Source organism: Panthera tigris, chromosome A1 (assembly GCF_018350195.1).
Source record: "Panthera tigris isolate Pti1 chromosome A1, P.tigris_Pti1_mat1.1, whole genome shotgun sequence".
NCBI lineage: Eukaryota > Metazoa > Chordata > Mammalia > Carnivora > Felidae > Panthera > Panthera tigris.
Window position 1 is genome coordinate 195744771 of NC_056660.1, and position 244770 is coordinate 195989540.

At 49.7% G+C, this 244770-nt stretch overlaps 2 protein-coding genes, 2 long non-coding RNA genes and 1 other non-coding gene across 6 annotated transcripts; 4 read left to right on the forward strand and 1 right to left on the reverse strand.

Annotated features, from left to right (window-relative positions):
• Positions 1-710: 710 nt before the first annotated feature.
• Positions 711-63070, forward strand: PDE6A (phosphodiesterase 6A). Its single transcript, XM_007093376.3, has 22 exons — positions 711-1184; positions 9027-9179; positions 9781-9870; positions 10470-10610; positions 15695-15769; positions 22024-22088; positions 29045-29111; positions 31785-31832; positions 35308-35457; positions 35958-36101; positions 37738-37803; positions 38017-38163; positions 39479-39586; positions 41253-41362; positions 42851-42938; positions 43122-43222; positions 43642-43749; positions 57280-57343; positions 57629-57703; positions 59497-59580; positions 61101-61248; positions 62720-63070. Exons 1-22 carry the CDS (start codon positions 711-713, stop codon positions 62797-62799), a joined length of 2586 nt encoding a protein of 861 aa, XP_007093438.2. The 3' UTR covers positions 62800-63070.
• Positions 63071-72171: 9101 nt separating this feature from the next.
• PPARGC1B (PPARG coactivator 1 beta) lies at positions 72172-177340 on the reverse strand. 2 transcript variants are annotated; one of them, XM_042994452.1, is made up of 12 exons: positions 177232-177340; positions 98868-99041; positions 93046-93267; positions 89615-89731; positions 87249-88404; positions 85986-86022; positions 85330-85394; positions 83377-84181; positions 80158-80233; positions 77733-77854; positions 74804-74958; positions 72172-73828 (listed from the first exon to the last, which is right to left on the reverse strand). In XM_042994452.1, exons 1-12 carry the CDS (start codon positions 177307-177309, stop codon positions 73728-73730), a joined length of 3108 nt encoding a protein of 1035 aa, XP_042850386.1. In that variant the 5' UTR covers positions 177310-177340; the 3' UTR covers positions 72172-73727. The 2 variants fall into 2 exon arrangements, with proteins under 2 accessions (XP_042850386.1, XP_042850379.1); XM_042994445.1 differs by having other exon boundaries at positions 77733-77857.
• LOC122240926 lies at positions 120422-128563 on the forward strand. The gene is made up of 3 exons (XR_006220724.1): positions 120422-120486; positions 124141-124392; positions 128481-128563. It is a non-coding gene; the product is annotated as an uncharacterized LOC122240926 (long non-coding RNA).
• Positions 134942-144342, forward strand: LOC122240925. The gene is made up of 3 exons (XR_006220722.1): positions 134942-135587; positions 137894-138034; positions 144275-144342. It is a non-coding gene; the product is annotated as an uncharacterized LOC122240925 (long non-coding RNA).
• Positions 177341-180371: 3031 nt separating the features above from the next.
• Positions 180372-180479, forward strand: LOC122232054. The gene has a single exon (XR_006209382.1). It is a non-coding gene; the product is annotated as a U6 spliceosomal RNA (small nuclear RNA).
• The last annotated feature ends 64291 nt before the right edge of the window (positions 180480-244770 follow it).

Below are 244770 nucleotides of genomic sequence, written 5' to 3' on the forward strand. Positions count from 1 at the left end.
AGGGAAGCAGGCTGAATGGTGAGCATGTGCAGTGAGGCCATCCTGGGGAGGACCTGGGAAACAGGGCACAGAAGGGTGGGGTGAGGGGTCGGGGGATGGGAGCTGGGTGGGCAGTCCCTCTCAGCTCTAGCCATCCCTGCCAGGGAGGAAAGTGGGCACAGAGTTGCTGACTCTTCTGATTCTCCAAGAGAAGCTGAATAAATCTCCTAAACAGCAAATGCAGACTTCTGTGTCGAACGTTGCAGAAAAACACCCTACAGGGCAGAGAAAACACACCTACAGGAGCAGGTGTGCTGCCTGTGTGTAGGTGAAAACACACCTAGAGCAGGTGTCCCTGTGCTGTCTGTTGGCAGCCTCTGCTTCGGGGTTGTTTTTAGTTTTGCCCACCTCCTGCTCTGTTTAGAAATCCCTTCTCTGCTCTTAGGCCAAGGTGAAAAGGAAACTCTCACCTTCTCCCATCTGGGGCCTGGCAGCATCTGGAACACTGATCCTCATAATCCTTGTTCTCGGGAAATATTAATGATTTAATCTCCCGAGCTCCCTCCCTCCCTCACCTCTGCAGCCATACCAGCTGAAATCCACGGGCCAGACCCACAGAAGCCCAGGTTGGAACAAAACACTTCCTGACTCAGTTTTGCCACGGACCATCAAACCGCCCTGGGAAGGCCAGCTTCAGCCCTTCCACGCAAGCGGCCAGAGGGATTCCAGCCATGGGTGAGGTGACAGCAGAGGAGGTGGAGAAGTTCCTGGACTCGAATGTCAGCTTTGCCAAGCAGTACTACAACCTCCGCTACCGGGCCAAGGTCATCTCGGACATGCTGGGGGCCAAGGAGGCCGCGGTGGACTTCAGCAATTACCATTCGCTGAACAGCGTGGAGGAGAGTGAAATCATCTTTGACCTCCTGCGGGACTTCCAGGAGAATCTGCAGACCGAGAAATGCATCTTCAACGTCATGAAGAAGCTGTGCTTCCTTCTGCAGGCAGACCGCATGAGCCTGTTCATGTACAGGGTCCGAAACGGCATCGGGGAGCTGGCCACGCGGCTCTTCAATGTTCACAAGGATGCTGTCCTTGACGAATGCCTCGTGGTGCCCGACTCGGAGATCGTGTTCCCCCTGGATATGGGTGTGGTTGGTCACGTCGCACACTCTAAAAAGCTCGCCAACGTCCTCAACACAGAAGAGGTACCCTCTTCCCCACAAGAAGGAGGGCGGGGAGGCATTATTCCATGGAGTCCCGGTGGGTACAAGCGGGGCGGGGAGCTGCTGGCCATCCAGACTGGGCTGGTGATGGTTTGGCACTTCTCTTTATTTATCGGCTTATAACATTTTATTTTGGGGGGGAAAAAAATCCAAACCTAACAGGAGAGTCTAAATACAGTACAAACAACTATCTACCTTTCATCCAAATGCATCAGTTGGTCATGCCTTGCCTCATTTGCTTTATCTCCATTTTTTTCGGACCCCTATGGGAGTCGACAGCTTGTACTGTATTTCCAGACATGCTGTGTATTTCCAGAACAGGGACGTTTCTCACATATGCACACCACGGTAACGAGATCCAGGAAATGTAAGCTTGATGCAATACCATCGTCTAATCAACAGTCCGTATTCAATTTTTGCCAGTTGCCTCAATTACACCCAAATAGCGCCAGCTCTTTAGTCCCCTCAAATCTGAAACAGTTTTTCAGACTGTGTTGGTTTCCATGACGCGGATGTTTTTGAAACATACAGGCCAAATACTTTGCAGAGATGTCCCTCCACTTGGGCCGATCTGTGTCTTCCTGATTAGAATCAGGTCGTGTGTTCCCATCAGGAGTAACATAGAGGGGACGTCGTGGTTATCTTTGCGCATTCCATCAGGGGACATTTGGTGGCAGCCTGCCTCGTTACTGGAAATGTTAACGGTACTGCTTGGTTAAGCCCTTGGCTCTCGTTTCATCTTTTTTAAAAAATTTTAAGTTTATGCATTTATTTTGAGAGAGACAGAGACAGCACGAGTGGGGGAGGGGCAGAGAGAGAGAGAGAGGATGAGAGAGATCCCAAGCAGCCTCTGCGCTGTCAGGGCAGAGCCTGACCTGCGGCTCAAACTCATGAAACCGAGAGACCGTGACCTGAGCCGAAACCAAGAGTCAGATGCTTAACCCCCCTGAGCTGCCCAGGTGCCCCTTGGCTCTCATTTGTGAGTCCAGCCTTCTGTGAGATTCTACTGGCAGCTCTGATGTAGGCCTTTTTGATCACCGGGGACAGAGCACTTCATGCAGATCTCCCCATGGCCCTCTGCCCCAGGGCCAACTCCTACTTATCCTTTAGATCTCAGCCTAAAGGTCACTTCTTCATGGAGGCCCTCCCGTATCTCTCTGTTACAGGCTCCTTCCCCAAACCATTTTTCATAATAAGCCTGGGGGCCAGGGACCATGCCTGCCTTAATCTCCACTTTATCCCAGCAAATGTCTGGCACAAAGCAGATGCTCAGCAAATACTTGGCATAAAAGATTCACCATCAAGTAATTATGCTTAATTCCTTTAACACCTACCTTGCCCAAAACAATGTTTGCCCCGTGGGAGCAGGGCCCAAGTGGGTCTCACGTATTGCAGCACTGACCCGACCAGGAGCCTGTGTTCAATCATTTCTAAGATGCAGCCTGGACATTATGTGATTTTGCTCACCTGACTTCTGGTCTTAGTTCAGATTAAGGGTCATAAGGTTAAAAGGGGACAGAGGGGGTCTCACAGATGATGTCATCTGACTGTCTCATTTAACGGATGAGGAGCCTAGAGCCATGAGAGCTTGAGAAGGGGCTTGTCCAAAGTCACCAAGGAGTTAGGGCAGAGCCAGGCCCTCCCATCCACAAATGCAGGAATTCAAACGGGTCATCTTGTTTTTAATGTTTATGTATTTATTTTGAGAGAAAGAGATAGATCAAGTGGGGGGTGGGGGGTGCAGAGAGAGAAGGAAAGAGTAAGAATCTCAAGCAGGCTCCACACTGTCAGCGCAGAGCCCGATGGAGGGCTTGACTTCACGAACTGTGAGATCATGACCTGAGCCCAAATCAAAAGTCAGATGTTCAACCAACTCAGCCACCCAGGCTCCCCAGGTCATCTTTTTTGACGTCGGTTCATTGACAAGATAAGAAGCACAGACTTTGGCCTCTGGGGCGATAGTTTTCTTGGAAATACACTGGGCTGGATCTCCCATGGGGTTCGTCTTTCCCTTGTTTCCCCTTGGACGTCCAAGGGTGGGGGTCGTGTTTCTGCCTCCAGGGGACTTTCAGCTGGACTGGGGACTGTTCTCCCTTCAACTCTCTCTAGACTTTCATTGTAGCCAACATAGATTGCCACGGTCTTCAGACGTAACTGATTATCACAGATGGTGGAACCAAAACCCAGAAAGGATGGGGCACCTGGGTGGCTGAGTCATTTAAGCATCTGACTCTTGCTCTCAGCTCAGGTCTTGATCTCAGGGTCGTGAGTTGGGCTCTGGGTTGGGTGTGAAGGCTACTTAAAAACAAAAATCAAAACAAAACAAAACACAACAACAACAACAACAATAACAAAAACACCCCAGAATGGTTAGTAAGTTGCTCAGAGCCACTCCGATAGAAAGTGGCAGAGCGGGTATTTGAATTCAGGCACTCTGGCCTTGTGCCCACACTCTTCACTGCTCAGCTATTCTCTTCTTCTTCCTTATCTATAAAATGAGGGCACTGGACTAGATGCTATTCACCACTGGTCATTTCAAATCGTATAGCAGAGAATAAAGAGGTTAAACTTTGAGGTCAGATCTGGATGTGAGTCATGACTCTGTGACTTTTTAAGAATCGTGCTTCGGCGTATTTTTGAGCCTATCTGGGCTCACTTCCTAATTCATAAAATGGGACAGGAATACCGACTGCACAGTGTTGTCGTAGGATTAAAGGAGAGAATTATTTCTCATCTAGCAAGGTTCTTGGCACATTGTTATGGCTCCTACTGGCCGATCCTGCTCCTTATTGTTATTGTTATTATTTTGTTGTTGTTAAGGCTCTATTCTAAGGGAGGGATGCTGTACCAGGTCTGTGTGGGAGTTGGATAAGAAGGTCCTTCCGGAGCTTTCAGTTTAGATTCTGTTGGTGGGAAAAACAGAAGAGAGGCGCTAAGAGGTTCTGTAGATCCTGGTGTTAAGTGACTGAGGATTTAGGCAGATGCTCTGATGCTAATGTATCCTTGTTGAAGAGTTGGCTGAGCCTCTGTGCTAAGGGATGGCCTGCTATTCCGGCCCCCCCACCCCCACTTTAAGCCCAAAGTTCACTATGCGAGTAATGCCTGCATTCCCCTGGGGCAAGCCTGGGGCAGTCTCCCTGGCTGGTGACTCAGCACCCTCAAAAAACTTGGGAAATGGCTACAATCAGTGGAGTTTTGAAATGTGAAACCATGAATGGAGAAGTTTCCCAGGGTTGTAATAAAATTCCCACGTCCTAGCAAATTCCTGCTCATACCCTGGGATATCCTCAGGAAGACTTGCCGTTAGGATTGCCAGATAAAATATAGGATTCCCAGTAAAATTTGAATTTAAAAATATTTTTTTTATTTTTTAAGTTGATTTTTTTATTTTGAATGAGAGAGAGAGAGAGATCATGTGAGCGTGCATGAGTGGGGGATGGGCAGAGAGAGAGGGAGAGAAAGAATCCCAAGCAAACTCTTGGCTGTCAGCGCAGAGCCCGACTTGGGGCTCGAACTCACAAACCATGAGATCGTGACCTGAGCCAGAATCAAGAGTGGGATGCTTAGCCAACTGAGCCACCCAGGCGCCCCAAAATTTGAATTTTAGATAAACAAAGAATAATACCTTAGTGTAAGTATGTACCATGCAATATTTAGGACATACTTATACTTTAAAAAGTATTTACTTGAAATTCAAATTTAACTAGGCATCTTGTATTTATTTGCTAAATCTGGCAACCTTACTAGCCCTTCAATATTTGTGTGTGTTTTATTCTTTACCTTTTCTCCTTAAGAAAGCCCACAAGGCCTGCCTGTTCCTGTCTGGCTTATAAACCACTGGCCCCAGCACCTAGTCAGTGCCTGGGACAGAGTGGGTACTCATTACAGATTATTGCATGAATTAATAAATGATGACTCTTCCCAGTTGGCTATGATATTGTGATTTATAAAAAGAGATACTTACTTAGTCTGTCCTGGTTCCATACACAGAACTCTTAAGACTCTTATAATTCCTGAGTGATAGGAGCATCTGACACAGAGCTTCTAAATTCCTTGGAATTTCCTGACTGGTAGATGGTCTTTTGTTCTAACGAGATGACTCTTGGTGGGCTCCTGGATGGAGGCCAATCACCAGAAAGATCAAGCTATGATTAGCAACTTGGAACTTTCAGCTCCACCTCCCCATTCTCTGATGAGGGAAGAAGGTCTGGAAATGGAGCAAATCATCAGTCATGCAGATGTGACAAAGCCTCCATAAAAATCCCCCAAAATACAGGGCTCAGAGAGTTTCTGGGTTGGTGAACACACGCATGTGCTGGGAGGGTGGTGCACCTCAACTCTAGGGGACAGAAGAGCCTGCTGTCAGGAAGGGTGCTTCATCTGACAGTATGTCTGTATCTTTTATTATATCCGTTATTGTATCATAAACCTGTACATGTAAGTATTTCCCTGTGTTCTGTGAGCCATTCCAGCATATTCCCAAACCCGAGGAGGGTGTCTAGGGACCCTGCTTTATAGCCAGTCAGAAGTATAAGTGACAAACTGGGACTTGTAATTGGCATCTGAAGCAGGGACAGTCCTGTGAGACTAAAGCCCTGTGGGGTCTGACACTGACTCCAGGAAGATTGAATTGAATTGTTGGACAGTCAGCTGGTGTCAGAGAACTGGTCAGATACACCTACGTATCTGGTGTAAGAGTAGTGTAAGCATGGTACTAGTGTGAGAGGAAAGGAGAGTTTTTCCAAGACATGACAATTCCTATTTCTAAAGACTGCACCTGAGAGCACTGCCATTTCCAGAGACTCTCACAGCTGCCGTCCTTCCCTGCGTGTGAGACCTGGAACCCAGCCTGCCACACTGGAAGGAAGCCTCGAGGAGGACCTGGTCCAACACTCCGATTTTACCAAAGGGCAAACTGAGGCTCAGAGTATCTTCAACTACTGATAATGTACTGATTGGCCCCTGAAGCCTCAGAGAACAAGTCCCTCCCTTCCATTCACCCATCCTGTGGGGACATCCTTCTCATTATGGTTTGAATTGTGGGTTCGTGTTTTACATATGCTCCCACTATACTGTGAGGACCTAATGAGGACAATCTCATCTTTCTTATTGGTCTTGGCATATCCAACACCTCTCCCAGAGCCCGTTCTCTGTAAATATGAGTAAATGAATGAATGCGCGAATCAGTCGATCAGTGTTATCAATATATAGATCAATGAATGAATGGAGTGGCTGTGCCACTTACCAGCAAGGGAGTTTTCTGCAAAGCAGGGAAGGTTTGGGGGCACCTGGGTGGCTCAGCTGGTTAAGTGTCTTGCTCTTGATTTCAGCTCAGGTCATGGTCTCACAGTCATGAGATTGAGTCCTGTGGCATTGAGCTCTGCATGGAGCCTGCTTAAGATTCTCTCTCGCGCACATGCGCGTGCGTGTGCTCAAAAACCAAAACAAAAACAAGGAAGGTGACAGATCTATGTGACAGGGCTGATGTGAGAGTTAATGAGATAATAAATGTTAAGTTGTCTGGCTCCTGGCTGAGGACATCATTATTGCTCAATAAACAGTAGATCTCACCATGGAATTGGCACTGTGAATGTTTGAAAAGAGGAATTGGGGTTTCCAAGAATGAGGGGTGTGCTCCCTGCTTGCAATGCATTTCACCCACCTGGTTCCTCTGAAGCTTCAGCTCTCAGCTTCACCTCCCTCGTTCACAGGGAGAAGCCTCCCTCGTTCACTGCTATAACCCGAGAGTCTAGAACAGGGCCTGGCATAAAGCACTCCATGAATGCTAACTGAATGAGTGAATGACTTTGGGCTTTCCCTAAGCTGGGCATCTGATTCCCGGGCTTTAGAGTAAACAGTTTGAGGAACGTCTAGGTGGCTCAGTGGGTCAAGCGCCTGACTTCGGCTCAGGTCATGATCTCACCACTCGTGAGTTCAACCCTGCATCAGACTCTGTGCTGACAGCTCAGAGACTGGAGCCTGCTTTGGATTCTGTGTCTCCCTGTTTCTCTACCCCTCCCCCGCTCGTGCTCTGTCTCTCTATCTCTGTCTCTGTCTCTCTCTCTCTGTCAAAAATAAATAAACATTACACACATACACACACATACAGACACACACACACACACACACACACACACACACACACACAAAAGAACAGCTTGAGCTAAAAGTCTTCTAAGGCCCTCTCTGCTTCTGATAATCTGAGGTTCTGTGACACAGTTGTGTAGAACACTTCACATGCTGAATATATAAGGATGGCAATGATTGTGCGAACACCACCGGTTGGCAGCTGTATAATTCGGGAGAGAGTTCTGGGTCTCTCAATGGGAAAGAAAGTTCTGGTAGATTTAGTAAACATCTGCGTCAGATGCAGGTAAGACTCACGTATCATTTTCCCTGATAGAAGTGAATATTGCAAGGCTGAACTGACTTCCTGAAATGAATTTGAGCCTGCCCCACCAAGACCTGTGTTTAGGGATTTATCGGTGTCCTTAGAGAATGACATGGAAAACCCTTCATGGCTAATGCCTCTTTAGAGATTTTGCTTAATCCTCTGATGCTAATTCAAGTAGAGCCCTACAGCCTTCTCTTAATTCCTGTACCCTTTACCTGGTTTGAGACACCTTCATCGACAACAATGCCGTTGCCTGTTTGTCTAATCCCACTCCAACCGGGAGAAATCCACAGATGCACAGCATCACACTCTGAATTTCTCAGTCGTGGGAAAGTTTCTGCACACTCAATTCTAGAAAAGGGGTGGGAATCCGTTCTATGAAATATACTTCCTTCCTCAGAACAGCGTGAACTGCATATCTGGGCTGGCTTGTGTCCCAAGCAACGCCTATGGTTGGAAAAACTCACAGTGCTACCAAGAAACAGAAAGGTGGATTCTCTTGGATTTAAGACGACAGTTCAGGCTCTGTCTCCTCTTTCTGACCACATAGACCGCACTGACCTGTGCTGGCCTCCCAGGCTGCTTTAGGGGTGGGGGTCTGGGGGTGTGTATTCCTTTGCACTCCCATAGCTTTGAGCCAAACCCTGTGTCATGTATTACTGTTATTGATTTGTCTGCGAGCCGGCCTGAGCCTTGGTCTCACTTGTGTCCCCAGCGCTCAGCATAAGGCCTGACACACCATGGGGCTTCCATTAAGACCTATGGAATGTGGATATCCATTGGACTCACTGTGTGGTGCTAGAACCGAATTGCTCAAAAAGCTAGAAGTACCAAATTCTTTTTGTTCAATGACCAGGACCCAGATCTAACCTTACCGAGGCTTCTCCTAAAGACAGCAAAGCTAAGGGCAAGGTTCCTTCTTGAGTCTCAGTTTCCCTTTGTGTAGAATGGGCCACTAGCGGTCCTCACCTCACAGGATTAAAGCGAGTTGAGGCAGATAAAGCATGTGATACCCGTTAGCAATTGTGGTTGTTAGACTCACTAAAGTCTTTTCCTCACTCAAGTTTCTATTTTGGGCTTACTTGCCATCACCTCAAGAGAGCCTTCTCTAACCCTCCCTCCCCAGGTGAAGTCAGTCCCCTCATCCTCGGGCCCTTGCAAGGCTTTGCTCACACCTCCCCCACAGCCCTCGGTAAGTTGTATCTCAGACTTTCTCCTACTCGATTTTGGAGGCCTCCAGGGCAGAAATCACCCCTGATTGCTTTGCCCTTGCTGAAGGAACATAGATGGAAATGTCTTCATTTTCTTGTCAACAAAATCAGAGGCCCCCCCCTCCTCCCACTCCCTACCACGGGCATATGGGGCTCTGGCCTGTTTTATTGTCTTTGTTCTTCCTCTGCCCACCCTTGCCTGTGTCTGCCTTCCTTCAGGATGAGCATTTCTGTGACTTCGTGGACATCCTCACAGAATACCAGACCAAGAACATCTTGGCTTCCCCCATAATGAATGGGAAGGACGTGGTGGCCATACTCATGGCTGTGAATAAACTGAATGAGCCCCATTTCACCAAGAGAGATGAAGAGGTAAAAACGCTTTAGAAATTGCTGGGGTGGCCATGCGAGCACATTCTTACAGCTTGTGAAGTCCCCTGAACCTTGCTATTTGGCCCAGCCTTGGTTTTCTCATCTGTAAGACAAGGGGATTAGGCTGATGCCCTCTGAGGGAGACAGGACAGGGGTAATGGTTAGGATGTCGGGCCCTGGAGCCTGGGGTACAGGGGTAATTGTCCTGGCTCTGCTAATATTTAGCTGACTCAGTCAAGTTACTTAATTTCTTTACATCTCAGCTTTCTTATCTGTAAAATGGGCCTAATTTTATAGTATCCATCTCTCGGGGTACTTGTGATGAGCAGATAAGATAACTTATATACCTAAAATGACTTATCACAGGAACGGCAAACTCAATAAATAGTAGCAATTTTCCATTAATCCATCAACACTGACATTCTACATTCTATGAGCTTTACACTCTTACAATGCAATATTTCATGGGTCAGCATTCCATGATCCATCTACTCAAATGGCCTCTGATGCTTTTGAAGTATTCAAATATTTGCTGATGGTAGAGGGGGCCAGAGGAGGGCTTTCTTCTCATCTAGTTCCCCTCACGCTGTTTGATTTCCAGATTCTTCTCAAGTACCTCAATTTTGCAAATATAATCATGAAGGTGTACCACCTGAGTTACCTGCACAACTGTGAGACTCGGCGTGGCCAGGTAAGGGGCGTGGCCAGGTAAGGGGTGTGGCTTAAGGGAATGGCCTGGACGCGTCCTTTTACTGAAGCATTGATGTGGTCAGACTAGAAAGGCAGTGGCGATAAAATTGCCTGGGAACCATCATAGTCGCTGCCCAGCATCCCCAGTGTTGATGAGGTGGCCAATGTTTGTAAAGCTGTATATGCACAATTTTCAAGTCAGGCAACTTAGATTTGAATCCTTGTTAAACCATTTACTAGCTCTAAGACCCTGAGTAAATCACTTACCCTGTCTGAGCTTTAGTCCCCCCCTTTGAAAAATGGGGGCAATATTGATTGGTTCCACCCTCAAAAGATTGTTGTCAATAGGAAATGAGAAAATGCATGTGGAACATTTGTGTTCAATCCATGTTTGTTATTATCATTCTTACTAACGATCTCCGAAATAAAAGAAATGGAAAGAGTTGGACCCATTATAAGCTGGTCAGTTACTTCATCTCTCAGAACCTCAGTTTCTCCATCTGTAAAAGGAGGATAATTGTCCTGTCTCTGTCTCTGGGTTATTGTGAGCTGCTGCTTTGTGACTCAAAAAGTTTGACAATGTTTTCCTGTTTTGTTAAGATACTGCTGTGGTCTGGGAGCAAAGTCTTTGAAGAGCTTACGGATATCGAGCGGCAGTTCCACAAAGCCCTGTACACAGTCCGAGCCTTCCTCAACTGCGACAGATATTCTGTGGGGCTCTTAGACATGACCAAGCAGAAGGTGAGAAGGCTTCAGAACAGACATTTCCAAGAACAGGATCAATATACAGTGGGGCCCAGACTTGTGTCTCACATTCAGTTCACAGGGGAGAGGCAGGGAAGATGTGGATGGTTGTGAACAGGTTTTCACAGGTCTTTTGTGTTTTTTTTTAAATTTTTTTGATGTTTATTTATATGAGAGAGAGAGAGAGAGCAAGTGGGGGAGGGGCCGAGAGAGACCGAGACAGAATCTGAAGCAGGATACAGGCTCTGAGCTGTCAGCATAGAAACCAACGTGGGGCTCGAACCCATGAGCCACGAGATCGTGACCTGAGCTGAAGTCGGAAGCTTAACCGACTGAGTCACCCAGGTGCCCCTCACAGGTCTTTTATAGTGAAGAGTGGAGTACCAACCTTTAAAGTGGAAAAGTCAATCTAGGGCACAGGTGAGTGAAAACAACCTGGTCTTCCCTGGTCAGTTGGAAAAGAAAGCATGTGTGAGAAGGCTTGATGAGGAGGTAAAGGTGAGTGATAAAGAAGCTCTATGTAGGTAAAAGCCAGAAAGAAGAAAGTTGCCAACTTCAGGAGTTCTCAGAGAATTCACACAAAGGTGGGCATAAACCTTCCCCATGGTTTATCAAGTGTATGGCCCACCTGAGCAGTTGAAGTGAAGGAAGTTACTGGGATCTGGTCCCTGGGAATGCTCTGGGGGCAGATCTGCAGAGACTAAGGAGGCAGAGGCTAAGAAAGCAGAACACAATATGGCTCCTACAATATTTTTCAGCGAGGTTTTTCCCAAACCAACTCCCCCGTTTTTCTTTCTCTACCTGTCGCCGCTTCCTGCAGCTAATCACTTTCTGCCTTGGAATAGAGTTCCAGAGTTATCTAGATTTGTGATTTCTTATCCCAAAGAGCCAAGGCCCAGGTTTCCTGTCGGTTTCATTTTGTAGGGCCTTGTGCTGAGTGGTGCGCTGATCTCTGCAGACCCTTCAAATAGTTGGTTTGATGATGAAATACATTGCAGAATCTGCGGTTGGATAAGACCTTAAGTCTAGTCCAGGGGCTCCCAGGCTTGAATCAGAATCTTCTGAGGAACTGTTTAATAAACACTAGGCCACATTTCCTGATGGTCTTGCTTTTTTTTACTTAATGTTTTCTGAACATCTTTCCATGTCAGTACATGTGGAATCTTGTTAATAAGGCTTTATGTTGAAGTAGAACATACACACAGAGACAAGCACTAATTACAGGTAGTAGATCAATGAACATCCCTATGTAACCACCACCAAAATAAAGACATAGAACATTACTAAACCCTCAGAATCCCCTTGCTTATCCCTTTCCATTAATTTCCATACCCTCCTCCCTGAGGGTGACCACTACGGGACCTTTAATGCCACGTTAGTTTTGCCGACTCTTGAAGTTCCCATAAACAGAATCATACACTGGTAGGCATGTGGTATGATCTCATTTGGTCTTAAACATGAACTCTAATGACTGATGAGATTAGAGACTTTTCTTGTTTTTTGACCATGTGTATATCTTTAATAGAAGTGCCTATTCAAGTCTCTTTCCCATTTTTAAGAATTCTATTGTCTCTTTTAATCTTAGGATCTGTAGGTGTTCTTTACACATTCTAGATATGGGTTCTCTGTGGAATATACTCATTGCAAATATCTTTCCCCACTCTGTACTTTCATTTTCTTAATAGTATGTTTCAACTAATGAAAATTCTGAATTACAATGTAGTTTCATTTATCAATTTTTTTTAATGGTTATGATTTTTGTTCTTAAGAAACTTTTGCTGGCCCCAAGTTAATAAAGATATTCAGCTATGTTAACTCTCAAATTTTATTGTTTTAACTTTCACACACAGCTCTATAATCTACCTGGAAATTTTTTAATGTGCAGTGTGAGGTAGGGTCAATATTAACTTTTTCCATGTGGATATCCAATGGACCCAGCGCCATTTACTGAAAAGACCACTCGTTTTCCACTGTCCTATTGAAAATACCATCTTTCCCTAACATACCTCTATCATCTATCAAGTGTCCATATATATTGGATGCTTGAGTTTGAGATTTTGTTCAAGAAGGACTTCCCCAACCTTAATATTATAAAGATAATCTGAGATAATCTGATGTGCTTTGATTAATATATTTTAATCATTCATTCATTTTGAAATTATGAATGTGTCGGTATGAGGTAGGGATAACTTTTATCTCTCACTCCTTCCCCAGTTATAATCTATCCTTTCTCCACTGTTTTAAAATGCAGCCATTCTGATATGCTATTTTATCATATACCAGATTTCCATATACTCATGGATTTAGTATTCTGATTTTTGCTTTTAAAATAGTTTTGTATGTGGGGCGCCTGGGTGGCTCAGTCGGTAAACATCTGACCTCAGCTCAGGTCATGATCTCGTGGTTCGTGAGTTTGAGTCTCGTGTTGGGCTCTGTGCTGACAGCTCAGAGCCTGGAGCCTGCTTCGGATTCTGTGTCTCCCTCTGTCTTTGCTCCTTCCCCACTTGTGCTCTCTGTCTCTCAAAAATAAATAAATGTTAAAAAATTTTAAAAAATTTAAAATAGTTCTGTATGTGATTCTGATGCATGTCAGCTATCTACTGATTTTAGGGAACTTCTGATTCTAGTACAAACATCCATTTAACTTTCACATACTCCTGAACCAAATATTTTGCCAATTATTGCCAAGTCCAGCAACAAGCCCTTTGATACACCTTCAGGAAGTAGCAAATGAATGAATTCATACAAATGAATGGTTCTTTCTTAATAAGAATTTCTGAGTCATTGAATTCAAAAGGTGCCCAGTTCACACCTTAAAGGATCTGAACCCAGATATAGGCTGCTGTGTGTGGCTGTGTTCTGTTTCTTCTGAGCTCCCTCTCAAAAGGGAAAATGACACCTAAGCAAGAATATTCTTTTTTTTTTAAAGTTTATTTATTTATTTGAGGGAGAGAGACTGAGAGCAGGCGAGGGGCAGAGAGAGAGAGAGAGAGAGAGAGAGAGAGAGAGAGAGAGAGAAAGGGAATCCCCAGTAGGCTCCATGTGACAGATTGGAGCCTGATGTGGGGCTCAAAACTAATGTGAGATCATAACCTGACCTGAAATCAAGAGTTGGATGCTTAACCCCAGGCACGAATATTCTAACTTAGTCATCCCCAAAAGATGGAACAATCTAGCAATTAGAAATGGGCTGGTCTGCCTACAATCATTCAAATGACCTGCCTCACCCCCCCTTCTACCTCATCCCCCCCAGGTAACTAAGCTCTTATCTGAGCTATTGACATTATGAAGAAGTCAATAAAGCCACTGAATTGTACATTTTACCTGGGTGAATTATATGGCATGTGAATCATATGTCAATAAAGCTGTTGAAAAATAAAAGAAAGAAGAAAGAGAAGAGAGAGAGAGAGATAAAGAGGGAGAAAGGCAAGCATAAATATGCCCCACTTTCCGCCCACCCCCTCGTTGATAGCTGCTGCTTCTCTGGGACAATCTTCAAAGCCACTCAGTGTTTGACACAGACAGTGTCAGCTCAATGCACTTGACTTTCTTCTGGGCTCTTCTAACATTTGTGTTCTTTCTCCATTCCAATGGATTCATTTTGGTCTTGCCCTGTCTACCTTACTATAGTTACTTGAGTACTTGATTGACCCCTCCAAGAGACAGCAAGTTCCCCCAGGGCATGAACTCTGTCTTATTCATCTCTGTGTATCTGGCAGCAAACACGTTATGGGGCTCAGGTAGACTCCCTATTGTATTTTCACCCAGAATTGAATGTCTTCCTGGTGTGTAGTCTAGACAAAGAGCCCAACTGGGCAGAAGCTTGAGGACACGGAGTTTGAATTTCATGTGGACTCTCTTCTGCTTGTCCTCTGCATGATAAACCACCAAGTTCAAACAAGAAAGAGCCAAGAGCAGAAGGGCTTAGCATCCTACCCACGATGACCTAGTGCTAATGGATCACTGTCCCTAGATGGCAATAGATAAATGAACAGAGAGGGCAATGAAGCATGGAGGCCTCCTCTGCGAGGCCCTGGCTCAGCCCCAGCCCAAGCTGTGTGGCTCCCTGTGCCTCAGGAAAACCAGTAGACAAGTGGCAGAGAAGAACTCGCGCGGTGTCCCAGTTAGTTTCTTCTTCTGAGGCTGTGTGCCCATGCAGTGCCTTAGCTGGTCATTTCTCTCTTCCTTGACTGTATCTTTGCCGGTTGTCTTATGGGTCCTTTCTTGACGGATCCCTGATATGGGTCTCTTTGTGTATTTATGGCACCATTATTTTTTGGGAAAAAAAATTTTTTTTCCTGATTCCAAAAGCAACACATTTTATGACAGAAAAATTGCTAAATACAGTCTCACTACAATCACCCAGAGAAAACCAGTTGTTAGTGTTTTGTTGTGAATCCTTTGAGGGCATTTTCTATGTTTAGTTAAACATTGGGGTTATATGATCTCTATTTTTTGTCCCCTCACATATTTCACTCATCAGTGCAGCAAGGACACTTTTTTAATCAACATAAATATATATATATGTATATGTATATATATATGCGTGTATATATATGTATATGTATGTGTACACACACACACACACACACATACATTTGTAGCATTATTGTTAATAGATGTTCCATGATTCATTTAATAAGTCCCCTCTTATTAGACACTTAGGTTGTTTCCTAACTTTTCATTACTATAAATGAGGCTGCAGAGGACATTGTTTTAGCTAAACCTTCAGTCACATGCTTAGCATGTCTTTAAGGTCAATTTCATAGACCTGGAGACCCCAGTTTCCCTCTCATGTCCCACTCCCACAACATGGGGAGTATAAGGGTGTTCCAACTCAGCTCCTATTTTTTGCTTAATGATTAGACAACCCTAGTTCATCAATATCTTGAAGCACAGACATGACTGACATCCCCTAACGCTAATGAATTTTGCACCCCTTCCAAGCTTAGGTTTCAGTGAGCTCTTCCCACCTTCTGAACTTCAACGATAGATGACTCACAGAGGTGGGTCCTCTTTTCTCAATCTCCTTTCCTTGACCTATTTTCAAGACGTGTAATTATTGTCTTTCTCATCCCTAGGAATTTTTTGACGTGTGGCCAGTCCTGATGGGTGAGGCTCCACCCTATTCTGGTCCCAGGACTCCGGATGGAAGGGTAAGTCTCTCTCTGGACTGTTTAGTATGATCTAACGTTTAATGAAATGCAAATTTAAGGCACTGTAGAACCTGCTGACATTTCTTTATCACTTAGATATCTATCTTCTCTGGGTTGGGTCGTTTCCCCTTGAAGTTATGATAATTGTTCATAATTGCCACCACATCTTGTAACTTGCAAGGTATTTTTAATATCTTGCTGGAGTTCCATAGTAACCTGGTGGGATTGGCTAAGGAAGAATTAATATTCTCATTCCACAGATAAGGAAAGAGCTCCAGAAAGATCGAGCAACTTGCTTAAATATTCACCTAGCAAAAGTTTAGACTTGAAGACAATTTGAGCTGGAAATAACCTTAATATCTAATTGAGATTATACAAATTGGTAGCTGGCAGGTCATTTCCATCCAATAGATAAACCTGTTTGGCTGCGTACATTTAAAATTTTTCTTCTTACTTAAAAAGTTTTGGGAATTGATAGTTTAACATCTAAAAAAAATCAAGATATTTCCCATAAATACATAGATTCTCAGCTTCTTTTAAAAAAGTGGAAGATTAGCCGAAACTGGACCCACAGTCCCACACGGGCAAATTTTATTTTTTGAGATTTTATTTTTAAGTAATCTCTATACCCAACATGGGGCTTGAACTCACAACCCTGAGATCAAGAATTGCATGGTCTGCCACTGAGCCAGCCAGGTCCCCCTCACAGGGTAAATCTGATGGGAGCTGAGGGGCAGCTGTCTCCTTGGAACATGGCCAGAGCTCTCTAGTTTGCCAAAGTCCTCGCCATTCCCCTGGTGTACCCCTGCTCCCCAGTCCGCACTCATTTATGTTTCTATCAGGCCTCTCCAGGCACTTGAGTTTGTGAGCTCTGCTTGCATATCATTGCTTTCTTTTTTTTTTTTTTTTTTTTTTTGACTTTTTAAAAAAAATTTAACTTAAATCCAAGTTCGTTAACATATAGTGTAATGATGGTTTCAGGAGTAGAATTAAATAATTCCTCACTTACATATAGCACCCTGTGCTCATCCCAACAAGTGTCCTCCTTAATTCTCATCACCCATTTGGCCCATCCCTCCACCCAACACCCCCCAGCAACCCTGCTTGTTCTCGGTACTTAAGAGTCTCTTATGGTTTGTCTTCCTCTCTCTTTTTATCTTAGTTTTGCTTCCCTTCCCCTATGTTCATTTGTTTTGTTTCTTAAATTCCACATGTGAGTAAAGTCATATGGTATTTGTCTTTCTCTGACTTATGTTGCTTAGCATAATACACTCTAGTTCCATCCACGTTGTTGCAAATGGCAAGATTTCATTCTTGTTGATCACCGAGTAATATTCCATTGTATGTAAATACACACACACACACACACACACACACACACATATATATATATGTATATATATATATACCACATCTTCTTTATCCATTCACCTGTTGATGGACATTTGGGCTCTTTCCATAATTTGGCATAAACAGAGAGAAGCTGATATGATGTATGTGGGGAGGACGAGATGAGGCAGGGCAACCAGATTTGTCACTCACACAGCCTGCAGAACCTATAGAAGGACAGGATGACCTTAGCTGAGGCCACATGGGATAAGTAAGCAGCAGAGTCAGGCCCTGAATTGAGTTTTAGTCTCATGCTCGTCCCACAGGATCTTTTAGCCTGTCTGAAATGGTGTATCAGTTTCTGTTAGGAGGCCTGATCCCACCCAGCCAACACTAATCCTACCCCAAATTAAAATGTGCGTGTACGCATGCACCCACGTGTGTGTGTGTGTGTGTGTGTGTGTGTGTGCACGTGTGTGAATGATAGACTTTATTTAGTTTTCATTCAAACTCCAGGAATTTGAAATTAACACCCTTGCCTATGAGCTTCCCGAACACACCAGAAAAGAGTGCCCCCTGGACATCTACATCATCTGCCCTGCTTCATCCAAAATAACCTTTCAACCTGCTGTTGTTCTGTGTCAAACTGCTCTTCCACCCGCACAATGGCATGATTTCATTTGGGAAGACTGAGTCTTCAAGCATTACATCATGTGCTGCTGTCAGAAAATAACTCGGGGACCGTTTTCTTTTTAAGCTCAGCTCTTCGTGTTGGCACGGTTGACATGTCACCCCTGAGCTTTATCTCCAAGTCACCTGAGCTGGATTTGTATCTTCTGGAAATTTAGAAGTGGAGGAACTGGAATAGTGATCACCCTAGCTTTCAGACACCACCAACTTCAGTCAATTCTTCAGTCAATTGATCAACTTCTTGATCAATTCAAGAAGTTTTGGTTTCACTAAAGTGACCAGCACACTTATGGCTAAGACTTTCCTTTCCCAAAACCCTCCTACATCTCAGGTAGCAGGGGCTCAGTCCTTGTAAGAGTACAAGGTATTAGGTTGTGATGGAAAAGGTCAGAAGGCAAAGAACTATGGTTTTGGTTGGTTGGTAACCTGTAGGGTGAACTCGGTCAAAAAATCCTTTGGGTCCTCGATTTGCCCATCTATGAGGTACTGTCACTAAACTCATCTCCATAGTCAGTTCCAGGTCTAGGACACAGCTAGTGAGGGGACACACATAGGCCTGAACTGGGGCACAGAAACAACATGACAAGACTGGCCCAAAGTAAATCTTCTAGAAAGATTGGGCTTGGAAAGAACAAGCCTGAGTTCAGACCCCTGTTCCACCAGATAGTTGCGTGGCCTTGGGCAACCTCTCTAAGCCTCACCTTCCTCATCTGTAATGCTGGATAATCCAAATGGCCGGCAGGACCATGGTGGCTAAAGCAAATCAAACACTGACATACACTAGGCATCCAATCATCATGGCTACCTGGGTTGAATCTTATTATCTGCAGGGTACTTTACCTGGAGTATGTTATTTACTCTTCTCAACAAGTTTATAAAGGAAGTATCATTATCCCCATTTCATGGTTGAAGAGATTGAAGTCAGGAAGGGTCACTTCATTTGCCTGAATTCAAACTCAGGGTGCTTTTCTTCCTGGTAACTCATTACAGCCATGCTTTTTAGCATTCCCTCTCACCTCGTAACGCCCTCACACTTTCTCTGCCACATTCATCTGAGAAATACAACTGTTGTCTGGACTTTGACCAATTAGCCTCCCCAAGTCACGGGTCTAAAGATCGCCAACAGCAGCTACACCTCACTTCATCTCCTTTTAAAAGTAAAATGTTGTACATGTGTGTGTTTTCGTTATTAAAAACATATACAGGCTAGTTAGACTTCACGGAAAAAACAAAAAAAAATAGCACTCATTTAAAAACTGGTATATTTCCACGGAGGATAATTTTGCTATGGCTGTATTTGTGGCTCTCTCAAAGACCCTTGTGTTAAAGCCTTCGCTGCTCAGGTGGTAGGTAACAAAAGAGCTCATTGACGGCTCAGTTTTGACTTTCCAACGGCTGGTGAATTCTTAACATGAATATGTTGCTTGAAGGCAACTCAGCTGAGCTCCAGTGCGTGAAAACAGCTCTATTTACCTAAAGCACACTGATCTTTTTGTTGCTTTCTGTGAAAGCAAATTGATTCTTCCGTGGGCTTTAGAAAAAAAGTCCATTTCTACCCTTTCTGAAGGAGCCTTGTGGAGATCCATGGATAGGACAGCCTGGGCGGCCCAGGGAGCCCACAGCTTGCCTCTGTGAGCAGGAAGCAGCCCACACCCGAGAACAGATGGCTTAAAACAAAGACCTGAGGAAGGTTGAGAAGGTCATAGAAGTTGACTTCCTTTTCCTCACAGGGGGACATTTAGCTACACCAAAGTCTCAGTAGATAAGGCGGCCATCTTTGCTTTCAGGAACTGCCTCCAGGGTACAACTTCACTTTAAAAAATATCCTTAGCACAATTTGTTTGCACTTATTGAAAAAGTAATACATGAGGGGCGCCTGGGCGGCTCAGTCGGTTCAGTCTCTGACTTGATTTCAGCTCAGGTCATGATCTCATGGTTCACGAGTTCAAGCCCCGCATCAGCTCTCCATTGACATCATGAAGCCTGCTTGGGATTCTGTCTTTCTCCCTCTGTCTCTGCCCCCTCCCTGCTCTTACTCGATCTCTCAAAATACATAAGTAAACTTAAAAAAAAAAAAAAAAGTAACACATGAGCCGATGAAAAGCTCACACATTACAAAAGGATATGCCACAGAAATCTAGCCTCCCCTGAGCTGGCCAGTGTGAGCAGTCTGTCCTTCCAGGAATGTCTACGGACACCCAGATACTCCTCGAATTCTACCACCAGCACCATCCTCAACAAATGGGATGATTCTGTTTTGTGCCTTCGTTTCTCAGCTTGGGATCTTCCCCTATCAGCACAGATACAGCTACACTGTTCTGGAGACAGGCGACATATCTGCTGGATGCAGGCACTCAATTTGGTTAGCCAGTCTCCTGATGATGACATTATGTTGTGTCCAGACTTTGGAAAGCAGTATGGCTGAGGCCCCCGGATGGGGCAAACGATGTTTTGACCCCCATTTAGAAGTGTAACTGTAGGATTCATTCCCACACGTGGAATTGCTGGTTCAAAGAAGACGTGCATTGTAATCTACGAGGGATATGGCTACCCACCCAACAACAATCTTAGAAGCACAGTTGGGAAGAACTTTGGCGATCATCTAGTGTCAGTTTTAAAATGGTCTGAATGTCTTTAGACCCTCTCCACTTCCACAGTGGTTGCCGTGGCCAGGGAGTAATGGGGGAGAGGTACAGGAAAGGCCATGAGAGAGAACAAAGACAGATGCAGGATCTCCGGGTGCCCAGCTCTGCTTCCATCAGGGCAAATGGAAGAAGCACACACCGTCAGTTTTCCAGCTGGGGAAACTGAGCCCCCAAGAGCGCACACAGTAGACCCAAGACCAGAACGTGACTCTTTTTGGGAGCCGCTGATCGGCATGAGCAGAGCCTCTCCCTCTGGAGCCTGAAGAAGGTCAAGATCACCTGTCAACCAAATGGACATTCAGACACCCTTGACTGGATCAGGAGTTTCTCTTTGTGGAGGTTCTGAGTCAGGAGACCAAGATAGGGCTTAGGTGTCTCCATTGAAATCTCTAGAGCAGGACTTCTCAAAGCACTGTAGGCAAGGAACACTTGTTGTTACTATTGTTGTTGTTTTAATTTCCAACCCATTTTGGACCGATACTTTTCAAAATGTGATAACAATGTATGACTAGAAAAAAAATTTTTTTAAGACATATAAAATGTAAGTCCCCTCCCCCTTTTCATTCGTGTCAACAGCCCTAACTTCACTCAGTCAAACTGCCATAAAAGTTTCTAAACACTCTCAATTTCTGTTTTTATCTCAGCATGGAAGGGTACCAAATAGTTTGCAGACTGTCCCAGTCCAGGGCCTATACTTTGAATAGCCCTGCCCTGGGTAAGGGTGATGCAGAGAGTAAAACACTGTTTTAGGTTAACATAAGGTTAAGTTTAAGTGGCATCACAGAAAGGGTCCTGAGCATAGGAGTCAAGGCTTAGCTTCTGGTCCTGGCTCACTGTCTACTATAAGTAAGTCCCTTCCTCTCTCTGGGTCTCAGTTTTCCCATTTGTAAAATGGTTTCTAACCTGCCCATCACAGCTGGTGTTGAGAGGATCTAATAAGGTGATGGAATTTTCCCTGGAGAGCTAAGGGAAAGGAGCCATGTGCCAATATCCCATTACATGTTAGGAAGTCATGTGACTGAACACACCTACTTTAGAGAATGGGAGTTCTCATGGTGCAAGGAGGTGTGAGGGATGGAAGAGGTGGAAAGTGAGTTGGGGGGCACGAAGCAAGATTGGGAAGACAGGTCTGGAAGAGCTGACACAGCAAAGAGAGCAGCTGAGTGATGGGTGTGAAGGAGAAAAGGGGGCCGTGACTGTGGAGCTGAGCCCTGCAGGGATGGCTGAGTTGAGACAGGAGTCTCCTTCCCACCTCCCTCTCTCCCTGGACTCCAGAAAGCAGTCTTTCACTCTTTGTCCTTGTACTTAACCCCCAGCTCCCTTTGGAACCGCTTCCTATCCCTCTTTCCCAGATCCCAGCCCCTGCCTGGCCACCCTGAACTGGTTCCAAGGTTAAGCATGCTGAATCATGAGTCAGCTGAGGACAGTGAGCTCAGGGGCAGCTGGGCTACGCCCTTAGAGGGCCAGGCTGGTGTTTCTAGAAAACCACAGGGCATATGGTTGAAAACAAGCCTTGTCTCATGGACACACTCAAGCTGAAGTTTTGTCTCTGGCTGTCAAGTTATATATTTCTTTATCTCTTTTGCCTAGGAAATCAACTTTTACAAGGTCATTGACTACATCCTGCATGGCAAAGAAGACATCAAAGTAATCCCGTAAGTTTCTTCAAAACATATAGAATTGTAGGCACATTATCAATATCTATAGATACTCATTCCAAGACCAACACTAAAGCAAACCCAAGAAGGCCACGCACCTGGTTAGAGACAGGTAGAACAGTAAGGAGATGGTGTGGAAGAGTGGAAAGACCACACAGGTTGGGAAAAGAGGCTGGATTTTGAATCAGCTTCTGGTAGTTCCAGTCCCAGGCGTCAGTTCTCCATCTACAGAATGCGACCGTGGGATCTGATCAGAGATTTCCAGTGGTTTTCTGTGGAGGCGCATCTGGGGCCCATACAGGAGGGTGAGGCAAAGGCAAGAAGCTGGTAAGGAAAGCAACTCAGTCCCCAAGGAAAGTTTATTCTCTATTGTCCTCTCTTGCCTGGCCTTGGAGGATAATGGATAATGAGAAGGAAAGAGCTCCCAGAGAGCAAGGCCTCCACCTCCCTGTAAGTGGTAAGGACTCAAAGGCCGTTTTAAGATTCTAACAGTCAAGAACCTTAAAAAGGTAAAAGCTTGTACTTTTTTGGTCAGTAGTTCACTACCAAAACTTAGCTGCCTTGTTATCCATTTGAATCCTCTCTGTGTGCTAAGAGGCACGACCCACAGTTCTGTCTTGAAACCGGCTCACTTTCTCACTGAATGGCAGACATCTTCGGTCAAAATCAGACCCCGTGGGATTTACCGTAGGTCACCTTAACCCTTAAACAAGTGGGTGCAAAAGGTCACAATGGAGTCCATCCTGGTCGCTAGGTTGAATTATAATAATCCTGTCACTCAGATAACCCAGTTCTTGGGTTTACCTTTGACTGGTTGGGGATGAGAGACTGCTTCAAGGTCTTGAGTTTCTGGGTTTTCTCTGCTCATTCCTGTTTGCGTAAAAACTGATTGTTTCCTAAGCTTATCCCTTTCTTTTGCTGTTGTTGTCTCAACCTTATCAAATGCGTACTCTTTTTTTTTAAGTTTATTTATTTATTTTGAGAGAGGCAGAGATAGCATAAATGGCAGAGAGAGAAGGAGTCAGAGAACCCCAAGCAGGTTCCGCACTGTGAGAGAACTGTCAGCGTGGAGTCCCACACATGGCTTGAATTCATGAGACCATGAGATCATGACCCGAGCCGAAACCAAGAGTTGGATGCTTAACTGACTGAGCCACCCAGGTGCCCCTCAAATGCATACTCTTCAACCACTCTCTATTCTGACTCCTTTTCTAGAGGTATAAGTTTATTAAACTCATTATCTGTGTTATAAGTTACCACAGGTCATAGTCTTCCCCCCGTGTTGTACCAGTGTTCATCAAGCATCATATCCTTCTAGCTTTTGAAAACATTCACTTTGCTACCTTCCACCCAGTACCTAAGCTAAGTCACATATTTTAGGTTCTTTGTTATGGCAGCACCCTGTTTCTGATAACAATTTTTGTATCAAGATAGGCCAGGCTATGTTATGGTAACAAAACCTTAAGACCTTAGTTGTATAAACAGTAAAAATTTGTTTATCATCCCACTACATGTAAATTGAGGTTGGTGGGTGTGAGGTTGGTTGGTGGAGTATCATGCATGGATTGTAGTCGGGCAGGGACCACAGCTGATAGAGCAGCCACCATTTTGAACCTTGGAAGGTTGACTAACTTGCCAGAAGGAAGCTAGAACAGGACAAAACAGATACTAACTCTTAAATATCCCTTTGGAAGTGGCCCCCTTCACTTCTTTTCACATTTCATTGGCCAAAGCTAGCGTATGGCTGCACCTAACTTCAAGCAGACAGAGAATGCAACCCTCTTGTGTGCCCAGGAGTGAGAGCCAGAATACTTGCAAATATCCTGACTACCAAAGTATTTGCCATCTAAACTAAGAGAGGGGAAAACTGAATAGTAAGTGAATGGCTAATCAAACCAAAAGAAGACAAAGTAAGGTTTAGAAAGAACATAGAACAGGTGGAAAAAAAGTAAAAAGTTCACATTAAGATAATATTTAAATCAAAATATACCAATAATTACTTTAAATATAAGTCAGTTAAATGTCCCAGTTGAATGACAAAGATTGCCAACCTGGATAAGAGAGAAATCTATCATATTTCATTGGTTCTAAGATGTATAGTTTTCTACTTTTTGACATTTCTGAAACAGAATCAATGACACTGTATAATTGCTATCAGCCGGATGGCAGTCATGATGTAGTTGTTATTGACTGTCTATGCATGAACTTGGCCATGACCATTCATATTGCTGGGACTTCAGCTGAGTTATGTGCACTGTTGGTTGTACCCATATTGAATTTAATTGCCATATAAAGTAACTAAAAGAGAGTATATACTATAATACAGCACTGAAACAAAAAGTTGTTTTGAATGGCACAAAAAGATAAGAAAAGGTGTGGAATATAAAAATCTGTTTCTAAATTCGAAAAGAGGGGCGCCTGGGTGGCTCATTCGGTTAAGCATCCAACTTTGTCTCAGGTCATGATCTCACAGTTCATGAGTTCGAGCCCCACATCGGGCTGTCTACTGTCAGCCCAGAGCCCACTTCAGATCCTCTGTCCCCCTCGCTCTCTGCCCCTCCCCCTACTCAACTAGAAGCTAGAAGGCCAAAGGCCCTGTGTAGTCCAGCGGTGGCACAGGAGGAGCAGGCTTGAGAGGGGGCTGGAGGGGCAGACAGAAGCTGTCTATCACAACAATGAAATGTGAAAAGAAGTGAAGGGGGCCACTTCCAAAGGGATGTTTAAGAGTTAGTATCTTGTCTTTTCTCTCTCTCTCAAAAATAAACACTAAAAATAAATAAATTAATGAATTCTAAAAGAGGTCTGTTGATATTAATAAAGTAATAATTACAAGTTCAAACTGCATTATGTTTCAGATTAAGTGGCAGCATTTTATCTTTCTCAGTTTCCATGTAAGAAATGGTCTGTCAAGGAACGTTTGGCTTTCTAGATATGAAGAAATACTATATATCCTGTTTATAAGAGATCTACCTAAAAGATAAGAATACTGAGAGGTTGACAGTAAAAGAATGAAGAAAATATATACCATGCAAATGCTAATAGAAAAAGTTGATATAACTCTATTAATATCAGGTAAAATTAGACATTATGACAAAGAGCATAAGTAGAGATATAGGTAGTCACTTCTTAATGATAAAGGGGTTAATTCATCTAGTTATTACAGGAAGATATTATAATTCTTAATCTGTATACACTTAATAACACAGCCTCAAAAAAAAAAAGCAAAGCTGACAGAAATGTAAGAATGTATAGACAAATCCATGTTTGCTAATTGATAGTAGGATCAGACTAAAACAGATATAGAATATTCAAATAACATAATTAAACTTAATCTAATGGATCTGTCTATCTATCTATCTATCTATCTATCTATCTAGAGAGAGAGAGAGAGAGAGAACAAACATGGCACCCCATCCCCCAAATTATAGGATACTTATTCTTTTCAAGCATACATGTGACATTTACAATAACTGGTGATATAATGGGCCACAAAGTAAACTTCATGTATTTCAAAAGATTGAAATAATATATGGAATGTCCCCTGGTCACAATAAAGATATTCTAGAATCCAATAACAAAAAGCTAATTAGAATAATCTTCATATGCAACTAGGGAAGCTAGAAATACCCTTCTGAAAAGAAGGAATCACTTGCAAATAACTCATGGGTAAAAGAATAAATCAGTGGAAATTAGTATAACTTCTGAACTGAAAAACAACAAAGACGCTATACACCAAAACCTATGTGATGCAATGAAATCATGCTTAAAGGAAAATTTACAGCTTTAAGTATACATGTTAGAAAAGAACAAAAGCTGAAAAAGTAATGAATTATTTAGCCACCTGTATAGGTCAGCGTCCCAACAAATAGTAGGTGTCACGTTCAAATTAGGATAATTCCAAGGAGGGCTTATTTACAAAGGGGCAATTACAGGGGTGCGGGTGCAATGAAGAAAACCACAAGAGGATGTACTAGTAGTGATGTTTTTACAAGCACTCCTGGCCCCATAAAGAGTTTTCTAGAACTTGGACAAAGAAGGGGTCCTGTAGAACAGACCACCTTGAGAGAAGCATTGCCCTTTAGTCAAGGAACAGAGCAAGCCCAAAGCAACCTTGCCAGTGGGGGCCCAGGGAAATAAATAATCTGACCTCACTGTTCTATCTTCCTCTAGTCTTTGGTCAGGTCTCCCCACTGGGCCAAACTCAACTAGAAGCTAGAAGGCCAAAGGCCCTATGTAGTCCAGAGGTGGCACAGGAGGAGCAGGTTTGAGAGGGGGCTGGAGGGGCAGACAGAAGCCGTCTATCACAACATCTCAAGAAATTAACAACAAACCCAAAGAATAAAGATAAGCCCAGAAATTAATAAAATATAAAAAGATAAATAATGAACAAATGCCAAAAGTTGGTTCCTTGAACAGATTCATGTGACTGACAAATTTCTGGCAAGACTGAACAAGAAAAATAGAGAGAACATCAAATGAGTTGTGTCAGAAATTAAACTGAGAATAACCACAGTAACACAAACATTAAAAAGACAAGAGGATAATTTGCCAAAAATACTTTAAATTTAGATGAGACAGGCAAATCCCTGGAAAAGGAAAACCTACTAAATGCAAATCAAGAAGAAATAGAAAGCCGTAATAGTCTTAGAGCAGTAAAATAAATCAAAACCTTCCCACAAAGACACTCCAGGCTCAGATGCCTTCAGGGGTGAGTTCTACAAAATATTTAAGGAAGAAATAATGCAACCCTCATGCAAATCATCCAGAAGAATAGAAAAAGAAGTGGCTGATATAAGCTTGACAACAAAACCCAGCAAGGGCTACGTAAAAAAGGAATATTCAGATTAAGCTCACTTGTGGACATAGATGCAAATATCCTAAACGAATTTTAGCAACCAAGGAATGAATAAGCCACAGGGATAAAAGGTACAGCATGGGGAATATAGTTAATGGTATTGCAATAGTGCTGTAGACAGATGATACACTTGTGGTAAGTGGGGTATAACGTATAAAGTTGTCAAACCACTCTGCTGTATGCCTGAAACTAATGGAATCTTGTGTGTCGGCTACACTTCGATAAAAAAATAATTACTTTTTAAAATTTTAAGCAAATAATAACTACAAGGGATTCTATATCATGACCCAATTGGGTTTAATTCAGGAAGGCAGGGTTGGTTTTTAACATTTGAAACATCCATCAATACAGGTGGCTACCTTAAGAGAAACATGATATAATTATCTCCATAGAGAACTTTCTTGGCTTTCTAAAGAGAATTAAAACAAATTTTTTTTTAAGTTTTATTTATTTATTTTGAGAGAAAGGGAGAGAGAGCATGTGTGTGTGTGAGCAGGGGAGGGGCAGAGACAGAGGAAGAGAGAGAATCCCAAGCAGGCTCCACACTGTCAGCGCAGATCCCAACGCGGGGCTCTATCTCATGAACCATGATATCATGACCTGAGCTGAAACCAAGAGTTGGGCACTCAACCAACTGAGCCCCCCAGCCGCCCCCCACCCTCACCCTGCAAAGAGAATTTTTTTTTAATGTTTGAAAATACTAAGTATCAACAGAGACATGGAAGAAAGGAAAAGTCTAATAAACTGCTGTATCCTCTAGAGTATACTCTGTTGTACTAGAAACAACCACTTCTGAAAAGTTTGGCTTTATCTAGCAAACTTGAAGACATGCATATCTTATAACTCAGTATTTCTATCTCCTAGGTACACAACATACAGAACCGAGAGCAGATATACATCAGACTGTTCATACATCATTGTTCACATTAACCCTAAGCGGAGGGAAAGTGCCATCCGTCATTGAATGGATACTTGGTGCTATCGTTTTACAAGAAAAAAACTGTAGTCAGTAAAACAAATGGATTACAGCGACATGAAAAAGAGACCAAATGAAATCATAGACCCCGTAGGATTCCAGCCACATGAAACTGAAAAACAGGCAGAATTAAACTAGAGGTTACTAGAAAGCATACTTAGGTAGTAAAACTCTACAGAAAAGCAAGAGTGTAACTAATCATGTCAGAACAATGGTTACCTTTGGAGTCAGGGAGAGGGCTGCCATTGGCAGGGACAGGTCAGGGACTTCCAAGGTGCTGACAAGGTTGTTCTTGACCTGGGTGTGGTTTTATGGATGTTCACTTCAGAATGATTCATGAAGATTTTAATGTGTTTCTCCATGTTTGTATTTTTTTCTCACAACAAACAAGCATAATCTTACAATAAATAAAAGATAATAATACTGGGGCCCCTGGGTGGCTCGGTCGGTTGAGCATCCGACTTCCCCTCAGGTCGTGATCTCACGGTTCTTGAGTTTGACCCCACGTTGGGCTCTGTGCTGACAGCTTGGAGCCTGGAACCTGCTTCAGATCCTGTGTCTCCCTCTCTCTCTGCCCCACCCCTGCTTACACTCTGTCTCTCAAAAATGAATAAATGTTAAAAAAAGTTTTTAAAAAGATAATAATATCAAAAATAGTAATATTATCGTGAGGGATAAATCAGTATGTAAAGCACCCAGCTTAGTGCTTGGTACATGGTAGGAGTTCACCATAGATGTGTTTCCTCTCTCTCTCTCTCTCTCTCTCTCTCTCTCTCTCTCTCGATGGTATTAAGCTACCTCTCTCTGTATAAGTATTAATGGAAACTATGGGCTTCTTTTTGCTCAGCAGTCAATAACAATATGCTGAATGAATCTTGTCCTTTTTCTTGGATCGTCAAACTCAGCATGCACTTATAAAATGTTGTATTCATCAGGCTTTTTTCCATGTCTAAATTTGAATAGTAAGATGCTTAGATAAGATTTGGGGGTCATTGAGGCGTAGTGAATGTAAGCAGGGACTGGGACCCCCCAAGAGAGTAGAGGGGGGACAAGACCCAGATTCAAGGGTTTAGTCCAACTGTCCCTATATCAAAAGTTACCAGTTGTCTTTGGCCTTTACAGGAACCCACCTCCTGATCATTGGGCTTTAGTAAGCGGTCTCCCCACTTATGTTGCCCAGAATGGCCTGGTAAGTAATGCACCTTTGAAGGGGGAGGGTCTTGAATCATTGGAAGTGTAAAAGGATTTCAGATCGAGAGAGTAGGAAACACGGCGGGAAGTGAGTCTCTAAAAGCCTGAGTCTCATTCCTCAGTTCGCTTGACCCTTGGTGCACATCACCCCATATTTGAGCCCGGTCACCCCTCTTTAGCCTTCCCCAGGCACACACTACACAACGCTGCTCCTGTAGCAAGAAGTTTACTTGTTGAACATTTTCAATGTACCAGGCACTGCAATTGGCTCTGGGGATGGAAAGACAGATGCACCAGATACAGTTTCTGTTCTGAAGCTCGTAATCAACTGGGGAGATATTTTAAACAGATTCTTCTACTCCAGTGTGATAAGGGCACAATAGAGATATACCAGGAGCACAGGGTAGGGGGCGTCTAAACCAGCCTTTTCTTCCTAGAGTGTCGGTCTGAGTTGAGTTTTAAAATAAATAGGTCTTAGGCAGATAAGAGCAGGAAAGGGGATTCAGGTGGAGGCAGCGACGTGAGCAAACACGGGCCTGGAGGTTTGAACAGCAAGGTGTATGCAGTTGAGTGTGGCTGGAGTATTAGGTTTGAGATAGGAAGGCTTCAACAGATGAGCCTCGTGAGGGAAAGAAGCGCCAGACAGCAGTGGCCTTGGATGCCAGGTCACGGGATGGGACTTCAACCTATAGGCACTGAGTTTTTAAGCAAGAGATTGACACGGTCAATTTCCATTTTAAAAAGATAACTCTGAGAGCTCCATGGAAGAGAGATCTGAAGATATTAAGAGGCAGAGCAAAAAGCACATCCTTACAAGCAAGAGAAGACGGGCATCTCAAGAAAGGCACAGGCAGCAAGGAGTGCTCTCGTTAGCAGCAACAGCCAGTGAGGGCCTACGAGCCGCGCAGTAAATAAATTTGCTCATTCAATACGCACGCAGGTCTGACAGAGACAAGATGAAGAGAGGGAGACCAGGGCGCAGATCTAATATCAGGAGGGTAAAGTTGGCAGGACTTCGTGATCATGGGCAGAGAGGGAGGGAGAGAGAAGGGTCAGGGCTAATCTCAGGCTTCTGGACTGGATAAGCAGTGCTGACCAGAGGGTTGGATGCGAGGTGATAAGGTCAGTTTCAGACAAGATGACATGGAGATGTTTTTAGGCAGCAAATGTCCAGTGGGCAGCTGAAGAGATGACTCTGAAGCTGTGGAGAGGGAGGAGAGTTGGAGACAGGGGACTTGAAAGACATCAGGACCAGATGGTTCTGGAAACCATGTGTGTGGATGAAGTCACCAGGGAGAGTGAGAGGGACCTGGGGCGGGATGCTGTTGGGTGCCAGCATTTAAAGACTAAAGAGGAGTGTGTGAAGGCTAGAAGGAGGGTTCGGAGGTATCTGGAGACCCAGGCGGGAGTAGGTGTCATGGAAACCGAGGAAGTAAAGCGATTCAACAAAGAGAGAGACGGCCAAGCAGCAAAAGCGATCTAGTGAGATAAGAACTGAAAACCCTATCGAGTTTGGCAGTTAGGTCACTGGCGGCCCTGATGAGAGCGGGTTTGGTGGTGAGGCAGAGGTGGAAGCTGGCGTGGGGTCTGCGGAGGGGTGGATGGATGATAAGCAGGTAGAGAATCACAAAAGAAAAGAAGAGAAAAAAACCTGGGTGGGTTGCTACTGGGACCGTGTTTGGGTGAAGAGAGATTTCACGTTCAAGGATGGGAGAGACTCAAGAAAGCTCATGGCTGAGGGAAGGAGCCCTCAGAGAGGTCAGGGGTCAGAGGAGAACAACAGCAACTGATGGAAATGGTCCAAAGAGAGGCCAGAGGGATGCGGCAATAGGTAAGCAGCTCTTGAACAGGAGCAGAGACAGGCAGCTCACCCTCTGAGACCACATGATGGTCATGGCCAATGGGACAGGCAGGGTCACTTCAAATCCTTTGGGTGCCTTTTTGAGAACTTGGAAAACGCATGCCTTCTCAGTGGGTGCAAAGAGAAAGACTAGGGGCGTCTCTCTGCAAGTCAAGAACAAGCTGGAGTTTAACTCCCAGGCAGCCCTTCAGTGGTGGGCTTTTGTGCAGTGTGCACACCATGCAACTGTACACAGTGGCCCCAAGGGCAGGGCTCTGGAGGGGTGAGGTACATCCCATCCATATGGTAGGGTTAACTAGTTCAATTTTCAGGAGACGAATGTGGCAATATAAAACCAGAGCTACAACACTTTTATTTCTCATTCTACTTTGGGGTTTATGACCCCAGAAAAAAACTCTTTCCTTAACAAAACAAACAATACCAAACCCAAATGTAACGGACTGAAAGATGCTTAGAGTAGCATTACTTATATTAATAGTAACAAAAACGGGATACCACCCAAACATTCAGCAAAAGGGGGACAAGCAAATGAGATACTCTGCAGCTGTTAACAATGACAAATTGTAGCCTTAATTTCTTTCAAAGCTTAGAAATGACTGAGGAAGCAAATGGCAAGAACTAATGTTGGTCCAGGTAGCTTTTCTGTCCAATAACCTCAGTTAATCATTCAAAGCCATCTTGAACATGTGTACCTAATGAAAAGAATGTGAACGCCTTGGGCAAGGACATAGCATTTCTGAAAGCAGGGCTTCACTAGGTATTGCTATCACGACTAATCACAGCTCTATTATTCCTCCTCGTGGCTTTCAGATTTGCAACATCATGAATGCGCCTGCGGAGGACTTTTTCGAATTCCAGGCAAGTCATTTTTTGTTTGATCTCTTAGTCATATGATGTTTTTCCCCCCAAGAGGAGTAGAATACATTAAAATCCGTCTATTTATTGGGAGGCAGTCTCGATAAAGTGAAAATGTGGATGGAAAAAAGTCATGTGCCCATGGAAGTGGGGAGAGAGCTAGTTTGGTAAATTCCAAGGTCCCGTTTGGTTTTAATGTTCACACCCTTTGCTTTCTGGCCTCAGGACCTTTGTTTATGGTGTTCCCCTACCCCCCAACTATCGTGTCCTGCCCAAATCCTCTCTGCCCTTCAATACAACCTCAAATGCTATGAAACTCCCATGGAGTTTTATTCTGTTTCTTCTGGCTAATATCATTTCTGTCTCCTTGGGCTTTTCACGGAACGTTGTCTAACACTCCATTTGATTTTGCCCGTCTTTTCTACGAATGTTTATGAAGGGCACCCTCTGTGCCAGGAATTGACACAGTGCTACACTGGCTGCCATAGTGGACCAGGCAGACATGGTCGTTATCTCAAGAGGGCTCATGATTATATGGGGAAAAAGGCCATGGAGTGCTGGTCACAGGACAGAGGGACAGAGGAAGGGATCTCTCTGGAGACCTGACTTAATCTGGAATTAATCAAGGAATAATAATTGAGAAATTATATTTGGGCAGCAAAGAAAGGGGAGAAGACTGCAGGAGGGAGAGGGCTTATTGGAAGGACCTACAGTAGACCAATGGATTTGAGTCAGAGGCAGATCAGAAAGTGCCAAGAGGGGGCGCCTGGGTGGCTCAGTTGGTTGAGTGTCCAACTTCGGCTCAGGTCACGATCTCGCGGTCCGTGAGTTCAAGCCCCACGTCAGGCTCTGGGCTGATGGCTCAGAGCCTGGAGCCTGCTTCCGATTCTGTGTCTCCCTCTCTCTCTGCCCCTCCCCCGTTCATGCTCTGTCTCTCTCTGTCTCAAAAATAAATAAATGTTAAAAAAAAATTAAAAAAAAAAAAAAAAAAAAAAAAGAAAGTGCCAAGAGGAGATTCTAGAGAAGTAGACTAAGGCCAGATGACACATGGCCTGGAAAACCATGCCGGGAGTTCTCTCCTACTATATTTCCCTTCCTTATCTTTTATTACCCTTCCTTGATTTCAGATTAACTCTCCTCAGCAAAATATCAGCTTCCTTTGGCCAATGGTTGGGCCTTATCTTTCTTGATATTTCCAGCTCCTGTAAATATTTGTTGAGGTTAGCACACTCGATATAAGAAAAACAAATCATTAGCAATCAGGAACTAACTAAGAAGAAAATAAAAATGTCTCTTAGAAAAATTCATGAATTATTTTTTTACTCCTTGAAGAGCATGTTGAAAGAGCTTCGTGAGACTATCCTTCCAAAGCTAAAGTTGCACATCTTGGTTTAGGGTTTTGACTGTGACCGTGGGACAAGCCCAAACTGTTGTCACGTGTTGCTAACCTGATGATATCCGTACAGAACTTGGTCTCTACTCAATTAATTGCACGTACCCACATGAAAAAATCAAATCTGATCTCAACTTTAGATTCTAGTCTTCTTCCTCCAACTCATTCTCTACAAAGTAGTTTGAGTAGTTTTGGAAACATGGGTTGCATCAAGTACCTTCTCTGCTTAAAAAATTTTAATGTTTTCTCATTTCACTTTCAATAATAAGCTGTCTCCTTATCATGGCCTTCAGAAGGAAGAACTTCCCCAAAGGTTAAGTAGAGAGCCGGGGGGGGCGGGGGGAGGCAGACCTAGAACTCATGTTTCCAGACCAATAGCCCCTTGCTCTTTGGGCCGTAATCTGCACCCCTCGGGAGTCATTTTTTCACCAGGTGCTGACTTCCAGCATTACTGAAATCATCACCACTGTCATTGTTGTCGTGGTCATTGTCCTCGTCATCATCTCACCACCTTAAGAATCTTGGAACTTTCTGGGGCCCCTGGGTGGCTCAGTCAGTTAAGCGTCCGACTTCGGCTCAGGCCATGATTTTGCGGATCATGAGTTTGAGCCCTGCGTGGGGCTCTGTGCTGACAGCTCAGAGCCTGGAACCTGCTTCGGGTTCTGTGTGTCTCTCTCTCTTTGCCCCTCACCTCCTTGTGCTCTGTCTCTGTCTCTGTCTCTCTCTCTCAAAAATAAATAAACATTAAAATAAAAAAAGAGTCTTGGAACTTTCAAACTAGAAGACTCTCCAAGTACAGGAAGCCTTCCTTGATTTCCTTCCCTTCTCTGGTTCCCCCAGTATCATAACAAACTCCCCACGTGTAGTGCAGTTGCCCCTTGACCTTCTAGATTACAAGCAACCTGAGGACAACCTTTGTGCCTTATTCGCCTTGTTTTATTTTCAGCTTCTAGGTCAGTTTCTTGCACGTTATAAAATGTCTGATATTTTATGAATTGGCAGAAAAAGAGTCTAGAAATTACCTCGTCCAGTCGTCCTCTTGCTATAAATGATGAAAATGAGGCTCTGACAGATGGAAAATGACTCACAAAGGGCACCTTGAGATTAAGCAAGAAATTTCACCTCCGTTTTCTCGTATGTTCCGCGAGGCACATATTCTTGCTACCGTCCCCATCTACAGATGAGAAAACTGAGACCCACCGAGATAAAATGACATGCCAAGAGTTAACAGAAAGTCACGTCAAGAGTCAAGAATCAAGAGCTAAACAAACAAACAAAACCTTTAATTGTGGCGTTGTTAAGCACATTCCGGCACTTGGTGGCTTGAGAGAGAGAGAGAGAGAGAGAGAGAGAGAGAGAGAGAGAGACTATATCTGCGAATAATCAGAAGCAGGTGAAACACTCTAGACGACTTTAATCTGTTGCCAAAATAGACAGGTGAAAAACAAAGCACCGAGAGGAGCCAAAGGTTTTGTTTACACGGCTACAATCTGATTCGATAAGCTTGTTGCCCACCTACCCGCAGAGTCCCTAGCTGTTTTGCAGTTTTCATTTTGTACGTATTACCTGGAAAGCACGGGCACTTTTTAAATATACCTAAATAGCCTGTGCGGCAGAAAGTCTGAAAGTTGTGATGCCCAGAGTCACGTGAACTACATTGCCTGTTTAAACACATCTGAACCCCTTTGATTATCTTTAGTTTCCTCTCTTTTGCACATGTTGTTGATAATGAGCAGACCGAATTATTGTTCCCTTGTCCTTTTCTGACTGCTATTTCTTTTTCTTTAAGTTTATTTATTTATTTTGAGAGAGACAGAGACGGCGCTAGCGAGGGAGGGGCAGAGAGAGAGGGAGACGGAGAATCCCAAGCGGGCTCCACACCGTCAGCACAGAGCCCGACGCGGGGCTCGAACTCGCGAAACCGTGAGACCGTGACCTGAGCTGAAACCAAGAGCCCGACGCTTAACCGACTGAACCACCGGGCGCCCCTCTGACCGCCATTTCTAGGCCCAGTTCTGTCCAGACTTCTGAATGAAAGGTCTTCCCGAGCAACAAATGTGTAACCCACTCTGGCTTCTCTTGCAGAAAGAGCCTCTGGATGAGTCCGGATGGATGATCAAGAATGTCCTTTCTATGCCAATTGTGAACAAGAAGGAAGAGATTGTTGGGGTGGCCACGTTTTACAATCGCAAAGATGGGAAACCCTTTGATGAGATGGACGAGACCCTCATGGAGGTATTGTTTGCGAGGAGGCCTTTGCCGTGGGGTTTCTGAGGTGGCTTGTTGCAAGCGTGCTGGGGGACCCTCACCCCTTGTAGCCGCTCCCCCGACTCTGCCTCAACGTCCGCTTTCTTCGCCCTCACTTCCGCATTGCCCGTGTCGTCAGAGAAATCCACACTCCCCTTAAAACCACTTTGAATTAACAAACTTCACCTTTCAGCGTTTTTAGGATCACAGTCAAAATGAGAATACCTCCTGCCCCCACACAGGCCCAACACGTTCCCCTTGTGCGAAGGTATTAGGTGCTTGATGTGTGTTGGTGCTTTATTAGAAAGCACGTTCTCGTCCATCGTTTTCTCTTATCCTCACAACATCTCTTTGAGGAGGGCAGCGCCCAGCTTATCGAACCCACCTCACAGCCGAGGAAATGGAATCTTCAAGCCTTGGCCTCAACTGCAGAGGCAGGATCAGGCCTGGGTGTTCTGCCTCTGACTCTTCTTTTTCCTTCCTTGCAGTCTTTGGCTCAGTTCCTGGGCTGGTCCGTCTTAAATCCTGACACCTATGAGTCAATGAACAAACTTGAAAACAGGAAGGACATTTTCCAGGACATGGTAAAATACCACGTGAAGTGTGACAACGAAGAGATCCAGACAATCCTGGTGGGTAAAGCTCTTCTATTGTTTCTGCTCTAGCAGCCACCGCATCCTGGAGATGTGGCCAGAGCAATACTAAAGCTCCATGAAGGCAGAGACAGGTAGGCTTGCCTTCCACAGGGATGCCCCTGGCCCCTCACGTCGGATGGATGGATGGATCCATGCATATCAGAAAGTCACACAAAATGGCTGCCCTGCGTGGCTTGGGGACAGCTGTTCCTCACGCATCACCTCAGTCGTAGGGCCAGATCTTGGCTTCACAGCTCTAGAAATTCCATTTTTCACTGTGCTGAGGGCTGATTTGGTAGGAGAGATAGAGTCGCCCAACCACAGCCTCTACTCTGAGAGGAATCTCTATCTGACAGCCCAGTGGACGATGGTCAGTTTCTCAGAGACTCCCTCTAGGGGGTTGACTCATGTAGAAACCCAATCAGATCCCAGAGGAGTTGGGTAAGCAAAGAAGTATGACAGGAGTTGGAGGTTAGCAGGCACTCCTCACATAGTTTAACCACGTTGCAGTTTATGAGGCAATTTTACACTTATAATATTATTTGACGCTCACAATGGCCCACTAAGGTGGGCAGGGTAAGGGTTTCTATCCCCACTGTAGATATGAAGAAACTGAGGCCCCCAAGGGGGAAGTAACTTGTCCCCTAATCACCCGGGGGACATTAAATAGGTCTCACTCATTAAATAGGTCTCACTCAACCTTTGTCCGAATAATGAGCAAATTCTCTACCACTCTTATGAATGGACTGCCTTGTCAGATAGTGAGCACCCTGTCAAGAGAGGCATCCAAGTAGAGGCTGGATGTGAATTTACCAGGGATGCTATAGAGGAGAGTCCTGCCTGGGGTAGGAAATTGGATGAGGCGCTTTCAAAGATACGTGGGAATTAGTGCTTCATCATTACTGGGATTTTGTTCTCAAAAAGACCACGATCTTAGAAGTAAACTGAGTTAGCCAAATGGCAGTGGATAGGATGCCCAGCTAAGCTCCCAAGACCTTGCTTATAGACCTCACCAGTTGAAACAAGACAGGCCAATGTTTTCAGAAGTGATTTCTTAAGCTGGGAACCTATCACAACATCTTTGATAATTTCATCTCAATAACTGATACATTCAAAGGAGAAAACATCTAGTGTGGATGAATTGACTCACAATTCGCTTGTCTCAGTTCATGACTTCAGCCAAGTGATGGGTATGCGGGCACTACGCAAGCATAGCTTCAGTGAACCAGTTAATCAGAAACAAGCAACTGGGTCCAGGTCCCCACCCCCGCCACCCCCACCCCCACCCCCACCCGGCCTCCTCTGGCACGTGCATGGCGCAACAGGCCCAGGGAAGGAAGAAATTTGCCTTGAGTCACGCAGCCAGAAGAAAAGCCAGAACCATGAACAAGACCTTCTGACTCCAAGTCGGTAATAATAACGACAAGAATATCAGCAACCACATCATTTAATTCTAGTGCTTACGATGTGCCTAGTAGCACTGCACCAAATGACTTACATGCATGATTTAGTTTAGTTGCATGCTTTGTGTATGAATTGGAGGAAAGGGAATGGAAATGGAAAGCGGAGGGATATGGAGACCCCAGATATAGCAACTGATTTTTTTTTCTCTCTCTATTTTGGGCCCTGGCAGAAAACCAGAGAGGTGTACGGGAAGGAGCCATGGGAATGTGAGGAAGAGGAACTCGCTGAGATCCTGGTGAGCAGGGCAGGGCAGCGCTGGCCCTCGCGTGTGACTCTTGCAGGGTGCGCCCTGAGCATGCGCGTGGTGGGGTGCTGTCTCTGCAAAGCAGGACCCTTGTCACTCTGCTCTGATCCTCCCGGCAGACGCAGGATGGGGACAGGGCTGGGTGGGGGAGAGACCCAGGAACGCTTCATGTGCTCCAACCACTTGCCTCTGTTCCTTACCCAGCAAGGAGAGCTGCCAGATGCGGAGAAATATGAAATTAATAAATTCCACTTCAGCGACTTGCCCCTGACAGAGCTGGAGCTAGTGAAATGTGGGATACAGATGTACTATGAGCTCAAAGTGGTAGATAAATTTCACATTCCTCAGGAGGTAAGGTCGAAATAAACCTCTCTGATTTCCTTTTTTCTTTTCTTGCTTGCTTTTTTTTTTTTTCTTTAACTCAATCTGTAAAGCCTCAAAAACAGTGCGCCCTCAGCTTGTAGGATTTAAAGCATTAGTCATGTTGCACAGATGAGTCATGTATCAGAAAAGAGACCTACAGTTCCTCTGAACTGTGGTGTTTTGGGGGCATTGCTTCTTGAGGTGGGTTGTAAGGCACTGAGTTCTGAGGCTGTGAATCAATGGCTACTTATAATCAAACAAAGGTGGGAAAGGCGGGTCAAACCAGTTCAAACAGAACTCTTCCCCTGCAGGATTCCTTTCAGTGTGCTGGGAATCTAGGTGGTTGGGGGAGGGACAGTGAAGGTGGGGCTGGGGTGTGTTCCCTGCAGAATTTCCCGGATTTGTTTGATTAAAACAGTGGTTCTCAAAGTGCTGCCCCAAACCGCATCGGCACCACCTGAGAATGTATCAGCGCCAATTCTCTCTCTCTCTCTCTTTTTTTTTAATGTTTATTTATTAATGAGAGAGAGAGAGAGCACAAGCAGGGGAGGAGCAGAGAGGGAGAGAGGGAGGGAGACACAGAATCCGAAGCAGGCTCCAGGCTGAGCTGTCAGCACAGAGCCCAACACGGGGCTTGAACTCACGAACCGTGAGATGGTGACCTGAGCAGAAGTTGGAAGCTTAACCGTACTGAGCCATCCAGGGGCCCCAGTAGCACAAATTCTTACACACATACGCACACACACACTATCTCCCAGTTCTAATGAACCAGAAATTGTGTGTTTTAACAAGCCTTCTGGGTGATTCTGATGGGCACTCAAGTTGGAGACCTACTGATTTAGAGACTCCTTTTGTTTTCCTCTCGGGTAAAGCTCCTGACAGCATCTCCCAAGACAGTAGCTCTCCCGGGGCACAGTTTGGGAAACATTGATGAAGGTTAACTAGTGGAGTAAGTGGAGTGACTTACATCTACCTGGTTTCATAACGACATCCATTTTCCTAGGATTTAGCAGCTTGCAAAGTGCTCTCATGGCAGGACTGCAGCTATTGCTGGCCCACTCCTGTCCAGTGTGGGAGCTGGAGGACCTCCCTCAGGAGGCGGGGCCCCAGAACTCACTGCTGGAGGACCTCCCTCAGGAGGCGGGGCCTCAGACCTCACTGCTTGGGACCTCCCTCAGGAGGCGGGGCCCCAGACCTCACTTCTTGGGCCCTCCTTCAGGAGGCGGGACCCCAGGCCTCACTGCTGGGGAGACTCCCTCAGGAGGCGGGGCTCCAGACCTCACTCTTGCACGTGTGTTCGCAGGCGCTGGTGCGATTCATGTACTCGCTGAGTAAGGGCTACCGCAGGATCACCTACCACAACTGGCGGCACGGCTTCAACGTGGGGCAGACCATGTTCTCCTTGCTGGTGGTACGGCGGCGGTGGGATGGCAGCAGGATGGTGGCAGCTGGGGCTCCCGTCACACCAGACGACCTCTGCACCTCCACCCGGCGGCCGCAGCATTGCTCTCGATTTGTTGCTTTTTAAAACTGATGCAAAAAGAGTACATGCTTAGCATCTATGAATTCTGAGCACAGAGAATCGTGTAAAATAAAAAGCGAAGGAAAGCTGCAGGCTAACCCCAACCCCAGTCCAGTTATTTAGAGAGAACCATGGCACAATTCCTTCTGCGTTTTCCTCTAGAAGCGTCGAGATGTATTTTTACACAGACACACACACTCACACGCACACACGGTTTATTTTATTTACAGCCAATTGAATAATAATATCCTTTAAAATGCTTTTTTCATTTGAAAATATATAAGCATATCAATCCCATTCTTTGTATGTTTAATGTGCTATTGCGGTAAAATATACATGACAGGAGACTTACCATTTAAACAACTTTTACATGTACAGATCAGTCAGTGGTATTAACCACGTTCCCAGTGTTGTGCAAACATCACCACAATCCACCTCTAGAATTTTTCATCTTCCCAAACAGAAACTCTGTCCCCATGAAACCACCACTCCCTGTTCCTCACTCCCTGCCCCTGGTGACCTCTTTTCTCCTTTCTGTCTCTATGAATTTGACTACCCTAAGTACCTCAGGTAAGTAATCTCGTACAGTATTAGGCTTTTTGTGTCTGACTTCTTTCACCCAGCATAATGTTTTCGAGGCTTCTCCACGATAGAATTTTATGGCCGCATAGGATCCTATATTGTTCAGATATACCATAATTTCTGTGCCCAGCCCCCTGTTGTTAGACACAGGGGTGGTCTTTGATCATTCACAGTTACAGACACTGCCCCAGCGTCCTTGGATGGACGTGCCTATGTGTACCTGTGTCAGCCGTTTTGGCTCAGACGGTTCAGAGATATTTCATGTAAAAGTGTGTCCCATTCAGATTATGATGCAAATCTCTGCCCTTGTCCAGCCCCACTCATCCGCATTTCTTCTCTCACGGCTGGAACGGTCAGGCCAGAGTAAGCACTGGGCCCTGGAGGCAGGGATTCTGGCCAGGCCACCACAGAAGGTGACAGTGATACCACAGAGACTTGATTTATTTCTTAAAGTCACAGAGTCAGCATCACGTCTCGTGAGCTCTTCCCCACCCTTTGGTCTAACACCCAGCATAAACAAGAAGTATGTGAGGGAGGATTCTCCTGGGCTGTGCTTAAACTATAGACCGGTTTGGATGGTTTACTTTGCCAGTCCGGGCATGTTCAAAAACTGTCTGGATCCTAAAACCTGACAGTTGTGATTTCTCAACAACCATCTAGTCCAATGCCCTCCTCCTACAGTGTGCAGATTGGGATACTGAGGACCAGGGGGAGATGGGACCATGTAAGGTCATTCAGGAGTAAGGTGACCAGCCATCTTCATTTGCCTGGGACTGTCCCAGTTAGAGCATGGAAAGTCCCACATCCCAGAAAAACCCCCAGTCCCAGCCAAACATCTGGTGGTGCTGTTGTGCCAGGGGGAGAGTCAAGGTTACGCCTGTGTTTCTAAGCACCAGGCCCTGGCCCTCACACCTGCTCTGCTCCCCACCCCTGCAAGAAAGGAGTAAGTGGCACCCTCTGATTACTCTTCCAGACGGGAAAGCTGAAGCGGTACTTCACGGACCTAGAGGCTTTGGCCATGGTCACCGCTGCCTTCTGCCATGACATTGACCACAGAGGCACCAACAACCTCTACCAGATGAAGTGAGTTGGCCCTTACTGCCTGCCCCCTCTACCTCCCACTCCTGGGATTCATTACCCAGATCTGAAAGGCTCTCAGACAGACTGACTCACTGGCTAAGGGGGAGTCCCACAGTTCACAGCTTCCTTCTTCCTCCTGCCCTTCTTCCTCCTGCGTAAACTCCTGTGATAGACAGAATAATGACCCCTAAATATGTCCATGCCCCAATGCCTGGATCCTGGGACTATGTTGCCTTGTATTCAAAAGGGACTTCACAGGAGTGATTAAAGATCTTAAAATATAGGGGTTATCCTGGATTATCCCAGTGGGCCCCATGTAGTTAGAAAAGTCCTTATAAGAGGGATACAGAAGGTCAGAGAGAGAGAGGATGCTTCTCCTCAGAGAGGAGAAGGATGGGCCACAGCCAAGCAATATAGGTGGCCTCTACAAGCTAGGAGGCAAGGGGAACAGATTGTCCCCTACAGACTCCAGAAGGAAAATAGCTCTGTGGATGCATCTTACTCTGAACTCCAGAGCTGTAAGATAATAGATCCTTATTGTTTGAAGCCAATAAATTTATAGTAATTTGTTATAGTGGTAATATATTAAACTCCCTCCCTCTCCTCCTTCCCCAGCTGCTGAACTCATTTAAGCCCAAATGTTACGAATATGAACTGATGCTGGTTCATTCATTCACTTTGTATTTTGTAATGCTCCTAGTGTGAGTGTGGTAGGCCCTAGGAGGTAGGCAAAGGAGGTACCATGGCAGCAAAACAGACCTAGCCCCTGTCCTCATCGAGCTTACACTCCAGACAGCCTCTGAAACGTGGTCCTTGAACCACGGCCTTGGCGGACCTTCACGACCACCGTGTAGGCTGGGTAGAGCAGGGACTAGTGTTATGCTCATATTATGGATGAGAAAACAGAGGATCGGCCCGGGGCCCACAGCCTATAAATCATAAATAGACGCTAGAACAGTCCATTCTGAGGCTAGAGATTGTGTGTACATTTTACCTTGCGGGAAGCTAAGTACTGAGCTCAGTGCTTGCACTTAGTAAGCACTCAACAAATATTTAATGAATAAAACATGCATAAACACATTGCTTGTGGGAATTCAATGGCTTCCCCTAAGACTCCGAGTATCACGTCTAGGACTTGGTGACCTTTAAAGTATGGCCCAGTGCCAATGTCATGGTTGATTACAGGGAATCCATAAATCCCTGAAACTGCATGGGGTATTCTGTATGTTTGTGCTTTGGGGGCACACACTATTCAACAGACCGTAACTGAAAGAGGCTCGGAATCAGTTGTGGAGAAAACTAAAGCCTGAGACTTAGGAGACCTGATGCGGTCTCGCTGTGTGACCAGCTCTTTCTCATTTCTGGCCTTCAGCCTCTCTGCCTGCAGAATTAGGAGGGGATGGGACTGGATGATGTGCTCAACCTCCTTCTTGGCCCTTCCGTGCTGATTCTGTGTGTGTGTGTCTCTCTCTCTCTTTCTCTCCCATTCAGATCTCAGAATCCACTGGCCAAGCTCCATGGGTCCTCCATCTTGGAAAGACACCACTTGGAGTTTGGCAAAACGTTGCTGAGAGATGAGGTAGGATGGGTGGGGGCCCTCTGCGTTGGCTGCCGTGAGCCCCCATTTCACAAGAAGCCTCCGTGTGGCCAAGCAGCACTCTTCCCATTGGCCTGGGCTGCCTCTCCAAACAGCTGGGGTCATCATCAGTAGTTGCGTGGCTGGCCCGCCAGCATCACATCTCTTCTATGATTTTCTCTTTAGAGCCTGAATATCTTTCAAAACCTCAATCGCAGGCAGCACGAGCATGCAATCCACATGATGGACATTGCAATCATCGCCACAGACCTTGCCCTGTATTTCAAGTTGGTATTTCTTTCCTTTTTAAGAACAAGAATAACAATAACAATGAACGTGATAATAACAAACACCGTAGTTCTAACTCATTTAACATGTACTGTGTGCCGGGCGCAACACTTGTGCTATGGAACATTAACTCTGAGTACATCCCCGGGAGTTCGGTATTATGACCCCCATTGTATCCACGGGACACTGAAATCTAGGGAAAGAGATTTGCTGAGTGAGATCAGGCAACAAATTGGTGACAGGGTCTGGGTTAGAACCTAGGTGTTGATTCTCAGGCCTTGGTTCGTTAAACCTTTTGTTGTTGTTGTTGTTAATTACGTTGCTTTAATAAGCCTCTGTCTGAAACAGCCAGTGTTAGAAGCCGGGGTGTTGCCTTATTCTGAGATGAGCTCCTTCAACAAACTGGTCTATTTTGCAGGAAGAGGACAATGTTCCAAAAGATCGTGGATCAGTCTAAGACATATGAAACTGAACAGGAGTGGACACAGTACATGATGCTGGAGCAGACCCGGAAGGAAATTGTTATGTGAGTTAAGATGGGGCTTAAACCCTGGTTTTCTTTTCTTTCTTTCTTTTTTTTAAATGTTCATTTTTGAGAGAGAGAGAGAGCAAAAGTGCACACATGTGCACATGGGATGGGGGGAGGAGCAGAGAGAGAGCGAGACAGAGGATCTGAAACAGCGCAGACCCCTAGGTGCGGCTGGAACTAACTAACCAACCATGAGGTCATGACCCGAGCTGAAGTTGGACCCTTAACCAACTGAGCCAACCAGGCACCCCAAACCCTGATTTTCTGAAGTCCAGGGTCCTAAAGTGGGATGCTGCACTGACAGGGCAAGGCCTGGGGTCAAGAGAGCCCTGGCACACTTCCATTTAGGAGGCCTCCAACCCAGGAAAAAACTGAAGCTTTGCCAAGACAGAATTGCAGATATTATGGTGCGTGTTTAATTTTTGCACTAAACTACAAACCAATGTATTTTATTAACAATATTTTGTATTTTATAACAAAATATTATCGTTTTATTTCTCTGTATAGAAAAAGCATCACATCTGAAGTATTTCTATCATAAGAGTCAGAATTTTGGTAGTAAGGTGATATTAACTTTAAAGGTTTTGATAAAACACCAAGCATTATACCAATGATGATTTGAGTGATATCTATGTGTCAATAAAAATATGTAGGCTTAGGGGCACCTGGGTGGCTCAGTCAGTTGAGTGTCGACTTCAGCTCCGATCGCGATCTCACGGTTTGTGAGTTCGAGCCCCGCGTCGGGCTTTGTGCTGACAAATCAAAGCCTGAAGCCTGCTTTGGGTTCTGTGTCTCCTCCTCTCTCTGCCCCTCCCATGCTCATGCTCTGTCTCTCTCTGTCTCTCAGTAATAAATAAACGTTAAAATCTTTTTTAATATGCTGACAATTTTTTTTTTGCATTCCTTTATATATGGCAATGTCCTGCAATATAACTCTGCTATTCACACATCAGGTACATGATTTATGTCAGATTTATAGCGCCTGGTTGGCATGAAGTCTGGTAATGGGACTCACATTTAAGTTTTCTAATGAATGCCTTCTTTCAATTCCCTCCGTGTGCCTCTGTGAGTCACCTCAAATGATGTTGGGGTGAGAAGTGTAAATTTGAGGCCTCTTGTGATGATGTGGCCCAAGCCAAATGATCCCCTGGCTCCCGTGTGATGAGTCCTAGGTATCGATGGTCAGGGAACACAAGGCTTGACCAGTTCGCAAGGAAGTATCAGGCTTTATCCCCAGATGCCCCTGTGGAAATGAGGCTTGATTAAATCACAAATGTTGCAAGACCCTAAAACAGAGAAGAGGGGGCTGCTGGGACAGGCTCAGGGAGGAGGGGCAAATCGCAAGTTGTCCTTCCCTCAGCCTTGCAGCTGTCCAACCAGGCAGATCCGTTGATCTTGGGGATCTGTGTGACCTGTTCCCAGTGACCGAGGGGGCACCCTCAGGCTATGGTTGCTCCCAGGAGCTGCCCGACTGGACATTTCAAAGTGGCGCCGCAGAAAAATTGAACAAATGGAAAGAACACCCTGTTCTTGGTTAGGGGCACTTAATATTAAATGTGGTCTATTCTCCCTAATTAATTATTCACTTAGGGCGATTCCAAGGAAAATACATCTACTTTATTTGGGGGATCATTAGGAAGCAATTTCAAAATTCTTATTGAAAAATAAGTATGCAAGAATGACCAGAAAATTCTGAAACAGAAGAGTAATGATAGGAACCAGAAGGACTAAAGGCAGTTAAGTCCTAGGCATTAGTAAGACAGGTCCACGGGGCAGATTCTGAAGACCATGCCTGTGTTAGAAGTGGATCTTTTACCAGTGAAGAAAGGGACAAGTTCATAAATGACGTTGGGACCATAAGGCAGTCTGATGGGTTTTTTCCTCCCTTTCTTGGTGAAATGGACACCCAGACTGAGTGTCCTACCGAGTTCACTCAATTCTGACACTGTCTGTATGGAGGTAGCGTTAGAGCCCACAGGTTAAGGGCCAGTCCCACAAAGACTGCCCCCTTCTGACACCAACTGCAGGTCAAGGTTGCTACCTCTGCTCTGACCACCTGGCTATAAATCGGAGGTTCCCATGACCCCCTCCTTGGGTTCTATTAATTTGCTAGAGCAGCTCACAGGACTCGGAGAAACATTTGCTAATATCTATCAGTTGATGATAAAGGATATTATAAAGGATACAGAAAAACAGCCAAAGAGATACACGGAGTGAGGTCCAGAAAGGTCACTAACCCAGGAGCTTCTGTCTCTATGGAACTGAGGTGCTCCACCAACCTGGAGGCTCAGAAAATTGCATTGTCCAAGTTTTATAGAGTCAGTCTACTGTTCCCTTACCCCCACCCTTTCACAGAGGTTGATGGGTGGGGCTGAAAGTTCCAGGCCTCCATTTGCTTGGATTTGCTAGTGTCCAGTCCCACCTGAGCCTATCTAGGGACCCCACACTAAATCATGGTCATTAACCTAAACCCACAGTGGGCTCTCTATAAAGGACACTCCTGTCACTTGGGAAATTCCAAGAGTTTGGGAAGCTTTGTTCCAGGAACCAGAAACAAAGACCAATGCAATTTTGTATTATACCACAGGTGATCACAAGCCTGGATCGCTATCTCACTCCCATAGCAAAATAAGTTCCAGATGAATCAAGGATTGTAAAATAATGAGAAAACAAACCCAAAAAATGAGTGGGGGGGTGGGGGGGAAGCATGGTAGAATTAAAAGGAACAATTTCAGAGTGAGCTTTCCAAAGTGTGACGTGAAAGTCAGAAGTCATAAATAGATTGATAAATTCAACTACATAAAAATGAGGGGTTTCTGCACAACACTCGCAAGAATGCACAGCCGATGTCAGAATGCAAGCGGTGAGCTGGGGAAATACATCCGACGAAACTGCTGACAGAAGAAGAGTTCATTTCCTTAGGAAACACAGTGTTCATACGATTCAAGAAAAAGACTAATCCATTAGAAAAGTGGGCACAAGGCTCGCTTTCCCGAGACATTTCCCAGCAAAGGAATTACAGAGGGAAAGAAACATGAAAAGGTGATGACCTTACTCCTAATCAGAGACATGCAAAATAAAACCACAGCGACCTATAATTTTTCACCCTTCCTACTGGCAAAGAATGAAAACGTCTGCTAGCACACCGTGCTGGACCGAGTGAGAGGCACCGGGCAGTCCGATTCCCTGGTGGGAGCGTAAACAGAGGCAGCCTCTGTGGAGGGCACTTCCTGTCAATGTGTAAATGCTCAGCCTCTGGCCCAGCAAGTCCACGTGCAGGGTTGCACCCTCCAGACAGTCTCCCACACGTGTGCCAGCCGTGTGTGCCTTTGTACACAGCTCCTCACTGCAGCACTATTTTTAATCATGGAGAAGACTGGAAACAAATAACCACTGATGGGGGAACGGGTTAACCACGTGACAGTACTTTTATACAAATGGGATGTCATACAGACGTTACCAAGAATGATAGGGAGGGTTTCCAAGACCCAATATTTAATTTTGTTTTAAAGGGGGTGGTGGGGTGCCTGGGTGGCTCAGTCGGTTAAGTGTCTGACTTCAGCTCAGGTCATGATCTCACGGTTTGTGAGTTCGAGCCCCAAGTCGGGCTCTCTGCTGTCAACGCAGAGCCTGCTTCAGATCCTCTGTCCCCCTCTCGCTGCCTGTCCCCCTTTCTCTCAAAAATAAATAAACATTAAAAATTATAATAATAATATTTTCAGAAGGGGGTGGTGCCTGGGTGGCTCAGTCGGTTAACTCTTGATTTCAGCTCAGGGCATGATCCCAGGGTCATGGGATGGAGTTCCTTGTTGGGCTCCACGCTGGGTGTGGATCCTGCTTAAGATTCATTCTCTCTCTCTCTCTCTCTCTCTCTCTCTCTCTCTCTCTCTCTCTCTCCCTGTCTCCCCCTCAGCCCATCTCCCCAACTCATCCTCTCCCTCTCTCCCTTCAAAACAGAAAAATGGCCAGAGACAGGACTTCACTGATTGCAAAAGCCAAGGTAGTTTTAATTGGAAGTCTTCAAACTGAGGTACACGAACCACTCCTACCCTCACTCCCAGCCCAAAGCCTTCCAAGAATTACAGGGGCTCTGATGGCCTCAAGGGAGTCAGCACTCTCTTTCTTAATATTATCTTCCTAAGAAAGCCCCGGAGGTGAAACACTGTCAGTTCTCTTACTCTTCTCCCTCTTTACAAAATAAAGTCATGCGTATTCGGGTTGGAAAAGCAAATCAGATTCTTTCTAACAAAAACAAGTCTGATCTGCTTGCTTTAGTGGACAGTAACTGACGGGCATTTCCAATTATGTTATGTGGCAAACATTTCCTTTAAGTTCAGTGAGTCAAATCTGCAGCTTCTAAGTTTTGAGGAGAACAGTTAAGACCTGTTATAGGATGGGGGGCACTTGGGTGGCTCAGTCAGTTAAGCATCCGACTTCAGCTCAGGATATGATCTCACGGTTTGTGGGTTCAAGCCTTGCATTGGGCTCCGTGCTGATCGCTCAGAGCCTGGAGCCTGCTTCAGATTCTGTGTGTGTCTCTCTCTCTGTCCTTCCCCATTTGTACTCTGTCTCTCTCTCAAAAAATAAACATTAAAGGGGCACCTGAGTGGCTCAGTCGGTTAAGCGTCCAACTCCGGCTCAGGTCATAATCTCGCGGTTTGTCAGTTTGAGCCCCGCATCCGGCTCTGTGCTGGCAGCTCAGAGCCTAGAGCCTGGAGCCTGCTCTGGGTTCTCTCTCTATGCCCTCCCTTGCTCATGCTCTGTCTCTCTGTCTGTCTCTCTCAAAAATAAATAAACATTAAAAATTAAAAAAAAACATTTAAAAAGTTTTAAAAAACTTGTTATAGGATAAAAGCACTTTATAAAAAATATAACACTGGAAGATATATTTATTTGTTTATTTTTTTTAAGTTTATTGATTTTTGAAGGGGAGAGAGACAGAGCATGAGCGGGGGAAGAGCAGAGAGAGAGGGAGACACAGAATCTGAAGCAGGCTCTAGGCTTGGAGCCGTCAGCACAGAGCCCGACGCAGGGCTTGAACTCACGAACCGCGAGATCATGACCTGAGCCAAAGTCAGATGTTTAACTGACTCAGCCACCCAGGTGCCCCTGGAAGATACATTTAAATTAATAATGTTTTAATTGACCTCACCCATTCTGAGTATCTTGGCTTAACCAGAATGCCTCAGAGAAAGTGCCAGCGGTGTGATTAATAGTCATAACGAGGAGCCTTTGTGAAATCTTAATGGCATGCTTCCCAGAAATTGACGAAGTGAATGATTCTAAGGTTTGCTTCAAACAAAATTGAAGGAGAACCGAATTGAATTGTCAGCTGATAGATCATTCAGAATAATGATCACAGTATACTTTTTTTCACAGTTGATCTGAAAGAATTGGGTGACATCACTGTAACAAAACTTCCAGTCCCACAGCTTCTAATTACTTGCGTCTATAAAAATTAAAAAAATTGGCATAAAACACATGCTAAGTCCTATCTTAGTCTGGCAATAAGAAACATTCATTAACTGATGTTCCAAAAATAGCCCCATCCCGTCTCATTAAGAGATGAATTCCCAAAAAAATTTACTTCGAGCATTTAATAATTATTTCTAAGGCCAGGTAATATATTTTGTTGTATTGATTAGTTGTGTAATACAATAGATTTTAAAAAGGTTTTAATACTTGAAGGCCTATGGTCAAAGAAAATATCTCCAGTGATATCATTCCAATTAATGGGCACATTTGGTTGCAGATTAAGTATGAAATGGTGGTTCGTGAAAGACTTCGTGTATTTACATGCTTGAGAGTCTTTCATTGGTATGCATATATACACATATACATGCAGACACATATATACTTGCATATACACACGTGTACATATACACACATGCATAAAACATTAGGATAAAATCTGTGAGTGCAGTCAAGGGGAAATACAAGCTTATGGTGAAAAGGAAAGATGTAAAACCCCAGACTCTTAAAGAAAAGCTTGTTTGTGTATTTAAAAAAAATTTTTTTTAATGTTTTATTATTTGTTTTTGAGGGGGGGGGGGCAGAGAGAGAGAGACGCACAGGATCTGAAGCAGCTCCAGGCTCTGAGCGGTCAGCACAGAGCCTGACACAGGGCTCTAACTCATGAACTGAGAGATCACGATCTGAGCTAAAGTCAGACGCTTAACTGACTGAGCCACCCAGGTGTGCCATTGTTTGTGTATTTTTAAGTGGATCATGGGCTGATGGTTGATACGAAACTACGAGGCCCTTTAGATTCCTCTGTATTTAAAGAATGATGTAACAATTTCATTCTAAAATGCCAATATTTACAATGTGCTGCAAATTAGACCCTTTGCAAATATTTAAGCTCATGATGAAATAGTCATCAACTTAAAAACGCGTAAGAAAGTAAGCAGTTTTCAAAATCCTTCAGGTAGGCACCGAGTAGAATGTTTGAAGACTTGTAAAGCAGGGTTTCTCAACCTTACGGTTAGTTATGAACACTATTGACGTCTGAAGACAACTCTGTGTCGCAAAGAGCTGTGCATTGTAGGATGTTTAACAGCATCCCTGATCTCTCTCTACTAGATGCCCATGGCAACCTCCTCTTTAGCTGCGATACACAAAAATATCTCCGAACATTGCCAAATAACCCCTAGGTACAAAAATAGTCCCTGACCAAAAGCCACAGCTCTGAAGCAGACTTGGGGTCCATACATGACATATAATTAGAGCTTCATACCTGGGTAGAGTGTGGCCGTTACACGAAGGGCTTCGGCACCAGGATTCAAGTCTCAGCTCTCTCACTCATTGCTTAGTGTGACTTTGAACAGGTAACTTCGCCTCTCTGTGGCTCAGTTTCCTCATCTGCTCAAAGAGCGTGAAGGACCCTACCTCATAACCCTCGCTTATGGATTATCATGGGGGCTGAGCTGGGGCATGGAGTGCTGTGCTGTTCTGCTCACAGCATGCAGTGGTGTTGGGAGCTTACTGTGGTTTGATAAGATGTATGTACTTGTCTTTGTACCCAGTTCCCCGACACAGAGCTCTAAAATCCTTGGAATTCTCCGAGTGGTAAGAGTGATAGGAGCGTCTTTTGTTCTAATGAGGTGACTCTGGGTGGGATCTGGAGAGCATCAAGATGGGGGCTGATCACCAGAAAGACCAAGCCATGAATAGAAGCTTGGAACTTTCACCCCACCCCCAGTCTCTGGGGAGAACAGAGGGACTGGAGATTGAGTTAGTCACCGATGGCCAATGCTTACACGATAAAAACCTCCGCAGAAACCTCTGGACAAAAGAATGCAAAGAACTACAGGGTTGCTGAACACATGGAGGTGCTGGGAGGGTGACAAGTCTGAAGAGGGTGTGGAAACTTTGCATGCGCCCCACTCCCACCCCATACCTTCTCCCAGGCCTCTTTTCCATTGGCTATACCGGAAGTGTATCCTTCATCATGAACTGGTAAATATAAGAGTTTCCCTGAATTTTGTGAGCTGTCCCAGCAAATTTTTGAATCTGAAGGCGGTGTTTGTGGGAGCCCCCGACTTTGTACCCTCGTTGGACAGAAGCGTGCGAGGTAACTTGGGGACGTGATACTTGTGACTGACTTCTGAAGTGAGGGCAGTCTTGTGGGGACTGAGCCCTTAACCGCCTGGAGTCTGACAGTTCACGTCAGGATTGAACTGTGGGACACAAAGTTGGTGTCAGAATTGTTTGTGGTGAGGAAAAAACTCAATGCTCCCCCCACCCCCAAGTGCCTTGATTACCTTGGAGGGCTCCTATGCTCCCGCCCCCTCTAGTCTGAGGTCCACACCTAACCCCTTGACACATCCTAAACCAACTGACTTCCTCCAGCTGCACAGCTAGTTCTGAGGCCACCCTACTTGGGTAGGTTTACTTTGGGCCGAGGTGTTAAAGTGACTCCAGACTGAGGGCACGACCGCCCGTTCTTCATGAAAGTCTTTCCCTCTCCCCCGAATTTCCGGTTTCACTCCTCGCAGCCTGACCAAACCGTGAGTTGGGAGGGCTTCGGGGTCCTCTCTAGTGCTGGGGTGTGAGAGCTGCCCGCCTGTTTTCATTCCCCTCGTGAGCTAAAGGGCCTCGTACGTGTTTAAATATGTGGGGGGAACGAATCAAAAGAAGAAGACTATTTCCTGACAGATAAAAAGTGTAAGGAGTTCAAATTTCAGAAACCATAAATAACACTTGCTTTTTCCACAGAGGGCCACATAATGACTTCGGTGGGTCCTAGGCACTGTTGCCTCCGTGGCTTTTTCCACCATTAAAATAAGTTTTTAAGGGGCGCCTGGGTGGCTCCGTCGGTTAAGTGTCCAACTTTAACTCAGGTCGTGATCTCATGGTCCAGGAGTTTGAGCCCCAGGTTGGGCTCTGTGCTGACAGCGCAGAGCCTGGAGCCTGCTTCAGATTCTGTCTCCCTTTCTCTGCCCCCCCCCCCAAATAAACGTTTAAAAAAATTTTTTAATAAATTTTTAAAAAATGATATTTTAGGACTGTGTTGGTATAAAGACACATAATGCAGGTTGAATTCACTCTTACATATTCAGCATTATTGTATTTTTTTTTTCTTCTGGCTTTAAGAGAAATGAAAACTCTGGGCACCTGGGTGGCTCAGTCGGTTGGGGGGTCCTACTTCGGCTCAGGTCATGATCCCCTGGTTCATGAGTTCGGGCCCCGTGTCAGGCTCTGTCCTGACAGCTCAGAGCCTGAATGAAGCCTGTTTCAGATTCTGCGTCTCCCTCTCTCTGCCCCTCCCCCGCTCCTGTCTGTCTGTCGGTCTCTCTCTCTCTCTCTCAAAAAATAAGTAAACATTAAAAAAAATTTTTTTTAAGTAAAAGGAATTAAAATTCAAACATTTTCATGGGCCCCTAAAGTATCCTGGGCCCTAGGCACTCTGCCTTTACTTACCTATGGCTTCATTTGCATCACTATGCCAGAGCTGAGTAGTTGAAATAGAGCCCACGTGGTCTGCAAAACGGAAATCATTTACTAGCCGGCTCTCCGGCTAGTGTTTTACAGATGAGAGAGTGAGGACCTGGGAGACTGCATGACTTACCTCGTGTCCCACGAGCGTTACTGGAGGGTCGAGGGCTGAAGCCTGCCACCTCCCCCTCTCCTGCACACCCACAGCTTTCCCAGGCTTCCTTAGGGACTCCCCCGCAGGCCACGCCCTCCAGGCCAGGTGCAATTCCAGGAGTGTCTGAACACCTGGGCTGGGTGGGCTGGGATGCTTTCCAGGGCAGGGGCAGCCAGGGTCAGGGACAAGTGCCACTGGGCCGCACAGCGGAGCCGAAGGGACATTTTTGCCTGGAGGATGGACCCGGTGAGCAGGAGCTCGGCTTCTTTCCATCACCCCGCCCCACACACCTGCGCAACCCCAAACAAAACGGTTAATGTGATCAAGCTGATGCTAATGAAGATGAGGCCAATGTGTGCACTTGACAGAATCATCTTATGTGATGGCCACAGTCCCCCCAGGGTGAATATATGCCCTTGAACCGTGTGAAATCGCTGCCTTTTGATCGTGTTTGACCCACAAAGTCAGAATTTCATGGTCCCATCTAATACGATTTATCTCCCTTTACACGGGAACAGACAGACGCTCAAAGACATTAAGTCGAGAAGAGCTGAGATCGAGTTGCTCTGATTCCACAGCCCCACGTGGCTTTTTATAGACCGCTCTCCCGCCAACTCGACGCCCCCCTCCTCCTGAGGCCTCTCGCTTACCCAGAGGCTGAGGCCCACGTGTCTCCATACACAAAGCCTTCGTGACTTACTTGTGCTCTCTTCTCTGCGTGGTAGCCTCGCTGTCTTTTGCTCTCCCCCATCCTGACACCTCCCTCTTCCGGACTTTGCATGTCTCATCTATCCCCACACCCTGTCCAGTTTACTTCTTAAATGCCTTATCTGGACACTTCCTTTTATTGCCACCTCTGTTTCTGGCCCTGGTCCTGTAGGCTTTCCTGGCTGGGCTCCCTGCCATGTCCCCGTCCCCTCCACACTAATGCCACAGCGATCCCTGTAAAATGCAAATCTGATTGCTTCACCCTTCTGTTCAAACTCTTTAGCGGCTTTTCCTGTTGCTGCAGGCATGAAGAGGGTCCCTCGCCAAGGCCCAGGATCTGCGGTCCCACCCTTGCTGTCTCTTGGGCCTCATCTTACCCTCTTTCCTGCTGCTTCTTTCCTCCCACCTTCTAGCTCTTTGAATGTGCCCGGCTTCCTTCCACCAGGGCCTTTGCACTGGCTGCTCTCTCCACCTGGAATGTGTTTCCGCACCTGCTTCTTTGCCAGATTCGCGGCTACGCTGCCTACAGACATCGGCTCTCCGGTCACTTCCTTGAGGAAGCCCTCCCTGCCTTTTCAGACCTATTCTCCTAGAATAGAATTCCTTTCTTTCAGAGCACCTGTTTGTTTACACGTTTACATTCGTTTGTGTGGCGAATGTGTGACTCCCCAACTTGTCTGTAAGGTCTCTGAGAGCAGGGACCCTGTGAACCAGCCCCCGCCTGGCCCCTGCATACCAGTACAGGGTGGATAGATGGAGGCTTCCTACCTTCTGGGGAGCAGGGAACTACCTCCTGCAGGACACCCTGCCCTGTGGCGATCTCGCATACTCTCCACCACATCGCTGCTCACTGTTCCCTCTCTTAGAGAGCTCCTATGCACTCCTCAGGGCCCCGCTCCACCATCTTGCATGCCCCCTGAGCTAGGCCAGTTGCACTCACCTTTGGATATTTTTTTTTTCCTCTTCCACCTTGTACTTCTTTCTGCCATCTCACTTAGCATATTGTGATGACAGTTTTTTACTATCTTTTCTCTGAGTGACTGTGAGCTCTCTGCCAGCCTCTCTGGATGCCCCAAACCTAGCACGGCACCTTGGCCCCACAGCACCTAAGGAGGTGGTGCTGAAGTGAATACAATGCCTTGTCTTTAGGGCACGAGGCTTTTGATTTGCTTCTCTGGCGCTCAGGTAGCCTCAGTCACCACCCGCCCCCGCTCCCCCATTCCCAGGCACACAATCTCTGTCTGTAAAACACTTAGGTTATGTTTCCCCAACTGTGGGAGTGATATTCACATGATCTCTCCAGCCAGGGACAATAAACATCCCGTGCTCTTGGGACACCTAACCTCTGACGGGTAACAAGGAGCCAGTGACTCTCGTATGCGTGGCCGAACGTGCATTTGCTTGGCGTATTTGATGATAACACGTCTACAACACTTGATATTAAGCATAGGGTGCATATTTTGAAGCTATTCCAAAGTATAAAGGGGTTTCAAAGGAATGAATGCATTTCTGAAAGCTTAATTACTTAAAGAGTTCCACGACTTTTGGAGGGTTTGCTTAATGAGACGTAATTAAACCTGTTAGTATTTCATGAACGGCTCTTTATTGAGGTATAGCCGACACGCGCTGTTGCATTGGTGTCCGATGTACAACATAGCGATTTGACGGGTCTATAGTCTCTGCCCTGCTCCCTGCAAGCATAGTCCCTGCCATCTGTCACCATACAGCACTGTTACAATACCATTGACCGTACTCCCTATGCTGCCCTTCATCCCCAGAGCTTACTCCATAACTGGAAGCCTGTATCTCCCACTCCCCTACACCCATTTTTGCCCATTCCATCAGCCCCCCTCCTCTGGCAAGCATCAGATTGTTCCTTGAGTAATTCTGAAGGCTTCCCAGACCAGCTTCTGTAAAATATGCCAGATACAGCTGGTTACTTGTAAAATCGTCCAAATAGCAAGGGCGCCAGCCTTCTCCCCTCTCCCGCACCCCTGCCCACCGAGTCTCACCAGATCAGGCTGACCCCGCCAAGGTGGCTTTCCCAGCCAGCAGGCACGGCTGCAGACCAGGCCCACCTGCCCGAATCACTGTGGCAGATCCCCCCTCCTTCCTTCCCACCCTCTCCTCTCTGTTCCACCCTCCAGGTATTGCCAACCTGCGTGCCTACAGCACGGCTCTGAAGAGGCCACGGCTGGGCCCTCAGCCTTCAATAGCTCTCCATTGCTTATCGGCTACCGCTTACACTTCCCAGCTTGGAATGTAATGTCCACCCCACATGGCCCTGGATGCCCATCCCGGACGTTCATGCCACTCCGCCCCCATTCCCTGGAACACTTTCGCAAATTCCCTCCGTCCTCCAATGCTTTGTCCGTGTCCCTCTTTGTCTGTCTTATATTGTGCCTACCTAGATTATAATACCTGTCTTAACCTTCTTCCTATTCTTGTGAAACTCTTTTAGAAGTTTATCTTTCTTCTTCTTTTTCTAAATGTTTATTTATTTTTGAGAGAGAGTCAGATGGGGAGACGCAGAATCCGAAGCAGTCTCCAGGCTCTGAGCCGTCAGCACAGAGCCCGACGTGGGGCTCGAACGCACAAACCGCGAGATCATGACCTGAGCTGAAGTCGGACGCTTAACCGACTGAGTCACCCAGGCGTCCCAAAGAGTTTAATTTTCAATCCTTTCCTTCTCTAATCCTTCCCTCTACTTCTTAAGACAAGGCTTCCTCGAAATGACTGATGTGGCACTTGGCATGCCGGGCGTTTTTAATGGGGGTGATCATCACCCCACCGAGGGCAAAAAGTGGTTCTTGGTGGAAGAGCAAAAAAACCTCAGATATTACGGTGATCTGTGACCCTCCAAACAGATATACAGTGTGTCCGTGGTATTAACATTTCCTGCTGGAGGGAATACAGAAAAAATGTCTGAAAAGGCTCTCTGATGTGAACGGTGGAGAATGACCAGAAAAAGGTTGAGAAACGTCGGTCTCTCCTAAACAGGAGAGACAGAACTCCGAAGAGGTGCTGAGATCTAAATGAAATGGATGTTTTCAAAGGCCAAGAACTGTCTGTGTCACATCATAAAAACCCCATATACGTTCATGATAACCGCCAGTATCTATCGTGCACATGCCAGGTCCAGGCACTCTGCCAAGATTTACACACATGTTCTCAGGTGAGATCTCATGTCATTTAACCTTGCCCCCGTTTCATGTACCATTATTATTACAGATAAGGAAACTGAGGCTTAGAGAGGTTGGTTTAATTGCCCCATGCCAAACTCTTGGTAATTGACAGAGGCAGGATTTTAACCTCCGTCTGACTTCAAAGCCTGCCCTCCAGATGCCTCGCAGAAGTGAGCCCCTCACTCCTGGTGAGCCCTGGGAGCACTCTCCCGCACAGAGGGAGGAGAGACTGTTAAAATTAACCAGGGCTTGCAGCCTTTTTTTTTTTTTTAATTTTTTTTTTTAAGGTTTATTCATTTTTCAGAGACAGGGAGGGACACAGCCTCAGGGTGAGGGGGAAGGGGTAGAGAGGGAGACACAGAATCCAAAGCAGGTTCCAGGCTCTCAGCTGTCGGCACAGAGCCCGACGCAGGGCTCGAACTCACAGACCACGAGATCGTGACCTGAGCCGAAGTCGGACGCCCAGCCGACTGAGCCACCCAGGTGCCCCGCACTTGCAGCCTTCAATAGCTCTGGGCTGATGGATGGTGTCCTTGTGTCCAGGGCCATGATGATGACCGCCTGCGATCTCTCAGCCATCACCAAGCCCTGGGAGGTACAGAGTAAGGTATGGAGCCCTCCTGACCTGAGAGGAGGGGAGTCCCAGCATCACGACAGCAGCCGGTGCAGCTTGGACTCCAGCTCCAGAGGCGGCCCCACTTCGTCTCCTCCTCCTCTGCCAGGATATGGAAGCCACTTTAGTGCCCTCTCCAGTGATGACAACAAAGGGGGTGGCGAGGCAGGGGTGGGGTTGAAGCGTTTGCTGAGCTGGAAATGCCCCCAGGAGGGGTGGGAGCAGGGGCAGGAGGATGGGGGCTGCGGCTTGACTTTTTGGGGGGGTTGTCTGTTGCAGGTAGCTCTGCTGGTTGCTGCCGAATTCTGGGAACAAGGTGACCTGGAGCGCACAGTGCTGCAGCAGAACCCCATCGTGAGTAGGGGATGGGGCGTCAGCCTGATGTGGGGTGTGTGTGATCTCACCCTGACACACAGACGGGCCCCCTGACACAAACATGTGTGATCTTACCATAGAGATGATCTTTTCCTAATACACTGGTCGTCCAGGCATGGTCCCCAGGCCACCATCAAACCTCATTGCTAGGGAACATGTCAGAGATGCCAATTCCCGGCCCCCATCCTAGACCTACCGCAGCAGGAACTCTGGATGTGGGCTCAGCAGATGTGTGCCCTCCTAACCGACAAGCCCTCCTGAAGTCTGAGAACCCTGCTCTAATGTACTGGCTCACTCAGCCAGGTAGAGATTGACAAGTGAACCCCAAAACAGAGTTCCTTTCATTTCCCACAGTCCAGGGGACCACCTCCCCAGGCCCTGTGCTAACAGTCCAGAGCGTACAAGGGGAGGACCTGGTCAAGCTGAGCACCCATCCACGTTGAGAGCAGGCGTGGCAGGGACAGCCGGTGGGCTCCCCACCTGAGATGGGCGCCCCCCCCCCCATGAGAGGTTAGCCAAGTGAGGGCGGGGCTAGGAAGTAGAGGCGGGGTAGGAGGGAGAGACATTCTGGGGACAGAGCCGTTGATGGAGATGGGGGCGGGGGAAGCCTGTGGCAGAGCAGAGGGCACGCTGGGGCACCCAAGTGAGGCTTGGACAGGGACTGAGGGGGAGTACAGGCAGTGAGGGTTGTGCAAGCCTCAGGGCAGGCAGGCAGGGAGCGTCCCAACCTGAGTAGCAGGGGCCCACCGGTTTGGATCTCTTCTTTTTTCTTTCCCAGGTTTTCACATGTGGAGAGACCAGTGAAAGAACCCTAGAGACCCCACCAGCCAGGTTCAACTGCTAGTGAGAGTCAGCCATTCTCATTTTATCTATGCCCCCAGCTCAGGCATTTTCTTATCTTTTGCCTGAAGTATTTTAAAGTAAATTCCAGATGTTATCACTTCTCCCCTAAATACTTCAGTTTGCCTCTCTGAGAGATAAGAAACACACACAGTATGCAAGCACACACACACACACACACACACACACACACACTACCATTATTACGCTCACAAAATTAGTAATAATTCTTTAAGGTCACCCAATCCTCAATCTCTGTTTATTTTCCCTGATTGAGTGAAAAAAATAATTAGGTTGATTTGTTCAAATCAGGATCCAGTCAAGGGACCACATTCCCTCCGGTTATGTCTCTCGAATCTCTTTCAATACATAGCAATTTTCTCCTCTTTTTTTTTTTTTTTAAATATATACGTGGCATGTATTTATTTGTTGAAGACCGTGGGTCTTCTGTTGTGTAGTTGCCCACATTCTGGATTTGGTTGATTGCACCCTCATGGTGTTATTTAATATGTTCCTTTATCCCCATATTTCTTGCAAACTGCTAGTCAGATCTGGAAACTTGATGAGTTCAGGTTTAGTTGGGTGTTTTGTTTTGTTTTGCTTTGTTTTGTTGTGAATAAGAATGCTTCATAGGTAGGGGCGCCTGGGTGGCTCAGTTGGTTAAGCAGCTGACTTCAGCTCAGATCATGATCTCACAGTTTGTGAGTTCGAGCCCCGCATCAGGCTCTGTGCTGGGAGCTCAGAGCCTGGAGCCTGTTTCAGATTCTGTGTCTCCCTCTCTCTGTTCCTCCCCCACTCACACTCTGTCTCTTTCTCAAAAATAAAGATTAAAAAATTAAAAAAAAAAAAAGAGAATGCTTCTTAGGTAGAGTAGGTCCTGGCATCATGCCAAGAGGAGCCGGGTACAGTTAACTCTTTCTCCTCCATGACAGCCCATGATGGACAGAAACAAGGCGGATGAACTCCCCAAGCTTCAGGTCGGCTTCATTGACTTTGTCTGCACCTTTGTCTACAAGGTAGGTCCTTTGCTTTCTCAGGCTCAGCAAGGTGTCCTTGATAAACCCAGGATTCCCAACAACATCAGGAATAATAAACCCTGGCAGGTGGGTGACCAGCGGGTGATAGTTTACAAAGAGCTTCTCATCTGCAATGGCATTTGGTCCTCAGGACGGTCCAACGGGGGTCTTGAGTGGTAATGTACCCAGGCCAGAGTCAGGAAAGGGGGGAGGCCATGGGATGCACGCCCTCCTAACTTCCCTGGTTGGTGGAAATGTGACAGGTCAAAGTAGCCCAATTGTCAAAAGACAATCTGGAATTTCTTTGAGCCGATGCTCACGGGTAAAGTCCTCCTCCTGGAAACCCACTGCTTCCAACTCTGTGTTATTTGTGCCACCACCCACCGCCCATTAGTCATTTTTATTTCGGCCATGTTACACATGAGGAGGCAGAGGTCAGAGATGAGAAATGACAGGGCCAGCATCACTGGAGGCGGCCTCGAGCCGGGACTAGAGCCGGATGCCTGACCCTGGTTTAGGGCTCTTTCTGCTGCACTAGGGAGAAGGGCACATGCTCTCAGAGCAGACAGGGGCCACTGTCATAACATGGCTAATTGGGGTGCTCCGAGCAACAAGGTAGAGTCGCCGTGCTCCCCACTATCATCAGCAATATTATAAACCGGGTAGGCGAGGCCGAGTGCCCTCCGTGTGCTATCACAGCCCTGCGAGGATGGCTGAGGCAGAGCTCTGTAGGTCACCGCCCCGCGGTCACACAGTTTGTGGCAGAACTGGATCCAAACCCGGCAGCTCTGAGCACAGCCGACTCTGGCCGGAACTCCACGGTGGACCCTGGATTTGCTGTTCTCACCTTGAGCAAATCTACTCCATCAACCTGCACTTTGATTTCCTCACCTGAAAATCCCAGAGGGATGCATCCCGTTTTCCCACCTCCCAGGAGTATCTGGGGATCAATGGAGATAAAGCACTCCATAAACTGCAATGTACTGTGTGCTCAAGGCATTATTTGTATTCTTGGAGCTAAGAGACTTTCGGAATCCCCTTCGCAAATCCCAATTTCATTCAGCAACTGTTTTCTGGTGTCTTTATCCCCCAGACACTGTCTTTTCACCCCAGTGAACCAGGCGCCGCTGTCCCTGCCCTCTCCAAGTTCACGGCCCCTGGGGGAGACGGGCAAAGGGAGTCATTACAATGAAATGAAATGTGGAAGAGAGGCTTCTGGAGCTTCTAACAGGGGACTCTACTTACCCAGAGGGTTCAAAATGGTGAAGAGGAGAGGGCAGCAGATCTGGAGGGGTCCGGAAGCCAGGTGAAGGACATGGGGACTGCCACAGGAGGGTTTTAAGCAGGAGAGGGATGGACGGGCTCTTGCACTGCAGCCCTCCCCCCACCAGTGTCAGCATCCCACCGCCCCAGGCAGCTCATTCCCGTGCTGGGCATTCTCAGCCGTGCCTCCCCCTCGGCTGGACCCTGGGCCATGCCCTCCCCCCCGCCCCCCCTGCCAGAGGCTCTCTCTTTTCCAGGAATTCTCCCGTTTCCATGAGGAGATCACTCCCATGCTGGATGGGATCACCAACAACCGCAAGGAGTGGAAGGCGCTCGCGGATGAGTACGATGCCAAGATGAAGGCGTTGGAGGAGGAGAAGCAGAAGCAGCAGGCAGGCACGCAAGGTTTGTGGACAGGGAGACGAGGAGCCCTGTCCCCACCCACCAAACACTCACAGCCTGGTCGCAGGGCCCCATACGTGTGGGCCCGTCCAGGCGTCCCCACCTCCTCTGATCGCTCTCATTCTGCATTTTGGGGCGCTGAGGCTTGCTGACATGAAGTACCATGGCCAAACCATACAGTTAGTAAGCGGCAGAGCCTAGTTCCCAAGACCGAACCTTCTACCAAGGATTTCCGGCTGCCCCCCAACCAGTGTAGGACAGATTCCAATTCCAGGGCTGTGGACATAGAGCCCTACCCAGGGGCAAGGGAGAAAACCTTTGAAGGAATTTTAGGGGCCCTATTTCTGACTGTCTGATGTTTGAGTAGTGTCTATACCAGCACGAGCCCTTTCTTGCACACCCCCGGTGATGGAGGGCTCACTACCATGCATAACATCCTCATTCCGTATCAGTGTTAGAAAGCTCTTCCTTGAACCACAATTCTCCTTGTGGAAGCCTCCACCTGGCGGCCGCAGCCCTGCCTTCCAGAATCAAGTGGGATGTTTGCTCCAGCCCTTCCCAACTGAGAGCACATTCTCCCTCCCTCCAGTCATTTCTTTTACTGATTGTGTGGGTCCAGTTCCCTCGTGGGACATGACATGTAGTCCTGGCCCCCCTCTGACTTCCCTCCTCTGCACACCTGCCCCTCTGCCCACCTTGGTAACGCGGACACTGTCACGGCTCCAGTTCTGCTCGGGGCATCGTGGGGTGATTCCAACCTGGTGGCTGCAAATGTGGGGCTACCATTTACGTTTTGCAAGCCGTGCTGTCTGCACGGCCCCAGTGTCCTATACGTGACAGTCATCATAGATTTGTACGGTTATTACAATTTTCCAGAAATGGCAGTAAAGTGTCCGGAGGACGAGGCATCTTTTTCTCATTTGCAAATTATCTTTTGGGCTAGCGGCAGCTCTGTGCAAACTCGAAGCCTGCAGATGTCTTTTGTTTGGCCTGCATTCTGTTCGCGTGAATTTGCTGTCCGCGTTTTAAAACTGGGATATTTCCGATTTTGAACATCCAAATCTCCAACATTTCTTTAAGAAAAAAAAAATATATATATCAGTATTTGGCCACACCAGTCTGCTTTTCTACAGGACAACGATTAGCTGGAGCTGAGTGGCAAATGCCCCCTTTAGACAGGATAGGGGATCGCTCTGGTTTGCCACCGCCTCGACACCACCCACTGCTGTCTCCCAGACAGCGTGCCGAGTGTTGGTGGGTCATTTATCATCACGATAGTGGTTCCCTTTTTCTTAGTGTGGAGAAACGGCCTTGGTTCCTCGGATTCTCCTGACACTTGGCTCGCCTTCTGAATGTGTGGTTGGTTACCTGTTGGCCTCCGAAAGCCCCCGAGTTTGCAACTCTTGGTCTAAACCAGGGCGAAAGGGAAGCGCGCGCCTCCTCTCACCAGGTGTATTCTCTTTCTTGTCCGCAGCGGCGGCGGGAAATCTGCCCGGGGGCAACCCCAGTCCAGCAGGGGGCGCACCAGCATCCAAGTCCTGCTGCATCCAGTAGCCCAGCCCGGCATCAGCTGACCAGAATGGTCCCACCCTCGTGGAAAGAGATTCCCCCAAGCCGGCAGAAACCCAAAAACCTTCTTGAGAAGTAAAAGAGTCCTAGGACCTGAAAGCGGAACGAGAATTTAGCTTACATCCTATCTAGTGGTTTTTCTTTCCATCATTTTTTTTTTCAGTTTTGAGTACTTTTCTCTTGCGAGAAAACCAATCACCCATCCTTTTCCATTTCTTTCGCATTTTTTCCCTTAGCTGAAGTCATTTTTCTTTTCAGCTTGATGGTATTTTGTTTTTAAGTTTATTCATTTAAGTAATCTCTACACCCCATGTGGGACTCGAACTCACAACCCCGAGATCAAGGGTCTTCTGCTCTTCAGACTGCGCCAGCCAGGGACCCCTTACCTGAAGTATTTACCAGCACATTTCAGACGTATCATTTCGCTCCTCCGTTACACATCTTTAAAAACATCCGGGCGTTTTCTAATATAACCCCATCATTATCACATGCAGCGAATGAACACCTCATATCGAGGGGTGGTCGATGCTGTGATGAGCTGTGCAGACCCTTTCCTGAAGAGTAAAGGACGTGCGGTCCCCACAGCTGTCCCTCGGAGATTCCCACAGCTGCAGGGAGATCCTTGACCCAAGGTCACGGCCTTCCCCGGATGGCCTACGCCCATGACAGACCTATGCCAGGTGTTAAGGCCTGGCCGTGTTGGCCCAACCCAGTACAACTCCACAGGGCCATTCCAGTTCCAGGACTCTCGGTGGGGTCACCACGGCCGTCGCCGGGGCTCCGTCACAGCTCGGATTCTCCCTCTGCCCATCCCCACTCCCTTCCCTGCCCCAGGTGTTGGTCCCATGGGCACCCCTTAATAAACATCCTGCAAAGACCACTGCAGAGGCTGCTTTCTGGGGAACCCAACTGACCACACCCATCCTTCATTGCCTCTCCCCTGCTGTCGCACAAACGTCTTTATTAGTTGGTTTGTCCAAACAAGTTTCACATGTTTAAGGTTTTTTTTTTTTTTTAAGTTTATTTATTTTGAGAGAGAGAGTGCAAACAGGATAGGGGCTGAGAGAGAGGGGGGAGAGAGAATCCCAAGCAGGCTCCACGCTGTCAGCACAGAGCCCGATGCGGGGCTCAAACTCATGAACCGTGCGATCGTGGCCCGAGCTGAAATCGAGTGGGACACTTAACTGACTAAGCCACCCAGGTGCCCCACAAGTTTCACACTTTTCAAGTTTAGATGTCACTAGACAGGTGGGTCCTGAATCCTCATCTTTTGACTCTCAAGCTAGATGTTCTGCTTTCCGGAAGTTGACCCTCTCAGAGCAGAGGTCTTTAAAGAGACATGTCCCTAGGCAGGCCACATGTAGTGGTTAAGTGGCAGGGCAAAGAGGAGAGGTGTCACCCTGGAAGTACACACGCTGCTGCCGGTCCTGGCTTTATTCCTTGGGCAGGTTCCCTCCGTTCTTCTCAGCCTCAGCCCTCCCCGTCTGCCAACTGAGGGTCACAGTCCTCGCCACGCCTCTCACAGGGCTCTGGTTAGCACCAAGGGAACCACATATAAGGACTGCACCTTATGTTGAATTAAGTGCCTCCTGTGATGTCCTGGGTACTGTTCACGGTCCAATTTCATCCTCCCAACGCTACAGGGTAGAGACAATCACTAGCCCCATTTATCACAGGATGAAGACACTCAGAGAGGTTAAGAAACCTGCCCAAAGACGACCAGCTGGTACGAGATGGAGGTAAGACCCAAAGCCAGACAGCTGTCACCACCCTCCTGGCTTGTAACCCATTTTCCCTGCACCATCCTGCTTCTGACCATCAGCTCCTTTAAAACATAAGGGACCTGAGTTCACCTAGGCAATTCATCTTGCCTCATACTCAGGGAAACCAGGGGCCAAAGAGGTGGCTTGTCGAAGTTTGCACAATACAGACGTGGCAGAGTTGCGTCTCAAACGTAGGTCTCGAGCCTCTAAATCTTCCGGGCTATTTCTGGCACCACTGAATGCATCCTTGAGGGCATTATTTCCGTGACTCTGTGGCTCGGGGGCCTCCCTAGCTGTGTGTGCAGTCATCAGGCCATGGATAGGATCCACTCACGTGTCCATTCAGGAACTCCTGACTAATAGGGCTGGGCACCCTGCCATGAATAGAGAAGCAGCCCTGCTTTCCTGGATTTTACCATCCAGCAAGGGGGCGGTGACAGCTTCTGAGCGATCACGCACACGGAAAACCTCTCTAAAGACTAACTCAAGTCACAGAAGCCTGCTGCTAAGGGGAAACATCCCCATTCATTTGAATGGGAAATAATTGCGATGTGTTCCTTTCCGACTGCAGAAATCCAAACCGTTTCCAGATGGAGAAAATAAATCACCTCAAAACGAGAGCGAGTTTATGCAGGAAACAAACAACTTGAAACCAGTTTGCACATAACATAGAATGGAATGGCTGATTGTACTTGGTCTTGGGTACGTGTGATTTTCTTCACCAACGTCTCAACCCTTTGGGGGCACATCAATATCCATGGGTATCTTGCACTTAAACTGCACTTAAAACATAAAGTTAAGGGGCGCCTGGGTGGCTCAGTCGGTTAAGCGTCCGACTTCGGCTCAGGTCATGATCTCGCGGCTCGTGGGTTCGAGCCCCGTGTCGGGCTCTGTGCTGACAGCTCAGAGCCTGGAGCCTGCTTCAGATTCTGTGTCTCCCTCTCTCTGCCCCTCCCCTAGCTCGTGCTGTCTCTCTCTCCCTCAAAAATAACCAAACGTTAAAAAAATTATTAAAAAAGAATAAATAAAGGTAAAGCAGTTTTCGGGCAAAATAAAAGCGACCCCGAGAAAGCATGAAACGGAGGACATCCAAGACAGAGGGTCTTAGAAGATGCCGTTTCTTCACCGCCCTTGCTGAAAGTGAGCAAAGGAAAACATTTCAAACTCACCCAAATGAAGCACACAATTCGAGTCTGTTCTTCATATCCTCTGACCAGAAACTTTGTTTTAAACCAGAAACCGTACTGTTGTCGTCTGTCGGTGAGGGTTTTTGCTTGAAAACGTAATGTCAAAGTATCTCCTTCGGCATGTGTCATTAGTGAGCTTGTGTGGAAATGTTGATGCAGCCAGACAAGGAGGTCCTTGTTCAGAAAGCGGGAGAGCGTTCTAAAAGTCCTGGCAAAAAGCTGGTCCTGGAATGACTGTTGTGGGAGACTGAGTCTGAATGGTTCATAAGAGCCAATAGCTGAATGGTTCAATGAAATGTGCTGTGAAGGAAGGAAACGTGAACCCAGAGAGTTTTGGGGGGCTTGGGGGGCACACCTGACCCCGGTCCTCTCTGAGAAAGCGACCCTGGAACTAGAATCCTTTTCCCATTTAGTGGCCAGGGTGTCCCTCAACGAGCACGCAAATAAAGACACATCTCACTGGGGCTGTGGGTGGTGTTTTCTTTTTAATCTCCATAGTGTATTTGTTCAGTTTATTTATAAGCAGATCACTTCACTATTTACAGTACATGAGCATAGAGATTCTACAGTTTTTGTGATGTAAACAATAACTCCATAGTAGGAGTCTGAGAAAAGAAGCCAGTTCTGAAGTATTTACAGACGTTAAAATAGAACTTTATACTCACGAAAGAATAATACATAGAGCAATTTGGTTAAATTATCTATGAAACTATAGAATCTGACAATGTACAAATACAGGAAAACAGTTTCTCATTTAGAAGGTGAGACAGATAAATCACACCGGAAATAAAATAGGGACCATGACAACCACAATAATTAAAAGCAAAGAAGGTTTCTTCCTTGCCTCTTACAGATAAAGTATTTATATAAATAAGGACACAACCCAACGAAATGGAAAAAATATATAAAAATCCTCTACCAATTAAAAAAAATAGCAAAACTAAAAACTCGATTCTCAATCATTAGCAGTGTCCTTTAAAAAATTAAAATTTAGCTTTCTATTATAAATAACAAAGCAGATGTGTCCCTCTGTGTAGGTGAAATTCTTGCACCTTTCTCAAGAAATGCATCAATGTAATTCCACACATACACACACACAGGCGTGCACACGTGCAGACAGACAGACACGCACACACACACACACACACACACACACACAAATACACACCTATACGCACACACACAGCCTTGCGCTCACGCACCCCAGGCTGTAGTTACCTTGTTGAGCTTCCTAATAAATAATGCCCCCTACGGTAGTACCCCTGGGGATGCCCAAACCTGACAAGTTTAGCCATTCCCTGGTTTAACCCTGTCACAGAGCCGGGGAAAGCCCTGGCTCCCTATTGCTCAGAATTCTCTAGGCTGCATGGTCACACCAAGAGAAAAGGATTTGAGTCCAAGATTTGGAAATGCTGGAAGGGACCATAGGGACCACCTCGCCCAGTCGATTAAGGCTAGCTACAGACACAGTCTTTTAGAAACCTGGGGTCGGGGAGAGGGATCTTGAGTTGATTTCAACATTAGCAGCTGCCTCTGGAGGAAGCCGACGCTCAAAGCCAATGCTAATACCGTGGAACGAGGGGGTGGGTGTGAATTTCCAGAGCGGACGGCACCAAGCCAGACTTCTGGATGGTCATGGCCTCCAGAAACCATCCGGAAATCCAAGCGGTCCACCTCCCTGTCCCGCTGACCACCGTGACCACACTCCCCTGGAGATTTCCAACCTGTTTCCATTGGAATCAGAACACCCCTCAAGAAACAAAGTTGGGGAGAGTTTATGACTTTTTATTCCTAACACAAAAACACTCGACAAGAGTTTGAAATACAAAACACAAACACAAACAAACAAACAAACAAAAAAACCTGTTTGGCTATTCAGTGGACCGTATCCAAGGCCATGGCCAGCCCCCTCCCCCCCCCCCGCCCCGCCCCCCCAGTCTCCTCACACGCAACCTCTTTGCTTGTCCCGAGGGTACAGGGCGGGCCACCCAGCAGAGGTTTGCTTAACAAGGTCAGCAGCTGGGATGCCAGTATTGCAGTTACAGCAAACCCCTCCCGGGCACCCGGACACAGGGTCCACTCCTGTCTCCTTTGCCCACAGGATAACTAGTGTGCTTCTCGGTCTGTGCCAGAGTCTGCTAAGCGGTTGCTTCTGCAGTCTTCTGACTGGCGTAACACTGGGCTCTAAACACATAGACAGTTCACTCAGGCCATTACACAGAATTCCCAAAGTTGGTGTTGCACAGCAAGGGGGCCGAAAGGATTTATTTGCCTTCCATCTGGGAAGCTGGTGGGTACAGTCTTTGGCCACTAGAGGGCGACCAGACGTCGATAAGGCAAAGTGCTGAGGTGGAAGCCGACCAATCCCTTCAAAAGTCACCCATAAAGCAAGGCTGGCAAAGGGGAAGAAGAGGCTCTTTGAGGCTCCCTTGCAGGCTCCTTTGACAAAACACGCAGCACAGAGCGGGTTCTAGCTACATAAACACGTCTTTCGTGGCGTTGCTCTGCCCGGGGACTGACCACCTACAAAACCGTATTTTCCGCGCCCCCCCCCCGGGTGGGGCAGTCGGACGGCCCTGCTGCTTCCAGATGTGCAAGTCATTCTGACGAAACAGAATATCTGAAAATCCGTCCCCCGAGGTCTCAAAGCCTCAGCCACCACTGCCGTATCACTAGAGAAACAAAAAGCAGAAGCTGCCCTAAACACATGCAGTGTGATCGATGCCTCCTGTCGCCCCGTATGTTTTACAATCATTTGAAGGAAACGTGTGAAAAGTGCCTAAGTTAAGCTCTTTTGAAAAAACAAGTGTATTGCTAGTATTGTCTGAGAGCAAGAGAGAAACAGCCAAGTGGTCACAACATTCGGATTAAAAGCTGTTCCGCGGGGACAATGACAACGAGGCTGATGGGAGATGTGACATCGCCACCCAGCCAAGTCGGGGTTGAACTTCTCACCATCCCCACGAGAAACTATGGCTTAGATCTGTCCTGGGGAGCTGGCCTCCTCATACAAGGTAACTCGGCCAGGACCATGTGGGTTCGAGTCTGCTGCTGGTTGGTTACCTGGCAGAGAACTCGCACCCTGAACACGAGCTGGGCGCGGCCAGAGAATGGGATCCGGTTCACGGGTGAGTGATGGGTTCCTGACGCTCCCGGCTGGTAACCTGAGCCTAGCGGGTTCGAAAGGGACTTGAGTGCTCATTCCATCCAATAGTCTCATCCGTTAGATGAGGGAACAGAGGCCCCGGATCACACAGCAAGTAAGAAACATCAGGTTTCTCACTGAGATGGCTTATAGTTGAATGACTTGCTCTGTAAACCCATTTGATGTCAGCTGGGCTGTTTCAACTTTTTATACATATATAAAAATAGGTACCAAGATCTAAACTCACCGTTCCCCATCTCTAGGGCCTCCAACAAAAGGGCCAGCAAAGGGCTGGCCTTTCCTGCTGCTATTTAGGAAGGCATCTCTCCCCTCCCTCAAACCAGCCCCACTCCCGACCCCATCCCAATCCCTAGGAGAGTACCTCACTCAAGCCAAAGGAGACCCATCTTTGCCAGCGTAGAAACATGGAGCCACGCTGAAGGGTTGTGGTTTTCTCAAAGTGCTTTTATTGGTTCAATGCAAAGTCAGCCTCTGCCTACTTCCTGGACGTCCTGCAGCCGGCTCCCGGGGGTCTCCCCACACCCAGCGTCTGTTTTGGGCCACGGGCACTCCTGTGGGCTTCCCAGCTCCCGAGCTCTCCCTCCATTTACCCTGTACTTCCGGACACAGCAAACAGCCCCGGAGCCCTGTCTGCCACTCAGCAAACACCCCGGGGACTTGACTTGGGGACCGGCTTAAACATATTGCACATAAGCACTAGCTGCTTTCCTTCCACCCCGGTAGGAAGGGGTGAGGGGGTCCCTCTTCTTTGGCCAACAAAACCATGAGGTTCACTTTATTTGCTACCGCACACGCGATTTCTTCCCTTAGATCTGAGGGTAGCTGCTAGATCTCAATGCTAAGAAAAACACTGCCGTTTTGACGTGAGTCAGATCAACCAATCCTCCAGGGCTGATTCCGCTTCACAGCCGGGACGGCCCATCTCTCAAGCTACAGGCTCAGCTGTGATTTCAACTGAACCCAAGGCTTGGGATGAGGTTCTCACCCGTCCATGCAGAAGGACCGTGTGTCAACGCCCTCCCTGCCGCCCCCAGCCGCCACTTGCACGGTGGCCTCGGCACGCATGTTGCACATGCCTAGAAGACACTGCTCTCAACACATCAACAAGCAGAGGCTTGATGCAACAAGTGACCTCTTACTGCATCTTTTCCTACGTCAGGACTTGGGCGCTGAGTGTTTGCAGCTCAGAGCTCTCCTCCCTTCCTCCTCCTGCCCCCAGAGCCCCGGAAGCCCTGCCTCTCCCCTGAGCACAGTCACCACGCAGCACTGCAAGACCTCACGGCGGATGCAGCCCCCTAACTCGTGCTCTTGGACCAGTTTCCTGGCTTGGGAGCAAGGTGTGAGGGGCTACGGGGGGTGGGGGCCTTCTCTGCACTCCATCCACTCATATTCTTTACCTCTTTGATGCATTTTCCTTCGGTCACCAGAACCCCCAAGCGTGAGGATTCTGATTCAGCCTTGTACCGACTGAGGAAGGAGATGGAAGAATTCCACTTAGCGGTTGGATCGGACATTTTTGCAAACACCAGCACAGCACAGGGACGGACAGTACAACCTGCCCGGCGTGGGCAGCTGTCGACACGGTCTACAGTAAGCTTTTATGGCAATCACATGTAAACATCATCCAGAGCAAATACGAGGACAGAGCTACGATGAGATGGTTGCCAAAAGCAGCTGCTCCCTCTGGGTTACTCCTTAATGTGGTGGGCAAGAGACCAAGGTTGCCTAGTTTTCCTGGAGGAACCCCGGAGTCTCCTTGGTTAATAATACACAGCACCGAATGAGTCGTCCAGATAGAGGTTATCTGCGGGGTTGGTCAATTTTAGAAGAACTTGCAGCCTTTTGTGGACGGGATGGCAAGCAGAAACCCTGCGGGATGCTCTCGGCAGACATCCTCTCCCGCCAGCGGCCAGCCCTGACTTTAGTTAGGCACGTTACCTCCCAACGCCGTGCGCAGATCTCTGCTCAGGCTCTGCTCAAGGGCCAGTATCTAAGTACCTCAAGGGTCCTGTGTTAACCTGACTGGGAAGGGCAGCCTCGGCTGACCCAGAAGAGAGGAGAGAGAGACTGGTGTTGTATGTAGGAGCGGCTTAGGCAACCTCTAGGCCAACTCTTCCTGGTGCAGAAGGGTGGGGGAGGGACTCTGTGACTTAGCAAGGTCACAAAGCAAGTTCTTGGTGGAGCCAGGCCCCAACCCAGCTCTCCAGACTCTGAATCTAGAGTTCCTTCCTATAGGCTTCCACAGGATAAAACCTCAGTATACTCCTTGGTGCAAATCAGGACGCAGTGGGGGCAGCAGACAGATTTAAATTCTATTCTATTGCGTTCCATAACCATTTATTATGTGCCTACTGTATGCTAGGCAGTGAATAGCTATTAAAGGAATTTACAATGTTCAGGTCTGTGCTGTGGATAGTCCCTTTCTTGGTTCATCCTCACAAACCCCGCCTCCCTCAAACATTTCATGTCCGCTATTCCATTCGCTCCCCCCACTCAAGTGGGGGTCATGTGTCACGGTATTATTGCGAGTCCTGTGCCAACGAATGGCCTTAGGGGAATTTTCTCTCACAGATCAGGACACGACAGGGATGGGCCGACGTGAAACCCAGCCACCATTTGGTTCTGTATAATGGGAACCTTTCGAAGATCAGACCAGGTTAAACTCTGATCCGTTAGTAAATGGCTGCCCAGAGCACTGTGTTGAGGATTCTAATAGTTAGTATGACCAAGCTCAAAGAACATGAGTGCTGTGGTCGATTAGTTATGTCTGCCACTGGCCAAGGAGGTGGGAGTAGTGGTATATGTGCCATATATGTATTTGCCATCCCAAGCTAGATACCACCTTCACAGAAGCTAAGACTCTCAGAGCCGGCAGGAACCTTGGAGATCAACTTGCCTACTTCCCCTCAGTCCATTTCAGAGAAAAGAATGTGGGGGCCCAGAGCGGTCAAGTGACTTGATCCCCAGGAGCTCAAATTCCCTATTCTTTCTAAAGCCTGTTTCCTCCAGTCTTCTCTGTGGGCTGGGAGTATTCTCACCTCCCAGGACAAGCTCACTTTCCCAGTATACCTACTAAAGTACTTGATAATCTTAAAAAAAAAAAAAAAAATCAACTACCAATTCTCAAAGTTCTAAAGCCTGGCAGTAGCAAAAGATTAAATTAGCTTGTTTAGTTTAATGAGTCAATTTCAAACACTGTTAAAGCAAGCAGGACTTTTTCTCTTTCCTTTTCTTTTCTTTTTAAGACAGAAACTTCCCAAGGGACCCTGATATATGAACGAGATTAAACTGGAGCCACTCTGTCTGAGGCAGAAGCAATGAGCTCCCACCCAGCCTGGCCACGCTTTCCCAAGGCACCTGCACAACATCCAAGCTGGACATGGCTTGACATCACTCATGAACATCAAGTTTACGGTAAAGCCCAATCAGAATGTTGTCTGGATGGCAAAGGACCTTGGAGATGGTCTTATCCACGCTCGGTCCTCACATGCCCTCCTGCTACCCCTGCCCCATCCACCGAAGCGACTTTCCAGGTGAGGGAAAGGGAAAGACAAGCCGGTTGGAGTGGGATGGGTTGGTGGCTGGCCCCAGCAAGGACGGCTGCTTTTGGATCACCCTGCCTGTGCCATCCCAGGCGTGTCACTGAAGCTCTCATGGCATGTCCACAGAGCCCTCTGGATCCAGATGCAGGTCCAAGTCTAAACCTGCCTAATCCTGGCAAGGCAGTTGGTGACTTAACCCTCAAAGTGAGCCCGGAGACTTCTAGTCTGGGGCCCAATGTCGCTCAACTCACCTCTACCAGTCCCTATAACTTTGTATCTTTACCCCACTACTGCAGGAGCATGGGACCAGGAATCAGGAGGCCTGGGCTGGGGCACCGCTCTGCCCTCCCACTGGCCGTGGGACCTCGGGCCCGTCATCTCACCTCTTGGGGCACTGCCCGCCTCACCTGGAAAAACAAGAACAGTGCAGCTCACCCCTGCCTTCCTCACGGGGTCCGCCAGGATCTGAGTGCGCCAGGCCAGGCGCAAGCTCCGGGCACGAGCTGGCACCAGATGAGGGTTCTGACTCTAACTGGACCCACCCTTGCTCAGTGAGACACCGAGGGCAGAGCATGGCAGAGAAGTCCCAGAAACCTCTCCCCTCTGCTCCTCGTTGCAGCTGCAGGCCGCACTTCCCTGGGGATCAGCCTCCCGGCCGCCCGGCGCCTCTCGAGCATTCTGGCAGAGGGAGCGGAGCAGCTCAGTGGCAAACACCTCGCGACAGTGCATAGTTAAAAAATCAAGGAAGCGATACGATAATCCCAGGCACAGGACATCTGAGCCATAAATACGTTATTTGAAGGATATACTTTTTTTTTCTTCAATTAAAAATGTGTTTATAATCCTGATTCTATTCACGAGTAACAATTTCATCATCACATACTACGGACAAGAAATGTTATGGTGGACACGGCTGCACGTCTACGAGGGAAGTCGGTCGGGAAGGAAGGGGGAGATGGGTGACTGACCCAGCACTTGGAGGCGCACCCGGGGCCACCCGCCGGAAGCGAGGACACTAAGTGGCAGTGGGACATCAACACCATGGAAACTCACAGACAGAAGCAGCTTTGTTCAATGTAAACATTGATTTTTTTTTTTTTTAAAAGGACAGCAGTCTCAAGTGTCTCTCTCACGTGTGTTCTCTCACGCGCTCGCTCTCTCGCCTTCTCATATACTTAATTTCTTTGAAAACGTAAACATATTGGAAGGGCCTTGTCTGAGGTATTGAGGTATTCCTCGAAGGTTAAGGCTGTTATCAATGCAGGCTCTGCTGGGCCTCCTTCAGTAAGCTGTCAAAATCCATGGCTTCGTACTTGTTTTTCACGGATGCAGGAAGGGTCTCTTCTGAATTGGAATCTGGGCAGGGGGTGGAGGAGTCAAGGAGAGGGGAAGGCAGTGAGCCACTCAGAAAGGCCAGGCGATCAGAAAATCTGCCACTGGGGTCAGCTCCATGGGGTGCATGTGGCCCCAGGCCTCCAAGAACACCAGACAGCAAGAATCACCTTTGCCATTCTACCGTGACACCTCTGCCCTGTCGTCAGTGTCTCTCGGCCTCGGCTGCCCTGTTTCTAGAATGCGGTGGCCTGAACCAGAGCACCCTAGAGCTCCTTTCTAGCTCTGATATCCCATTAATCTATTTCCCTAAGAGTTTCCTGCTGGTTAGTAAACCGCTGCGGAAGTCACGGAAGGTGGCCACCAGAGCTAGGATGCCCTCACTGTAGAGATACGGAAGCAGGTCCCCATGGGTGGCCGTGCAGCCAGGTGGAGCACTGCCCGGCCTGGAATCCTCCTCGGTTTACTCACACTCAGCCCCGTACTACGGAGCCCATGTCAGACTCTCCTCTACAGATAATTCTCTCCTAAATTGTACTTCTTTGTCCTTCTTCACCAACTCCTCTCCAAATGTGAGAGCACGGTGACAATATTATTTCATTGTGGCCCATTAATGGACAAGGCTGCCTGCTGCCTGTTGGGGTCACCATGGAATGCCCCTCAAGGTGGCAGTGCAGCCACTGGCCCTGTGAGGTCAAAGAGACAGTAACCATCGTTCTACCAGCCGGCTGTGAACACAAGACTAGACCTTCCAAGTGGCCACAGGAGGCTTGAATCTGGTACCAGTCTTGGGAGAGGACAAGATGGACCAGAGACCAGAAGAAAAGCAAGATGGCGGCCTCCAGGCGAAGTGGCTGCAAAGTTACCCAATCGGCACATTAGAGCTTTGGTGTGGGAACTGGGTCCAGAGGGGGCTTTGGGTCTGGGTTTCACTAAAGGAGGTCACTGCCCCTCATGCCTTGGGTCTCACTGGAAGGTGGCGGGGCCTTGTGTACTTACCATAGTCAGTGTGTCTGGGCCAGCAAAAGTGCTGGAGCCCTCCGTAGCTCAGCTGGAAGGAGGGCTCGTTGCGTTTCCGCAGGGCAGCGCCATTCCTCAGAGACAGGGCAGCGTGCTCAGAACACCGGTAGGTGATGAAGCCATACTTCTCGCCTCTGTGGGGAGAGGTCAGGGGGAGCATGTTACTGGGCCAGCTTGATTCATACCCTCAGACCACCCATTACCAGAGGCAGAGCAGAAAGCCACACTGATTCAGTAACCATGGCCGCTTGCCCCCCGCCCGCCCCAATACGGATGAGGGCAGTCGCTAGGCTGACCTCTACTGTGTGAGAACAGTAAGAGCAGGTGATTCCCAGAACGTCTGCCGGGCGCCTCACTCTTCAGATCACCCTGCCAGTGGCCACTGGCATTTTCTCCCCGCTCAGGGATGAGGAAAACAGGCTCTTCGGAGTTCAGAATTTGCCCCAAGGCAATGGCAGGCAGGGCATTTAAACTCAGGCCTCCCACCATGAAAGGTGATGTACTTCTCTTGGACCTGTGGCACCTAGGCCCCCACCCTGCCCTCCTGCCTCCTTCAAAGCCAGCCTCAGCTACCAGCACCTTGGCTGCTGCTGACTTAGCCTCCCCCTTCCCTAGTACAGCTGGCATTCTGTACACATCATCCTTTATGGTGAACACCTCTCTGCTTGCTCAGCAACTGAGCCACGTGTTCAGCCGCGCTCAGGACACCAGGGGATGTCACACGATGGTGGCCCTCCCTGGCCACAGTGATGCATTCAAGGATGAGCCTGTCGCCCAAAGCAGAGCCTCAAAGAGTGCATCCCAGCTCTCGGCCCCAACTGTGAGGGAGACTCCTGCTGCCCCTGGTAGGAGGTACGTAAGCTTAGGCATGGAAGCGGCCATTTTGCCACCCGAGGGAAGCCTGCTTGAGAAGGGTGCTGAGGCGAAGGGGGGCCTGAGGTCGGTCCTTTCCCCAGCTCCTCAGCTTCACAAACAGCAAGAAAAAGAATCCTGACCGATCTGTCCCTCTGCTGCGTGCACTCCTCGGGGCAGAGACAATGTGGACTTCTGCTACGGCCCACGACAGGCTTACCGACACTAGGCGCCTAATAAGTACTCAGCTGGCTCACATTTCCTGACACCTCTCTGAACCAGGCCAAAGTTGGACCCCTTCCGCCTCTTTCAACGTCCAAGCCTGCTTGCTTTATTTTTGCACGTTCTCTTTGTTTGACGTCCTGAAGACTGCACAGAACTTAAAACCATCCTATTTGTATAACGACTTTCTCTTTTTAAGTTGTGGTAAAAACACAGAACACGCTAAGTACCCTTTTTATGGTTTTTAAGTGTACAATTCAGTAGTGTGAAGTGTTCACGCTGCTGTGAACGGATCTCCACTTTCTCCGCTTGCTGTTCCCAGGAATCTGACCACTGCCGACACCTCACAGAAGTGGAACCCATATAGCATTTGTCCCCTCGTGGCTGCTTATCCCACGTAGCCTAATGAGGTTATCCATGATTGTCAAAGTTCATCCGTGCTTGCAGCATGCGACAGACTGCCTTTTTTTTTTTTTTTAATGTTTAAAATATTTATTTTTGAGACGGAGAGAGACAGAGCATGAGCGGGGGAGGGGCAGACAGAGAGAGAGAGAGAGAGGGAGACACAGAATCCAAAGGGGGCTCCAGGCTCCGGCTGTCAGCACAGAGCCCGACACGGGGCTCGAACTCACGGAGTGTGAGATCACGACCTGAGCTGAAGTTGGACGCTTAACTGATGGAGCCACTCGGGCACCCAAGATTTCCTTCCTTTCTAAAGCTGAATAATATTCCTTTGTTTGCATGTACTACATGTTGTTTCCCCCTTTATGAGCCAATGGGCATGGGGGTGGTTCCCCCTTCTTGGTTATTGTGAATAATGCTCCTATAAACAGGGGCGTGCGAATATCTCTTTGAGATCTCTTGTTTTCAGTTCTCTTAAGTATATACCCACGGGTGGGATTGCTGGATCGGATGGTAATTCTATATTTAACTTTTTGAAGAACCTCCATACCATCTTTTCCATTGTGGCTGCACCATTTTACCTTCCCACCAACAGTGCACCGGGTTCCGATTTCTCCACATCCTTGCCAACACTTGTTATTTTCTGCAGCCACCTTAATGGATGTGACGTGTGTAATGATCCCTACGTAGAAACAAGTTTCTCATTGAAGTTTTTACAACGGTTATTAAATTTGAATTTAAAAACCTTCAAAGCTCAGTTGGCAAATACGATGGGAGATACTTTAGAGTTATTTCAAAACTGACAAAGTTTTGACATCTAAGTCGTGCGTTTACGTGCAACCTATGCTTCCTGCATGCGGGTTCCCTGACAGATGAACACTGCTTCCCCAGGTGAGTGAGGAGAAACAAAGATTCCCAGCAGAATAAAGGGTCTGAACTGGCTGCTCTGGAGGAACAGAGGGGCATGAGTGGCACGGGTCCTTGCAGGGCAGTGTGGTTCCTGTGTAAGTGTCCCTTTAAGCCCCGGGGGCTGTTTGCTGCCCTATATCAGAGCGGAGACTTAAAGCAGCTATGAGAGCTGCAGATTTGACTCTGCTACTAACTAGCTGCTCAGTTAATCTGTCTGAGCTGCCTGGGAAGGGAAAACAATAGAAAGAATGAGTGCATATGTCACAGGCAGGTTAGAACGTTTAAGAGAAGGCACAGGATTTGCCTGGCAGTTAGCAAACCATCAGTGGGAGTTTACTGCTTATTATTGGGCCACACAGTTGTTACTGGACCTTCTCTGGGACCTGGCTCTCCAGGTCCAGGCTGCGGATCTCATCAGATTTGTTCTGCGAATCTTCTCCGGCATCTTTTGTGTGGCCGGCCCTGGACGGGGACCTCTGCCCTTCCCCACTCCCCTCTCCTGCAATAGCTTGACCGGACTCACCTGTTGTTTCTCGTCAGCACCTGGCACTCCACAATCTCACCGAACACTTCGAAGCGCTTCTTCAGCTCTCGGGAGCTCATGTCACTGGAGAGATTGCGAACATATACCACACGGCCTTCACCCTGCTCAAGGAGGGAAACACACAGAAACCCAGTCATTTCCTGGCTTCCTGGGACCCGCTTGATGGGGGGCTTCTATGGAGTCCTAGGCCTCAGCCCACGATGTCCGGCTGAGTGGGTAACACTAACTGGGGCCGGAATCAGAGAAAGGACAATGACGACCCCTCTCCGGAAGACCTGCCTTGTTGGAGGAGGGGACTGCTAAGTGTCAGGTGGGGAAGTGGCTTTAAAGGGAGCAAATGCTCACTTGAAGGAAATGAGCAGAGAATGGACAGAGGCAGGAGGGGGGAGTTTATCATCATTAATCTAACTGCTTACTCATAACCGCTTACTCATATTTGTGTTTGGAGTCTGGGATTTTTTCTGGGTAGTGGGGAGGGGATAGGAAGGCAAGCTGCTGGGGCATCTAGATGGCTCAGTCGGTTAAGCGTCCGACTTTGGCTCAGGTCGTGAACTCGAGGGTCTTGGGTTTGAGCCCCATGCTGGGCTCTGTGCTGACAGTGTGGAGTCTGAGCCCTCTCTCTCTCTCTGCCCCTCCCCCCCACTTGCACTCCGTCTCTCAAAAATAAAGAAACATTAAAAAAAAAATAAGAAGAAAGAAAGAAAGGCAAACTGCCGAGGATGGGAATGGGCAGGCATGGGAAACCAGGTCGTTGTGGGGGTCACAGTGAGCTGGGAGGAAGGCAGTGGGACCAGGACACAGGTCTTGGGGTCACCGCTATCCTCAGTTTTGCCAGGGCAGTGCACAGACACTGTGACTAAGGGGTCACTTCAGGTGAGCCGGGTGCCATGCTGCGGGCCCCTAAAAGAGCCCAGCAGAGGGAGGGGTGGGGAGCAACCCAGGATGGAATGTGCCCTCCCCTCCAATCTGTGATTGGATCCAGTGAATGCCATGGCTGCTCTGACCCGCTGGAGAAACTCCGGCTGCATCCTGGAAACCTGTGCTTTCGTGGGTGAAAATGACAGGTTCTGGTTTGGACAGGCTTTCTCCGGAACAGGTTAAAGCCATCTGGAACCACCCCACTCTCATCTCCCAGCTGGCAGGGAGGAAAGCATGGCCCAGGGGCCACAGCAGGCCTCTGCTGTCAACCATGGGAACTGGGTTCTGCTCAGTGTAGGCATCCCTTCCCCCAGCCTCCTTGCAGCTCCTAACACTGGTAAGTTCTTTCCTGCCTCTGCCCCATGGTTCTCCTGAAACTACATAGTGGCTCCTTTCATCTGTCAGGGTCTAGCTCCTTGCAGATGTCCTTCCTAGACTGCCAAGTAAACACATCCTCCCCACTAGTCAAAACACGACTGTTTGTTTCAGAGAGTTTAGCCTCATGTGATTAATTCCACCGCGCCTCTCCCAATCTCTGATTACAGTGTTTATTCCTTGCTTACGAGTCTGTTGCCTTTCTCTCCCTTCTGCCCCAACCACGGGAATGAGGACCTTGTCTGTCTTGCTCATGCCAGGCACGGCCCCACTGCTGAATGGTCACACGTGGAATCCAAGGTGATGCTCCAGGCACAGCCTGTGGTTATAAGTACCAGCCTGCAGGCAGCTGGGTACCTCTGGGGTACACACACCTCATGTGTCCTCCCTGCTTCTGCCCGGAAGTGCCAGTTATGCAGGAAAGCAATCAAGTGCAAGCCTGTTTGTCTTTCTGAGCATCTGTCTTACTTTCTCTTCCCTTCTTTCTAGTGACATGGAGGGGCTGGCTCCGGCTCCCCACTGCAGATTCCTGATGAATTTTCTCTAGGTGCTTTGCAGTGGGTTCACCAGGCATACCCTGGGCCCATAAACTAACTCTGGGGGAAGATCAGGGGGGTCAGTAAGAAGCAAGAAGCAGGCTTCTCTCCTGGTCCCTCAGACCAGATCAAGCTGGGGGACGCTTAGGAAGGACAAGGCCCAACTCCTTTGTGTATGGATGAGTAAACTGAGGCTCAGGGAAGCTGGGAGACCTGCCCAAGGTCACACAGAGGGTGGTACCAGGGCTGGTTTGTGGCCTGGCTGGCCCTGCTCTGCTCCCCGCCCCCCGCCCCCAACCGCAGCCTGCCCTCTCGGCCCTGCTAAGCCTCTGACGTTCAGCCCTAAAATCACCACCCACTACATGCCTCACTGCTAGTCCCTCGGCCACACTTTGCACAATGCCACCTCTGATGCCCTTTGGTGACCCTGGTGCTTCTTTAAGTGAGAGAAACGTGACTATCTTCTGCAGGCCACAGCTGGCCTCAAAAAGCTTCGGGTCTATGAAGTCCCTGCACGTCCTGATGCCCCTGCTCTTTCCCATTCACTCCGGGCTCCGGGGCCCCAGATCACTTACAATGGCCTTTTCCCGCCGCTTCCTGGCATGCCGGACACTTGGCGTTCCGTCTGAACACGGCCCTCTGCTCTCACATCTGTCAGTGAACAAGCAAACCAGAGGCACTCACTCTCAGGAGGGACCACGGCAGGGTGGGCGGGTGGAATTGCTCCCGGAAGCGAGGCACACTTCTTTAGAACTCGCTCGTGAGGGCAGAAGGAGCCCAGCACGCCCCGTCCCCGGCCCCGTCCCCAGCAGTGGCAGCCCGGGGCTGGGCATGGCTCTGAACAATGTGACCAGTGCCTCTGGCCAGCCTCTGGGACGAGATCACTGGGAACCACCGTGTCGCGAAATCCCAACCCGTCTGAACCTTGCCTTTTTATGCCATTAAGGGTGGAAAGGCCCTCTCACTTCATCACTGTCTGGGACCTGATGGGGGGAAAACAACCTTTGAGGTCTTAACGCTTCCCCATTTTCCAGATGAAAACCCTGAGGCTCAGGTTCAATATGGGTTTGCCTAAGGCTGGAATGTGGGGAAGCCAGAGCCAGAAGGAGGTCTGCTGATCCTGGACCCACTGCTGTCTAGTGGCTGGAGCCCAGGCACAAGGCAACCCGGCCCTCACAGCCCCCACGTCCAGTCTGGCTATCAGGCTCAGCAGCCCGCATGCGCCGCCCGGGCAGACCCCAGGGTGCCACACGCCTGCGTCTTACCGCCTGTCTGCACACCGCCTCCTCCCCCAGAGAGCCAGGCTGCTGGACTGGAAGGAGCACAGCATGGGAGGCAGGGGGGAGTCCGGGCTCTGCACATACTGTCTGCGTCCTTGGGAAATACAGCACGCAGGATAAGAACACAGACTCTCCGGTCAGACAGCCTGTGTTCGTTCGCATCCCGGCTCTGCCACCTCCTGCTGGGTGACCTTGGGCTAGTTACTCACCTCCCCTTAGCCTGAGTTCTTCAACTGCAAACAGGGAGAACTGACTGTACTGCCATCTTGGCCATTTGTGAGGATCAAATCAGAAAATGCTCGGCTCAAGACCTGCTCAATAATTACTTGCTATGGTTTTCTATTGAATCTCTTTGAGCCTCAGCTTCCTCATCTATGAAATGGGGGTAAGAAGCAGATGCACCCTCCAAGAGCATCTGCGAAGCTAAACAGGGTAATAGAAGGGGGTATGACTTGCAAACTTTAAAGTGCAACAAATCGCAGTGTCATCATCCATTGGTAACACATTGGCAGTTCGCCCACCTGAACTGTTGAGAGTGACCGAAAGGTACTGTGGGGTTTGTGTTGTGACACCAGCTCAGAGCCGGGATCAGAAGCACAGGTTTAAGAAATGTGAGCCTGGCGGGGGTGGTGCCTGGGTGGCTCAGCTGGTGGAACGTCCGACTTCAGCTCAGGTCATGATCTCATGGTTTGTGAGTTCGAGCCCTGCATTGGGCTCTATGCTGACAGCTCAGAGCCTGGAGCCTGCTTTGGATTCTGTCTCCTTCTCTCTCTGCCCCTCCCCACATGTGCTCTGTTTCTCTGTCTCTCAAAAATAAACAGATGTTAAAAAAAAAAATTAAAAAAAAAAATGTGAGCCCGGAGAAGGCTGATGACTCCTTTACCAGGCTTGCCAGGCACCAAGCTCTGCCAGCTGAGCAAAAACCGAGTCAACCAATTAATTTTCTCCAGTGAGCAGAAAAAGCCAGCCCTGAACTTGGCCCAAAAGCAAGAAGAGGAAAAGGCGAATCCATGGGAGTTTCTAGAGAGGCTCGCAGCTCTTTGCAGTCAAGTTCACGAATACAGGCCCTGCCCTGACACCCCTGAGCCGGTCAGGAGGGAAAGGAGGCCAGGAAGCCCCAGCTCCAGCCTTGGAGGATGTGTTTCAAAAAGAAGAGAAACTTTCGTAGCTTCTGAGCTACTAAATGTTGCAGAGGAAACTGCCTAATGTGGACACCTAGTCACTTAAGTCCCCGTGACCCTTGGGAAAAGGAGAATGGAGCCAGAGAGAGGTCTGACCAATCATCCTGGCTTATTACAGAGAAGGGCTTTTAGAGAAATCGCTAGGGAAACTCATTTTGATTAACAGGTAGTTCAGGGCTTCTTAACATTAGTGTCAGGGGAGTCTACAACCCCCCTCAAACTGAATGCCCAGTTACAGGTCTACATACATTTTAAAGGGAAGAGAAGCGTTTGCTTTAATCAGATTTTCAGGCAGTTAAGAGCTACTGTTGTAGATACATAAATACAAAGCAGAGTTTTTCTACGAGAAGATATTTTTCTATTACCTGAATTCTAGTTCTCAGAGTATGGCACTCTGGTGACATCATCGCCCGGGAACTAGTTAGAACTGCGGATTCTCCCCCCCCTCCCCGCCCCCCCCCCTCCCCCCCGCCCTCCATGTACAGATTGAGACACCAGGCGGGTGGAGTCCATGCAGCTGCAAGGTAACAAGCACGCCAGGTGCCTGCTGCATGGCTCTAGACCCAAGTGCACCATCTAGTGGTCACTCGGGTGCATGGCAAGCAGAGGATTTGGGACATGCCCTGACCCCGCTTAGGCCTCCCCAGGTCAGGTCAGGTCCTGCTGTGATCAGGGAGAGAAGCAACCTGACTCCACCAAAATGTGCCAAACTTCCATTCTTTCTGCCCAGCTCCCCACTGACTTTTGGACCAGCTCCTTCTTTCAGACCAGTTCACTGAGCCAAGATGGTCTGAGCAAACAGGCTCATGATGCATCATCCCCGTGCGAAGGTAGAGCGGCTCCCGGGGGATCAGCTGACTGGCTGGAAGTCCTGGCACAGCTCAGCAGGACCAAGAGATGGGAATAACCTTATTGCTGCTTTAAATCCGGGTCTTATTTTTAGAACGAAGATTAGAGTTCTGCTAATCTGCCTTTGACATGCAAAGGTCACATAGACATTAAATTGGGTCCAAAGCAGGAAATGGATGAATAAGGGACAAGTTCATTTAGACATAAAGCCACAAGCAGCCAGGAAGTGGGTATTCTTCCTCTCCCGGGGCCAAGAGACTTGGGTCACTCTTGACTGCCACACAGCAGGCTATGCCTGCCTCCAGGACTTGCCCCACAACTCTCCCAGGGAGACCACCTCCGGGGCCTCTGACCAGGACACAGGCCACACGGAGAGACTCAGCCCCAGTTTCAGCCCCAGTTTCAGGGCTCCTGCCTCCCTTGGCACCCTGGGGACCGGGGTTGTCGGCTGCCCGCTGTCCCTCTTGAGGCCACCCATCCATACCTGAAGGTCCTTCGGACGGCTGGTGACCGGGAGCGGCAGGAGGAAGAACAGGAACTAGAACGGCTGCGGGAGCAAAGCTGCCGGCCGGCCTTGCTGGGGGGGCTCTGGTAGGGGCAGTGGTCAGAGCAAGGGGGGCTGACCCCCGAGTCCTCTTCTTCATCGTCCTCCTCCTCCTCCTCCTCCTCCTCCTCCTCAAGGAGGAAGCTGCTCTCACCACTGCTGCTGCTGCTGTCCTCAAAGACAGTGTCATATTCAGGACTCTTACAGGAGGCCAGGTCTTCATCCTCCAGGGCGCTCTCCAAGAGCCCAAAGTGCTTGGTGAGGCTGGCGCGGATCTCGTGGTCTCGCAGTAGCACACTGTCCTTAGCGGGGGCGCTGGCATCACGGCTTCTGTCTTCCTCCCTGTTGGAGGCCTGCACCTCGGCCTGGAGGGCCCCTTGCTGAGGCCAGTCCTCAAGGTGGACCCCAGACGGCTCCCAGGACCTCAGCACCTTCCTCTGCAGGGCGCCTTCTGGCTTCAGCACCTGGCAGTAATCGTGGTCTCCGAAGGAACAGGAGAAGGGGCGCTTCTGACCAGTCTGGGAGGCTGGCTGGGCTGTGGCATGCCGCAGGTGGGACAGGAGCTCGCTCCGCTCTGGGTGCTTCTTTGGCAGCTTGTGGGCAGCCCCTGCGGCGGCCTCGAGCTGGAGGCCCTCCAAGCTGGGAAGGCTGGGAGCTCTGTCTTTGCCTGGGCTGTGTTTGATGTCTGGCTTGAAGGGGTCCTCCTCTGTGGGCTTGTACGGAGGTGTGGTGGGCGGGGTGAGTCCTAGCCAAGCAAGAGGAGAACCGTGTGAGGTGGAAACGGGTCAGTCCTCCAAGGGACAGAGGGTCTGGTTTGGGATGGCAGATAAGCAGTGTATGTACCACCACATTCCCAACCCAATGAATGGCAGGCATCACTAATCGAACACCGCACTGGTGGCTGAGCCTGAACGTGGCCTGGGACTCACGCAGCCCACAGTTAGTTCTTGAGCTGGCATGTGATAAAATCCACTTGCCATCCCTCTGTAGCCCGGCAATGCCTCCCGGTCATTCGAGATATCTCCTCCTGCTCTCCATCCAATCATTCGACCAGCTCTCCCTACTGTTTTGATGTCTCCCCAGGGAGCTTACAGGCAGGCACCGCAGGTCAAACCTCCCACCTAGATTGGACCCCCACGGTGCCATTAGTGCTCCTGCATCTAACCTTGGCCTCCATCCTCCCCAGTGCAGAGGGAACTTGCTAAATGCCCGAGATCTCTTCCCGTCTGGGGCTCCTGAAGCCTGCAGGATCAAGCTCAAACTCTCGGCCTGGCATCCCTCTCGGCCTTCTGTGATTGCTCCTTCCGGCCCCTCCTCCACTTCCGCGATGTGGTGATGCCAGGCGCACCTCTCCTCAGGAGCACCTAAGGCTTTCACCCTGGGTGCCTTTTGCTCCTGCAGATTCGATTGCCAGGGATCTACTTCTCGCTGCCTCCTCTCTCCAGCCTCTGCCTATCCTGCGAGCCCAGCTCACAAGCCCCCTGCTCTGGATGCCTTGCAGATCTTTCCAGGCCACACTCCTGCCCTGCCCCATCTCGCCCCTTCCTCCATGTTCCGGCACTCTCGTACATACTCTGAACTAACGCGTCTGCAACAGCACCCGTCATGGTGGGAGCCTGTCTCCCACATAACGCTGTGGGCTCCTTCGGGGGAAGACGTGTGTCTCTCCCTTAGCTCATGTGTGGCTTGCTGCAGCTGACCGGCTGACTCTCCCCCTTATAGCACCCTCATTAGGTATCCCAAGACCCTGTGCAGCCCGAGCAGCGGTGGCAGGGAGGGCTCAGTGGGGCACCCCCCACAACTGCCCGAGGGGCTGTTCAGGGTGGGGGACTCGTTGCCGGAAGTCATACCAGCTCCCCCGAGGGCACCCTACCAGCTGAGCCCCTGGCTCACCTGCCGTGCCACAGAGCTCCACCGTCAAGGTCTGCTCAAAGCTCTTCTTGCCAAAAGGAGGGTCACTGGTGGGGGCGGGGAGGACAGAAAGGAAAGAGGTCAGTCAGCAGAAGACTCCACTTCTCCCAGCACGCAAGGAGGGCAAGGGGACACCATGACAGATCCTGGCTCTACTGCCCACAGAGGTGGGTGCTGGGGAGTTTTCTGGGAGACCCCCATCCTGGCTTAGAGGAGTTCACAGCAGCCTATCGCTCTTGGAGGACACACAGGAGTTATCTGCTGGAGGGTGGAGACAGGACAAGCATCAGCACCCTCCTTATTTTACAGACCTGAGACCCCGAGTGAGGAGGAGACTTGCCCAACGCCACGGAGCATTATCACCTTTCCCCCGTGAAGAAAGTAATTCCTTCCCTGGTTCTGAAGAGGGCAGCTTAAGAAATGGCCTGAACCCTTAATTCCTTACGTTCCTGGGCCTGCAGAGACCTCCCTTCTAAGGGAGCCCAGCTACCAAGGGCTCCACACGGCAATGAGGGCAGGGGAATGGGGGGCAGGGGCAGGCTCACAGGCTGATGAACCACCCAACCCCCACCACCATACACACACCCAACAGGACACAGACTCATGAAATAATAAACCACTGATTTCCAAAAATCTACCTTTGTGACAAGGCCAGCATGAGGCACCTGGGAGAGTCTGAAAAGAAGATGAAAAAGAAGAAAATAAGATTCCCCAACACGTCATCACTACCAGATGTTTCCCTCTGGAGGAGACCCCGAACTTCCACTGGTACCAGGCAGAGCTCCCTTCAAGCATGTGACCCAAAATCCTCTGTCATTTTTAGGGAAGGGCAGGAACAACTCAAAGTCACCGTCATTCGCAGGGTCTCAGCAACATTAACACCTGGCAGACTACTCAAGGTTTGGGAAAGAGCAGGTAGGTACGAGAGCGACCCCTTCTGGCCAAACAGTATAGTACAGCAGGGCAGGGAGCCCCAGGGAAGGCCAGGGGCTCAGGGCTGGTCCACAGATGGATGTAGGACTGGAGGGCTGAATGGACGGCTCAAACTCTGTGCCTCAGTTTCTGTGTGTGCAATGGAGATTATGACAGTACCTGCCACACAGGCCCCCTGTGAGGAGTCACTGGGGATAAGCTGTGTCAAGTTTGAGACCAGTGCCTGGCACAACAAATACACAATAGATACCTGTTATTACCAGCTCTACCATTGTTACCATTTAAAATTCAACGTCATTAGGGGCGCCTGGGTGGCTCAGCCGGTTGAGCGTCCGGCTTCGGCTGAGGTCATGATCTCACGGTTTGTGGGTTCGAGCCCCGCGTTGGGCTCTGCACTGACAGCACAAAGCCTGGAGCCTGCTTCGGATTCTATGTCTCTCCCCGCCGCCCCCCCCACCCCACCCCACTTCTCTCTCTGCTCCTCCCCTGCTTGTGCTCTCACTGTCTCTCTCTCTCTCTCTCTCTCTCTCTCTCAAAAATAAATAAATACACTTAAAAAAAAAAAATAAAATTCAACGTCATTATGGAGCTAGATTTATAGACTCACTCCTTTCGTCACACCATCACCCAGGACGTCTTCTTTAGAGCACTTAGCACCATTTGTAATTATCTTCCTTTTTTATTTACTTTGTGATTGCCTGTCTGCCCCACTGAAACAAAAGCCCCATGAGAGCAGGCATCTCGCTCCGTGTTCATTAAGTGGTGCCTGGCCCATGCGTGATGAAAAACTCAGAGATGTGTGGGTGATTTCTGAAGATCCGCCCAACTAGCCCATTGCACAGAAAGGGAAGTCGACAGCCGGAGAGGGGAAGGGACTTGCCCAACACAGGGCTCCTGGCTCCCAGCGCAGTGGGGTATGCCACACCCCATCCCTGCCCCCTCTCTTACAGACCACCGACTCCGACTACCTCTGGAAGGGAGCCGTGGGCAGCTGGGGTCCTCATCCGTGTCCCCACACCCACTCTCACAGGGGCTCTCCAGAGCCGGCATCTGGGGTCCCCGTGGGAGCTGCTGGTCTTGACCACTGTCCTCATCCGTGGGGCTGCCCAGCGCCCCCTCCATGTCGTAGGCCTCGGGAGCCAGGTGCAGTGAGGACAGAGCTCCTTGGGGCTCTGCAGGGACCAGAGACTCATCAGAGAATGTCAGCCAGGGGCCCAGCTCCGGGTTCAGTCTCCTGGAACGCCGCACGGGGCACACGGAACTCTCCGGCTTCCTCCCCAGCTTGGTCCACGGCAGGCCTCTGCCCGGCCTTTTCCGGCCCCATTCCTCCTCCTCCTCTTCCTCCTCTTTTTCTTCCTCCTCCTCCTCGTCCTCGTCCTCTTCCTCGTCCTCTTCCTCCTGCTGCTGCTGCAGCCTGGCCGACCGGCCGGCGCGTCCTTTCACCTCCAGCCGCAGCGGGCGCAGGCTGGGTCTGGGCCCTGTGCTCCTGGGAGAAGCTGTGATCCTCACCTCCTCCACGGGGGATGGGTGGCCAGGGGACGCCTGGCTGTCTTTGGGGGGCCTGGGCCTTGGCCGGGGCGTGAGGGAGGCATAGACAGGTGTGGCCAGGCGGTAGGGTTTGCTGACGTCACAGAGGACATCTTGAGCCAGAAGTTCCCTCAGGATGGAGAACTCAGCCCAGGAGGCTTTGGAAGGGTGCTGGGACCGAGGCTGGGGCTTGACCTGCTTGGAGGGGCTGCTGCAGGGCTGGGGGGCTGGCTCTGGGGCCTGTGGGGGCAGCTTCCTCTGGGGGAGGCAGTAGGTGTGCATGTAGCGAATGAGCTGCACCACGGCGTGCATGTCTTCCCGGGAAACCTGGGTGCCGGGACGCGCCCTGCCCGGTGCCGGGGAGTCCTGGGGCAAGGCTGGAGCCGGCTGGGGGCTCGGGCAGTCCTCACCGGGTTCCTCATCCTCCTTGGCTGGGAGCTGGGGGCTCAGAGCGGCTGGCGGCTGCAAGCCCCTGTCTGGGGAGCGGGCTTTAGTCTGGGGGCAGGACGGCACCGAAGTGAGGTGCCTATGCAGTTCCGTACAACTCCGGCTCTGAGACTGCACCGTGGGGACCTTCTTGTCTTGGGTGCCGTCCATCTAGAGACAGAGAGAGGCCAGAGTGAAGAGGGAGGCCCGCACTGCCCCCCTCCACTCTGCCCCCCTCCTGCAGCCACTGGCCAGGCCCAGCGTGGCACCTGGCAATGCTCAGGTGATAAGGAACAAAGGAGCGACCAGCCTCCTAAGAGGCCTCCCATCCATAGATTTCGCCCTCGTGGGTTCACTGACAAAGCCCTCCTCTGACCACCCGCTCCCCTGAGCTATACCCTTCGGTAATGGCACCTGGGCCTGGGAACCGGGATTCACTGTAAATGAGGGTGCCAGAGATCTCTCTGGGATAATGGGAATGTTCTAAAACGGAGCTGTGGTCATGGATGGGGCGCCTGGGTGGCTCAGTCGGTTAAGTGTCCGACTCTTGGTTTCAGCTCAGGTCATGATCTCATGGTTTATGAGTTCGAGCCCCACATCGGACTCTGTGCTGACAGCGTGGAGCCTGCTTGACGTTCTCTCTCTCCCTCTCTCAAAAAAATCAATCAATCCACCAACTTTGAACTGTGGTCATGGCTGCGCAACTCTGCAGATTTACTGAAAATAATCAAATTATACTTTAAAAATAGGTGCCTTTTATGATATTTAAGTGACACCTCCATAAAGCCGTTAAAAAAAAAAAAATCCTGATTCTGCCCGAGGGCATGGGATTGTGTTCAAGAGCCCCCTGCAGGAGTGTCCAGGGACCAGAGGGGAAGGACGGAGTGTAGGCCTTGAGCAACAGGAATGCTAGGAGATCACCTATGAAATCGCTCTTTGAAAGTCTTGGAAGATGGAATCCAAGGAGGAAAAGGGATCTGCTTCACTCCTTGGTGTTTGCGACAGAGCTTTCGACTCTCAAAGGGCTTCCCCCAGAAGAAAGGCAAACACCTTCTTGTGGTCTCCACAACCTGCAAGGATCTCATGTTTCTGTGTATCACCCGTTAGAATCAGCCCGCTGAAAGCAGGCCACACCTTCCCAGTCCCCGCTCTAACCCAATGTATAACACGGTGCCTGAAACATTGAGGTGTATGAGAAAGTCCAGGGCTTTTTCCAGAACCCCAAACTGGAAAGTGCCCAGCACACCAGCTACAAGGGCTCTGTCAGGCACAAGGAGGAAAACCCCAAGTCGACTGAACTTGACACGCCCTGATATAGAGCTGAAGGTTATACCCCTCAAAGCCCACCTGGGGGCCTCGGGAGATTTGGGGGCAGAAATACCTTAACACAAGGCCGCTGACTCTTGGACCTGAGGCCTGCCTGGCGCCAGGTGGTCCCTTCCTTCTGGGTATCGGAGCTTGAGGACGGGTGGGACGTGGCGAGGAGGAGTTTCTGCAGCTGCAGGAAAAGCAGAGACAGGAGCGGAGCTGGGGGTGAGCTCTGCGGGGGGACATGGAGAAGCATATCTTGGGGAGAAGCCTGAGCCCAGAGCTAGCTTCTTGGGACTGAGCACGCCCTGAGCCTGGGTCATCACAGGACCACGGGAAGAGGGTATTTAATGACCGAGAATATGTTCCCAATGTACTAAGCACAGAAAGCAGACTGTCTAACAACAAAGACCCACACAAGTATCCCAACGAGACGTAAATCCTTCTCAGAGTTACTAACCCAAGAGGAAGATCTGTGACTTTGAGAAATCCAAACAGATCTTGGGTAATAACGTCTTCCCATTCTACTGTTAAAATATGACATGTATACTTCATTGGGACACTCCACATACACCTGTAGCACTCACACGCATGCACGCACACAATCTGGAAAGTCAGGCGCCACAGTGATTCTTTGGTTCGGGATTCCAGCTGATTTCCCTTTTTGTTCTTTTTGCTTCCCCATACTGCTTTGGTAAAAATTAATTTCTTAAATTAAAAAATTATACTTGTGAATGGTGAAAAAAATATATATACCACAAATTCTATGGGGTAGACAACTGGAAACAGGAAGACCTCCTGCCTGAGGTTCTCCTTCTTCCTTCCCAGAGGCAACTGATATTAACCAACTTCTTGTGACCCCATCACAAGGCGGAATTTAATCACACAAGAATATACGTACGTCCCACCTCCCAACACACCTGCTTATTTTTTTCACAAGTGGAAGCATGCTGGACTTAAGCTGGTCTGGCTTCTCTAATTTTTCTGTAAAAATTGCTGAGACTCTTACACTTCTGCACCCAGAGGGCAGGTGCACAGTGTATCCCAGCAGGAGAGAAGGGGGCTCAGCACACCTGCAAGTTCCACCAGGGATCCTATCGCAGCGAGACTGAGAACAAGTCGGGAAGCATGATGGGTTTTCACTATGGCACTGTTTCCTTGAGGGATATGGCTGCCCGCAGCCCCTACCCCGGTCAGGTCACCCCAGCAAGGAGTGCCAAAGGCTCAGGCACCAGAGAAAAGGCCATTCCACACTCCACCAGGAGCTGGAGGGTTCCCACCACTCTACCTAGACCCCAAACCACGCAGGTCTGTGATTCTCTGACATGGACAGGAAAAGATTCTTGGGCTGGTGGGAAGGGGCCTGGTTCTGGCCCAGCTCAGCCCCGCTCACTATGAGACCTCAGTGAGTCAGTCCTTTCCCTCCCTAAGCCTTGGTTTCTCCATTGGCATAATGGGGGAAAACTACACTAAATGACTGGTTATTAACCTTTTTTGACTCAGGAGCCCCTCTAAGAATACAACCGAAGCTGCTGACCTCAGAAAACTGCAGGGACATGTAGAGGTTCATGGGTCCCGGTCAGTCCATTGGTGGACTCTTTGGGATCCATGGCTCCAGGTTAAGAACTGGGCATCTAGATAACTTCTCAGGGCCTTTCTGAACTCTGTCGGTATGCTGGGAGTCTAGACGGTGAGTCTGTTTCCTGTGTGCCTAGCACAGTGCCTGAAACAGAGGTGCTCAGTAAACCTGTGTGGAATGAAGGCAGTCTGAGGTGTGGGAGGGGAAACTACCTGTGGCCAGCAGGGGCCGCTCTCTGCCTCCCTGGGGTTTGATCCCTCTCCAGAGCCCTCTGCACTGAGACTTCCTCTCGTTAGTACAAACGGGTCAAGCCAGAACTATTACTTAGATAGTATTTATTGAGCAACTTCTAAGTACCAGGCAGTGTTCTAAGTGCTTTACATGCATTATCTGCAGTACTCCTCCTATCAGCCTTTGAGATAAGCACTATTATTTGACCCCACCTATGGACCAGGAAGCTGAGTCAGAGAGATTAGGTGTCTAAAGGACAGGAAAGCATTAACTAACCGGTGGGGCTGGGATTCAAACCCAGTCTGATTTCAGTCTGACAGGAAGCAGGACCCCTATCAGCAGAAGCCACAACGTGGGACTGAACATAGTCTTGTGCCCAGCATACAGCAGGTGCTTACTAAATGTTTCACACTGCTTTGGGGGAACTTGAAGACAGTGGGAAAGGAGGAAAGGGGTCCTGGACCAGGGGTCTGAATACCAACTTGCTGTCATGGGAGAGTCCCCTCCCTGCTCTGGGCCTCAGTTTCCCCATAGTTGTACTTGACGGTCACTACGGGCCTTTCTACTCAAACTCTCGACGACCTAAGACCCTCCCCAGCTCAACAGGCTCTGATTTTCCAGCTGAGTCTTGTCAGGCCCAGGAACCTCAGCGCCAAGGTGAGGAGCCCAAGATAGGTGAGCATAGCTGGGCTTCACACACCCCATGAAATCTCAGCCTGAGTTAGGGACAACTGCTTTCAGTAACTTGTGAGGTCTGGACTCCTTCGAGAAGGTGATAAAAGCTGAGACCTTCTCCCCGGAAAACTGCAATTTCATGTGCACATTCCCACATTCCGCGTACACTCTCACAGACGGCATTTAACTTTTGCTGGCGGGGGGAGGGGGGGGACGTCAACCGGTCCAAACTGTATGGAGGGCCATCTGGAAATATCTGTCTAAACTGAAAAATCAGGTATCTGTAGACCCAGAGATTCCACTTCTAGAAATTCATCCACTTGGACGTGGCAAAGGCCTGTACCGGGGCACTGACCGAAGCAGTATTAACAGTAAGAGCTGGAACTATGTCAGTTTCCACCAACTTGGGGACGAGTAAAGTAAGCGGTGGCACATCCTCACAAAAGAACATCAGGTAGCTAACAAAAAGTATGGAGCAGAGCCACCTGTGCTCATCTGAGTTTTCAAGACACCCAGTTCACTGAGAAAAGGTGCAGAGCAGCATATAACGTAGGCTCCCTTTTGTAGTAAAAAAAAAAAAAAAAGGTGGAAGAGGAAAGTCACCAAACGGATAGGTAACCATGGTTACCTCCAGGAAAGGAGAAACGCAGTTGTGAGATGGGTAAGGAGGTTTTGCTTTTAACTCTCCACATCTCCTGCTTGAATTTTTACTGTGTATGCAGGTATAACCTTAAGGAAAACGTTTTCACACGTAATTTCAAGAGCTGACTAATCACGAAGGCCAATCCATAAAATGCCAAAGGACCTACGGGGTGCAAGTGGAGCCTCCATGGTTAGGCCAGCCGTACAGGTGGGAAAGGTGAGGCCCTGTCTAGGCTGCCCGCTGTGCACCCCTGTTGTCCGTGATGCACGGACACCCCTGCCGGATCGGGAGCTGGTTCCCCTGCACCCACCACCCCTGCAACCACATGCCATATCCCAGGCCACTGCCATCACTTCAGTTAGAAGCAGGTTCTCACCAGTGAGAGCTCGTCCACCTCAGGCGCTGGGGCCTGGGGCCTCTCCAGGGAGGGGCTGGGACTGGGGGGTGCAGATGAGGGGGCAGGCGAAGCCGAAGTACAGGATGGTGCGTCTCCACCGTCCAGGGCCGGGAAGGCGGCCAGACCCACGTCATCTTCGGGGATGTCGTCCAGGGTCTTGGTGAGCGCTGCCAGGAGAGCTTCATTCTCGCTGTCGATTATCTGAAGTGAGGAGCACGGGTGGAGCAGAGAGGGACACAGTTAGCCAATGCCTTGGGCTCCGCACACGCAGCACCGTCACCCCCCTGCCAATCCCCTCCCATCCTTCCCCAGTCATCAGATGGCTCAGCGTTGCCGGGATAGCAGATGCCGAAGAAATATGTTATCGACTCCAGGAATCACAGAAGTTTGCGAGCAGGCAGCAGGTGATGCTGGAAGGAGCCTTGCCCTGGGAGCCCCGCTCCTAACTCTGCTGCTCATCAGTGTGCAACCTTGGGCACAGGGCTGTCCACCTGAGACACCTGGCCCCTTTACCAAGGACAGCAGCTCTATACCACAGCCTCCCGTATCCAGCTCCTGGGATGCAGCCCCCAGCCCCTGAAGCTGGTCTCTCTGCCTCTGAGAACAGCATCCACCACAGCGTCCCAGCCCCTCTGACTCTGGGGCCCAGGCAGGCAGTGTATACGCTGGAAGCTTCAGGGTTGGCCATGACAATGACAACCACAGCAATAAGAAAACCACTACGATTGCCCAGAGGGTTTCCAGGCCTTGCTCACCGCTCAAGAGCGGTCAGGAGCTTGGGCTCTGGAGCTGGGGTTGAATCCCAGATCCCACACTTACCAGCTGTGGGTGCTTAGGCAAGAGCGAGGAACAGAAAGGCTTCGTGAACATTGCCTCAGGTAAACCTTATAATAACCTCTACCAGGGGAGCGCTACTCTAATCTCCATTTTGCAATTGGGGAAACTGAGGATCGTGGAGGTTGAACAAGGTGTCCAGGGTCACATAGCAGATCGGGACAGAGGCAGGACTTCCACCATGACATACATGAGCCAAGACTCTTGCTTTTCTGATGTCTAAGATCTGTAATGACACGGGTCAGCATGGATGCTCCCAGACCACCCGCAGACACCAGCCCAGCGGCCCCCATGCCCAGAGGCCCTGGCGTGTGGCCATCACACTGCTTCTAGGTGAGCGAGGCACCTCGCTCGTTTAGTAAACCCTGGTTGCTGGGCCTGTTCTGGCAGGAGGCACATTCTGTCACATGATGCCCCCGCCAGCACTCGTTCCCATCCCAGGTCAGGCTGTTTATCCTTTCTTCAGGAAGTGCATCTGAAATATGCATCTCGTGACGGCCCTTTGGCTGCACTAAATCTGTTCCAGCCCTTGCAACTGGAGCAGCAGCTGAGTAACTCGAAGGGGGGACATGGGGAAAGAGAGAACAAGCGCATTTGTAATTTTTGGAACAGAGCTAAAATAAAAGAAAGGTCAAAAGGAGGTTTTCGTTGGGCCTGACCCAGGCCCTGGGGAGTGTGTGTGGGGGTGGGGGAAATGACACACAAGGGCAGATCCAGGCCCGTGGACTCTGGCTCGAGAATGTGATGGGGCTCACGACTGCTCCCCACGCCCCCCACCCGCTGCCACCACCCTCAGGCCAGAGCCCCCCGTATTCCCAGAGTGATCTGTCTAGCCCAGCAGGGAGTTCAGACCTTGCAACCGGGGACCCAATGACCACTCTTGGGGCTGACCACCTGGGGCTCTGCCACCATAGGGTGATTGTGGCCAAACAGCTTCTCTCTTCTAAGCCTTGCTGTTTTTCCTGCAAAATGGGAAGACATGATTCCTGCCCCCACCCCCACCCTAACTGTCTGCTTAGGAAGGCCGCGCTGGGAAGCAGTGCTAGAAATGCTCCCTAGGGCGCTCCCAAGCCTAGCTCAGCGCCTGGGGCAGGTGGCTCCCAGGCAGATCTACGGAGGAGGAGAAGAATGACTGCACCAAACAATGACTTCTGGCCACAGGGCGAGACTCAGATCTTCGTCTCAAAGGAGAGATTCTAAGAAGGAAGTTATTCAGAAATGATGTCATCGGCACTGGATGGAGCGAGAGTTCCCTTTCTCACAGGGACAACGGCCAAATGTCCAGAGATACTATGAACTATCACAAATATCAGAGCTGGATCCCTCAGGGCTCCTGTAGTGATGACCAGAAATGTTAAACATGTGGCCCACATGCCCCGCCTCCCCCCATATCACTAACCAATTGTGGCCTTCGTTCCTTCCACACCAAAATCTTTCTTAACACGGCCCTCTAGGCAATGACTACCATTCCCCATTTCCTCCTGAGGAAACCTATTCGCCATTCATTTTGAGGGGACAGGCGGGGAATGAAAGTCCAGGAAACAGACTTGTCAAGGTCACACAGCAAGTCAGAGCAGGGGCGGGGGGGGGGGGGGGGGGGGGTGGTCAAGGACTCACTATGTGCCAGGCACCGCGCAAAAATGAATACAACATGGCAAAGACCTCAAGAAGCACCCAACAGGCTGGACGAAATCAAAATGAGTGACAAAAGGCCTCCTCCCTCTCCTCAGCCCTTCCTGGGCCGCTCCAGCTCGGGGAAAGGCCGTTCTGCCCGCAGCATCCGTCAGTGCTAAGGGTAATACATCACCGGGGGCCGTGCCACCCTCTCCTCTTCCCGGGCCCATTGGCCAGGCTCTCCCCACTCCGCTTGGAAGTAGAGTGCAAATTAATGGAGAGTTAATCAGCAGAGGAAAGGATATTAATAGACTCAGCCCCACCCCAGCCTTCCTGAGCAGCTCTCAAGCTAGAGGAAAAGGAGTCTTCAAGAAATCTGAAGGGAAAGTGCTTCACTTTGAAGGCCCAGGAGGGCCTGGAAGGAATGACACAGAACAGGATTTCTGTCACAAGGGCCACAGGACACTCAAAAATCCCCCCCCTGTCCAGGGGGCTCGACTAGGGTGCAGAAAACCCAGGGTATCAGTTTTTCCGCCTTTTTGTCCAGCAATAGGCCCATATATTTCACCAGAGCCTAAAAGGACCTGGTGACCCTCTCCCCAGCAGATGAAGAATTACTGATGGAATCCACATCCCTTCTTTATTCCTTGCATGGGGAAACCAAGGCCCAGCCTCAGAGCCCAAGACCACGCAGCAAACTGATAAAACAACCAAATGCTTGTTTCCTCCAAAATTAATTAGTGATGGTTATGGCCCTGGCCCTAGGACTCTGGGAACACAGAAAAATGGAAGACACCATCTCTGCCCCCCCCCCACTCCACCCCCTGCCGTTAACACTGTTACAGTGGCTTGTCCTCCACACTCCTTGTCTATTTCCATGGAAATGGCGCCATTTGACTGGAGGGAACACAACTCTGACACAGGAGTAGGGCTCTAGGATTCCCACTGGTCAAATGAGAAAACTGAGCTTGTGGCCGATGGAGAACCCACGATGCCAGCTTGAGGTTTTTGGAATGGGCCACGCCCGGCCCTTGGCAGGAAAGAAAGTATCACAATCAGTTCCTTCATTCAACACACGTGATCGAGTCCTTACAATGCACGAGGGCCCCAGAGACTAATCAGATGCTGTTTGTCCTCAAGGAGCTCAGAGTCTAAAGGACACATGGAGACACTAGCATACATGTGCCCGCACAGGCGCACACAAGATGGGAGCCCAGGAGAGGAAGTAACTCACCGAGGGGGCGACATGAGAGCTGGCATTGAAGGAATTACTCATCTGATCGGCATTTATTAAGCCCTGAGAAAGTGCCAGGCTCTGTGCAGCGTGCTAGAAATGCACGGTGCCATCGTGGCCCCCAAGGTCATGGGATTTATGACGTGTGTGTGGCAGGGGGGTCAGGTGCTGATCACAGAATCACACCCATAGGGACGCATCGGTGGGCAGTGGGTGGAACTGGCCTGGGACTGGGAGAGCGGGCGGGGTGTGCAGACCATGACAGAGAGAGGGGCTGGGTGGGCAGAATTTGGCCAGAGCCCTATCTGTCTGTGAGGGTTTTCTGGCTTCCGTGCTGGGCTGGGAGCCCTGGGGCCACATCAGGCTCACTTGCATCCAAGACCATTTCATGCACACAGAGAGGCTTTTCCTGACCAGCCAGTCTTCAGATCCTTTTCTCACACCTGGCTCATTCCTTTCATGCCCATGTCACAATGACCACAGTTTCTGTGTTAACTGATCTGGGGTCAGTTTTCTCTCTACACTGTACACAGCACAGTGCCTGATGCACAGAAGGAGTTTCCATTTCTAGAAAGAAAGCTACAACACATCGGAAGTCTATGAGATGGTGCTCGTGACATGCCAGCATGGCATTTGACACCCAGCACATTATTGTTGTTATTATTATTACATTGCCAGACAGGCATGGGGAGCTAGAGCCTCTCCCCCAAGTCTTTATAGGGGAGCATATTTCAAGGAAAGAATAATAAATCTGGATGTCCCCATCACTCCACTTCAACGTGGTCAATTTTATTAATTATGTATGTACGTATGTATTTTGAGAGAGAGAGAGAGAGAGAGAGAGAGAGCACGAACAGGGGAGGCATGGAGAAAGAGGGAGACAGAGAATCCCAAGCAGGTTCCACACTGTCAGTGCAGAGCCCGATGCGGGGCTCAAACTCTTGAACCGCGAGATCATGCCCTGAGCCAAAACCAAGAGTCGATAATTAACCGACTGAGCCACCCAGGCGCCCCAACAACACAGTCAATCTTATTTCACATATTACCCTCCAGGCCACACACCCACACACGCAAATGCATGCAGAACTCGTTTTATTTTGATGCAAATCCCAGACATCATTATTATTCCATATGAGAGGGCTTCTTAAAGGAAATGTCACCCATCATGTGGCCCCGAGACTGGACACAGAGCACACAAGGAGAGAGGCATTGAAATGCACAGCAATTCTCAGCACTGCCTCTTTTTTTTTTTTTTTAACTTTTTAAATTTATTTTTGAGAGACAGAGAGAGAGAGATAGAGCATGAATAGGGAAGGGACACAGAGAGAGAGAGACACACACACAGAACTTGAAGCAGGCTCTAGGCTCTGAGCTGTCAGCACAGAGCCCAAGGCGGGGCTTGAACCATGAACTGTGAGATCATGACCGGAGCTGAAGTCGGATGGATGCTCAATAGACTGAGCCACCCAGGCGCCCCGCCTCTTTTTTTTAAAGAAGTCTCTAGGCTCCAATTGGAAAATGAAGATAACTGTACCTGGTCTAAGAGTTGTTAGGAGAATTAAATGAGTTAACACACAACAGGGGCAGTCCTGCCTCAGAGCAGTTGTTCAATACATGTGAGTCACCTCCATTATGGCATCTCCGTGGTTATCAAGCCCTGGCTCAGGAGGCAGGCAGACTGGGTTTGCATGTAGCTTAGCTTCTGACTAGGTAAATCGCCCTAGGCATGTGACTTAACTTCCCCAAGCCTCAGTTTCCTCATCTATAAAATGGGTTCAGAATCACACCTGCCTCACAGGGTAGGGATGAGAATTCAGTGAGATACTATAGGAAAGGGAGGTCTTGAAACCACCCAGGCCCACAGAGCGGCTCATTTCTGACTGGGCGGCACAGCAAGAGCGGCTCTTCCCAGCCCTCACCGTCCAGAGGCGATAACAGGCTCGGCAAGGGGATGAGAACTGCCCAAGATCAAGGGCAGATCCAGGACGAGAGGCAGGGTCCCAAGAGCTTTGGTGGGAGATGAGACTTCTTTGCACGAGCAAGTGCAAAAGAAGGTGGTGCAGGGCAGATCCAGGCCTTCAGGAGTAGAGGGAGTCACCGCGAGGCTCGGAGAACGTACCTGGAAAAGCTCTGAGTCGTCGGGGCTGTACTGGCTGGGTTCAGTCTCGGAGCTCTCCGGGCACCACTGCAGCTCTCCGAAGCAGGTGGCTGAGTCAAAGTCGCTGGCGTCCAGCTGGGAGAGGTCAAGCTCGGGAAAGTCAGCGCAGAGTTGCTCCTCCCCGGACCCCCCACCCTGAGGAGACAGGAAGGAAGGAAGCGAGTCAGAGCTGGATCCAAGCACAGACCCTCTTGCTCATGGTGCTGCCAGCCTGGGCCTCGGGCAGCCCTTGGCCAAGGCCTGATTTTGCCATGAGACCAAGAAATGTGAAGGTAGGCCCCGACACTCCTGCAGCTGTTGAAAGTACCAGGAACCAAGCCAAGCCCTGGCAATACAAATCCTGCCCGCTGCTCTCTCCCCTCCTCCTTTGTACTCCTACACATCCCTCAACGCCTCTTTCCCACAGCACCTCCTTCCTCTTACCAAAACCGTTGTGTGCAAAACTTCATTAGAAGCTGCAAACAGAGACTCATTTGCATTACTGTCCCCAGCTGAAAGGGGTTTCTGGGATGCGATATTAATAATGAAACAAAAAACAGCAGTAATAATGGCTGGCATTATTGAGTGATTACAATATTCTGGAGAAATACTCAGCCACAGTCTCAGGGATTTTACAGGTGGATGTGTGTCATGTCTAAGATGTGGAAGACTGCTCATCCATGCACAACAGGGAAACAAAACTACCATCACCTGTAGCATGGAACTGTTGAAAAGAACGAGGCAGACCTACGCGCTCTCCAAGACACGTTAAATAGAAATGAAAACTAAATCATAGAAACTAAAAATCTAAAACTAAAACTAAATCATGAAAACTAAATCATAGAGTATAGCGGGTCGAATATTAGCCCATAAAGAGAAAAATCAAACGACGCAATTCTTTCCATACAATAGTGCATATGCAAATATACCGGGAAAGATCTCCAAGGCTAAAAGCCACCTGGCAGTGGTGGGTGGGGTAGAAGGGAGGCAGGGAGGACTGTGGCGACAGCACTGACTGAACCAGCGTTTCTCAACGTGTGGTCCCAGGACCGGCAGTGTCGACACCACCTGGGACCATGTTAGAAATAATGCAGATTCTCAGGCCTAACCCCAGACTCACTGAATCAGAAGGTGAGGGCTTTCTCACCTGGCTCCCACATTTAACAACTACCAGTAGAAGGACAGAGAGACGGCCCAAGCTGGGAGGTGGACAGAAAGAGCACAGCACAGGCCTTGGGGTCCGGCAGACCCGAGTCATAATCCCCACTCGCCAGCTGTGAAACCTGGGGCAAGTTCTCTTTTTCCCTCTGAAACTCAACTGCCTTACCTATAGAATGGGACACCTCCTGCCTCATACAGTTAAGGTGAAGTAAGGTGATATTATGGCCTGGCTCAGGAGGGGCTCAATAAATGGTAGCTAACAGTAATAATAGCAAGTAAAAATAATAATATGGGGCGTCTGGGTGGCTCAGTCGGTTAAGCGTTCGACTTCAGCTCAGGTCATGATCTCGCGATTCCTGAGTTCACGCCCCGCATCGGGCTCTGTGCTGACAGCTCAGAGCCTGGAGCCTGCTTCAGATTCTGTGTCTCCCTCTCTCTCTGGCCCTTCCCCTCTCGAGCTCTGTCTCTGTCTCTGTCTCTCAAAAATAAATAAACACTAAAAAAATAATAAATAGAAAGGAAGGAAGGAAGGAAGGAAGGAAGGAAGGAAGGAAGGAAGGGAGGGAGGAAGGAACAGGGGCGCTGAGTGGCTTAGTCAGTTAAGTGTCCGACTTCGGCTCAGGTCATGATCTCGTGGCTCGTGGGTTCGAACCCCGCATTGAGCTCTGTGCTGACAGCTCGGAGCCTGCAACCTGCTTCGGATTCTGTGTCTCCCTCTCTCTCTGCCCCTCCCCACTCTCGCTCTTTCTCTCAAAAATGAATAAACATTTAAAAAATCTTTTTAATTTAAAAAAAGATAAAGAAATAATAATAATAATAATAATGATAACAGTGTCTCATGGTGGGCAGAGAGGGTGGAGCTGCCTTAGAGAACAAAAAAACGCCTATGTGACACTTAAAAGAAATAGGTTTTGCACAGGCCTTTCCTTAATTGTTCCCACTTACTAAGCCTCATAAATTATGAACAAATGTATATTATTAGCTCAACTTGACACAGGAAAAAGGCTTTTATCCGAATTTGGGTCAAATGTCTTAATTGGAGTTTTGCAAGAAGCCTGTATCCACAGGCAGCACCAGGGCCAGGTTCTCTCAAGTGGCTGGTCCCCTGCTCAGACTAGGGACCATGGTGCCCTGCGAGCCTCTGTCTCCAGGGACATCCCCCCCCCCCACCCAGGATCATTCCAGGCCCCGCCCAACACCCTACTACTTCTGGTCATCACGCTCAGCTGCCCTGGCCGCAGGGAACACTCAGGCGGACTCTCAGCCTCCCCTGGCAGCTTCCTTCTCCTCTGTGTCCCGTCAGACTGTGCGGATGCAGCAGCCTTGCCTGTTCTAGATAGATGATCCGTTTGTTTCCAGTCCCTGGCTACCGCGAACACGTCTGCAATATGTGTGCACAAGCCTTTGCGCGGACGTACGTTTTTAGTTCCCCTGGGCAAACATTTCGGAGTGGAATTGCTGGGTCATAAATGGATGTGACTTGATAAAACGACAAAATTGTTCTCCCAAATTGCCGTGCCACAGTACATGCTTATCAGCTGTGCTGAGAGCGCCGACTGTTCCACACCCTCCCCGGCACTGGGTGTTGTCACAGTCATTTTAATTTTAGCCACGCTAGTGAGTGCGTTCCCACATTTACTAAATGCTACTATGAGCCAGGCGCCGGGACATGGAGGCCTCAGTTGATTCCTTCACAAGTTGACATCTTCGCGGGGAAGAAAACACATGCATATTTGATTATAGGTTGGGTTAGTGCCACGAAGGAAACAGGCCAGGTGCGCTGACGGAGGGTAAGAGAGGGAGGCGAAGTCTCTGTTAGTGGGGGGTCAGGAAAGGCTTCCTGGGAGAGCCGACATCCGAGTTGAGACTTGGAGAAGTCAGGCGGTGGAAGACGTGGGGAAGAACGTTCCAGGCGGAGGGGCAGCAAGGCAAAGACCCAAGTGCGGGCCAGGCCTAGAGCACCAAGCACCGACCAAAGGTTGGTGAGGCGGCAGCTTGGGGAGTGACGGGGGGGATGGGGGAAGATGCCTTCAGAGAAGCAGGTGGAGGCCGGATCAGGTGGGGATTGGAAGGGATTTGGGTTTTACTCCAAGCGTGATGGGGGTGGGGCCAGCAGGGAAGCAGGAGGATGTGGCATCCAGGACAGGGGCAGGTGGCGGGGCTGGGAGGTACCACTCAGGCAGGCAGGGCGGGCACACCGAGGGCCTGTGGAGTGGGAGGGAGGGCCAAAGCAGAGACACGTGAGTGCTGAACGTGCTGAACGGCTAGTGTCTCACTGCCCCTGGGGTCTCATTGGCCGGCAAAGCCCTCAGTGATGAGCTCCCTTGGGGAGTTCTCTCTATGTCCCGGATCCCTCTCATCCCTGTAACTCAGAGAAGCCACATCTGTAGGACTTGCTTCTTGAGGCCTAGAAACCCAGACTGGCGAGGAACCAGCCGCCCTGAGAGGCTGTCCAGGACAGTCACCGTGGACAATCTGGGAGTCAGAGGCCCCTTCAAGAACCAGACGAAAGCTATGGACAGCTTTTAGGTTACCCATTAAATATGTCTGAGCAACGCGTGTGCGTGCAAGAAATTCATACTTCTAGGCCTTCACGAACGCAGCGTAAGGACTCCTGGCCGGCTGGCCTCCCTCCTTCACTTTGCAGATATGGAAACTGAGGCCCAAAGAGGATAGTAGATTTGCTCAGGGTCATCCAGGGAGTGTCCTTCCCATCAAAACCATGCCACCTCCTTTACAAAACACCCATAAAATGGCAGCAACTGCTGCACTTATCGATTAGCTACAGCAGCTCGGCATACCCTAAGTATACCCAGGACATAAAAATAAAGAAACCTCAGCTTCGCGGCCTTGGCAATTAGGGCTGAGGCCACTCTCTAGCTAAAAACCATTAAGCTCTGCGTTAATAGTGATTTCTCTGGCCCTCTCCGTATTTGGAGAGGCTTTTGGAAGGGGTGCCTTGGGTGACCCAGTTCTCTTGGAAAGGTCTGACTTGAGGCCTCCTTGTTCCTTACCAGCCATCTTCTGCGGGCCGCACTAGCAGAGCTGGGAGGTCACAGCACAGGACTGACTACAGCCACTGCTATTACTGAGCGCTTACCAAACGCCGAGGGCTGCACTAAGTACCTTATGCACATCCTCTCATCAGATTCCTAAAATAACCCTCCAGGGCAGATGTCATTGTCCTGTTACTAATCAGGAAACTCAGAGAGGGAGTCACTCTCATAGTTGCCCAGGGCTGCTGTAACCAAGCGCCACAGGCTGGGTGGCTTCATTTTTTTTTTTTTTTTAAGTTTATTTATTTCTTTTTGAGAGAGCCAGAGCAAGCAGGGGAGGGGCAGAGACAGGGGGGTGGGGGAGAAAGAGAGAATCCCAAGCAGGCTCAGTGCCGTCAGCACAGAGTCCAATCTCACAAACCATGACCCAAGCAGAAACCAAGAGTGGGACGCTTAACTGACTGAGCCACCCAGGTGTCCTTGGCTGGGTGGCTTAACCAACAGAAATGTTTTCTCTTCCAGCTCTGGAGGCTGGAAGGCTGAGCTCAAGGTGTTGGCAGGGGCGGCCCCTTCTGAGGCCACTCTTGTTGGCTTGTGAATGACCTTCTCCCCGTACGTCTTCCTACCGCTCCCTCCCTCTGTGGGTGCCTGTCTCTGTGTCCACATTTCCCCTTTTGATAAGGACACCAGCCATGTTGGATTAGGGTCCATGCTAATGACCTCACTTGAACTAGATGACCTCTGTAAAGACCCTATCTCCAAATCAGGTCACATTCTTGAGGCACTAGAGGGTTAGGATTCAAACATCATCTTTTGGAAGACACAACTCAACCCACAGTACCCAGGGTCCCAGAAAGGTGAAGCTGAGATTCCAAGCCAAGTCTCTTTGTTCCCTGCAAAGCCTGTGTTTTTTTTTACTTCTGAAAGTGAGAAGGAACATTCAAGGCCATTTATTCCCATTTACAGATAGGAAGGTGGAGCTTCAGACAAGATCTGAGAAAGATCCAAGTCATGTGGCAGGTTCACGGCTGCACAGGAACAGGTGTGGGGCCACACACAGGACGTCTCGCGCATATGGCCCCCTCTGGTCTCCACTATTGGTCCGTTCACACCCCTACCGGGGGATGCCCCTCTGGTCGCTGAGCCCTCTGTACCCATTCCCTCAGCAGCATCACACCCCTGATCTGAAAAGGCTGTGGCTGCCCTAAGCCAGGGAGATAAATGGCCCTAGCAGTGGATTAATGGTGTTTTGTACAGATTCACATAAGTGGCTTCATTGGAAGCCTGTGTATCTTGTTGGAAATCGATTCCCTGCTTAAGAAAGAATGCATCTTCAGGAAAAATTGGTGACTCCACTTTCCTGACTACAATCAGCAAATCGTCGAGCTTCGTCCCTGGCCCAGAGCACATTCTCCGAGTTACTGAGCAGAAGGAAGCAGGAAGGGGGAAAGAGGGAGGCAGCAGTGACAGAGCTCGGGTTCTGGGTCTGTCCACATTCACTATGTGTCCTTTACCATGTGTGCACTTCGCTATGTCACCTCCCCTCTCAGTTCCCACTGCCCCTCCTATTAAACAGAACATCAAACAGACAGACTTTATGACCCCTCTTGCTCAATCAAGCATTTGATGCAATTCTGTACTAATCTAGTCTCTGAAATCCACATAGGCTTTCAGGAACTATCTAGGTTAAAACTCAGCATTTAACTAATAAATAAATGAATTAATGAATTTACCGAAGGGGACACAAAGGCGGAGCGAGAAATACTGTCTTGAAATGGAAAGAGACTTAGACAAAGGTCGGGGGCCCTGGCTTTGCTATTAATGCTAATCCTTTGAGGTCAGGACATAACTTTGGCCACTTCAGTTTCTCTTGAAGAAATGGGGATTATAAAAAGCATCCTACCTCACAGGGTTCTTACAAAGATAAAGTAACATAGGTTGGGAGCCTAGCATGCATCAGACACCCCATGAATGGTAGTCAGAGATACAGCACCTACAGTTGACTTTCAAGTGACATTCACAGCTACGCTCTCACTGACACCTTCCCAAATGCAGCAGTGGTCAGTGGTCAGCATCTCCACTTAACTGATGGAAAAATAGGGGCTCTCAGAGGATCAATGCTTGAACTTGTCTTCTTACCCATCCCCTCAGTCCTTAAACCTACTGGTTAAACCAACTGGCTCTTCCAACCCTGGGTTCCTTCCACCTCCACCAGCTCCTGGATCCCAGTGTTCTCATCACTCATGGTTTCTGCCGGAGGAACACCCTTGCTCTGACAGCCAGACTACACTGGCTGTCTCCAGGCCTGCCTGGGATGGTGGGGAGCAGAGCCCCTACCCAGGCCTGACAGACCTGTTGACCACCATCTTGGATGCTCTAAGTACAAGATAGTACGTAGGCCGGCACCCTACTACCAGCTCAGAGCCTCCTCCACTGATGATAAGTTGTCTTTGATGGTCTGAGGCAAGTTTTCTCTTTTATTTTATTTTTTTTTTTAATTTTTTTTTTTAACATTTATTTATTTTTGAGACAGAGAGAGACAGAGCATGAACGGGGAAGGGGCAGAGAGAGAGGGAGACACAGAATCGGAAGCAGGCTCCAGGCTCTGAGCCATCAGCCCAGAGCCCGACGCGGGGCTCGAACTCACGGACCGCGAGATCGTGACCTGAGCCGAAGTCGGACACTCAACCGACTGAGCCACCCAGGAGCCCCAAGTTTTCTCTTTTAAATTGCAATCGGGAATGCCCAGCCCAGCCATGAGAGCTGCTATGGTGGCAGGTACCTGGCAGTGAGGTCACCTTTCCTGCCTTCCTAACCATGGTGGACACCACTAACTGAACACAACTATATTTCCTGCTGAGCCCCACGGCTACTCAGAATGGAGCCTTAGTAGCCACTACTCATGAATCAGAACTGGCCTGGTCTAGATCTAGAACTCTGGGCCCACCCTCGCCTTCCACGAAGGAAGTAAGGTTGGTATTCATAAAGTTCCTGCAAAGCCATTTCATCGCACACGTTTTCTTCCCCTCCCACCTCTGATTTGGCTGGCCTCCCACCCACCCCCCCTTCTTAATGGTGGCGGCCTACTGATTTTTCTTGGGGAAGCCGCCCCTCCCTGCCACCCAGACAGTCCAGGTAAGCACGGTCTAGCTAATTAAAATGCTTCGTCCAGTGACCACCACAACTGCTTCAATGGGTTCAGAGGTGGATCAGAGTGAACACCCAAGAATTTGCCGGCTCATTTAGACAGAGGGGCTTAGCTGATTAAATTTAATTCTGGAGCGACTGGCAGCCATCTTTGCCACCACCTGGGAAGAGAGCCTGCCTGAAAAGGAAGCCGGCGTAAGGAATGCAGACCAAGAAGCAGAAGAGAGACAGAGAGTCCTGATAAAATAATTTGAACACTTGGATCCAGCTGTGCCTGAAGCCAGTCTATTCTCTGTACTCTGCAGTTATATGAGTGAGTAAGTTCCTTTTCAGATTACATGCCAGCTGGAGTTTCTGTCACCTATCAATGAAAAAGTTATGACTAATTCATCTCTCTTACATTAAAAAAAAAAAAAAATCTAATCTTCCCACTGTCTTCCAAATTAGTACAAAACTCCTAAGGAGACTTCTAGGAGAACAGTAAGACGAGTAATTGATCTTAGTCCACACAGAAATCCTTACAGCATCCTCTGAAATAAGACACGGGAGCCACAGACACAAAGCTAAGCTCCACTAAGAGTAAGTTGAAAATGGAAGGGTTCTGGGCCCAGCCTAAAAGGACAAACACCCTGAGAGTAGATAAACCAGGCCATTGAAAGGCTCTCTGACAAAAACACTCAAGGCCTTTTCCACGTGGAAGCATCTGGCCCCAGGCCTGCCAAGTACAACTCAGGGATGTTCAGCCCTTTTCACTGGCACCCAAGTTCTGGCCATACAGCTGCCCGCTTAAGGTTTAATGTAAAGGCGACCCAATGGAAGGTCATCAGGTCTGGTGAGAGTGAGTTCTCCAGCCCAGAGAGCAAAATGGGTTCTAGAATTCCAAACTGGGCTATATATGCCAAGCCACACCCAGCTAACCAGGAAGGGTGACCAGATACCAGTGACTGGATGGAGCTCTTCTCACCAGCCAGCCAGGTTCATTAACACTGTCAATCTCCTCCCGTAACATCAGTGTTCACTGATGCCCACGGTGCCCCAGAGCCGCGGGGAGGACCCCCTAGGGCATCCACACTTCAACTCCCGCTGGCTGGGTTGCCTGTGTACCTGGGGTCAGCTCTGCTTCTTCTCAAACCTGTTTGTTACTAGAAATTCTTGATCCAACTGAATGAATCCCCAATCTGGAAACAGGAGCCCTGGTACAGTGGGTGTGGCCTATACAGGAGATGAGCTGGGAGAACCCTAAGTGGGTTCAGCTGGTACCCAAACAGCTCTATAGCAAAAGACTGGAAATAATGTACATGTCATGTGGCTTCATTATTACGTTTTATGATTTTGTGCTCTTACTGACTGACTTTTTCCTAAGAATTCCCCTCTCCAGACCCCACCCCACCCCGCTACTATTCCCACTCTCATCAGATAAGATGCCTATTGTACATGGATTGCAGCCTGCCCAGCACTGGAAATAAATACCTACGATGGACTACAAACAGCACAGAAACCAGGGGCTTGGGTGCTGGAAGATTCTGTAGAGAGAGTTCTTTTGCAGATAAGGAAACTGAGGCAGTAAGTCTCCTGGGGTGGGTGTTATCTTACTCAGTCATCTCCTTCCCCCTCCCCGTTGCCTTCAAGCGGCCCCTTATCAAACAGAGATCTGCAAAGTCTCTTGGAGCTATGCCCAGGTGAAGCTACCTGGGGCGGAGTGGCTCCTGAATGCCCTGGCAGGTGGCTGTGCAGAGCCCAGATGCCCCTCCCTTGGCAGCAAGGCTGTAGAAGGTGCCATCGGCGCACCCCTACTGGCACGTCAGGCCTGCCTTTCAGAAGGCCCAGGCTGCCCCAGGCCCAGGAGAGTGGTGGACGTTGCGTGATTTATTTTAAAACAGTAAAAGGTTGGACTATATTCTGCCACTTGAGCGAGTGAGGGAGCGAGCGAAGGTGTTTTGGGGACAGTGCGATCTGCACATTGCGTCTGCCTGCAATTGCAGTCAATTTCACGCACTTGAGTTCAAGGGCTCTTGAATTCAAAGGAGAGTGGCAGGAAAAGTGCTTGGCAAACTGCAAAGCATGTGCAGGTATCTGTTGATTTGTTGAGGCAGAGCTGGCCCCGGCTCGTCACTTACCAGTTGCAGGGCGTCACCCAGCCTCTTGGCATCTCCTGAGACCAGCCTCCCCTGTGGAACTGTTGTGTGGCTTGAGTTTCCAGCCTGGAGCCTCTCTGTGCTGGCACTCCCTTCACCCGGACTGCCTCCTCTCTCTTGCATCTTCGAATGGCTGGTTGCTTCTTACGATCCCCGCAGCAGATTAAATGTCCCTCCCAGATGGGCCTTCCTGAGCACTGTATCCTACAGACAGCCCCGTCTCCCTCTTACGGTAACACCACTCTGCGGCAATGCCCTCAATTAGCACTCTATTCCTTGATATTTCCATTCCCCCCACCACCCCCGGTATTTTTAAAACTTGTGGTAAAATATACATAACATAAAATTTGCCATTTTGGCCACATTGAAGCAGACAGTTCAGAGGCATGAAGAAGATTCACCCTGTTGTGCAGCCACCGGCCACCAGCCCCTCCAGAGCCCGACCCCGTTTTTCCTGTATCCACCTACACGTTGGCGCCTCCCCCAACTGTCTCCCTGGTGCCGAGCGCAATACTCGGCACATAGTAGGTGCTCAATAAACAAAATGAGCTAAAGGTGGACGTGCCTTGTAAACTGTGCATGACAGTACGAAGAAAGCAGCATGAACATGTTTTTCCATACAGCCCCGAGACGAGGCCAAAATGCCTGGGAGCCTCAGTTACCAGATAATGATTTCGAGTTTTATCCAACACGGTGGGGGCAAACCCGCCAAGAACTCCTTTTCTTGCCTGGTTCCAGGCCCCTTTGCGAGGTCAAGAATGAAGATATCCGATCACACAAGCCACCTGACACGAGCACTCACCATTTCAACACATCAGCTGTACCCAGAGCAACATTTTATCAGTCGCTGAAGGGCAAGCACAAAAATAGACTGTGGAGAGCAAATGCCACCCTCGGCGGCGGTTGAAAGGCTCTGGCATACGGTGACCCGAGGCCTGGGGACCCGGGAGGTAGGTCCTCTGTCACAGTAGCACACAGAAATTGGAAGGTGGAATCAGAGCCAGGGTTAGGATGAGGTGAGGGAGGCACCCAGCCCCCACCCCCCGCTTTGGGCACCAAAAAACTCAGTAATCAAAACAGACTGTCTCTAGTGCAACACTCTGAAAAAAATCAAAATTAATGCAAAAACCCCATGATGAGCAAAATATCAAAATTCTAAATAAAGAGAGGCCAGTGGTACTGGTTTTTCCTTTTGCTTCAGGCATCTATATGGCTCTGTATGGCACTCTTACTGTTCCTGCCTTTATTTAAAGATTTGGTATTTTGTTCTGCATGGATATTTAGGCGTCCAGTTTTATTATTTTTAAACACTGCCTGAAAATATGATTAGCAGGGGTGCCATGGGTGGCTCAGTTGGTTAAGTGTCCAACTCTTAACCTCAGCTCAGGTCTTGACCTTGATCTCAGGGTCACGACTTCAGGTCCCACACTGGGCTCCATGCTGAACCTGAAGCCTACTTTAAAAGAAAAAAAGAGAGAAAGAAAGACAAGGGGGAAAAAAACCCACAAAACTCTATGAATTGTCTTGATTACTGACTTTTTTGGCATCTCCTTTAATTTTGTACCTGAACCATGTGTCTCCTTTGCCTCCCCCTAATGCCAGCCTGGATGAGACGCTGAGTTACTCTATGTGCAGATGGCTCAAATGAGATCAGTCACGTCCAAGATCACGTCACTCCGGGCCTCTGTTTGCACATCTCTACAAAGGGACCCGTAACCCTCTGGTTGCTGTGGAATTATCCCAGACCAGCCCAGTGTGCTATTTTAGACGGAAAAATGCTTGGGAAAACTCTGAGGTGCTGTCTGCATTATGAGGAACTGTTATTAAATTTTTACCAAAGGTAGTGAGTGGTCCGACTGAGTGGGAGGCAGCACTCAGTTCAGCAAAACACTTGCCCTATTTAGAATGAAGGAGGGAAGTTTGCTAAATGAATAGATTTTGCTTAAGAAGAGACAGAAATGAGGGGCGCCTGAGTGGCTCAGTCAGTTAAGCGTCCGACTTCGGCTCAGGTCATGATTTCAAAGTTTGTGGGTTCAAGCCCCGCGTCCGGCTCTCTGCTGACAGCTTAAAGCCTGGAGCCTGCTTCAGATTCTGTGTCTCCCTCTCTCTCTGCCCCTCCCCTGCTCTCTCTCACTCTCTCTCTCTCTCTCTCAAAAATAAATACACATTAAAAAAGAAAAAGAGAGAGAAAGAGATGAGAGCAGGTTCATGGTTCTCCCTGCGACCAAGCCATCCCCTCCCGTCTTGATCCCATTCCTGAATAGGAAGAAAGGCAGAGGGTTGCAGCTCGCCCTGGCAAATGTGCCCACCCAATGTGGCTGAAAGGGGTGGCCGCTGACATTCTCATCAAGTCGTGGCAATCCTAAACTGGCTGGCGCTTTCCTTCCTCGGCACATTTTGTAAGGTTTCCTCAAAATCTGAATTTCCTCAGGAGATGTGGGGGGGGGGGGGGCGGGCGGTGGCTAGCAGGTGCTAGCTGGGAGATGGATGAAAAAGCACCTGGCTTTGGTCATATGACAAAGAAAATTCTGGAAGTGGATAGCAGTGACGTTTGTGTGACATTGTGAATGTGCCGAATGCCACCGAATTGTACACTTAAAAAATGTTTAATTTTAGGTTATGTATATTTTACCACAATAAAATAAAAACAAACATAAAAAAGTCCCAGAGACCTAAAAAAAAAAAAAAAAAGTAGCCAGCACACTCCGTCTGGAGGTATTCTCTGGGGTCCTACAGTGTCCGTGTTCTTTGGTTCTATTTATGTGTCTCTTCCCCCAGCTGCCAGGAGAGACAGGGAGCTGGGCCAGGGCTCGGCTGAGAAGCCCTTTTGCCTGTTAGCACCATTATAAATAACCCAGAAGGAGGCAGCAAAGGGGTCCTGGCAGGGGAGTGAAGGTCAGGCAGCCCCTTTGTGGCATTTGAGGAAATGTCACGCTCCACAGGCCAGCAAGGTGCCAGCTCACATCTCCAGCCCGGCGCTGCCCAGCGCTGACTGCGACCTTGCCCTCGTGCCAGGGACCCGACGGGGCAGCGCTCCCCCCAGGAAGGGCAGCGCCCAGGGGGCTGGCTCCTGGCGGTTCTGAGCAGAGACAGGGCCGCTGGGTGGGTGGAGGGGTGCTGGGTAACTGAGCATCACCCCCCCCCCCCGCCCCCGGCCTAGCGGGGAGAAGCCGAAGTCAGGTCCCCAGGAACCCAGGCCAGGGCTCGGCCACCGGCACACCATCCCCAGCCCCTCGGCCGACACACACACCGACCCGCTGAGGGAGAGACGACTCAGCAACGCTCAACCCACAACTGCCCCTGCTGGGGCTGCTGCGCAGCCTGGGAGCCGGGAGGGGCCTCACAGCCCATCTGGTCCTGTGGTTCCCACGCTGGGCTCCCTGGGGAACCCCCTGCATCATCTCTCCCACAGCCCACCAGGGCCCTGGGCTCTGCAGTGGGAGAGATTATGAGCGGGTTCATTCACTGGTTTCTCCATTTTTATTAACGAAAAACCACGCAGTGGCAACCCATCATACTCCTGTGGAACCTAAGTGAATTCGACATTATTAGCTGGGCCAAACACAAATACACGGAAAGCCAAACTTGTGTTTCTTTCTTACATATCAGAAATGGGGTGACATTGTATTTTGCATATGAATCCTCGATTTCCCCATACCTTAATCTTCACACACGCTGTTTCATGGGTAATCGAAGGCCTTGAGGAGGGTCGTTTGAATCCTCAGACTAAAAAGCCACTCCCCGGGGAGGCGGTATCCCCCCCGCTCAGAGCGCCTGAGTGGCACGTGAGTGCGGGTACCCCCCACCCTGCAGATGGAAAGGTAACGCTCAGGGAGGTGACATGACTTTGCTAAGCAGGATGTGAATCCAGACCCAGCTCCCAAGTTCTTGGCTGCCCCACCCTCGCCCCCCTCCTCAGGTGACTAGTGCCGTCAATAGCACTACGGGCGGTTGGGGGGCTCTTTCCCTCGCTCTTACAAGTTTATCTACTAGACTTTAAAATAATGGGGAGGGGAAAATGTTCTCAGAGCCCTGCTAGCACCTTTGAGATTCTTTATGCGTTCAGGAGGCCCAGGTCACAAGCTGCTGGTGTAGACCAACAGAGGAGGGAGCCAAGGCCCCCTCCGGGAGGGCACGGGCACTGCCACCATCACCAGGGAGCAGGAGGCAGAGCTGAGACTAGGGTTAGTCACTCACTCTCCTACTTGAAAGCCTTCCCTGACTCCTCCTTGCCCCTGACAAACCCCCAACGTCCTCACGTGGCTATGAGGCCCAGTGTGGCCCGGAATGCCTTCTCCCCCCCACTCTCGGCTTGGGCTCTCCACCTGGGACACCTCCCTGGGTCCCTGGCCACTCTGCCAGCATTCAGTCTCAGTGAGAGAGGCCCTTCCCAACACGGAACTCACCTGGTCACAGTGAACCATACATACCCCCACCTGCTATCCGCATCACAAAGCCAGGGACTGTCTGTCCCCCCTCCAGAATGCACACCGCACAAGGGCAAGTGGCTGGGCTTTCCTAGAACCGTGGCTGGCACAGAGTCGGTACTCACCAAACCTCTGTGGGATAGGTGGGGTAGCCGGGGATGCGGGTACAGCCCCCACTTCCCAGGACGGTTCTGGCATCTCTGCTTCACATTACTGTGATCCCTGCAAAGTCTCCCTCACGCTCACCGCCCCTCCCCCCACCATCCTTCCCTGGGGTTGGGGAGGGGGTGATTTCCTTCCATATCCGTTTATTCCCTTAAGGAAACTCCTGCCTTTCCTTTTCCAGTGGGTCAGATGATGAGAAACCCAGACCCACGGGCTCCCAGATAAAGCTGGTGGGAAACAGATTCTCTCTGGCCCCAGCAGGCCCTCCCTGGTCATGGGGTCAGTGAGGGCCAGAGGAGAAGGGAGGCCAAGAAGGCCGGCTTAGCAGACCCCCTCTCACTCACGCCTGAGGCCTGGGCTCCTTCCAGCCACGGGTGGACCTGCCTTCCGTAGAAGTGTGTTCCCTGCAAACATCACGTGGATCCGTGTCCAACAAATCCCCCTTCTCATGTGTCCCACGAGGTGGTACTGCCCCAGGCTTCTGGGGCAGGGCAGGGCGTCATTAGTAAGCACTAACAGTGGAGTAACGGACGCCTACACTGTGAAAGGGAAACCATCCGACAGTGCTTGGTTATCACCGAAGCCTGATGGGAACGAGGCAGGAAGTGGGGAGTTCTCAGATACAGAACGGTGAGATTTCTCGGGGAGCGGGGTTCCCACCGTGCCTGCATATAAGTGCCATCTGAACCTGCGAGGTTTCCCTCGCCCCATTAGAATCGGAGGTCTTCGGGCTCATAGGAATCCTTTATGCTGTAACCTAGACGTTCTCCCATTTGATCCTCATAAGACAAAGGTTACGCCATTTTCCCGTCGAGGAAGTTAAAGTTCAGAGAGGGGAAATAACTTGCCTAGAGTCATACAGAGAATTAAAGAGAGGAGCGGGACTAGAAACCCCAAGACCGCGGACTCCTGGTCAAAGCAATAATGGAGAACGCTGACCGGGAGTCCCAACCCTGACTTCTCCGTGCTATTGGCACGGACTCTTGAATGAGTCCCTCCATTTCTCGGAGCCTCAGTTTCCCCATATGCCAACACTGGCCAGCACTGGAGACCACGGTCAGTCAAGTGGGGCTCTGGGACGTGCAGGGTCGGCCCAAGACATCCTGGGCATGGCGGGAAAGCCTCAGATGCCCCGTCAGCAACTAACAAGGGGGAAGACGGCGCATACAGAGCGGTGAGCACAGAGGCGGAGCTCGTGGCGGTGCGTGTCTGCACCAGCGTCACGGGAGGGCGTGGGGAAGATCTGCAAGCTCCTGGCTGCACCCTTCCAAGTGTGGTCCGCGGGCCAGTAGCATCGGCTTCATCTGGAGCTTATTAAATTCTGCAGACTCTCGTGCTGAATCCCCAGACCTCCTGATTCAGAATCTGCACTTAAACAAGATCCCCAGATGATTCATAAGCACATTAAAGCTTGGGAAGCAAAAATGTTTAAATGAGGAGTCGGGTTGGAGCATGTGATCTCGGGTTCAACACCTAAATCCTTCGAGCCCCAGCGTCCCCATCTGTGGCGTACAGATAATGACGTGCTCACAGGACGTCCTCACAGGACGGCTGCGAGGGTTACGTAACGTCACGCATGCCAGCAGCCTTGCCCGGTGCCCGGCAGGTAACAGCTGCCCAAACTGCTAGCTTCTTCCCTTCCTGGAAGGCCTCCCTTTCCATTCCAAGTCCTGCCTGCACATCTGGGAAGCGAAGAAAAGACCCCCATGGGGCAGCAACAGATGGGGACAGGGTGGGAGCAGAGGGAGAGGAGGAGAGAAGAGGAAATAAGAAGCAAAGTAAAAACAAGCAGCAGAGACCATCCGAATCCCCAGGAGGCAGGCGACATGTGAAACCCAGAGATGCAGCCAGCAGCCGTTTCAGCTCACGTCCTGCACCGGGGCTATCAAGGACTGCCAGAAGCCACCAGGCCGGGAGGGAGAGAGGAGAGGAGCAAGAGCCACACACCGTGTCCCCTCGGGCCAACACGTGACAATGCCTTTCCAGGCTGGCTCTGAACCGGTTCTGTGGCCAGGGCAGACATGACACCACCCCAAGGGTCACTGGAGCAACCAGACAGAAAGCCAGGGGCTCCGGCTGAGCCCTGAGAAGGGTCAGACTTGACTGGAGGACACGGTTCCAGGGACTGTGCTTGACAGTGGGGGGCTGAGCTATGTGATCTTAGCTGAGTGATTTAACCCCTCTGGGCCTCAGTCAAACAGAGGATAGTAACAGCCCTACCGACCACCTTAGGGTTCTTAAGAGGACGGAAGGAGAAGGGCTTTGCGTAGCGTCCGGTGCAGAGTAAGTGCTCAAAAGACAACGGCCATTAGTGAGACTACACCGAAAGGTCAAGAAGGAACTGCTGGTGCTTCCTCACCACCCCCACCCCCATCACTGAGTTAACCCTTCACTGACCCTGGTGCGCACCGCCATCAACTCACACAGGCTCCTGCTTCCCCTCCAGTCCCCCTCCGAGCTTCTGGACACGAGCCGCCACAGCCATCCCGTCAAGATGCAGATCTGACCCCACCGGGCCCTGTTTAATGCCCAGCCTGCTCCTGCTTGCTCCCAGATGGCGACCAAAATCCTTCCTGAGGCCTGGAAGGTCCCGTGTGATCTGGGTCCCGCCTACCTGCCCCGTATCGTGTCACCGTATTAACCCACCCCTACCTCCACTTTTGGCCCCATTGGCCTCCTTTTCACCTCTGGCGCTTGCCAGGGTCTCTCCCTGCACAGGGTCTATGCACGGGCTGTTCTCTCTGCCTGGAACATCATCCCCACGCTTAGCCCTGCTCTGCCTGCGTATCTCTCCCCGCTAGCCTACTTCCCAGGGGAAGCTCTCCTTGAGCCCCACGGAGCACGTGAGGAGCCCCACCGCACCCTCTCGCAGCCTTCTAGAGGTCCTGAGCCTTCCAGGGCTCATCACAGTTACTAACTAAACACTTTTTTGAATGGGCATTTTATTAACGCTCACTGCTATATCCCCGGCCCCAGGCACATAGTAAGTGCTTAATAAACACCGGGGTCGCGAATGAATAACCCCATTCTCGAGCAACCACCTCACCCACCCCCTCATGCCCCAGGCCTTCGCTTTCCACACACATGGAACAAGCCCCAGTGCTGCCTGATCCTCAACCTACATCCATGACCCGCTGGCCCGGCGCCAGAGATCCAAACGTTTCTAGATCTGATTTTCTTGAAAGCAGCTTTGGGACGTGGCCAGGGGAGGCGTGCACCGCCAGCCTCGGCAGTAAACGCTGATGAAGCTGTCTGGACCAGCTGAGCTGAGATCAGGAAATGCCAAGATTTAAAAGCATCCGGAACCCATTTATTTATTGTTGTTCTTGCACTTCCAGGCTATTTTAAGCTTCAGATCGATCTGCTGGCCCTCCTCTCTCCAAACGCCGCTTCAGAAACACCCAACATGCACCTGGCCCTACCTGGCAAGGCTCTGCTGCCCCTGCCCCATATGATACACCACGGCAACAGCCACAAAAACGGGTGGCTGTTCTTGTTTACCAGGTGCCTCTGGGACCGGTAAGTGCTTTCACCGAAAGTCCCCAACACTCCCAAAAAGGAAGGATTACTAGCTCCATTTGAAAGACAGAGAAATTGAAACTCAGAGAGGTGAAGAAACCTGCCCGGGGTCACACAGCTAGAAAGTGCTAGAACTGGGATTCAACCCCAGATCTGCTGAATCCAAAAGTCAGGCTCAGCTCCTAGCCCCTTGGCTATACTGCCCACCTCATGCCCCCACCAAAGCTCGTCGTACACACTGGGAGTTTTCTCATCCAGCCACCTGCAAGGACCGTACCACCAGTCGAAGCCCCCTGCCCCCACGGGCACTGCCACGAAGGTAGCCACGGTGGGTTGCTAAGTGAAAGGGGGAAGTTGACATTCTATGATCCTGTCTGTGCTTTTAATAAAAGATGCAGCATGGATGGAAAGTAGACGCACAGGTCACATATTCAGAAATCCTCGCTAGGAGGACAGAAGAAAATATTTAAGAGTTTGGAAACAGGAACAAGGAGTTGGTTGGGGATGGGGGAGGTCACAGAATATTTACTTTCTATTTAGGTCCTTCCTTACTCTTCGAGGATTTTATTTCTATTCGGTCACATACACGCCTCAACCCCTCCTCCAAAGTCCAATTCATATGCCACCCTGGCTGTGGAGCCTGCCCTGACTGTCCCCGCTTGTCCCTCCTCTCAATCTCCACCATCTGCTGCCTCTATCTCTCAGGCACATAGGCCACTGAGCCTGTGTCCTCCAGTGCATACAAATATGAGAGCTCCCAGGCAGGCAGGAGCCCCAGGGCCTGGGTCAGGGTCTCTCCACACTGAGGCCAAGCCTCGGCTAAGGTAGGGGCATGGAGAGCCTCGATGAATGAGTAACTGTTTCATTTTCTATCTATCTTGGTCCATGGCCTCCTGAAGCCAAGGAAGTTGGAAACTCTAAAATGGAGCTTGGAGGCAGGCAGGGAAGGAGGAAAGCAGAGAATCGGAGGGTAAATTCAGCTCCTGGAATCCTGCCCAGTGCTCATCCCTGGGAAATGACTCAAGCACTGCTTATGCCAGCAGACGGTCCATTTGGGCCCTGAGGTCACCAAATCTCGTCATGGTCCTGCTTATTAAATATAGAGGAGCGTGAAATAAAGCCACCACGTCTGGTGTCGGGGCTCTGAGGAAGGGACAGAGAGACAAAGACGGGAGGCAAGGAGTCTGTCCCCTGTCAACCAGTCCTGACTGCTCACCCAGGAAGCTCTGGGCTGTAACTGAGACTGGACCCAGATATCGGACTTGGCTCCTGGCCTTAGCGGGAGCTCAGGGACGGTCCCATCTCACCTCACAGGCAGCGAGGGGGTCCCTGCCTTCCTCAGTACCCAGCCCCTGCTTGAGGACCTCTGCAAAGGTCACACTTGATAGACATGTCATTGGTACTGTCCAACCACCAAGTAAAGAGAGGTAGATACACTGGCCACCCCATTTTACAGATGAGGAAACTAAGTCCTAGGGATGGTAAGTAATATGTTGGAGATCATGCAGCAAAGTTAGTGATATTGGAACTGGACCAAGGCTGCAGCACGGGGAAGAGCCAGAACTAGAACTCCACTGGCTGGAGCTCTGTGACTACAGGAAGCCACCCATTGGCCCAAGGCCTCAGTTTTCTCATTTGTTTAGTGAGCTGCCTGCTCACAGGGCAGCATGAGAATCTACTGAGCTGGGGCCATGCTTCTCTGTCTCTGATCACATACCTACGGGGGACGCAGTGGTCGGCAGAGAAATACAAACGCACAAGCCCTCTCCCCACTCCCCAATATCTGGCACAATGGAAAATTAAATCATTTCACTTGGTAAGAAAAACTTTCTTCTATTATAAAAAACAAGGGTACGCTGGGACTGTAACGCAAAAGCCATATTAATCTTTCCAGATAAAATATGAATGGTTTTTGTGCCGCAGATTCTGTTTAAATCAGTCATAGGTCCAACTGACGGGGCCAATTTGGAAGTAGCAATGGAAACTGTTGACAACACTCACTTTGGAATCAGAAAGATCTGCATTAATTTGAGCTCACTCACTCAACCAGCTGTGTGACCCCGGCCTAGATACTCACCCTCCCTGAGACTTAGCTTCTTTATCTATAAAACGAAAACGATAAGATCATGCTTTTAAAGCAGAAATCAATCTCTTTTGAGTGACTGGGTCCCACTGGTGAAGCTTACAAGCTTCTCAGAATGTTTACAAAATGTTTACAAATAAAATTAAGTAAAATGTTTCAAAGCGCATAAAATAAAACAGCATTATAAAGGAAACCAATGATATCAAAATACACTTACAAAATATTAGGAAGAATAAATTTGTGTTACAGTAACATCACATGCTTCCTCCCTGCAATGTTAAAAAATAAGATCTCGGCGCAAGTATAATAATTACCCATAATTTCAAAGGAGCGATGAACATAAATATTCCCAGATAACTGAAATAACTGTAATGTGATATGAAAACAGCTGTGATTCCATTGGTGACAAAGTCACAGCCACCACTAATATTTTCACGGTTTGTCATCTATGTTCATAATGAATGGAAATTCTAAATTTCACTCAGAGGTTAGCAAAACATTCACTTAGAGCTTAGAGATCATTTTTGTTCTCTATCCAAGTTCACAGAGCCCCTAAATTCTAACCCCTGGGGCTGGAGAACGTGAAGGTTAAGAAGCTCAGTCATAAAACATTTCACACAGTGCCTGGCTCGTACAAGCCGTCCCAGGTTCTGTCCCCACACAGAACAGGGCCCACCTGCGTGCCGTGAGGAGTCCTCGGGGAGTGGCTGGAACAGCCCTGAGCCCATGAGGGGCCCTGGGCGGGATGTGGGTCACGCAGGGCTGTTGAGTGAGTAAGGGAGAAAGCTAAATCCACAAGCTTAGGGCTGGAAGAGGGTTAAGCCCCAGTTACACGCGCACTGGGGCTGTCTCAGCTCAAAACATGCCATGTCCTTCCTTCCCTGCATTAGCTGTGTCCTCGGCTACTCCGGCAAAGGAGACCTTTCAAATCTTGTAGCCTTGACAGCTCCACCGGGTTGGTTTATTGGCACCTCAACCTTATGTTCAAATGGAGCTCTAGTTCCACTCGAGCCAGTTTCTCCTTCGAGTCCTCCTCCTGCCAGTGAGAGGCAAAACCCTCACCCAGCGGCTCAGAAGCGACGCTCGGAACACCTCTCTTTCCCTCCCTCTCAGTCCATCAGCTGGTCCTGTCCACTCTCTCTCCATCTCCGCTCTCACCCTACTAGCCCATGCTGCCATCGTCCCTTGCCTGGATCCCTACAAGGCTGCCTAGCATGTCTCCCGGTTCCATACTTGCCCATCCCACTCCACGTTGGTCTCTCCCACCATAGCCAAAAATCATCTTTAAAAAATGTACATCGGATCATGCTGCCCCACTCCCTCCCTACTCAAAACTCTCCAAAGACTCTCCTCTTGTACTTAGGATGAAGTCCAAACATCCATGGCTGATACTACCTTGCCAGCATCCTCTCTGGCCACCTTCTGACTCAATCGCCATGCCCCCCACATCTTGGCATTCTTTTATATATTAGAACTCAAAAGTTCGTCACTGCCCCAGGGCCTTTGCACAAGCCATTTTTGCATGGCTGGCTCCTTCTTGACACTTTGACCAAATGTCACCTCTTCAAAGAGGCCTTCGCTGACCATTCACTCTAAAGTGGCTACCCTTCCCCACTTCGGCACCCTGTCCGTTACGTGGCTCTGTCTTATCTTCCTCATGATCCACCTCACTGTCTGAAAAGATCTTGTCCGTTCTGGCCGTGTGTTTGTTATCTGTCCACCCTCACTAGAATGGAAGCTCCTGACTGCTGGAAACTAGTCCGGCTTATTTCCCACTGGATCTTGGTGCATAGTAGGCACTCTTTAGATTTTACTGAGTGAGCTTATTTTGCATAGAAAATGGGCTGAGCTCATACACTTTCTGCCATTTAATCCTCACAGCTGCTATTATTTCTATTTTACAGGAGGAAGCTGAGGAGGCCCAGTGAGGTTCCCTAGCTGGCTGAGGGCCACGGACTCCAAAGCCAGGTTCTTAATCATTGTATTCTACTGCTCCAAAAAAAATTACTCCCTCCCTCTCCCCCATCCCCTCCAAATATCTCCAAACAGAAGACAAGAGAACGATGATTCTGCAGAAAAATGCAGAGGGGTGGGGCTGAAGGGATGCTATCCCAGGCCTCACGATGCCGATGGCGTAACCTCGTCCTGCTCAGAAGCCATGCCGGGCCTGGGGCCGCTCCGCCCAGGGGAGCTGGCTGGCAGGGACGTGGCTCCCACACGCACATATGCCTAGAACACCCTGGAAACTCCCCACAGCTCCTTTCTCCTCAACTCCCTTTTCCGGGCCTCTAAGCTCTCGGTCAGGTTTCCAGGGCTGTGAAGTGTCCTCTGCTTGGAAATTCCCCAGTCAACAGTGGGAGAGTGGGACACGTGCCTGAGAGGCTGGAAATCTGGAATTAGAACCACACAGAACCCCACGTAGGAAAAGGCCTTGACGGCCATTTAGTCCCATCCCCTCCTATGCTTTAACCAAACACTAGCTACAGGTACTTCGTGGGGGAGGTTCCCTTTTTATCCCCATTTTACAGATGAGAAAAGTTGAGGCCCAGAGAGGTCTGCTGACTTCCCCTGGAGGCACCCAGCTAAGTTAAGTCCTCGAGCTGGGATGGGAACCCAGAAACCTGACCCCCGAAGCCACAACATCTCACCTCTACACTAGAATAAGAACAAAGCCCTTTTTGTTTCAGAGCCTCTCCACGGGAGGCACAGGGGCCAGAGTTACAGAACAACAGAATGAAAAGAATCCTTGGACAGAACTGGCCCTGAACCTCCTATTTTCCGCGGGAGGAAACTGAGGCTCAGAGAGGGAAAGTCTGACCCTCAGCCGGCACGGCGTCCAGCTGCCTCTGGTGAACCCCTCATGGCCTTGGACACAAGGCAGGGTGCACCGGTGGCACGCGTCCAGGGGCACCGACCCCACAAAGGACCCGCTTCAGGACAGCAGCCCCCAGAGCCTGCATTCCAATCTGGTTACAGCAGGAAGGGCAGGTGCTTGCAGACAATGCTCAGTCCGCAGCGGGCGGGAGGCAGCTGCTGGGCAGCGGCTGGCCTTAAACAGAACTCCCTGTTTCCATTTTAGCCCTGTTGCCATGGGGTGGGCCCGGCTGGGACGACAGCCTCCTTATATAGGGCAACGCAGGAATCCTGGCCCGGCTTCTCCAAACGCTAAGGCAATGGCCCCAGAGGAGACAAAACAAGCAACTGCCCTTTAGAGGCAAACACATCTCTTTGCCGTGTTGCTGCTTAGAGAATTGTGCCCGTGTGTACGCATGCACACGCACGTGCCATTCAAGTGCTCTGGCCTGGATCTGAGACAGAGAGCCGCCACGATATGCTCCTGAGCAAAATGACTCTTTTCCCTTCGTTGAAGCACCAATATAGGCACACCACCACCATGAAGCCAGTCTGCATGGAAGTCCTTTTCCAAGAAACTTCATACTTCCTGGTCCTGCTCTGACAGAGGCTGAATTTTAACCCCTTCCTTCATAGCTCGAACCATCAGATGCTGGCAAGCATTTTCTGTAGAAGGCCAGATAGTAAATATTTCAGACTTTGGAGCCATAAAGTCAACTGCTCAGCTCGGCGGTTGGAATGTAAAAACAGCCACAGATGACGCATAAACCAATAGACGTGGCTGGGTGCCAATAAAACTTTATTGACAAGAACAGAGCTGATTGGTTTGGCCTTCGGGGCCTTAGTTGGCTCACCCCTGGATCCATCACCTCCACCACTGCCCCCTCAAAGGGGCCATTTGCTCTGATGCGCGGCAGTCCCTCCCCTTGGGGTGCGGTGTCTCCAGAGCTGCGTGCCTCTGCCCTCCACAGCCATCTCCTCTGGGCAGTAGGGTGTTGGCCTCGCCATCTTCCTAAAGTGGGCCTGCTGTCCTCACCAAGTTCCACTCCTCTCCGCTTAGGTACCGTGTCTCATCTGCAGCGAACTGGTCAACCGGGGGTCTCCAAGCTGAAGGCTAGCTCTAAAACCAGAAGGAGTTTGGGAACAACGGTGCCTGGCCTCTGTCATGATGGTTTTGGCTACCACTGGCTCTGAGTGAGAGATTCCAGAAGGCAGAGGCTGCTAGACGAGATACGTCTGAGGTCAGGAGGAAACCAGGGTGTGACCTGACCTCCCCACAAACATGTGAGGCATGGGTTTCAAATTAGGCAGTGCAAGGGCATTCTCTTACACAGGGGTCCGCTCACACTGCTTTTAACAGCACACTGGGATTTTGGGAAGACAGAGGATGCTCTGATGAACCAACTTCCTTCTGCATTTCCCCTGGAAGTTGTGATATGCCCACTTCTCCCTTCTGACAGGAAAACATCTTCTATGAGTCAGGGGCTCCTCCTGCCCACGAAGAGCTTCCTCACTGCCTCCGCCCAGTTCTCTGGAAGGCAAAGGGGAAAGGGCAGGCAGTAGCCGCAATCCCCACAGGCTGTTTGCAGGGCACCCACCAGACCAGCAACCAACAACCGTGACGGGCCCACCCACCACCAAACCCAGTGACCCGACTCCACGATGGCCCTGACTGGATAAAGTAGCTGCGGATGTCTGGTCCCAAGGCTGTGGTCAATGTCATCGCACACCTCTGAAGGTGTTCCAGGAGAAGACACACAGACTTCTTCTGTGGGGCCCCAAGGGCAGATGCAAGACACCATCGGGTGGAAGTCCCATTTTTTTTCCCACACAAAGAAGAATGTTCTAATGAAGGCGGTGATTTTCCTCCAGGCTGCGATTCGCACAGAGGCTGGCAGGGTGCACTGCAAAGGGGACTCGCGCACCCAGGAGCGCCCGCGGCTTTGGTGAATCAATAGGACTATGTGCCCAGCCTGTGTCCTCTGCTGCTGATGGCCCTCATCAGCATGTCCTTCAGGCTTCGCAACAATCCTCAAGGTAGAAATTCATACCATCCCACTCTGCAGATGGGAACACTCAGGCTCAGAAAGGCTGTAACAGAGAAGCAAGAGCAACGCAGCCAGCCAGGAGCAGAGCCCGGCTGCCAGGGGCCAGGCTCTCCATACAGTCGCATTCCTGAAATGACACTTGGAATCCGAGTCCCATCCCAAAAGTGGAGTGAATGCCTTTCGGGAGGGTGTCTTGGCCTTTCTTTGACCCCTCCCACCTCTGGGGAGCTGCTGTGAGGAGTGGGGGACCCCACATCTTAAAGAAGAGGCCCCAAGGAGAAAGGCTTCTCCCCGTCTCTTCCCTGAAGGATCTGGCTCGCAAAAGGACTCTCCACGCGGGGCCTATCTGCTCATTGCCATTTTACAGCCTCCTGCCCTGCCCCTCCCCACCCCCTGTGCCAAGCACCCTGAATGGTCCCACCTCCGCACCTTTGTACACAGCGTTCCCCCACTCCACCCTGCTCCCAGCCTTCCCGGCTAGGCGACTTTGTTCTCTGCACCACGTCTTCAGGATGCTGCTTTTCCAAGTCTCGCCTGAGAATGCCCTCTGCCCTACTTACACTCCTACAGCCCTAGCATCACGTCCCCATGGGGAGCCTTCGAACCCAAGGCCAGGGGATACAGGGTGTGCCCGAGGGTCCCCTGGGGGCCCGCAAGTGCTCCTTCAACCCATGTTTGTTGAACGAAACTCTTATCGATATATCCTTTTATATCTAAACAGAAAAACCACAAGCACCTAGACCTAGGCGCAGGGTACAGTAATCTGTGGAAGGCTGTGAAAAGGGGGAGGGGGCTGCCGGCCGCCAGTCCGATCAGAGCAGCTCAGCTCGTCTCCACTCACTGAACCGGTGGGTAAGATCCTGCCCACAGAGGGGAGAAGAGGAGCCTTCCAGCAAAGGACTGCCTTCCAGCTCTGATATTGTCGAATCACACCCCCCTCCCACCCCCTTCTGCAGCAACTGACTTCTGCTAGGTAAGACAAACCTCTCCAGGCATTGAAATCACAGAGTCACCAAAGGAGGCTCTGAGCTTGGTTGGCTCACCAGCCCCAACCCGGAGCAGGCACGCTCAGGAGCTCCTTGCACACCTCCAGAGATGAGGAGCTCGAGCACAAGCAGAGACTCGTCTCTAGAAACTCTTAAGCAGGAGCCCTGGGCATCTTGCAGGGTCTTTTGGCTGCCCGACAGGCGGAGGCTCTCTCAGAGGAGAGCCTAGGAGAAATCTAAGAGAATCAAAGAATATCCTTAAGAAGAGACACGGTATTTCCAAGGTTTCGTTCACTTAGCCGCTGCTGCAGAATCTCCTGGGGAAGCCTGTAAAAATGCAACTTCTTGGGCCCCACCCCAAAGGCCCTGAATCCATCTTTGGATTCTCCATCCTGGAGACCCAGGAATGTACATTTTAAACAAGCCCCCAAGCGATGATGCAACCACTAAGTCCACTGTCCAGAATACTGCCCCAGACCAGGAATCTATACATTTCACTCATTTCCCCATAGGTTGCCGGGTCCCATTTCACAGGTGGGCTTACTGAAGCCCATTCCCAATGGCAAAGTACCCAGAGTAAATGACAGGAAAGCAAACCATCAAGGAGCATTGTCATTTATCCCTTTGCTTATTTCATCAGGTCCCAAAACAAGGGCACTTGTATACTCTCAGATGCCTCACCCTAGTATCAGAATCTCTTCTGATTGTGCTCCTTTTATTAGACTTGTTTAAGCCTCAAAGGCCCCCAGGAAGTGCAGGCTGCAGACTAGCTCACTCTGGATTTGGCTGGTTTGGGGCTGCGGCAGCAAGAACCAGGGAAGCAGCATCTGTCTGCGGCGGGAGAGCCGGTGAGAGCAGAGGCACACTCCAGAGGGGTTAGTGAGCCCCAGGTCTGGGGGCTTAGGGTAGAGGGTGCTAGCTTCCTTCTATCTGCTCAGAGCTGTCCAGGGCATCATCATAAATGAGGCTGCAGGAAGTCCTTGGTCCTGAGAAGAGCAGCCCCCCTCCCTACCATTTCAGGCCCCTTTAACCTCTGCACCCACACTCCCACCCCCATCCCCATGACCCACACTGCATATTTAATATGCTACCAGGTACCTCTCTTACATGATCCTCTCTAGTCCCCACAATAATCCCACACAGCAGGTATGATTATCATCTCCACTTACAGATGAGAAAACCAAGGCTCAGAGAGGTTAGCTAACTTGCCCAAGGTCACCCAGTTAGGAAACAGTAGAGCCAGGAGGTAAATCCAGGCAGTTTGACTGGGGATCAAGGGCTCACCCTTAGGTTTACACTGCTTTCCCTTCCTTACTGCCTATGAGGTTTTGGAAAAGTGTCATCGACGCCTGAAAGGTTGACACACAGACCAGAGCAGACCAGTTTCACCTCCATGGGTGTTAATGAGGGAGTGGATTAGTGGGACATTTCCTGAGCAAGAAAGGAATTAGAGGTGCTGCTTCAGGTAATCCCTTTCAGGTGCAGCACACTTTACAGTTTACCGTGGGAAGCACCATAATGAAGGGATTCAGTGCAGGCCACAGCCCCAGGCTGCCCTGCTGTGTGGACATGTGACTTAATGTCTGAGCCTAAGTGCTGTCCTCTTTAAAATGAGGATAACAGTAACTACCTCATGGCTTGTTTTGAGGACTGAATGCGGCTAAAGTAAAGCACTTAGAACAGTGCTTGGAACATAAAGTGGCACTTAATGCTTGCTGTTATAATCGTATGATGAAATGACTTCCCATTTATCACCTCAACTGATCCTCCTAACAGTCCTGCTTGGTTCACAGGACTGGACCATTTGTCCCATTTGCAGATGAGAAAAGGCAAAGGCAGGGAAAACGGCTGACACACAGTCAAAGGCTAGGTCTCTGAATTAACTCTCAAGTCACTTCCCAGGCAGGCCCCCCATTTGCATCTGTTTCTCCTTTGAGCCCCGATGTTGCTCTCATTGGTTCTGTTGCTTCATGTCTGAAATGAGAGAGCTAAAAAAAAATCTCCCGGGAATGGCTCCCATGACAAACTTCACCACTTCAGTGCCTTTGCCCGTGGCAGACACTGCTAATCAATCACAGGCCTCCCTCCTGCTGAGCCGGAGCACAGCTTCGGACTCTCCAACACCGCACTCTTGGCAGTCATTACCAATCGATCACAGATGGGGGATAATCAAACCCAACCCTTCCATCGCATGGAATCTTCTATCCAAACTTGGGTCCTTTCCAAACCCAGTTATGATTGGGAGACAGGGGTGCCCACAGCTATCACATCACTACACATGTCAACCTCCCCGCAGATCCCTCTCAGAGACTGTAGTGTCCCGGTGGGTAGAATGTGGTCACAGCAGCATCCATCTTTCCCCACATCCAAGAAACTGCTCAACACAGATGTCCTGCTGAGAGTCGATCCCAGAGCCTCACCTTTGACTGGCAGTCATGTCAGCTAGTGGGGAAGCATTCCACATCAGCAGGTCTCCCCTGTGTGGCAAAGGATGCCGGTGAAAGGTGTGGTAGATAATTAGTTATCACATTTTAAAATCCCAATGTGGAGGACGATTGGTTTTTAATGTAAACAGGAACTGTTCAATGAGCACAAGGAGTTTTTATCCCTCTGCCATCTCTCTGGAGAACAATACCCTTCCCATTTGAGGCCTCATAGGTCAGTGATGCTGAACCCACATACACACTCTTGTTCCAGAAGTGGGCCCATGACCTAGTGCTGGGCAATCAGAGGCCCTCGTTTCCCAGCCATCATAACTGGCTCAGAGCTGACCCTGTGCCCCCAATCCAGACAACATGAGTCAGCCCCACAATGTTGGCTGATGTTATTGGAAAAGAAATGCTCTTCTCCTATTGTGGTTACTATGCTGATCCATGAGAAGCCTGGTGGCCATTTTCCCCATTGACTGGGAAGAACCTGTATGAAACTGGTATCCCACAAAGTCGACTTGAGAGATAGAGCACCTAGAGCCAACTGAACCTGAACCCCACATTTTCATTTACATGACAAAATAAATTCCTTTATTAGGGGGTGACTCTGAGTCAGGTCTCCATTGCTTATAATCAAACAATCCTGAGTACCCTGGATATGCAGAGGGCAGAAAGCCTGGGTTCTCTAACATGCAGGTTGGGTAGGATAAAAAAAAAGCTTGACAGGCACCTGTGTGGTTCAGTTGGTTGAGCATCCAACTTCGGCTCAGTTCATGATCTCGCGGTTAGTGAGTTCGAGCCCCACGTCGGGCTCGCTGCTGTCCGCACAGAGCCTGCTTGGGATCTTCTGTCTTCCTCTCTGCCCCTCCCCCACTCTCTCTCTCTCTCAAAAATAAACATTAAAAAAAAAAAGTTTGAGAACCACTGAGCTTAACGCTATGGTTTTCCCTAGTGATTTTTTTCTCTACTCTAAGCACCTAATAAAACTGACAAGGCTTGAGCCAAGGGGGCTAATGCTGTGCTTCTGAGATCTGGGAAAAGACTCGGCTTTTACTGGCAGGAGAATACTTTTATTCATTGGTTTGCTCATTCATCCCTTCATTCATGTTGCTGACATTCACTGCTGTTTGACGGTCTCCATTCCAACCCTCTGAATCCTCCTTCACCTTTTCTACTACGGAAGACATTCCTCCCCGAATGTCCAGGACCTCCAGGTCCAGTTTCTGTAGTCTACAGCAGGCATGCAGCCGGGATTGGGCACAAGGCCACCCTGTGACAGGGTGTCTGGGAAGGCGTCTGCACGGATACCTGCCTCTGGGTCTTGGCCCCTGCCCCTGGGCCATCTTTCCATTAAGAATGGGTGTGGTGGTGGGGAGGGGGGGGTGCCCTGGGTGGCTCAGTCGGTTGAGCATCCGACTTCAGCTCAGGTCATGATCTCGTGGTTGGTGAGTTCAAGCCCTGCAGGGGCTCGCTGCCGTCCGCACAGGGCCCGTTTCAGAGCCTCTGTCCCCCTCTCTCTCTCTCTGCCCCTCCCCTGCTAATGCTCTATCTCACTCTCTCAAAAATAAATATTTTTTTAAACATGGGTGTCAGGGGCACCTGGGTGGCTCAGTCAGTTAAGCGTGTGATTTTTTATCTTGGCTCAGGTCATGATCTATGGTTCGTGCGATCGAGTCCCTCATTGGAGCTGACAGCACGGAGCCTGCTTGGGATTTTCTCTCTCCCTCTCTCTCTGCCCCTCTCCTGTTTGCCCTTGCTCTCCAACCCCCCCCCCATAAATAAATAAACATAAAAAAAAAAAAAAAAAAAAAGAATGGGTGTCATGCTCAGCCTTCGGTTTGCCTTCACTGAGCCAAGGTTGGCCCAGACCTGTGGGCAGATAATCTCGTAGCTGTGGGCAAAGGGTTAGGGAATGATCCTGTTCTCTGGCTTCTTTTAGTGCCAACCTGGGTTGGGGTGGCACCAGCTCCCAAGAGTCACAACACTAACCTCCACAGACATGCCTGGACCGTTCGTAAAGAAACCAAAAAGTCTTTTTGCCCTGTGTATGGAGAAGGTAGACTGGGATCTCAGGAGAGGCAGAGTAAAAGGCCAGACCAAACGCCCAGCAACCTCTCTACAAGTACTCAGCACTAAAAGATAAGGGGGGAAATGAATTTTTCTTAAAGAGTCATTTGAACTGCCACGTTTCTTTGTCAGATTGTAAACTTTTTTTAAAAAGGAAGGGGCCCCCACTTACTGTGTGCTTGCTGAGTATCGGGCACTGCCATTTGAGACAACAGAAATGATGATCTCCGTCCCCTTCACAGATGAAGAAACCAAGGTTCAGAGAGGCCCAAGATCACTGGCCAACCAGGGATAAAAGCCAAGATTTGAACCTGGGCCTGTCCGGCTGCAATGCCCATGACACTAGCCTCTGCCTTTTTCCTGTCCTACCAGTAGAAGTAAAAGGGCCCTTAGATGAGAATGAGGAGATCTGGTCCGACCCTTGGTTGTACAGACACGAGACGGAGGCCTCAGAGGAAGAGGCTTGTGTGGGACCCAGGCTTCCTGCTGCCCTGGGTGAGGTTTCTCTCCAGACCTCCCGAGCCTGGATATCAGTATGGAGAACTCCTTGTTGCCCTGAGAGTATATAAACACTTTCCTTTTCCCCGAACAGTTATTTCAGTGCTAACTTGCACCATGCATCTGGGGATATAGCAGTGATAGAAAGGCAGGGTCCCCGCCATCTAGTTAGACGGGGAGCTCCCAGACCTGTGCCCAGGAGATTTGGAACACAAAGACAGTCGGCTGGAGTGAGGGTTCGGGGAGACCAGGAAGGATGAGAAGGAAGTACTCAGGGCCTCTAATGGACTTCTAACCACTGTGTTAAGGGTGGCCTTTGTCCTGAGATCATGGGGCTCCACTGAGGGGGATTTCTGCAGGACAGTGACAAGTCGGATTTGCATTCTGGCTGCCACGTGAAGATAGGGACAAAATGGCAGCAGGAGGTCCAATGAGTGGCTGCCCCACAGGCCAATGTGACATAGTGGCCTCTGGGCAGAAGGAAGTAAAATGAAGAGGAGAAAATGTTGGACCTATTGTGATCTCTGTTCTGGTGAACAGACTGGGCGATAGCCGGGCTGTGGGGAGTGAGGAAGGAGGAAAAGTTAAGGAGGGCTCCCTGGTTCGGGGCTGGAGGCAGGGAGTGAAACGTGAAAGGAGCTTCACTTGGGACATGCTGAGTTTGGGTACTTGAGAACAGGGGAGCAGTGCAGCCAGCGTCAGGCAGGCAAGTCGGGGGGTCTCTCGCACCTTCCTCGTCCAGGCTAGGCCGGCACCTGAGTGCGCGTATACACAGGTGCACGCGGGTGGTGGGTAGGAATACGGCTATTACCATACTCCCGTTTGTGGAAAGCTACAGAACGGATCCACAGGCTCTCTTATCAGGCCCTTCTAGCATCCTGGTGAGTTCTCCCCATTTCACAGATGAGGAGCCTACAAGCCCCCAAAATTGGATGAGTTCTCCGAAGTCATGACTCCAGCCCACGCTTTGCCTCCCAGGCCCCACGCAGTCATTGTCAAGGTCACTGGCCCTCTTTACCCTGACATGCCACCCTCTGTATGAAAAGCCCTGCACAGCCTTAACTGAGTTTCCAACAGGGCAAAAGGGGAGCAGATGTGCTGATCGGTCAGGACAAGTCCCCTAATCCTGCTTGCTCGTGGCTGTGCATCTCAGTGGAAATTAACTAATTGGTCTCCGAGGTGCTGAGTGTTGCAGGAGGGGAAAAGATGTGTCCTGAGGATGAGAAAGGCCTGGGCAGGCCAAGGTGCTCGCTCACGCTCGCTCTCTCTCCCTCCCACTCTCTTTCTCTCGTTCCAGTGTGACACTGACGCCGGCACCCAGGAGTTCTAGTACCCATTCTGGGACCTTTGCCCTCAGCACCCTGACTTTCTGTCAACCCCGCAAAGCTCAGAACCACTGGCCAGGACAGCCCTCCCAGCCGCCTTCACACAAGCCCTTTCTTCCCTTTTGCTCTGCCACACTCTCTACCTCTATCCCAGCCGGCACTTGGCAGCCCCCCAGAGGCCTGCTGGGAGTCAGGAGGGAATGCTGAGCATCTGGCCAGAGCCCAGGCCAGCCTTGTGGGTTCACATTAGGGCACCTGCTAATGTGCAGGACCCTGGGGCCAGCTGCCCTGTGACTGGCTGGCAAAGCCAAGCATCAGGCCACCCCAGCACCCAGAACCGCGTGACCCCAAATCCCAGCTATAAATAGATGAGAACCTGTCAGCCCCCCTGCCCCTGCCCAGCCTCCCCTCCCTCTTGGCCAAGAATGAAAGGGCGCCTTGAAATGATGCCGAGGCCCGGATACCCAGCTCGGCTGCTCTGGACCTCAACCTGCTGCTGACCTCAGGGAAAATACTCCATCCTCTGGAAATCCAGGGATCTGTCAAGTCCAAGCCCCACTCAGCCCACATCCTGCTTCTATCCCCGGTAACTACCCTGGTGTACTTACTGTTTCCAGCCCCCAGATTTCTGAGTCATTTGGATCACACTTTAATATGCTGCCACCAACAAGGCATTCATTAGGAACCCACTGCTTGAGGAGAGGGGTGCGTGTGTGCATGTGTGTGTGTCAGAGGTGCTGGTCTTTGCAGAAATGGTTTTTTCAGAGCTTCTTAAGAGCTTGCAGGATCTCAGACGAATGCTCGCTCCTTTCCTCACACAAAGGGAAGGGGCTTTACCCGAGGCCACAGAGTGAAAGGGTGGCGATCAGTGACCAGACACCCAGCCCAGTGCTCACTCACCACAGCCCTAAGCTATCGCAAGCCCTACTCCCAACCCACCGCCACCCGGAGTCCCTGCTTACGCCATACCAATGGCCCAGAATGCCCTTGCTGCTTCTCTCTTCTTCTCTTACTCTCCCCGCTCCTGGACTTAGCCCACCACCACCTCCACCAAGAAGCCATCCCAGCCTAATTTAATTTAGCTCCCAGCTGTCCCAAGCCCTACTCCCTGCCAGCACAGCCACTCCCCGTCATGCATTTACTGAGTCGCTTGCTTGCACGGACCACGAATGGCATTAATAATTTCCCTTTATTTAGGGGTAGCGAATAGAGTTTCTCTCATAGGCCAAATCCTAACAGTTAATAGTCATCATGTGTTTGAGGATTTTAAGCCATATCCGAAGTCAGCAGGACGAATACGGTGCTTGATGGGTGATGTCTGTCTCGGCCAGTGCCCATGGCAACATTCACGCCAGGTTGTATTAGCCCTGCTTCAGGGTTTACTCTTCCCTCTGTTGCCCCCAAAGACTAGATTCCTAAAGGCAGAAACTCAACTATATAGACCCGTCAGTTCGAGCTGTGGGAAGAGGGGTTCCTTCCTCCCAGCCCGCCACCCAAACATCAGCAGACATGGGTGCCAAGCAGACAATGCAGAGAAAACGATAATCATCTCTTGCTCAAATCTGGGGTTGCCCCACACAAAGGACTCCGCAGCCGTGGCCTCGACTGATCTCGACGACAAGCCCGAGAGAGACACAGGTATTCTCTCTCCTGTCACGTGAGTCAACTGAGGCACACAGAGGCTGAGTGACTATCCCGGCGGCCCGCGACAGGAGTTGGCAGGCTCGGACCTGAACTCGCCTCACGGAATGGCATCCACGCAGAACTGGCAGGGATCATCCAGTACGGTCCTCCAGAGGACAAAGACCAGCCAGCCTGCCAGGTGACCGTCCCACCTGCCCTCTCCTATCTCCCATGACAGGAAACACCCTATCATCCAAGGCAGGCCAGCTCATTCCATCTGGGGGCAGTTCTGGACATACGGGAAGGTCCTCCAGAGCCTGAGTGGGAACCTCCCCTTGCGACCTCCGCTCGCCAGCGCCATCCTCTCCAACGTCAAGTATTTGCAGGCAAATCTCACGCCCTCCCTGGAATCTGGTTTCCTCTGGGTTGCACGCTGCTACAGCCTCTACCATTTGGAAGAATACATGGCTTAAAGGCATCTGGCTTTTTGTTCCTCCTTCCCTGAGAGCATATTTGTTTGCCTGTTGTGGTGACAGAACCATCTCCTCCTTAATTCTACACCTCCGACTTCTATTAAGGCATCTGAGTGTTCTGGGGCGCCTGGGTGGCTCAGTCGGTTAAGCGTCCGACTTCAGCTCAGGTCGTGATCCCATGGTCCGTGAGTTCCAGCCCCACATCGGGCTCTGTGCCGACAGCTCGGAGCCTGGAGCCTGCTTCAGATTCTGTGTCTCCCTCTCTCTCTGCCTCTCCCCCGCTCATGCTCTGTCTCTCTCTCTCCCTTCCTCAAAAAATAAACATTAAAAGAAAAATTTAAAAAGATATCTGAATGTTCAGAATTATCCATCAGTTTTTGAGATTCATCATGCTTCATCCTTCACTCTCCCCTCCCCACAAAACCCTCCTGCCAATGTCCTGTAAAACTAGGATAAATCAGAATTACAAGCTGTCAGAGCAAGAAGGGGCTTAGAAACTCGTAGTTTAAGCTTCTCATGGTGCAGAGTAGGGAGAAGGGTCCTCTTCAGCTTTAGTGGCAAGATGATAGAGAGCCAGACCGGAACCCAGATCCCGTCCTCCCAGCGCTGGACTCTGCCCACCGAACATTAGGTAATGTTTGACTTGAAATCCTGCACCCAATTCAAGGTCAGGCGAGCCAACCTGGGCCATACTGAGGACTGTTGACAAGTCAGGATGAGAATCTGAACCCTGCAGGCCTGGGGCCAGGCCTTGGGCCACACTTGGCTCCGGCTGCCGTCCACTCAGGGTTCATCACCGTATCAGAAGCCGTGCTTGGGGCTTCGCCCTCCTGGGTGTTGTGGGCTGACAATGGCTCTGCTCCCCCACTCCTGCCCACCCCCAAACTCTGCAGCAGACACAGCCTTTCCACCTGGAGGCCCAGGCACTCATTGCCAGTCCCTCCCCCTTCACCCCACCCAGGACACAAGGCCCTTCACCCACATCTCCTCTCAGCCTGGGGACAGGGAAACGGTCACTCCCTTGCTGCCAGCCAGAGGGTGTTAGTAAATGCCAACGGAAACAGGAGAACTCCAACGTGGAGGGACTCTGTCAACACTCTATCAAACATCACAGAGCAACAAAGCACCAGGGCACAGCAACACGGGGGCGGGGGTGGGGGTGGGGGGGAGACAGTGCCTGCCCTGACCTCACCACCTGGCATACTCCACTCGTGTCGCCCTCCCCTGCAGGTCTGTGCCCTCACCCCACCAGCCTCCAGTCAGGGCCCGTCCAGGCTCTTTCCAATGTTCTTTCTTGCCAGAGGTCTCAAAAGTCGATGCTGGCACAAGCCTTTCCTGACGGCCCCGTCTCCCATTATGGATTTCCTCTTCTGCACCCCTCAGCAGCCGCTCGCTTGCCCCCATTCTGTCTCCTGATTTGCTTCCTCATTTCTGTGCCTCTAGAGAGCTCGTGAATGCAGCAGCCTGTCCGTCTTTCCATCACTGTACCCTCCGTTTCTGGTATACAGCAGATGGTCGATAAAAACCTGAAGGCAGGAGTGTCGTGTGGTGCCCGAGGCGGTCCTGCCACACTCTGGGGGGGGAGGGCTACCAAAATTTGACCTTGAGGGCAGAAGAGGCAGCCCCTCCCCCAGACGCAGGAGTGCCTGTTTCTGAGCGCTTATGAGGCACCAGAATTTGCTTTTGTCTAAAAGATGGGGAGACTCGAGGTCAGAGAGGCTTACTGATCCGCCCATGGTGGGTGGCCAAGGTGCAGCGGAGGTGGGACTCAAAACTCAGGACTCTCCCGCAGCTGCGCTCCGATTCAGAGCCTGGCTGTGATCAGATCATAATGGGGCTTCGGTGTCGTGAGGAGGAGCCTGAAACTATCTAGTAGTCAACAGAAATCTAGGGAAGACCCTTCTGAGGAGGGGCTGAGGAGGGCCCTTCAATCTGTGACATTCAAAAACCAGGTCTTGTTGGGACCTAGTCTAGGGCACCTGCTCCCTAAGACTGGTCTGCCAGAAAACTCACTGTCAAACACAAGACATCAGACACAGGTCATCTCTCCCCTGTGTGATGGTTCTAGAACCTTCTGGATAATTGCCTCCCATGGACTCCTAGAAAATGGTGGAGGGGAGGTTCTGAGATCACGCAGTCCCACTTCCTTTTTTTCAAATAAGGAAACTGAGGCCATAAGCGCCAGATTTTGTCTGAGATTAGCCAGCCACAGCCAGACAGTTACAGATCCAGGATGTCTGGTCTCCTGTGTTGGCGGGAGAGCCTGGGCGGAAGGGGGTGGGAAGAGCTGGGACTTGCAGGGGAGGGGTGAGCTTCACTCTGTGAGGTCCCACGAAGCTAAGCCTGTAGCTTATTTATCCTAAGGAAGCCCCGGGACAGCCAGAGCCGCCCAAAGATGGTTCCAGGCGGCCTTGGAGGTAGTGAGGGCTCTGAGACTGGGCGTGTGCAAACACAGCCTGCGTGGTGGGGTGGCAGGGGGATGCAAGCACCAGATGGTGGGTGGTCTCCAGGAGATAGATAGCCTTGAAAATCCCCTTGACCCAGAGAGCCCGCAGCCCTGCTCAGAGCCTCCTTCCGCTGCCGTCGGGGTTCTCTCTGGCCACTGGAGGTCCAGGTGGAGTCGAGAAGCCTCACAAACCTCCTCACTTCCTGCCCAGTTGTAGGCTGGGGGTAAGAGAGAGACGAAATCTTCTTGCCAGGGACACAGGCCCCCTCACTGCCCTCGGTCCGGGGGAAGCCTCCCGCATGCCCTCCCCAAGAGCACAAGGTATGTGCCGAGAACCAGCCGATGCTGGTCCGTACGCGTGAGCAGCCGGCCACTCTGCGTGTGTTGTCAGAAGAGAGCTTTCAATCCCTACTTCCAAGTGTTGCCTGCTTGGGAAGCTAGAGCTTGGGAGGGGGTGGGGCGGTACAGCCTCATGGGGAGAGAGGACCAAAGAAGGCAAAAAGTTGGGATGGAGGGGCGGGGGGGGGGGGGGGCGCCACAGGCAGTTTCCTGAGGAGACCCAGGCTGTAAAAGGAGTGAAGAGGCCTCCGTGATCCATAAGGGACGAGGCAGCCACTTAACTCTTCCTCCCCAGCGTGGGAGGGTAGCGTGGGATGGCAGTGGAATTTCCCAACACATTCCTGGGCACAGAGCCCAGTGTGCCCCCTCCCACTCCTGGCTGTCAGCACAACTCAGGCCAGGCCTTACCACTGAGCATGGCCTGGCAATGGCCCAGGGGGTGGGGGGCTTTGGGAGGTAAGTGGAAAGAGATGTGGGGTGGTGGGGGGGGGGCAAGCTCTGGAGACAGAGGGAGCAGCCTCGGATCCTGGCTGTGCCAACCTGGGCAGCCTTGGCACGCATTTGGGGACTTCTCTCAGAAGACGAGTTTCCACATCTGTAAAGTGGGCAGAGTGTGTATGTGTGCGTGTGTGTTTGAGATGACTGGGAACATTTCTCCAAAGCCCTGGCACACAGCATAACGCTCGATAAACGGTAGCTGAGACCCAGGACACACAGCGACAATGACAGAAATGGACACAGATGGAGTCCTAACCCTGACCCTGCTGCTTAATTAAGCCCAGTCACACCACCTTTCTGAGCCGCAGGCCCCACACCCGCAAATGAGATTAACAGCCTCCCTCTTGCAAACAAAAAAGCGCAAGGCGCAGGAAACGGTTGTTCCTGTGGTGGAAGGGCGGGGGCAGGGGTTGGGGTTAGGAGTCGGGGCCAGGAGCCAGTCAGGAGTACGAGGGTGCCTGCCCTCGAGTACACGCAGAGCACCTCACCCCATCTGCTGCTAGAGGGAAAGGGTTACCGGGCTATTTCTATCCTCGTCTGAGAACCACACAGTCTTGTTCAAACTTGTCCGAAGGCTTAGGGCTCGCAAGTGGCTGAGCATAGATACAAACGCAGGTCCAAAGGCTGAGGCCACGGTCCCTCTGGGTGGACCATTCCCCGGGCCACCTGGTGAACTCACCGCACCCTAGGAGGAAGCATCCACCTCGTGCATGATCTCAAGGCCCCCTGGTCTCGGATGCCAACCGTGGGCGGTACCACTGCTACGGGGCATTTGCGAGCTCCAAGTTGGTACAATGATTTGGGTGCCTGAGATGCTAACTGTCCCGACTGCACGGGCAGTCCTACATGCGGTGAAAAGCTGTCCAGACTAAAAGGATTTTGGCACCCCTTTCAGGACACACTGAACATAGGCCAATTTTACAGTGCAGACGGGGCAACTAAGGCCCACAGAGAGGCAGGAGTTTGGTCGCACAGTAAGGTCGCACAGTAAGGTATCAATGGGAAGGAAGCTATAGTCAACTCCTCTTGCTCCCAGCCTAGTGCCCCTTCATGACCTTTATCCCTATGCTCTGTTGTCTTTCCTATGACACCTGTCAGAGAAGTGTAGGAGTGGAAAAGAAAGCTCGTAACCAAGACGGAGGTAACGCGATGAGGTCATGCCTGGGCAGGGAAGAAAAGGAACGATGGAGAGCGCATGGTACAGTCAGCATGCTCTCAGTGCTCACCACTAGGGGGCAATGTTGGCCTCAGACAGCTTGGTTGTGTTGGAAGCCAGTTAAGGGGAGGTCAGGGAGGAGAAGGGAGGATTCTATCCATTAACTCATCTCTATCTCACTTGATTTACTTTCCTTATGGACCATCCAGCACCTAGCACCACAACTCCCTTCCGTGCCAACTGTGGAGAGAGGCACAGGGCAGGGGGAAAGGGGAAAGGGGAGAAGAGAGTCAAAAGACAGACGCGGAGCCGAAAGCCAGAGACCCAGAGCCCTGAGTACTTCCTGGCTCCCATCCTAGGACACGAAGAGAAGTAGGTATCATTAGCTGAAGCCTTCAATACAAGACATGCCCAGCTGCAGACTCAGCATCCCTTTCTAGATCGCTCAGAAAATGTTGGTCTCGAGTGCCAGCTCCAATGGATTGGGAAGTCTGCCCGAAGCCCTGTTTTGGCAAAGGAATCTGTCCAGGTTCAGAGGACAGAGTATGGTGATTGATTAGTTCTGTCTGCCATGGGCGCTGTAAGGGGAGTTTCCGCTTGTGTGACATCTCAGACATGATTTTCTCCCTTCCAGGAAGCCTGTACATGCCTCACTATACTGTACCCTCCAAGCAACCCAGGCAGTGGGCAGGGCAAGAATGATGAGCTCCTTCGAAGAGAAGGAACTGAAGGCCAAGGAAACCGTCTAAGGTTACAGAGAGTTGGCGGATGACAGGTTTGCTGCTATGTCCCTGCCCCTGCCCCCACAGTTATGGCTATTGCAATAAAACCCCGAGGAGGGGTGAGAGTTCACCCACGTGAGGCTGTCCAGAGGCCTCCATGGCAGGGAGCTGCCCCTACACACCCCTACACACCCCTCACACACCCATCACTGTGCATGAACACGCCCACCAAATGAGGAAAGGGAGGCCAGTCCAGGTGAAGTTGTGTAACCAGCCCCATTGCTGGTGCCTACCCCACCTCGGCCAGCACAAGCCACAACTCACCCTGCTCTCTGGCTGGGGGACATGTTGTTCAGTTGGGCCGTGGTCCCAAGTCTCACATGAGCTGAGGTGGAGGGACCACCACAAAAGGCCATGCTGGGCAGTGAGGAGCACTGGATGTACAGTCCAGAGTTTTGGACTGAGGTTTCAGCTCTGCCAATCACCCACTTTGGGGCCTCGGCCAAGTCTCCACTTCCCACGCTGGGCCTCAGTTTCCTTTCTGTTCAATGTGGATTCATGGCCTCCAAATGCCAGTCTGTGGGCTAGCTATGTCAGAGCTACCCACGCACGAGGACTCCAGAACCCATAGACCAATCCCAGTCCCGGACCAAGCGAAAACCTGGGATGGGGCCTGGTATCATCCATCCTGTGAACCAGTTCCCCAGAGGACTCTGGGGGTTCTATGGATAGAACCCAACCCCTGGGCACAAGGCCCTCAGCTCTCAAACCTGCCACCTCATCCCTTGAGCGGGTCCTGGAGGACTGTGGCCATTTTCTGAGCAAGCCAACGGGGCCTAGCTGCAAAGGACAGTATGGGGCTCAGTGCAGGGCAGAGGCAGAGGGGAGATCGGGCGAGGCTCAGACCCTGCCCAGCAGGCAGGTCACACCTGGGGCAGCCACTCAGTCATGCGTATCCCTGAACACCTGACTCCCTGAAAGGCCTGGGTTATATGCGACGCAGCCTGCATGCCCAATGAACCAATGTGAAAGCTGGGAGTCTGAGAGATCGTCCCAAGCCCCACTTTAATACTCAGCTGTGATCCCTGTGGTCAAGTAGTTCATCATGGGACCAGACCCCGGCAGGACGACAGCAGCAGTGAATCTTTATTGAGCCCTTACTCCGTGCCACACCCACTTCTGAGTGCCTTACCTATATCACCCCAGTTACACTTTGTAAGGATATAAAGCTATGTTATATTTTTAGCCCCATTTTGTGGGTGGGGAAATTGGGGCTCTTGCACACAGTTAGTTAGCGGCAACCCTCCTGTGCCCTCTCAACAGAGTGGGGCAGGGGGCTTCGCCAGGCTCCCTGCCTCACGGCTGCTACAAGGTACCAAGCCCTCGACTTCCTAATGGGGCTCAGATGTCGTTATCATCCTGGCCTCTCCACGAAGGGCATCAGGGCAGAGCTGAACTCAGGACAAAGGCCTCATTTGCTCTCCTAACTGGTGCTAAAATGGCCAAAACAGGGGCGCCTGGGTGGCTCAGTCGGTTGAGTGTCCGACTTCAGCTCAGGTCACGATCTCGCGGTCCGTGAGTTCGAGCCCCATGTCGGGCTCTGGGCTGATGGCTCAGAGCCTGGAGCCTGCCTCCGATTCTGTGTCTCCCTCTCTCTCTCTGCCCCTACCCCGTTCATGCTCTGTCTCTCTCTGTCTCAAAAATAAATAAATGTTAAAAAAAAAAAAATTTAATTATAAAATGGCCAAAACAGGCAGGGCTCCGGCTGGGACCCTGAGGCACACCAGCAGATACCTCCTTTCTGAGGGACTGGCCATGCAGGCTGCCGTGGGGCCCCACGCAGGGCGGGGTGGGATCCTGGGGACAGAGCACGGACATCCTGGAGAAATACCAGGAAGGTGCAGGAGGGCCTGGCACCCTGGGCCCTGACCACAGTCACCCAGTCCCAGAGAGTCACCATCGAGCCCAGGCAATCAGGTCTCCTGCAGAAGTTCACACTCACCTCCTCCCTGGAAGGCCGATCCCCGCTGCTCTACCTGCTTCCACCTTCGGTCTCCAGCGAGGCTAAAAGCCACCCTGCCTGGGCCACCTCAGGGGCCCTCCTGGCTTTTGAGTGCCCCCCCCCCCCCGCCCACCACATCTGGTAGCTTCGTAGCACTCTCTCAATGTGCAGCCACGTACTGATTTGGATCCTTGATTAATGTCTGTCTTCCCCCAACCTCATCCCTTTCCACAAAGACGGGATGCTATTGTGTTCACTTGCCCACTGCTGGCAAATGCTGGGTACCCAATAAATGCTTGCTTAAGCAAGGAGAAAATCCAGTGGGGAGGCAACATGCAAAGTTGGGAGTAAGTGGTCCCAACAGCAACGCCCGGTAGAAGCCCAAATGGGCAGAGATCACTCAGGGTTGGGGAGAGAAAGTCAATCAGGGAGGTTTCCTGGAAGAGGAGTTAGGCTTTGAAGAGTGAGCAGGAGTTCAACAGTCATTCAAGAGAGTGGAACCTCACAGGGCTGGGGTGGGGGGTGGGGGCTTCCTTTCAAAGGGAGGGGACCAGGAGGGGTCAGGCTGGAGGAGAGCAGCCTGGCAGGGACAGTAGAAGCTGTCTCGCCCTATCCTGGGCCCATGAGCCAGACAAGGAGCCACAGCCGGCTTCCCTCTGTGGGGGCGGGAGGCATCGGCTGAGAAAAACCAACTGCCAGATTCAGTCATGAGCCACACTCCCCAAAACACCAGCCAGAGACACCGACAGGATGTTAGGGGGGCACTGGGGGCATCAGGCTTGGGGGGCATGGCTGTGCTTCCTCTGGGGCTGTTTTGATTAATCAAAGGCAGGTAGGTCTCACCTGACTGCCGAAGCCCTCATCTTAGCAACCTCTGTCCCCCAACCCCGTCAAAGCCCGTGTGGCCGCCCCAAACACCAAGGAGTCACAGACTGAAAGCACCAGCCCAGCTGGCACTGGTAACCAAAAACAGCAAGCACCACAGCCCGGGAGAAAACACCATCCTCCAACAGCACCACAGCCGGCGCACAACGCCTTTCGCAGGGTCACAAGCACTGTGCCACCAATTCCCACCCCCCGCCCCCGCCCCGTGCACCACCTCCACTGCTCAGTTCTAGAAAACACAACAAAGGTCACGGCAACACCATGCAGCCCCCACAGCCACGTCCGTGTTACCAAAAGCCGCGACGTCATTAGCACAAACCCCAACAGCCAGCATGACACAGACCCGCCACACCCTAACCTACCATCCACGGGGTCCAACAATGTCCCTGCCAAACTCCCTCCTAGAACGTCATCACCACCAGCCCAGCACGCTCACAGCAAAGGCCTTCACCACCAAAGCTGCTCTGACCCAACACCAAACGTTGCTCCTGGGTCTGCTTATCTAAAGGTCACGTGGTAGGTCAGAGCGGACCCTCGAAGGGCTCTCCACCCCCAATACAGCGTGGGGCTGTGGTATGCCCAACCTGCTTCTGGACTCTGCTGGTTCCTCTCACTGTATGATGTGCACCCTGACCACACCCCGCAGCCACAGATCAGAAGCCACGTGGGAGTCCAGCTGCCCGCCCAACTCTCCTCTTGGCCCTTCTGGGACCTACCGTCTCCCCTCCTCCCCACCCCGACCCCAATTCTCAGTCACATTCTCCAGATCAGTCACCCTGGCTGAACTCACAGGGAGTTGCTAGTAGACCAGAAGGGTGAGAGTTTTTCAAAGCTCCCAAGGGCTCTGACACTGAATGCCAACCCCCTGAGAATCCCTACAGTACAGCTGACACCAGCACTTGGGGGAAAGAAATGCCCCTGCAACCCTCTATGCCTTTGGGGCTCTATCTAGCCCTCACTGACCTTGGTGTGGCGAGGGGAGAGGCAACGTGAGGTCTGGCAGCGACAGCACCGGTCACCGGGAAAGAGACCTTAGGGGTGACCTCTAAGGTCCTGCTGCACAGACGTTCCCCAGGACCTGTTGCAAGGCCAAATCTCCTGCAAAAAAGCTGGCAGGACAATGCCTATGGCCCTGGGGTCTTAGGGCCACACTATTAGAATGGATTCATTTGCAGGGCACCTGGGTGGCTCAGTTGGTTAAGCGTCCAACTTCCGCTCAGGTCATGATCTCACAGCCCGTGAGTTCGGGCCCCACGTGGGGCCCTGTGCTGACAGCTCAGAGCCTGGAGCCTGCTTCGGATTCTGTGTCTCCCTCTCTCTCTGCCCCTCGGCGACTCTCTCTCTCTCTCTCTCAAAAAAACAAACATTTTTAAAAACGTAAAAAAAGAAAAAAGAATGGATTCATTTGCCAGGGCTGCCAGAACAAAAGACTGGGAGGTTTAAACAGCAGAAATGTATTTTCTCACAGTTCTGGGAGCTAGAAGTCCAAGACCAAAGACCAAAGTGCCAGCAGGGTTGGTTCTGGTGAGGATTCTCAGCTCATAGACAGTTGTCTTCTTGCCGTGTCTTCACGTGGCCTCTTCTCCGGGGTCTCACTTAACCTTACTTAACCTTACCTCATTAAGGGTCCTGTCCCCAGGTACAGTCACACTGGGGTTTAGGGCATCAATACAATAATGGGCAGGGTTTTGGGGCGGGGGGTCGGGACGGAATTAAGTCTACAACAGGGAGAAAGGCTCAGTATAGCACCCTCAGGTTAGGAATCTGGCAGGCCTGGGTTGGAAACCTTCACCTCTCTGAGTCTGTTTGCTGTCTGCAAATCTGGGATGATGCACCCAAATCACAAGATCGTTTGAGGATTAAAATGAAATGTAAAGCAGATGAAAGCCGGAGCCAGCTTGGAGAGGTATTCAGTGGCATCACAGTGGTGGTGTGAAATTGGCCACAGTAGGGAAATTTACATCACGCAACCTGGCAAATCCTAAAATTCCGGGCTCCTCAGACGACCCCACAGCCGGTTGTTATCCATTTACCAGCAAACCCATGAGAAGTAAGGTAGGGTAAGGCTTTTTTTTTTTTTAACGTTTATTTATTTTTGAGACAGAGAGAGACAGAATATGAACGGGGGAGGGTCAGAGAAAGAGAGGGAGACACAGAATCCGAAACAGGCTCCAGGCCCTGAGCTGTCAGCACAGAGCCTGACGCAGGGCTTGAACTCACGGACCACGAGATCATGACCTGAGCCGAAGTCGGACGCTTAACCCACTGAGCCACCCAGGCGCCCCATGGGTAAGGCTTTTTAATTGGTGCCGCCAGGGGCGCCTGGGTGGCTCAGTGGGTTGAACGTCTGACTTTGGCTCAGGTCATGATCTCAGGGTTCATGGGTTCGGGCCCCGTGTCAGGCTCTGTGCTGACAGCTCAGGGCCTGGAGCCTGCTTCGGATTCTGTGTCTCCCTCTCTCTCTGCCCCTTCCCCACTCGTGTTCTCCCTCTCTTGCTCTCTCTCGCTCGCTCTCTCAAAAATAAACATTAAAAATAATAATAATAATAATTGGTGCTACCAGATAGGCAAATAGAACAAGGAAAAAGAAATACAGTTTGCTATATCTTTCTACATAAAATTGGCAGAGGAAAAGAAAACACTTCTACTAAAATTTCTGTAGCACACAGTACAACATGATATGTGGTACCCATTACTCCATGCCTTCCCCACCCCCAAAATCTGACCTCACAGGTCTGAGACCACACTCGGCTAGATCCCGCCTCCGTGCCTTTGCCCACAACCCTGCCCCCTTAATAGCTCTTTAGACCTGGGCAATCAGGGCCCTCGCTCTGGGTTTTGCATCTTAGAGGGCATTGCTTTGGCCCTCCCCCAGACCCCAAATGCCTAAATGGCGCTGAGCCTGTTCCCAGACCCTGTGCAGACCTCCCCCTGCCGCCCCCACTCAGGTCCATCATCCACAGGACAACAGCACAGCACACACAGGGTACACGTACTCTACTCCTAGGCTCAAGGGGTGACTGAGCAGCTGTCGGCTGCAGGGAAAAAGGCAGAAGGAGCTTGGACACTCAGCTGGGGGCACCTGCGTGTGTGTGCATGAGACCCCACACTATGCAGGCTGGGAATTTCCATTTGTACTCTTGTCTTAGCCTCAATAAACCAGCCATTCCATTTCTTCGAGGTTCTAGAATATGCGATTTGGCAGTGGTGATGATTTTCCAAAGCCCAAGGTCCTCAACTCTTCCAGAGTGGCCCCCACCAACTTAAGCCATAGCCGGCCTTACCCTATAATAATTTTGAGTCATGTTTAATCACGTAAGTCCTTATGACTGCTCTGGTATTGCTCAAGGTATCTCATACCATTCCAATAAACCCTTGTATTTCCATAATATTTCCTGATTTTTAGCTTAACGCAACCCTTGGAGGAAAAAGAAGGTGCTACTATTCCCAGTTAACAGATGGAGAAACTGAGACTCAGAGATGGTAAGTTACTTGCTAAGGGCACAGAGCTACTGACTGCCTATGTCTCCTCCTAACTGAATGATCAACTTTTTTTTGAGGGCAGAGATAAGGTCATATTTCTCTGCACTTTGAGGGGTACTACTGGACAACAGAAATATGGCTCCTGGAAGGTAAAAAAATTTGGTGCGTTTTCACTTGAGTCATAAGAAAATTGAACAGAATCTGACGGCCAGAGTAGGCACCTCCAGGACCTCAGCATTTCTGCCTGTTAGGAATCCAGACTCTGCAAGAGAAAGGGGGTCCTGCAACCCAGAGGGAAGGAGGGGGGGGTGCATCTGAGGGGCAGTGCTGAGCTAACACATGGCTGAGGGGGCTCCAGAGATCATGGAGTTCATCCCTACAGCAAGCGACGTCCCCCAAAGATGCCTACATCCTGATCCCCCAAATCCATGAATGTGTCACCTTACAAGGCAAAAGCGTTTTTACAGATAGGATTAAGCTAAGGATCTTGAGATGGGAGATTATCCTGGATTATCCGGTGGGCCCAATGTAATCACAGGGTCTTTATAAGAGGGAGGCAGGAGGGTCAGAGCCACAGAAGTAGGAGCGATGATATAAGTAGAGGTTAGAGCAATACGACCACAAGCCAAGGAGTGTGGGCAGCCTTTAGCAGCTCGAAAAGGCAAGGACATGGATTCTGTCCTAGAGCCTCCAGGAAGGAATATGGGCCAGCCAACAGCTAGATTTTAGCCCAGTGAGACCTGTTCTGGACTTCTGACCTCCAGAACTAAAAGACAATAAATTTGTATTGCTTTAAGCCATTATGTTAGTGTGAAATGGTTATAGCGGCAATAGAAAAGCTAATACAGCCCCCAATCAATGTGTAAGTAAAGAAACTAAAGCCCAAAGAAGAAGGAAGTGGCCAGGGGTCCCTCCACTGTGGGCAAAGACCCAAGGAGGGGAAAAGCAAATTCCTCCACCCTCGATGCGCTTCCTGTCCCAGGGAGAACCCACCTCTCCTGCTCTTTATCATTTAGCCACCTTGATTACCATTTGTAAGGGGGAAATGCAAGATGTTACATAGAAGAATATGGACAAATGCTAGAAAGTTCCAGGGAGAAGTTCAGCTCAACAAAAGGAACAGCTAAGCTGTCAGATGTCCAAACGCAATGGGATACCCCGCAGTGGGAATGAAATGTTCTGTCTCAGGAGGTGCACCGATAAGTGGGTACAGCATTTTCTGGGGATGCTGAGAGAAGCTTCCTCACTTCGGGAGGAATGTGAAACCAAAGGATCTCCATAAATTGATGATTTGAGAGGGTTCTAGATTTCTAGACTTTTTACATTGAAAACAAGGCTCTAGATTCCCTCTGAAGTTGTAAAACCTGACTCTCCCCTTCAATAAAGTCTTAGACCCCACACCATCTCTCCACACATCCTCAGTTTTCTGGTGTCCCATGAGCTCAGAGAGAAAAGCAGGAAGAAGGAAAAGCAGGGCTTCCCTTGGGAGCCCTGAATAAACTATCATTTCTAAACAATTATTTTATTATCAGGGAATCTTTCCAGCTGGCCTCACCCAGACACATCTCCTGAAGCAGGGGAAAAGGCTGGAGGTACAGGATTGCATCTGCGGGCTTTTGAAGCTCTCTGCACAAACACCCCCTCAGGTCCCAGCCCCGCTTCCATGAACTTTACACCCCAGCCCACACCCTTCCCTGCCAGCCAAGCCAGCGTGGGAAATGGGCAGAGGCGTCCAACTGTACAGAAAGAAGCCTGTTGTTTCCTAGCGTGGGGCAGACTTCCTCCCCTGGCCCAGGAGGATATCCTCGCCGGGGCCCAGGGAGTTGCTAGGACAGCCCTCTGCCCGCTCAATGCGGGGACCGGTCCTCATCTCCACACCAGTCATGCCAGGCCTGCACCGTCAGCCAAATGGACTTGGAAAGAAACACAGTGGTTTTGTTTCCTCCTTACGCTCCAGCCACCTCCCTGCTGATGGTGGGTAGGTTCACACTCATGTTCTCAAAGTGCAAGCAGAAAACCTGCTTCTCTCTCAGAGCCACTCAGAGAACATCCACCTTCCCAAAGAGAGAGGCCAGCCACCTGATTTGGGGGGAGGGAGCAAGGGGAGGAACAGATAATTCCATCATCTTATACTTGCCTTCAGTGGGATCCAGTGAAATGATGGGTGCTCTGTAATCAGGACTATAGGGTGTAAACCCGGGTTCTGGGGTGACATACTGTTTCTTTAGGTCAGCTGCAGGCAGAAACCAAGAACGTAACCCACTAACCTCTCTAGGGTCCAGAAACAGAGCAGATATTTGGCCTGGCCTTGGTTGAGAGATGGTAAGAAGGCTAAGATCACACACAGGCTTCAGAATCAGACTGCCTGGTTCAAATTCCTCTGATACATGGGCTGGCTATGTACTGTCATCAAGCAAGTGACTCAGTTACTTGTGAGCCTGTTTCCCCCCTTTGAAATATGGTACTACTAATATTGATCTTGCTATGCAGAATGGACTAGGAAGGATAGTAGTCCTTTGCTATGCAAAGTATGCAAAGTGCTAATTAAGTTGCCTGGCCTATTGGGGCGCCTGGGTGGCTCAGTTAATTAAGTATCTGACTTCAGCTCAGGACATCGTCTCACGGTTTGTGGGATCGAGCCCTGCATAGGGTTCTGTGCTGACAGCGTAGAGCCTAGAGCCTGCTTCAGATTCTGTGTCTCCCTCTCTCTCTCTGCCCCTCCTCTGCTCACACCTTGTCTCTGTCTCTCAAAAATAAATAAATGTTAAAAAAGAAAAAGCTACAAAAAATAAAAATAAAAATAAATTGCCTGGCCTATTAAGACAGAGCTTAATGAGTGGTACCTTTAAGCATATAGATCAGTGGATCATTACGTCTCTGCCAGGTCTGTTATTCTGTAGTTAACCTGGTAAAGACACCTCAGTCCATCCTTCTTGATTACCCTGTAACCATATGGATTTAGATTTTCCAGCTGGTCTCCTTCTTTCAGCCAAGCCCTTTCAAGCCAAAACCAAAATATGGTAGTAATAATAATAATAATAATAATTGTAATAAATACTTTATTAAACTAAAAAAAACCCTGAACCTGCAATTTGGGTAAGCGGCCACTAGGTGGCAGAACTCTGAATGGCAAGGTCTATTATAAGTCCAAACTTTGCCTAAAGATTCAGAGGTAAAGTTCTGCTCATGTAGCACAGGCTAGTAATCATGAAATTTCTTCACGCATTCATTAAAAAATATCTTTATTAAAATAAGAGCCTTAAATAAATTCAGCAATTTATTGGCAGGTCCTGCCAGGTGCTTAATCTTATTTAATCCTAAAAAACAATCCTGCAGAAGCTGACATATTACGGCCACTTTTGGAAATCAGGAACTAAAGGCTCAGAGAGTCTCAGTGACCTGCCCAAGGCCACACAGCCTATTATGTCTTAAAGGAAAGATTTCAGGTAAGAATGAGCACCTCTCCCCTTTCTGCCCTGAGGGTTCTCCCTCAGCTCTGGGTGCCTCCAGTCCCACATGGCCCCGGGCAGGCAGCTCTGGTCTTCATTTTACCATTTACGAGACAAGATGCCAGTGGACTATCTCAGTGCCTTCCAGAAGGGAAGTGACACAGGCCAGGCTGATTTGACGCCTCCAGTGTGTCTTCCCTAGTCCAAAGGAGGTCTTCTGTTATTTAATAAATAGAGGTGAAGAAGAGGGCTCTTCCCTCCTTTTGGCCCATAGGATTAGTTTGCCTTAAAAAGAAATTTCTGAATTACCTTGGGGCATGCCCTTAATACTTCGCTGCCTCTTTTCTTTTTTGTTTGTTTTTGAGAGAGAGAGAGGCGGAAGGGGCAAAGGGAGAGGGAGAATTTTAAGCAGGCTCCAAGCAGAGCCCAACTCGGGCCTTATCTCAAGACCAAGAGACCATCACGAGATCATGACCTGAGCTGAAATCAAGGGTCAGATGCTCAACCGACTGAGCCACCCAGACACCCCTTCCCGACCTCCTGAATCAAGATTTGACTTGGTTTCCTTCTATCAGATCCCTAGAGGGAAACTCCCTTGCCTGCATTTTGGTTATCAATGACTGTGATTCCAGTGTTAGGCACTTTCCACCTGCTTCTTCTCATGTCTCTCTCCCCCAGCACCCCATCAAGTTGCCATTCTGGTGGGAGGGGAGATAATAAAGCAGTATACACAGAAGTGAGTCAGACATCATCCTGAAGCAGTGAAGAAAATAAGCACGGTGATGCAGCTGAATCAAGGGTGCGTAGGGATGGCCCGGGAAGGTCTCTCTGCGGGGGCGTTAGAGCCAAGGAAATTGAAATCAAATTGCCTGGCCTATTAAGAAAGAGCTTAATGAGTGGTACCTTGAAGTATATAGATCAGTGGATCATTAAGTCTGCCAGGTCTGCTATTGTGTAGTTAACCTGCTGAAGATACCTTAGCCCATGCTTCTTGGTTACCCTGTAACCATATGGATTTTGATTTTCCAGCTGGTCTCCTTCTTTCAGCCAACCCCTTTCAAGCCAAAACCAAAATATGATGATAAAAAATAATAATAATTTTTTTTTTTAACGTTTATTTATTTTTGAGACAGAGAGAGACAGAGCATGAACAGGGGAGGAGCAGAGAGGGAGACACAGAATCCGAAACAGGCTCCAGGCTCTGACCTGTCAGCACAGAGCCCGACGCGGGGCTCGAACTCACGGGCCGTGAGATCATGACCCGAGCCGAAGTCGGACGCTTAACCGACCAAGCCACCCAGGCGCCCCAATAATAATAATTTTTTAATAAGAAAAAAAACCTGAACCAAGCGGACCTCATAGGGCTGAGCAGCTCCACCTTCTCATGCTATTTCTACAGCGGCCGCCTGAGGTGCCTCGGCTGCCAAGCGGACAGCCTGCGCCCTCCATGCCCAGACAGTGTAGACCTAACTGGCCCATCATAGGACAGGCCGCCCAAGCAGCTCCTCCAGCCACCATATCTCACAGATCAGCAGGGGGGTTCTTCCCAGTCACAGAGCTAGGAGCAACCCAGACGACCCCAACCCCATGTCTTTGGTTGGAGCCCATTGTGCCCCATCAGGCTGCAAGGGGCCCAAGCTCAGGTCCTGGAGAAAAGCCCCTAAACAGCTTCAACCTCCCTGGTCCCTCCTTCTCTGCACCATTCTTGGGAAGCACCCCACCCAGAAGGGGAGGAGGGGGCATGAGTGCTTACATTCTAGCCTCTGTCCCGAGGGGAGCCCATCCTCAGGGCTCAGGGCTCAGCCTGGGTCAAATCTGTCAGTCATTAGTGCAGTGGGGCCTAGAGCGTCATGTTCCCATGCCGGCCGCCTTAGTTTCACCTTATCTTTGTGCCTCTCTACTATTTCTTACCCAGTATCTGTCTTTCAATCTGTTCATTTTCTCCTTAGAGTTATCCTTAGGTATACATACTAGCTGTATTTTCTCAAATGTGCACTTAAGTACTTAGCTATTAAAATGAAGTAACTTCAGAGTGCCTGGGTGGCTCAGTCGGTTAAGCATCCGATTTCGGCTCAGGTCATGATCCCACGGTTCGTGGGTTCAAGCCCCACGTCGGGCTCTCTGCTGTCAGCGGGAAGCCTGCTTTGGATCCTCTGTCCCACTCTCTCTGCCCCTCCCCACCCCCCTCTCTCTCAAAAATAAACATGAAAAAAATTGTTTTTTTAAATGAAATAACTTGATTCATGCCCCCCCCCCCCCCAATTCACCAAGCAGACCACACTTGGGAGACTCCTGAGTTCACTCATTCACAGGCACTGACCTTATCCCAGCCTCCCACTCTTGCTGGCCTGGGTTCCTCCCCTGGAAAATTCTGAACAGTAGCATCTGAGGTCTTTCCAACCCAACGCCTGGTCTCCCTGGGTCTGGCACCTTCACCGGCCAAGGATCACGTCATCCTTGTACTGGGGCCAGTCTTGATCCCACCACGAAGTCACAGGTTCCCTACCTTTAGCCAGCATCCACCAGCCCACCACAGCCTCCATGTTTGACCCAGTCTCCCCTACCCCCATCCCTCAGGGTCCTCCCCCCTCGCTTGTCTCCCCCCAACCCTGCTTCTCTATGTGCACAAGCCTCACAGCCCTGCCTCTGGCCGAGCCCCCCAGCACTCCACTCACGGTCCCCACTCTCCTGGTCCCAGTGCCACCTGCTACCCCAGCCCCCTCCTCCTGCCTACCAATAAGTGGAAGTATGGGGGTGCTTCTCTGCACTTCAGGGTCCCTGTCTGTACAATGAGGGTGGAAAGACGCAAATAAATTCTTATTTCAGGCCCGTATGTGGCATTCAGTGTCCATGGAACCACATGCAAACCTTTTCGTGTTTTGACTTTCTTATGTAAAGAATGAAGGGGGCTCTGGCCAAAAACTGGTCAAAGCCCCAGGAGTAGATGCTCTGAAAGCCTTCCAGCTCTCACTCACCTCCTCGGAATCCTCGCATTTGGGACCCAGGGCGCAACTGGCCTCAGTGAGAGACTTAAAGCCCCCTCATCTCTCCCTGAACCCCAACCTTCATGACCAACATCTCCTGCAACAAGAAAAGAAAGAGAATCACATCGAGGGTTCGATGCCTTCTACTCAACTTAAGAGCCAAAGGGAGTTATTTTTAATAGGAGAAAGAAGGTAAACTTCAAGAGTCACCCCAGGACCCCCGGGCCACAGCGAGCTCTCAACCCCATGGTGGCTCCCCCGGGAACCCAGAACAGGAATGGCAGGACCAGGGCCAAGGGCCAGAGGGAGGGAGGCTGCAAGACCAGGGAAAGGGAGAGGGAGGACCAGAGGGAGGATCGGGAGGGACACAGGACGCTTGGGGGAGAGTCCACAGGGAGCCAGAGGACAAAAGAAACAGATTCGGCTCAGCACCCACGCAGCCGCTAAAACGTCCAAGCCCTGCCTGGGAGGATGTTGGATAAGACGTCCTCTAAAATCTCTTCCATTCCTTGGGTCGCCTGGGCGGCCCAGCCGGTTAAGCATCCAACTTCAGCTCAGGTCATGATCTCATAGTTCGTGAGTTCAATCCCCACAACGGGCTCGCTGCCGTCATCCCAGAGCCTGCTTCACATCCTCTGTCTCCCTCTCTCCATGCCCTGTGCATGCACTCTCTCTCTCTCTCTCAAAAATAAATAAACATTTAAAAAAAAAAAAATCCCTTCCATTCCTGAGAGACTTGGATTCTTCCTCAGGACAAAAGCGAAGACTGGGGCCTGGGAAGGCAGGGGAGACGGCTAGAGAGAGGCCTCCGTGGGTGAGTCCGGCCAGGATCAGAAGGGAGGCATGCACAGGCCACCACTGGGGTCTCTTGACCTATGTCATCCCACTGCCCCCTGCTTGTCACTGCCCCTGCTTTTTGCACCCGCCCCCTCACATAAGTCCTCACAGGAACTTCACAGGAGGACGAGGGTCTAGCCAGACAACAGGATGGGGGGCAGGCTGAGCTAAGGAGGGAACCGCAGGGTAGAGGAGGCGGAAATCCAAGTTGTGAGAGCAAAAACAAGCACTCATCGGGGCAGGCGCTGTGCTCTATTCTTGAAGCACAGAGTATCTCTGGCCCTCACAGTGCCCTGATGAGGGTGGTGGATGAGGAGACAGGACAGTGGGGACGCGCAGCCTGTCAAGTTCATGAGCCACGGAAGCAGGATTGGGCCCCAGGCAGTCCCACCCAGGCCCACAAGACCAGAACGGTGCCGTGGAGTGTGAGGAGGGGCCGGACGCACAGCGGCTTCAGTCCCTGAACTAATTCACGCAGACGCCCCGTGCTGCTTTAATAACTAGAGCAGCAGGAAGCATGCTCAACTCCAGAAGCTTTCCTGCTTCTCCCTACCCGCCCCCCAGTTCAGGGCATGAGCCTTTCCTTTCACCTTTACTTCAAGGATGGTCAGGCTCTCCTGGAATGCTCAGTGTGCACTGTGGGACCAGGTCAAATGGAATCCTGTTAGACCTCAGGGCAAATTCCAGAAATGACTCCACTCCTCCTCATCTCAAGGGGCAGTCGGGCAGAGCAGGCCTCAGTCCCTCTCTTATTTGTGTGGCAGGTACATGAGATCATTAGCAGGGCACTATCTATCCCGTCTGCATAGTATCGGGGCTCCACTTACATTTCACAACACAGTGTACAAGCAGTGTGGGTCCCAAGCGTGTCCCAGATTCCACACAGCTGCTGCCACTGCCGTGAGGGACAATGGCAACAAAGCCGGTGACGATGACCACAGGCTGCTGCAGACACATTGGGTCCACTTATCATTTCATTCTTGCGCCTTTTTGAAAACAGGGTAGGAGGCTCAGAAAAGCCAAGCAATTTGCCTAAGGTCACACAGCATGTTAATCGGCAGAATCTTCAGACCCAGCTACCACTGGTTACCATTCAATGCCAAAGTCCTACCCTTGCTGCTAGGGCACTGCTGTTGGGGTGCCCCAAGCTCAAGCTCCACCTCCAGCAATTCTTCTCAGGGACTGCAGCCCAGAACCTTCTGCCATCTATACAGTGGTCTTTCCCTCACGGGGCTCATTAGCCTCCACCCGCCGACAGTTTACTCTTTGCTGGTCAGTGTGGTCTGCTTGCTCACAGCTCTGGGCATGGAGCTGAGCACAGGGCCTGGCGTGCCATATGCTGAAGGAATCGACCAGTGGACATCCCTACTGGGTCCTTGACCACCGCAGTGTCTCCTGCATGACGCATATGCATCAGTTCAGCAAGGACCGCACCCCTTCTTTGTCCCCACCACAGCTCCTTGCAGGTCGGAGGGGTGTCATCCCCCTGGGCGAAGGAGTCTCAAATGGACGACGTGGTAGGAAAAGCCCTGGGTTCAAGTCCCAGCTCTGCCACTAACATACTGTCTGACTGAGATGGCTCAGTGTCTCTGAGCCTCAGTATGCAGGGCAGGGGTGGGTGGCCCTGGGTTTGGGGGAGGCTCTCGGAGGCCAGGCCCTTCACCAATTCGCAAGGAGCAGCCTAGCCGCCGTCCCACACTGCTGCTGGAAGCATGCCTGGTGGAGGATGTGGGTTATTCCTAACCAAATGCACTTCCTCCAGTTTGTGAGGACAAGGGGAGGTACAGGAGTTCCATCCTTACGCTGGACTTCCTTTTCCATGCTGCTCACGTTCAACTCTGCTCAGCAGCCGCCTAAGGCCGGTGACTTTCACTGTCCTGGCCACCAAGCCCTCCTCCCTCCTCACCTGCTTCCCCAGTGGCGGCTGTGGCATACTCCAGGCACCAGGACCCGCACTCCAGCAGGGAGAGACAGTTGTTTCTCCCTTTTACAAAGAAAGAAAGAGGCAAACGGGACTCAGTGAGTCTCCTGAGGTTGTGAGTAAAACCGAACCGGCTAAGACAGAAGAAACCACAAAACAGAATCTCAAGCCACATTACCTCCATGAGAAACATTACCTGCCGGCACCAAAACAGTCAGTTAAAAAACTTAAGGCCATGGAAAACGCCTTCTATAAACCTTAATAAAGATTAATAAGTCCTTAATAAAAATATATTAGCCAATATAACGCCATGAAAAAGTCACGGACAATAAGATCTGATTTTTTTTTTTTTTTAAAGGAAAAACGTACAGGGGAAGAAAGAAAAAAAGGCATGTTCATGGTGGTCGCTTCTAGAGAGTGAAATTAGGTGTGGTTTCTATTTCCTTTTGAAGCGTGTGTCCATTTCTTCAATTTTCAATCTTCAAATTTTCTTCAATAAAGATGTAATTCGTTCATAATAAAAAATCTTACACAAACTTTTGTGTTACACTTAAAAAACAAAACAGGAGAGGCGTCTGGGTGGCTCAGTCAGTTAAGCATCCGACTTTGGCTCAGGTCATGGTCTCACAGTTTGTGGGTTCGAGCCCCACATCGGGCTCTGTGCTTACAGTGCGGAGCCTGCTTCGGATTCTCTCTCTCCGCTCCTCCCCAACTTGTGCACATTCTCTCTCAAAATAAATACACTTTAAAAAAATTTTTAAAAACTTAGAACAAAAATAAAAAACAAAGCAGTTACCCCCTACGTGAACCAAAGGAATTGTGAATGTGTAAAATTAATGGCCCGTTCTTTAATTAATTACATCTGCTTTAAAGTAAAAATTGGAGGGGCACCTGGGTGGCTCAGTCGGTTAAGCGGCCGACTTCGGCTCAGGTCATGATCTCATGGTCCGTGGGTTCGAGCCCCGCGTCGGGCTCTGTGCTGTCAGCTCAGAGCCTGGAGCCTGTTTCAGATTCTGTGTCTCCCTCTCTCTGACCCTCCCCCATTCATGCTCTGTCTCTCTCTGTCTCAAAAATAAATAAGAGTTAAAAAAAAAAAATTTTTTTTTAAATAAAAAAATGAAGTAAACATTGGAAGTAAAATGCAAAAACTGTATAGTTCTTAAATATCTGTTGAATTTTTTTAAAAGCAGGATATAAGTTCACAGTAGAAACACAAAATGCCATTGAACCTGGAAAGAAAAGGTGCAAGAACATACATGGGCAGAACAGGCCTGAGGTCAGCTTTGAATCCCATGGCAGTAAGCTCCCAGATAGGACCCCTGCTCCCAAAAGGCAGCACCGGGCCTGGCACGTGACCACACAGGAGATCTCACATGGATCAGATCCCTCAAGCAGGTCCCGCTACTTGTGTTTTGAGGTGTATTTCACAACGGTAACTGACATGCAGCTTCAGTGACAAGTAGAATCATAACGGTGATGATGTACGCAATGCACAGGTCTGTTTCCTTCTCATCCCCGCAGACTCTAAGCTCTAAGACAACGGGGACAGACTGTCCTGTTGAGTCTGTGCTCCTAGCACCCAATGCAGAACAGGGACTATGGCTCCATAATGAACAAATGAATAAATATATGACTGAATAGGTGAATGAACGAATGGATGAATGAACGGATGAGTAAGTGAATTCTGACCTAGAATAAGGGGCGAATTATCTGGCCAGACAGAGTCCACCCTGCAGAGATACGGGAGTTGGCCGAGTGACCTTCAGCCTTACCACGAGCTCTACCCTCACAGGGCCAACAGTGGCTGCCGATGACCACAGACAGTACACGCATGGGATGGAGGGATGAGGGTCCTGGTATAAGGGGGCAAGAAGAAGAGGTCCCTACCACCCAGGCTATTGCTATGAAGAGATTAATCCAGGACAGAAAATACCCCAAGCTGCCCACCTGGCCTTTTTTTAGAACATAAACCCCCGGGGCACCAGGACTCCCTCCCAGAGCAGTGGTGTCCCTGGGAGTCCAGGGCCTCCACATTATTCCCTGTCACTTCAGCTCTGTTACCAGTGGCTCCAGCCAGCCCAGCCCCCAGAAAAGCCTTGCTGGTTTCTCTGCATCATGACCCTGCCCTGGGCCCAGATATTCCAATTCTAAGAACCTCCCTCTTATGAAGCAACCCAATTAGCTCCCTGACCTCAGTTCTCTGCAACTCCCTGCGCAGCCGGGCGTTAAATCGCAGATCCAGGAGTGGAAATTGACTTTGCCGATGGTGGCTGTGGGCGCTGACACCATTAGGTGGCGAGCCGGCGAGGGAGCCCTCATCTGTTAGGAGGGCACTGCCAGAGCTGCTCTGAATCCAGGAAGGCCTCCATTCTGCCACTTCCGAAGGCCTTGTGGACCCTACTCATTCCAAACTAGTGCGGAAGCTCCAGCGACAGCCTAAAATGCATTTACTCACTCACCTCCCCCAGCCGGACACAGCGATCCCCTCAGGCGAGGCCAGCTCTGATTTAAAATGAGCTCATCATCTGCTCTGAAAAGATGCTCATATATGCCAGATCTCTTGATATAGACGACCTCTGCCCTCCCCCCCCCCCATCCTGTCCACACAGTCAGACGAGTGTTCTGTGAGCGACAAACCCTGCCACACAAGACCTTTGCACTTGCTGCCCCTAACTGCCTACAACACCTTTTTTCCAGAAACCTGCTTTCTTTATGATTTCTCTGTCATCCCACAGGGGCTTCCAGACCACCCTTTCTCATGGAGCTCACGGACCCCCCATCACATGTCCTTGTCTTACGGATTCTCTTCTCAGGGCTTATCCTCAGCTGAAGTCACCTTGTTTTCTGCCGCCCTGTGCCCAGCTCCCTGTGGGCAGGACTGGGCTCGTAGCTGTGTCCCCAGGCCCAAGCACACAAGAAATGAACTTAAACATAGGTTGGATGAGAGGGAAACATCCCACGGCCAAACAATGAATGAAGCAATAAGACCCAGGCTGAGGGGTCAGGAAGCCAGGTCCAGTCTTGGTGGGATATCAAACAAGCCACTGGACCACAAGGCTACAGCCGCTCAGTCCTTGTGGGGGGAACGAGGGTGGCAGACTGAGTCAAGTTCCCTAAGGTTATGGAAAAGGAGCATCTCACAGGAAGTAAGTCATGTGCAGAGTCTATAGGGGCAGGGAAAACCCCCAGGTCCCCTCGGAGTTGTGTGTCCTAGAGCTTCTAGATAGAGGCCAGGCAGAATCTAGTGACAGTGACCAGACTGTGCAGCTGTTACTATGACCAAGAACAACAATGAGCATAAGCAAGAATCTAGGACATAAACTCCCCCAGGCCAGGACCCTGCTTCTTTTCTGCTACACCCCCAACATCTGGGCTAGCACTGGCACATACAGGCACTTGAGGAAGTTGTGTTTTTTTTCATAACTTGTTTTTTACAAATGCCTCCTACGTGGTAAGTACTTGGTATTCAAAGTCCACCGATTCTCCAAATCACAAAGCTTTGTGGCTAGGACTCCCATGATGACCTCAGAGATGTGAAGTAAGAGGTCCTACCAACAAGGCAGGGCAGAACAAGGCCTTGACCCCAGGGTGTCAGGCGCCAGAGCCCGGCTCCCTGCTTACCCGGCCGCCACGCCTCCTGCAAAGCCAAACAACGATAATGACACCATTTACCAAGTCCCATCATGTGCCAGACGGGCAGGGCGCTACCACTGTGGTCGCAGTAATCCCTTCCAGCAGCCCTCTGCCCTCCACAGAGAAGGTAACTACAGCCCAAAAGGGTAACATCACCTGGTGCAGAGGCTGCAGCTAACAGCTGGCAGAAGTGGGGTCCGATCTGGAGATTTCTCAGTTCTAAAGTACAGCCTCCTGGGGTTCAGCCACACTGCACTCCCATGGAAGGGAGAGGCTGTCACGGAAGCTGGGATAATTTACTATAAAAATCAGAATGCTCTCGAAGAAACGACACGTTGCCCATGGCTCCTGCTACAGCGAGACAACTCAGGACCCCACTCCTAGTCAGGCCTGCCTCTGACTTAGGACTCTGGCAGGTTCATTCTCTCTGGGCCTCAGTTTCCCCACATGTTTAACCAGGTGACGAGCCTCTGGAGCTCTAGGAATCCCAACTCTATCGCTCCCTTGAACCTTAGTAAATATTAATGCAGTATTATGTTTTTACAGCTTTCCACAGTTTATAAAACACTTTTACATTGATGATCTCACCCATCCAATAACCCACCTGTGGAACGAACATCCTGACTTACAGAGTGGGAAACAGTGACTCAGTTTAGGTGACTCAGCCAAGGTCACACAGTGGGTAGGTAACAGGACTAGCATCTGGATCCCGGCCCTACCTAGTCCAGTAGGCTTTTTCCTCCAACTGGGCTGCCTGCTGGAGGAAGGTTGGGGCCCCAGAAGACGCCAGGGTATTGGAAGGGAAAGTAAGGAAAAACAAGCATACCCCCGAAAAAATCAGTAAGAAAAGAATTAACAACACAATAGGCAGTTCTTTGGAGACGAAACACAAGCAACCCTTAACCAGGAAGGAAAGTCTGCAAATTAAAACTCCAAAGAAACACCAGAGTAACAGAGATCAAAAAAATTTAATACCACGCCGTGTTGGTGAAGGTGTTGAGGAAGCAAGCGGTTCTCATGCATTTCTGTGGAAATGTAAAACTGATCAAATGTCATCAAAGGGACTGTGGCAGTCGCCATCAACACTGTAAACGCATACACCCTTTCACTGGACAACTGCCCTGGGAGGTATTTTTCCTACACCTCTGCCACACACGTACAAAATGACACAAGATGTCCACTGCCTGGTTTATCTCTGGAAGAACATGTTGGAAGTTGGTGGTGGGGGGGGCGCCTGGGTGGCTCAGTAGTTGAGCGTCCGACTTCGGCTCCGACTTGTGAGTTCGAGCCCCGCGTCGGGCTCTGTGCTGACAGCTCAGAGCCCGGAGCCTGCTTCAGATTCTGTGTCTCCCTCTCTCTCTGCCCCTCCCCGGCTCGTGCTCTGTCTCTCTCTCGCTTGCTCTCTCGCTCTCAAAAATAAACATGAAAAAAACCTTTTTTTTAATAATAAAATAAAAAATTTTAACAATATAAAAATATAAAAAAGAAACATACACTTAGATAGATACGACATACATTGTGTGGACTAAGAGCCAAACTTCAGGAGTGGTCAAACCCTGAAGTACAATGGCCCACGGTCATGTGAAATACTTGGAGGTGGTCAGATATTGTCCAAACGTGGTACTGCCTGAGTGAAAACACTAGCAGCTGCTGTGGGGGCCTTGTATCTGTTTATGACCCTACAATTTGCAATTAGCTTTGAAACCCACGATATGCGCGTTTTCACAGCAGAGCAGGGACTGTTGCCATTTATGAAAGGCTGAAAGAGGTCACATGGTGAGTGACAGGTTACACCAGGACTGGAGCTGAGGTTCTCTCCCTGTCAAGGTCACGGGCAGAAATCAGCTCACAAATGCCAGCAGGGAGGCAGGGAAAGTGTGCCCAAGCAGGGCAACTTTTGGCTGGAGGTGGGACCTACAGTGTTATTTTAAAGAAAAAAAAAAAAAGCACTGCTTTTGACTGGTTATTTCTGGGTGCTGGATTATTTTCTGTTTTTTGTTTGGCCCATTTGTATTCTCTCAAATTTCAATAAATTAGTATCTGCCACTTATTCATAACAAGAAAATATATTTATATAAAAAAACAAAATGGATAATCTGCTACTTCGTTGAAAGGCACTGAAACATCCCAAACTGTTAAAGAATGGTTGTTTCTTTTTTTTTTTTTTTTTAATGTTTATTTATTTTGAAAGACAGAGGGTGAGAGCAAGGGAGGAGCAGAGAGAGAGAATCCTAAGCAGGTTCTGTGCTGTCAGCACGGAGCCCTATGTGGGGCCCGAACCCAGAAAGTGTGAGATCGTGACCTGAGCCGAAATCAAGAGTCGGACGCTCAACCGACTGAGCCACTCAGATGCCCCAAGAATGGTTGATTCTTAAGGGTAAGAGACTATATAGGATGGGTGGGTGTGTGTGGGGGGGGGGGGGGGGGTAACCTCACTTTTTTTGACTTATTAGTTCCAAACATTGGAAATTTTTAAACTACTATTTAAAAACTATTTAAACTATTTAATAGTTTAAATATTTAAAATATTTAAAAAATATTTAAACTACTATTTAAAAACACTTTCTAGTAAAAAAAAAAAATTAATTCATGTTCATTTTAAATACCTAAGTATATATATTGCATATGTGGAACCAACAACTAAAATCTAAAATGAAAGAAAGAATTCAAGGCAGTAAGTCATCTCTCGAAAACATTCTGGGGTTAATGGCAAATTATAGAGCAATTAAACAAACATCTGAGTTATAGTAATGTAAAACTGTTGTTTTAAAAATCTCATCATTTTTAGCTTCCTCTATTACCCGAAAGAACTGCTTTGAAATTAACTCGCTCCGTGAGGCTCAGAACAGACTTCCCCTGGATGCAGGCAGATCCCATCTCCCAGGCTGAAGCGGGGCCAGGCTGCCTGCGCGGGCACCCACCACGTACACATGGACCTGCCTGTCAGGCGTAGTCGCCTAATCCATGCGGCTGCAAAATCCAGCAGCTGGCGAGGGCCCGAGGGGGTTGGGTAGCTCCGGTGTTGAATTGCCTATTGGCCACATGGTATGGTAAGTGTGGTCACTCTTTTTCCACTTGATGTGAGCTTTCCTTAAATAATTGCAGACCTCGTGGTTGCACCCGGCAGGAGCTCTGCGTGAAAGGCACCAGGGCCCCGAGGATGGCCATCTGAGCCTCAGAGAGCACCCACGGCCGAGTCTGCAGACTCCCACAGTATCTCAGAGCTCACTGACACCTTCCCTCCCCTACTGAAGTATTTCTTCGCTGAAACAGCGAGGGCTGAAAGACAGTCTTAAAGATTACAAAATGATTCAAGATGGATAACACAGCACTGTAGAAAAAAAAGGAAGAAATCAATTTTAGGTATAATCCGCAGAGGATTTTGAATAATTTGCTCCTTTAAAAAAAAAAAAAAAAACCTGGCCCGAAGTTCCTAAATTGCGCCCAATCTTTCCACCCCCATAAGTGACTTATCCCAATGTTCCGTGATTCACCGGGGAGGTTGGAAATCGGGGATTCTCTTGCCTAGAGTTCCTCCTCTGCCTTCTCCTCCTTCCAAACCCACTCACTGCAGGCACATGATCCCACGACAAATTTCTTCCAACTTGGAGTTCAAAGAGAAGTCAGCACCTGTCACCGGGAAAGGGGACACAACCTGGAAAGTAAGAACCTGCGACGGGCTTTGCTCACTGGATGGAGGGAAATGATGTCGCCCAACTGAGATGTGAGAGTTATCTGGCTCCCTCCAGCTCCAGTAACTTACCTCCCTTTCCCTCCAGCACCTGGCGGTTCCGCCCCAAGCAGACAGCCCCCACAGTGGAATAATAATGAGTCACCAATGGCAGAGATGAGAGAGTTGGGGAAAGCCAGAGCCCAGAGAGAAGGCCAGACTTGTCCAAGATCACACAGCAAAGAGGGACAAGGGACAGGCAGGACCGGAACCCAGATCTTCTTCCCAGGCTCCCAAGGATAATGCTGCCACCACCATGGGACTCGGTCCTCAGCGCAGCTACAAACTTCTCTAAACAACTCTCTTCCCTAACTCTAACTCAGAGGGATCAATGGAAATTACACTTTTCAGGGGGAGTTGCAATTCTTGCAAAATCACACAATGGAAGGATGTCGCAACCTCAAGAAGACTGGGGATCACTGTTCCAAGGAGAATTCGAAATGATCCTGGGAACTCAGTCTAAGACAAGGCAGTGACTGGAATGACTGAGAGGCCCTTTCCAAGGCTACCCCATCTTGACCAGGTGGGTCTTGTGCCCCTCTCCAGGTCCACTTTGCACTTGGGGGCAAGGGGTGGGGGGGGGGAGCGTTAAGTCTCACATTCCTACCAAGTTCCCGCAACAGTGACCTTATTGGGCAAGACATTTCAACACGCCTGGCCTCAGGTTCTTCATCTGTAAAATGGAAATGAAAATCCTCCTGAGGACGTGAATTATGGATGTGGAACGCGCTGAGAATCTCACAGAAATGTGCTAAAAGGGTAACAGTGGTGGCAAGAGGAATAACAATAGTTAGACCACGGCAACACCTATCATTATCATCACTGCATTTACTCTGTAAAGCTACCAACCTTTCCCCTGTCCAGCAAGGACCTGGTGGGGGGACGGGGCCTGCTGCTTTATTGGGCAAAGGCCTTCAGTCAGGAGTGCAGGTGAGAAGCTGTGCCCCAGCCTTGTGTCTCCATGTCTAGGGCCTGCACAGACCACAGGGTGATGACACTCACCCACCCTGCCTGTGAGGCCCGGGGAAAACCTAGTCACCCTCCCTAAGACCTCCCCACTCCCCTGAGCAGCCTCCAGCTAGCTTTCCAGGCTGGAAATCTCAGCGCTCCTCTTTGTATCTCTTCCAGATACTCAGATCATCCTCTACGTCCTTCACCCTCACGGGAATCCTGGGAGCAGCGCAAGCCCTCCATCCTGGGGTGGGAGCTCCCGTCTCCCCTGAGTCACTCACGGCTCGTTCACCAGCCACAGGACGAACAGGGCCTTGTGACAGGCTGGTCTCTCCCTGCGATGCCCTTCCCCACCATGTCAGCCAGCTCCAGCTCACCTCTCCACACGCCGTCTGCTACACAGACTGTCTGGACACTCCCTCTGCACCGGCCACTTTCCATGGCCATCTGCAGATGGGTTCTTCCCGGGCCAAGGAGCGGGGCTTGTGCAAATCTGCAATCCTCGCTTCCCACACCCAGGGAGTGACTGCTGCGTGGACAGAAAAAGGAAGAGGCACCAAATGCTAACCTACAGTCTGTAATTCATGGGGTCTTCCAGTCTCCTCCACCAATGTGTCATCAAAGCAAGCGGTCACTGATTGTAACTATTGCTAATAACAACACCCAGGCACAGCACTCTCTTCAAACATTATTATCTTCTCGTTTCAACCGCCCACTGAAATACTGATTATTATCCCATTTCAGGTAAGGAAACTGAGACCCAGGCAGACTAAGTAACACGCTCTAAGTCACTCAGCTGCTAAAGATCCTAGACTCAGACTCTGGCCGAAAGCTCTAGTCTTAACTAACCTCTATCCAAGCCTGCCTTGTGCTGGCCCTCGAAATCCAGACCTCAGGCTAACGACTACCACTGGAGCCAGCTGACAGCTCTCCTTCCCTCGCTGTCCCACAACTGGATCACTGAAAACTTACCGCGAGGTCACCTGAGCAAAGGAGACCTTTCTCCTCATTCTGGAGTGGAATTTAAATCTCCCTCCTCCCCCTCATGCTTTTCACTTCATCCTTGAGCCCATCCTGCTCTCCCCAGGACTTGATCCACTAATCTGGGCCAACTGTGGCTCGAGGGAGAGGAATCTTGGGCAAAATATCACCACTGTCCTCTAGGCCCACCTGCTACAGTGTCCAGCTTACAGACCACCCCACCCCCACCCCCAGAGGTGGGAGACCGCCACCTTCCTGCTGGTGGCTGGGCTGCAAAGTACAAAGCAGGCGGCCACATCCTCGGCCACTAGGACAAAGAGCAAGTGCTGGAGAAGTTGAAGGCCCAGGGTGCTGCTGAGCACGACACGGGGCCGTACCCATGCAACAAGGAAGGGCTGTTGCCCAACCCTGGGGAGAAGGTGGCGTGAGGTCCCCGGGACACTGGGGTATGATTCCTGGGGGACAGGTCCCTGGTCACACCTGCCTGCTGGGCCCCAAATGGGGGGGCTGGTCAGTAAAGAAGCCATATCCTCCCGGTCCACCACTCACCCTCTGAGCCTCGAGTCCCTCACCTGAAGAATGGGGCTTTATCTCCGGGGGCTGCCAGGAGAATTAAGCGAGCTCACCCCAGTGGCCAGTACAGATTAAGGGCTCAAAGCAAATTCATTCATTCATTCATTCATTCATTCAAGAAACATTCAGGGACACCTGGGTGGCTCGGTCAGTTAAGCATCTGACTTCGACTCAGATCACGATCTCACAGTTGAGTTCGAGCCCCGTGTCGGGCTCTGTGCTGACAGCTCAGAGCCTGGAGCCTGCTTCGGATTCTGTGTCTCCCTGTTTCTTTGCTCCTCCCCTGCTCACACTCTGTCTCTGTCTCTCAAAACTGAATAAATGTTAAACAAGAAAAGGAAGGAAGGAAGGAAGGAAGGAAGGAAGGAAGGAAGGAAGGAAGATTCAGTGAAGGCCAATCACGTGCTGGGCCCTGGGCTAGGTGCTAGGGATACAGTGGAAACCACTCAGGCAATATACAGGCCTTGTAGAGCCTTTCATTCCCACAGGGGCAACAGGCAACCAACGAGGTACAAATTCAGAAACATGAGCGTATTTGGGAATGGTATGTGCCTTAAAGAAAAGAGAATATGGTGCTGGGATAGAAAGGGGTCAGAGCAGGAAGGTCAGGGAAAGCCTTCATGAGGACATGTCTCAGCAGATCTGGAGGAGGAAAGGGAACAGCAAACCATGATGCCTGGGAAGAGCATTTCTGAAAGAGGGAACAGCACGTGCAAAGGCCTCACTACACTAACTTGAAGACTATTTTCGTGATCACTTGAGCCACACCCCGTCCACTCCATAGAAGCGGCACATACAGCTGGGAGGACAGTGAGCTGGGCATCCGGAGAACAGGGTTCTAATCCCCTTGCTTCCCCTAAACCACCATATGGCTTGGGACCATGACCAACAAACACCCTTTGATCTGTAAGGGTCCCAATAAATCCAACGATCCCTGATCTGAGGATCTGTAAATGGCTTGCACTCCCTCAAGCTCCTTCCTTTTCCCCTCTTCCAATCCACCCACCTCTTGAAGTAATCCTGATTTCCCCCAACCCCCCCGAGTGGCCCCGTAAGTGAGGAGGCGACTGAGGATCAAGGAAGACAGATATAGAGATGAAGGCAATAGCTGACAACTGATCTGCTGCACTCTCTTGGTTCCATTTCCCCATCTGTAAAATGGGAATAGTATCCCCCCCGCCCCTGCCTACAACACAGAATTGATGTGAAGATCGAGTGGAAATGCCACATAAGGAAGCTACCCTGCTTTATACAGAAGGGGCTTCTATCTGCTTCTGGGTCTTTTGTATCCTAAGTGCTACCCTGTGTTCTGGACTAAGGCAGAAAGGACAGAGAGGGGAGGGAATGACAGAGTTAATGCCAGATACTCTACGAACAGTATCTGATTGTTCAAGACGAAAGCAGGGTGCCATGAGAGGGAGCCTTCTAAAAACACAGAAGCTTAAGGGCCGGCTCTCAAAGATTCTCATTCACTGAGTCTGGGACAGCCCCAGACGTGTAATTATTATTGTTTTAATTACACAGTTGATTCCGATATGCACTCATGGTTGAGAACCACTGATTAGTTCTACCAACCCTGGAAGGTAGGACATATTAGTATTCCCATCTGGGAGCTGGGTAACTAGAGCACAGAGCGGCTGTCTAACTCCTTGGATCACACAGCTAAGATCTGAACCAGACAGTTTGCTCTCATTAATCATGAGGCTACACATTTTTTTTTTTTTTTTTAGGTTTTATTTTTAAGTAATCTCTACGCCCAACGTGGGGCTCGAACTCACAACCCCGAGATCAAGAGTCGCATGCTCCAGAGACTGAGCCAGCCAGGTGCCCCAGGGCTACACAATTTCTTGAGGCCAGTCATACAGACTCCTACTGCATCTATACATACATACTCCTGTGCAGCCCTAAAAATACAAAAACCAACACCTCACATTCACAGTTAAACTGTTAAAGTTAACTGCATTAACTTTCAGAGAAACTTCTATGGCAGGACCGACTCCTTACTCACTTGGCATTATTGGGGAATAACGTGTGTTCACATAAGGCAAGTTTGTAGGTAACTTTGGAACTTTTCCTGCTTTTGATCGACTTCCTGTTTTAGGTGGTTAATGCCAAATTGTACTTCACTCTTCCTTGCTTCCTCGAACAGAGAACACTGGACAGAATATACCTCTCCTTGGGAAAATTTCTGTCTCTATGGCCCATTAACCTTGTAACTTCTGTAAGGTGTATTCCGGAACGAGAGGCCTCCTTGCCCCCTTACCAAACAGAAACATGTCCATGTGTTTCTACCTCTGATAGAACCGCGTCCCCACCCCCAACCTGTCCCATGCCTGCACACACACACACTAACTGAACTGGCTTACTGCTACTGAAGTCATGAGGTGTGGACAGGACTTCCAGGCTTGTAAGAATGGTGTGTAAACTAAGAGTGAGTTGGTCCTGAGCAGGAAGGGCGGGGCAGGGGGGGGGGGGTGGTGATACTATGCAGAACAGGGTCTTGAGTGGATTCTGTGCAAGGCAAGATTGACACCACGTGGAGTTAATTGTCTTGGGCTACAGAGTGTGGTCACTGGACCCTGAGGGCTCCCTCTCTCCTTTTCCTGCCTGAATTTCCCCCCTTTCTTCCTCCAGAGTGGAGGCCAGTCTGCCCCATTCCTCTGGAATAAGCACACGGGCAATGGCCAGAAGGCCCAAAGGAAGGTGCTGGTTTTGATCTCTTTGGAAGGTGTGGAAATATTAGACCAGACACCTCCCTGCAACCACAGAGACTCCTGAAGCCCTGAGCCCCTCCACAGTGGGGCCAGAGCAATGCCCTGTAACAGACTGGATTCCAGCAGTGGTTTAATGTTCTACAAAGACATGTCCACTGCAGATGTGTTCTGATAGCGGGGTTCTGGAGGCTCCAAAAAATGTTTGTCTTTGATTCCTTTGTGTGCAAGTCCTATCTTGGAGACAAGGGCAGCAGGCCCCTTGTGAAGACAGGTACAACTCCCCCAGTCCCCTCGCCCACACACCCCAACATAGTTCCAAGCAGAGAAGGGGCCTCTGGGGCCAAGCAAATGGTTGGTGAATTTCCTGAAAGCTCAAATAGCATTTGTTCAGACAGTCAGTCAACAAACATCTATTGAGGGCCTACACTGTACCTGCATCTGGTAAGGCACTGGGGGATCTGATGGTGAACCAGCTTGATGAGGTCCCTTTCCTTAGGGATCTCCGGTCCTGAGTGGGTAGAGGAGAGAACAGTGAAGAATAAACACATAAACAAAGGTTATCACAAGCTGGGACCAGAGTTTTGCATTTAACAAGGCTCTAGGGAAAGCCAGGGGTGGGGACAAACCTTGCACACAGTGGGCCCTGAATAAATGGATGTCTACTCTTCATACAAATCCTCCCCCAAAGCAACTCCCCTTCCGCACCCCTGTCTCAGCACCCCTGTCTCACTGAGGCCCCTGCACTCTGGGCCTTCTCTCTCACATCCCACTCACTTCCACTTAGCAACCTCCCCCCCCCTTTGCTGAAGCCAAGTGCAGATGCCTCCTTCCTGTAGCCCATCACCCACACTGGAGTCCTTTCTCTGTGCTCAGCCAGATTACCCACACTGCGGTGGTTAAGACCAAGTGCTCTGAAGCCAGGCAGACCCAGGTTCAAGTCCCAGCCTCTCCACTATCTGCCTGAAGGATGCGGGGCAAGCCACTGAACTTGCAACCTCTGCTTTCTGGTCTGTCATAGCACCAGACTCACCAGATGGTTGAGGATTAAACAAGATAATGCACCCGAAAGTCCCAGCCTAGAACCTGGCATGAATCAAGTGGTCATTAAGCGTTAGCTGTTTCTACGATTACTGTTATTAATAACAATATTAATGAAAACCTTTGCTGGAGCACCTGGCTGGCTCAGTCAGTAGAGCATGCGACTCTTGATCTCAGGGTCATGTGTTCAAGCCCCACGCTGGGCATGGAGCCTACTAAAAAGAAAAACAACAACAACAGAAAACCTTTGCTGACTCCTCCCTGCATGCCAAGTGCAAAGTCCTGGATGGTCAAAGCTCTCCCCTTTAGCCAGCTTCCCCATTTTGTTTTGGGGTGACTGGAGGGCAGGGATAAGCTCAGCAGGGTGGTAGAGTACACAGTGGGGCAGGGCACATGAGAGGTCTGTAATAGACGGGGGGATCACAGAGCAGAAAGGGCCCACTTGCAAGAGGGAGAATTAGATGCGGTGGAACTCACGCTGGGCCTTGAAGGATGCAGCCAGAGGTGGGGAGAGGAGACAGACGCCTCATGCTAGGAGTCCTAGCGGCTGCCTGGCACAGGAAGGAATGGCACCAACACCACAAACTCTGTGGAGTCAGCCTCAGCCTACTCAACTGTAAAATGGGGAGACCGATGGGCACTCCTTCATGGGTTCCTCAGAGATTAATGTGACTGTGAATAATTTACATGACTAACTTGGCATAGGACCTGACCGAGGAACCTGAGGCCAGACTGCGAACCCCGGACACCAGGCCCATGTTAAGATTATTATATTGTTCTGTTTCTGCAGCACCAGATCCAGCATGGCATAGTCTCATACTAGTTGAGGAACAAATTGATAGAAGGGTAGGCAGGCATTTGAGGCCTTGAATGCCATCACCAGGAGCTCACTTCTGCAGGCTGTGCAGGGTGGACCCGCAGATGTTTTGAACAGTGGCTGCTGTAGCCTCCGGGATCACGAGCAGCGCGGAGGCCGGGTCATCCATGGTGTCAAGGAGCCAAGACAGGGCCCTCCTCCCCAGCGTCCTGGGTACCACGCTTCCCGCGAGGAGGCTGAGACCAGAAATAAAGGCTCCAACAGCCACGTTGCCAAGGCTGTTTGCCATGGCAACCTCAGGGAGCCACTCGTGGGCCGGCTGCCGCAACTGCTCAGGGCTTGGTTTCTAACGTCTCCTCGCTCTCCCTCTGCTAAATGGCTGTGTTCTGCCAGGCAAGCAAGGGAGAAAACACGGCTGCAGGGCTGCTGGGGAACATCCCTCTCAGCCAAGCAGGGCTCGCCCGGCTGAGTTCCCAGACAGTGGGTCCCAGACAGCCGAGCGTCTGCTATCCAGAGCCAGCCCTGCCCATGTAGACAGGAGCTAGGGGTCCTGTCCTGCCTCTGCTAGGTGACCCGAAGCCAGTCCCTGGTCAGCTCCCAGCCTGTTTCCTCACTTCGAGGTAAGGGCACTGAGTAAGATGGTCTGTAAGGCACTCCAGCTCCCCGAAAGCTGTTTTCCACTGGTGTGTTTATACATCCTTGTCATTGTCATCATCCTAGTGGCAACTGTTTGCTGAGTGCTTACTCTATGTCAGGCAATGCTGCGAGCGTCATCCATTCTCTGCTGTAGCTATCCAAAGAAAACACCACGATTCTCCCCAATAGTGTACGTGAGGCCTTGAATGCCATATCCAGGAGCTTGCTTCTACAACTGGGGCCAGAAAGGTTAAGACACTTGCTCAAGTGTCTAGTCACACAGCTAGTAAGTGGTAGGCCCCTGATTTTAAACCCTTGGCAGCGAAACTCCAAAGCCGAGAGCTCTTAACCACTACCTGGTTCTTCTCTCTTCAAGTAGCATCTAACTGGATTCAGTTTTCTAAAAGTCAATATTGCGGTCCTTGCTAAGGTTGGGTGGGATTCCTCTTCAGCTCCCTCGGAAGCAGAGGGGGAAGGAAAACATAATACTCTGGAAGAGAAACCTCAGGGCCTCAATGGGATCAAGGCCCCAGAGCTCAGTGGGACGGCAAAAGGCGGGGTCTACACTGGATTTGTCTGTTTTATTACTAACAATGGCTCCTACTCACTGAATATTCCTAAGCATTTTACAGGCATCATGTCAACTAGTCCTAAAACCCTCCAAACTATGTGCTACTATCCGTCCCACTTCCCAGGTGAAACACCTGAGGCACAAAGAAGCCTGTGCCAAGGTCACAGGGCTCCCAGAATCAGAGCCCAACCCTAGGGCTCAAGGTCTCTCAGCCACTTAAACAAGTAATCGGGGCAAATGTTTGTTTTCTTACCTAAAAGAGGGAGCTGTAATGACAGGTCTTTGGGGATAATTAATCAATGACTTTACCCTCCCATTTGTAAAAGTCTCTCTGGTCTCCTACCCTACTCCTGGGCAGCAAATCTGTCTCTGCCCTAAAGAGTAGTCAGGGTGGGGGGGAAAATTTAAAAAGAAAGAAAGGGCAGGGTGGGGAGCCCAGGAGTCTAGCTGCCATCAGGGGCCTATAGACCCTGTGCCCAGCCCAGCTGTATGCTTCAGATCAGACCCTCCCTCAGCCCTGTGAACCCAGGCTTCTGACCCCCCATCGCCACCCCCTGACTCACTCACTGGGTAATCGTTATGAAAGCACCTAATGAAGAAACCCAGGGTTAACTGCTAGGGGCATGGGGGGGCCTTTGGGGTTTAGGAGCTGTAAGAGTAGGAAACAAATGCAGCCTGTCCAGGGGTGGCAGTGGAATGCACCCCAGGATCCCACAGCCACCACAAAGCCCAGCCACCTGGGCAACAGTGTCTCTCTGAGGACTATCCACCTGTCTGTCCCCCAGAGCCAAGACACCCCCTCCCCAAGTCCTGATACTGGAAAAGAATAGGTCTGAGAGTCAGGGACCTGGACCTCTTCCAGCTAAGTGGCTTCTTCTGTGCCTTGCTCCGTATTCCTCTTCTGGAAAAGGCAGGGAAAGAGTGGATGCTCTCCAATGACCCTCCCAAGCATGGCAGGACAGGACGGGGCTCAGGGGTCAATGTTCAAATCCCAGGCTAGACCCTCACGAGCTGCAAGCCCCTAAGTGACTAACCCAATCCCTGTGCACTTACAAAATGGGGACAACAGAGCCCACGTCACCGTTACTGGGAGAAACCATGTGATAGTACTCAAAAGTCTCTTTTCACAAATACACACTGAAACAGTCACGGACGACAGGATGTGGTGTGTGCATGGATGAACAAGAATGGCCATGGGTCCAAAATGGCAGAATGAGGCTGATGGGAACATGGGGATTCACCATACCATTCCGTGGCCGGCCCCTTCTGTATGTGTTGGACATTTTCCAGAGTAAAATGTTTAAAACACAAACTTCTCTTCAGAGAACCTGACACCTAATCACATAAAACATTCTTCTGCTCAAAAAAAAATAAAATAAAATAAAATCATCTATGTAACAGGTAACCGGAAAGCTAGCTCAGGATAAAAATACTATTTCTTGCCCTCCCAGATCTGTCAACCTAGCGGTAGGGACAAAAACACGCAGAGGGACAGTAGGGACACCAGAGGGACAGTAGGTAGCACCGTCCATGTGAGTGGTAGACTTAAGAGGCTTCCCCTGGAGGACAGGTGTGGGGGTGGGAGGAGCCTGAAGTGCAGGTGGGCTTGGAATACATTTAAACGGTGGGGTGGAGTGATTTCCTAAATGAGTAAACTTAATGTGACCTACATTAGGAAAAAAAAACATATCCACGATTTGGTGCTTATTATACGGCACACATCGCGTTAGGTGCTTTCAATCCATTTGCATTTGATTTTCATTGACTTCTTGCCACAACTTTATAAGGCAAGTACTATTTATTGTTATCTTTATACGGGAGGGAACAGGAGTGCAGGGAGGTTATGGGACCCACCAGGGGTCTCACAGCCAGCAACCGGCCAAGGCCAACCCACGTAGGATGAGTGAGTGCAGTGGCCACACCAGGGATGAGCAGCTGTGCCTGGAGAGCGGGGAGAGGGTGGCACCAAAACAATGGCATCGGAGCTGGATCTGGAAGGATGAGTATGGAAATGGGAGAAACAGTGGCAGAGGAGATAGACTACACTTCCAGGAAGAAGATTCATGACATACCCTGGGGGAGGAGGGAGGGGACACCCATACCGAAAGGGAAAGTAGACAAAGCAGAATAATGTCAGGGGCCTGGCTCTCCAAGTTCAAGTCCTTGGAGGCCCTTGAATATTTAAACTTGGGGCTTTAGTGTAAAAGTCCTGGGAAGCCACGTGGGCGGGGGAGGGGGGGGGCGGGGGGAATGTGTGAGCGAGGGAATGGCATCAGACGTGCATTCTAGCAACTGCAGGAATCCCATAGTCATGAAAAGACAAGACCCAGACCGGAAGAGGGGGAGAGGAACAGAAAGGGCAATCCAATCCAATCCAATCCAATCGATTCTACATCAACCGAGAGTCCACAGGACCCATGCGAGGCACTGGAGTACCTTGGAGAAGAAATAGCAAATGGGCCTGCTCATTCTCTTCCAAATGACTTTATCTGGGTCTCCTTCACCCTCACATAAGAATTATGTTTCCCTCTTTTGCATAAAAAAAGGACTGCATGAAGGGGAGTTTGCTTACACTTAATCCTGCCCTTCCAAAGTGCTTCAAAAAGAATTCGAAGTGTTCTGAGCTGGAGGCTGCAACTCATTTTATATACATTATATTATTTGACTCTCACCCCTGGGAGTTAGGGACTACGATCCCCACTTCAGAGATTGAGAAACTGAGGCCTAGAGAAGCAGAGGGCCTGATGAGTTGTCTTCTCTCTCTCTCTCTCTCTCTCTCTGCAACGTGCCTTCATTCGCTCGAGGTGCTAGAAACACACTGCACAGAAGTCGTCCCTGCCTCTCCCTGCCTCGGGAGCTTGGAGTCACGTGGTCTGGGAACCTCGCCTCTGATCCTGGCTCTTCTACTCACTCCAAGATAGCGTAGGTAGATTATCTTCAGCAAGCCAGCCAGTTCTCTGCAACTAAAATCCTCATCTGTAAAATGGTAATATAATGGCACCTACCCTTTGTAGACTCTCCCTGAGGACAAAACACAACAATGCAAAAACAATGCTTGGCAGAGTGCACGGCATCTAAAGGATGCTCCGACAGATGTCGTTGAGGATGATGAAGGAGGAGTTAGCTGTTAGCACTGCAGTGCTCATGTTATGACCTCACTTCTAAGCCTAAGTCCCCATTTGCAAGGCTGCTTCTGACTCAAGCCAGTATTCCTTCTATTATTCCAGAGAGAGAGAGAGAGAGAGAGAGAGAGAGAGAGAGGGAAAAGGGTGACTCATACCCTGGCAATGGTGAAGCTTCTGGCTGGCCTGCAGCAGCTGGGGAGAGGAGAGTCCCAAGGTGAAGGGGAAATATGAGCCCCCCAGGGCCCAGTTGCTGGGCCCTTGCCTTTCCTGGCTTTCACAGGCATCCTGATCATTAGTACCAGCCACGGAGCCCCAGTGAAAAGTGGAGCCCTGCCCTCAGGTAAACAAAGCCAGCACACATGTCCCCTTCTGGGCTCAGGTGAAGAAGTTACTCCCCCTGTTCCCACACAGGTGAGGGGTGGGCAAAGGCACCCAGCCAAGGCTGCACTCCAACCTTCCCCTCTAGATGCCTGCAACGTTGACTTGGAAAAGAAGTTAGCCCTGGCATGGGGGGCCATGGAAGCTGGGGGGCTATGGAAGCTGCAACACTGCATACCCAACAGGTGAACACTAGGAGTTCAAGCCACTTTCCCAAATCTCCATGTGACGGGGCCCCTTCTCAGTACTCAGGTCCAATTTTAGAACACTGAGGGGATAGGACACCAATTGAGAAATGGGCCAAATCATAAACATGACATTTTACAGAACAGAACCAAAAATCATCATATGGGGGGGCAGGGGGGAAGCATTACAAGTGATCAAAGAAATGCACGTTAAAACAAAAGGTTAAAAGAATTTATTGATGAACAGACTGGCAAAAATGTAAACCAATTAAAATACCAAGTTTTCTGGCTACAGGGAACCAGGCATTCCCACACAATGCTGGTAAGTGTGTAAATTACCACAATCCTTCTAGAAGGCAATCCAGAAATGTGTTTCCCAAACGCCTGCATAGTTCCTTTGACAGAGTAATTTCACTTCTAGGAATTTAAATGAAGGAAAGAAGACATATGCAAAGATATTCATTTCAGCATGGCTTACAAGAACAACAAAAATTGTAAACAACTTAAATGACTAACAATAAAGGACTCATTAAATACATTTTGGTTCAACCCTCAATGAAATACTATATAACCATTCAGATAGTATGATATTAAGTAGAATATTTATTGATGTGGAAAGACAATCACAGCATATTGTTTGGAGGAGAAAAAAAAAGCATATTACAACAGCATGATTCCAAGTTACAATTAGTATATAATGAGTGACTCCATTTTTGTGCAAAAGATATAATCGATAGGAGTGACTCCATTTTTGTGCAAAAGATATAATCGATAGGAATCAGTGGGAAAGAAAGGTCTGGAAATATATATAAAAATTAACAGGGGTTACCTTTGGGTAAGATTACCTATTTTCAATTTCCTCTTCATGCTTGCCAGTATTTTCTAACAATTCTATAATTGAATATTTTTAAGTGGTAAGAGATTAGACCACATGATTTGTAAAGCTCTGACATTTTGGGCATCTATCTATGATTGATGTCCCAAGTGACTTCAAACAACCCATATTTAGTGTGAGCTTACTGTGTGGCCTTTAGAGCCTAAGTCATGGCCTATAGCTGTAGCTTTCTGCATTCCTTTCTACCCATACTGACTGCCCAGCTGTCTCAGGGACCGCCTAGGAGCTTCCCCTGTAATTCACGTGCCTAGCCAAGAGCCAAGCAAAGGAATTCAGCACGGTGGCAGGTGCCACGGGGCCACAAAGAGATGAAAGGCACAACTCTAGTTCCAGAATCTTACTGGGCCACAGGACTCACACACAAAATGCTTGGTTGTATCACACAGACTAAGAAAACCAAAAGAGACACAAAGCAGAGCAAGCCAGGAAAGGAAGGCCTGCTCGAGAGGGCCATGCAGGAACAGTGGGTGAGGGCACTGGAGGCAAGGGGCACAGGCTGGGCAAAGGTGAAGCCAACCCAAAGTCCTCTGGGATACGTGCCCCAAACCTTTCCAAGAGACTTTCACAATCCTCGGTCTGCAGAATTTCTGAACTTTGGCCCGAATGGGTAAAAGTTAAGTCTCCTAAACACAAGTCCTCCCTCTCTCTAACTCTGGATTAGCCACCAAAGACAAGTCTTTTGGATAAAGACAATAAATTAGCTTTTTATTCGCTTTCCCCACCCCTTGGGGGGGGGGGGTCGGGAATGGAGGGAGGGACAGGGAGGGTCTGGAAGAGGAGAGGGAGTTGCAGGAACAACCAGACATCTCACATGCAAGCAGAGCTCACCCCCACCACCTCGACCTCCTCTTCTCTTGCCTGCAACACCAGCCCCATTTGACAGATGGAGGAAAGGAGGCTCAGAGAGTTCAAATGGCTCGCTCTGGGGTCACCCAGCCAGAGAGTGGGGAAGGCGACTCCACTCAGGCCTTCTGACTCCAAGTCCAGTGCTATTTCGAGGTAACACACAGGACCTGGAGTCAGGAGCCCTGGGTGGCTCTGTCACCCGCTGGCTGCGTGGTCCTGTACAAGCCGCTCACCCCTCGCAGCCTCTAACCCCAACTGTAAAATGAGGAGGCACGCGATGGCCCGCCCAGGTCCTCTTCCGGCTGGGCTCTATGAACCTTCTAGGGGTGGCTGCAAAGCTCCCCTATCAATTACATTTCCCAAGTTGGGCCGGCAAAGATCACCAAAGGAGCCTCTGCCTGTCACGTGGTTAAATAAAAAAAGCAAACGTCCCAGATTAACTTTCACTGCACTGCTTCTGCTGACACCCGATTACCCAATTTTCTAGTTTCCTTGGGTGAAATATCCCTGCAGGGTAGGCCCACCGCGAGACTAAAGGGCAAATAATGAATCACTGGTGAGCCAAAGAACACTAAAGATGGAGTTAAAACCAGGGTCCAGAACGGACGGTTTTTGCTCTGGGTCCCCGAACGAGTCTCCTGCTATTTCAGGCTTCCTTCACCCGAGTCTCAGTCGCGAGGTTTGGAGGCACCCCCAGACAAGTGCAAGGGATGAGGACAGAACTTTCCCGGGGGCAGCTCTGTCCCGCCCGCACCCAGTCCTCCTAGGCCCAGGCTGTCGGCTGGGGCTGGGGAGGGGGGCGGCAGTAACGGGGCGGCGGTGGTGCTGGGGCTGGGATCTGCCTTCCGAGTAGACGTGGGCGCGGGGCGGGCGACGGCGCCCGGTGACCGCCGCGGGAGCTCCACTGCAGTTTCGTCAGAGGTAAAGGTACGCGCCCGGCGCGCGCGGCGTGTGCACACAAACACACACACCCGCGCGCGCAGACCGCTCATCACACACACTACCCACCCCACCCCCGGCCCTAAGACTGCGCGATCACACGCCACCACCCCCTCGGCCCCAGCCCCGAAACCACCCCAGCACGCCCGCCACCGACCACGAGGCCCCGCGGCTCCCTGACGCATGGATGTCTGCAGCGGGCGAGGGTCGGCCTTCTCCCGCGCGCGGCGGGCTTCCTCTCCGCGACACCCCGCCACGCCGCGCCGTCCCAGCCGCCAGCCGGGAGTCGCCGCCCGGAGCTGAACGTCTCGGCTGCTGCGCGTCCCCTCCAAGTCGAGTCTCACGGCTAGGAGTCAGCTTGCAAGCCTCTCCCCGCCCACCCGGTCCCATGACAGCTGCTGCCGCCCAAAGACAGGCAGATTATAACAAGAAGCAAAGTTTTCCTCTCTCTCCTCCCACCGCCCGCCCCCCCTCCGCCTTCCCCCTCCCTTCCAGTGTTATGCAAAACGAGCCGGCACCGGCGCTCGGACTCCAGGTACCAAACCAGCCCTCGCGAGCCGCGCCCGGTTCCGCCCGGCGGCCCCCTCTCCGCGCCCAGCCGTGCGCCCGCATCCGGGGTCTCATTCTCGCCTCCGCCGCATCCCCAGCCTCCCCGCTACCCGCAGCCGGGCGCCGGGAGAAAAAGCCATAACTATGGGGCCAAACTTTATGCTTGCAACAGGCATGGGGTGGGGAAAACCAAGGAAGGGGTGGGGGGCGCGTACGCCTAGTGCAGGCATTTTCGGTGGCGGCTCGTCCCAGCAGCAGCCCCCCCCCCCCCGCTCCCCGTCTCCAAGTCACCAGCTCTCTCGCCTCCCCCCGCCCCGGCACACCAGAGCACCCTCTCCTGTCACGCGCGTGTCGCCGGTGGGGCTCCCAGGCGCAGCCAGAGCCCGGGACGCCGCCTCGCCTTCCCTTCCCCCAGCATCGCCGGGCGCGCACCGGGGCCGCGCGCCGCAGGGGGGACCCAGGCGCCCCCAGACAGCCTTTCCACCCCCATCCTGCCGTGCTTTTCCCCCCGGGGGATCGGCCGGTAGCGAAACCAGGAAGGTGCTATCTCCGGCCGCATGTCCACGTGCCCCGCAGACCCCCTAAGCCCTTAGCCGGCAACCGGCAGGAAACTCTGCGCTGCAGGCGCCGATGGGGAGCCGCGGGGGGCCAGCAGCAGCACTCCGGGCACCCGAGACCGGAGGACCAGGGCACTCGGGGGACCGGGGCAGGCGCCTGAGCCGGGGCCACAAGTCCACGTGAAAGTACGGCAGCAAGTGCCGGCAGTCTGAGGGCGCGCCTCCAGCACCCAGGGCCAGCCTGAGGGTCCCCCACACCTTGGCGCGGCTCCACCTCCCCAAGGAAACGCGGTAACCCCCACTTCTGCCGGCGCGGGGGGGCAGACTCCAAGCACCCGAGGCCAGACCCTCCCCAGCGGCCGTAGCTCCCCCCACGCTCCGGCTTGCGCGGGGGGAGCCCCCAGCTCCCTACCTCCGAAACAGAGATCCTCTCGGGGTGCAAGGAAAGGGGGGCTCCGCAGCCGGGAACCCCCGATGCACCCACCGTCGCCTCCCGGCCTCCGCGGCTGCGACGGCAGCCCCCGCAGCTCAGCACCCCTGGCCCCCGGCCCGCGGCCCCTGCTGGCCGTACCTGCGTGTCGGCGAGATAGTTGAGGAAGAAGGAGGAGAGCTCTTCGTCCAGCAGCGCGCCGCAGTCGTTCCCCGCCATCTTCCAGCCGCGGCTGCAGCGTGCGGCGGAGTCAGCGCCGAGCCGGCCGGGGGGAGGGAGCGAGCGAGCAAGCGAGGGAGGCGGGAGGAGGGAGCGAGGCCGGCGGGAGGCGGAGGGCGGAGCTCAGGGCCCGGCTGCCGCAGGGCCGCTGGCTGCGGGGGCGGGGCCGCGCGGTGCCCGCGCGAGCCGGGGGTCGCGCCCCCACTTTCCTGCGCCACGTCTGGCGCCGGGGTCCTCGCTCGCAGCCCCCGGCCCGGAGGAAAGCGCCCGCAGCCCGGTGACGATGCCCCAGCCAGCGGCCCGGTGCCTGCGCAGCAATGCGGGCAGCCCCCCGCTCCTGCCAGAGCGAATCACGTTGCGTTAGCGCTGGGCGGGTCCTTTGAGACAACCTGCTTCTGCACAGCTGGGGAAACTGAGGCCCGAGAAGGCAGAGGACTTGGTCTGAAGTCACTGTGCATTTCAATAGCAGGAAGACACAGTACATAAGCTCAGGTCCGACTGCCCCAGAGGTTTGAGGTTTTCTGCCTGAGCTGCAAGACCAGAGAGGGAGGAAAACCATAGGTCAAAGGTGGAGAAATCAGGGAAGGCTCCTCAAAGGAGGTGGCCTCTTTTTTTTTTTTTTTCTTTTCCTTGAAAAATGCATTGACTCGTATTCTGTTAAGTTTGACCATCTCCCTCCGGTCTGTCTTCACTCCCCTACCCCTGAATAAACTTCCATGACTTCTCTTACCATGCATGGCTCACATGCCCGCTTCCCCGGGCCCCCTGGCCTCCCAGTTCCTTTGATGAACCCTCTCAATACCCGCACCCACACACAGTGCTTTCCACTGACCAGCAGCCATCTACCTAGTAACCACATCTTCAGCGGCTGGGTCCCCACTGCCCTTCACACTGTCAACCCCTTCTTTCTCCCGCCACCCCCACCGCCATGGGCCCCCTTAGCTCTACAGGCCTTTCCTTTAGGGGCATCTGGGTGACTCAGTTGGTTAAGCATCCAATTCTTAATTCAGCTCAGGTCATGATCCCACAGTTCTTGAGTTCCAGCCCCACATGGAGCTCTGCCCTGACAGCATGGAGCCTGCTCGGGATTCTCCCCTCCCCCCCCACACACACCGTGCCTTTCTCTCTCTCTCTCTCTCTCTCTCTCTCTCTCTCTCTCAAAATAAATAAATAAACTTAAAAAAATAAAAATAAAACACTGGCCATAGCTGCCATTTTACATTTGTTTCAGTGAAGATTTGGTCTTCACGTCTCTCCTTACTAGACCCTAAGACCCATGAAGGCAGGGACTAGATCTGCTTTCCCATTTGCTATATCTCCAGGGCCTGGCACACAGTAGGTGCTTAATAAATAATGTGTTAACTATAGAACCCAGAGGATTTTGATACCCCCCACACCCCTACCACCCGTTGAATAGATAAGGAAACTGCCCGGAGCCGATGGTGCCAGAACCAGAACTCAGGCCTCCTGACTGTAACCTTGGACTCTCATCATCATGCCCTGCTGTTTGCCAGGCAGCACATGAGGGCACCACCTGGATAAAGGCCTAAGGAGGGAAGATTTAGGCCTGTTTCATTGGGCACGCCTGCCTCCTGCTCTCCTCCCCCACTGGCACTCAGGAGGGCTGCCCCACCCTGCCCACCCTGCCCACCCTGCGTGGGCTCCCTCCCAGCCAGAGGAGGAAACAGGGAGAGTTCTCAGTACACCTGCTCAGACTTGAACACCAGAGCAAGAGCTTCCTTCTTCTCCAGTCTGAGGTTCCCAGAACCGCAGGGCGTGATTTCACTCTTTGGGCTTTAGGCCAGCGCGCTTTTAAGGAATAAAGAATCCCAACAGAGAGCCTCCATCTAGCCTTGGAGCACTAGTCTGGGATTCAGGAGTCCCGGGTCCTGGTCCAGTCCTGCTACATCTTGTCTCAGTATTGGGCAACTCAGGAGATCAAGAGCATGGGCAACCCCCCCCCCCCAACCGCAGTCAGACTGTCTGGTTCTGAACCCCTGCCAATCATCTAGTGTCAGGCCTTGGTTTCCTCATCTACACCAGTGGAAATCATAGAATTACTTACTTCATAGGGATGTTATGATGAGTGAAGAGGTAAAATATGTAAAGTGCTTGGCACGGTGCCTGACCTCATGGGGAAAAACACTAAACTCTGGTCCTCTGTTTCCTCATCTGTAAAAATGGGGAGAAAATACACGTCCCTTGAAGGAACGGGCCGGTGTTACTTTCCTTTCTTCCAGCACTCACAGGCTGCTGGCTGCCTTGGACTCCTGTAAATCCGGATTTGAATCCTGTGCTCGCTAGCTGTGTGCCCTTGGTCATTTACTCAACCTCTCTGAGCCACAGTTTCCTCCCCATAGGGTTCTTGTGAGGGTTGCACAAATCAGTGCACGTAAAAGAAATTGCTGGGCCCTGCACCTGGCAGATAGCTGGGCTCGTCCTCCCTCATCGTCATCACCGTCACCAAGGTCAGCGTCATTGGCACCAAGGACTTTGCTGCTGCTGCCCACAGACCCCAGTCAGAACCCTGCAGGACAAGTTTCCAGAGATGTCCCTACCAGATGCAGCATGGCCTGTGACTGGCGTTGAGCCCCTTGCAGCTGAGAGGCCAGACTTGGGGAGTCCCCAAGGCCAGCCATCTCCAGGCTTTGGCCTTACACAACCACAGTACCAGACAGGGCCTCCCAGGGAAGGCCTCAACAGTGCTCGAAACTCTGGTGTCCTTAAACTCTGGTATCGACAGAAGAGCCACAAACTGAGCAGCTTCAAGGACTTTCTCACCAATCACTATGTCCTCAGAACAGGCTTCTGGCTGGCAAACAACTCAGGTGATAAGACTCCCCACCTGAGATATGTAGCTTTCTTTTCAAAAGCACATTTCAAAATGCCTCCATCACAAGCCACCTACAGAGCTCAGCCTCCTCACCCTCTCTGGTCCATGGAAAAACTCAAAGATCTACGTTGAGAACAGAAGCCCTCAAGAAACCTAAGGTGCTAGGTGATCTTGTGCAATTTGCTTGCCCTCCGTCAGGCTGTTTCCCTGCCTTTAAAACAAAAGAGCTGTGCTCACTTGGGCAGCACGTATACTAAAATTGGAACGACACAGAGAAGATTAGCATGGCCCCTGCACAAGGATAAAACAAAGGAGCTAAACTAAACGACCCTTTCCTGAACCCTGCAGCTCCAATATGATAGCCGTTTATAGGTTACTGGCTAAAACTTCGCTTTTCCATACCACACATGGGCCAGGTACCTGAATGTGTATCATCTCAGGTTGTTTTCAACAACCCTGAGTAGTCGGCATTATGATATCCACGTAATGACTGAGGAAACTAAAGCTTAAGAGGGGTTAAAGTGATTAGCCCAAGACCAAGCAGTTAGAGACGCAGCCGAGATTCGAACCCAGGTCTGTGTGTGGTCCAAGCCACAGACCCTTGAAAGGAATTGAGAAAAACCTCACACCAGCTAACCACTCCCAAGAAGCCAGAACGGTGGCACATTTCTTGTTTTATGACTTCCAAGTGAAGGGCAATAATAATGCCAAACTTGGACTTCATGTGGCTCGCTCCTATCTGCTCTGCCTTTTTATTGGCCTCGCCTCTCCTGAGATTAGTGAAAGTTTGCTTTGCACATACACCCGGCAAAGCCCAGGCTCCTCCAGGTTCCACAGAAATGGCGACAGCAATATGAACCTTTTTCACTTGATTATAGTCACCACTGACAAATGCTCAAAATTAAAAACAACAGCATTTTCTCCCTTCTGATCCTAGGAGCATACTTTATTCAGACGCTTATAACTGTGGCTCTCAAACTCTGGAGGGCACGACGGCCACCTGGGCTCTGCTACCAGGATTACAATCTGGTAGCTCTGCAGTGGGCCCAGGAATCTGCATTTAAGAGGCTCCCCTAGATGACGCTTCCTACGAGAAACTACCCATCGTTCAGCCAATATTTAATGAGCACCTACTACGTGCCAGCCGCTGCGCTAGGTGCCATGGATAAATCAGAGAACACGGTGGCTGACGACCGGGCTGTATTCTATTCACGGATCAGGGCATGGTGAACTTTCTTTGAGAGAGGGAGAGCGCTAGGACCTGGGTCTTTAGAATCACTTGGGTTTCCTGCCGGCCACCCACAACTCGGATTCTGTGACCCATGCCAGGGAATCAGAAACACACCTATTTCCCAGTTTCTGTCCAGGAGGCAGAAATTCGAGCCAAGAGGAACTAAAAAACACCTGCTTTGTGTTGTCAATTCTGACAGCCACCTCCACCTTTCGCTGAACACAGAACCTGAGAGCTGCAGAGGTGCAGGGGAGAAGGCGTTACCTACCCCTTCACCGTACAGGTAAGGAGAATGTGGCCAAAGCCACGCAGCCCTCCAGGGGCAGAGCCAGGACCGCAAGCCAGGCGTGTGCAGGGCTGCATGTGCAGGGCTTGAGCCTTTGGAAAGATGCACTAGATGGTGTCATTCTAGGGTCTCAGAGTTGGGGGGTGGGGATCTTGGGCGCTTGAAAATCCATCATAAGCAAGGCATTTCTAGTGTTAGTCAATGCCCTTTTCTTCCTGGAGGGTTAGCCTATGAAATCACCAGTACCTTTTGGGAATACACTTAGCAGATTTCTCTTTCATATGCTAATGATTAAAGGGCTTCCAGATCAGCAGGTGAGGGGCATTAAGTCACTTTTGCAGAGAGCTGTTTTTCATTCACCCTCCTCGGTTTCATAAATAACTGTGCACTAAGCATGGGAAGGATGGATCGGGGTAGGGGAAAAGAAAGGTGCTTCTTCCTTATCTGTCCACAGAGCAAAGAGATCGTCTGCCCATTTGATAGATACTGAAACAAAGGCTCATAGATGTGAGGGTTATTTTGTTCTGTTTTGCTCTTCCAGAGATGTGAATTCTACCAGGTTGTTACATGTATACCAGAACAGCAACATTTAAAGAGACAGTCACCTGACATTAAAGGGCACCATCTAAATTTAGTATCCCTATCAAATAAGACAAGCCGATGGCAAGACTTGAAGACCTCTTCTTGACGCTCTGTCACTTTCTGGCTTTGGGACCTTGGGAAAATGACTCTTTGGTGAGGATCATCCTATCTACCCTACCTGACCTAGAATTTTCTGTGGGTCAAGTTTACTTACGAAGTCATTATCCTAAGTCATCCATAACGTTCCCTCTGGGAATTTATCCTAGGGGTCTGATTCAAAAGATGGGGAAACTACAGCATGATGTTTACATACACTTTGATTCAACAAATATTTTCAGAACCTGCCGGGTGTCAGATACTGTGCTACAGGCCCCCAAATGGGAACCATGATATAGTCTTTGCTCTTGTATAACTCACAGCTTTGATCTCCACCACATGCATGCGAGAGAGACTAGTCAAAATGCAGTTCACTAGAGTCATAGGTTCTGCAACAAGTTGGGAGGCTGGAGGCTGGAGGGGCTGGGAGAAGTGCCCAGGGGAGAGGGAGGATCCTAAGCCAAGACAATGAAGGTAGCAAGAAGGATATGAAGGAGTGGATGAGTGGAAGCCATAGTTTAGACCGGGAATCAGTAGGCTTTGGTCATAGGTAGGAAATGGGGGCGGGGCGGAGGATTACAGGACATCCAGTTTCTGGATTCAGTAGGTGATGAGTCTTAGAGGAAACACAACTAGGGGGAAGTCTCCCAAGGGGGGTTGGATATCTGTGGGGCATCTCCAAGCGGAGACACGTAAGGGGAGCACATTGATGCCAGGGAAAAAATCGGAAACAACCCCAACATGTGGTAAGACAGAGCAGTTCGATTCCACACCTCCTCACAGAGAGCAGACAGAAGCTTACATGTGCACAGAGAACTGTGTCCAAGGCTGTTCACTGCAGCATTAGTAATTATGGTAAAGAGAAGGGTTCTACAAAAAATGAACTGTGGTGAGATCTCATAATGGAATATTAGACGATAGTGAAAATCAATAACATCTTCATGAATCCGCATGGATTAATCCCAAAAACAATAGGCGAGACAAGCAAGCAGTCTAAGGATACACGTTGGTATGCCACTTACGTAATATTTTAAAATATGTAAACTAATACTCCACAATGTTGGGCAATGCATGTGTATGAAGGAAAAGCGTAAACATGGGACAGCAAAGACACAGATCACTTTCAGGAATGTGACAGGAGAGGGGGCCTGAGGGCCAGCTTCGTGGGTGTGCATCCTGCACGGTCACCCTGGGCCGCACACTTAGAAACGCCCCATGCTTCTTGGAACGCTCTGCTGTCACTGTCTTGAAATTCATAATGATTTTTGAACACCAGTCTCTGCATTTTCACTTTGCACTGAGCCTTGCAAGTTATGTCGCTTGTCCTGGGAGATTAGAGTCCATTGTACAGAAGACAGCTCCAGCTGTACCTGTAATGGTTTATTTTCTTGAAAAAGGTCTCAAAAATATTTGTGAAGTATCAGTATTTGTGAACCTGTGTCGCGTATCGTTCCTGTGCTTTCCTGTATGTTTGGAATATTTTAGAAGAACAATGAAGATGTACTTATGTAAATATGGTTTATTTACATGATGAAATACTCTGCAGAAGGCAGGAGAAAGCGATGTGGAAAATGGGGAAGATGTACAATATTAAGTGAAACAAAGTTAAAATCCTTATGAAATGATTATAGCTGTGTGCATAAACGCGCGTGCAAAGTATGTATGTTAGAGCAACGTAAGACGTCTGCACACACGAAACAGGATTAGGATGGCAGAAATACATTATTTTAATATGTTCACTTGTGTCATTACAATTTTGTTTTTTTGTTTTTTTAGGGTTTATTTATTTATTTATTTTCTTATAATTTTTTTTAACGTTTATTTATTTTTGAGACAGAGAGAGACAGAGCATGAACGGGGGAGGGGCAGAGAGAGAGGGAGACACAGAATCAGAAGCAGGCTCCAGGCTCTGAGCCATCAGCCCAGAGCCCGACGCGGGGCTCGAACTCACGGACCGCGAGATCATGACCTGAGCCGAAGTCGGCCGCTTAACTGACTGAGCCACCCAGGCGCCCCATAGGGTTTATTTATTATTGACAGAGAGAGAGAGAGACAGAGACAGAGACAGAGCATGAGCGGGGGAGGGGCAGAGAGCGAGGGAGACACAGAATCCGAAGCAGGCTCCAGGCTCTGAGCTGTCAGCACAGAGCCTGATGCGGGGCTCGAACTCATGACCATGAGAGAGGGGAGACACAGAATCTGAAACAGGTTCCAGGCTCTAAGCTGTCAGCACAGAGCCCGACGCGGGCTCGAACTCACGGACAGCGAGATCATCGACGAGCGGAGTCGGACGCTCAATCGACTGAGCCACCCAGGCGTCCCTATAATTTTGTTTTTTACAATAAATAAAATAAAATGGAACTTGCTATCTGCTTCCTAAGCTAAAACCCAGCTCCTCTGGGAAACTAGGTTGCTGAGTGCTGAATGTGTGATTTAAGTAACAGATGCGCATTGTGACAGGGACATCTTGGAGACAAGATCTCTACGTAAAGGAGAGCTGTGACAGCGGGAACTTTTGGCACCCTCCTGAAAATGAGCTCTGAACTGGGAGGCAGGTCGGAGTCTCACTCTGGCACTAAACTCACATTTGGACAAACCTCTTCCCCATTCTAAGACTCAAATTCCCAGTCTGCACAACAGGCATAGACTGGATTGGCCACCCCAAACGTTCGTGGGATAGGGGTCTCCCTGGGGGCCTCTGCCCTGACCGTGAGATGCTCTGATTCCCTCTCCCATCTGCAGGAGAAATCATCTGGGCCGTGTGTAGTTTGGCAGAAGAGGCAGCTGGAGTCAGGATACTGAGAAGAGAATCCAGGTCAGTAGGCCACCCCAGGAGCATTTTATATGGGGTGGAATCTCCTTGGCTCCTGGAGCAGCCAGAACGACAGTCCCAGGGAAAGGGCATGGCCTCATAGGCATGGCAAGGTACAGAGAGTATAGCGTGGCATCGCAGGCACAGCATCGTGGGCGCAGCAAAGCATCATGGGCACAGCATCATGGGCGCAGCAAAGCATCATGGGCACAGCATCAGGGGAGCAGCAGAGCATCATGGGCACATCCCTGCTATCTTCAGTTTCCCTGAGAATACTGACAGACGCCTCGGTGGGGGGTGGGGAGCAGGCTGAAAGGGAATAGTCCACTTTCTGCCAGAGTTCTTATTTTTTCATCATAAATTATTTTAGACTACACAAACGATCCATAATTATTTTATCCTTGTATAAAAAAAAAACGGGAACAATAGAGAGAAAGGACATTCCTGTGACCACGGCCACCCGATACCCCTCCCTCCCCAGAGGTGCCCACTGTTAGTGTTTCGTGAGTGACCTTCCAGACTTTTTTCTTTGATTTATGCACTCATTATGTTCACAGAGAAACTCACAAAGTTTTGCTTGGGAGATTTCATTTTTAATGACAATGGAACCTTACTGTCATTACTGTTTTGTAATTTCCTTCTTGAAGAGTCTTAGAGGTGCTTCCATATCAGCACATATAGACCTACCTTCTTCCTTTATATCACTGCATGCTATTCCCCAGGGTGAGTGGGCCACAGACTTAGTTTGTAACTGTGGCCCCAAATGACTCTAGACTTGTGTTATGCGGTCTTGGTTGTATCACTGAGGAATATACGAGGCTAAAAATAGAAAGTAATGACAATGGATGAGTTCTTTTATTCCTTCAGCCAACAAAAAGCCCATGGAATGCTTGCTTTAAGTATACCTTCATCCTCTAAAACACAATCAAGCCAGTTCTGTACAGATGAGTCTAGCAAACAATATTAATCACGTTGCCACATTGTTTGAAATTCATTCATCATTCCTTCATGAGCCACCTACTTTTTGCCAGCTTTATGGGACTGTATTAGTTATGACCGCTTTGATTTCAATGAACAGAAAACCCCACTCAAACTGGCTTCAACAGATAATGTATTGGCTTCCATAATTAACACATTAAAAGGAGGAATGTTGCCAGGAAGTTGTGAATGATCACTTCTCAGCTCTGCTTTCCTCGGTACTGGCTTCATCCTGAGGTCGGTTTTCCCCAGTGAAGGCAAGGTATGTAGGATCCAGGCCTACACCCAATCCTCTTTAGCAAACCCACCAGAAAGAACCGCCCCAGGCTTCCAGCAAAGGCCCAGGATGCACTCTGATGCTACCACTTTGGCTTAAATGCCTATAGCTAAGCCAGTCTCTGCTCTGACTGGCCGCTACTGGGTTACATGCTTACTTCGGAATCCCCGGAGTCAAGCAGTTTCTAAACAAAGGTTTCTTAACAAGGGACAGTTGATTTACATAGGAAAAAATTATAGCTCTCTTTTCACTGACTTCTACCTGAAATTTAGCATTTCCTTCTGTTACAAATGTAGCAAACGCATCACAGTAGCATTAAAAATACCTACAACTTTGTCACCAATAGAAATCACGGGTGTTTCGTATTACATCACAGTTGTCGGTATCTCAAAGTATCGTTTATGTTCCTCACTATTTGAAATATGGTAGGTAGCGGACCAACTAGATCTTGTTATTTAATGTGCTAATAAAGAAGTATATGGGGGCGCCGGGGTGGCTTAGTCGGTTAAGGTTCCAACTTCGGCTCAGATCATGATCTCACGGTTTGTGAGTTCGAGCACCGCGTCAGGCTCTGTGCTGATGGCTCGGAGCCTGGAGCCTGCTTCGGATTCTGTGTCTCATTCTCTCTCTGCTCCTCCCCCGCTTGTGCTCTGTCTCTCTCTGTCTGTCAAAAATAAATAAATGTAATTAAAAAAAAGAAGTGTATGTATAAGACTATAGCAAAATTTCGTGTTTCTAATTATTTGAGAACGATATCAATATAATTGACTTCTTTTAAATCATATGCAGTCTATAGTATGCGTTTAAAAACATCCATCTGCAGAAGGGTCCATGGACTTCTATAGACTGCCAGAGGGGTCCATGGCACACACAAAAAGGTCTAGATATATTGTGGGAGAGTGGTGTCTCCCCAAAGGACAACCAAGTGCCTTGTCGGAGGGGAGGGAAGAGAATGCTGAGTAGAAACGACACATGCCCACTCCAAAAAGATATATAAAGACACATATAAAGATGTGTCAGATGTGAGCCTGCTCTCTAAGCCATTTAGACTAGAAGAGAGCCCTGGACATGCTATGGTGCAGCCTATTTTATTTTATTTTATTTTTAAATATTTATTTTGAAAGAGAGAAAGAGAGAGAGCATGTGCAGGTGAAGGGCAGAGAGAGAGGGGGAGAGAGAGAATCCCAGGCAGGCTCCATGCTCTCAGCACAGAGCCCAATGTGGGGCTCAATCTCACAAGCTGTGAGATCGTGAGCTGAGCCAAAACCAAGAGTCAGACGCTCAGCTGACCGAGCCACCCAGGTGCCCCCTGCCTCTTCATTTTATAGGTAAAAAACAACTAATACCCAAGAGGGGCAGTGACTTAACCAAGGTCACCCGGCAAGTGTCAGTTTCAGGACCCGGGAAGGCTCCCTGACTCTACACCTGGTTATTTTACTCTGGCCTCTCCAGGGGCAGTGGAGAAGTTGAGACGGAAACCCCAGACTCCTGACGCTAAACAACAGCACACAGGAGAGAAGGAAAGTCAAAGCACTAAATGCCTGTATTAGGAAAGAAGACCTCAAATCAATAATCTAACTCTCCACTTTAAGACACTGGAAAAAGATCAATGAAGCCTTAAAGCAAGCAGAAGAAAGGAAATAATAAGGTTTAGAGTCAAAATTAACAAAATCAAAGAACAATAGAAAAACTCAACGACGAATAGTTGGTTCTTGAAAAGATCAACAAAATTGACATACCTTTAGCTAAATTGACCTAGAAAAAAAAGAGAGATGATTAAAATTATTAAAATAAGAAATGAGGGGCGCCTGGGTGGCTCAGTAGGTTGAGCATCCAACTTCGGCTCAGGTCATGATCTCGCGGTTTGTGAGTTCGAGTCCCACATTGGGCTCTGTGCTGACAGCTCAGAGCCTGGAGCCTGCTTCAGATTCTGTATCTCCCTCTCTCTCTGCCCCTCCCCTGCTCACACTCTGTGTGTGTGTGTGTGTGTCTCTCTCTCAAAAATAAATAAACATTAAAAGAATAAATAAAATAAGAAACGAAAGGGGACATTACTTCCTTACAAACATAAAAAGGATTATAAGTGACTACTATACATAACTGTGTGCCAATAAATTAGAGAACTCAGGTAAAATGATCAAATTCCTGGAAAGACACAAACTCTTAAAACTAATTTCATAAGAAATAGGGAGGCCTGGGTGACTCAGTCGGTTGAGCATCTGACTCTTGATTTTGGCTCAGGTCATGGCCTCTGTGTTCGTGAGTTCGAGCCCCACATCGGGGTCCCCACTGACAGTGCAGAGCCTGCTTGGGATTCTCTGTCTCCCTCTCTCTCTGCCCCTCCCCTGAATGGTCTCTCTCTCTCTCTCTCTCTCTTTCAAAATAAATAAATAAACATTTTTAAAAGACACAACACTAGTTTAATAAGAAATAGAATGTCTGAATAGACCTGAAACAAGAGATGGATTTAGTAATTAAAAAAAAAAAAAAAAAACAACTACGCACAAGGAAAAGCCCAGGTCCAGATGGTTTCACTGGTGAATTCTACCAAACATTTAGAGAAGAATCCGTACAATTCTTCACAAACCCTTCCAAAAATCAGAAGAGGAAGGAACACTTCTCGCCTCATTCTATGAGGGCAGCATTACTCGAACACTAGGACCAGACCAAGGCATCATGAGAAAAGAAAACTACAGACCAATATCTCTTATGAATATAGATGTGAAAGCAATACACACGAGGACTTAACCACAGAATTAAATACCATAATGGGAAGAGATTTATACAGATGTCTCTGGTTCCCAGAAGATTCCCATCCTCAAAAGCAATAAAAGATAATGGTGATACACGAAATTAAATTTAAGCATAGACGTATAGTGGGACCATTTTGGAAAGATAGGCAAAGACAATTCATAAGAATATTTTGTTCTGCAAAGCAGGACTAATAATACTTTTCGGCCCCACCTCTCCAACATTTTTTGGAATCATTTTAAGGATCGCTTAAGGATCATAGGGATGTTGAGAGTATTTTAAAGCCCTCTAGTGTAAAATAATTACTGTTGGGACTCTTCACAGTTTCTAGAACATGACCTTGCTCATGAGCTCCATTTTATCCCTTGTAGTGAGTTATCTCCTGACTCAGGGCCTTTGCTTTTGCTGTTCCCTTAACCTGGAATGCTGTGCCCTCACCTCCCTTTATGCTCTGCTCCCATTCTTCATGCCTTGGCCCAAATATCACCTTCTCGGAGAAGCCCTCCCTGGCTATCTGATCTAAATTCAACCTCTGAAATTAGCTGGCTTGTCTACGTGAAGCCCAAGCAAGACAGGAGAGCAGGAACAGTGTCTGGTTACCCACAGTGTCCCCCCAGAGCCTGGGACAGCTCCTGCCACGTGGAAGAATGCTATTAAATGAAAAGTGATCCACATCTCTGAAATTGGTAGCTGGGCCTGTTGCCCAGATGAGGAAGCTGAGGCTCGGGAAGGAGAAATGACTTACCCCAGTTTCTGTGACAGGTAGGGTACGCGTAAAATTTATTGCCCAAATTGGGAGGTTTGGGCCCTGGACAAAAGCTAACCTGGACAGAATATGGGACAACAGGTGTAAAGTAACTGGAACAGCAAACAAAGACACACGGTCACACTTCAGAAGGGGCGCTAAACTCTGGCAAGTGTAAGCCATGTTCTTGCTGTCGCATCCCAAGTTCTATAAAAAGTCAAGGTCAGCAAATTACTTTCCCTGAGTGCCCTGTCCCACAGGGAACACTATCCTGCCTAGCTCAGGATCAGCTGATCCTCATAAGTCTCCGCTAACTTTGCTGTTGCCCAGAAGTCCCAAAGAGGTTCTCCATAGCAGGAACCCAGATTTCCTCCGTCAAAGTAAGTGCGGCAACAGAACAAATTAAATGAATACAATTGAATAAATTAGCTGAATAAAATTAAACCTACATCTCCTTTGTGAAGGGGGGGGAGGGGCTTGAGCAGCAGGCCTCAGGAGAAGCTCGCGAGATAACTCTGCTCTGCCGATGCCGACTTGTCTCAGCATTGAGCACGGCAACGTGCCTGCCCTTTGACCAGGTCTCCCCGTTCCTGGAAATTCCACTGAAACGTGAATGAAACTAAGAGAAAGAGCTAGTGAGACAAAAAGATTTGTTGAGGTAGAATGGAGACGGGGAAGCTGAGTTGGAGGTCAGAGTCGGGCAGGCCTATGTTTGGAGTTCTGTTCCATAGCTACCAAGATGGCAGCCAACAGTCCCGGCATCCTCATGCCTGGCGCTCCTCCAAGCAGAGGGTAGGGTCTACTCTCCTCCCCTTGATTCTAGACCAACAACCCTGGGAGTTGCTTTGACCAAAAGAATGCAGCAGAGAGGGTGTCGTGCCAGTTCCCAGCCTAGGTCTTAAGGCGCCTTGGGGTCTCTGCTTTCGGTCTCTAGGAAGCCACACGCCCAGAAAGAAGTCCAGCCAACCCGCCAGACACATCGTGTGGACACAGAGGCCCTGGAGGATGAGCGACCACAAAGAGAGAAACCAGCCAGCCCCCAGCCACTTCAGCCTCCCCTGCGGAGACACCAGGCTTCTCAATAACTGCCCCCCCCCACCCCCACCCCGGGATCCTCCAGCTACAGGGAAGCTGCCTCAGTCAGTATCTGTGTGGAGCAGAGATGAGCCAACTCACCAACTGATCGTGTTGCATAATCATGAGCAAATAAGCTGGTGTCATTGCCTTAGCCGCTGCATTTGGGGGCAGTTTGCCACACGGCAATAGATCGCTGAGACACTATTCGTATGAATTTTGGCCCGTCATTAAAATTACACGAGCCTCAGTTTCCTTATCTGTAAAGTGGGATCATTTTAAGTTAAAAAAAAATTTTTTTTAACGTCTATTAGTTTTTGAGAGACAGTGTGAGTGGGGGAGGGGCAGAGAGAGAGAGAGAGAGAGAGAGAGAGAGAGAGACAGAATTGAAGCAGGCTCCAGGCCCTGAGTTGTCAGCACAGAGCCTGACGCAGGGCTTGAACCCACAAACTGCGAGATCATGACCTGAGCGGAAGTTCGACGCTTTAACCGACTGAGCCACCCAAGAGCCCCTAAAGTGGGGTAATTTTAGTACTTAACCTTATAGGGTTGTGGTGACATCCAAACGTTTAGTGATTTTGTGGAATATAATAAGCTATGATAATCTGATATAATTTCCTGCAGGGTTGAGATTCTGTAGGTTAGTGCATGAATTCTGTTGGATAGAATCATATGGAACCTGGGGCGCCTGGGTGGCTTGTCGGTTGAGCGTCCAACTTCGGCTCAGGTCATGATCTCACAGTCTGTGGGTTCGAGCCCCGCATTGGGCTCTGTGCTGACGGCTCGGAGCTTGGAGCCTGCTTCTGATTCTGTGTCTCCCTCTCTCTCTGGCCCTCCCCTGCTCATGTTCTGTCTCTGTCTGTCGCAAAAATAAATAAAAACATTAAAAAAAAATTTTTTTTAAAAAGAATCATATGGAACCATTAGAAATCACAAGCATAAAGCTCATGAACAACTTTATTTATTAAACAATTGGAAGCAAAAATTAAATAATAAAATGTTTTCAAAAAAGAGTGACCCAAAGACAGCCATTCTCATTCTAATGAGGTAAAAATTTTCTGAATAAAAGTTGGAAGGCAATGTAGAGAAATGAAAACCATTAATGTTTTGAGTCATGGGTTTTATATAAAAATGTACCTTTAGGATTTTCTTTTCATTGTTGTCAGCTTCTTAACAATAAATCACTTTAATGCAACTTCCAAATGGGGATAAAAGTTTGAAGAAAACACGGAGAAATGAAACCGTGTACTTGAATTCTGATTTCAGTGAAAATGTTCTCTACTAAAACTTCCTTTAATTCAATCTTCATAAAACATAATTTCAGTGCAATTATTAAATGGAAAAGCTGGCCATCGAGTGATTCATCCAGTGCTGTTATAAGCTCAGCAGGGAGCGAAGCGCTTGTATTCCTTCATTTATTTAACAAATAGTAAAATCCAGAGCTCAAGGGGAGGGCTTTCCATGCACTTGGAGTTTGATGCCTCTCTGAAGCTCTCTAACGTCAGCGTCAGTGCCGTTATCATCATTCCCATTGCGCAGATGAGGAAACTGAGACTCAGAAGTTGAGTTCCTTGCCGGAGTCATTTGGTCTGGAAGTGGCAAAGCTGAGGTTTGAATACAGGTCTCTTGAGTCTCTCTTCTCACCTTCCCTCACTCCTTTGCCCACAGCAGCACAGACTGCTTTGAATGTTTGTAGACTAAATAAACGGAGACTGGCCAAGCAAAGGAGGGAGAACCGAGGGGCAACACTTTCACAAAACAACAGCTTGGAGTCGGGAGCCCGGGACTTGGATTCTGACTCGCCCTGTGGCCATTCCTCTGGACCTTTTTGGTCTCACAGGCTGAATGAGGGATTTGGATAGATATTTAGGAAACTTAGGAAAATAACCCAGACCATAATCCCTTGGACCTTAATTTAAACGGATTATAGCTAGTGTGTTAGTCCTAAAATTGTACTGAAAATATGCCGGTGGCACTCAGTTACTATTCCAAGCAGCATCTAGACTTAAAGTGCCAAGATTTGAGTTCAAAGACTGGTTCTGCTTTTGAGTGACTTTGGGCCAGTTTTCTAGCTCTCTGACTTTCAGTTTCGAAGATGGTTGCAATCCTAATCTCCCTGGATGATCATGCGACACTCTCCAAGGGAACCCACGTGAAAGAACCAAATGTTTAATAAGTACACATATCTTAAGTGAGAGACACCTTAATGAGACATCAACCTAAAATTATATAATATATACAATTAGCATAAATCTGTTTTGATGTTTCCTAATCACTCAGCAATTCTTTGACAGTAGATACATATTTTTGATATAGATTGCCACGAGGGAAGGAAATGAATGTGTTGCCCTGACTCCGTAAGATCCATGAGACAGGGACCATGCCTGTCTGGTTCATAACCACCCCTCGAGCCAGCACAGCGTGTGGTCCACAATAGACGCTCAACAACTGTGTGATGGGTGAGTGACAACAAGCCTGTATCTCCGTGAAGAAAGAGTTCAGAGCCAAGACGGAAGTTCTCCCAAGTTCCCTACCTCATCTATTTCATGTGTATAGCATACAAAGCACCTGGAAAGATGCACAGTGTCGTGAGTCATCAGGGCAACACAAATGGGAACAAATGCAGTGCGACCACTATACAGTCCTGCGGTGATGAAAATTTTAAAAACCGACCATACCAAGTGCTTGCAACATTGTGGAGCAACTGGAACTCTTGTACGATATTTTTACAAACATTTTTTAATGTTTAGTTATTTTTGAGAGAGACAGGGTGTGAGCGGGGAAGGAAGGGGGGCACAGAGAGCTCATGAACTCATGAACCGTGAGATCATGACTTGAGCCGAAGTCGGACGCTTCACCGACTGAGCCACCCAGGTGCCCCTCTCCTACAATATTGATAGGAGGGCAAGATGATACAAATGCAAGATACTACGGGGCGCCTGGGTGGCTCAGTCGGTTGAGCGTCTGACTTGGGCTCAGGTCGTGATCTCACGGCTCTGTGAGTTCGAGCCCCGCATCGGGCTCTGTGCTGATGGCTCGGAGCCTGGAGCCTGCTTCGGATTCTGTGTCTCCCTCTCTCTCTGCCCCTAACCCACTCACATCCTGTCTCTGTCTCTCTCAAAAATAAATAAACATTAAACAAAATTTTTTTAAATAAACAAATGCGAGATACTACTTTGGAAAATAGTTGGGCAGTTTTTTAAAAAGTTAAACATATACCTCCCATATGAGCCAGAAATCACATTCTAGGTATTTATACAAGAGAATGTTTTTAAAAATACGTCCACATAAGGATGCACATGTGAATTATCATAGAAGCTTTGTTAACAATAACCAAAAGCTGGAAACAACCCAATGGTGGGTTGAATAAACAAATTGAATGAATAAGGAAGTGATGAATAAATAAACAAATCGTGGTAACGTTCATTCAATGGACTAGTATTCAGCAATAAAAAGGAAAAAACGACTGATGCAGGCAACAGCATAGATGAATCTTAAGTGCATTATTCTAAGTGACATATGTCAGATTCAAATGACTGGAGAGTGTATACAGTTGATGCTTGAACAATGCAGGGGTAAGGGACACCAATTCTTTGTGTAGTTGAAAATCCACATATCACTTTTGACTCCCCTGAAATTTAACCACTAATAATCTTCCATTGATCACAAGCCCTACTGATAACACGAATAGTCAATTAACGCATTTTTTTGTATGTTACAGGTATTGTCTACTATTCTTTTGTTTACAATTTTTTTCAATGTTTTTATTTATTTTTGAAGGAGAGAGAGAGAGAGAGAGAGCATGAGCCAGGAGGAGCAGAGAGAGAGGGAGACACAGAACTTGAAGCAGGCTCCAGGCTCTGAGCTGTCAGCCCAGAGCCCAATGCAGGGCTCGAACCCACAAACTGTGAGATCGTGACCCGAGCCGAAGCCGGACACTCAACCGACTGAGCCACCCCAGGCGCCCCTACCATATTATTACATTAAAGTAAGCTAGAGAAAAGAAAGTGTTATTAAGACAAGCAAACTTTTTGGCATGATAGAAATTTTCTAGACTGCATTGTGGTGGTTACATAACTGTCTATGTTTGCCAAACTGATTGAATGTTATACTTAAGTTGGTGCACTTTATTTTATATAAATTACACTTCCATATAGCTGATTTTTAAACTACATATCTCTTTCGTTGTTTGTTAACATGGATTGCTTTTTGAGGTAGTGAGTGTCCTGACCCGGGAGGATTCCAAAGATAGGCCAAATGGATATGTGTCAGGCATGTAGTAGACGGGATTCCTGAGTTGGGTGCAAGCCCAGATAGATGGCCTCGGAGTACTTAGGGTTATAAAATTTAGGCTTAAGGTCAGTATTGCCTAACGCGTAGTAGAAAGAACAATGATCCAGTAGTCAAGACGCATTCATTCATTCGCTCATTCATTCATCATTTACTGAACACCTCCCATGTGCCCTACACGGCTCAACCGTGCTGAGCCTGAGCTGGTTCGAGTCAGGATTCCATGCAATCACAGCTAGAAGAGCCCTAACAAATGTAAGCCCATAACTAAGTATTAAATTGGCTGATACTGACTGCAAATGCGGAAGGAGATCAACGAGGGCTTCAAGAAGTCAGGGAGACCACCCACCCTTCTTCGTCTCCATTGCCTCAGCCTTGGCCCAGGCTGACCCCGCCTCCCACCCAGACAATCACAGCAGCCTCCTGACCTGTCTCCCTGAACCCACTCTAACTTTCGTGGACCCATTTCGTGGGCCCAGTCTGGCCACAGCAGTCGGAGGGTTTCAGCGGCCTCCTGAGATCCAGATCTGACCCCACTACTCTCCCGACTAAACATTCTCCCATGCTGTATCATGGACCCAGATTAATGTCCAAACCCCTCAACATGGTTCACAGGACCCCCAGTGACACAGCTGTAGGTGGAAGGAAGATCAGCCAGGGAGGAGTTAGGGTATCCCTGTGGGCTGGGCCGGGGAGCAGGATGGCAAGGAGAGATGATCAGGAAGCAAACCCAGCTGGCTGTGGCCTGGCTGTACTGCTGGCCTGTGCCACCCAGGCCTCCCTTTCCCAGATCATGCGGCGATGAGACAGGTGATCTGGAAGGGTCCTTTCACGTCCAGGGGTGTAAGTCTAGGCACGTTGCCTGGCTGCCCCTCTGTCTCTGTCTCTCCGTGTGTCCCTCTCACTCAACAGACACCTTTGTAGAAAATTATTATGTGTGGCTATGAGTCACAGATTAAAACTGGCTCAATCTGCAGGAGGCTTCCCAGCCCATCCTGCTGACATGATTCTCTGCCCAGAAGAGCTCGAGGGTCATGTTACTGACCAGAAGTGCAGAAGAAAAGCTGGTGAGTGTACTTAGAAATGGGAGAAAGAACGCACTTATAGCCACCCACACCCTCCAGACAATGCTCATTCCCTGGAATCCAGTAAAAGGAAGTGAGTGGGAGACAGAGTGGTCCAGTCTATCAGATCTTTCCGATGCCGTGCGTCCGGAGCGCTCAGTACACTACTGGGGAGGTGTTTCCTTCCAGTCAAATGGAAAGGTCGCTAAACTGGCCATGAATCAATGGGCCCCTCAGTCTTGGCTTGATCTGGACGATGTTACTTCATTCCTTTGCCAACTAATCCAGCACAGTAAGAACAGCTCATCTCATCAAACATTTCAGATTATTTCCAGCTTCATAAGCGATACGTGTTCGTTAAAGAAAATATAAAGCACGAATAATTAAATATATATTTCTTGTTTTGAAGTTTACTTACTTTGAGAAAGAGACAAGGAAACAGAGAGAGCATGAGTGGGGGAGGGGCAGAGAGAGAGGGAGAGAGAGAATCCCAAGTAGGCTCTGCACGGTCAGCATAGAGCCCAATGTGGGGCTGACCTCATGAACCCCAAGATCATTACCTGAGCTGAGATCAAGAGTCAGATGCTTGGGGCGCCTGGGTGGCGCAGTCGGTTAAGCGTCCGACTTCAGCCAGGTCACGATCTCACGGTCCGTGAGTTCGAGCCCCGCGTCAGGCTCTGGGCTGATGGCTCGGAGCCTGGAGCCTGTTTCCGATTCTGTGTCTCCCTCTCTCTCTGCCCCTCCCCCGTTCATGCTCTGTCTCTCTCTGTCCCAAAAATAAATTAAAAAAAAAAAAACATTGAAAAAAAAAAAAGAGTCAGATGCTTAACTGACTGAGCCACCCAGGCGTATGTATCTATATCTATCTATATCTATATCTATATCTATATCTATATCTATATCTATATCATCTATATTTCTATGTCTATGTCTATGCCTATGTCTATGTTTATGTAGATATATCCTTTAATCTCACATTTCAACAGAACAAATGCTTTTCTGTTTTGACCAAAATGGTATTGCAATTGCACATTTCCTCCTGCACCCAATTATTTTCTTTAACAACATGTTGTGAACAGTTTTCCATGTCATTAAATTTTCTTCTACATGTGATTGGATACCCATGGGTATTCTCCGATTGAGGCTAGTCTCTGTATTTCATTTCACCCTTCAAAAACACATCCAATCCCCAAAGCACTGGCAGGCACTATAGATTTCCTGAAGATTCTGTGGGCCATGGAGGGGAAAGTTATATCATCCACCAGGCTCAAATGTCCCGCCTGATAGCTCTGTCCTCCCTGTAGTCTGGCTTTCCAGCTGCCCCTACATAGGTACAGGGGATTTTGATTTAGTCAAATCAAATTCTGGGGAGTCTTGGTGAGTGGCTGGGTGGTGATGGAAGGAGGGACAAGCCTGGCTTTGATCAGTCCCTCAAATCAGGGCTGAGCCTCACTTCATTCTAAGTCCTCTGTCTACTGTGTATCCAACCTCCTTCCTTCAGACGTGTCAGGGGTCAGTGGTAGACTGACAAAGCACAGGAATATTTCCTGTGGTGTGATGTGTGGGAGGATTAAAGGGGAAGTGTCTCTTACCCCGATGACCCCAGCCCCAGTGAACCTGGCCCAGCTCGTGTGGGACCATGATCCTCCCTTTCTCTCCCTAGCTTCATGGGTACTGGAGGGAGGCAGTCTGACCAATTGGCACGAACTTTGGCCTAGTGTTATCACTTTTCCTGAGAAACTCAAAAGTGGCCAAGCAAATCAAAGGTCTTTTATGACCAGGAGGACAAAAGTCCACTCCAGCCATTAGCCATTGATTATTCCTCACCACGCCTTGGGCAAGATCCTTGCCCCTGTCTCACAAAGAGTACAACTGAGAGTTACTCTACCAGGTCCCTGCATGATGCCGAGATGTCTTATCAGACTTGGAGGCAGGCTTGGGGCTTGTTCAGAGAGAGAAGGCTTCTTGTTTGTTTGTTTTTTAATGTTTTATTTTTGAGAGAGCGCAAACAGGGGGAGGAGTAGAGAGGGGTGGGGCAGAGGATCTGAAACCAGCTCTATGATGACAGCAGGAAGCCCCATGTGGGTCTTGAACTCATGAAGCATGAGATCATGACCTAAGCCCAAGTCCGACACTCAACTGACTGAGCCACCCAGGTGCCCCAGAGAGAGAAGGCTTCTAAAATCACACCCAGGGGCGCCTGGGTGGCGCAGTCGGTTAAGCGTCCGACTTCAGCCAGGTCACGATCTCGCGGTCCGTGAGTTCAAGCCCCGCGTCAGGCTCTGGGCTGATGGCCCGGAGCCTGGAGCCTGTTTCCGATTCTGTGTCTCCCTCTCTCTCTGCCCCTCCCCCGTTCATGCTCTGTCTCTCTCTGTCCCAAAAATAAATAAAAAACGTTGAAAAAAAAATTAAAAAAAAAAAAATAAATAAATAAAATCACACCCACTAAAGTTGGGGGTGCTGGGGTAGGGGAAGGGAGCCCCGTGTCCTGTCCTGCAGAGGACAGATTCATATCTAAAACCAGGATTCTTCACAACGACAAAACGGTAATTATGTGAGGTAAAGGATGTGCTAACTAACCTTACTGTGGAAAATATTCTGTAATCTATACGTTATCAAATCATGACATTGTACACCTTAAGCTTACACAATGTTATATGTCAACTGTATTTCAAGAAAGCTGGAAATAAATACATAAGTAAACAAACAAGTAAATAAATGGTAAATCAAGCCAGGATTTTTTTCGTTCCTGGTAGGAGTGGCAGTAACGATCTGTATCAGGAACTTTAGAAAAGTCTTAACCCTTTGGTTCAGCAATTCCATTTCCAGGAATCGCTCCTAGGGAATAAATCCTCAATATGGACAAGACTCCACACAGACAGGTGTTCATCGTAGTATTATTCATGACAGCTGAAAAATGAAATCAACCATGCCTATGCTTAGCAATGGATGAATGGCTAACATTTAATTGCATTTCACTGTTGGCGAAGCATTTTCCCTGCATTGTCTCACTGAATCCTTGCAGGAACCCTGGAAGGTAAATACTGGTATTATCCCCATTTTGCAGGTAAGGAAACTGGGGCACAGAGAGATTAAAGAAGATGCCCAAGATAAAATCATTAATAACACAGCAGAGCCAGGATTTCCAGCAACAACAACAAAAATGCTTCTGTTGAAATGGTTTTTATTAGAAAGGATCAAAATTCATATATGGAATGATCACAATTATATAAAGCAATGATAATAATAATAATGATGACTCAGAGATTTATTTATTTATTTTGAGAAGGAGAGAGCAAACAGGGGAGGGGCAGAGAGAAAGAGAATCCCAAGCAGGCTCCACACTGTCAGTAGGGAGCCTGATGTAGGGCTGGAACTCACGAACCGTGAGATTGTGATTTGAGCTAAAAGCAAGAGTCAGACACTTGGCCGACTGAGCCACCCAGGCGCTCCTCAGAGATTTATTTTTAAAGACCTCAAAAAAATATTATAGTATTTCTATACTATAATATCTATAGTATCCTCTTTAAGTACTCACTCGGTGTGTGAATATTTTGTGACTTTTGGTGGGGAAGAGTCCACCTATCCCTATTTTACACAATTACATATTTTTGTAATTCAGGGGAGACATGAACTTTTGTTTGTTCTTAAATAGGAATTTAGAATTAATACTGCAAAAGGATGGTTCTCAAATGGAAGTATTTTAAGCAACAGAGGAATTATCCGGGGTAAAAGGACCTTGCCAGAGTAGCCACTAGAGAACCCGGGAAGTTTCTGACTGGCCCTCTTTGGTCTGACCTAGCATTACCTCAAAAGTATGCAAAGGACAGCAGAGCAGAGAAGCCAAGTAGGGGTGAGGCTCAGAAAACACATCCCGGGAGAAAACTTCCAAATGTTGGTCCCAGACCATGGGGGAGAGCCCAGGAAGGTTTTTCAATGACACGCCTGGGCACAAGGAAGCTGGAGGCATCTAGGCTTACCTCTGTCTTCTGCACAGCAGGCAGACAGCAAGCTCTCCCCGCTGTGGCCACACCAAGGGGGCCAGGGAAGATGGCCCCAGGGCAGGCCCATTTCTCTCCATCAGTTTTCTCCCAACACATGCACACCCACTTTTTAAGAATGGATAATTCTTGCTCAACCTAATGTAAAAGAGGAATAAAAATTTATTTTGAAAACTTTGTCTATAACATACCATCAAGGTGGAAATACTGCGTTTGTTGGACAAATACCTTTCGAAACAGCCCCCACGCCGCTCCTAGAGAGGAATCCAGAAGCCCCTGCCCTCTTCCAAACACTGGTTCCACCAGGGAGTCGTGAGGGCTAAGGAGGCTTCCGATGGGGACAGAATGAACGCCTTGGCAGGCAGGGCAGGCCATCTGAGGGCAGCTGGAGAGACAGGGCCCAGGGTTTGGGCCAAGGAGGCTACAGTGCACAGGGCCGAAGGGAACGGTCAGGGGCTGCTCAGAGGTCAAGGTCAGACCAGCACATGCTTTACCAGCCGCCTAAAGCCAGTGCCTTTATGTTTAAGAACTTGGTTAATTACAGACTTTTTCCAAAATAAAATAATAGATATCATTATAGAAAATGCAGAAAAAAAGAGAAGTAAAAAAAAATGACCATTTTTCTGATACATTTCTTTTATTTTCAAATGCATTTTATTATTAAATATACTTTCCCTTTGAAAGTAAGCGAGGAGTGTTCTGTGTTTCCTTTAAACTTTCCTGTGTTGTTTCAATGTTTGAGGAACACCTACTTTATTGATGTTAAGTAATGTCTACTGTTACTTTGGTAAACACAAAATAGGGCAGAAACAGTATATTTTTTTTACCTGAATATCTTTCATCTAATGTTTGGGAAACTTTGTTTTTTAGGATGCAAAGCAAATACTCAAGAAAAAAGTATATATCTTTGAAAATGATATAACTCAAAAGGTCCAGAGTGAAAGTCAGCTCCCTTCCCTCCCTCTCCCACCTCCTAGCCACCCAGTTCCCCTCTTTGGGGAAAACGGGTTTTTACTGTTTTTTATTCATGTTGGCAGAGAGTATCTTTGCATTTGCAATTGTATGTGTTTACATTTTTTAGTGATGTGTGTGTGTGTGTGTGTGTGTGTGTTTACAGTAATCGAAGTACTGTGTTCTACACCTTGCCTTTTACACAGTACAGTTTGAGGATCTTTCTACAGCACATGTAAAGAGTCGGTTGGCTGTGACCTCGCCCCTATTGACCTAAAGGGTCCTTCTTGGTGTCTAACCAGAAACCCTGACAACTCTCAGCCCCTCTACTCAGGCCTGCAGCCCCAAGCAGATGAGAGAGACAGGGAGTGGGGTGGTTCAGAGCTCCCTTGACTCCCTCCCTCCCTGCCTTCCTTCCCTCCTTCCCTCTCCTGCTTCCCTCCCCTCTCTCCCTCCCTCCCTTCCTTCCTTCCTTCTTTCCTTCCTCCCCCTCCACTGCCCCCCCTTCTTTCTTTCCTTTTCTTCCTGCTTTCTAAAATGAAAACAGCTCATCGTGGCTTTTATCTACTCTGATTACTAATGTAAAACATGCTTAATTGTAAAATGATCAGAAAGTACCAAAAAAGAAAAAAAAAAGTCAATCCTACCACTATCCAGAAATAATCACCGTGAACATTTTAGTGTCTCTCTTTCCAGTTATTTTTTAGGAATGTATGTATTTTTTTCACCACTTTCACCATTTTCGAGCGTACAATTCCGTGACACTACATTCACAGTGTTGTTCAACCACGACCACTACCTAGTTCCAGAACATTTTCATTGCTCCAAAAGGACACCCTGTACCCATCAAGGGGTCATCCCTTTTCCCCTCTCCCAGCCCTGAGGAACCCTTCATCTGCTTTCTGTCTCTACGGATTTGCCTACTCTAGATATTTCCTATGAAACGGAATCATGTAATATGTGGTCTTTTGTGTGTCGCTTCTTTCACTGAGCATAATGTCCTCAAGGTCCATCCGTGTTGTGACCTTGATCAGCAACTTCATTCCCTTTTATAGCCAAATAATATTCCATTGAAGGGTATATCATACTTTGTTTATCTATTCATCAGTGGAGGGACCTTTGGGTTATTTTTTCCTTTTGGCTGCTGTGAACACACACACATAAGATTTTGTTTGAACACTTGTTTTCAATTCTTTGGGGTGTATAATTTTTTTTTTTTTAAGTAGGCTTCACATCCAGTGCCGAGCCCAACACGGGGCTTGAGCTCACGACCCTGAGATCAAAACCTGAGCTGAGATCAAGAGTCGGACACTTAACTGAATGGGCCACCCAGGCGCCCCAGTTTGGGGTATATACTTAAAAGCAGACTTGCTGGGTCGAATGGTCAGTCTATGTTTAACTTAGAAAATACCAGACTATTTTCTGCAGTAGCTGCATCATTTTACATTCCTACCAGCAATGTAGGAAAATTCCAATTTCTCCACATCTTTCCCAACACTTGTTATTTTCCACTTGTTTGTTTGTGTTACAGTCATCCTCATGGATATGAAGTGGCATCTCGTTGCCATTTTGATTTACATTTCCTTAATGACTAATGACATTGAGTGTCTCTTCATGTATTTGTTGGTCATTTGCATGTATTCTTTGGAGAAATATCCAAGTCCTGCGCCCAGGTAAAAAGTTGGGCTGTTGGGGGGCGCCTGGGTGGCTTAATCGGTTGAGCATCTGACTTCGGCTCAGGTCATGATCTCGCGGTCCGTGAGTTCGAGCCCCGCGTCGGGCTCTGTGCTGACAGCTCAGAGCCTGGAGCCTGTTTCGGATTCTGTGTCTCCCTCTCTCTGACCCTCCCCCGTTCATGCTGTCTCTCCCTGTCTGGAAAATAAATAAAATGTTTAAAAAAAAAAAATTAAAAAAAAAAAAAGTTGGGCTGTTGGGTCTTTTCGTGGTTTACTTATACAACTTCTTTATATATTCTGAATACAGACCCTCAACAGATATATGATTTGCAACTGTTTTCTTCCATTCTGTGGGTTTCCTTTCACTTTCTTGGTTGTATCCCTTGATGCATAAAGGATTTTTATTTTTATGAATTCCAGTTTATCTGGTTTTTTTTTTTTTCTTTCCTCACTTGTGCTCCAGGTCATAAAGACTCACTCCTATGTTTTCTTCTTATACTTTTAGATCCTCATATCCCGGACTTTTATACATTTGAGTTTATTTTTCATAGGGTATGAGCTAAAGGTCCGACTTTATTCTTTGCATGTCAGATACCCAGTTGTCCCAGCACCCTTTGTTAACAAGATTATTCTTTTCCTCTTGAATGGGTTTAGCATCCTTGTTGAAAGCCAGTTGTCAAAGATGTGTAGAATTATTTCTGGACTCTCGATTCTATTCCACTGACCTATATGTAAGACTGTTCTCATGCAATACCACGCTATTTTGATTACTGTAGCTGCAGAGCACACTTTGAACTCAGGAAGTGTGAGTGTTCACACTTAGTTTCCTTTTTCAAGATTGTTTTGGCTCTTTGGGATTTCTTGCAATTCCCGATGAATTGCAAAATTGGCTTAAAATTTACCGCCTTAACCATTTTTTAACTATGATAACCATTTTTAAGTGTACATTTCGGTGGCATTAAAAACTCCAGAACTCTTTTCACCTTGTTAAACCGAAGCTCTAGGCCTATTAGACGGTAACTCCCCATTGTCCCCTTCCCACAGCCCCTGGCGACGGCCATGCTACTCTCTATCTGTATGACTGGACTACACTGAGTGACTTATGTAAGTGGAATCACACAGTATTTTTCTTTTAGTGACTGGCTTATTTCATTTAGTGTAATGTCCTCAAGGTTTATCCATGTTGTACCGCACGTCAGAATTTTCTTCCTTTTTGAGGTCAGATAATGTTCCATTGGAGAGACGCACACCACATTTGCTTCTCCACTTACCTGCCAACGGACACGTGTTGTTTCCGTGTTTTGTCTGCCATCAACTCGGATATACAACTGTCTCTTCAGGAACTTGTCGACAATTCTTTGGGGGTATATACGTAGAAGTGAGATTGCTAGATCCCCTGATAATTCTATTTTTAATTCTTTAGGGATCTGCCACACTGTCTTCCACAGGGGCTATACCATTTTATATTCCCACCAACGGTGCACAGGGGTCTAATTTCTCTGCCTACAACTTTTTTTTTTTTTAACGTTTTATTTATTTTTGAGACAGAGAGAGACACAGCATGAACGGGGGAGGGGCAGAGAGAGAGGGAGACACAGAATTGGAAGCAGGCTCCAGGCTCTGAGCCATCAGCCCAGAGCCTGACGTGGGGCTCGAACTCACGGACCGCGAGATCGTGACCTGAGCTGAAGTCGGCCACTTAACCGACTGAGCCACCCAGGCGCCCCAACCTACAACTTTTTTTTAACTTCACATATGGCCATCTTTCCGTGTCTGTGGTATCGAGGACCGCCTAATCATTTTACCACATTTTACAGCTATACTGCAATTTGTTGCAATGATCTCTCAATGTCGTCTCTCATAGTTATTCCGAATTTTTAACTATCATAAATAAGAATGCCATGAGCTTCATTATAATGTACATCTTTGTGCACTTATCCAATTATTTCCTTTGGATAAGTTCCCAGAAGTGGACTTCTTAGGTCGGAGGAGAGGCATACTTCTAAAGCTTTGATGACTGTTGCCAAATTGTCCTCCAAAAGTATCAGACCAACACCCATTCTGAACAGCAGTGGAAAGGGTTTCTGCCTCAAACATGGTCCACATGATTTTCCGCCAGCATAACTTCCAGAGGGAGAGTGTAAGGGCCCCTGGCATGCTCCTTCACTGGGCAGAAACCTTGAAGAAAATGGGAACAGTCCCATTCGTTCAACACAGAGATCCTCCTCTTAGATGCAGAAGGGGCCCGCCGAACTGTCATTATAAAGATACTTTGTTTGGGTTTCAGTTGATGCTGGCTTGTCTGTTGTCTGTTTCTTCCTCCAGGCTAGAAGCTACATGCAGCCAGGGAGGTGTCTGTCTTGTTCACGTGAATGCCAATGTCTTGTAAAGCACCCGGGACAGGGAAGATCTCAGAAAATGTTAGTTCTCAGTAGGATGGGGGACAAGACAATTGACCACAAGCTGGAACTCTGTGAGAGTAGGGATGGCTCCTGTCACCACCTCTGTGTCGCCAATGCTCGCACACTCTCTGGCACATAGTGACTGGTCTGTATTTGTTGACTGAATAAATGAAAGTGCCCGGCTCTAGAGTGTCTTTGGCAGTTAGCAGATCTGAAGACTCCTAGTTCGGTGCTCTTTCTTCTGCCTGCTGTACTCTCTTACTTAAATTATTCAAATGTCTGCACTGAGTTGCCGTCTTTATGGTCCCTTGGTCTCTGTGCCCAAGGTCTCTGTGCCCATAACAGCCACACTGCTGCAGCCAAATAGACAAGCATGGGACATCACCTGTCGGCAGCTCTGAAGTTCCACCCGACACTCTCAAACAATTTTCCAGTGGTGAGGACCAGGAAGGGAATTTCCCCGTGCGTGCCCAGCTCTGGTCCATCTGTGTCCCCTTCGCTTGGATGCTGTTCTGTAGGCTGGAGTCAGCATGAGAGCTATTTTTGACTAAGTGGCTACCTAATCTTACATAACCCTCAGCGATTCAGGCCAAGGTCATTCGGCTTAGTGCATGAAAGGCACTTCAGAGACAACGACCCCCCTTCCCCAGAGCCCCTCTGGGAGACCCAAAGCTTGGAGAGTAGTGCCATGATGGTGACTCCAGGCCCCTAATACAATGCCCAGCGAGGACCTTCTGAACACAGCTCAACCTCTGTAACATTTCCTGGGAGAATTCCCTGAATACCGCATTCCGATATCCCTGGCGCTTGGATGGGATTACAAAGCCAGGAAGCAGGGTACTGGGAAGCCCTCACCACCACCCCATACACACACCCGGGCCCGCCTTTAATGTGCAGTTGCAGAAGCTGAAGATACTTAAGAGGACCCACGGATAGATAGGCGAGATCTTTGTCCCTCCTGGTGGGGAAGTGATAAGCCCACATTTTAATTTCAGCTTTGTTTTATTGGAAAAGAGATAGAATGGCATTCAGGATCCTCTGGAATTGAATCCCAAATGCTTTTCTTATCTCATCGGCAAGCCCATAGCCAAAAGCCCGACACGTGATAGATACGCACTCAGTGCTTAGTGAATGGAGTTCACTGCCTGCCCCCTCAGACTTCCTGCCACACCCAGCTGCCTGCCAGTTGCTGGTGAACCCTGTACCTTTGCATATGCCCCAAGACCTCAAGTGCCTCAAACCACCTCTCAAGATCCCCATAAACAGGAGGTGCTGTTCTTAGGTCTATATTTTCCTGGCACGCTGCTTACACTTCTGTGCTGAGCTTCCTAAGGCATAACTGATATGCACTCTTTTGTTTCTGCCGGAGCTCCTGGAGGACAGGCCGGGCCCTTCCTCGGCACTGCATTTCCAGCACGTGTTGTGGCCTGGCACTTACTGGACCCCTGTTGATGCCGATGAGTTGGATGGATGGGTGACTGGAGACACAAATGAGGTCGGCAGTTCACAGAATCATTTGTGTTTCAAATCCAGCGCGGGCTAGCTGAAGGGGAGAGGCAGGGAGAGGCAGGGAAGGTTGAGTTGATGAGTCAACATGCTGAACACTCAGGGAGTCCGTTTAACTCTTCTCTCTTAAAATTATTTTAATCTCACAAAGAATTGGTGTTCATTGTAGAAAACACAGCCCGGCTGCAAGAAAAGCACTTTTTTAATTAAAAAAAAATTTTTTTAATGTTTACTTATTTTTGAGAGAGAGAGAGAAAATCAGAGCGCGAGCAGGGGATGGGCAGAGAGAGAGGGAGACACAGAATCCGAAGCGGGCTCCAGGCTCTGAGCTGTCAGCACAGAGCCCGAAGCGGGGCTCGAACCCACGAGCCGCGAGATCATGACCTGAGGCAAAGTCGGACGCGTAACCAACGGAGCCACCTAGGTGCTGTGAGAAAATCACTTTTAACACTTCAGAATACCTTGTTGGACTTCTTTCTCCTGTTGACCAACCCCCTGCCCCATCATTTTTACAGAAATGGAACATCACTCTGCTTCCTGTTTTGTTATTTCCTTTAATGCTAAGTAGAGGATAACTGAGATTATCGGCCGGTTCCCTTCTTCCCTGTTTAATTCTGGAACTCTCATGTTAGGTTAAGGACACCCCTCCCTTGGTCTTAGTTGACTGGTTCAGTGGCAGGTCTTGACCCCAACTGGGTCAACCACAGTGCCAACCTGCCCTGCCCACAACTGACTGGTTCTGGTTTGGGTCCTTGACCACAGGTGGCCAATATATTCCTTGCTTAAAAGTTTTTGGATTTGGGTGCAGTCTTTCCTGTGCCTAAACCTTGTTTCCTCACTATCTGGTCTGCAGTGAGAAAGGGAGTCTGGACACGGGGAGAGGCAAAGATAGCAGATAGAGAGGAAATCTTGGAGCTGTCTGAATCCCACATTCCAGTCGTCTTTAAGGTCTGGCCACACCATGGCCCTTCCTGAACCTTGGTTGTCCAAGTCTCCTTTAGATTCCATAAGCCAATAAGTCCTCCCTTTGCTTTTTCCATTTTGAAATGGATCTCTGTCTCTTGCCACCCATCGGCCCTTAACACACACACACGTCATGGACATAATTCCTCGTAAGTAACGTACACATACAACATCATTTGTAATGGTGGCAGAGAGCTGTCGGAATTTTTACTTTTAACCAGTCTCCTGTTGTTGGCCATCTAGATTATTCCCATGTTTTTCACCGTGATGAGCAACACTGTAGTGGACATCCTCATGATTTCGTCTCTGTTCCATGCACTATTTCATTACAAAGCACTCCTAGAGGTGAGATCGCTACAGCAAAGGGAATTCGAATTCTTAAGGCTTTGTGACCCAGCTTTTTACTGCCTTCATGCTCGGTGACCATTGCCTCTTCCAGCGTCACCATCTACACTGCTGTTGGACGCCTTCATGGTTTTCATGGTTTCAGATTGCATTGGCCCCAGTGAGTTTGACCTTCAACGGTTTTGGCAAGGGGACGGGTCCAGGTTTGGGCTCCAATCCGCTTATAAACTGTGTCCAAGATTTCTATTGAAAACAGTAGATGTGGGGTCAGTCATGGTCACGAGCACTTTCAGAGGATTTTGTAAACACAAAGACAACACGGGGGACACTGGGCCTCATTGGGCCTAGGGGTATAAATGAAGGATGCCCAGCTTCATGGTCACTGGCTGGGTCTTGAGGTTTATCCCGGAAGGCAAGGGAAGAACATACCTGTGAGAACGTGTCTGACATCTCCTGCCAGGGAGCAGGTCACGGTCTTTGATCTGGGAGGTTGGGGGACAAATCAGCCAACCGTCCCCGTGCTGAGCACTGAGCCAGTTCCCAGGTACAGGGGACAAGGCACAGTCCCCACCACCCTGGAGCTCACAGTCCGGTGGCAACATCAGGACACTGAATGAGACCTACCATGAAGGGCAGTGCGGGTCACATCCGGCCGTACTGGATGCCTTGGGTGAACAGGTCGGGGGTTCATCCTGTTCAGACAATGGGGAAGCCTTCCTGACAAAAATGGATGAAGCTGAGACTCGAAGGCTATGCAGTGCTAAGCCCAATGAAGGGTGAACGAGAGTGACCAAGTTCCCAGGCAGAGGAAACAGATGGCACCAAAGCCTGGAACAGGAAAGAACGGAGAGCATTCAGCAGAAGGGAAGAAAGTCCCTTGTGTCTGGAACATGGGAGAATCCGGTAAAAAGAGTGAAAGTTGAGGCTGCAGGAATGAGAGGCCTCTTGCTGGCTAGCCCTAGTGGCCCACGCCAAGAGCTCCATCCCGAGGGCAACGGGAAGCTTTGGAAGTTCCGGGAAGGGAAGGGTGTGACCCCTGTTCTTCAGGGAGGCAGGGAGAGACTGAATCAAAAGGGTAACAAGGCCCATGTTTCTGCACCTGTGGCAGGGGGCCCGGGGCTCTCTGTCCCAGGGGCCCGGGGCTCTCTGAAAGTTCCTCTCTCCATGACACTTGGGTCTTAGACCTCTGAACTCAGTCCCCCTGGAGGTCAGCCCAGGTTCCTATCCCAGGGCTTGCCCTTATAACAGATAAATATGGCGCGTTCATGTAACAAAACACACATGAATATAACTCTACTTTCTACATAAAGAAACATCCCCGCCACCCAACCCCACCTGGCTTCCCATACAGATAAGACTTTGAGAGGAATAAAAGGCACAGAATTGGAAACATAGTGATATTGTAACAGCGTTGCACGGTGACAGATGGTAGCTGTGCTTGTGGTGAGCGTGGGGAGCGTAGCATAACATATAGAGAAGTTAAATTACTACCTTGTACATCGGAAACTAATGTAACGTTACGTGTCAACTCTACTCAAATAAAAAAAAAAAAAAATGAAAGGATTTTTGTCAGGAAGCGGAATGAGAGAAGGAAACTGAACGTGCTTTGTACAAGGGCCTTCTCCAAAGCAGCAGAAGTCTTTTCTTTTTCCAAATGAAATCTCAACCGCACATCCGTATATCCATCTGTTCCTGTGATGTCGCCTTTGGGAAGCATCTCAAATCTCACATGTCCAGAACCAAGCCCCGGAGCCTGCCGTTCTCTTCACACCTGCTCCTTCCCCACCTTCTCCACCTTTAGTCTGATGCCTCCTGCCACCCAGGTGCTCGTGCTAGAAGCTGGAGGGTCAGCCTTGCTGCCCCCGCACACGTGCTCCCAGGTCACCACTCCCCCACTATCACCGGGCCCGTGGCCTCTTCTCCAGGGTGGGTGTCCGCCCGGATCTCAGGCCTCCAGCGCCCCTGCCGCCCCTCCAGACCAACCATCACTCACCTGGATCCTGCTGCGATAGCCCTACCTCATCTCCCGCAGACCATACCTGCCCCTTTCCAAGTTCAATGCTCACATACTGGCCAGCGTGGAACATACTTGCAGGGTTACGCACAAATCCTAAGTGTTAGGCTTGATGAACCGAACCCACCTGTGTAACCAGCACTTGGCTCAAAAAGCAGGGCACCACTGGCGTCCTAGAATTCCCTGGATGCCCCCTCCATATCACCCACATTGCTCCTCCGGGATCACCACTCTATTGACTTCTAGAACCCTGGATTAGCTTTGCCTGCTTTGGAACTTGATATACATGGGTTAATACTATAGGTACCATTTTATATCTGCCTTAATTCACCCATCACTGCTTTTGTCAGACGCATCCATATCATTACCTATCATTCTAATGTGTTCATTTTCATTGCTGTATAGTATTCCGTTGTCTGGCTATGTCAATATTTATTCAGCCAAGTACTGAGAGGCATTTCAGTGGTTTACAATTTGCAGCTATTCCAAAGAATGTGCCTGTCAATATTTTTGTCTTTGGCGTCTTTTTGTCTCAGCATGCATTTCTGTGGGTACCTACCTAGCAGTAGAATTACTTCGTCACAGAGTATGCATAGGTCTACAGGGCGATATTCTCAAAGCACGGTCATATGTAGCCTTTCCTTGCTTCGACCTTCCATGGCTTCTTAATGCCTTTCGAGTTATATCCAAACTTTTCATCTCAACCCACGTAGGCCTTGCATGTTCTGGCATCCCCTGACCTCTCCCCCTCTACCTCAAACCCTGCACAAACCTTCCATTCCATTCTTGGAGCCCGCCAAAGAGCCAACCCACTTGATATGGTGCAGTTTCCTACTGGCCAGCTCTTACTCGCTCTTTATGTCTCGGGGCAAGTAGAATTTTTTCAGGAGGTCCTCTCCTGATCCTTCAGTTAAAAAGAGCAATTACCATATTGTCTCTCCCTGCAAAACTCATAATTTCAGGGACCCATAATTTGAAGTCGTCTAGTTCATGACCACCTCACCCAGTAGACTGTCAGCAAGAGACTGACACTGTCATGTTCACTGCTGGATTCCCCAGTGCCTACCACTAGGCAGGAACAGAGTAGATGCTCAATTCAATATCGATGTGGTATAGAGAGGGGATAAGAGGAGAAGCAGGACCTTGAAGTCGCAGAGAAACCAGGGAGCAAATCTTGGCTCCATTACTCACCATCCTTGTGCCTTTAGGCAAGTTACCTAAGTTCTCCGGGCCTCAGTTTCCTCCTCTGCGAGACAGGGATAATCCCGCGGGCCTCTCAGACAGCTTCGAAGGACAGGGTAACAATACACGTACACACATTGCCTAATGCATTGTCAGGTACATGGCGATTGCTCATTAAGCAGTGGCTTTCCACGGATCAGCTCACTGAGTCTCAGCATAACCCCAGAGGCAGGCACTGTTCTAAATCCTCAGGATATTAAACTCAGGCCTAGGGAGGTTGAATATTTTGCCCAATAATTCTGGCTCCAGATCCTAGGCCCTCTGCCGCAGCAGTATCAGGGTAGCGTGCGAAAAATCAGTGACAAGAGAGGAAGGAGCAGGGGCGCGAGCCCCCAGCAGCGCAAGCCGGCTCGGTCCCACCCCTGACGTCCATTCATCCCCTCGAAATCCGAAGGTCAGGAGTGCAGTACAAAAACCACTGGGTTATGGAAACATCTGTGGTTATTAATAACTATGAAGGAAAAAAAAATAGAAAGATCTGATTACAGGAAAAATGTTAACTTCTGTAGAACAAAAGACATCACAAATGAGGTCAAAATGTGGGAGAAAATATTTAAACTTCGTAAAGCAAAGTCTTACCATCCCCGGCGTGAACATGTTTCTGCAGATGAACTGGAAAAATACAAACGACCCAGTGGGAAAATGGGCAAAGACTGTAAATACTGTACAGAAGAAGAAATTAAAATGGGCAGCATACATATGTATAAGCAGGGAAGTGAAAATTAGATAATGAACCCCCACATATCTCCTCATATTGGCAAACATGAAAAATATTGATAACATTCACGCTTCTGAAGGCATCAGAGAACCAACACTGCTACACCCGGCTGTAAAAAATTACAGTCTTTTAGGAAAAACTCTCAAAAATGGTATCACAAAAAAAAAAAAAAAATGCGTGGGATGCCTGGCTGGCCCCGTGGGTGGGGCATGCAACTCTTGATCTCAAGGTCATGAGTTCAAGCCCAACGTTGGGCGTGGAGCCTACTTAAAAAAAAAAAAAAAGTGGGACCATCTTCAGAAATGAAAACAATAACACAGAGTAAAATAGATACAAGAATATGCATCACAACATTTTTGTAACAAGAATTTAGAAACGCCCTGATTGTATCAATACAGTTGCATAGTATGTGGCTCTTAAAACAAATGAGGTAGATTTCTGTGTGCCAACTTAAAATTCTCTCTAAAATGTATGAAGCAGGTGATGGTAAAGAATAATGTCTAATTTCATGGAAAGCAGAAGAAACATATCCAAATCACCCCGAACACAGGGTTAAGCAAAGAAAAAGTAGGAAAATCAAATTTCTAATTACAGTGTGTCAAAGGAGCGGGACCGGAGGGCGTTAGTTTTGCTTCAGATACGTCTTTAAGTTTGCATTGTTGCAATGAACATGCATTTTATTAAAAATTAATTAATAAGCCCTGCTCATTAATAATGACTCAATACATGTTGCCTGCCTGCCTACTCTCATAAAACCTTTTCTGCATTAACACTTACCTTGCTTCAGTTCCTACAAATAAGCTGCTGGTTGGAGAAAGGTGTTAATTGCCTTTGGAGCAGCTTCCTCTGATTAACCTCTTGACTAGCTCTGCTCCTCAGCCTTTCCCAGGAAGAAATCTGATGTGATTCTAAAATGAAATATATGTTCTGAATACGCAATACATGCACATGATAAAAAAAAAAAAATCAAAACGAACGAAAGAGTGTATTAGTGAAAGGTGACCCTCATTCTGTCTCCAGTATCCTGATTACCCAGCTTTACACCAGTTTCCTGTGTATCCTTCCAGAGATATTCTAGGCATATACTAGCATATGCACGTATAAATTCTATTTGTTAAAGCAAATGCTCCATATCGTGTCTATATACACAAACAAGTATGTTCATACGGGAGATGCCTTTCGATTTCTTCTAGTCGGAACCTGATTAGTTCCAAGGGTGCATTTCTCTCCTTCTTGAAAAACCAAATTTTCCCAACTGAGGCAGTCCATCCATCCACCCCACTTACATTGTCTAACAAGTATTTTGTCTGCACTCATTCTGTGCCAGGTGCTAGGCTAGAAGCTGGAGAGAAAGCAGAGGAAAGGCAAGGTCCTTGCTCTCACCCAGCTGACCCTCTGGTGGGGAAGAAACAAATTAGGTAGAAGAAAACAAATAATTAAAGAAAACTAACAAAGTTCAGATAATGGAACGTGCCTTGAAGACACTCATTCTCAGGAGAGGGGACGAGGGAGGAGAGGTGGAAAGAAGCGGGGACATGGGGAGGGAGCCTATGTTAGATGGAGTGGCCAACGAAGCTGTCCCTCAGGAGGTGACATTTAAGCTAAGAACCGAATGACAAGGAGGAGCAAATGTTACTGGTTTCCTTGCTCTGATGATGTTCCAACGAGAGATTCCACAGGCAGAGTTTTAACCTGATCCAAGTGGTGAAAAGGGCGGGCTCTGAAGTCCTGGAGACATACGTTTGAATCCCAGCTCTGCTGAGCGAACCTTGGGCAAATCGTTTAAGCTCTATGCTGCCTCAGTTTGTTCCCCCTGTAATAGGTAGGAGGAATTTTATGAGGTTGTATAAAAATAGTGCCAGCCTCTTTCCCCTTGCCCCTCTTCCCTGCTCGTGCTCTGTCTCTCTCTCTTTCAGGAGAAGAAGAAGGAGGAGGAGGAGGAGGAGGAGGAGGAGGAGGAGGAGGAGAAAAGAAAGAAAGAAAGAGGAACATACACTCTATAAAGGAAAATACTGATAAAAATTTTCCTCAAAATTAGAAAGGAAATTAAGAGGTACAAACTTCTAGTTATAAAATAAATAACCCACGAGGGTGAAAAGTACAGCATAGGGAATATAGTCAGTAATATTGTAATATTGTTGTATGTTGACGGATGGTGAATATCGAATTGTCGAATTGTCAAATCACTCTGTTGCACACCTAAAACTAATATAGCACTGTATCTCAACTCTCCTTCAATCACAATTTTTTATTTTATTTTTTCAATGTCTATTTATTTATTTTGAGAGAGAGAGAGAGAGAGAGAGAGAGAGAGAATCCCAAGCAGGCCCTGCACTGCCAGTGCAGAGCCTGACACAGGGCTCGATCTCACATAACTCGAGAGCGTGACCCAAGCCTAAATCAAGAGTCGTCGCTCAAACAACAGAGCCACACAGTTGCCCCCACCCCATTTTTTTGTTGGCGTTTTTTTCGTTAGAGAGAGGTTTGCTCTGTGAAAGACACTGTTAAGAGAATGAACAGCCATTCTGGGGGCAATATTTGCAAATCACGTATCCGACAACAGCCCTATATTCAGGATGGACAGAGAACTTCCAAAACTCAGCAGCAAGAAAACAACCCGATTAAGAAATGGACCAAAGACTTGACCAGATACTTCGCCAAAGAGAATGCATGGTGGCAGACAAGCACATGAAAAGATATGCAACAACATTAGCTATTAGAGAAATATGAAATAAAAGCACGCTGAGACACGCTCATTAGGATGGTTCCCAAAACCGTGGCAATCCCAAGTGCTACCAAGATGGGAGAAAGCAGTCCTCACACACTGCTGGCCAGAGTGCAGTGTGGTGCGGGCCCTCTGGAACACAGTGTGGCATCTTCTTACAGAGTTAAGCCTACACTTCATATCTGACTTCACCCCATTCCTAGGTGGTTTCCCTAGAGGAATGAAAGCTGACGGTCGTACGAAACCTGTACGCAAATGTGCGTAGCAGCTCTGTTCACGATCGCCAAAAACCAGGAGCTACCAAACGTCCTTCAAGGGGTGAAGAGATAAACAAACTGTGGCAGGTCCATTCAATTAGAAAGCTGCATAGGGGCGCCTGGGTGGCTCGGTCGATTAAGCATCTGGCTTCGGCTCAGGTCACGATCTCAAGGTCCGTGAGTTCGAGCCCCGCGTCAGGCTCTGGGCTGACAGCTCAGAGCCTGGAGCCTGCTTCCGATTCTGTGTCTCCCTCTCTCTCTGCCCCTCCCCCACTCTCTCTCTCTCTCTCTCTGTCAAAAATAAACAAATACTAAAAAAAAAAAAAAGAGGAGGCACCTTCCACCCCCTAAATATTTGAAGGCATCCTTAGTAACCTTGGTTTGTTGCTCTGCACACAAAGATAACACATTTCTGTTGGAAAGTAGGGAAGGGAGGGAGGAAGAATTCAATCATTAAAGAAATGTGTGTAGACGTGAAAGTCCTCAGGAATCCCACCTTCCAGAATTAAACACGGAGAGAAGCTTCCACCAGAACCATTTCAGAGCAATTTTGTACAGTTGTTTCCTCACAAGGTTCAGAACCCATATGGTGGGATTTACTCTGATTGATTGTTCAAGGAAACGAGGAGGGCCCTGGGGAAAATGACCTTGAAAGGTTAACATCCGGGATGCCAGCCCAGCCTCCCACCACGTCAAAGCATTTCACAGCCTTAGACCAAACCTTAGAGTGGCCTGGTTCGTCAAAGGTCATCCAGGCCCTTCCTGTCCCTCTCTGACACCCGGCCCGCCCGGCAAGGCTTTGGGTCCCCCGGAAGCCGCTTCCCACTCGGCTGGTTCCATTAGCAACCCCTGTTTGGACCACCTTAGTCGACACTCAGCAAATCATTCACGCGTCTGTTCCCTGCTTCCTCACTCGTATGTGCCAGGCACTGCGCTAAGTCGCAGAAATACCTTGGTGAGCGAGATCCGCAGAGTTCCTGCCCTCCCGGCCCTTCCATTCGATCTAGAGATAGCCACGAACCGCAAAATGATTCTACCGCGCATTTAATTCACAGCATCTGTGCTGAAGCCTGGACAACATAAGCCCCGGGGGTGGTGGGAGCAAAGCTGGCCAGGCCAGCTTCCCCGAGGAAAGGGATGAAGCTGAGATCCGCAACGTGAGCAGGAGCCGGCGGGGTTCAGAGGAGAGGGAAGCCCATTCCAGGCAGAGGGAACGGCATCCGCGAGGGCCTGGGGGGCTCACACGCATGGTGGGGACTGGCGGGTCCTGGGGTCACAGCGGTGCACAGGACACGATGAGAGCTCTCCGAGGAAATGTCTTGGGGACTTTCACCACGTTGTGGCTCCTTTCCCCTCTCCCTTCGAGCCCTGTATATCCTCCCTTCGAGCCCTGTATATCCTCCCTTCGAGTCCGAACACTCCCTGGAAGGCTCAGGGTATCGGATCTGAAGTCAGACTGATGCAAACGCACCAGACCTGGGCTCCTATGAGCTCCCTATGGGTGCGAAAATGGGCAACAGCCTAATCTCTCTGGGCCATTTTTCCCGCCTATCGGATGGATATGAAACGATAACGCATTCGCTTTAATGAGATCATCCTCACGGTGCATGGGACTTCAGCAGCACTTGGTTCCTGGTAGCTTGGGTTGTTATTAGTATTATTAGAGGCACCAGGGTGCCTGGTCCCGGAAGCGCAGCCTCTCTAGAGTTAAATACGGAGCTCACATGGAGCCAGGGAGGCTCTTCCCAGCCTCTGGATTCTTGTCCACAAAAATCCGGGCAATGACACCGTTGGAATGACATTCCTTGAATGCATCCTTCAACACATCAAGTATGTTTTGGGAGTAGACTTGCATTTGTCCCACAGGCTGGAGGGTAGAGGACAGCTAAGACCCATGAAGGTTCCTTAGATGACAGATTGGTGCTGCTGGTTGACATCAGCCCACTCCCACCCCTGCCTCCCAGCCCAAAGCTGGACTCCCGTCCAAAGGATTCCGACTATGCTGTCAGTAATGAGAACCCCACGAAGTCCTCTCCGGGCTGAGGAGTCACGGGTTTTGCCTTCCCAGAAAAGCACCTTTGCTTCAGTGGGAGTGTGCCTTTGGACTGATAAAGACTCACCCTGTCCAGTTATGGGTAGGAATATTGCAAGGGGGTGAAGCTATTTTTTGCCACATGTTCTATCTCTCCGGCAGGCACAGTGACATTGCTTGGGATCAAATAGCCCCAGCCATAGAAGGTCACGGAGCTGAAGGCTAGAAGGCCTGGCTCTCAAGGGGCCAAGCTGGGGGGGCCCGGGGGATTACTTGCATCACCAGATGGGGGGCTCAGGACCTTCAGCTGCCCTCCCTTCCACCCTCTGGCCCAGCCCCAACCCGCTGTCCACAGGATCCCCATTGAACCTATTCCCTGGGCCCAGAGTCTGGTGGCAGCTGTTTATTTTTAGCCCATGATTCCCCAAGAATGCGGGTGGGCCCCTCGGAACAAGGGAAGGGAGGAGGGAGGAGGAAGAGGAACCTCGGGGCCTGGAAGGCCAGGGAGGACACAGCCCGGCACAGGTCCTGAGCTCAGCCCTGTGACAGCCTCCCGTAAGGACAAGGCCAAGTCCCTCTCCCTTCTTGGGCCAGGCCATCTCAGGACCATCCTGGCCCCATGTCCCCGTGTTCCCCTTTTCTTCTGTTCTGAAGACCCTAGGGACCCATGGCCTTTCTGCTTTTCTGGCCACTCCTGCACTCTGCGAACTCAACCACAGCAAGTGCAGAACAGGACCCCTCAACACCACCGCTTCTTCCTGCCTCTGAAGAGATGTCCCAGGCCCATCCCCTGGGCCTGCCTGGCACCAGAGTAGGTGCTTACTAAACACGCACGGACCGAGGATGGATTTCACTGCTCTTCCCCATGGGCAAAAACCCTGAAAAATATAAGAACTAGTAAGAGGAAGTCATCGTGGTTTAGAAACTTACAAAACCCTTAGGTCATTGTCCCTGGTTGCTAGTTCCCGTCTCTTTTCTGAGAAGTTGCCTGGAGCCCCTCGGCCTCAACTTTGCCTCTGTGATCCAGGGGGAAATGCACGTACCCATTCTTTGTCGATTCTACCTTCGCGCTTCCCTTGACCCTTCGTTCCTGGATGCCCAGGCGCTGCCCCACAGAGAGTCTGGCAAGAGGGAAACCATCTGGCTGAGCTGGCTCCACCTCCTACTAGGCTGTGACCCAGGGCAAGATGCCCTGTCTGCCCCTGCAAGAGAGCGTATGGCTCTCAGTGGGGTCATTGGGATGACGAGCCAGCCTTCGAGCAAAACGGCTGCCACATAGTAGGTGCTTAATACTTGGTAGTTGTTCTATTATCACGAAAGAAGTGGGGCCGAAAACCACGCCTTCTTTTCTCACATCTTCTCTCATGCCATACCTGATCAGTCTTATATTTATAGGATGCTTTAATATTTTATAAAGCACTTTCACATCCATTAGCTCATCTGATTCCCCACACAGTCCCCTTGGAAAGGGCCAAGTCATGATTACATGATCATTATTCCCATTATACAGATGAAGATCCTCAAGTCCCAGAAAAGCACAATGGGTCTTGCTCACCATTGTGCTGCTGCCCATGGAGCAGGGGCTCAAGACAAAACAAAGCAAAACCCTTTTAAAGGAATGGCCTATACAGTGCAATCCTCTACGGGAGGCCACTTAACCCTTTCCTCACCAGCAGAGTGGGGATTGATGTTGTACGATACACGCAGGACATCCAAATTCTAGAACTCATTTTGCACAGTAAGGCTTGTTCTTGCGAACGGGCAGAAAGGGAGGGAGGTATGTGTACCAAGTTCTCTCCCCCTCCTCCGAGAGGGGAGCCCAGCTGGTCGTTGCAGGAGAAAAACTAGGAAGTGCCTCTGCCGGGGAGAGAGTTAAAGCTCATTCCTAGAAGATCCCCAGACCAGAGCCTCAATGTCCGCACATCCTGGGACCTTGGTTTCTCCTGGTTTCTGCAGCTGGAAGCTGAATTTTAGAGAGGAGACGGGCCCATGTGGGGGTAGCCGTGGGAAACAAATCCCAAAGGGAGTGGAAAGTCTTCTAGTGTAGAAGTTGAAATTTCCTCTGATACTGACGCCGCAGGGAAAGCATTCTGCCGCGTTTGGAAGACATGGGGTGGGATGGATGAAAATGAAAGGGGGACAGCAAAACACCTACCACCCCTTTTTAGGTCAAAAGTCATTTCGTTAATTTAGGGACATAAAAAAATATGTCATGTATAAACTGATTTCACCGCAAGCAATCACAATCAGCATATTACATGTCAAGGAATAATCCCTGTTGTTAGGCAGTAATTCTAAATCTGTGATTTACTTTTAATTTATTGAATTTTTAAAAAACAGAGGTGTCGCTGCTAAATTTCCGGAATCTCTTCAGCTTGCCTGTTGAGGAGACGCAGAGAACTCGCACCGGACTCCAATAAAGCCTCTAATGTGTGGGAGCTCAGGGTTTCTAAAGAGACACTGCACATCTTTTAAGAAATTTGCCAAGACTGTGTAGGAGGAAAAACTCCAACTCACCGATGACAACATTTGACCTCGGAAACTTATCTCATCACTGTAAGTGTATGTTTTATTTTCTAGCGAATGTAAATCATGAGGGTTTTTTTCCCCTCAGAGTAATTTACAGTGCTTTTAGGTGCTTGGAATTGGGCTCCCTAGATCACAGAAAGGGAAAACTGGAGAAATGATTATTAAAGCTGACATTCATTGGAGCGCCCGGGTGGCTCAGTCGGTTAAGCCTCCGACTCTTGGTTTCAGCTCAGGTCATGATTTCATAGCTCGTGAGTTTGAGCCCCGAGTTGGGGAATTCTCTCCCTCTGCCCCTCCCCACTCGCTCTCTCTGTCTCTTTTTCTCTCAAAATAGTAATAATAATAATACACTTTAGGGGAAAAAAAAAAAAAGCTGACATTTAGTGAGCACCTACTATGTGGTAGCTAGTCACTTCTCTAATGGCTTCACACTCATTTATTCATTTAATCCCAATAACAGCCCCATAACATAGGCACTATTATTATCCCCATTTTACAGATGAGAAAACCTAAGTTTAAGGAAGCATAATGACTCGCCTAAGATCCCCTGGCCACTAAAGTGGCAGAATCAGGATTTGAACGCAGGTTGAGAGCAAAACAGTGGGTGGTTTGGTATGAAAATTAGGCTCCGGTCAGCCTGCCCTTAGTTACGTTCCCTCCTCTAAGTAAAACAGAGCAAACTCCCCTTCTCGAGCCCCATCGTCCCATCGCGCCACACAGCACCCTCTTCTTCCCAGATCCCACCACAACGGGGACACTTTTGTGACTTGGGTTGATAAAAGCTCACCGACGCTCCTAAAATACAGCTTTAGATTTTGAGCTCAGAGCACTTGTACACTCCTCAGATTTTCAGTTTACTTTATTTTGTTAAGTCTGTTTATGTTGTTTCTATTTTTTCTAATCTCTACACCCACTGTGGGGCTCGAACTCACAACCCGAAACCAAGAGTCGCGTGCTCTTCCAGCTGAAGCAGCCAGGCGCTCCTGAAATTTCATTTTAAAGGAATTCTTTCTTTAATCCCTTTTAGAGATGACGGGGTCCCTGGGACAAGAAAAGGCCAGGTCCTAATCCCCTCTCAGCCCTGTATTTCTCAGGATGCTCCAACTGGTCTGCGTGGGACCTTGTCAGGGAGCAGATCGTGTTTCCGGCCCTTCCCATTTGCCGTGACACTTACTAATGCAGTGCTAGACCCTGAAAGTCGCTGGGAACTCAGGCGAGAGAGAGACAGACAGAGAGAGAGAGAGAGAGAGAGAGAGAGAGCAAGGCTCCGTCCTCCTTGGGCTTACCCCCCAGGGGGTGATGACAGTAAACCGGGAAACAGAGAGAAGAATTAAATCATGGGGACTGTACCAGTGCTCAGAAGGAAATCCCATCTTGCAGCCTGGCAATGCCAGCGCCCAGTACAGCTCCCGGCCACCGGGGCTTGGGGGGTGGGCAGGGACACACCCACCTCCCTGAAACTGAAAGTTTAGAAGAGGAAGGCCCCAAGCCAGGGGGCACAGAGTGCTCAGTCTTGCAACAAAGGCAATTCCCCAGCCACAGAGGAACCGCTTCCCCTGCTGACCCACGCACAGGTCACCCTGCCCTCGGTGCCTGGGAACTGTACTGAGTTGACACCAGCAAGAGCTTTACGTTCAAAACCTCCGTGTGGCTTGATTTTTGACATGACTTCGGGAGAGCAAAGTCTACCTGGTAGTGTTTGGACAACTTATCTTAAATATTTTATCTCCAGGGAGATTTGGTTTTCAGGGGCAAAACGTCTTCAAGGAGCCAAAGAAGTCCCCGGAATAAAAATGACACTAGTCTCCACCTCCCAGGCCTCTAATCCCACCTGCACCTGCCCGACCACCACCTGGCAGGAGGAACGGGGCCAGGGACGGCGGCCTCTTTCTGTGAGCCTGACTCAGGGACTGTCCCACGAGCCGTCCGTCACTGGCTGCACCTCAGAGTCCCGAAGCTGGTTTCCCGTCCACAATACCAACCAGCCCTCATGACGGCCGGGAAGAGGCCAGAGATCGTCACCCCCGTTTTGAGAAGCAGGGCCGGGCGTTTACTGTGCAGCTGCTTGACTCCAAACCCAGTGCTCCCGTTGCTGTCACAGGGTCTCCCAACCTCCCATCCTTCAAGTCCTCCACCTGACTTTCGCCGGGTCCCTATGCCACCCGGCACCGTTCATTAGAAGTATTCTTTTAAAGGTGGCCCATCTTGTTTCCTTAGCTTAGAGGCCTTTGCTTCAAAACGAAACTTGATTTCACTGCCCTACTTGGAAATCTGGTGTCACTTACCATAAATGGAAGGCAGCCGTAAAAATAAAGGCAAGGAAATGTTATCACATCCCAGTTAGACACTGTTGCCCGCTCATGGCTCTGAGCCTGAGGCCTGATCTGTCTTTGTAAAAAGGGAGGGTAGCGAGTGTCAGAGGTGTTAAAGACCTCCCAGTGGAGGCTTGCTCCTTGAGGGACTGAGGCAGGATTGAGAACTTGAACTTCCTCCCTGTGACAGCGCCATGCCCCTCCTCTCTCATAGGCAGCAGCCCCCCAGTAGGGTGTATCTGGCTCTTGGGAAGACCTGGGCGCAGACCAGAGGCCTCACCCTTGCTGACCCCCAGGCTTGTTCCCCCGAGCACCACCCCTACAGTCACCCCCGGCTGTCTCAGAGGCTATCCTTTGCGGGTCCTCTGGTCTCTGCCTCCTCACGTGAGGTCGCAGGCTCCATCACTGCCCGCTCACACCCCAGCACGAGACCCCTCTTCTAACCCACCCGCTGCCTTAGCCAGGCACCCCCCAGAGCTCCGCCATATTGCCACAGCCCCTCCTAAGTGCTCCCTCTGCTTCCGATTCGGCCCCCCTCAATCTATCCTCCACACCCAGGCACCTTCTAAAGCCACGTCACTGCCGAAAACCTCTCCATGTCCCCCACAGCCCTCGGGATCCTGTCCCTCCTCCCTCGAGGTCCCACGAGGCCCTGCCTGCCCACACATCTCCCAGCCTCATTCCTCACCGCTTCCAGCTCCAGCCGTAGGAGCTCGCCATCTTGGGCTTCTTCATTTCCTTACCAGGCCCCCCCCTTGACTTTGCGATTTCATAACCGGTGTTCCCTCTGCTTACCCACACATTCGACCTGTCTCCGTGCAAATGTCACTCTCTCTGGGCGGCCTCCCCTAGTCTCCCTTGAGGCAGTCCCCCCACCCTGACCCCGGGCCTCGGTGGCCCTGTGTTTCTCCCGTCCCTCACGCTCCGTAGGAACTGCCTACGTCTGCCTGCCGCTGTGGTGCAATGCCTGGCACAGGATCAGAACTGTGCGCGGAGTCACGGAACCACTCGTGGATCGAATGGAGGGTTCCTGATCCCCTGCACATATCAATCTCCGCTTCCACTTTCCCCCCGTTCTCCCCTCTGTCTTCATCTGACTAAATCCTGCCTCTCCCAGCCTTGATATTCTAGGTCAGTCCCTGCCTCTTCCATGAAGTCATCCCTGATCACTCTAGCCCAGACAGAATTCTCTTCCGTTGAACCCCCACAACATCTGTGTAGTTGTTGCACGAATGAATGGACGGATGAATGAGACATCTTATAAGTGGAACGGCGCGAGAAAACAACGTCACTTAAAATTCAAGCTCGCTGCCATGACTTCTGTTTTCTAAGAGGGAGAGTATAATTCCTATCGGTGGAAAAAGAAATCCTGAAACTATTTACTTCTTTGGAGAGGCTGGTGGAGAGGGGAGACAACAGGCTGAAATCACACGGCATTTTTGGTTTCGGGTGGTGGTGCTGTATTTTCTCTGCAAGAAAGGTGAAGGCCTGAGAAGAAGGACTCTTTCGGAAAGGTATTTGGTTTGGGGGAATAAATCACGGCTACCCATGGTATGAGATCCAAAAGCGGATGGTTTCTCCTTAGCACACCACATTAATGAATCTTTGAGTGTGCAAGCAGGTAGGGATCCGTGAGTGTGGAGAATCCATGGCTCCACATGATACAGTAAGGAAAACTGCATGCCTGGGGGAGCCCCCGGGGGTAGAAAAGTAGACGCTGAGAGCAAAGGAGCCAAGCCCTCGAATGGAGTTCCAAGGTCCATAAAGGCGGTGTCCAGAGAGGAGGTCTTAGGGCCGGGTGGCCTGAGGGCCTCCGGGCCCAGAGCTGGCCAGGATCGACATTACTATTATCGGCCTTACTGGCTACACCAAGGTTTCAGTAGAGTTGGCTGCACTCAAAGCCCTGGAGGGAGAGATTTGGGGTCAAACAAGGAAAGATAGCTTGAATTGCCTGGAATCCAAACAGCCTCAGAAAGAACAGGAACCCGGGGCCTGGGGACATGGGGGTGACGGAGGCCCCTGGGAATTTGTGGAAACCTTGAGAGGGCATCACACTCTTCACAGAGGAGGGGTAGGACTCCAGCTAATTTTATTTCATTTCAGAGGACATATGACCTCAGCTAACATTAGAATGATGAGGAACCTTGCTTTATAGTATCTTTTTTGTTTGCTAACACTCTGCATTCCTGACTAGACTGTAGACACTGGGTCTCACATTTTCTGTTTCACGCCCCACTTCCCCGCCAATAACAGTGAGCTGAGCACTGAATCCATTTTGGGGGCAGCTCATGACATCATCACTGAGGGACGATGGTGACTGAGTAATTCATATCTACCCCCCTCCCACCACACCCCCCACTTGGAAACAGCCCCGGGGAGGGCGCAAGCCATATCTGGGCCCTGGGCCTTAGCCTGGCCCCCACTACCAATGTGTTTGGAACAACCTTGGGGAAAAGCCCTTAACTAACTAAGTCAGCTTTTAACTAACACACCCTTCAATCAACAACTCAAAGAACCGAGAAGCAATCTTTATGGCTGGCATTCTAGCTGGGCTGCAGAAAGTATAAATAAGGCCGTTTCTAAAGAATTCCCAAATTGCTGAGATATGAAGGTTGTAATGGGCAGCGACTGGCATCGGTGGGGCAGGCGGGCAAAGCAAGGTTGCCAGCAGACTCTGTGACTGTGTTTCTGCGGCTATAGGTCTGGAACCAGCTCCAAGTCAAATATATGTACAAAGAGGAGGCTCGAACCCCACCTCACTGGGCAGGGCTGGCCGTCTCTCTGCCTCCACTGGAGAGATAAGGAAGCAAAGACGGAGAGGTTAATATAGTCATGTGAACATCAGTGGGTTAGTCAAGAATTAACCCCATTAGGCCACTAGCGAATCCCTGACTTCTTCAGCTCTCCAAGTTACTGAATTTCTGCCAAACTGAGGTTTTCACCACCTTCCGGAGGGCTTGCGATCAGACCAGGTAGTCATCAGCTCGGTATTCTGGATTCTTGACAGTGTTCAGTTTAAATTTTTGGTTTTAATTACTGCGTGAACCAGAACGTTCATGGCAAGTACGGATGTGGCATTTTGCTCGAGCCCAAATTTCTGTCGCAGCCCTGGGAAGCTTGTGTACCGGAAATATTAACAGCCAGTAAGTAAGCCCAGCCTGCGGCCCAGTGGCTACATTTCAGCATTGCTTTGTTGTTGTCACTTGTCACATCTCCTGAAATTCCCAGGAGGTAGCGTTAAAACAACAACAACAACAACAACAACAACAACAACAAGAAAAACAACAACCCCAAAACAAAAAAGCAACCAAAAAAGAGATCTTTGACTTTCTATAAAATACGGTTCCTTGAAAAATAAGCCAACCTGTGTTGGTGATAGAACGGAAGAATAAGAGAAGTGTAAGTTCATGTTGGTCCCTATGCCAGAAAAGAGAAGTTCTGGATAAATTGCAGAGTGGAAAGTTGGACCCAGTGGGGGCTCAGATCCTAAAAGTGACCAAGTTCACCTTCTCTAAGTGGTAACTTTGTGGGGTTTTTTCTTTGTTTATTTTGAGAGAGCACAAGCGGGGGAGGGGCAGAGAGAAGGAGAGACAGAATCAGAGAAGGAGAGACAGAATCCCAAGCAGGTTTCACACCATCAGCAGAGGCTGAGGTGGGTGAGATCATGACCTGAGCTGAGATCAAGAGTCAGACACTTAACCAGCTGAGCCACCCAGGCGCCCCTCTACATGGTAGCTTTAAAAAACAATTTACAAAACCATTTCAAGAAATCACCAGCCACAACAATGACAACACTAACAAAACAACTCTTTGGTAAGCAAGAGGAGACACTGCAGAGAATTGGAAAAAGCATTTGACGTGTAGATGGAAACCCTGATGGAAATGGGGAGTCATGCAAATACCTGAGCAAAGACCGCCACACATACAAATGCAGGGCTTGCAAAAGTCTCCAGCTGTTAGTCTGCAGGAGACTGGATGCCCCCTGGGAAGTCTGGCCTCCCCCCATCAACTTGCTCATCCTTCAATTTCACCCCCACTCCCTTCCCAGCGCAATTGAGATGTCATGGTGGCATGCCATCTAGTGGTCAAAATGATTACTGCAAGTAATTGCGGTGAGCTTTCTGGTTTGGGGTGGTTTTTTTTTTTCAATTTTTTTTTTTTTTTTTTTTTTTTTTGCGTAAGTTTATTGATTTATTTTGAGAGCGCACGAGAGAGGGAGGGGCGGAGAGTGAGGGAGAGAGACAACCAGTGCAGAGCCCGAAGTGGGGGATCCATCCCATGGAACCGTGAGATCATGCATGACCTGAGCCGAAATCAAGTCTGACACTTAACCGACTGAGCCACCCAGGCGCCCTTGAGCTTTCTGTTTTGATTTCATTACGTCTTCATTCATTTACTTATTCATTTAATGCATTGTTACCGTGTGCCGGATGGTGAGAATATAATAGGGAACAGTATCGATACAGTGTTTCCTTCAGGAACCCGCGCATAGTCTAGTGAGAGGACACATAAAATCCGAGGGTAAGATCATGACCTCCTATAGGGAGCTAACAGAGCACTGTCAAGGGGGGGGCACCTGAGCTAGATTTGGTGGTCAGAGAAGACCTCCCAGAGGAAATGCAACCAAATTTGGGACCTGTAGGATGAGTAGAGACTTGGTAAGCAGAGAGGAAGGGAAGCGATAGCCTTCCAGATAGAAGGGGCAGCGTGCCTGAAAGCCGGATGTCAAAAGAGTGCAACCAGCTCGCGCTGGGCTTTAAGCTTTGTTTGAATTTTGAATCGCCCCGCTAAGAGCAGGGAGAGCCATTTCTTTTCAGGGGGAAAAATTAAGAAACCCCCTCGAATTTTAATTTCCCCCAGGCCCTGGCTTACACCTTTCCCTCTTAAAGTCCATAGCCTGGCACCAACCTCCTGTGCCGCACACGCCCTGTGCTTTAATTTTTTGTTTTCCTCCCAGGCACCAGTTGCTCATCCCGCATGCCCTCGGTCTCTTGTTTCCTTCCGTCAGCAGAGAAGTTTGTCTTGCCCCGTAATCATTCCTAAGCTAGGGCAGAGCTTTAGCCCTGGCAAGAATAGGCCTGGGAATGCCAAATTGCTTTCTAGGGCCAAAGCCCTGGAGGGGAAGACAGTGGCTACTCTCAGGGTGAGGTCCTGGGTACCTTTGGCATCGGTATCCCCTGGCGCGTTTGTTAAAGAGGTAGATCCCCAGATCCCATGTCAGGCCTGCGCTCTCCTCATTCAGAGCAGGGTGGCCCTGGAATGGGCACCAGGGTCCCAGGGGACCCCGCTGCTCACTCAGGTTAGAAGTACAGGTGCAGTGGGGGCACCTGGGTGGCTCAGTGGGTGAAGCGTCCGACTTCGGCCCAGGTCACGATCTCACAGTTCGTGACTTCGATCCCCACATTGGGTGTAGAGATTACAAAAATAGACTTTAAATAAGTAGACTTTATTTATAGGTAAATAGACTTTAAGAAAGGAGGATGAATGATCATAAAGCCTGCCTGTTAGGGTTGGTGAGAGAAGTAGTCACGATTACGCAGGCAAGGTACTTGGCACAGAGTCTGGCATATGGGGAATGCTCAGTAAAGTTTAAAGAACAAAAACAGTCACGTCCTGGACCCCATTTGACTCATAAATGGGCATAGGGGCTAACGGCAACAGGCCTGGATAATCAAGGGCTGGGGTCTAGCATTGAACACACCCAGAGATCGGGGCGCCTGGGTGGCTCAGTCGGTTAAGCAAACGACCTCGGCTCAGGTCATGATCTCATGATTCGAGCCCCACATCAGGCTCTGGGCTAATAGCTGGGACCCCGGAGCCCACTTCAGATTCTGTGTCTCTCCCCCGCCCCCCCCCTCCCCCGCCCCTGCCCTGCTCACACTCTGTCTCTCTCAAAAAATAAATAAATTGTTGACATTTAAAAAATCAATCCAGGGGCGCCTGGGTGGCTCAGTCAGTTAAGTGGCCGACTTCGGCTCAGGTCATGATCTTGCGGTCCTTGGTTCGAGCCCCGCGTCGGGCTCTGTGCTGACAGCTCAGAGCCTGGAGCCTGTTTCAGATTCTGTGTCTCCCTCTCTCTGACCCTCCCCCGTTCATGCTCTGTCTCTCTCTGTCTCAAAAATAAGTAAACGTTAAAAAAAAATTAAAAAAAAAAAGTCAATCCAAAAGAGTACACAGTGAAGAGTACACGTTAAAACACACACACACACACACACACACACACACACACACACACCCAGAGGAGGGGGCTGGTGCTGAGGGAAAGATCTCAGCCCAAAGGGGTGGAAATGAAATGTCCATCAAATGTTTGGAGAATCTGATGGGGATCTTGGCTCCGCCAACTTCGGGTAGCAGTCGTGATTCTTGCCATTCCAAACTGGCGTCAACACAAAAAAGGATTTGTTTTTAACTTTGTTTATTTGAGAGAGAGACAGCACCAGGGAAGGGCAGAGAGGAAGAGAGAGGATCCCAAGTAGGCTCCCGCGCTGCCCGCACGGAACCTGACGCAAGACTTGGACTCACAAACCGGGAGATCGTGACCTGAGCCGAAACCAAGAGGAGGACGCCCAACCCACTGAGCCACCCAGGTGCCCCGCCCCTGCCAGAAAGGGAATTTTTGATTCACGGAACTGAAAAGGGTGGAAGGTAGATGGATCCAGTTTACATAATGTCATCAACCAGTCTCCAGTTCCCGGCTTGACTTCCTTCTGTCTTGGCTTTGTTCTCAGACAGGCTTGCTCTTGTTGTGGAGAAAAGGCAACCAGCCGCTGCAAGCATAGCTGTGCATGGGGCAACCCCAGCAGAGAGGCGGCATCTCTTCTGTGGCAGCTCCCGCCCTGGCAAAAATCCTGAGGCTTGGCTTGGATCACACGCCCATCAGTGAACCAATCAGTGTGGCCAGGAAAATGGAACGTTCCGATTGGCCAGACCTGTGTCATGTGTGCAGTCTGGTATCCAAACTCCCTGGGCTGAACATAAGGAGTCCCTTGGATAAGATAGGGGCCTTGTTTCTGGAAGAAGGGATGGGACCCAGTAGGAGAGATGTCCTCAGTTTGTCCGTGTGAGACATCCCTGTGGCCCAGTTGTCCCTGGGGCCAAGTTCCTGGGCACCTGACCATCCATGTAGGTGTGCCACAGCCGTCACGGGCTTGGTCCCTGGGCAAGGGGATTCTGGCGGCTCTGGGCGGCAGGTGGGAGGAGTCTCTCCCCTCCGGGTGGTTACACAACAGATGGTGCTCGCTGAAAGGGCATCTCTAGGAGGCAGCAGGCACAGCTGGTCTGCCCAAGCCCCCCAGCTGTATTTTCCTAGTGTCCTTCAAGAGAGGTTGGAAACGACAAAGATTGGGGGATGTTATCGGAGGAGGGGAGGGGAGAGATGCTAAAACGCCCCCAGCTGTCTCCGGAAGGCCAGGACCCCTCAACCAGGGTGCCCAAAGACCGTGGGAAGCTGCAGCCTCGGGCTGGAGTGGCATCGGGGATGATGTCCCTGCTCAGCCATCCTTACCTGTCCCCTCCTTTCTTCTCAGACCACCCTCCACCCCCACCCCAGCACCCTCTGAACTATGCGTTCCTCCTTTGAATGTATTCCTCCGCCCCAGATACACATCTCTTGGGCGCTTGTATTCATTCATTCAATAGCGAGATTAGCATCTACAATGGTCCCCACCCTGTGCCAGGAGCCACAGTGAATCCCCAGGCAGGCATTGCCCACAAGCTCACAGAATGTGCAGATCTAGAAAGTGTGCCTTCTTTGTTTTTAATTGCACAAGTTAGGCACGAACTGGTTCTCTTTGGAAGGCAGTCCAACAATATATTTACTACCGTGGCCACTTGATTTTCCCCAGCCAGGTCCTCCCTCAAAGCTACCTCCATTATTCATTTGATGTACAGCTGGCGAAATATTTTCTGCATATGTGCATCCCAATATGTTCACGTGCAGACACGTACAGCTTTTGCTTTGTTGACATTGAAAAAGTAAATCCAAAAGAGGACGCAGTGAAGACGCCCTCTGACTCCGTCCCCCAGCTTCTCGGTGCCTTCCCAGAACAGCCTCTGGGGTTCACCAACTTCCAGTGCTTTCTTCCAGATAAGCTGGGACAGAAGTCAACAAACCTTGTCTATAAAGGGCCAGATCACAAATACTTTAGGCTCTGTGGGCTTGTGGTCTCTGTCACAACTCGTCAACCCTGCTATTGTACTGAGAATGCAGCCATAGACCACACATAAATGAATGAGCGTGGCTGTGTGCCAATAAAACTTTATTTAAGGACGTGGCATTGTGAACTTTACATCATTTTCACATGCAATGAAATATTACTTTCTTTGGATTGCTTTTCAACTAATTTAAAAATCTAGACACCAATCTCAGCTTGCTGGCTACACCAAGACAGGCAGCTGGCTGGATTTGGCCCTTGGGCCATAGTTTGCCAACCCTGGCCTACACACGTAAAGAACGAATATGGCTTCCCCTTTTTCTTGCATGAGGAGAGCATACTATACACATTGTTCTATACCTTACTTTTCTCATTTTGCAATATGTCTTAGAGATCATGCCACATCATTTCATACGGAACTTCTTCATTTTTGCCTTTGTCATAATATTATATTTTATTCCATGATCATACATTCTTTTTTTAAAAAAAAAAAAGCTTATTTATCGGGACGCCTGGGTGACTCGGTCAGTTGAGCGTCAGACTTCAGCTCAGGTCACGATCTCACGGTCTGTGAGTTCGAGCCCCGCGTCGGGCTCTGGGCTGAGAGCTCAGAGCCTGGAGTCTGCTTCGGATTCCGTGTCTCCCTCTCTCTCTGCCTCTCCCCCACTCACACTCTGTCTCTCTCTCTCGTGTCAAAAATAAATAAAACCTTTTTTAAAAATCTTATTTATTTATTTTTGAGACAGAGAGAGAGAGAGAACGAGCAGGGGAGGGACAGAGAGAGGGAGAGAGAGAATCCAAAGGAGGCTCCGACAGAGCCCAGTGCAGGGCTCTTCCTCACGAACCGTGAGATCATGACCTGAGCTGAAACCACGAGTCGGATACTTAACCGACTGAGCCACCCAGATGCCCCAGCCCGTGAACATACATTTATCACAATTTCCTTAGCCAATCACTTATTTGTGTGTATGTGTTGTGAGCTTTCTTGGGATATAATGCACATGTCATACAATTTATCCATTCTAGGTGTCCCATTAAAGGGCTTTTCGTATATCCACAGAGCTGTGACACAGCAGCATAATTTTAGAGCATTGTCGTTGCCTCAAAATAAACCCCTCACACTTAGCTATCATCCCCATCCCTCATCACTCCCCTGGGCCGTGGGCAACTACTCACCTATTTTCTGTCTCCCTTGCCTATTTTGGATATGTATATAGAATCATAAGATATTTCGTCTTTGTGGCCGGCTTTTTTTCACTTAGCGTGAGGTTTTCAGGGTTAATCCAGGCCACAGTGTGGGTCAGCCCTTCACTCCTTTTTACTGCAGAGTGATGTTCTCCTGTACCGTGATACCACATTTTATGTATCCATTCAGCAGCTCGGGGGACATTTGGATTGTTTCCACTTTGGGGCTAGCAGGAATGCTGCTGTGAACATTCATACACAAGTTGTTGTGTGAACATATGGTTCCTTTCCTCTTGTTTATGTATCTAGGAGTGGAAGCACTGGGTCACGTGGTAACTCTACGTTTAACCATTTGAGAAACTGTCCGTATGTTTTCCAAAGTGGCCGCACCATTTCATTTTCCCAGCAGCGATGCATGAGGGTTCTATTTTCTCCACAGCCTCGCCAACCTTTGTCATTATCTGGTGGGGTTTTTTGTTTGTTTGTTTGTTTGTTTGTTTTCATTATAGTCATCCCGGTGGGTAGAAGTGGGGCATGTGTGTTTTTAACCAAATGTACTGTTCTGAGGTTTTAAGAATTCATTTCTAGGGGCGCCTGGGTGTCTCAGTCAGTTGAGCGACTGACTTCAGCTCAGGTCATGATCTCAGGGTTTGTGGGTTCGAGCCCCACATCACGCTCTGTGCTGACGGCTCAGAGCCCAGAGCCTGGTTCGGATTCTGTGTCTCCCTCTCTCTCCGCCCCTCCCCCACTCGTACTCTGTCTGTCTCAGAAATAAACATTAAAAAAAATTTAAAACCAAGAAAAATAAATAAATAAACAAATCAACAAACAAAAATGTGGAATCTGAGATTCCCCTCAAAACCCTGCCCCAAGCTCCTAGTCTCCTAACTGGATACCACGGCTGAAGGCAGCATAGAGAGCAGGGGTTAGAGCCCTGGCTTTCAAACCAGACTGTTCTGGATTCCAATCCCAGCTCAGCCCTCTGAGGCCTACTTACTTTACCCTTTGACCCTCAGGGTCTTTTTCTCTGACAGTTAATCTTCCCTACCTCACAGGGTGATGGTCCCATTTAGTCTGACGTACCCACCTCACAGGCTTATATCAGATTGAAATGAGCCAAACACATTGCCCGGCATGTAGTGAGCACCCAGTAAGTAAACTGTGCCTATTATTTCTTCCCCTCCAGTTAGTTCTCCCCATCTTGGGTGACTCGGTGGTGGGTGGGTGGGTGGTAAAGATTCATTTATCACGGGCAGGGGATTCCTGGTTCAGAATCCACGCACTTGGTTGGGTCACGTGTCGCCTCTATGTTGTCATTCCACGTGGCTTGGCTTGACTTGCCCCCTGCTGAGTCCCGCTTCAATAAACTGTCGAGGGACAGGCCACACACCCTCGTTGATCACCACTGCGTAAGGTAGAAGGAGCTGAGAACAAGAGTTCCATTGAGCTCAAAGTTTTCCCAGCCTTGGCTGCCACGAGAATGACTTGGGGGAACATTTCAAAAAATGCCAAGGGCTGGACCCCATGCCCTCCCTGACCCTGATCACATTGGTTGGGAGTGGGGTCAGCAGCTTAAAAACTCCCCAGGGGATTCTAACTGAAGTCAGACGTGAGATCCACTGGTTTATGTGAGTGGTGTTCAAACTTCACTGTGTGTCCATATCTCCCGGAGGGTCAGGCCCCGCCCACCCCATAGGCCTGGGAACTTGTGTTTCTAACAAGTTTCCATGTGACGTCCATGCTGCCCATCTGGAGGATACACTCTGATACCAGCTGATCTAGATGAACCCGAGTGGGCTTTTCCCACCCGAGTGGGGAGGGCCTTTCCTTCCCGGCATCCTTTCCCCTCTAGTAATAGCTCCTGACTTGTCTTTCGTCAACCACCCTACCCCTCTTCACCGCTTAGGCCACAGGTGTGAGTGGTCCTTACCTTGCTTGTCAATCTTAGGAGCAGGAACATGACCAAATCTAGCCAATCCACAGAATCTATACCCTGGCTCCGTGAGTGGTTCAGCGATGGGCATGTCACCTAATAGAGCCCAGTGACAGTCAGCCCTATGACTTTTGCCAGAATGCTTGGGAAGAGGCTCTAGGCTGGCAAGGTGTAAGCCTGGGGCTGCTACACTGTGCCTTTGCAGGGGCAGAGCCTGTCTGATGGCGAAGCAGGCAACAGACAGCAGAAGAGACCAATAGAGACCAGGTCCCGTGATGCCTTCTTACACCCTAGATCTAGCCACGCCTGACTCCCGGCCTAAATGTTTCAGCTAGATAAGCCAACCAATTCTTTTTCGCTTGAGTTAATGGAGGTGGGTGTTTGCCGTGTGGAACTCAAAGGGTCTGAAACACAGCACACCTCAAGAGCCTTTCTGCCCAGAGTAGGATTCCAGCTTCTCTCCCGGCTGTTGCTTCCATCTGGCAATGCCCTTCCAAAAGGCCCCGGAACTGAACAGCAGAACGGGTCATTTAGTCCCATCCTCTCCTTGTTCATGTGGGGTGACCTGGGGACCAAGAAGGGCGAGGACTGGTCCTGAGTCATGCATACAACAAAGCCAATGGGATGTCAGCCCTTGACTCTGTTAATAAATTCACCCATAGCAGTGGGATGATAACAGTCGCCAGTGCTGAGCCCCCGCTCAAGGACACCCATGCAGGGACGGGGCTCACTCCTTCAGCACGAAAAAGGGCTTCATTGCCCTTTGCTCAGTGTCTCAGTTGCAATCCAACAAGCATACGCGTTTGCATCATTGTTATGATAAAGATCATAAATAGAGTGTATGGACATAGGGAACGATTTTTCAGGAGACAAAGATGTACTAGAAGGGGAAAATGAAGCCCTCCGGGTATCTCACCACCCTGCACGAATAGTGACAACATTCGGGAAGCATATTCTTTTGCATTTTTTGCTTTTTCTGCGAGGATTCATAAGAAGCAAGGTGGGGATCTGTCCTGGGGAATGTAAAGTATCCTCTGAGGAAGGAATCCGGGCGAGTCCTGGAAGTAAGAGAGGCAAAAAGATACTCCACCCTTGGGGGGTGTATCACACAGGGTGATTGGTACAAGCTCCAGAATATAGAGAACAGGAGTTTGGGGGGGAAGGCCAATGGAAGCTTCCACAACTGATGAAAGACTAGAAGAGCAGGCTTGGGTCAGCAGGAATTAAGGAAATTCTGAGGGCCAAGAAGCAGGAAGCAGGAAAAGCAACCATTGCCTTTAACTAGATGCTGTCAATGACCCTACCACTGCCACTGCCCTTGCCAGAGCCAAAGTCCAGAGAAAGAACACTTTAGAAAGCATGTTCCCCCGCTGATTTACCCAGGTGAATGACCTCTTTGACTTTAATTGGAGGAGGCCAGCATAGGAGGATAGAACCAAAAATTACCCCACCCCTGCCCAAGACGGTCAGGGGGAGGCAACTTACTTAATGAAACCGGGGAGGGAAATGGTTTCCCAGTTTCCAGATTCAGCTATAAACCCAGAGCTACCCTCTAGTGAGCCTAGAGAGGGCAAGAGCTTGGGGCTTCTTCTTTTTCTTTCTTTTTTTTTTTTCTTTACTGTTTATTCATTTTTGAGAGACAGACACAGAGCATGAGGGGGAGAGGGCTAGAGAGAGGGAGACACAGAATCTGACGCAGGCTCCAGGCTCCAAGCTGTCAGCACGGAGCCCGATGTGTGGGCTCGAACCCACGAACCGTGAGATCATGACCTGAGCCAAAGTCGGATGCCTAACCGACTGAGCCACCCAGGCGCCCCTGGGGCTGCTGCTACTTCTAGGGACAGTTTGTAGCGGAGCCTGAAAACCGGTTCCAACCCAGCCACCCCCTAGCACACTGTCGGTATACCTGGGGAAATAAATCAATTGTGTTTGAGTATCCATGTATCGATAAAGAGCTCTAACACCCACGTCCGGGCCTACCTGTCATGGAGCGGCCACAGCTGTGTGAGAGCTGTCTTTTTCCTTCCCCGAATCCTCCCGAGAAACACCTGAAGGACCAGCTGAATGGAATATGCCTTGATCAAGAAAGTGGTTTCTTTAGGGAGTAGGCACTGCCTCAGGGGCTGGGCCCGTGGTGTTTCCAGGCTCTTGCAGATGGTAGTAGAGACCTCCCACCTCACCAGGAGGGCCAGATTTTTTGATTCCAGGAGTCTTGAAAAGGAGTTGAGGGTGGAGGTGGTTCTCCTCAGCGGGGAGACAGTTTGGAGGACTTGGGGCCACTGGGGTGGGGGGGGGGATATAACATAGTAGCAGCAGCTGATGTCCATTTAAATGCAAAGCCTAATGTGCTGTCCCCAAAGTGTGTGCCATCTCCGGCTGCATTAATAGAAGCAGGAAGGAAGGAGGAGATGTCCTTGCCCCTACTCTGGCCAGCCCACTGTCCCATTCCAGGCGACTTAACAGGGATGTGGACACAATTGGTGGCATCCCCAGACCTTCTCATCAGCTGCACTGGGTTTCTCCTCACCATCACCATCCCTGCCCCCCGCCCCCCACCGCCCCCACCTCCCGGAGCAGTTGATCATGGTCACAGCTCCTTTCTTCCAAGCATTGTCAACTTTGCAGGACTCTCCCAACTGTCCCCTGGAGAAAGCATGCCTGGAGGTTGAGTCCTGTTGCAGGTCAAGAATCCCACTTTATCAGCAGCTGCAAAAACATTTAGCCGGATCCCGAGGGCAAAGCTTAGCCTGCCTGGCAACTCCTGGGACCTCCCCACCTGGCCTCCGGAGATCCTGCACGACCCCCCCACCCCAGGGGGCTCAGAGACAGAGGGGTGGGGCTGGGGGTGGGGGGTGCTGTCTCAAAGTCCTCAAGGCCCTGTGCCACGTGTCTCCAGCCAAGTTTCCCAATGTGATCTCCCGTTGTTCCCCTTTACACACATACGACTCAGCCAAAGGCGAGCACAGTTCAGCTTTTCCAAAACACATGCTATATTAGTTGTTTTTTGATTACAAGGGGCAGAATGCCCCGTGAGACTAGGTTGACCAAGAAAGGAAAGTGAGATGTGCAGCCGTGTCTGGCGCCAGGCCCGATTGTGTCCCGCAGCCGAGGGTCTCTGGGTCTCGGTCTCTTGGCTTCGTGTTAGCTTCGCCCTCAGACCGGCTTTCCCTGGGAAGTTGCAAAAACGGTCGCTGAAAGCCTGTAGCGCAACAAGCCTGGTGGAAATAAAATTTGTCTCCTCCCAGGAGTTTGAGCCCAAGGCCCAGGAACTGACTTTCACGGAGCAGACTGGGGTTATCGTCCATCCTAAACCACGTCCTGTGGCAAGAGGCACCGAAGGCAGTGATTGGATCGGCCTAAGTCTCATGCCCCAGGATGCAGGGGAAGAGGCCTCGTAGGGGTTGGGCTTGGCACGAGGGTCATTGTCGCTTATGACACATGGCTTGAGAGTGGGAGGGGGTGGGTCCCTAAGGAACAACGTGCATTCTGCAGTTAGAAGCAGGGGAAACAGGGGATGGGCAGGGAACACCGCATGCCCGCCGCCCCACGTGCCGATCAGTCCTCCCAGCAACCCAGCCCACTGGTATGAGTCCAACAGACAGTGAGGGAACTAAAGCCAGGTAGAGCAGCTCTGGATATTGGAGGGAAAGTCCTGTGTTTCTTTGGAACGTCTTAGTGGCTATGGGAGAGGACTGGAGAAATGGTTGAGGAAGCCACGTGAAGGATTTTGAACTTTGAAAATGGACCGTCCCACAAGGATCGTGCCTAATGAAAAGAGAGATGTTTCTGGAGCATTCTAGAGTATTCTGGGCCAGGAGAGGAACTGCGTTGGCAGACACGACCCAACACCCTTTGTCCCCTTCCTTCTTTCCTTCTTGAAGAGCCCTGCGCTGCTCACGTGTCCACTCAGCCCAGCCTCAGGGTGAATCGTGAGTGGTCCACACCCATCGTGAGGCTCCGACCCGTCTTGCCAACCACTGGACTAGGAATACACACGTGATGCAATTCTGACCAGTGACGCGAGGCTCTTTGGGGAACCATGTTTTCACCGATGAGAGGACACACGCCGGAAGAAACAGACCGCCTCCCCTTCGCTGGACGTCGTCATGTCTCGAAGTCCAGCAGTTACCTCGTGACCAAGAAGAAAGCCAGCGTGAAGGACAGTTGACACCCAAAGAGGACGGAGCCGAAAAATGCAAGGAACCTGAGCTCTTGATTGTGACAACCGAGCCTCCGAGTTAACCAACGCTGGAGGCCTCCTACTTTGGGGCATCTTAGAAGATAATATAATACATGTCCCTTCTTGTTTCCGTCAGCCGCATTGGAGCCCTCCCTTCCGGTAGCCGCAGCACACGAAGCGACTCAGACAGGCTTGGCTTGTTGAGAGTCTCTGAAGACAGAGGACATTTTCCACACCAGCTGTTGAGGCTGTAGGCAAGCCGAGGGACTATTCTGGGAAGTGCAGAATCCTGGAAAGTGGATGAGCTTCATTCAGAGACTCACACTCCCAGATCCATTACTTACTCGCTGTGCGCCCTTGAACACTCGCACGCACCTCTCTCGGCCTCAGCGTTTTCCTCTGTCAAATGGGAAGAACAACGCGTTCTTCACTGAGGCGTGGTGAGGATTGAGATCCCGAATAGCGTGCCGACAGACGATTATGCTGGCTATTTATGGAAGGATCACTTTTACCTGTGCATCGCTGGACCGGGATCTCGGTGATGTCCACACAAGGACTTTACGAGGTGCTGACACTTGAGCAGAATGTCTTCAGAAGCTTTTTGAAAACTCTAGATTCCTGGACTCCATCCACAGACACCACGATTCAGGAGATCTGAGACGGGGATCTATGTAGTAGTCAGGACTCTCGCGTCCAAGTAGCAGAAACCCCAAATCAAACTGGCCAAAGCCAAAAAAAAAAAAAAAAAAAGGCAATTTATCGGCTCGTGTATCTGAACAGTCCAGGGGGATAAACCTCAGACATGGCTGGGTCCAGGTGCTCTTGACATGTCGCGAGGAATGTCCGTTTGCCTCTCTCTCTCTCTCTGATCCCTTGTCGTGGTCGGCCTCTGTGTCGGCTTCATTCTTAGCTAGCAGTTACAAGCTGACAGCTACAGCCTAGGGCCTCCGAGAAAAGAGAACATCTCTTCCCCTAAAGCTCTGCCAAAATCCTGGGGCTGCCACTGCAGCGAGCTTTGACCCTGGGCTGACCATGCCTGTGATTGGCCGGGCCTGGGGAACATGTTCACTCCTAGAGACCCGGGGGCAGGTCTCCACCCGAACCACACTGGGTCGCATGTGGGGAGGGGCATAGCTTTGTAACCTAACATAGGGGCTCTCCTGGAGGGGGGGGGGGAGAGAAAATGGGGGCTGAGTGGGCAAACACACTACAAGGCTCAGAATCTGTATTTCTGACCAAGTCACCCATTGATTCGGATTCACAGGCAGGTTTGGGAATGACTGCTGGTTTTAGGGCTTATTACAGCCATGGAATCCCTTTCTTCCTAGGAACTCTTAAACAGGAGCCAGTAAACAAGGCTGATGCAAAAATGGTCCTGTCCTAGTGGAAGGAGGGGCGCAGAAGCCTCCAGCTATCCCCCGAGCAGCCCTAAAGGCACCCCAGGGGTTCCCCTGAGCTCCCCAATTTCATTGCTCTCTGAGGTCCCTTTGGCTCTGATTCTCCAGCCCTGCATTTGGTGCAACGGTGGCAGGGGGAGGGTCGGGGGAGAGTCTCAAAGAGCTCCCCTAACGCGGTGCCCCCCTTCCAGCCCCCGCACCTGCGTTAGAAGCCAGTGCCAGAGGAGCAAATCAGGACAGGAGAGGCCAGGGGCTGGCTTAGGAGGTGCGTCAGACGCGCCACATCGGATGCTTCTGGCTTTGAAAGCCCATCCTGGCCCGAGGCCAAATGGCCTCATGGGCTCTGCAGAGCCCTGTGCCATGGGCTGCGTGGGCGTCATGACCCGCCTGTCTGCCGGGGACAGAGAGGCTGGAGACAGTGCTGCATCCGTGGTAGCAGAGGGAGACGCTACAGGGACACGCTGGCTGGGGAGATGTGGTGGAGGATGAAGCCAATTTCACACCTTATTAGTCTGTTTGGGGCCAATTAAGGCCATCCGGAAACTGGGCTGAGGCCCTTTCCCTCCCCCCTCCCTTTGCCAAGAAGAAAGGCCTCTATGGCCTGAAACTCTTCTTGTGGAAGGAGCACTATTTTTTTTTTTTTCCCTACTCAAAACCCCACAGTATCCAAACCGGGAGTCGAGATGCCTTTTCTTTTGCAAGAGACTGCAAAGCGCAGAGGTGAACGCATCCAGCGTGTGTCTGGCGGGGGAGGGGTTGAGCCATGTTGTTTATTCATTTATTCATCCACCGTCCATTCAACAGATGTGTCCTGGGAGCCTACTGTGTGCCAGGAAACTGAACCTTGGTGCTTAGTTTAATAAAACATAATGTCCTCAGAGAACCCTCATTCCTTCCCCAGCTTTTCCACTGAACATCAACCATGTCGGACACCCTGCCGGGCTCGGGGGTGCAGTGCAAATAGACACAGCCCCCGCCCTCGTGGAGCTAACTCCATGGAGAGACCCTCGAGTAAAAAGGCAATTTCAAAGAGGGAGAAGGACCCCAAGTAGAGATATACATAGGAAAAGGACCTGAACTAAGCAAGGAAGGCTTCCTGGAGGAAGTGATGTATCACTGAGACTTGAAGGATGATTTAGCAGGGGGAGGAGGTTGCGGGAGGGTGTACCTACCACCCAGATGAAAGAAAGAGTGCAAAGGAGGCCAGAGAGAGCAATGCAGTGTGCAGAGGTCAACGAAGGGAAGGAATAAACAGGGTCCACACCACAAAGCCACGGTCAGGAACCCCGGAAGGTCCTGCCAAAGCCTGGATTCAGATTTGTGTCTCTGAAAGCTCTCCCTGGCAGTGGCCTTGTGAAAAACAGAGGGAAGGCGGGAGGAACACAGTTGGAGACACAGCTGGAGGCTGTTGTAAGATGACAGGTGATGGGGCACCCGGGTGGCTCAGTTGGTTAAGCGTCTAACTTAAGCTCATGATCTCACGGTTCATGAGTTCAAGCCCCAAGTTGGGCTCCGTGCTGACAGCTGGGAGCCCAGAGCTTGCTTCGGATTCTGTGTCTCCCTCTCTCTCTGCCCCTCCCCCGCTCACACTCTGTCTCTGTCTCTCAAAAGTGAATAACGTTAAAGAAAAAAAAAATTAAAAAAAAAAGATGGCAGGTGAGCGCTTGGGGAACCCCAAGCTGCGAGTTCACTGGCAGTGGGGATGAAGAGGACTGGGTGACTTTGGAGGACCTGAGAGATGTCCTGCTCTGTGGGAATTCTCTGTAGGTCAGCGGGTGAGTACAGGGGACAAGAGACTGGACCGGGCATCAGACGAAGCTAGGTGTAGAACCTGTTCTATCTAATCTGCTTAACATCTATGTGGCCCTCGGCAAATCCCTATACATTTCCTCTCTTCCCTTCCTGTGCCAGCTTCATTCTCACGGGACCATGTTCCCAAGATGTGGACCCATGGAGCTTAAGTAGGGTTACCAGCGAAAATACAGGGCACCTAGTTAAATCTGATTTGAGTATAAACCATAAATAATTTTTTACTATAAGGATATCTCATTTGGGGACATACTAACACATATTTTAATTTAGGACTGAATAAGATGGATAAAATCTCTACCTTTGAGGATCCTACTGTCTTCTTTTTTTAAGATTTTTTTTAAATAAAAAAAAATTTTTTTTAACGTTTATTTATTATTGAGAGATGGAGAGAGAGACAGAGCATGAGCATGGGAGGGGCAGACACAGAATCCGAAGCAGGCTCCAGGCTCTGAGCTGTTAGTACAGAGCCTGACGTGGGGCTCAAACTCACAAACTACGAGATCATGAGCCGAAGTTGGACGCTTAACCGACTGAGCCACCCAGGCGCTCCAAGATTTTTAAAAATTTTTAAGTAATCTCTACACCCAATGTGGGGCTCGAACTTATAACCCCAAGATCAAGAGTTGTATGCTCTACAGACTAAGCCAGCGAGGCGCCCCAAGGAACTTACTTTCTAAAGGGAGAATCAGACAACAAACTAATAAGAAAATAAGAGGAAATGATATAGTCTGCAATGACAGGAAGGGTGATGTAATAGTGAGTGACTGGGGTCGGGGTGGGGAGGGTTGGAGGCTACCCAGGTGGAGTGGTCAGCAAAGGTATCACTGAGGAGCTGACCTTCCTGGCAAGAAGCTAAGCCATGGGCAGATCTGGGGGTAGAGTGGCCAGAGAAGGGAAGGGCCAGTGCAGAGACCCGAAGTCAGGAACAAGCTTCGAGTCACGAGGAATAGAAAGAGAGAAAGCCAGCGTGGCCTCATATGGTGATCAAAGGTCAGGAAGGTCTGTGATGTGGTGGGAAGGAGGCAGGGTCTTTTAGGTTAGAGTGAGGAGTTGGGGTTTTGTTCAGTGTCGAGCAGGGGCAGGACATTCTCTGCGTGTTTGGAGAGTCACTCTGACCGCTTTGTGGCCAGTGGGCTGCGGGTGACGGACGAGGGTGGGAACAGAGTGACCGTCAGGAGGCAGTGGAGGCAGGGAGTGGGGTGACAGCAGGAAGGTTGACTGGCCTCGCTGAGGGGTTGAATGTGAGGGGCTGAGAGGAAGAGAGGAAGCAGGCCGAATGCCAGGTTGGGGGCTTGAATGACTGAAGGGACGGTTGGCGCCATTTACGGAGAGGAGAAGGCTGGGGGCTTTGGGGTGGCGGTTGCCGAGTAGGTATTGGTTGCTGCCGTACCTTGTGAGGAGGCACAGAAGTGTGACCGTCCCTTGGGGAGCAAGTGACACAATTCTAATTCCATATTCAATTTTGTTAAACATAACGTGGTACCTGCATATTGTAATACATGAACAAAAACACAGTATCACTCCAGTAGGACTACAGAAAGGAACGCTGAGCCCAGAGTTTCCAGCTGGTGGCTGTGATTCTCCAGGTGGGGGTGGGGACACATGACTCCTAAGGGACGTGCCATAGCTTAGAGTCTCTGGCCTGGGAGGTGGCCAGGGGTGTGATATAAAGGAGAAGAAAATGGATGTTGAGATTTTTTCAATTGGGTATGTGTGTGTTTGGGGGGGGCAGTGGGGGTGTGCACTGGGGATGCGTGTTTGTGTGGCTACGGGTGTGTGTGGGTAGGTGCAGGGGTTACGTGAGGGGTATGTGTGGGTGTGGGTGGCGAGGTGGCGGGGGGCGGGGAGCGATCCTTGTGCTTGTGTTTTTATTTTATGCATGCTCTTCCGTCCCATGGATTTTGGGGGTGTGGAGGGGGGTATGAAAAATAATTTGAGGTAGAAACATTTGGGAATTTGAAAGAGTCAGGGGAAGGCACACTCGAACGCTGGCCGTATCAGCCAGGCCATCTGCCACCGGGCCCACGGCTGCTGGGGAGGCCTCTCCGGAGAGTGAAGTAATTCAAGATGGCCAACTCCAATCTCCAGAGAGTCTTCGAGGACGTGGTCGCAGTTACATTCCCAGGGGAACAACCTTTGGCCTCTGAAGATATCTACTTGTCTTCAGTTTCGAAAAGAGGCCCTGTAGTGAGGGGGTATTTTTTCAGAGTCTGAGGTGGTCGAGGGTCAGGAACACAGACGTTGGAGGAACGGTGAAGACGCAGGCAGTGTTAGCCCAGAGGCAAGAAAACTCGGGTGCAGGGTCACTGCCTGCAACGTTTGGAAGGGATCCCGTGGAGGGAGTGGCTTACGTGCTCAAGGATCAATCATTTATTAAGCACTCGATACAGTGCATCACCAGATACAGCAGGCGCTTCCCTACCTTATCCCCTTTCGACATCCCGACAGCCCTTTGAGGCAGGACCATTTCCTGATTTGCCCACAGAGAGGAAAGTGAGGTTTTAGAGAGATGGACCAACTTGCTCGCTGAGGTCACACAGTGGGTAAGTGTCGAGCCGGGGTTTGAACTCGAGCATTTTGCAACACGAAGCCTGGGCTCCTGACTACCACCACCTCTGTATCTTTGATCCGGTCCACGGTACCCACCAGGTTCAACTCTGCCCTCGTACGGGGTGGGAGTGGGTGGGTTCCAAGCAGCTCTAGGTCCCAGGGCTCATGGGTCCCTTGTGCTGGATGAAGTCCCTTGTGCTGGAACCTCCTAACCTGGTGCCCAGCTCTCAATTCTGCCTCCTGCCAGGATCTCTGTGTCCTTATTGAGCCTGATCCCCGGGTCCTCAGGGCCTGGGACTTGAACTTCAACCCAAAGACTGGGCCCCTACTGCTCACTCTCTGACCTGGCCTCGATCTCTTCCTTCCTGGACACTAGGAGAGAGCTGTCCTCAAGTGCCCCACGGGGGCTCTGACCGCCTGCTGGACACCTGCCACCTCCCCCACGTCCCTAGGGAGTGTGCCCTCCCAAGCTCACAACTCCTTCACCTGACCCAACCCCCTTCCTTCCCCTGGCCGCTGGATCTGTGCTCCCAGCCTTGGCTGTGTCCCAGGGGAGAGGCCTGGGGCTCAATCCTAACTAGGACACCGGCATGGCTCGTGAAATGCTTGCAGAATGAGTTCCACGGTGCTGGGCTGCTGGTGAGATTTGTGTTTGTGTTTGTATTTGTTTGTTTGTTTGTTTTTTAGCCTGCAGCTCTTGAGAGCTTGCTATGTGCCAGGTACTGAATTAATCATGTCAAGTGGATTCCCTCATGTCACCCTCAAGCAGCCCCGTGAGCTGTGACAAGACGCTGTGGTGATCACTGTTAATGCACTGGTCCTTCCCCAGGTCAGAGGCTCTGCTGATACACCCAGAAACCCTGAGACCCCAGAATCAAGACAAGCAGGCTCCTCCTTGGCCAGAAGCCCCACCTCCACTCCCTATCTCCCTGACCTGGGGCTTACTGCCCCTCCTGAGCTAGGACCAGACTCCAGGCACTATGGCTGGAAGGAGGTGACCCTGTCTCCTGCCCACAGCCTGGCTTTGTTCTCATACAGCTGCCTTTGGGCCTCTGCCTGCTTAGAGCCCTGCAAGCACAGCCTCAGCTGGCCAAGACTAGGGGCCGCTCAGATTCTCACAGCCACTGACCCCGGGGTGTGACCCACTCAGCTGCTATCTGCTGCTGAAGACACTTCCAAGAGCTCCAGATGGGAGGGCTGGACAGTCCCCTGCCCCAGGGAAGGTGCAGCAGACCTGGCGATGGTCCCAATCTTCCCTGAGGGTTGGGCAGCCTCACGCAGGGGCACCTGGGAGCCCCATATTTCCACTGCCTGGTCCCTCCCTTCACCCCTAGCTACGGAGCAACTATCAGTCACTGTCTGGTCGGAAAGAGAACCACCCGATGCATTCTGAACAGAAAAATTTAATACAGGGAGGAGGTTACGCAGAGGATAGAAGATCCAAGGAGCACCCCAGAGGTTAACAACAGCAAAAAAGACACTCCAGTCCTTTGGCCGGAGGGACGCAGGGAAGAGGCAGTGTTATTAGTGTCCGGTGTTGGAAGCTACTGACAGAAACG

Excerpts from the sequence above, each read along its gene's own strand:
- PDE6A (XM_007093376.3), top strand. The coding sequence starts at position 711 with ATGGGTGAGGTGACAGCAGAGGAGGTGGAGAAGTTCCTGGACTCGAAT. Across the intron at positions 15,770-22,023 it reads CCAGGACTCCGGATGGAAGG|GAAATCAACTTTTACAAGGT; the intron begins GTAAGTCTCTCT and ends TCTTTTGCCTAG. Across the intron at positions 43,750-57,279 it reads ACCCGGAAGGAAATTGTTAT|GGCCATGATGATGACCGCCT; the intron begins GTGAGTTAAGAT and ends CCTTGTGTCCAG.
- PPARGC1B (XM_042994445.1), bottom strand. The coding sequence starts at position 177,309 with ATGGCGGGGAACGACTGCGGCGCGCTGCTGGACGAAGAGCTCTCCTCC. Across the intron at positions 80,234-83,376 it reads GCCGTCCGAAGGACCTTCAG|ATGTGAGAGCAGAGGGCCGT; the intron begins GTATGGATGGGT and ends GTTCACTGACAG. Across the intron at positions 74,959-77,732 it reads GTGCTGACGAGAAACAACAG|AGGCGAGAAGTATGGCTTCA; the intron begins GTGAGTCCGGTC and ends CTCTCCCCACAG.